We start from the raw sequence: 288,358 nt of genomic DNA on the forward strand, positions 1-288,358 counted from the left end.
AAATTACTTCTGATTCTCAATTTAGATGATTAACATCACATTTCTCTCACATTTTATGAAAGTACTGAATTTTCACAGTAAATTTACTAATGCAAGCAAAGTTTGCAATCTTTAATATAAACTGGACTGGAATTCTTAAAGGAATGACTAAGATCTAATTTTTTAATGGTAGAAGTAGGGCTGTATTATGCATCCTGTCTTTTTATGTCCTGGGTTAGTAATTTGAGTACCAGAAAGTAAATTTGTATGCAACCTGTTTCAAAATTTAGAACTTTGAGTCTTGAACTTGAGTTCAAGATGCGTATTTTTGATTGTTTAATAAAAATTAAGGCTGAGCCGGAGGACCTTTAAACTTTCATCATGCCCTTTAGTCTAGTACTTAAGTCCCTCCCCTTGTGCTTGGAGCTCGATTGCAAACCTTCTGCAAGACAAAGTAGATAGCACTATCCAAATTAGATCACCATTTGTTCACTACCTTATGGTATGATGCCAGGATTAATATTCAAGTATTTCCTTATTGTTGTCTCCCCCCCTTTTGAAATAATTTTTTAGTGATGAAATCACCTTGCATTATCTTAAGTTTAGGAAACTGCCTTAGATTTTTTGGTTTTCTTGTGGGTTTTTTTGGTGTTAAGAGAAAAAACACACACGACTCATTTAGTGTATCAATCCTGAACGTGCGGACTCTAACTAAAATGACAAACATAAAACAATTTCTTTGTCCTTTTACAATCATGTATCCCCAAATAAGCCTCAGTTTTTCATATTTAAGCTCCTTTTCCCTCATAGGAAGACTGTGGCAATCCTAGATATCAGTCTCTTACATTTGCTTTTGCTCCAGATGGAGCTAAATTACTGTATGAGATTGAATTTCTTTTCTATTTTCATATTAAAAAGTGAATGAGTGATGCAAATTGAGCAGTTGACTCAAGTCTATAAAACTGTCAACAAAGTTGACAATAATCGGTGAGATATTTAAATAGTTTTGTCTTAGCAACTCCAAATTGTATTGGATGTTTATCAGAAGGAAATAGATGAACAACTCTTCCAAATATCATAACTCATTTATGCGATTTTGTGTAATAATTTTAAGGTAAAACTGAGTAGGTGTGGGGGAAAGTATAGCTTGATGAAAGCAATGTGTACTGAAGGAGACCTTCAGCGACACTTGATGTAACTAAAAGATACCACTTGATGTAACTAAAAGATACTTTGTAAGTTCATTTCTGTTTTCAAACAGTTATGCAAATCAGTTTGATGATTTCTTATACTAGACATACTAGACTTATCTTTAGTTTCTTTAGAGTAAAATTGACCCAGTTGATCAGCCTCATGTTTCCCTACTTAGTCACAGTTCCAGATTAGGATCAGTAATTCAAGTAAAGTAAGGCCACACCTAAACTTTTTACTTGTGTATCAGAACTGTTTCTAGCTGTTAAAACTCAATTTCAATTAAGTGTCCTTTGCCATAACTGTATCTTCACTACTGCCTCTCAAGCCAGTTACATAGGAAAATCAGCAATTTCTAGTTTTATTTTGGGTAAATTAAAAAAATATGTTTTTACAAAGTAAGCAGTGAGCATTTTTCCTTACCTCTCTATGTGAGCATATGGGACAACCATTCCTTTTTACTACAGATAGTTGTCCATGTTTCCAGAACATAATTGTTAGATTCATACTTCTAGAAAAATAGACATGTGGGAATTTACATGTAATTTTTGTGAGCTTTGAAACTTACTGATGTTTTTGGAAACTTTAGGCTGACCTACTTTGTTACATTCATTGTGAGATAACAGAACACACTATTTGGGGATTAGTCCCTTCTCAGATCAGCCTGTTTACTCTCAGATTCTAAATCAGCTATTTGAATGAGATGTTGACTGGAGATGATGGTGTCGAGTTAGTGTAAAATTGTAAGAAATGTTTTTTGGAGTTGTATGTCCATCTGCCTCAGGCTTTTTCAGTATTAATTTCTTTAGGTGGGGACTGTCTTAAACTCTGAAATATTCATTACTGTATCAGGTATGTTGTGGCTACAGAATACAGGAATTACCAAAACTTCTTTTTTAATGTAGATGCCTCTCCTTTGTAGTTACTATCTGTCCCCTCCCCAAAAGTAGAAGGCTCTTTCTCATTGCATTGTATGTATTAGACATTCAAATAATTGTCAGTTGGTCTTGATATAAAATAATTAGGGATTTTAGGGGCTCCTGGGTGGCGCAGTCGGTTAAGCGTCCGACTTCAGCCAGGTCACGATCTCGCGGTCTGTGAGTTCGAGCCCCGCGTCAGGTCCTGGGCTGATGGCTTGGAGCCTGGAGCCTGTTTCCGATTCTGTGTCTCCCTCTCTCTCTGCCCCTCCCCCGTTCATGCTCTGTCTCTCTCTGTCCCAAAAATAAATAAAAAACGTTGAAAAAAAATAAAAAAAAAATAGGGATTTTCTTTCATACAGATACCTATTTTGACTGCTTAGATGTCATGTGATTTCTTTAATGCCACAGATAAAAGATGCTTCCAGCATGTAAATGTAACCTTATTAATGGTGTCAGAAAAAAGTGAAGCATTATGTATCTATGTGTTAATTTATATTCATCTGGTAATCTTCTTTGGAAGATTATATCTTTTTCTCAGGGGAGGGAGGAGATCTGTAGTAGTCAGCAGTTAAAGATACAACACTAGAAGAGGAAAACATTTTTAATTCAAACTTTCATTTAATCAAAAATCAAAATGAATACTGGATTAGTGGAATTTATGGAATTAGTGAAAACAAAAATCAAAAGGTAGTAAATTCTCAGAATAATTGTTTTATCCAACCTCATTGAATTTATATCTTGATTTCATTTTTATTATATCTATAGTTTGTATCTTAATCAATGTAACTCAGAAGTATCATATAGACATCTCAAACTAAAAATCACCGAGTGCTTTGTTTCAGAGCTGGGTTGTATGCCCTGGAAAGAAGTTCCCAGACCTTAGATGAGATTGGAAAAGACATTGCCCAGAACAGTTCCCCCCCAAATGCCCTTTATGGTGTTCAGAAAAATCTCAAGTAATACCAGGCTAGAAGCTGCCTTCAAGCCCTGTGCACTTAACTACGTGAATGTGCTTTCTGAGTATTACATATCATTCCAGAGAGCATAAATATAAGTAATTGCCATTGTTACCATTTTATGCTTGTGTCATTTGCCAGTAGTTATGATTATTTTTAATTGCTTAGGCCCCAAATGCTATATAATAATATTTCATGTTTTTAACAGGAAATGCTGCAATCCAGCATGCACTGATATCAAATAAGATGAAAGTCAGGATAACAGCTATATTATTAATATAGGAATTTGGGAACAAAAACTATTAATTCATTGATAGTATACATAAAACATTTTTAAACAAAACAACACCTATTCTCTAAACGTAAAGTCACTTAGTGAAGTCTATCATCTTCTGCTGTACATTGTACAGTTAACGTTGTCCACTTGGGATGATCAAGATACTAGTAAGTCCTGATGATCACAGAGGAGTAATTTTCCCACTATACAAAAAACTAAAACTAGCATTTACACTTGTATTTGGAGTTTTGCTTTCTCATTGGCAAAGATCCAGGGACTGTTTTTTTAGGATTCTAGCCTAGTACCTTCCTCCCATTAGTCACTGAGGCCTGAGCAAAATAAGCTTAAATATAAGGGGTTTGGTGACTTCAATAAAAGAGAAGGAAACTCTTGAGAGAAGGTCATCAGGAAAATGGGTAATTGAAAAGATTTAGAAATAATAGTTGTCAGATTGAAATTATAAGAACTAATTTTTACTTACAAGCATAGTAAGTAGTCCTAGTGCAAATACACTTGAGCCCTCATTCTGTACATAATTACTTAAACCTCTTGTTTTATTTTTTGTTTAGATTTCAGAAGTATAGTTGAGGGAAATGCCAAATGTGAGCCCACTTTTCTAATTCTCTCAGCCTTCACTCAGGTCTCCATGGTATAACACACAAAAAAAGGCTGAGATTTCAGTGGAGGATTATTTCTTTTATGGTGTATCTGAGGATGCAGAGATCATTCTTCTACTTGATCTTTTTTAATGTTAATTTTTGTGAAAGCACACGCACGCGTGTGTGTGTGTGCGGAGAAGAGGCAGAGAGAGAGGAAGAGAATCTCAAGCAGGCTCCACACTGTCAGTGCGGGGCAAAATATGGGGCTCGAGCCCACAAACCCTGACATCATGACCTGAGCCAAAATCAAGAGTCAGACACTTAACCAACTGAGCCACCCAGGTGTCCCTTAATCTTGATTTTAAACTTTTCTACTGGGTACCCCTGGAATGGTTCCAAGGTTAGAACTGCCTTTCTTTAGCATATTTCAGCTTCCGTCGTATGTTATTCCATGTTCATTTAGTCAAAATTAGTCCTCTCAAGAAAAAAAAAAACCTAAATACCAACAGACAGATGTACTTTGGTGTTTTATGTTCAAGGGCATAGAGTGTTAGGAGGCAATCTGGAAATAAATTTTCCTAAGATATGTATGATTGTAGGCTAAGATATGACTTTCCTTTTCTCACTTAAATAAAAACAATACATAGGGAAGAAATAAGGATGAATACATGACAAGACGTTTGACAGTTAATGAGCTTGGGCATATTCTTTGTTACTTCCTAATCTTAAGAACCACAGTTTGCTGTTTTGGAGGTATCCAGGAGATTCCAGATAAAAGGAGATTGCTGAATGTTCTTAGACCTTAAGTGTGCTGGATGCCCTAAAGTAGGAGAGGAATTTATAACAGAAGCTCACAATGAAGAACCAGACATTCCGAGCCATCTGAGATCGTGCGATGAGAAGGCGCCAGGCAATGAGGAAGAGGGCAGTATTAAAGAGGTAGTGAATATTTCGGAGCCTGGGGAACAGAAATACATAACCAAAGTTAAAACAGCAAGCATCAAATACCTATCTGTGCTATCTGAAGCATGAATGTCATTTTCTGGCTCGTTAGGTGCTCCCAGGTATGTGACATGACCTTATGACATTTTGATTTTTTATCTATTTCCACAACATGCCTTCTGAATGATTGCCTTTCCATAATTATACTTTGATCATATTACCATATCACAAATCTTCACTGGTTCTTGTTCATTAGAAGGTAAGTTCTCAAGTTCTTAGCCTGCTATTTAAGGTTCCTCTTCCGTTACAATTTACCTTTCCATCCTTATAATCTCTGCATGAAAAGCCCTTTGTTTCTACCAGAATTATATCAGACTGCTGTAGTTGATTGTCCTTTATGGAATAATGACTGAAAGAAACTTGAGGCAGTTTAAGGACATGAAGAGTGGTTGAGTGAGTTGCCCATGTTAAACAGTACAGTCAAATTTCCTGCTTGTTGGGTGTATTCTTAATATCCCATTATGATGGGATGGGGTAGAAGAAAAAGAGAAACGGGTTCAAATCTGGATCCTGTATTTCCCATGTGTTACCACAAACAAGTCATTTACCTTCTTTGAGCCTAAATATATCTTTGATAGAAAAAAAAAAGCAGGGGTGGGGGGATAACAAAATACCCCCTCAGGGGTGTGGTGAAGTCTAAGCAAAACTGTATTATGAGGGCATAGTATACAAGGAAGGATCTATAATGTAGTAAATGCTTGAAAAATGTTAATTCTTCTCCTCCCCTGCTCCAATTTCATGTCTGGTATAAAATCAGATACATGGGAGAAGTGCTCAATAAATATTAACTGATTAGGCTTACCTTCTCAAATGTTGTTTTGCTTCTGGGATCCCAGCCATATCCTCTTTCAGTAAGTACTTCTTAACTCCTAAAACATAATTTTCAATGTATTCCAACCAGTTCAACTGGCGCACATCAAAGTTGAATACCTGAAAGGCAAGAAGACATTATGGATTGCTAGAATTGCACTGGTGGAGACTATCACTTTGTCCTTTTGAAAAATTTCTTTTACATAAATGAGTGAAATTCAGTTTGGGAGACTTGGGTGGGACCCCTTCAAAGGAGATTATTTGAACAGTTATTTCCAAGGCACTGACAAAATGGATTATCATTTACACAGAAACATTCAGACACCGATCAAGCACAAATATTTGACATTTAAGAAGTCTTGGGAGGGAAATTTAAAGGAACTGGCATTAGCTGGTGAAAGCTAATTTCATTTCAAGTAAATTGGGATTAATTATTTTTAAAAGTGATGGGTAGGGAGCAAAACAAACTGTGCTTCTCCTTTTTTCCATTCTTTAAATTTTGGTGTTGTTTCCTTGGCCTACCCTCCTTTCCTGCAATATCACCATTTCATTATGCAGATTAAGGTAAACTGAATAAGCAAACTCTTAAAGAATAGTTTAGCAGAAATTATATTCTGTATTTGCTTTAGAGATGTTATCTACTATGTGTGCTGTTAAATGAAGCCCTTCAAAAACATTTCTTTTAGAGTTAAGCGGTAAGAGTTAAGTGTTTCTCTTGGAACCATAGTGTATTTTCTCCTCTTGGATACAGAATATCATGAAACTATATTTTGCCTTTCACTTTGCCACCAAAAAGCTCAAAAACAGATTCTCTGCTTAACTGCAGTGACTTAGTAAGATCTTGTAGACTACATATGGACATCCTATTTTTTCATTCTTATCTTTGACTTCATATTTTAATGCATATTTTCCCTAGTTTGGTGTTTTATTTCTATTTTCTTTTATTATAGATTATATATAATACGTGATATTTTACATTTATATATAATTTTTTAAATATTATATGATACATATGTTTATTGCAAGTTATCTCAAATAATACGGAGTATTAACAAAGAGCAGATGAGATGATTGAGTTCCAGAGAGCTTCATAGACTTGTCCAACAACTGAAATGCTTTTCAAAGGTAATTCTGCATCACTTTGTTTGGATATGTTTATTTACTATAGTATCACTAAATATTACTTATTCATTTATATAAAGAGAGGCTTTTATTTTTATACCAGTTCATATTTCTAAGTTAGATTTCAGTAACGTCCTTGTTTGGAATCCTCATTCCATATGGCAAATCAAACTGAATTCTAAGCCGATTTTAAGCCAGAGTTTGGCAATTATATGCAATTATTCAGGACTGTTACCTTTGCTATTTTGAAAGTGTATGTTAAATCCATAGCACATTTGATTCTTTTCATTTTCAAAAAAATTTTTGGTTATTTTAGGTTAGAATAGTAAAATGTCAAAAAATGAAGCTCTAAGCTACCTTTTGAATTAGAGGGATAAATTACATGGGAAAAATGCAATAAAGATAACTGTACATAAAACCTGTAGCTACTTTTAAAAACAATTTACAATAGTTTTTTTTTTAAACGACATAGTTTGATCATTATCCATGCATTTCAAACAAGTACTTAGAATAATTTTGTTTATACAAGGGATGTAAATATTTCTGAAAATAGCTCTATTTCATGTCAGTTTTAGAGATGCTCTGCAATGATGTCAGTTAAAATATCCCTCTAAATCTCACCTGGTGTATTTAACATTTATGGTGTTTGACTTTAAGTAACCCTTAGGTTCCATGGCCCGAAGTAATTCTAGGGCTTGGATTTGAATTATACTCTGAGGCTGGTATGTAGGAGTAAAGCCCATAGCTGGCACGTGAGGCTGGCAGTAGCCTCGCATTTCCTTCTCAGTGTGATGTGGTCTCTTCTACATGCTGTCAAGTACTAGATAAATCGAGAAATGCTTTTTTCTTTAAAAAATTTTTTAATTAAAAACTTTTATTTGAGAGACAGCAAGTGAGTGAGCAAGCATAAACAGCATAGGGGCAGAGAGAGAGAATCCCACTGACAGTGCAGAGCCCGATGCAGGGCTCAAACTCACAAACCGTGAGATCATGACTTGAGCCAAAACCAAGAGTCGGACGCTTAACTGACTGAGCCACCCAGGTACCCCAGAAAGTTTTAGTAGATAGTGTCAACCAAGAGAGTGAAAACTTTAAAATTTAATTGAAAACTCAGGATATGCTCAGGGAACACATGACTCTCTGAGGAAAAAAACTGGAAACGTATAAAGTACACAAGATTTCTATACTTGTGAATTTCAGAATATACAAAGATTTCAAGAGTTAACATTTATAACTGCCAAGAAGCTAATGCAAAGAAAATAAATGGCATGGCTATTAAGCAATTAATGTGAAGGCCTGTCTTGAGGAATGAAAATCTGAATTATCAAAGATCATTATAGGGGATAGAGGCTATATGTGCTGTACATGTACTAGAGAGAAGCCAGTACTGATGGCGGGAGGTCTTAGTGGGATGCACATAAGAGTTGGGGTTAGCTTTAAAAAGTAGGAAAGAGGGATGCCTGGGTGGCTCAGTCAGCTAAGTGTCCAACTCTTGATTTTGGCTCAGGTCATGATCTTGAGCAAGTTCGTGGGATTGAGCCCTGTGTCAGGCTCTGCACTGGCAGTGTGGAGCCTGCTTGGGTTTCTCTCTTCCCCCTTCTCTCTCTGTCCCTCCCCTGCTTGCACACACTCTCTGAAAAATAAATAGAGGCCCCTGGGTGGCTCAGTCAGTTAAGCATCAGACTTCAGCTCAGGTCATGATCTCATGGCTCGTGGGTTCAAGTCCCATGTCAGGCTCTGTGCTAACAGCTCAGAGCCTAGAGCCTGCTTTGGATTCTGTGTCTCCCTCTCTCTCTCTTCCCCACCTCTACTTGCACTCTGTCTCTCCCTCAAAAATAAACATTAAAAATTAAAAAATAAACCTTGAAAATAATAAAAAGGAAGGAAAGAACTGTAGCTTTGGAGATGCAGAATGATCTTGATTTAACAAGAGCAGTGGGTGAGTTTATGAGCAATGAAATTGTGATTTTTCATTGAAGTCCTATGCTGTGGGTTTAGGGAAAATACAGAGGTACTGAGGATTTGCTGAGGACAAACCAAGGGTGAACAGGAATGGAAGCGAAATATGTGAAATGTGACTGCATTTCGATAGCAGGAGGATCTAATCAAAGTCGAGAACCCAGGACTCTTACCTACATTAACTTATTTCCTGCATTGTATCAATAATACTGATGGATTTTCTTAGCCAAAAAAAAAAAAAAAAAAAGGGAGGGAGGGAGAGAAAGAAGGGAGGGAGGAAAGGGAAGGAAGGAAGACCAGAAAAGACAAAAAAGAATTCTGTGTATGTAACTCAAACTTCTTCATCCATCAGCTTTCCAGGTCAAATGGTTGTCAGGACTCTACTCACTCTCTGGTCTTCAGGACTCAGCTCAGACATCAGCATTTCCGTATTGTATGTGCTCCATTCCCAACTCCGGTTGACAAAATACTCCAGCATGGACACTGTTCTTAGCAGCCGATTCATGAGCTTTGTCATCCTGAGGTAAAAATCAGGTAGAAGCAAATATCAGCACACCACAGATGGCTGCTTCCATGCTACTCTATAGGATGTAGGACACATTATTTTTTGAGAAAAGAGGAAGAATTTCCCTCTTGCCCCCATTAAAACAGATTCTTTTTTTCTCTTTCCACATTATCTCCGTTGAATAAAGGAAGGGGATGAAACTAATGGAGTCTATTAGGCATTTTAATACAAACAACCTCCTCCTCTTCCTCTTTACTACCTTCTCTTTCTCAAAAGTGGCAGATATTTTAAAAGCGGAGCCAGATATTGGAAAATAACTAGGTGATCACCTACTGTGTGGCACAGTGCTGATACTTTGAAAAAAATACTACCTCAGCTAATTCTCATATCTGTCAGGTAGGTATTTATGTGCATTTTATGAGTGGGTAGAAGGAGCTTAAGACAGATGAAGTGGCCATGATAATAATAAGTGTCAAAGGCAAAATTGAAACCCAGTTTTGACCACCCTCAAAAAGCTTATGCTTTTATGATCTCACCACTCTGTCCCATGACTTCAGATGGCCCACATCTTCCAGTCCTGTGGTCAGGACTTGGACCAGCTCTGCTGTGTGAACTTCTCAACTTTACAATAATTTATCGAAAACTTTCAGATGTGATCTTATTTGATCCTCACAGTAGGAATCTGTGAGGGAGTAAAGATCTATTATTATTTATCTTCCTTAATCTTACACAAGGGTTAACAGCTTAAAGTTCACACAGCTACCGCTTAAACCTAGATCTTCTGGCTACAGATCACTTTGGCCTGTAGAACATTTCTCTTAGGCCAGTTTTGCCAATCGTGATTCCTGTAGTTGACCCAGTAATGACTTACACTGTTTTGGGAATTTGGTCTTGTTTCTGGTCAGATCCTAATGACTTATCAGGGACTTCTCTCATTGTATCATGGGAAATTCTTAGGCAGAGGGTAGACTCATTATTCCCTGGTACAAGCATTACAGTAGCCTTCCATTTAGCTATTATTATCTAACATTTTTGCTATAGACTATTTGTATGCCCCTCCTCCCCGAATTCATATATTTAAACCTATTCCCACCAATGTGATAGTATTTGGAGGAGAAGACTTGGGGAGGTGATTAGTGCCTCTCTCTCTCCCTCGGACTTTCCAGCTAGTGAGGACACGAGAGAGAGAGATGGCTGTCTAGGAACCAGGAAGCAGGCCCCCAGCAGATGCTGAGTCCAGTAGCATCTTGATCTTACACTGCCCAGTCTCCAGAACTGTGAGAAATAAACTGTTACTTGTAAGCCTCCCAGTCTATGATATTCTGCTATAGCAGACCAAATCATGACCATCTTTATCCATTCTACAATTCTGATGGAATTGATGTGATTTTAATAAATTTAATTTTTGAAAATGATCCTTGTACAATGATATCCTATGTACAGAACTATATCAGCATAATTTTTTTAAAGAAAGAATACATTTCTTACTTTTAGGTAGAGAAGGTCTTCGTAACACATAAAATGTGAAAGCCATAAAGGAAAAGAGTGATTCATGTAAAAATCTGAAACTTCTTTAGTAATAATAGTGATTGCTATATGCTGTGCCCTCTTATATAAATAGTATAAGTATGTTAACTGCCCCTTTTTATAGGTGAGGCAGTTAAGTATTAGAGATAGGACTCATATGGCTAATTTGGTGAAGCCAGTATTTAAATCTGCAAGTTATACTTTGAACTCCATGCTATTAAGACCTACACTATATGTAGTTCCCTTGTATTAGAAAAAGTTTAATAATCGAAGGTATGAGATAAGAAAGTGACTTGGGAAAAATATATTAAATATAAGTTTACACACATACATAGGTGTTTCTGTAAATTAATAAGGACAACCTAAGAAAAACAGGTGAGAAACAGAGGCAGACAACTCAGGAGAAATACTGAATGCCCAATGACCACAGAAAAGCCCAGCCCCTCCAGCAATCGGAACTGCAAATCAAAGGAACGAAGAGATGCCAATCATTATCATTAGTTTGACGATTCAAAAGATTGATTTTTGGCAAAGTAGTGATGAGGGTAAGAAAAAACATTTTTACCCTCATGTGCTGATGTGATAGTGCCAATTGTCAAACTGACAGAGCCTTCCTTTAGGGCAGCGTGGCAGTAGTCACAAAACTCAGAGACATCCTCCAATCCAGCAATCACACTCCTCAGCTTCCTCCCCAGACCCAGTGGCATGTTCTAAAAAGATGTGTGTGCACTGATACTCATGACCGCATTGTTTAGAAGAGTTAAAAGGACACCAGTAGGCAGAATGACTTTGATTTTCATGGGTCATTAGTGAAAAAAGTTAGAAAATTTGCAGGCCTGATTTGCATACACACACACCCCTCAATGCAAAACTATATTTATGCATGTCTATATATGGTTGTAAGTGCGTAAAAGATTATACACACACACACCTGGGAAGGGAAAGGGTCTTGAAGGATTCTGGCATTTTCTGCCATAAAGATTATTTCCTAAAATACCTGTGACCAAACAAACCTACCCATTTCCCACAAATATTAGTTTAATTTCTCACAAAATTCATAAAGATTTTTATTAGGTCCCTTTCTCCTGTTTCTCTTTTCTGCTTATGAAACTTTGCTCTTTCTGCAGGTCTTCTTTCAACCCTGATCTGTGTTAAAATCTTTAGCATTTCTGCCTACAATAGGTTTTTCTTCTTTTCCCATCTTTATTTAATAAGCCCCGTACATGGGGTGCTTGGGTGGCTCAGTCGGTTAAGCACCCGATCTTGATTTTAGCTCAGATCATGATCCTAAGGTTGGTGAGTTCAAGCCCCATGTCAGGCTCCATGCTGACAGCACGGAGGCTGCTTGGAATTCTTGCTCTTTGCCCCTTCCCTGCTCACATGCGTGTGTGCTCTCAAAATAACTAATAAAAAAAAGCCCTATGCAAATATTTTCTCCATAGCCACAATGTCTCCTTTTCACCTTGCTCAAGAAAAAGCTGATGATTATTGAGTTATCAGCTCTAAATTGGGTCTCTGAAAATTTGGATAAAAGTGACATTGCCTAAGTTTTAGTCATTTGCACTGCTAAGAAGGATGGAAATTCAACACGCTGAGAGAGGCTTCCTCCTGTAGAGAGACTAGAACAGAAGGCAATGCTATTCATGCTCCTGATTCTTGCTTGCAGCAATTGCCTTTGGTACTTATAATTATGACTCCTGAGAGACAATATTCAAGACACAGAATTTAAGTGAGAGAAAGGGATACGTCCTATGTCACAGCTAGATGGTGACACAGCTGCCTCAGCATCCACACATTTCATTCTACCTTGTTCCCTTTATTTCTTTACTCACCTCTAGGTGGCAGTAAATCTGGTTCAGGTTTCTCCAGATCTTTATTCTCTCACTTGGAGTCTACTTTAAATTCTTCCCCGCAGCTTCTACATCCTATTTGTAAAACTGGCATACCGAGAATATCCTCTCTGGGTTGTGAGAATGAAAATGAGATCATCCCACATCATTCCGTGTGTGTGTGTGTGTAAGTGAGGCTGTTATCATTATTTTAATATTACCTAACAATTTAGAAAACCTCAGACTTAGAGTCTCAGTTGCTTTCCTTTTGGTGGATGATTACTTGCTGAATTCACCAAGTTCTTCAATATTGAACTTCCATTATTATGATAGAGGATTTTTAAGGTAGGAGTCCCTCTGGGGCTTCTCACTACTACTGCTTTGGTTTTGTCCCCAAATATATACATATGTGTGTGTGTGTGTGTGTGTGTGTGTGTGTGTGTATGATTTAGTTATCACTTTTGATCCCCAGATGAAAGGAGGGCTAAGGACTTTAGGATCCTAACCTTCCATGCGGCAACACTCTTAAAGCAATTGACTTCAGCTTCTTACCTGGGCTTCCTTCCTGTGAGCCGTAGATAGAAGTCGTAGATGATGGCAGGGGCTCGGTGGCTGACTGCATTCCAGTACTGGCTTGTGATGGTATTGGTTGTGAAGTCCGCATTCGGCCTCCTAAAAGCTCTCTCAAATGGGACTTTTTCAAAGGTTGCCAAGACTTGGAATCCTGCGGAAAAAATAGAGCACTAAGTCCAGGCACATATAAGCCCACTGTAGTTGAGGTTGCAATGGGTCAAAATGATAAAGACTAATGATTTGCTGTGTAGAGTCAAGAATCAATCTGAGACAGTATTAAGGTTATTTATGCCAGGCAAGAGGTCACCTGCAAAAATCAAACAATGAGAATGGGTTACAAAGTGGGTCCTTTTCTTGAAACCTTACACTAAAAGCAACTTCTTGGGGAAATAATAGTTCTAGTCAATACAGTGAAGAACTGTTCAGAAAAACTTAAATCCATCATTGGTTCCAAGGATATCTAGTCTATTCTGAAAGCCCCAAGACAGAACCTGAAGGCTTTATTTCCTAGGCTGGATTGTTACTTGCAGAACCATCAGGAAAGTTTCTTCACATTTTACTTAAACCTTTAAAAAGGGTTACCTTTTAGAAAAAAAATTTTAATGTTTATTTTTGAGAGAGAGCAAGCGAGCAAGTGAGGGAGGGGCAGAGAGAGAGACACAGAATCCGGAGCAGGCTCCAGGCTCTGAGCTGTCAGCACAGAGCCCAACGCAGGGCACAAACTCACGAACCGCGAGATCATGACCTGAGCCAAAGTCGGACGCTTAACCGACTGAGACACCTGAGACACCCAGGCGCCCCTATAAAGGGTTACTTAAAGCTTCATAAAATTTAAGTAAAATAGAGAATATCAAGGCAGGATTCCCTTATATTGGTTCACTTTAAATACCAGTCTTTTACTTCTTGGATATTTCTGCTTCTCTAGGAATATCCAGACTCAATCGTCCACTCTTGTTTCCAGACTTTTTTTCACAATTTTTTACATTGTTATGTAGATAAAACCTAGTTAAAAAACTTTTAATGTACAGTTGTAAAATAATTATTTAAAAAAGAAACTAATTCAAATTCAGTATTTATTTTATGTATGTAAAATTTTCAAAGGCTATGCCTAAGTTCATTTTTCAATTATAATGATACCAATTCTTATGGTGATATGACTGTCCTCCTCAAACAAGATTACCTGGAAATCTATATAAAATATATATACCTTACACAGAAAAGATTCTCAAGAAATATCTGGCCCAGGAATCTGGACTCTTCTCCTCCCAGAGGGAGTCATAATCACTTTTAAGAATCACTAGTGAAGTGGTTACTGACCACTGGGGAGAGTCAAGAGACGCATCTTCTACTTCTATTTTGGGTACCAGCCTCCATATGAATTTGAATAGATCTTTTATTCTCCCGGGGCCGCATATGTAAAATAAAGCAAGGCCACTAGATTATTTTTAAGATTACTTTCAACTGTGATATTGTATAATTTGATAAAACAGAGATAAGAAGTTTCAGCACGGAGGAAGACTTGTAAATTTCAGAAATGTAATTTCCATGTTTTATTTAAGAGCCTAAGATATCTGGTTTGCTTCTACGAATGCCACTTTTATAAGTGATATCATAATTCTGTTACTGACGTAGAGGAGATTTATTTCCAAATATGTTCAGAGTTATTTAGATATATGATCTAAAGAACTGGATATATGATCTGAAGAACTTTGATGATAGTAGATCATTTCATTTTTACTGAAGTAACAACTTTGCAAACAACAGCATAGCAAAGTGTTCTGAATTGGGAATCAGATTCTAACAAATGAAGTTCATTTGATTTTTTCTATATCTAGTATCTAAACAAAATTAGATGTTCTAAAAGTTTCAGATATTTGTAAGACAACTCCTAAATTGACAAAGGAGGACAAGATTGGTTAGCTAATTTTCTTTTACATGCAGGATTAATTACTTCAACAAGATACTTTCAAGGTCACATGTAAGGCTCACTGTATAAATCAATGAAGAGTATTGCTGACTCAGTAACAAAAGTTAGTAGTATTGAACTTTTCTAAATCTACTTGGTCATTGATCATTTCACAGTCTCAGTGAGGGAGCAAGGGGGCAAGGGATATGCACATGGGAGCAGCTGCCCCAGCAGGAATATTTCATCATGGACATTACTTATCATTGCTGACTTTTGCTCAGTTTTCTTGATTTTTAAAATCTTTGTAGCCAATGAACCCCTTATTGCTTACAATCATGTAGATATTCCACTGACTCCCTTTGATGTACCATAGTACATTCTAGTTAACTCTTACACATTTATAATTTCTAATTATTTTATCTTTTTTGCTTATTTTTTTTTCTTTTTCTCCCATTTGACTCCAAGCTCCAGAACACATTTTGTCCATCCCCACCCCCTACCCCTGTGGTAGACATTCACAGTGTGAGGGCAGACACTAATAGTTAGGTAGTTACATCTCTATAGACACTTACCCATTTTGCCCCAGTTACAAGGATTGAAGTTACCAGATGTACAGTGGTAGATTAATGTTGACTTAGGTCTGAAAAATGAAATAAAAACTAAATAAATACAACTAAATGAAAGACTAATGGAAAAAATATAAGGAAAAATAACATTTAAACAAGATTGTTTCAGTAGTTTCCATAATGAAAGCAACACTTCCATCTTTTGTTCCTTCTTTGGGTAAAAAAGCAAAATGGAAGAAGACTAGGGAAATACGGGTGTTTGTGCATGTGCACACAGAGAGCTCACAAAGGTTGATGTATTTAGGCAGCAAATGGAGGTACCATGACAGTGAGAAAGCAGGTCACATTCCTTACTTCTGGACATGGTTACTGGGCAAAATATAGGCTATGTTTTCTCCTAAATCCAGTTAAGCCCTGCTGGATTGAAAAACATCTAAATGGCTGACTTCAAATAAGAAAATTTTAATTGTTTGTCATTTACTATCAAAGCCAAATATATAAACAACCTTTTTTTTTTTTTTTTTTTTTTTTTTTTGGTACTAGGAAATAGCCCCCATATGGTGATCTGAGATTTTGGCATTTATCAGGAAGTGAGCAGTTCTATAAAATATAAAAGATGCCCTCATTTCACCCACTTTTATCTCCTTTGCCTTGAAAAAGGAAGCTGTATTTTAAATTACCGAATAGAAGGAAAAACTCTTTTTGGTTATCAATTTTATGGTTAAAGGATTTAAAGAGTTTGTTACTTTATGATCAAAATACACATCAGTATTTATAAAACACCTCCTTGCATACGTGATGGCATATTTGAAACTCTGTAAAATATTAAAACAAATCCTCTTTCACATTTGGGGTCTTCTGCAATCAAATGCATATAATAAGCCTAACATATTCACCCTCCTCCTCGTCAAAGCTCTGCAAGCTGGCTTATGCATGCACACCTGTGAACTGCTGTGTACCATCCTACGGCCAAGGTGAGATTGACAACTGTATCAACTGGAATTAAATCTGCCACTGCCATCGGAGTAGCTCTTATGGACCGGAGAAACCCTTTCCCGGCCTGCACAGGAAAAAAGAACATAAAATAGGTTTTAAGTAATAATTGGGGCTAACACTAATACCGCTAGTTACAACAGTTAGCACTGACTCGCTGCTGACTGGGTTATTGTGCTAAGGCTGACTTTTCTCACCCTACCCAACCCCCCAGCCAAGTTCGCCTCAAATGCCAGCATTTCCATAGTAGTCCTCAGGTCCCTTTAGAGAGTGGAGTTCCTCAGATTTGTGAGAGGTTAGTATATCTAGTTAATAAACACCAACAGTTTTTTCACATTTAATAATTAATCCATGAGATATTTTAAGAATTAAGGTTTCCCAAATTTCCCACTATTACTAGTTTACCATTTAAATGATGTCATTTTCTGCTGGTGCCTAGTAGCTTACAAACAGTAGTAGACACTAAAGGTTTAAGAAACACTTTTAAAAATTAGGGGCACCTGGGTGGTTCAGTTGGTGAAGCATCCAACTCTTGGTTTTTGGCTCAAGTCATGATCTCATGGTTCATGAGTTCGAGCCCTGCATCAGGCTGTGTGCTGACACTGTGGAGCCTGCTTGGGATTGTCTCTCTCTCTCTCTCTGCCCCTTCTCCCCCTCCTCAAAATAAATAAACTTTTTAAAAAAATTAATAAAGTTCTACCATTCCACAAAAACTTTTTTATTACTTGGGAAAGGGCCACCACTTTTTGTTAAGTGTTAAGTATCTCAGTTCACAGATCACTGATCTTATGTAGATGTAAGAATTGGGAATTATTAACATTAATAAATAAGTCATGCCAACAAATAAGTCAGTTAATAAATAGTCATGTTTCTTGATTTTATGAAGTTACTGATACCCTGCATATTTCTAGCATCGATTTGCAATGGTTAGCACTTTCTTATGTTCCTCATTTTTATTTTCTTGTAACTGATTCCCCTTCCTTTGAATGTAAGAAGTCAGTTTTAAAAAATTTAGAAAATTGGAATAAATATAATGTATAAATAATATAAAGAAACTCATTCTAGGGTCATGTTAAAATAATTATGTTCTAAGTTACCAAATATTCACCCCAACTAAGCTTTAAAGAAGAGAGAATTGAAGACAGGTAGAGAACAAAAAGAGAGGGGCTGCTAGAAAAATAAATCAGAAGGAAGTTCACTGTCCCTGTCTTTGACAGGTAGTCACAATTCACTCTCTTATATGTTAGTTCACGTTGGACCTAGCTCTGAGAAGAACAGAAATAACCTGAAGCATGAGGTTTCTAATAAGATTTAAATTCAGGGAGAGAATTGAATTCCTATTCATTGTCCTAAAGAGTAGAGTAATGGTTCTGGTCTTACAGTGTTTCAGCGTGAACTGTGAACTAGGTCACGGCTCATGTCAACCACATCAGCCTTCAATGCAGGGAGAAACCCACTGATGATGACTTACAGGCACCACTGACATTTCTACTTGTCTGTGAGAGGATCATTGGTGAAAAGTATTTACTAAAGTCATCAATTTTTACATGTGAAAAATTTGCTCCAGTGGGTGGTTCTCTTTCTTGTATCTGTTGAGCACCAGTTATTGATGTATGTATATATATACATACATATATACATACATATATGTATATATATATATATACACATATATATACACATATACATGTATATATATATATATACACATACATATTATGTGTGTGTATATATATATATATATATATATATATATACACACACACACATACGTAAAATTTCTATCCACACACAAACTCATATGTGTATTATAATAAAAAATTTAATCTTTGGGAATGTGACGTTTATTGCATCCCCAGTTTGGTGTACTAATTCAAGCTATTAATAAAGAGCAAAAAGGAGGAAACACTCCCATCTTGTGGTAATCAAAGGGAAATACAGACATGGTCCTTGATGCTCAGATTTTTCCAAAAATAACTCCTAAATTGTAATTGATATCACAGGACCTCTGTTTTCCTGATAATAAAATCTACAAACAATAGAAGTAATTTCATCCTGCCTCTATTTTCCAATCAGCAAAACTGAGATTAAGTTGCTTCGATAATAATAAAGTAACATTTATGGTTTTGGATCAATGAAGCCAAAGCAACACTAAGCATTTCCTTACCATTCCTCCACTACATTTCAAGTAGTTGTTTCTACAGTGTTATACATACCGCAATAATGAGTCCACTAGGTCCATTTAAGTTATCAACCCAACCCTAAAAGAAAAAAAGATCTCTATTGGTTACACATGCCAGAAAATCATAATATATCTGTAGTCTGATCTTAATAAATTTCAAAAAAGAGCACTGAGACCCTGGCTGATAGAACAGTCTAAGCCAGTTTTTCTAAGACCAGAAACAAAGATCAGTGGCAAAGCACTGGATATTTCTGCACTTGTACAAGAATTAAGATTCTGCCAGCATTCTGGAGGAGTCATGGAGAATTTCAAATTGTTTTATAACCTCTTACAGGCTAAATTGCACCGTGTCTTAATATCATAACCTGCCAATCCATTTATTAACCATCATTTTTCTCCACCTCAGTCCTGATTTTAATTCTCCAGGGGAACACTACAAATCAAACATGATTTGTAGGAATTATCTATTTCTCAAAAATGAGAAGTCATAGCATCCAAACTCCACTTGTATTAGCTTGCTTAGAGATGTTAACAGGGAGAATATGTTCAGGAGCAGTTAGAGGAAAATGTCTTTCTGAGTTTGTCTCCTAAGCCCTAAAAGCAAGTCAGTTGACCTTATTCTGTCTGTTTCTTTATATGTAAAAGTCAAAGTGTGTGTGGAAAATAGGAGAGGAGACAGAAAAGAGAAGATGAAGGGATTGTTGAGTCTTCTACGAGGGACCAGGCACTACACTAAACAAACACTCCTCATACATTGTCTCATTTGGTTGACTCTCCAAAGTGGGTCCAGTATTGGGCTAAAACAGTATTAGCCCAGTTTTATAGATGAGACCACTTAAAAGGCTCCATTGTCAGTAAGTAGTACAGCTCAAATTTGGGGGGCCCTAAAGCTTCACAAAATTGCTTCAAAAAAGATGCTATAATTTAGTGTACTTTCAAAAGGATATTGCAGTATACAGACACAAAAATTATTATTCCTACCCTGAGAACCTTCTGTGAACTTTGTGATTCTTATTTGCCCTGGCAGTTGTAATACTACCAGTTTGGCCATCAAGAACATTCTGGTATATTTAAACTATAGAGGGAAAGCCAAGAACTAAAACTATCTCCCATGGAATTTTCACACTAGGGTTAACAAGAAGTGAATTTAAGATCTCCAGCCAAGTCTAGGCTCCCAGGGGAGCATCATACTGGACAGATCCTGAACCAAACATGGAATTTTGTCCTAGTACAATGGGTTCATGTTCGATTTGCTGCACTCAGCTACATATTCTGAGAAGAGAGAGGCAGATGGGGGGGGGGGGGAGAGAGAACATCAGAAAGTAATTGGGTGAGAAGGATGCTGGTTTGGAAGCAAAGCAAGGAATCTGGAATCCAGGTGAGTGGGCTTACCGGGAAAGGCTCCTGCCAGGTTGCTCCCACAATGGACGGCCTTATGATGGCAATGTTTAGGTTCCCACTCTCTTGTTGCACCACCATTTCTCCCAAGGCCTTGGTGTATGTGTAAGTATTGGGCCGATCCCCAATCAGCTTGGGTGTGATCTCATCAATAATAGCATCGTCTAACCACCTGAGGGTAGTCAGAGTACAAAAGAATTCTAGCAACATGTGTTAGACAATAAACCAAAGAAAGAAAAGAAAAAGAAAGAAGAAAGAAAGAGAGAAAAAGAAAAGTTCCCCAAAACAAGACCCTGTGAGACACAGTCAAACAACACTTTCCATTTCTCGCTTGAGTTCTAGAATTCAGAACAGTTGCAGGATACCCAAGTTGAGTGGGTATCCAAATCCTGTGCGCTGAATGAACTCTTTGCTCTGCACTGCTAAGCCCAATCCCATCAGTTGAATCCTGCTTCCTCCCACTCAGATCGATAAATTCAGCAGCGATGCAATTTACAGCTTTATTATGTTTGATCTCTAATTATCACCAATTACTTCCTCTCCAACCGGTTCACAAGTACATCCAGGAGCACATTTGTGAGCTCCAGTCACCCCCCAGGAGCATGGCACGTTCTGTATTCACAGAGTTGAGAGGCTCGCATCCAGGGTGCTTCCGTGGCAGCCCCGCTCATTCAGTGTTGTCCAATTAACACCGAGTGCACTGATCTTGCAACCTTCAGCTTTTTGCTTTTAAAATTCTGTTCAATGCCTTAACAAATAAGAGCAACTACATTTGGCAGACTTACAATGTGTTTTAGCAAATCTATGAAATGCATTTTGGAGCTCTATTTGCAGTCTATGGTAATAGCTTGATAATTATTTCCAGAGATTTTGCATGAATTTTGAAGTGCTCTAGTAACTATGAATAGTCTGTCAAGTGGAGTGATTATAGTACGCTGAAGCCACTTTAACAGAGTGATTATTGAATACCTGTACTTACAGAAAGACATGTATCATGAATAACTGAGTTACCATGATATCAGCCTAATCTCTTTTTTAAAGATGTCAGAACTATTTTGATAATCCCAAAGTCTGTGCTTCTCAGAGAAAGCAATAAAATCATCAATTAAATATTTAACGTTTCTCTTAATTGGAAGGTCTATTTGGTTAAACATTTGATACAATACAGTTTTAAAAATTAGGCTACCTAAGGGGTGTCTGAGTGTCTCAGCCGGTTAAGCATCCGACTCTTGGTATCGGCTCAGGTTATGATGGGTCGTGAGATGGAGCCCCGCATTGGGCTGAGCTGGTTGGGACTCTCTCTCTCCCTCTCTGCCCCTCCTGCTGTCGCTCTCTCTCAAAATAAGTACACTTAAAAAAAATTAGGCTACCTAAATATGCTAGTGTGATTTTTATAATCCATGTGTTTGGTACATTTATTCCTATCTTAAAGGACTGAGCTCAGTCATACTATTTTGATTATAGGGAAATGTTAGCTGTTACCGCTTTGCTCCCATGACAAATTATTGAGCATTTAAGATGTGCTTATGCCAATACTTCAGAAAAACAACTCTCAATTTTAACACCTCTCATTGGATATTGGAGTGTCTGTAATGTTTTTGGTTTTCCCTGCTTTGCTGCTATTAGTGCTGAGTGTTTGCTAGTTACTCAAATGCCTTTTGATTTAAATTGAATAGGCAAAGGTCGAGAAGTGCCCAGAATAAAAACAACTCCAAATACTTAGAAAACCAGAAGATTTTCCAATTATATAGCCACCTGATGGTTGGGCTAAAGCTTGTGGGATGATGCAGGCACCTCTCCATTTTATATTAATGTTACCCTTACCTCATCTTATTTGATGGTCAACAGGCGGTTAACTGACCTAAGACCCTTTTGTTTCACCTGCAAACATACAGAGGTTTCAAAAACTGCGTTGGAGGAAATACAGCCTGATTTCAAGAAGGTTGTAAAGAAAAAAATCTATGAAAAAATCAGAACCCGGCCATGAGCTAGGATTATACGTCACATGGCTGGCACCAGCTGTTGTCACTGATGTTAGTGTGCACGGCAAGGGTAATACTTGGAGGCTTTGGTGAGTTAGCTTATCTGCGAAAGTGCTGGTTGTGTAGGTTTCTAAGAACACAATTGCAGAAGTTGCAGTGCCCTGTAAATGGCCTCCCTCTACTAGTCATAGATCTACCTGTGTTCCATAATATCATTTTCTATTCTATAGTATCGATCTTTTTACTTGTGAAAAATGGCAATAATTTCATCTGTTCTAAATTCTTGGGATATCATGAGAACGAACAGGAATATTCGCAACTGCACTTAAAGCGATTTGATAAAACAAAAGGAGCCAAGAAACCGAAGACATGTTGATTTTGGGGACAACAACCAAGGAGCATGTGTCTACAGTGGTAATAGTTGGTTTTGAAATACCTTTTCTTGGGCGCCTGGGTGCCTCAGTCAGTTAAGCATCTGACTCTTGATTCTGGCTCAGGTCATGATCTCACGGTTCATGAGATGGAGCCTCGTGCCAGACTCTGGACTGACAGTACAGAGCCTGCTTGGGATTCCCTCTTTTTCTCTCTCTCTGCCCCTCCCCTGCTAGTTCTCTCTTTCTCGCTCTCTCAATATAAATAAACCTAAAAAAATAATAAAATAACTTTTCTGTTTAATTTTGAAGTATTTTTTAAATGTTTACTTAGAAGAGAGAGAGCGCGAGACTGTATAAGTGGGGGAGGGGCAGAGAGCTAGGGGTACAGAGGATCTGAAGCAGGCTCTGAGCTGACCGACAGCAGAGAGCCCGACGCGGGGCTTGAACTCATGAACCCTGAGATCATGACCTGAGCTGAAGTCAGATGCTTAAACGACTGAGCCACCCAGGCGCCCCAAAATACCTTTTCTAATTTTTTTTTAATGTAGATTTATTTTTCACACAGAGAGAGACAGAGCGTGAGTGGGGAAAAGGAAGAGAGGGAGGGAGACACAGCATCTGAAACACGCTCCAGGCTCTGAGCTGTCAGCACAGAGCCCGATGTGGGGCTTGAACCCACAAGCTGTGAGATCATGACCTGAGCCGAAGTCGGACGCCCAACCGACTGAGCCACCCAGGCGCCCCCCAAAATACCTTTTCTAATACAACCAAACAGTCCCTCACTTATCTCATCCAGGCACTTCCTGAGTTCAAAGCGGACACTGATGTAACAAACACACATATATATTGTGTGATACCCTTTTGGGGACATATAATCAGTTCATGCTCTTTTTTACCAAAGTCTGATTTGCTGCTGGTTGTTCTCAATTTGTTTTTAAAATAGTAAATAAGACAGCGTGGGAAAAAAAAGACACTCTATAAATAAAAGTACATTTCTAAAATTAACCAAATGCTCTTCAGTGTACCTAAGTGTTTTGAACCCATAGGGCCTAGATTCTAAACTTCTACTTAAATTGCTGGGTTGCTTGGCTGGCTCAGTAGGTTGAGCATCCGACTCTTGATTTCAGCTCACTTCACAATCTCGCAGTTCATGAGTTCAAGCCCTGTCAGGCTCCAGGCTGCTAGTGCACAGCCTGTATGGGATTCTCTTCCTCTCCCTCTCTTTCTGCTCCTCCCCCACTTTCTCTCTCTTTCTCAAAGTAAATAAACTTAAAAAAACTTTAAAAAATAGATAAACTTCTACTTAATTTTGTTTCTAATGTTTATTTTTGAGAGAGAGACAGAGTGAGAACCGGGCAGGGGCAGAGAGAGAGAGACACACAGAATCGGAAGCAGGCTCCAGGCTCTGAGCTGTCAGCACAGAGCCCCACGCAGGGCTCGGACTCACAAACTGTGAGGTTATGATGAGCCGAAGTTGGACACTTAACCGACTGAACCACCCAGGCGCCCTGATAAACATCTACTTAAATTTGCTTCAAAAGAAGCAAAAGGCTATTGATTCTCAGAAAGCAACGTACATACAATTTCCTCTAAATATTACTATCTTTTGCGGGGCTTGAGATTTATTGAAGCTTTCTCCTACTCTCAGTAATTTCACGACTGATGTATTTACCAAGTGAAAGAGCAAGAGGAATGTGCATCTTTCCTCCTAGGTTTCTTATACAACAAGCAGGGCAAGACAATGGTGTGTCAGGTGAAGCTGTCTGTTGCCTCCTGGTGACGTTCCTTCTCCCCTCTCATCTGAATTATGTTCTTCCCTTGATCATTGCAACTATCATTCTGTATGCACTTGCTCATGTGTCAGTTTCCCCACTTTCTAAGGAGTCCAAGAGAGCAGGGATTTTGTTTCTTCTCCCTGTATCCAGTCCCCTTCTGCTTCCAGGTACCTTATTCAGTCAATGAGGGCTCTCCCCACATGGCAGTCTTGATTGGCCAGTGTGTGTTCTGCATAGTGTTTGGGGAGCTGAGATGGACGATGATAAGAGAGAACGAGTGAACACAGAAGGAGGTGGGGTTGTAGGGAGATCGTGGGAAGGGAAGAAAGGAGACGGATTTGTAGAGTAGGAAGCAAAATTGGGAGTTAAAAATTCCAGTTGGCAGTGATGAAAAGTGTTGAAGAGCTGAAAGGCTAAATGTCGACCAACTTCAACTTGGCAGAGTTGGCTTCAGAGTAAATGTAAACTTTTTACTGGGGAGACGGGTATATCTGTGCCTAATGCTCCTGGTGAACTGGCCTCCGCATTTTCCTCTAAACTTTTCCTGAGTACCTATTCTGGCCTCCAGTGGTCGGATAATATGAAAAGTATTCATTTTGTTTAGGAAACAGTGTAACCCTGCTCTGGTTTGTATTTAAAGCCCGGTAACATTAAAACTACACAGAATTTTCAGGGATTTTTTTTTTTGTTGTTGGTCAGCTGCTCAGATGCCATCATAAGGCCATGCAATCCTGACAATAAACCCACAAATATTAAAATTAGTGTTTTCCTTTTCCCTGAAATAAACTTTCTTAGTGTTAACAATGTGTTCTTCGGCACCAAGGCAAAACTACTTTCTGACCTCTGACTTCCCTTCATATTTGTCACAGCTGATTGCTGTCAGTGTCTGATCAAGACATCCGGATGGCCAACAGGCACATGAAAAGATGCTCAACGTCGCTCCTCATCAGGGAAATACAAATCAAAACCACACTCAGATATCACCTCCTGCCAGTCAGAGTGGCCAAAATGAACAAATCAGGAGACTATAGATGCTGGAGAGGATGTGGAGAAACGGGAACCCTCTTGCACTGTTGGTGGGAATGCAAATTGGTGCAGCCACTCTGGAAAACAGTGTGGAGGTTCCTCAGAAAATTAAAAATAGACCTACCCTATGACCCAGCAGTAGCACTGCTAGGAATTTACCCAAGGGATACAGGAGTGCTGATGCATAGGGGCACTTGTACCCCAATGTTCATAGCAGCACTCTCAACAATAGCCAAATTATGGAAAGAGCTTAAATGTCCATCAACTGATCAATGGATAAAAAAAAATTGTTGTTTATATACACAATGGAGTACTACGTGGCAATGAGAAAGAATGAAATATGGCCCTTTGTAGCAACGTGGATGGAACTGGAGAGTGTGATGCTAAGTGAAATAAGCCATACAGAGAAAGACAGATACCATATGATTTCACTCTTCTGTGGATCCTGAGAAACTTAACAGAAACCCAAGGGGGAGGGGAAGAAAAAAAAAAAAAAGAGGTTAGAGTGGAAGAGAGCCAAAGCATAAGAGACTCTTAAAAACTGAGAACAAACTGAGGGTTGATGGGGGGTGGGAGGGAGGGGAGGGGGCTGATGGGTATTGAGGAGGGCACCTTTTGGGATGAGCACTGGGTGTGGTATGGAAACCAGTTTGACAATAAACTTCATATGATGAAGAAAAAAAAAGAGAATAAAAAAAAAAGCACATGGCAGATTAGCTGTGCTTCTAGAGGCCAGGTGACTTCAAGAGTGTGATGCTTAGTAGGTACAAATCTATCTGTAACCTGTCATCAAGTAAAGCATCTAGGAATTGAAAGACAAAGTGAGGAGAGTAGGGGAGCAGAGGTGATTTGATGGCTGGAACATGACTGACCCCATGTCCAATGGAGCTGTTGAATGAAAAAGCACTCCGAGGCATGATTTCCCAAACTTGCCTGCTCACCGGTAAGACTTATGTGGGGCCTCTGACAGAAGTTCAGATCCCTGGGTACCATCTTACAACCACTAAATCAGTCTTTAGGGGTGACATTTTGATAATCTTTGTTTTTAACAAGTGGAGTGGTGAGTCTTAGGGTCAGGCAAAGTGGGAAATCGCCAATTTAAAAGAGCACCGCTCCACAAGTTTAAGACTTGAATGATTTGGTATTAGGTTTCAAAAAGGCATTGCTTCTTGGAGTAAAAATTTCAGTAGAATTGAACTTTAAGAGAATTAAATCCCTGGCACCAGAGACAGAAGCCGTGACAGTTGTGGGTGTCCGGATCTGATGGTTGACCCAACAGGCATGTGCAAGCACATGTGTGAAGCAGTTGCCATGTCCTATTGGTTTTTCTCTCCCCAGATACAGGGGTGTTTTTTTTATATCTGTTGCCCCTCTCCAGTCCTAGGACCCCTCTCCTCCCCTCTCCCTGGCCAGTGATGGCTCTCCCTGCCTCTGGTGACTGCCCATGTGGACCTATCCCCCTGCCCCCACGACCATATTAATGTGCCTAAAGCCCACTTTCATCAAAGTCTTTTTTTGATTAAAACAAAATGGAACAAATAACCAAAGCCACCCCAGTCCACACACACACACACACACACACACACACACGACCCTCCTTCGGTGTATCCCCAGTGCCTACAGAATTAAGTACAATCCTCTACATGGTACTCAAAATCTCAGTATGGCCCCAGACATCTTCCCAGCTTGACCTCTAGCACCTTCCCTACATGTAACACACGTGCGGCCGAAGTGGACTGACAGCCATATCCCAAACATGTGCCCGGTTTTCCTGCTCCAGTGGCCGTGGCTGGTATGTGCCCTCCTCTTCCAAGTCTGTGTCCTATGCCTGCCTGTGTTTACAGAGCCTTTCTACCTCCGCCAACTCCATCAAACTTAATATGTCCCACTTCCTCTACCACACTCCATATATAATTCTACCCTGTTTTGTCTTGTGTTTTATTATGAGCTCCATGAGAACACGGTCTGTATTTTAAGAAAGCACCTTTTAATCTCTTACACTGCCAAATATGTGGGTGTACCGAAAAGACTGCAGCCATGTGACCAGAATCATGTGGCCATGGAGAAAAATGGTGTCTCTGTGACTTATTAGCTGAGAGACTTCTGAAGAGTTACTTAGCCTTTCTGAGCTTTTGTTCCTTTATTAGTACAGCAGTAATGATAATATCAACCCTAGAATATTGTGGTCAGGAACTGAATGTCTGTTAAAGTGTCTTTACTCAAAATAATTGCTCAGTGATGATTCATAGCTGTCCTTCCCTTCTTAATGCATATTTACTAGCCTGTTTTAAGTATGCTATATAAAGCAGTAAATATTTATGGATCCACTTTTCTAGTTCCCGACTCTAGTTATTTCAAGTTGTTATACAGGTGCAAAAATCCTTTTCTTCTGTCTCCCCTACGAGGTGGTAACTTGGCCTGAAAAATATGGAAAGCACCAATTCCAAAGCCCTATCTTTTCTGGTCAGTCATGTGCATTTTTACAATAAACATTCTAAGGGCACCTGGGTGGCTCGGTTGGTTAAGCATCCGACTCTTGATTTCTGCTCAGGTCATGATCTCGTAGTTGGTGAGATCGAGCCCCGCATTAGTGCAGAGCCTGCTTGGGATCCTCTCTCCCCCATTCTCTCTACCTCTCTCTCTGCCCCTTCCTGGGGCTAGCACTCCCTCATGTATGCTCTCCCTCTCAAAATAAATAAACTTAAAAAAAATTCTACTTAAGCTGTTATTCTGGAAAACTGGAATTTCATTGGCAATCCCTGATCTAGTCGTGCACATGAGTTTCTAAAGGTAAATACCACCAACTTTAGAAGCTAGAAATATAAAGGCAGGGACATGAGTAAGAATGGTGGCACAATTCCATGACCAAGTGTCTGTGGTAGTTGGGACAAGGGCAGAGGACACCGGCAGGTAGAAGAGAGAGAACAGCCCATTGTTTAATGCTGATTAATGGCCATGTTTGTCATACTAATAAGAAGCATTAACTCCTAATTTCAGTTATTATTCAAATGTGGCTGGGGCGCCTGGGTAGCTCAGTCGGTTAAGCATCCACTTCTTGGTTTCAGCTCAGATCATGATCTCAAGGTCACGAGATACAGCCCCGCGATGTCCTCTGTGCTGAGCGTGGAGCCTGCTTAAGATTCTCCCCATCTCCCTCTGCCCCTCCCCTGCTTGCACACACTTGCACTATCTCTCTCTCAAAATAAAGAAACATTTTTTAAAAAGAAGAAAAAAATGGGCTTTCAGAAATAGGGATAAGATATGGGCATACAGGTGTTTTACGCATAGGACTTCACACCCCCAAATATAAGCTTGCTATGGAATTCTGCCATCTATTCTCACGTTTGTCTAAACGAGCAAACAAGAAAACAAACGTCAGCCAGGACAGTGCAAAAAATGGTCATCTCATTCCATCAACAAAATTTCATTTCATTCAGCAAATATTTGAGTCCCTACCAAGAGCTGGCAATGAAAGCAAGAAGAAACAAGAGACATTCTCTTCCTTTGCGAAACTCACTGCACAAGAGAGAACACAGATAAATAACCAGCTATTTTAGAATAACCCTTGTAAGAGCAATGATACAGATGGACACGGGGGACGACGGCAACTCCAGAGGAGGCCGCCTCAGTGCAATGGCTTCCAGGGGAGAGCTCTGATGTCTGAGTAGGAATTAACCAGGGAAGCAGAGGTGCAAGTAGTTTCCAGAAACAGAACCGTCACGAGCCAAGGCAGAGAGGTATGAGGGAGAGGACAGACTACTTCAATGTGGCAAGGGAGGGCTGCCGGAGATGATGCTGGAATGCGGTCCTGAATGTAACACTGTGAGTGAATCACGTGCGCTCATGACTTTTCCCTGTTTAAAAAACAAACACACAAACAAAAAAACAAACCTTGGTTCCTTAAAGTGCATGCAAAATGTACTCTGTGGAGACAAAAGTTATTTCATTTTTAGTTCTGTTTGGCTGCCTATTTTTAAGAATAATTATACACCTTGGAGAGCATTACACGACAGAGAGACATAAATTTTGTACAAATGTCAATTACAGGTTGATCATAAATCAGGTAGCAATTACCTGCCTTTACCAGGGGATGGATAGTGGCAAAGGATGGAAAGTGCTGAACACCTGAAGATAAATCAACTCCTCTTCTGGGAGATGAGTTTATTCTTATTTAAAATCTAGGGTTATAGGGGCGCCTGGGTGTCTCAGTCGGTTAAGCATCCGACTTCGGCTCAGGTCGTGATCTCGCGGTCCGTGAGTTCGAGCCCCGCGTCGGGCTCTGTGCTGACTGCTCAGAGTCTGGAGCCTGTTTCAGATCCTGTCTCTCCCTCTCTCTCTGACCCTCCCCCGTTCATGCTCTGCTCTCTCTGTCTCAAAAATAAATAAACGTTAAAAAAATTAAAAAGAAAATAAAATCTAGGGGTATAAAGTGTCTGGACACAGCTTGGGAGGGAGGAAGTGCTATGGAGCACCTGGAGGAGCCCCTTACTGGGGAAGAACTGAATCTCATTCCCTATCTCTTTTCTCTGGCAAACTCTCCGAGACTTTCAGTGCTGCCTCACATCGTGCTGTGATCTGTCAGGGGCCTGGACAGGTCAACAGTGAAGTGGGCCTCTGGAGTCTCAGCAGTCGAGTCTGGAATCAAAGCAGGTCTGCCCCTTTTCTGGGTGCAGCAAATATGTAAGCACCACATTTAACAAGAGACAGCACTGTAGAGGGCAGCTGACTGACAGACAATTCGATTCTGTCTGAAAACACTGGGGGTTTCCACATCTGCTCTCGTATACCGACTCTGGGTGTCAGAGCATCTTTTCTCCAGCCATCCCGACAAGCTCTGGACTCAGAAGGTTCCTTTGCACCAGTTAAGCAAATCATCGCTTATTAGTGACTTTAGGTAACCTCCGGGTCCTTTAGATGACTTTCATTCTTCTTTGTCCTGGATATTTTAAAATGACAGGTAAAAATATCTATTCTCAGAGCTGTAGGAGATAAAAATGTTTGCCCTGAAGGGAATGAACTCTTGATTTAGCTAAGCTTCATTTAAAAAAGTATATCTTAAATAGAAATACCAGTATTATATGAAATTAAAATCTGACAAACTGCACTATGAAACAGTCTATTTTCTCTGCTGTATTACTTTTTTTGCTGAGTTTGTTTGTTTTGTTTTTTTAAACAAGGTAAACTTGGTAAACTGGACAGAATAATGAAGACACAGAAAACAAAAATGTACTTAGTCTGAGACCATGGTCACGTCCTAAGAAGAAAGTGGTTCCTATTAGCAGGCAAGAAGAGACAAATGCTATTTTTCCTTCTCAATGGGACAATAAGGAAAGTGTATCTGGGCCTAATAGACCAAAAGACGGGCAATTTCTGCCAGATCTGGGAGGATTTCTGCTTACCTATTAGTTCTTCTTTATTAACCGATTAACTGCTATTCAACACTCTAGTGCAACTGCTTCATAGAACTCAATTCATCATCGCTACAAGATGGGCATTGTTGTTAGCCCCACTTCGCAAATGAAGGAACTAAGGCTCAGAGAGGCCAAGGAACCTACTTAAGGTCACACAGATATAAAGCTGCAGAACCCCTGTAGGTCTGACTTTCTTCTGCACTTTCATACTATCTGCTCTACTTGTCTCTAGTGACCATGCAAGCTCATTAAGAAGTGAGAAACCACCTCTACGGAAAGCATTCCCAAGTGCCTCTTGCAATCCTAAACTACTTAACAAAACTTTTCTGTGGGATTTATCTATGCCTGGCCTTCCTCCCCACCCCCCGCCCCCACCAACCTCTATACTTCCCCACCCTGGAAATAACAGGAATAGCAGGGACAGGGGAGAGGAAACAAGCACCTTTTCAAAGCATGCAGTTTCAAGGATGACTCACTTTGTTACCTCATTAATGAATGACTACAAAGAAGCAGAGAGAACAGCTATCTGCCCACCTCTTGACCCCCCTCATCTGACCCAACTTACTCCATGGAGTCGATGATTTTTTTTGGCTCCACAGGGCATGGATAGATGACTTCATCGATGTGCTTCAGGTTACAATTTGAAAAGGCTGTAGAGATATGTATGAAGGCTTCAAGCTTTGGCATCTGACTGGCCATAAGCAAGAGCTGCTGGGTGGCAGTGACATTAAGTTGCACGGCATGCCTGCAGAAGGTTAAGCAGAAGGAAGAACAATGAGGCAACCCAGCACCCTGCCTTGCTGGAACTGTATCTACTCCAATAACTTGCATGTCCATCTGACTTTTGTGGCTGCACCAAAGGACCGGGAAGATTGGGCGCCTGGGTGGCTCAGTCAGTTAAGTGTCTGACTTTGGCTCAAATCCTGATCTCACGGTTCGTGGGTTTGAGCCCAATGTCAGGCTCTGTGCTAACAGCTCAGAGCCTGGAGCCTGCTTCAGATTCTGAGTCTCCCTCGCTCTCTTCCCCTCCCCCACTCACGCTTTCTCTCGCTCAAAAATAAATAAAACATAAAAAAAACCCAAAAACAAAAACAAAAAAGGACCATGAAGAAAAGTATGGGTCATGGCTACAGTTACGTGATGCCTGGAATGTGTTATATGTTGATTATGCATTCTTTGCACATAAATCCTATTCATAGAAGCATTGTGCATAGTGCATGTAGATATCACTTGGTTCTAAGTCAGCCAGAAGGGGGGAGAATCATAATCCTATGAATTTGTAAAGGGGCTTCTCAAGCCCCTATAAATACATAAATATAAAAATACATAAACTGAGCCTTTGACTCAAGAAGCTGGAAAATTCAAATAAATTGTAGGGGAGCAACAGTGGATATAGAATGAGAAAGATACATTTCTCTTGCAAAGGTCTGGGTCAGACATAAAAACTGATGTCAAAATCCTGAATTTTAGCTAACAGAACACAAAGTTCTATACACACAATATGTGGTGACAATGAAATAGTTGATTCTAGAAGTAATATGGCTTATATAATATTAAGAACCCTATTAATCTAACTAAAAAAGAAAAACTAAATGATCTTCTATATGATTTTGACAAGTTTAAAAATGACATTCAATATCCATTGCCAATTTATTTTTTAAAAATTCACTAAAACAAGAATAAAATGATTAAAGTATGTCTGTTTCACTTTGCTGGCTTGTATCTTGCTTCATGGTGAAAAGTTAGGAACACCCCTTTTAAAGTCAGGGCCAAGAAGGATGCTTACAGTCACTACTGCTAACTATTGTTCTGAACTTCCACCTTGTAATTAGAGAGGAAAATAAAATTGACTAACAGATACAAAAATTATAAAGACAGTCACAAAAATTGTGATCAGATTACATAATTGTGTTTCTGGAAAACAAACAAAAAAGCTAAAACAACTATCCTGGGATATGCAATAATTCATTCAGTAAAGTGTATATTTATAAGGTTATGTAAAAGGAAAAAAAACTGGAGAATATAATGGAAGAAAGGCACACATTCAAAGCTGAACATTTGAAAAATATGTCAAGTGAATAATAAATAAATGGGATATATAAAGAAAATTATAAAACTTCATGGAGGGTCACAAAAATTGAATAAACAATACATTGTTCTTGATAGGAAGAGAAAATGGTTTAAAGATGTTAAGTTTTTCTAAATCAGTTGACATATTCAAGGTAATCCTAATCAAAATCCCAACTTTTTAAGAACTTGGGAAAATTATTCTAAGTTTAATCAAGAAGTATAAGCAGATGAGAATAGCAAGGAAAATTCTATAAAAGGTGAATGATGTGTGTATGCTTGTCTAATAACATAAAAATTACAGTAATAAAATACTGTGGTATTGGAAGAGAAAGCCTAATTAATGGAACAAAATAAAGAGCTCAACAATGGAAATTTAGTATATGAGTTCATTTTAAATAAAGAGTAAAAGCAAATCATTTAATAAATGTTGCTTAAGAAGTAGCCATCTGTTAGAATTTTTCTCAAAAGCTACTCTACATTCACACCCACGCCACTTTTCTTTTTATAGAATTTTCTTATTTCTCTTTACAGGCAAATAAACTTTAAATGGGTCAAAGACTTAAACATGAATATGAAGCAATAAAAATTCTAGAAGAAATTATGAATAACTGCATAAATAATAAAAATAGTTGAGGGCAAATGACAAACTATTAAAATATTTTGGGCCTTATAAAAGACAAACAATTAGTATGCTAAGACTTCCAAGAAGTCGTAAAATTGACAAGAGAAGAGTGTTTCAACAGAAAAACAGTCAAAGAACATGAATCGGCATTTCATGAAAGAATAAAATGCCACTCAGCATTTCAGCATCTTCAACTTTTCTAATCAAAATATGCAATGGCATTTTCATTGCATTGGCAACATTAAAAATAATTAAAGGATTCTAACACCGTGCTATTCGGGTGTCAGAAATCAGCATTCATGCACACAGGGACAATTACTTCAATCATGCCTTTTTGGAAAACAATTTATCATTAACTGTTAAACATTAAACATAAACTGTTTATAACCTGGGCATTATCTGGTACATCTCTAACAATTTTACTTCTGGACATTTCCCCAAAGTAAAGCACACAAGGATTTACAAAATGCGAGCACAGAGATGTTCATTGAAGAGTTTTTTATAATAGTGAAAAATTAGAATAATCCAAAAATATCCACTAAAACAGAACTGCTTAAGTATATTATATACACATACAATGGAATGTCATGTAGTCATTTGAAATTACAAAAGAATATTTATTGACAATGAAAGACATCCAAAAGTAGAATTGAGCAAATTGCTAAAACATTATCAGTATGATGCCATTATTTTTTGGCAAAGTTGGACATAAATCTATTTTATTATGGATGTGTAAAGTAAAGTTGGAATGGTTATCTCTGGATGGTGAAATTTTTGGAGGAGTTTTACTCCTTTATATTTTTACTTATTGAGAATATATATATATATATATATATTTACTTGTTTGCTTGTTTGTTTGTTTGTTTATTTATTTATTTATTTATTTATATTTTAACAGAGACCACGAAGGAACTCACACGCACGTGCATGCGCACACATACGTACACATACAAGCTGTGAGACAAAGAATGTACCTCAGAGGATCATCAAAGCGCACAGTGGCCGCACAGTGGAAGATAATGTTCGTGCAGGAGAGAAGCTCCTGCATGTCCTCCTTGCTGATGGCGAAGTCATTCTGATTGAGATCTGCGTAGATTGCTCTGATCTTCTCATGCACATTTGGACAGACTTCTTTGACCTTTTCAAACAGCTAAAACATAAATATAAATCAATATGCAGAGAGCGGCATCACCACATTTCGCTGACTTGTTTCATGGTCATTTCCCAAACCTGGTTTTGTTTGTAATATCACTCAAAGAAGGCATTTACTCAAGAGCCATTTGTTTTACTTATGCGATTCGGTCAGTATAGTACAATTTCCGCTCCTCTTAATTTGATAAATGTTAAAAAAAAAAAAATCAGTTTTAATTACCAGTAAGGAGTATCTTTTGAACTTTTCCTGCAGGGTGAAGGAAAGGTGAAGTCATTTGTATCCCACCCCATCCTCTTTTCCCCTACAAGGCAGCTTTGTGTTCATACCTTGGTGATTGTTTCCATTTTGGGCTGGGAAATGTGCTTTTCAGCGCAAAATGACCAGCCTTTACCAAGTACTAGCAAAATCACAGGCCTTTACAAAGGAGGTCTTATGGGCACAAGTTCAAAACAACTTGGTTAACTGGCCCAGATGAACAAGATGTCTCAGCAGCACAAACATAATTAGAAAATAACAAATGAAGCAACTTTGTAATGGGTAAAACAAATAAAACTTTTATATAATCTCATTCTAATATCAATGGTAGTTATTGTCTAGTAAGACAATTACGTGAGTCTATGTACTTTTTATGGGATTTTAATTGATTTCTTAATATTCTAATTTATTTATAAAGGGAAAAGGAATGAGCACTGGCAGTTTTAGCTTTTATTACAATGACTCAGATGGAACAGTCTCTCCTTTCCCCTCCACACAGAAGTCCTGAGGTTAAATTGGTTTTCCCATTTTCTCAGCAAACACAATTTTAATAAAATGGTCTTTGCTTCAACTATTCTGTTAAAATGAAATTTTACTGTAGACTTGGTATGGTATGTGAACAGTGAGGAAAAGTAAGGCTGAATGTTTTAAAAGGTTAGGAGCAGAGAAAATTAGTCTGTGGTTTTCATCATAATACAGTAGCAGAGACTGCCCTCTGTTTTTCTTCAATCCAAAAGAATGTTTTCAGGATCATCTTTGATCCTGAGTAGCAGGTTTCTTCTCTCCATTAGAGATCTACCCTAAGCTTTTTAAATTGAATAGTAAGAAGTTAATCTTAGGTAGTCAGAGGAATCAGGTCTCATCTGAATCAGGCAAGACCACGTTCAGTTTTCTAGGTGTGCAAGATGGTTTGGCATTGATCTAGCTGCATTTCAGGGACGAGAGGCAAAAAAACAAAAACAAAAACAAAAAAACAAAAAAAACCTTCCAGGCTGCTCCGCCATCTTGGTCTCTCCTCAGGCATGACCATGTTCATTTGCCCTTCTGGGAATCCAGTGAAGGTGACCAGGGAAGGAAGTCAAATTCACACACTGGTGTGGCAAGTTAATAAACTCCTATCTTTGACCTACCGTCTTCCTGCACTGCAGGATCAGCCTTTTCAGTAGGGTGTTAACTACACTTCTGAAAAGAATTTGGAAGTTAGATCACTCCTCAATGCTTTTTCTGACATTGGGATTGATGTGTCTAAGGGACCTTCTCAATAAAAGTCATTCTAGTTCTTCCAGAAAAGTTTTTAACAGCTTTTCTAATCCTGATGAATCATATGCATGTTAAATACTGTTTTTCACAATTAAACGCTTTCCTTCTTATAGTCCATGTTACTCATACAACGAATTGGGTATCTGGGGATAAATTTACCTAAAATTCACACAATTCCCCCCCTTTTAATAAATGGATTTGTAGAAGGCTCTTTTTTGAGTCTACATGACAGATTTCATTCACAAGAAATTTATTCAGGGTTTCTGTGGAGTCTTTGACTTTGGCCTGTGTTGACTTCTGGCTACATAAGAGTATTAGGTAGAAAATGACTTGTGTGTCCATCCTTCCCGCAGTGGGGTTCCTCACACATGATGTAAGCTACCACACACAGATTTTCCTTTGCCTTCACTTTTATGACTTTAAAAGCAGAGAATACTGTTATGCCAATATTGTACTTTCAGACCACCTGTGCAATGTCAAAATACCACATTTACCGCATTATTATTTTAGGAGATAATTACTATTACAGGAGATAGTGTTCCAATCTATATTCTATTTATTAATTTACATTTATGAGAGGGCATATCTGAGTGAACACAGTGTAATTTATTTTTTAAAATATCTAAGTTTTCTAATCCAGATGGCATTTATTATGGTTAATTGGAATAAATCAGTGAATTGGCTGCATCAGTTCAAACCATAGTGCTAAGTGAGGGTCACATTTTACGATATCCAGGCCCAAGAATACGACTGGTCTCATCTGGACTCTCACCATTTTGCTACAGCCTCTAACAAAACAATACTTAAATAGAGTGATGAGATTACAGCCAACTGCCATCCAACAGGTCAGTGCTTTTCATAGTGTTATCCACAAGTGAACTGCATTGAAATCACCAGAATACATGTTAAAAATGCATATCTCCAGAGCCCATCCCACACCCACTAAATACAAAATGACGGGGGCACACCAGGAGTTTGATTTCATGTCAAGTTCCCTGGCTGACTTTAACTGATCCCAAGAAAAGAACTTCTTCGGCTGGGGCGTTAACATGGATAATTGCTGGTGAACAATAGTGTATGACTCATCTTCCTTTATAATTGTCCAGACCAGTTACAGGGCATCAGTGGTTTTCAACCTGTGTAGGCCTAAGAGAAATCTAGGCACGGGTTAAGAATGACTTCCTTACTCTAAGCTCAGAGATCCTGACTCAATAGGTTTGGCATGCAACCCAGGAAGCTGTATTTCTTAACCAGCTCCACCGACAGGTCTGATATCTAGGTACCATACTTGGTGAAAATTAGTTTTGAAAGTTTGTGTCCATTTTTAAAGTCAGGGGCTTAAATTACCCCCTCTGGTTGGTAAATTCCTTGATTCTTGTTTATTTCTTTATGCTTGACTGCACCCAGTTCATTGAAAAGACTCAAATGTTGCTTGTTAAATTGAAATGAATTACTGTAAGAAGAGTAACAGAACCATGAATGGGAGCTAAATTCCTGAAATCCTTTGGTTACCAGCTCTTTTGTGTTGGTGGGATGAAAGACAGAGGACAACTACTACAAGTAGAAGGAACAAAGTGTTCCCTTGGGTCCTCTGCATTGACTGCAAACGTGGCTGGAAAGGATCAGCATAGAACCTTCGCTTTCGTAATAATGACAAAACCGGAGGACAGAGGAAATGTTGCAAATGGGTCCTCAGTGGACACCAGCTCTTCTGAAAGTTTCTTTTGCTGATGTGAGACATTCACTAAAGGTAAGAAAAAAAAAACAGATGGAACAAAAATGAGCGAAGAAAAGAAATTTTAAAAATTTCACTGAAGATCCACCAATAAGGAACTTCATATAATTATTTTAGGTTCTAAGAGTTTATCATATTCCTTCTCATATATATTTTATTTAACGGCACAGGAGTGAGAAGGTAAAGAGCAAGTAATTACCTGCCATATATGAAAACTCAAGCAGAGGACTGCTGTGTTTCCATTTTCTGAAACCCTTTTCTTGACAAAGGCAGGACACTTCTGTGGTCACTGGAAGAGCACAGCTGAGAGGCGATCTAACCATTTCAAACTGATAACAAAGCTACACATTTCTCTTGGAAAGTGTAGGAGTGTTCTATTGATTCGATGTTACACAGACAAGTATTTCTCTCTCTTAATTTGTTTTAAACACAAGAGATTATTCCATTTATGGCAATAGTTACTGACAGCCCAGAGGCAAGAGAGAAACTCTGCAAATCCGAAATGAGAAAATTCAGCAGAAAGAAGACAAGAGACATTTTCTGGATTCAATAATCTCCTTGGGTAGGACATCTGTAGGCAGACACTACAACTCTGTTTTTATTAGAAGCAGGAATTGAACAAGGGGTGGGGGTGGGGGCATGATATTTATGTTATGCTTTTGAAACAATGTAGATGTCCTGAACTTGGATTTCTACAATCAACTTTGTTACCCACATGACCTGACTTTGGAGATATCCACAGGGGATTCAGTTGCTACTTCCCAGGGGAACGTGGAAAGTCATAATATCTTTAATAATCATGAGAATCTTTGATCTTTATTCAATGTACTGACTCGTTCTTTTCAGATATAACTATGTTATTTAGTTCCAGTAGCCCACAAAATTTGCCTACTATTTTTAATTGGGGGAAAAAAGGTAAGGTCCCTTAACCTAAAGGGCAATCTCTGTGGAGCACCAGGGGTCCAAAGCAGAAAAGAGCTTACAACATTTTTGGGAGAAATTTTGCAATGCTGTGTAAGGGCAAATCAACAGATTCTGCAAGTTAGCTCTTGAACAAGAAAGACTTACAAAGAAAGGATATAATCTAAGTTGAAAACAGTTAAACACAAATAAGTACAAGTAAACTAAGGCAGAAACTATCATGAAAATTTACAAAATGTTAAGATTTTGCTAGTTCACGAATAACTCTCATAAGATATAAAGGATTAACGTAGAAGTTTTTATTACCTCAGCAAGGACCATTTCTACAGGACCATAAAGAAGTATGGTACAGCAGTGTGGTTACTGAACTTTGGCATGCAGCTGGGTTAACTAGAAACTTGTTTAAAAAAACAAAAAACAAAGCCCTAGGTGTCCTGAACCTGGAGATTCTAACTCAGTTCTGAGTTGAAGCTTGTGTGTCTGTACTTTGAAAAAGTTCTCCAGTGAGTCTGATATACACTGTAGGTAAGAGCCCCTGGCATACTAGAAACATCTCAGGCTCTTTGGAGTCAGGAAGGCCTGGGTTTGAATCCTACTGCTGCCATTTATTAGCTGTGTGACTGAGGCAAGTTACTCACTTCTTGGGGCCTCAGTGTTTTTATTTGCATATTCATCTAAAATGCTAATTGTTAAACTATATCATTCTGTGTTCTCAGAGAACTAATGATTCAGCATATATTCTGCTATTCTTTAATTTTTTTTTTTCAACGTTTATTTATTTTTGGGACAGAGAGAGACAGAGCATGAATGGGGGAGGGGCAGAGAGAGAGGGAGACACAGAATCGGAAACAGGCTCCAGGCTCTGAGCCATCAGCCCAGAGCCTGACGTGGGGCTCGAACTCACGGACTGCGAGATTGTGACCTGGCTGAAGTCAGATGCTTAACCGACTGCGCCACCCAGGCGTCCCTATTCTGCTATTCTTAAAAGCAATTTTGCATTAAAATTTTTTAATTCACTTTGCATAAAAATCTATGATAAACACCAAAGATGACACAGTGGTCAGTCTATCATCTTGTTGTTTTGTGCCCCCAAGGTAATTTTCACAGAATTCCTTGAGAATAAGTACACAGACCAAAGAGGAGGTAGGGTGGCTAGGAAGATGGAAACCAATCTTTTTTTTTTTTTTTTTTTTGCTTTTTTTTTTTTTAAAGTTTATTTATTTATTTTGAGAGAGAGACAGAGATAGAGTGAGTGGGGGAAGGGCAGAGAGGGAGGGAGAGAGAGAATTCCAAGTAGGCTCCACACTGACAGTGCAGGGCTCAAACTCATGAACCATGAGATCAAGACATGAGCCAAAACCAAGAGTGGAACGATTAACCGACTGAGTCAGCCAGGCGCTCCGAAGGAAACTAATCTTTTTTTTTTAATTTTTTTTTTCAACGTTTATTTATTTTTGGGACAGAGAGAGACAGAGCATGAACGGGCGAGGGGCAGAGAGAGAGGGAGACACAGAATCGGAAACAGGCTCCAGGCTCTGAGCCATCAGCCCAGAGCCTGACGCGGGGCTCGAACTCACGGACCGCGAGATCGTGACCTGGCTGAAGTCGGACGCTTAACCGACTGCGCCACCCAGGCGCCCCAGAAACTAATCTTAAAATTACTTCCACTCTCTACAGAATTGGTGGCATCTCTGCATTCTCCAGGCTAACGGATGGGTAAAGTGGTGATACTAATCCAGTGGTGGCCATGGTTTTCCCTTCCTAATGAAGTGGTCATCATTGGGAAGTATAATGCCTGGAGAGCAAGGCTTACTGCCAAGACAACCAGGGCTTGGAGGATGCAGTTTCTTGGGGAGGCAATGCAATGTGGTGGGGAAGGTGTAAGATTTACAGGTAAGAGAACAGTGTTTAAAATCTGTGTTACTTCCTTGGGATTTCCTTAGATAGGCGACAACCTTTCTTGGATTAGTTTGTCATCTGTGAAGTAGCAAGAAAGCATTCCACAGAGTTGTGTGAGGGTCAGATAGGGTCAGGAAACTCAGATGCCTAGCATAGTACTTGCTACTTCAGTTCTTGATAATAGGAAAACTCCTTTTCCACATATACAATAATACTCAGTTTTCAAGAGCTGCTAATCAGACGGCTGTGTGTGTGTGTGTGTGTGTGTGTGTATTTGCTGGGTCGTTGAAAGGTTTCTGATTATACCATGTGATCCGGATACCTCTGCAAACTGAATGTATTCCAGAGTCAAGTTGAATCTTGTGGCTTGATGACTTTTTGAGTGAAATGAGTACGGGCAATTTGAAGCTTTTAAGAAAGAGACCTGATATCACTGGAAGAAACTGAAAAAGAAGGAAAGAAGTTGGATGTGTGAAATCATGCCAGAGATTGAATTACCTAGTAAATTGTATTGCAAAAGAAAATAAGAGATTGGGAAAATAAATTGCTTCTGCTTCTGGGACTGTTATTATATCCCCAGGACTAAATCAATTTCTTTAATTTTTTTTTTTCTTAAGAGAAAGGAAATGACCCACAGGGGGTTGGCTTAACATGCTTCAACTAATCTGAGTTGAGTAACTGTCAGACTGAAGGCCATTTACACTCTTTTAAAACTGTCTATTTGTTAATCATGGGAAATTTAAATTCCTGGCAAGATTATATTCTAATTGTCCTAAGTTCATAGAATCCTCTTGCTTTTTGTGGGATGGTTTCTCAGGAAAAATAAAATCTAGTAACGGAACAAAACTGGCTTTGGGAATTTAAAATACAAACTTCTGTTTCCAATTGCCTTTGCCTTATATAGAGATTTAACAGAACCATTAATGCCAATCAGAAATTCATTTTTGAAAGTTGGGAACAAGCAGATCTTACACAGGGTAGCCTTGAACCAAGCATGAAAACGCCTTTTTTCCTCATGAAAATTTGAAAATTTGAAAATTTTGAAATTTTAAAAATTAACAAGGAACTTCTACGCAAAATGAAATGAACATTTCTGTTGAGTGTTTCTTAATACTTAACAACGTCAGATTGTTGGCTTCTTTTGCAGGTGTTACTTGATTCAAAGTTAATTTGTTTAAATGCATTATTTTTCCTCTCAAGGATTATTTTGTCTAATGCCTTCTAGAACATTTCTGTTGAGTGTTTCTTAATACTTAACAACGTCAGATTGTTGGCTTCTTTTGCAGGTGTTACTTGATTCAAAGTTAATTTGTTTAAATGCATTATTTTTCCTCTCAAGGATTATTTTGTCTAATGCCTTCTAGAAACTACCAAACAGTGATAGTTTGTGAAAGGAGTCAATAAACTATTTCATAAAATGTTACGGCCTCCCATTGTCTTAAACCTGGTTAGTTCTGTGAACTGAGAGCCCAGTGCGTGACCTTGTATGATACATTAACCACAGCTCTCCAGGGTATTTCAGAGTTGATTTATCTCATGGGCAAATAAGGGCTTATTGAGTAATTCACATTTTTCCAGAGAAGTTGACTTGAAGTATCCAGTGCAACCTGCCAAGCCCTACCTTTGTTTAAAAATCCACTTCGTAGTGACATTGTACAAGATAGTCCTGCCCTGGAAACCTTGAGCTTTGCCTGGTCTTCTCGGAGGATTAAAAAACCCAGCATCTAAATCCAGCATAATGTTATTATGTTCAGATGATTCTACACCCAGCATAATCTCATGGCAACCTTTCCCTTTTTTGATTACTATAGTTTAATAGGAGAAGCCCAAACTTTCTACGGATTCTCTCAATAAAACATTTTTTAGATACTAACCTCTCAATCACTCTTAATTAACTACCTCTTAATATAATTCAACTACCTGGGGTTTTATTTTTCAAATACGGACATTGTCTCCTTGATGTTTTCTTAAACAGTTATTAGGAATAGATTACAACCGATTTAAGACCCTAAATTGGTATAAGTAGGACATGATTGTTGTAAAAAGGAACACATCTTTAAGGCACTAAAGACCCTCAAAACACATTTCTTGGAACTTGATAACTGAATGAGTTATTGGCAACCCATTATCTGCTGTAGTGGGGAAAAGCCATGTCTTGTTAAGCAAAGCCATATTCAAGATAGCAAAATAGATAAAATACCAATTTCTCTATCTAAAATTGTTTTTGCTACAGTGAAAAGCTGGTTCGTTGAAAAATGAATACATTTTTCATAAGTAAGAACTAAGCGGCCAGCATGGGAGCCCTGGGGACCCATGATTTGAACAGCACGGGTCTGTGATGAGCATATTCACATTTCAGCACATGGTATCTGGCTTTTTTTCCTTAGATGTTTCTCAGATTTTATGAAATAAACTAGAAGATTCAAAAAATAATAATGCTAGAATCATATTTCTAATACATATCAAATCAAATTATTTAATTTGGATAAACAGTTTCAGAACTCACAATCAACTGAACTTATATCTGATGACCTAGTTTTGGAAATTCATGATTGCCATGCTGCCTTGCTTACTGGCTTTTTTAAAAAGTGGGTGTTTCCTCCCCCACTATAAATGTGAAACATGTTCATTGTTACTGTATTTGCAAGACTTTGGGAAAATATTCCTGCTCTCATTTGTTCACTATGAAAGAGGGTGCCTTCTGCCTTACCATAAAAGTAAACATGCTCATGATGACTGTAATTTGAAAAGTTGGAAGTGCCAAAAAATAGAATTAATTCAAGATCCTACCAGCATTTAAGGACGTTTGTTGAGGTGATACTGAATATGGTTTTGCATGACTTTTTTTGCACTCAATATATGAGAAGTGTTTTCTCATGTCATTTAATAGTTTATAAAATAAGACCTTTAATGCCTACATACTAGTCTAACAAATGTATGTATTGTTGTTTACATTATCATTCCTCGACTGTGGAACATTCAGATTGATTCTAGTTTTTGCTACAATAAATCATACTACAATATATGTTGGTACAATATTTGTGTGTCTCTGGTTGTTTTCTTAGAGTGCCAGCTTAATTGTCTTTGTGAGAAAGTCTTCAAGAATCTGCCATCAATTCAGATATCTTTCCCTCTATTGATATAGAGCACTTCCCTTAAGTGCTCTGAAAATACTTCAGAAACTTAGTTATATATAAGAAACTGGTCTGTTCTGATTCATGAGCCCCACTTCCATGTGGCCAAAAGATGAAAAACAACCTTTTTTCCAAAGCATTTCCCACTTAATTGTCTCCCTCTGAAAGCACGGAACCAGGAAGCGAGAGGTGGTATCTGTCCATACAATGAAAGGAAAGAAATGAATCAGATGCATGAATTTTGATAGATACAACAGATGTTCTCTTGACTATATTTCCTGGGGACATAGTGGGAATCAAAGGCAAACTGATAACATTTTAATTTATTATGTCTTAAAGAAAAACTTCCATGGGCACCTGAGTGGCTCAGTCATTTGAATGTCCAACTCTTGATTTTAGCCTGGGTCATTAACCCAAGGTCATGGGATTGAGCCCTGTGTGGGGCTCTGAGCTATGCATGGAGCCTACTCAAGATTCATTCTCTCTCTCCCTCTCCCCAACTCATGCTCTTTCTCTAAAAAAAAAAAAAAAAAAAAAAAAATTAAGAAAAATTAAGAAAAGACATACTTCCAAGCCTAACTTACCTGATATGACATAACATACCTTTATCTACTTTTTAAGAATACTGTTGTACTTTGAGGGGCGCCTGGGTGGCTCAGTCAGTTAGGTCCCTGACTTCGGCTCAGGTCATGTCTCACAGTTCGTGAGTTCGAGCCCCACGTCAGGCTCTGTGCTGACAGCTCAGAGCCTGGAGCCTGCTTCGGATTCTGTGTCTCCCTCTCTCTGCCCACCCCCACTTGCTCTCTGTCTCTCAAAACTGAATAAACATTAAAAAATTAAAAAAAAAAGAATACCGTTGTACTTTAAGATGAATTAGAATTTATACATTGCTATGTGTGAATGAAGAGAAATATTGCTTAAAAATGATACCAGGCTTCACTTAGGAATAAGGTATGATTGCATTTAAAGCACCCTGTCTATGTCAAAATAAAGTTAAGTGACAGAATAGAAACTGGGTCTTGATTTGTGGATGATATTTAATAAATATTTGCAGAATCAGAAGCCTATCAGAAGAAACACTAACCCAGATAGTAAAGTTCTTCTGAGTAAAAACCAGGAGCAAGAGTGGCCATACAATAGAACTAAAGTTTGGCCTGGACTCAGACAAGACCACTGAGAAACTAGAATGCATTAAACTTGTTCATTCAACAAATTTGGTTGATTACCTACCAAGTGGACAGTGATAACACATGAGAGTAATGACAATGGAAAGGTCTTAGACTTAAAATTTAGAGGGAAAAGTTGGGGTAATAAATGTGTTATTAGTTTTGGCTAATCCAATACACTTGAGAAAATGGTGTATTATCTGCCAAACGTAAGACTCTTTTACTCCTACTGGATTTGACATTAGGAGATCATAAAAGCAGACAGAATTATTAGGAAATCAAAGGTTTATGGGCATATTCCCTAAAGTATAACCCTATCTTGGAAAGTTGATTGTGGCAGCCCACATATTTGGAATAACCAACTTGCACCTTCCCCCCAAATTCTAACCAAATAGAAGAAAACTAGAACTCATATGGAATATTCTCACTTTTAAAATATGATGCTACAAAAATGTTAAACTACATTATTCCCCTTTTAGGTAGAAGCCCAAGATCTGTCCATTCTGCATGCTTCTATCTGACCACGTACGTCAAAAATTTATGAAAGAATAATGAATGCCTTTGCTACAAAACCAGAAATAGCTAGAAACTTAAGAAGACTTTTCCATGTGCCAATCTCTTGAGCATTTTGATGCTACAGTAATTGTTTCCTTTTAAAACACTCATTTATACATATCTTCAGTAGTTTCACTTTACAACAGCAAAGGCTTCTTTAGGGAGAGGACAAAACTTTAATTAAGAAAAGAAAAATATTTTTATTCTGAGGGTGAATTTAGGAGACTGTGTGAAGACAGTCTTAGCAAAGGGGTGGGTATGTGAGCCTGACTGTTTACAGAAAGCTAACTTTGTATGCTGGACTTGATACTACTGGGACTATCCTGAAAGATATGGGGAACAGGTTTAAAAATTTCAACTGGAAGACATCTATGGGACTAGAAATGGAGACTTCTAAGCATTCAGGGATTCAGCAAATGGCTGCTGGTTGGTTTTTTCTTGGTTTTAAATGACAACTAACCTCCAGTTTAGTTATCTCTGCATTGGAGATGACCAATTGATGGCTATGTTTTAGATTAGTGAATGTCAAAAGCTGATTATTTTATGCTTTACATTAACAAAACCCATAGAGAAATTCTACTTCACCTTTTTAACCCACAAGTCAGCTTTGGTTTCTCTGCACCTTAATTGAGTTGTGATTGATTACACTCCCAATTCAAGATCCTCCCCAAGATTATTCAGAATTCTCAGGTGGCTAATTTTTCATTGTTGTTTCTGCTCTTGCTTTTTCTCTAACTCACTGATGCACTAAGATTATTTTATAAAAACATATTTTGCCTAACACATTTAGATATTCTGTATCAGAATGCATTTTGCTGATCCTCTATTCCATGAGTTGGCAGAGTTTTTCCGTAAGGGGAAAATGTAGTATGATTTCTGTTTCAATTACTCAACTAAACTCATTACAATCACAGATCCCACAATTAATTTCCCATCTTCATCAGTTGAGTGCTGTTTTATTACCATTATTTAAAATAGCGGAATCATCCAGCTTTCAGAAGACAAAAAAAGGCCTTCAACTGGAGTGCCATCCCCTAAAAGATAAAGCTCAAGCTTCCATATTTGAATAGTAATATTAAAAACTAATAATTGCCAAGTTCTTACCCTGGTCCAGGCACTATTCTAAGTGTCTTTCCTGTATTAGCTCATTGACATCTCACAACAGTGTAGAAGACAATAGCCATTAGTATCCTTATTTGGGTTACTCAGCCTCAGTTATGTAAAGGCACACTGCTTGGTGGGGAGAGGACACCAACTCAGGTCTGTGTCACTCCTGAGACCAGGCTCTTCTCAGGATGCTTGCTTCCTAATATCCATTCTTCTGGGTCTTGAGAAGTATCTAAATTATCATTCAGATGTTCTCCATTCTCCATGTAGCCACTGTGCCTCAGGAGAAGATGGTCTCACCCCAGCCCGGGGGAAACACTTACTTATCTAAGTGAACTCTTACCCTCTGCTCAGTGGTTAGCTTAGATCTGGAGTTTCTGAATAAATCAGTATATGTCATACCACATGTGATAGGGGTTGGTCCAGAAATTGACATATACCCTACCCCAGGCTGGTAAGATATAAGGGGAAATACGAGGTTTTCCAGAAAAGAGGTTTCATCAATCTTGAAAGAGAGTTTCAGAGGGAGCCAGCCTCTCTTTATCCAAAGGCTGTCATATATATATGTATATGTATATGTATATGTATATGTATATGTATATGTATATGTATACACACACACACACACACACACACACACACACATGAATCTTGCAATGATAACAACCATCTTATTCATAACTGGAATAAAACTAGAACAAAATGGCAGAGCTGAGAGATTCACAGACCAAGGTGGCCAGAGCTCCAGCCCACTGCCCATGACTGTGGTCCTGGAGTTTCCCATTGTATAATCAATATATCATCTTTGTTTTCTAAGCCGGTTTCAATCGAGTTTTCTTCCAACTGAAAGTGAGCTAACTAAAACAATTGTGTGTAGTCTTTCAGAATCTGGCCTGAACTAGCATGCCTTTCTAGTTCTTAAAAACTCACTTGTTTGGGGCTAAGCAAGTCACCCAGAGGTTCTCAAATATACCATACCAGCCATCCATTTGCAGGTGTGGTTCTTCCTGCTTAGACTGCCCTTTGGTTTCCTCTCTCTGGAGAACTTGTGTTGCATTGTAATCATGTTTTACATGACTATCTCCATCACTTGACTTGGCCATGTCATTTTTGTCTTCATATCCTTAGTGCCTAGCATATGTGTGACACATAAGCAAGCACTTTAGTAAGTGTAGAGTTAATAAAAATGAGGGGCAGCATGAAAATCTTAATCACAGCATGGTCCTTCCATACAAGACACTCAATCATCTAAATGAATGCTGTCTAAAACTCTGTGATTATAGAAATGTTCTATACCTGTACAGTAAAGCAGCCAGCAGCACACGTAGCTATTGAGCACTGAAATATGGCTACTATGACTGAAAACTGAATTTTAAAGTTCACTATTGTAATTAATTTGAATTTAAATAGCCACATACTCTAAGTCAAAACAAAAAACAAAACAAAAAAATTAATATGATCTGGAAGGGTTTTTTTTGTGCAAAAGGAGTGTATTCACGTATTTTAAAAATGTAATCTTAAGGTTTGTCTTTCTTTTGAATTTTTAGTTTCAAAATGAATATGAGCAATAATACCGTATATGTCACAGTCAGTAATAAGGATTGGGCTGTCTCTTCCCTGCACACAGCATTCTTGACAGCCAATCAGCAAGAGCATCCTCATATTCTGAGGCAAGAATTCATGATTTTTGTAGTGGAAACTTTTCAGTTTTTGAATGCCCAGAAATAAAATAAAGCACATCATTTTTCCCCCCATGGAAAATCTTTTTGTAGGTATCAAATTCCACATAGCCAAGAAAATGGGTCTTTGCATAACTAAAGCCTGTTTTCTTTAACATTTATTTAGTTTTGAGAGACAGAGAGAGATAGAGTGTGAGCAAGGGAGGGGCAGAGACAGAGAGAGACACACAGTCTGAAGCAAGCTCCAGGCTCTGAGCTGTTAGCACAGAGCCTGACATGAGGCTTGAACTCACAAACTGCAAGATCATGCCCTGACCCAGAGTCGCACATTTACCCAACTGAGTCACCCAGGCACCCCTCCAAAGGCTTGTTTTCAATAAGTGATGGAATCTGTTCTTTTTAGCAATTAACGTTTCTGTTATAAATGATAACATAGAAGTAAGGTGCCTTAAAAAATAATCATAGTGTATAAGCTTCTCCAAATTCTTTAGATGTCCAAGGAATTCAATAAATAAAAGTACTAAAAAAAGAAAAGAAGCCCCACAAAATGGTCATGCAGACATGGTGTTTTACCACAGATATTAAGTTGATCAGCCATTTAATGCACAACAGATTTCTTTCCTCCCATAATTCATTTAGGTAAAATTTATGGAGAAAAGAAATCTATACAATAAACCCTAATTAGCATAACAGTAAAAAGTGAGGCCACAGGGGGTAGTGGTTAAAACTATACCATACCTAATGATGTCAGACTTGGATTTGAATCCAGAAAGACTTGAGTAGGGGACAGAGATAGAGTGAGGTGGATAGACAGACAGACCACTCTCAGGTGAGCAAGGTATTATTACCCTACTTACAAATAAGGGAACCAAGGGTCATAGATACAAGTATATATCTTGCCCACTGTCACACAGCTATTAATTGCTAGTGCTGAGGTTCAAACCCAGGTGAGTCTGCCTTGTGAAGCCTATGCTTTTCAAGCACTATCTGATGATAACAGACAGTTCCCAGGTGATATTGATCCTGCTGGTCTGGAAACCACATTTTGAGAACCACTATACATAAAGGTCAATAGCAGGCAATAAATAGCCCAATAGTGGGAACAAGTGTGGAGATTTGCAAGTCAGTTTCACAGATAAGTTATGTACAGTACAATCAAAATCTCCAGGACAAAAGTAATATTGTTGTGTGATTGAAAAGAACAGTAGGTAAAGACAGTGCTGACCACAAGACTCTGCCACAATATTTATCTAGAGATCTATTCGCCAGCTACCAAGCTAAAAAGGCATGTCTGCTATGTGAGAAAAACAAACTCCATTAGGGATATATAAGTGAACACAGCTGTCTGAAGAGGGATCTAGATTTCAGCTTTATGCCACCTTATCATTTTGGTTTTAAGACCCACTAGCTACAAAGCAGGCAGTGTTGGGCAGAGGCAAGTGTGTTGCCTCAGGGGCCAGACTGAGATCTAGAGTCTGACTCTCATTTACCACCTGGGTGACCTCTGGTAAGTTAACACTCCAGGCCTGTGTTCCCATCCATAAAATCTGGAAAATGAAAATTGAGGATATGAATCATTCTTTTTTCATCAGGCTGTTGCAAAAATCAATGAGGTAAGGCACAAAAAAGCCTTTGAATGGTGCCGGCCATGTACTACGTGCATAAGTACTTAATACTAAGTGCATAAGTACTGACTACATAACTGTCAGCTACTATTATTTGTCCCACTGCTGAGTCAAGCCATGAGAAACAGGAGAGGCTTTCCTGATTCTCTTGATGATCATGTGTACCAAAATCTCATCCAGGTACCTGCAGGTAAATGTGATCATCGGGGTTCCTGAGTGTCTGTAATGTGCTGTGCTAACAGATACTGCCTCCGTTAGATGGGAGCATTTCTACACATGGGAAAGGAGGCTTTTTATAAAAGAAAACAAAAAAACAACAACAAGAAAAACACCTTATTTAAATTTTCCTTTTGCCAACCCTAAATGACCCTGTATATTTCAAAGGGGCCTCTGAACCAGACACATGCCTTTTTTTTTTTTTTTTTTTTTTTTCCATTTAATTCCTGTGGCAATCCTGGGAAGTCCTTGTCTCTGTTCCTATGTTGAACACCGCAAACCGGAGCTTACGAGGTAAAGTGACAATAAACTGATAAGCCAGAATTTGAGCTAAGATATGCTTGAGACCAAAGCCAATACTACCTTCAGATTTATAAAACATGGGAGGATACATACAATCTTTTATTTAAGGAGTGAGGGGGTCTGATACGCAAATGCTCATTTATGTATGTAATATTTCATGTTCCATGTTTTCCCCTTAGAAGAACCGATGGAATAATACAAATACCAAGTTACCATAGATAAGTATGTAACACCTAAACCTTGTGGAGTGTGGACAACTGCCAAGTATCATCGCATGGCTACTTACTAATCATACCTGTTCAGAATAGAATAGAATATCCAAAACTTGGGGTGGGGGGACTACCTTGAATTTAGAAGTAGGAAAGGGTTCTGTTGAACTTTGACAGATATTGAGGTTGGAGAGTCCACTCTGGGGATTTTAGCATTTTTGATTCTTACTCAGTAATTTCCAGAACATAGAGTATCTGCTCACCTGTCCTGGACAGAGCCTATGCCCTCTTTCTTCTCCTACAGGAAAACACCACAGATTTCTATGAGCACCTGATTGCCATCTTGTCTCCTCTCTCTACCTGCCCAGGCATCCTGGCCCCCCCACTTGCAATCTGGGGCTGTCAGGGAATATTGTAGTGAGTCATCTTGCCCCAAGGCTCTTCCCCTAAGGCATACCTTACTATTTAGGATCTGGAAAACCCTCTGCTGCGTAGTCTGGCCAGCCTTGGTCCTCACAAGGATGTAAATGACTTTCAGGTCTGGGCTGGTGCGAAACAGCTTCTCCATCAACACTTTGCCCATGAAGCCTGTGGCCCCAGTGATGAGAATGGACTTGCCACCATAGAAAGCTGCAATCATGGACATGATTCTTCTCTTTGTCTTTTACAGCTCCAGAAAGAGGTTCCTGAAAAGGAAGAGAAATAACAAAATGTTACATTCTCAGAAGCTCAAAAATGCAGTCATTTAAAATGTTTCTGATGCTTCCAGGAGTTTTGAATGTAGAAAAAGGCCCAAGTGAGGACATCATGGTTTACTGACAAATGATTCATTTCAATCGAGATTTATTGAGATCACTTTATTAAATGCCAGACTTTATGCCAGGAATTGTGGGCAAAAAATGAGTGAGACATGGTTCTTGCCCTCAATAAATTGCTCTTATTCAAACGGAGGCCAACACCTAAATACATCATTAAATATAATACATGAGTGCTAAAACAAAGGGGGTCACAGAGGCGGGGTGGGGTGTACAGCAGGATCTGGAAATTTCAGAAAGGCCCGCCTGAATAGGTGGTGATGCATGAGGTAAAACTGGAAGGCAGAGAATGGCTGGGGTAAAGGTGTCCCAGTCCAAAAAGCAAAAGCAAAGGTACAAGCTATAGATTGTGCTATATGGAGGAAATAAAAGGAGTTCAGGGTTACGAGAATGTAAATGATAAGGCTAGGAGTGGCCCCAGAGCCTGAGAAAATTAAGCTGAGAACAGCCATCACATTTTTTGAAACTTATGATGGAATTACCATTACAGTGGCAGTTTTATTTACAGAAAATATTGGAACAAATAGCTTTTGGTCTCACGTGAACTAACAGGCCTTTGCCTACCTAGCCATTTCTGAATATATATGCTTTTCTCTTCCTTGAGCTAAAAAGGGGCCCCGTGCCTCCCTTTCCCTGTATGGTAGCTATTCTTAGGGTTGAAACGTGGCAAGAGACAAAGGGCAGAGAAGCTCGAACAAGTGAAGCCACAGACCAGGGACTTTGTTAACCCTGAAGTGGCTCCAGGTGATCTATTGTCCGTTTCCGGCCATTGCCAGGAACACAGAGAAGGAGCAAATCTGGTAGGGGGAAGCCACATGCGGCATTTGGATCCTGGGCCTCCTGGAAAAGGCACCATATGCTGTAGGCATGCAATGTGAAGTGTTTCGTCTTTAAGCCTGGGTTTAAAACTGTCCATTGGAAGCAGCGGTGGAGAGCTTTGAATGAAACAGTGCTGTGGTGTGGGTGCAGACTTCCTTTCTGTCATTGTCACTGACGGCCATCTGTAGCCACTCCCTGGCAATCTGCTGGATGGGGTTGGGTTGATCTTGCAAAACACAAGCCCAGGGACTGGCCCTAACATCAGAGCTCATGAAGAAGACAAAAACAGGCAGAAGAGTCAGCACCCTGCCTTGTCAAGTCCAGTCAGGATTACTCTGCCAGTAACTCCTCAACGAACTCCTTAACTTCTCATAGTCATAACTTACAAATTGTAATTATAGACATAGTTTATACTGTAAGGAATTTGAGGCTGTTCTTGGGCAGAGCTCTTTGCCTTTGGAGGATTCGTTCACTCATGAATTCACTCAACAAGTAATTTTGAGGACCTATCATGTCGGCATCTGTGCAAAGTTCCAAAGATTAACAGATGAATAAGGCAAACAGACCCTTGCATTCCCTTTAGCAGAAGAGGCCAACAACACAAAAGTAAGTAAATATGCAAACAAGATAATTATAGACTGTTAAAAATGCAAATAAAATAGGGATCAGTGACAGAAATCACACCCAATCATCAACACTATTCACTTTAGGAAATCTGGATTTCAAATGATGTTAGCTATATCCCCTGAGTCCCTATTTAAACCCCTCTTATTGAAGGCTGATGTGAAAAATACTATTTTGAAGAACACATTTGGACTTGGTGCAAAATAGCAATCATAATTTTGGTCATGTTCAATAATGTTATTCATGCTGCAATGTATCCAATGATCTTCTCAAGATTTTATCACTTGGGAAAAGTATTGATGAGTTTTGTCTTGCCTGCCTTGAAACAGAGGGATACACAGAATCTGAAGCAGGCTCCAGGCTCTGAGCTGTCAGTACAGTGCCCCATGTGGGGCTCAAACTCATGAACCATGAGATCATGACCTGAGCCAAAGTCAGACACTTAACCAACTGAGCCACGCAGGTGCCCCATTACTGTTCACATATTTTGATCCCAGACACAGTTTTGTAGCATGTGATAAAAAATTTCAGGAAGCAGGTAATATACTTCTAATGAGCCCATTTCTTATAGAACAAAGGAAGGGTTGATGTGTCCCCAAAGAACAGAATTTGCCTGCTCTGTCTGGAGTCCAACTACTTCTCAAATACAACCCAAACCACGGCAGAGAACACTGAGTTCTCCGACAGGAAAACAAAACATAAAACAGTATTTCCTGGCACTCATTACCCAATTGTCAAGAGCAGGTGGCAGAGGAGTGTGGCCAAGACTCTGATCAAGACAAGCGATTCTGAAAAATGTCAGGGAATTCCTCATCCTCCGATCAAAGCTGTAACAGAGATGTTTCCTCTACTTCTTGCTTCCACTCTCAATATATGGCTTAACACTGGCCCCAGAAACTCCTATATGAAATTTGGCTCCCTGAATTCTATTCCGGGTATTAAACTTGCAAGGTCCAGGGACTGTTAACCCTGAATATAATTCATTAAAATAATTAAATTCTTTTAAAAATTAAAATAACCTTACATTCAGTAATGGATGATATGCAACTCTTCAAGGAGTAATACGTTTAGGACAGCTGACCAGGTAATGGTTTGCCTTTCATATCTTCTGATTGCCAGTGCAGAGAGCAAAGGACAATTTCTTGTCCCCCATGCTCATGATATGGCTTGTGGGAAGCCTAAGCCACTTTGACAACTTTCAGAATCATCCTGTATAATGTAGGATGTATGACGCTTGAATGATAAATGAGGGGGCCTATGAAAATCAGCCAGTGCATGTTTGTTGAACACGTACTACGTGCCTGATACTGGGTAGGCACTGGGAATAGCAGTGAATAGGCTGTAGGCAGCTTAGATTCTTCCTTTCTATTCTGGAGCTTTCTCCTTAAGATCATTTCCCATGGTCATGAGTAGAAATAGCTAGTTTTTACTATCCTTTTGGTAGTAAAATGAGGCTGTTCTCATTTCTAGAGAACAGATGTGAAAATCCTGAATCATAATTGTTGTGCCAAGTTATATACATTTTTGCTGGTTTCAGCATATGGGAATTATTCTTTGAATGGTTCTTCTGGAAAATAAAAAAAATTAAGATTCAGAAATGTAAGGGAGACAAGCTTGCCCAAATTTCTTGATAGTCCTTCAGAAAAAAACATTAAAAAAACCCAACAAGGTTCTTTGCCTCTCAGGAATCTTACATAACCAAGGTTTCTTAGTCTTGGCACTATAAACATTTAGAGATGAATAAATGTTTGGGGGAGGGGGCTGTCCGGTACAATGTAAAGTCTTTACTTGCATCCTTGGCCTCTACTCACTAGATGGTAATAACATCGCTCTTCCTCAGGCAGGTATGTCTAGACTTCGCTAAATGTGCTCTCGGGAAAAACTGCCTCTTCTTCAGAGAATCATTGTTCTTGGACCTTCTTCAATTCTCGTTTTATAATATGCAGCACATCAGACTAAAAAATCAAGATTCAAGGCTTAAATTTCTGCTTGTGAAGCGAAGCACAAATAAGATCCACTGCTACCCCTATTTTACCTATATTAGATCCTTCATGGCTAAGTATATTTACCCAAGCAAATTACACGCATGGCAAATTCTGATAGTACTCAAAGTGAAGATGAAGGAAGATTTCTTCAGAGAAAGATTACCCCCTTTTTATTTAACCAAATTTCTTCTGGTCTCTGTGCTTTAAGTTAGACTATGAACCCCACATTTCATATAGATTGAGCCTCTCAATTTTATCCATCTAAACTGATTATGGGCAAACTTTGGAAAGAATAGCAATTGGGCCAACAGGAGATCAGCCAAGGAAAACCATTTAGTATTGGTTACTGTATATTAATAATTCTATAAATAATTGAGCCAATCTCATCTGTGGATAATTCTGTTACCCTTTGTGAAAATTCAGACATGATGTGTATTAAGATATATCTCATGTAGGCAAACGGAGTGTCAGTTGGCAATGAGCCTGGTAATATGGGCTGATCTATTGAAGAAAATTGATGCTATTTTGTAAAACTCAGTAAATGAAAGTTGTTCTGCTTCATCAAAATTGAACAGTTGAAATTCTTTCAATAAATGTGTTGAATTAATCACATAAATGCATTTACAAAATATTATTCAATGAAAAAAGGAGACGACAAACTTGTGAAGCATCATTAATGTCCATTACAAACCCCTGTGGGAAAGAATGGGTGTGTGTGTGTGTGAAATCAATGACAGTAGCTGTATAATAGTGTGATAGGATTAAAGGGAAAGAGTCTCTTTTCATGTCTGTAATTTCTTTCCATGATTTTAAATGGTAATTTAATAATATATACTTTGAAAAAGTTCCCAGAAAGTCATGGCAGCTGGTATTTTTATAGGCTCTTCTTTTGCTGTGGGCACTAAAGGTACAAAGAAATTTGCAAAACAAGCCTCCTTAGTTTATTTATTTTCTTTTTCTTTTTTTTTTAGAGAGAGAGAGAGAGTACAATCTGGGGAGAGGGGCAGAGGAAGAGAGAGAGTATTAAGCAGGCTCCAAGCTCAGCACAGAGCCCCTTGAGGGACTCAATCCCATGACCCTGGGGTCTTGACCTATGCCAAAATCAAGAGTCAGATGCTCAACTGACTGAGCTACCCAGGTGCCCCCAAACATCATTTGTTTAAAATGTGTTTAAATATTTTTAAAAATGTAGCTAAAATTACATTAAACACTATTTATGGCCTGAATTATGTCCTCTCCAAATGCATAAGTTCAAAGTCTAACACCTACTGTGATGGCATTTGGATATAAGGTGTTTGGGCTACATGGGATCATCAGGGTGGGGCCCTAATTCGACAGGACTGGCATCCTAATAAGAAGAGGAAGAGACACCAAAGAACAGTCTCTCCTTAAACATTAGGCACCAAAGAAAGGCCATGTAAGTAGGTACAGAGAAGGGAGTTGTCTACAAGCCAAGAAGAGAGCTCCCACCAGAAACTGAATTTGCCTGCACCACAATTATGGACTTACAGCCTCCAAAACTATAAGAAATAAATGTCTGTTAAAGCCACCCAGTTTGTGGTATTTTATTATAGTAGCTCGAGCAGCCTAATGCATACACAAACACACATGAACAGAGAGATGAACATTTTTGGATAAGTAAAATAACTTGACAATAATTCCTATCAACCTTACTCCAATTATGGAGTAGACCTTTTTAGTGAAGCAAATGTATCTGTCTCATTTTCCCATCTTTGGGGATAGAGGTAGGTTATTGATTTGTGGCATTTACATGTTTGTGAAAATATGGACAGGCCTTTTACAATAAACTATAGAGATGTCATTAATCCAAGCCTTAAGAGTCTGTATATAAGTCACATATCTGCTTTCAAGTACTTAGTAGGAAAAAAAGAGTTTTCATCAGAATTCTTTTTTATTTATCTTTAGTTTCCACAATTCAGCAATAAACTTAGATACCTTTCACTGTGGGCTTGTTATATAAAGTCTTTCTGCGAGAACTTTTAACTTCTTGATGGGGACATACTAACCCCCAGGGGTATTGTGGGCAACTGTTGGGGGCACAGCCTCACTAATCACATTAGCAATGAGCCATAGTCAGGAAAAACCAATTTGGAAAGAGTTCTGAAGGGGGAAGGACAGTCCAGGCTGGCTTTAGAAACACAAAATTTACTAATCACCTTAACACATTCTTCTTAGTTTCCTTGTGCTTAGCTCATTAGTAAGTGTTCCAAAAAGCCCTCCAAACTTAACAAAGATGAAAAAGGAAAAATATGACATAAACTCATTATTTCATCATAATTGATTAAATCGGTGTGTAGACTGCCTACAATATGGGACCTACTGGGTTAGGTGTGAATAATTAAAATGTAAACATTCTTCCTAAATGGTAAAGCATTATAAAAATGCATAGTACCATTATTATTGCTTATAGGTAAGTCAAACAATAGGCAACATGTCAATATTCTTTTTTTTAAATTGTTTTTAACGTTTTATTTATTTTTGAGACAGAGAGAGACAGAGCATGAACGGGGGAGGGGCAGAGAGAGAGGGAGACACAGAATTGGAAGCAGGCTCCAGGCTCTGAGCCATCAGCCCAGAGCCCGACGCGGGGCTCGAACTCACGGACCGCGAGATCGTGACCTGAGCTGAAGTCGGACGCCTAACCGAGTGAGCCACCCAGGCGCCCCAACATGTGAATATTCTAAAATGGTATCAAGAGTCACAATCAAATGGAAATCTTGATGCTTCCTATTTTGTCTTGATTAATTATAAATTGGTGGGGTTGTAAATAAAAGATTAGTTGATCTATTAACACAATGAGCAAAGGAACCCAATTGAATGGATAGTAAGCTAACCTACTTTTTCATGCTCTGCTTAGAACTAAAGACTATTTTTTTTTTAAGATGACATGACATAGATTATCTATCTATCCATCCATCAACAGACAGAGGAAGAGAAAAATAGAGATAGAGAGGGAGGAGAGAAATAAGTGGGAGGGGAGAGAGACAGAGAGAGAGAGAGAGAGAGAGAGAGGGAGGGAGGGAGGGAGATGGGGAGAAGAATGTGTGTGTGGGAGTGGGGAGGGAATTTTAAGAAACTGTCTCATGAGATTATGGAAGTTTGGTAAATCCAAAATCTGCAGGCTGGAGACTCAAGGAAGAGTTGCAGTTTAAGACCAAAGGTAGAATTCTTTCTTGTGGGAAGTCGGTCTTTGTTCAATTGAGTCCTTCAAGTAATTGCATGAGGCTCACTCACACTATGGAGGGTAATCTGCTTTACCCAAAGTCCATTGGTTTACATGCTAATCTCATTCATATACGCCTTCATAGAAATATCTAGAATAATGTTTGACCAATATCTGGGCACTTGGTCTAGCCAGGTTGACATATAAAATTAAACATCATAAGTCCACCCTTGTTGACTTGGCACCCACGCAAATCTTCTTAAACCATAATTTCCAAAATAATGACAATAGCAAACTCATACTCCTGCCCAACATTATATAACTATCCTGCATACAACTAAAACATACTAACTCTTTCCCCAGAAGAGGATGCAAAGTCTTTGGGTAATATTTACTCTTCTTTCTGATATCCTATAACTTAAAATACTATGACATAAAGTTGAAATCAGTTAAATACTAAGATATAAAATTAATATACCTTATTTCACATAAGAGGATTAGATAGTGAGGAAAACATTTGTTTTACACAGACACACAAATGTATTCATAACAAAACAACAAAAATAATCATGACAACTATAGTCATCATTTCTGTAACTAGTCACATGGTATTTGTAACTACATTTCAGTTGGCAGTTCAGTGGGCCAGGATTCTTTACCTGGTGGGCATGACCCAAGCCTTCATTCCTGAAGCGTCTGGGTCATCAGCAGTCCTCTCTGAATTGGGTCATTGTAGTTTTTCATTGACCTTGATCACAGGGCATTATATCCTCCAATCAGTTTTCTAGGTGTGTAGGATGGTTTAGTGTTGGTCTGGCTGTATTTCATGGACGCGAGACACACAAAAAACTTCCACGCTGTTCGGCCATCTTGGCTCCTCGATCACAGGGCATTATAATGCTAAGAGATGCCCTGAGGGATCGCCTATATTTCAGACACACTCTTCCTTACCTCCAATGTGTTTCCTCTTGGTAGTTAGGATCAATACTCCCCCAGCCAGCACAGAGACTCCCCTCTTTGCTTGTTGATTCAGAGACATGAGATATTCAAAGTGGCCAGACAGCAGGCTTAACTTCAAGTTCAATTGAATCATTGTTCTTACTCCTGGTAGGACCTTTCTTTTCCCTTCGGAACTAAGATTTTGAAGCCAGCAGAACACGGTCATGGGGAGAGGGAGAAAATTTTTGATAGTGGGTCATTGGGGTAATAGTGAGTGGTGACACTCTCATTTCTGCCCCTTAACGCATGGACCTGTGAATCTTGGCTATGGGAGAAAATAGCACGATCTATTAGATGCTGATTCAGAGCATATACAGCCTTATGGAGAATTTTGCCCCTGTCCTTCAAGGTACTGCCACATAACTGGCACTATAAATGAGTCTTCTAAAGACCATTACACCATTCTGTCAAGTCAGCTGCTTCGGGATGGTGATGAACATGACAAGACCAGTGAATTCTATGAGCATGAACCTATCGCCACACTTCATTTGCTCTGAATTGAGTTCCTTGATCAGAAGCAATGCTGTATGGAATACCATGATGGTGGGTAGGCATTCTATAAGTCTGTTCATGGTAGTTTTGGCAGAAGTATTACATGCAGGGAAGGCAAATCCACATCCTTTATTTCAGCAAGAACAAAACACCGACCCATGATGGAAGTAGTCCATTGTAATCAATCTGCTTCTAGGTAGCTGGCTTATCACCTGGGGATTCAGTGTTGGTCTCCTTTTCTGGAAAACGGGGCACTCACCAGTGTATTTGTGGACGAGTCAGCCTTGGTGAGCATAAGTCCATGTTACTGAGCCCACACATAACCTTCATCCCTGCCACTATGACCACTTTGTTTATGAGTCTATTGGGGGATAAAGGGGTAGCTGTGGTCATCCTATCCATTTGATTATTAAGATCTTCCTTGGCCAAGGCCACTCTTTGGTAAACATTTATGTGGTGCACAGGTATCTTCACATTTTGGCTCATTCCACATACCTTTTCCCCAGACTTCTTTGTTGTCAATGTTCTTTCGTGTTCTAATCATGTTCTTTTGAGTCCCTGACCATCCAGACAAACCATTGGCCACAGGTCATAAATCAGTATACAGTTATACATTTGGCCATTTCTCCTTCCAAGCAAAGTGAATAACCAGGTTCACTGCTTGACATTCTGTTCACTGAGAGGATTTCCCTTCACCACTATCCTTTGGGGATGTCCCAGAGAGAAGCAATTGTTCACTTTGGGTGGTACCTACATCTCTCTCTTCTTCTGTCAACTGATTATAGGGAATTCCTCACAAGGTCATAGATGCAGGCTGAGAGAAAAAAGGTAGTGTAGCACTAGTGGGGACCATGGGCATTTGGGCCACTTCTTCATGGGTCTACTTGTGTCTTCAGGGCTTTCTTGGGCCTGATCAGATATGTAAAACTTGTATTTGATGATGAAGTGCTGCTGTGCATGCCCAGCTTTATGGCTTGGTGGGTCAGATGAGATCCAGTTCGTGATGGGCAGCTCAAGTTGCATGATAAGTTAGTGGTATGGTTAGGTGTTCAGTTTCCACTAAGGCCAGTAGTAGGCCTAAAGCTGATTCTTAAAAGGAATGTAGTTATCCATAAAGGATGGCAGGGCTTTACTCTCAATCCTAAGAGTCTGTGCTATGACTCACCAGTAGAGGCCTGCTGAAGGCTCCCAACAGCATCCTTATCTGCCATTGCCACTTCAAAGACTATTGGATCTGCTGGATTATATGCCTCAAGTGGCAGAGTGGCTTACACAGCAACATGGACCTGTTGTAGAGCCTTCTCTTATTCTGGGACCCATCAAAAAATGGAGGCTTTTGGGGTTACTCACTAAATGGGCCAGAATAACATACCCAAACAAGGATATTGTTGCCTCCAAAACCCAAAGAGGCTCAGTAGGGCATCATATCTCTTGTTTGGTTGTAGGAGGGACCGGATGCAACAACTTATCCTTTATCTTAGAAGGGATATTTCAATGTGCCCTACACCACTGGCCCCCTAAAGCCCCAAAGAGATAGAAGATTCCTGAATTTTTGTTGGACTTTACCAATAAAATTTTTGTCAGTTACCACCCTCTGGTAACGATATCTTACAAATAAGTCTATAGTACTTGCTACTTCTTGCTCACTAGGTCCAATCATCATAATGCCATCAATGTAATGGATCAAAATGATAGCTTATGGAAGGGAAAGGTCATTAAGATTCCTGCAAATTAAATTATGGCATAGGGCTGCAGAGTTGATATATCCCTGAGATAGGACAGTGAAGATGTCTTGCTGGCCTTGCCAGCTGAAAGCAAATTGCTCTGTTTTTTTTTATTAACATGTATGAAGAGCAAAGCATTTGCCAGATCTGTAGCTACATACCAGATACCAGGAGATGTGTTAATTTTCTCAAGCAATGAATCCACATCTGGTATAACAGCTGCAATCAATGAGTCACCACTGTGTTAAGCTTATGATAATCCATAGTCACTCTACAAAATTTATCTGTCTTCTACACAGGCCAAATAGTCAAGGTGAATGGGAATGTGGTAAGAATCACCACCTCGGCACCTTTCAAATCTTTGATGGTGGCACTCATCTCTGCAATCCCTCCAGTAATGAGGTATTTCTTTTGGTGTACCATGTTACTAGGTAGAGGCAGTTCTAGTGGCTTCCACTTGGCCTTTCTTGCTCCACAGGTCAGGGATTCTGCGGGGATTCTGTCACCTACTGGGTATATCTATTTAAATTATGACTTTCTGAACTGAGGAAAAATGGGTACAGACACCTACTGAGCCCAGTGCGAGATGGTTCTAACATAAAACTCCCCTGATCACCTGATATCCATAAGCTCCTATTCTGACTGATGGACTACAGGGGCATTTTGGGTTTCCTAGAATTAGTGTCAGTTCAGAGCCACTGTCCGGTAGTCCCCAAAAGTTCTCATTATTTTCTTTTTCCCCAGCGTACAGTTAACCTGGTTAAAGACTGTAGGTCCCTTTGGGGATGGCAGGGAAAAAGATTAACAAAATGCATTTTTAGCAATATACAGTTGTCCTGTTTCAAGGGGGCCTGGCTTCCCCCTTCATTCTGCATCTGTAAATTGGCTTGCATCTGGGAATTGATTCAGAGGTCATAACTCTGTTTTAATGATTCAAGTTAGACTTCTGTTCAAGTTGACCTAGAACTTTTCTGCTTATACAGATCAAGCAAGAATTTAGTAGGCTTCCCATATATTTCACTTCTAGGAACACCATGATCAACCAGTCAATGCCCTAGCACTCTATAAGTCAGATTATATTCTGATTTATGCTTCATTCTGCTGTCCATTATGGAACCATGACCACCTTGACTTTGGCAATGGAGGGTCAACACTTGACTCCAGCCATGCGAGGATCTTCAACGCATTTAGGTTTTCCAGTTTAGTGACAGCAGTCCTCACTGTAAGTTCTGGACTACAGAGAAGAATAACCACTTAGGTCTTCAAGGATCTTGGGACTACCCTCACAAATTTATTTCTGTGGTCCAGCCAAATTGACACATAAAATGAACCATCATAATCATTAATATTTTCTGCTAACACATTCACCATATGCAAGACTTCTCCCACAAATTTTAATGAACAAAATCCTTGCTTGATGTCTTGGTAGCTGAACATAAAATACAGAGACAGGAGGAAGTTTTAGTTATTTGGAATTATTTCCTTTGTCTGTTTTTCAACCAAAGTATTCATTACTGGTAAACTCTTCTATCTCTGAACTGTCTCAGCTTAAGTACAGCAACAAAAAATTATGTGAGGTGTAATAGAGGCACAGTGAGAAGAACACTGATGTAGGAATTAGCAGCAGAGCAGAGTTCATTTCTAGGACTCAATTTTTTTTCTCTTCTGTGAAATAATATTCTATCTACTTCACAGAGCAGTTTTAATTATCAAATAAGGTAATAAATGAGAGAGATTATTATTCCAAGTGTCATCTGACCAGAACAGAATGATGTTTCCCTTGTGCTGGATGTTATATCCTATACAATTAATGCTACTTTGGCCCTGAATCCAAATACCTTGTGCTTATTTATTAATAGATATTGAGGGTACACCTTGTCACCCTAATTAGGTAGTAAAACACTTGCCAGAGATGTATTTTATATTGCATTATTGCTTACATGCTAACTAGCCCAATACTATGCAATGAAAAGTGGCTTGATAAATATTGTTAAATCAGTGAATGAAGGAGTCAGACTGAAGAACCGATTCATTTAATCAATGAACAAAAAATCAGGGGGTGTTTCACAAAGTGTAGCGGGTATTTGAATCATCTGGAAAGCTGGCTAAAATGGCTCTTTTACCAGACCCCATTTTCTGAGATTCTGATTTAGAAAGCTGGGGCAGGGCCCAAGTAGATGCATTTTAATGAGTACCCCACTGATTCAGATATAAGTGGTAACAGAAATGCAAGTATAGGGGATTTAATTGTGTTCTGATTCCAGATCATATTTTGTACCTTAGTCCCCATGTTTAATGTAAGCCTATGTTGTCCCTATGACTTTTTTTTTTTTACTTAAAAAAATACATAAAATAATCTGCTTACTTACGAATTCTCATTTCTAACAATAATAGAATGTGGCTAACACAGGACACTGCAGAGCATGGCTTCAGTCCAGCCTAAGCCTCAGTCTGAACTTCCAGGACCTCCCATTTGCATGAAGGTAATTTTGATTGAGAGACTTTGTACATTATTTACTGCCAGCATCTGAGTTCACGGGTGTTACCCATAATAACGCATGTATCGATAGAGGTGGAACGGGGACACGTCTTTTCTAATAAATAACTAAAGCTTTGATGGGGCGCCTGGGTGGCGCAGTCGGTTAAGCGTCCGACTTCAGCCAGGTCACGATCTCGCCGTCCATGAGTTCGAGCCCCGCGTCAGGCTCTGGGCTGATGGCTCAGAGCCTGGAGCCTGTTTCCGATTCTGTGTCTCCCTCTCTCTCTGCCCCTCCCCCATTCATGCTCTGTCTCTCTCTATCCCAAAAATAAATAAACATTGAAAAAAAAATTAAAAAAAAAAATAACTAAAGCTTTGAAAAGTTATTTTTTTCTTTGTTTTCCTGCTTCCCAATACCAAAATTTGAAACAAATACCTATTTAAAGGATTTTTAAAAATATAGTGCAAGTATATGAAGAGATATTTGCATAGAATAGCATACCAATGATTAATAAATATGTTGCATAACCCCAGTGTTATATATACATCAATGTGCCCTAATTTCTTCTAATAAGATACAGTCTGCCACTCATATGGATTCAAAGACTTATTCAGACTCACTCAAGCAGACCTTAGAAATAAGGTTGGAGATTTCTATTTCTCATCCAAACCATCCTATCTCAACCTTTTATTCAACCAGGAAACTGCATGGAAACAAAATAGCTGGAATGTATAAAGTCTTTAACAGCAAGGCCTGATTAAAAGGAGACCAATTCAACATCATTAATTCAGTCCACCAAAAAGACAAATGTTTCATAGATTAACACTGGGAAATTACTACAAAACCGTAGCACAAATTATTTTTTGTACCACAATATTACGATGGTGTATATGTAAAAATACACGTAGGATAGCAAGATTTGCTACTGTCAGTGATCAGACATAGTATTTGTTAACTGTATCCATCCAAAGAAAAGACTCAGAGTTAGTTAGTTACTTCATGTAGTGAGATTCCAGGAGCTTAGTCGTTGCCATATACCAGCTAATTATTCTTGAACCACATGGGAAATTATATTTTTTAAAAAGGTTAATATGAAGGTTAATTATATACAAATCAATATGATGAATTGGAAATCCTTATTTTATAACAGACTTTACTGATCATGACCTATGCCAATAAATTGACAGTCTCTAGATAGAAAGATATATAGATAGATATAGATATAGATATAGATATAGATATAGATATAGATATAGATACAGATATAGATATAGACATAGACAGATATATTATTCAGAAATGGGCAGTTAGGCCTTTATGAAGGGTTAACTCCGAATTAAGGCTGATGCTTTCCCTGTACAATTCTCTCCATCAGATCTTATTCTGTGTCAGAAGCACAGCAAACCACAAACAACATTCATTCTTTTTCTGATAATGTACAATGAATTCTATTAAAGAGAAACAAAGATTTTAGGCATTTATCTTTAAAATAATGATACTTAGAGATCTAAAAAAATACTTCATGTCTATATTAAACTATGTGTTGTAGCTATATAATATCAGAAGAAACATAACAGGTTTCGTACAACAAAGTGCAAGCTATCAGAAAGACACAGTCCATCAAAGCTGCGTTTGGGACAAGTTCCTAGCCCTAATCATCTAATATCAATCACTATAACAGAGAAAAAGAGGCACTCTGTTCTCTCCTCCAGTTTCTATGCTATTTAAACAAATAGTAACTCCATTTTAAACTCTCTTTTACAATGTTAATTGATATGAACTATCCAGTCAAATCACCTATGTTTTACATGCTTTTCACAGTGTTTACTGGAATGTTAAATCCACTCTCGCTTCATTTTACTGTGGCCAGGCATAGAATATATTTCAAATTATTAAGGTTCCTGTTACACCATCTGACCTCTGCTGTCTAGTTCTAAATGTGAACCATTATTTCATAATTTATAAGCCAACCCAATTTACTACTAACCTGCTTCATATCTAGGGCAAACACCAATGTCTATTTATCAATCAAAAATGAAGGTGTAATAAAGATGTGGGGCTAAGGAGAAAGAAGATAGGAGAATTCCCAAGTCTGGATTCTTGCCTGTCTTCTAAGGGCCTGCCTCCATTTACCACGTTCTATTTTGTATATTTGTGTACACGGGTTTTCTGCTGTACAAGAGTTGAAGTTCTTCAAGGGCAAAGACCTTAGCCATCCTTTTGTGCTTTATATATTCTAACCGAATGAATAAATTCTGTCAGATCCTGTCTCTAGCTACTGCATTTGTGTTCATCTGTGATCTCATGTCAGAGCCTTGAGCTCTTTGAGGGAGGGGAAAGTAGATTAACTTTTTATCCCTACTGCCTAATAAACTCTACATGGCCCATCAATGTTATTTAAGCGAATGAATCAATGAACAAATGAATGGATAAAACATGTGTGGTCAAGTGCACCCCAGTGGTGGCTGGATGCTAAGCCATGTCTCTTGTTTCTGAAATCCTTGTCTCCAGGGACTCTGCCACACAAAAGGCAAGAAGCTCAGCCTGTCACATTGACATGGATGGTCTCCAAAAGGCTGTGTGAACCAACTGGCTTGGAATATACATCTGTGAAATCACTTGAATAACTGTAACATTTTTAAATGTTCAAACTTGGTACCACTTCACACGGATGTTAATAAGAAGCTACTTCGAGTCATGGTTCCTGTTCACTGAACACTGCTTTAAAATTCCACTTGATGTGTCCATTCGCACTTCCTTTCCAGAATTCAGGATTTGGGGGGTACAAGGAACCAAAATAGTCATGCTTGATTTTGCCTGTCATTGTATATTCTGTGACCAATCATTTGATTATTTTTGGCTCAATCAGATGTTAGGAGTTTTGGTGAAAAAAAAGAACACACAGGAATACCTAAATTACATAGCAGGCAAGGTGACACCTATTATTTTCATAATAGCTACTTGATCTAAGTTGGGAAATTCATTCATTCACTCACTCACTCACTCACTCACTCACTCACTCACTTATTCATTCATTCAGCTGCTGGCTAAGTATATACTATGTTTCAGGCATTGTGCTAGATCCTGGGGATACAATGAGGAACAGACACCTACCTGTTCAGGATAAGGTGCCTTGTCTCTCATCACATGAGAGTTCTGGTTATAGAATTTCTAACACCTGCGAGAGGCTTTATGCTCATTTGTATCCGCAGAATACATCCTAAACTCAGGATGCATTTAAAGACCTATTAAGACCCCAGAGTTACTTTTGGGCTTGGACAGTTACTAGAAGTGAAATGAATGGGATAGACAATTTCAGATTCTTCTCATGACTCCACCGGTGTTTTGCCTACAACTGATAAGCCATTCTGACTCTGACCTAATTCCACAGGGAAGTACCTAGTTATGCCAGCACAATCTGACTTCTCCCACATCCACTCAGTTCTGATCCAAACTCCAGCATTGATGTGAAGAAAAATTCAGAGACTGTATTTGTATTTATTGAGCATGTGCTACACGGTAACACCATGATGATACAATTGAGAGACTGGATAACTGGGCAATGGCTAGAGCATGTATAAAAACAGAACTTTGACCTACCCCCTGCAGCAGCCTGCCCGGGAACCCAAACCCTTATCTGCAATAAACCAACCAGAAAGCCAACCTGCTATAAATCAGATATGCAGGAACTCAAGTTGGTATCTCTAGTAACAATCCAGGAAGCTGAACTATAATTTTTTTTCTGTAACAGCTGGTCCAGAGTAACAACTGGCAGCTTCTCTAATTTCTGTCCCTGTTTCCAACTTAGAGGAAGCCAAGTATGTGCTGCTCACCAACCACACATGATACCCCACTTCTAATGAGCCCACCTACAACTTCTCCAAGCCAACAGCCCCCAGTCAGGACACACATAAAGCCTTCTTCTTCCCCTTTTCCACTCTAAGGCTTTTCAGCTCCTCTGCCTGTTTCTGCAAGTGACCGGGGCTAACTCCCTTGCTACAACAAGCTCTCAGAATAAATTTTGCTTGTTCTCATTTGGTTAGTTTTCTTTTATTTCCACACGACCGTTATACTCATTTTATAGATAAGGGAATTTATAGAGATTAACTTTTTTTAAATGGAGCCATCCAAGAGGCAGAGCAGGGTTTTGAACCTGATCTCACTAATTCCAAATTGATTCTGTTAACCATTACCCAAACGTAGAAAAGATAAAAGTAGCTTTTTCTCCACTGTCCTCTGCTACACTTAATTTGCACCTTTGGAATACTTTTGTCTTTTCTTAAAAGAAAGTGATCCGAGTATAATGATATCAGTCTACTGGCCTGGTGGTTAAACAGGAAAGTTCAATTCAGTGCACTATTAAGAGTTTAAGGAGATCTCTAGGGTTGTAATGGTGACTCTAATTCCATATTTCTTTACCATGATTTGAGTATATGAACAGGACTAGAGCCCAGTAGGTGGAGAGACATGGGTTGCTCATGGGGAAATAGTTCTGTGTTGTCACTGACCCATGGGACCACAGAGATGCCCATTTCTGTTGCATCGACTAAATTAGGGCAATTATTGAATGTAAACTTCTATGGAACTTTAAAAGCATTTAAAAATAACATGCTAGCTCCAGAATGCATAATTTTAGCACGTGTAGAGTACCGGGTAAATTTATTAGCATAATGATGTTCAGAAGTCAAGAAGGACAGTTGATTATGACAATGCGATTTTAAGGAAAAGTTTTTATTTTAGTTAGTAAATGTTATCTGTTATTTTAAGCTACCTAGTTCTAATGGCATAAAGGTGCCAAGGGTAAGGCCTCAAACTTACACAGACTTTCCTCTCCAGTGCACAGAAATCCTGAAAATCTGTGTGAATCCTTTTGTGTAACATGAAAAGTTGTGCACTGAAAGGAAGGCACAAAGATATCCAGAGTCATGTCCATGCTGAACCGTCTGACTCAACACTCCAAGAACAGATGTTGCTCCCCGCCCCCCCCCCACCTCCATTTGCCCTTTTTCTCTGGCACTGAGTGTATTGACTGAAGTGATTTCTCTGTAGACTCTGGAAGGAAGAGGAGTTTCCACACCACTCTGATGCACACCCCAGGGGGTTCCGCTAACACCCAGCAGCCATTCTCTCAAGAACCAGCCACTCCCTGCGGCAGCTGAGGTACCTTCTCAGGAATGAAAAGCAGAAAGGACAGATCCCCCGAAGCTACACATGTCCCGCTGCTGGGACACACAACAAGAAAAAGGAGACTGTTTGCTTTTCACTTCAAATGCTGGCACAGGAAGGAAAGAAAGGATTTTACATTATACATATATATATATGTATTTTTTTTTTTGAAAAGTAACTCAGAATATAAACATCAAAGGAAACGTTGGGAATATTATCAGGTTGCAGCGAAGTCTGCAAAAACACCTCAGTATGTGAGACTAAAAAAATAAAGGGATTCAGCTGGAGAGACAAGAGGAGGGAGGAGAGCAATCTTAGTTTCCCCCCGCCCCCCCCCAAGAGAAGGACAGGAAATACAGTAGTGTATACACATAAACAAAAGCCACAAATTTGCAGATTATCTAGGTGAAATAAATCTACAATTTTAAGAATTTTCTCCTTCATGTTCTTGAGAAAGTATTTTTAGATCTCTGTCAAATATAAAGTAAAAAGTCACAGTAATATTAGAGGAAGACAAAACAAGACGTGGAGAGATTTGGGGAGATGCATTTTAGCATATGTTTACATACATACTTGAACGTCACCCATTATCTCTGTGCACACACATACACTTATAGATGTGACACATACATAACTTGATCTTTCTTTAGTACAAATTCAAAATGGCATTTGCAAAACTGGCCTGTAAAGATTCAATGAAATTCGTAGCACTTCAGAGAAAGTACACCTTTTGTCTGTGAGTAATGACACAGTTCAGTTATCCTTTCCAACTGTATAGGCTCTTACTTCCTCTTCTCATCAAAGAAACAAAAACAAAAGCAAAAACACCATACTGTACAAATACAGTCTCTGCAGATGTTTGAAACCACTGCTCTCTGGTGCATTTTTCTTCACATCAGTGCTGGAATTGGTGTTGGCCTAGATGTTTTTAGAAGTATTTTTAACATGTATAAGCTCTTCTCAATAAAAGCTTACACAGAGAAAAAAAATAATGCTAATAAAATGTAAAGTGATAATATTGCACGTAGAGAATTGTAATTCAGAGGAAAAAGAATGGCAGGAACCTTCCCAGGGAGATTTTTTTTTTGTTTTGTTTTGTCTTCAGGAAAGGGAAGTATGGGCACGTTTAATCATGAGAACCATCACCTCTCACCCACTCTACCAGAGAGAGAGAGAGAGAGAGAGAAAGAGAGAGATAGGTAAGAAAAAGAAAGAGGAGGAGGAGGAGGAAAGAAGGGAACTGGAGGAAGAGGAATTCCAGAGGGGAGAGAAAGGGCATGAACACATTGGTGGGAGAAGGAATGGGAACCAAAAAAAATCTGTGCTGTGGATAATGAGGCAAGAACAGTTAAGGGAAATTAAAAACAAAAAACAAAAAACTTCCCATTTTGTGCTGTAATCTCTGTTTCCCTATAACTTTAGGAAGGGTCTGCTATATATTTATGTTAGTGGTACTCTTCGTAAAGGGAGCAGTGTCTGGGAAGTGTCTGGAAAGAGCAGCCAGCACAGGTGGTGAGGAATTAGCAGGCAGGTGAAGGATCCCATGGGAGCAGGAATTCAGAATGAGAAATAAGCAGGAGAATGGAAGCCTGACAGGAATCCTTGGAAACTTGGGTGCAACTTCTGACTTCACAGAACCTGGAAAGGGGGGCTAACCTATGCTCTTTGCATGCTAAAGGAAAGGTTCACTCCAGCCAAACACTTGGCGGGGGGGATACTTGAAACTGTACTTTGTATAAGCAGTGGTGAAAGTCAATCTTGTGATTCCCTCTTAGAAGCTGGTCTCAGAAGAATATGAACATCTGTCTCCTTGATAATGGAAGAATGATTTTGGAAGCTCTTGGAATGATGGAAGAGTTAAGGCTAGAAAATTGGAGTGGGAGATACAATCTCAAATATAGGATAAAAGTAACATTGGAATTAAGACCAAGATGAACTAATATAGTGAACAAATAATCCCTAAAGTACCTTTCTGTTTAAAAACACAAATAGCTAACTGCCCCTCTTCCATATAAATAATAAATGAAATATTCAAAATACCACAGCAAAACTACTTTGTGTCATCAAAAAGCATGTCAATGGAGATATATAATAATTACCTATTTGAAAGAATTTTCAAAACCTGAGCTCATAAGTATAAAAGATTTTGCCACGTTTTACATTATAAATATATAATGAAGGATAATATTTTTCTACCTTTGCTTTTTGAAAAGTTATGATATCTTTGGTTATGATGACTAGTAGATATTTGCATGTTGGCCTTCCAGCATCTCTTCTACTGATCAAAACCTCCTTTTGAGGTAGCATCTCTCCCTCCACTCTGGGTAGTCTCTATGAGGCTATCACTCAAGACATTCTGTCCCACTTAGCCAAGGGGTAGAACTTTAACTTTGCATGAAGGCACACATCATTAAAAAATACATGCATATTGATACATAAAAGTTGATATATAAATAGGTAAATATAAAATATATAAAAACAAACATATATATATATATATATATATATAGAGAGAGAGAGAGAGAGAGAGAGAGTTGATTCATTTAGCGGTGGCATGTTGACTAGATAATCTAGTCAATTAATACCTGTCTTCTTGATACCAAAGTCTCTGATAGCTCTTAGGAAATGGAAAAAGGGCTTTTTGCCCTTTCTAAGGCTGTTTTTTTTGTTTGTTTTTAGCCATTCCTTTGTGTGGCTACTTTGTTTCCTTCCAATAAATTTCTTGTTTGTTTCTATTGTTATGGTAGGCAGATTTCTAAGATGATACCCACCCCCATGATACCCCCATGATATGCCACTGTATAACTCCCTCCTCTTGAGAATGGACGGGACTTGTAATTTGCTTCTAACCAATAGAATACAGCAGAGGTGATAGGTTTTCACTGTCATGATTATGTTACCTCAAAAGGCAGAGGAGAAGGGATTTTACAGATGTAATTAAAGTCCCTAGAGGTGCCTGGGTGGCTCAGTCGGTTGAGTGTCCGACTTCGGCTCAGGTCACGATCTCGCGGTCCGTGAGTTCGAGCCCCGCTTCGGGCTCTGTGCTGACAGCTCAGAGCCTGGAGCCTGCTTCGGATTCTGTGTCTCCCTCTCTCTCTGGCCCTCCCCCCGTTCATGCTCTGTCTCTCTCTGTCTCAAAAATAAATAAACGTTAAAAAAAATTTTTTTTTAAAAGTCCCTAATCAACTGAACAGGGAGATTATCCTTGGTGGACCTGATCCCTTTATATGAATGACTATCTTCATAAGAAAGAGATCCTTCTCCTAGCTTAGAAGAAACAACCTTCCCTGAATTCTAAAACTGCATGGAAACTGTGAGATAATAATTACATGTTGCTTTAAGCGGGTAAATTGTGGGTAACTCATTACACAATGGATCCAGCTGCCCTTGCTGGTTTCTGTTGCTTTCAGCCAAAGAACTCTGACTGATAAAATGCTGGATTTCTTTGAAAATTCCTTGGCTGAAATCTGTAAGGCATATTTTAATCAATAAGTAACAAAACTGCTTATATTTCTTGGGATTAAAGGTCACAAAACATGTTGTCTTCTGTGTACCTGCAGTTCAATATGAGTAAAACTGTCCCTCTCTCACTATGATCAGCTAACCTAGCTTTATCAAACTTTTTTGTCTCAGGATCTCTTTATACTCTTAAACGTTACTGAGTACCCAAAGAGCTTGCATGTGGTTATATCCACCGATATTTAGTGTATTTGAAAATAAAACTGAGACATTTAAAAAATATATATTTACTTATCATTTAAAATGGTAAACCTATTAAATGTTAACAGAAATAACAGATTTTTTTTGAAAAGTGAATATATTTTCTATAATGAAAAAAATCTACATTGAGAGAATTGGCACTGTTTTACATTTTTGCAAACCCTCTTTAATATATGCCTTAGCAACGAGATTTTCATATCTGTTTCTGTATCCAATCTGTTGCATTGTTTTGGTTGAATATATGAAGAAAATCTGGCCTCACACGATATATAGTTGGAAGAGGGAGGAGAACTTTAAAATCCTTTCCAAATAATTGTGGATTTTTTTTATATCATACCCAAAACTTGCACATTGTAGTTTCTCAAAGTTTAGTACAATGTGGAATCTACAACCATATAAAATTTTCATATTCTGTTACTTTAAGATCCATTGGTCTTTCTCACTATTTAGATGGATCTTTTAGTTATATGCATAATTTTATAACATCATGCATTGGTCATTGGGAAAAGAATGATTTACTGAGTTATGCAGATCTTCCAAATGTTGACAAATTTCATTATATAATATCGAAAAATCATAGTTGTTAATATGGTCACCAATCTCAGCAGAAAAGTCTTCAACTATTGGGAAGCTGTCAAGCTCTTAGTCATTGGCACAAGTCTTCCAAGACTCTAATCTTTATTTGAAAGCTCAAAGTCTGTCATTGGCAAACATACTGCCAGTTGTTTACCTAAGTGACAGGTTCGCTTAGCTTATTTTGAGGAAATGCCTGCCAAATACCCAGATCTGAATAACCAGAGTTTGTCTAGAAGTCATTCTTGCAGATAAAATGGTATTTTGTGACAAAATCAACTAGTTCAGTTCACAACCCCATCACACAGGCTCTTCTCTGAGATGCCCAGCCTTCTTTGGTATGCAGAAGTTCTTTAAATATACTTTTTATTTCATCATACAAAATATTAAAGACATGTAAGCAAGGGTTGAAATACAATTATTTTAACTGTTTCTTCAAAGGTATTCTTAAATGAAACTGGTCATTTTATTTAGGCTCTGAGGGCCTGATGACCAAGAACACAATGACTATGAGGACAGGTTGGGGGCACTGCCTTGATTGTGCTGTTTTAACCCACATCACTTTTGCACCATTGGTGCAAATGTCAACATAGTAAAAAGGGCAGCTAACATCTTAATATTTTTATAAAACTAGCTTTGAAAGTGTGGATTCCTAAAAGTATCTTGGTGACCACAGGGATCCGCAGACCACACTTTGAGCACCAATTATCTATACTATTATTGAGGCCATATTCCAACCATTTTTGCACTTAGCTCAAGGTGGATTTAATAATACTTTTCAGTTTGACTTTAGAATTCTTTAGGTATTTTCAAGTGGAAAGGAAATGCTGGTGCTGTTCATGAGCACAGAAGTCCTTATCTTTAACTTATTACACAAATGTATTAAGACCAGGCAGGAAAGGGGCCCCTGGGTGGCTCAGTCAGTTAAGCGTCTGACTCTTGATTTCAGCTCAGGTCATGATCTTGTGGTTTGTGGCTTCCAACATTGCGTTGGGCTCTGCACGGACAGTGAGAGGCCTGCTTGGGACTCACTCTCTCTCCCTCTCTCTCTGCCCCTCCTCTGCTCATGCTCTGTCTCCCTCTCAAAAAAAAAAAAAAAAAAAAAAAAGCTTTAAAAAAATTAAAACAAGGTAGGAAAAAGAGTTTCTTTATATTTTACATTGGGCTAGTAACTAGCAAGGATTAGAAATACAGCTTTATCAGGACCAATCTAACTAGCTTTAACTTAGCTAAAGCTAAGCTCATTGAAGTCAAAGAATAGGTGTAGTGATGGTAACACTAAAGGCTTTGGCTTTTCAATGACAGGTTGTTTTCAGAGAGTGAGATGCTGGAATTCACGATTCTAGAACTGAAGCAGCTGTGAATGGCAGTGTCCATGATGTGGCCATGGGAATAGCTGTCAATGAGGAGTTAACCTAAAGAACACTGGAATTGAATAGGCCAAGGAACAATGGTGGGGATGGGCAGATTTGTTGGGTCATTTACACTGATGTAGCAGAATTTGGAGTGAAGATGTGAATGGTGACTCAGATGCCAAAGCTATGGAAGAGTATGGAGGAATAATCATGATGTGGATAGATGGCAGAGATCTTAGGTAGAACAATAATCAGATGCCATGGCCTACAGAAAAGATGTCTGAAGATATAATGCTTAGACCATAAGAGGATTCTGAACACTCTCAGGACCACAGGAAAGAGAATAAACTACTTGAGATCATTTCTAAAAGGATATTCAAATTTCCGTTAAAGCAAGGAGGTAAAAGATGTAGAGGGCTTCCACAAACATAATGGAGAATAGGTGTGAAGGATGCAGTAGGGAAGAAAAAGCCAGGAGAAGAGAAGAAAGCATGAAGGAGTGTGGATATGAGAATATGAGAGAGAACAGATGCCATGGGAAGTTTGCAATTTGGATATTACCCAAGGGTGGAAAGGATGAGACCAGCTTGAAGCTAGCTCAGGGTCAGTGTATATCTCTGGAGTGCTAGAAGCTTGAACGTGCATAGGCTGAGGTCTTTGCTCTAGTTTTCAAGGAGAAAGTTAGTGAGAGAATGTATTTAAAGAAATCTTAGCCTAGAACTGCAAACAGTTAGATCAATCCTGGGGCTCTTGCCTTGTACTGGAAATAGCATTTGTCTCTTCCCAGCGATAAATCGCAAAATCTGATTTCTTGGATTCAGATTCCCAGCTCCCTTGAAATGTTCTCTTTTTCAGCAACATAGGCCACAATATCATACCCATCTCTTCTCTGAACTTTTGGAAATTGACATTCACAAAGTTTCAGGGTATTCCCATGGTTCTCATGAACGCTGTTCTGTTGCTACACTTGTACAATGTCTCCTATTGAACTGAGAGGTCGTTGATGGAGAGGGTTGTTTCTTTTAAATCTCTGTATCCCCAGCAGTTTGATCTGTGCCTGGCAGATGACAGGCACACAGTGTGTGTTTGTTGATCGAATGAAACCATACAAATAAATCTACTTAAATCTGTACCCATCCTTTCCAATAAGGAAAAAAGCTGCCTCTTTTCGTATCCAGGGCTCATTCCTCTACTTGGGTTTGGATTCTGTTTTCTTCTATATTCTTTGAGAGGTATATGATTGATGATCCCTTTCCTCTCCTGCATATCAATCAGCCTCATTCAAAACTCTCCTTCCTTTTAAGCTTTGGAATCATGTCTCTTTAAAAAAATTCTTTTTTATTTTACATTTATTTATTTTTAAGAGACAGAGAGAGACAGAGCACAAGAAGGGGAGGGCCAGAGAGAAAATGAGACACAGAATCTGAAGCAGGCTCCAGGCTCTGAGCTGTCAGCACAGAGCCCAATACGGGGCTCGAACCCATGAACCGTGAGACATGATCTGAGCCGAAGTTGGACACTTAACAGATTGAGTCACCAAGGCACCCCTGGAATCATCTCTCTTAAATTTACTCTCTTGTGCCTAGACCTTGCCCCTGAACTTCAGACTATGGCGCATGCTTACTTGACATGTCCACTTGTATATTATAGACACCTTAATCTTAAGATCTTTTCCCCAAAGAATAGTTCTCATTCCAGTTTTCCCTGTATTCTTGAATGAAATCACTGTCCACTCTATTGTTCAAGTCTGAAAGCCAAGAGTCACCTTTGGCACTTCCTTCTCTGTCACCTCCATATCTACCCACCACTTCCTAACAGTCACCTCCTGAATTCATCTAATTGCCTGCCTTTCCACACCTACCACTACCACATGACTTAAGCTACCACATCTTGTCTGGACTGTTGTGTTTACTAATAAGTTTTCTGCATCCATTCTCATCCACATCAATACCCAACTCCAATCTCTTTGCCACACTGCAGCCAGTTCCCATTTGGCAATGACAATCTGATAGCCTGAAATATCCCTTAAAACCTCATGTCTTCCCATTGTTTTGAGGATAATGGCTGAAATCTCCAAGGTCTGATGTGGTTTGGCACCAGCCTACTCTCTCTAGCACATTAGACAACATGTTCTCCTGTGCTTGCTTTGCTCAGACAAGGTGTTAATCAAACATGCAAGCCTCTCCTTAGGCTTGGCACATGTCTAAGAGGTAAGTTAACCTACCACAGAACAAGCTCCTAAACCACCTCCCCCAACTTGCTCCTTTTAAAACTTTCCCCATCTTAGCAAATAAAGCCTTGAGTTTTTGTGTTGCTCAGTGCAGAGATCCTGAGGCCATCCTTGACTCTTTTTCTCATGCTCTATCTCTACTTCTCAGCAAAGCCCATCAACTATCTGCCAAGTATATTCAGGATCTGGCCACTTGCCACTATCTTTGCTTGTACCAAATTGGCCCAAACCATTAAGGTAACAACCTCTAAATGGTTCTTGCTGCCCTCATCTTTGGTCCACTAATAGTCTATTCTCTATGTATTAGCTCAAGTGATCCTTCCCAAAGGCAAGTCAGGTCTATCAGTTCTACGCTAAAATTTTCCAATGCAGTCCTCACATAAAAGGGACTGAATCACGTGACTCTACTACCACTGCCTCCAGTCTCCCCCAGTACACACTCAGACATGGTCTCATGTGTCCCTAGAACATCCCAGGATTCTCTACTCCAGGCTTCACCTCTCATTTTGCTCAGATATGCCTCTGCCGCTCCTGGCTGCATGACCTGCTGCCTCCCTTTCATGTCTCAGCTGAAAGGTGACTTACTAGGGGGACCTTCCCCCAACTGCCCCCTGTAAAACACCCACCTCACCTCCACACCCTGTATGCCTTATTCAGCTTATTCTTTATTTTTCTTCACAGCACTTATAACCACTTGACAGCATTTATTTATTTGGTCATTTGTTCATAGTCTGTTTCCTTCCTCAACCAAAATGTAAGCCCCACAAGGGCAGGGAATTCATTTTGTTCACTGCTCTGTCCTCAGCAGCCAGAACAGTGTTGGACACATAGAATGATGGCGTGATGAATGTTGTCCTCTTTACTGGCATGCTTTCCAGCCCATCTTGGTCTTGTCAACTCCTAGTCACCCTTCAGATAGCAGTTAAATCATCATTTCTACTGAGAAGCTTTAGCTGACCCTCCATATTTGGTTTGATCTGTATTTATTTTCTTTCCATGTACTTTTCTCTGTTGGCTCTTATCACAGTTGTAACTTTATGCTGCTGTTGATGATGTATTGAATAAAATTGCTCCCCCCGCTAGACTCTAAACTCCATGAGGACAGGAACACTATCTGCCTTTGCTCAATACTCACTTTTGGATTTAGGGGAGAGCCCAGCACTTAGTAGGCACTCAACAGATTTCTTGACTGAATCAAAAAACAAAGGGAAATGGTCTTTAAAAAAAAAAAACTTTGACACTTTTACTTCGCCAACCAACTTCCTTTTGCTGCTCAGAACTACTTTATTTGTCATTGTATTTTCTCTAAATTGAAAGATGAAACTGTCAGCAGGTACATCCTGAATGGAAAGTGGGATTGCCGGAATAGTGATGCCCATGTGGACTGCCCACAGAGCTCGTTTACAAATCCAATTCCCAAGCCTCACACCTGAGTCTGTCAGGGGGATCTATTAAAAAAATACCAGCTACCTTGCAGGAACCTCAGACTTTCTCTGATTTTGTTTCTCCATCATGAGAAGAATTAGAAATGGAGTACAAAATACATCAATTGGCAGACCACAGGTAAGCTGCGGATGGAAGGTCACCACACCACAGTCAGCGGGGAAGACCGGCTTTAGAAACACACCCGCTCGTGGGTGGATGTGCTTTTAAAAACAACCACTGTTGACTTAACGGCAAAGAGTGTCAAAACGGAGCAACTACAGAAAGAACATTGCTGAGTTTCTGCAAATAAAGAAAAAAAAATCTTAATAGTCTCGGTTTTCCTCTACCCCAAAGACACCCTTTCATGAGTTTCACCCTAAGTTGCTGCAGATGCCAGTCAGGATAGGCACACTTTGGGGAAGATCAAGATTTTCTGTGAGAATATGATGGAAACAAAATTGGAATGAATTACTCCAAAAACAATCAATGTTATAGCAAGTTTCTCAAATGAAGGTACTTGGTAGTGCAATACTTAAAAATAATAACTTGCTTAACATTTAAACCTTTAAAGTAGATGTAACCCTATGCGAGAAAGTGTCATTTTTCAGAAAAGAAAACAGAGACATCACTCTAATGTTTCACAATAAAAAAACTGGCAATTTTTTTTTGTTTAATTTGGAAATAAAACAACCTATATCAAAGGTAGGACTCTTAGAATATTTTGCTGAGGAAAAGGTAGATTCGGTTAGTAAAGGTAGTGAGGCTTAAAAAACTCACTCTTTAAAAGAAAACAAAATGGAAGCCAATTTTATAGACCTTAGCAAAGTGCCAATGCAATATACATAGTTTGTGGTTATTATTCTGTCCTGATGTTAGCTCTAGAACAGGGCATGTGTTAATTGCTCTGGAAAACAAAATGCAACATAAAAATTCTTAGGAAAAACATTTTTTTTCCTGCAGTCAAGATATGTTTTTTTTTTGTTTTGTTTTGTTTTTTATGTTTCCTTCGCTGATGCTAAAATTTCCTATTTCATACTGTTCTTGAAAAATTGATTCCTTAATAATTTGCCCAGATAAAACTACTTGGAGACAACCAGTTGTAATATGCCCATATAAAAGGCAAAATGGCAAAAGGGATGATGCAGATAGTCTTGAGGCAAACGCTATAAATACAGAGTATCTACTCAATAGAGAAACAAATTATAAAAGAAAAGGGACCTACTTTCTACACATATTTTCAAATTGCCCATTCATTGTTCATTAACCCTAAAATAGATGAAAGCGAGAAATTCATGTTAATTGTTCAGAGTTAAACAGATAATATGAAACCACTCTATCAAGGATAATGGATAAGCCATAACTGATTGTATTGATTTTGTTTTATTTCAGAGATCTTCATTATAATGTTTCTATTTTCTTTAATTTAAATTCCCTTCTCAAAATTTTCCAATAAGTTATTTTAAATTTTTTTTTTTTCAAACGTTTATTTATTTTTGGGACAGAGAGAGACAGAGCATGAACGGGGGAGGGGCAGACAGAGAGGGAGACACAGAATCGGAAGCAGGCTCCAGGCTCTGAGCCATCAGCCCAGAGCCTGACGCGGGGCTCGAACTCCCGGACCGCGAGATCGTGACCTGGCTGAAGTCGGACGCTTAACCGACTGCGCCACCCAGGCGCCCCTCCAATAAGTTATTTTAAATGTTGCCAATAAAAATGCCCTGAACAAAATGTTTACCTAGCTCTTAGCAACCAAGGAGCCAAATCCGTTGACAAGCACCAGAAGTCAGAAATATAACAATCACAGCACAGAGGGCAGAAATCAGGGCACCTCTAGACTGTAAGGGATCTCTCACTTCACCAAGGTAGAAAATATTACCTCCTTTTAAAGAAGGAAAGTGACATTTGCTTTGAGTTTTATTTTCTAATCATATTTTTAGAGGCACCTGGGTAGCACAGTCAGTTACACGTCCTACTTCGGCTTAGGTCACGATCTTGCCATCTGTTGAGTTCGAGCCCCGCATCAGGCTCTGTGCTGACAGCTCAGAGCCTGGAGCCTGCTTCGGATTCTGTGTCTCCCTCTCTCTCTGCACCTCCCCTGCTCACATTCCGTCTCTCTCTCTCTTAAAAAATAAAATAAACACTAAAAAAAATTTTTTTTTAAAAATCTGTTGATGGAATTCAGAGCCTCCACATATGGGCTCTAAACCAGGATGGGATTAGGATTAAAATGATTTCGAGGTGGGATGAAAAACCGCGTGAAAATTAGATATATATCCAAACTTTCTGATAAGATGGGCAGAAAATACGTTCCTACTCTACAGTACTACATCAAAAATGATTTGGGATGGTTTAGAATTTAATTTTAAAAGAAACTCACCATCATAAATAGGTTTGTGTTTCTAAAATAGCTTGAAAAGGGGACTTACAATTTAAGCCTTTTACTAGAACAAAATTTGTATGTGAACTTTTGCTAATTAACTCCTTATAGCTACTCTAGTGACAAAGACCTTGTCCCCATGTTTTGTGAACATTCACTATGAGAAGTGAAAAGAGCAATAGCTTAAATCTTAAGACGATCTGCAGATCCTATGTGATGAAATTAATAGCAGAAATTACAGCCAGTATAGAGGCTTGACTATGGGTTTGGGGAACAAGACTTCTAACTTTCCTTTCTCTCAATAACTTTACTCTGAGTCAAGTTAACTCATGGAGGAAACTACATAATCAAACCAGAATAATATCTAACTTCTGTTAAAATAATTAAACAAGGAGGTCATTAGACTGAGGTGGCTTTAATGCCTCAGTAGCCTATGTAAGCAAACCAAACCTAAGCCTGTAATGCCTCAACGTTAAGAAATTGAAACTTAAGGACAACCAATTACAAGTTGCCAGCTAGGCTTTCCCAATTAATGCAACTGCTTAAGCTATAGCCAATCAAATAATTTCCTTGCTTTGCTTCTGGCTTAGCACAGCCCAAATTGATTTTTGCTCAAATAAGCTCCTAAAATGTTTACTATGCCTCAGTTTATCGCTTAACACTTAGTGCAAATATCATCCAACAAAAGAAATAAAATGATCACTAACATTTATTCAGCACTATGTTGCAGACAAATATCCTGTGTGTTATATATTTATTTTCTCATCTAAACCTTACAATAACACCATGAGGAAACAAATGACAACTTTCTGCCCAGGACCTTAAGCAGTTTGTGTAAGTCTGACAAGCTGAGGGAGGAAGAGTGGGAATCTGTACCTGGGAACTCTGTGCCCAGAATCTGTTTCCTTCTACATGAAACCAGTAAGATAACTGTGGCTAAGTGTTTTCTAGGGTAGAGGGCACGCACCTTCACCTCCACATGTTATTTAGTTTAGAAATCAGGCAAGCTGTCATCATTTTTGGAGCTAAAACAAGGTGAGGCCCTGAGAGGCCTGAAGACATACTAGTTGACAACTTGTTGAGCAAAGCTCTGGCAGCTCCCCTCCTGGGAGAACGTCATTGCCCTCGTTGGCCACCCATTTCCAAATTTCCACATCCGCAGTTGTCCTATGGGCTTATCAGATAGCCAGAAAGTCCAGGAACCTAGATGAGTTCTGATCCTTCCTTGAGGTACCCCCCCTCCCACTGAAATTATTATTATAGAGCATTCCAAGAGCCTCTTCATCCAATTTTCCCACTGGGAAAATTATATGCCAATTGTTCAGAGCATAATGTATCTAGAGCTATCCTACCCGACCATAAACTTCGATCCATAGTAATAACAATAACAACATCAGTAGCTAAGACTGTGGGTATCAAACCTTCTGCTAAGGGCTTCATATGTATGATCTCATTTAAGCCAGTAACTACACTACAAGGCAGGCATAATTATTACAGATGGGAGTACTGAGGCTCATAGAAGGTAAATAACTTGCCCAAATGTTTTTAATATACAAAGTTAACTAGTTACTTGTTAATTCGCATTGTTTTTATGTACCTATGCTCAAAAAAGAACATGAGGTAATTAAGTACTCACTTGGTGACCCTTCTGTTGATGGAATCCTACATCTTTTGTAATGTGGCATTAATTCCACTTTGCAATTTCAATATACTATTAATAACTTGTAAAAGCACTGCTTAAGTGTAACAAATCACTACTTCGGTATGTATATGGTTTGAACATGTTCCATGGAGAAGCCAGGTGAAGCAAAAAAGGGAGTGAAGTGTTTATGAAATGAAGGTTTCATTCCAATTCCCTCATACCCAACCAGAATAGAACAGTCAGCCTTCTGCACTTGGGCGTTGACTATTTAACAACACACACACACACACACACACACACACACACACACACACACACACACACATCTATTGTTAGGCATGAGCTCTGAATGAATAACCTCTGAGTATGAAAATTAAATTCTGGTTTTTAATTGATTTTTCCAGGCAAATTTAATAAAATGATCAAATACAATAGAAGTCTCGTATTCTTCCCTGGAGCTCTCAAGTTCCTTTTCTACTATAATCTATGTTTGAATCCCATACAAAAATCCTTAGACTTTAAATCTGCACCAGATGTGCCAAAGTGACGCTTGGTAATGCACAGAGTCAGGGCAGAACTGAGTTTCAGACTGGCGACAGCCATTTCCAACCCACACAACTCCTTCCCTGTCTCCACAGAAAGTTCAGCATTTCATGTCATGCAGTCATAGTGAAAACCATTTTTTCTTCATTCAAACATTTAAATAACTTGCAACAATCATTTGGCTTGTACTTCACAGCCCAAAGTAAACCAAGCATTCATTTTTAACTAATGGAGAACATTGCAGATTTATTGATTCTACTTCACAGGAAATAAGTCATTGATTTCTGAGGTTAGATGAGTTCTGCTAAGCTAAGGTGGAGACCAAGCAAAAGTGAAAATGAGGTAAAAAGACCAGGCTCTCACCTCAAGAATCATTTAGTTGTCACTCCTACTATTAGCTTTAGCAACATCTGGGACTTAATTCATTGATTGTTTTTCTCTTACCTTCTCGTCCTATTTCTCCCGCTTCAGGTTGGTTTCCTTAGGACCAGAAGAAGGTATGAGTAAGAGCTGAGCAGGGAAGATGGCAGAAAAATTTAAACCGGGTCTAAAGAGCAATGGAAGGGGCTCCCATAGCATCTCACGACCAGCAGCCTTAGATCAGGGGAGTGCTAGGACCTCAGGAAGAAAGGCTCACTGCACTATTATATCCAGGTACCTGAGGTCCAGCTCATCCCAAGCTGACAGTGGGAGATTCTGTGGGCTGGGCTTCCATGGATGTCTGCAACCACCTGTGTGTTATGAAATGCAGACAATGCCTTCTGTCCTAAAATGTTGCCATTGCAACCCTTGTAAGCCAGAGTTTGAGAAACTTAACTTGGTTATCTCACTGATGATCAGAAACTGAACATGATCTTGTAATTCATTCAATCATTTCTTTATCCAGCAATTAAAATTAGTGATGACTTGTTATGTTTTAAGCACTATAAAGCGTTCTGAATGTGAACAGTGCACCAAAACCTATGGACCCCCACAAATATCTATCTATCAACTTCCCTTTTACCTGTGTCCCAGTTTTATGCACTTGCTTGGGGATATGGAGAGAGAGAGAGGTTTTATACAAGTTGGAATGCACAGCAGTTAAGAGAACCATCTCAAGGTCATGTTGTTTGGGTTCTAATCACAACCCTCACATATTTTAATTAAGTAACTTTGGGCCAGTTTTGTAACTGCTATGTGCTTCACTTTCCCTGTCTCTCATCCTGGGATAATAATAGTACCTCCCTCAGAAGGTTGTAGTGAGGATTAAAAACATTAATTTATAAACATAACAACAAAAAAAAAAGCAGTGCCTGGGTGGCTCAGTCCATTGGGCCTCCGACTTTGGCTCAGGTCATGATCTCGTGGTTCACGGTTTGAGCCCCGTGTCAGGCTCTGTGCTGATAGCTCAGAGCCTGGAGCCTGCTTTGGATTTTGTGTCTCCCTCTCTCTGTCTCTCCCCCCTCACTCTCTGTCTCTCTCTCCCTCAAAAATAAATAAACATCAAAAAAAAATTTTAAGTATTAATTTATATAAGTGATTCAGGGCAGAGCCTGGCAAAGAGTAAGCACAATGTAAATATTACAAATATTTTCATTATCCTCTGAGGCTGATCAGATTTCCTAGATTTCCTTCGGAACAAATTGTCAGTGTGTGTGCAGTTCTATTAAAAGATTTTGTTCTGAGGAGAATAGCTGGTGTCACTCATTTATACTAGCATTATGAATCATGGTGGAGAATATTTTCCAGAGCTACAGGAGAACCAGTACAGTACCTCTAGCATTCTAAATTCGGCCTTATTAGTGGGTAAATCTAAACTTAGAAACATTGTGGTGACAAAGAATCTCTACTTAACTGAACTTTAGTCAGGCTCCTCTGAGCCCCTTTCTTCATCCAGGTCTTGACCTCGACCTGTTGAAGCCAGTTTCAGAAAAAAACAAATCCTGCTAAATCAGGGAATCTTCCCCACGCTTGATCCAATCAAGCTCTTCTTCCACCTTCCATAGTGAACCAAGTTCTTCTCCCCTCCCCCACCTTTATATCCAAGCAAGTTTGGCATTAATTTGCCATCCTCTGCCTCATCCTCTCTGCCAGTTAGAAATCCCTACTTGCCCCTATTTGTATTCAGAGTTATGTTAAATCTCGCTCCCAATTGCAATAGTCTTGGCTCCTATTGCCAATAGTCTTGAATAAAGTCTTCCTTGCATTTCTCAACAAGTGTCAGGATGATTTCTTTTAACAGTGCAAATAATCAAATATCACTATCATTGAGATATGATTAAGTCTTTACATACGCCAGTGGGAAAAAGTTCAAATAGACTGGAAGAGTTTGTGAAGCTTGTAGACAGCCTTTCTTATGATAGTAGTGTGATAAAGGTGAAGAGGGTCAGATCATAAAAGCAAGTAGAGATAAGATAAATTACTTCCCAGACATCATCTGTAGTTGTTTTTTCCATTTAAAATAAGAGAATTACTTGTGTTAACCTCAAAACAAACTCACTTTCTAACACGGGTGGAATAAGGATATAACATTTTTAGGCATATAGCATCATGCCTGACTGCAGGATTAAACAGGGGAGAAAACTGGCTGCGGGATAGACCATTTATCAGGAAATAAGGTGTCAAAAAATTGATAAATTGGAAGGACAAAAAATAAATTGAATAGATGGGGTATTTTATTTTAGTTTTTAGTTTTTTGTTGTTAAGCATATTTTTAATTTTTATAACTTTAAAAGTATTTATTTATTTTGAGAGAGAGGGAGAGGCAACAGGAGAGATGCAGAGAGAGAAAGAGGGAGAGAGAGAGAATCCCAAGCAGGCTCCATGTTATCAGCATAGAGCCCAATGTGGGGCTCAATCCCACAAACCATGATTTCATGACCTGGGCTGAAATCAGGAGTCGGATGCTCAACCAACTGAGCCACCCAGGTACTCTAAGCATCTTTTTTTAAAAAGTTTTCCTTAAGTAATCTCTACACCCCACATGGGGCTTGAACTCATGATCCCGAGATTGAGTCACACATTCTTCGAGTCGCCAGCCAGGCTTCCCTAGATGGGGTATTTAAAGTGATTAAATTTGAGCTCAAGTTGAATATATTTCGAAGAGAAGAAGGAATTAATAAGTAGTTATGATATTTGTATTTTTCTAAGTGACAACAGTCACTTAGTTTTCAAAATATATTAGTCTCCTGAAATCTTAAATAGGAGATGGAAAAGCAGTAAGAGGAAATATTGATGAACAAAGAAAACATTGTATACTTACAGTAGTCATCGTAAATGATTTTTTACTTTTTTAGAAGGTAAATCACCATTTTCCTAAGGGAAGTATAGTAAAACCCTGGATTGCGAGTAACTTGTTCTGCAAGTTGAGCAAACATTTCTAATAAATTTTAACTTGATAAACGAGTAGCACAATACAAGTAGTATGTGATGTCAAATGTCACATGATCACAACTGAGCCAATTGTTCTTAAAATTCGCTTTGATATATGAGTGCTTTGGATTATAAGCATATTTCGAGAATGAATTATGCTCGCAAACCAAGGTTTCACTGTACTTGTAAATAGTAAAAAGTCTGATTTTAAGTTCAAATTGTAGATTTATCCATACTATTAAAGCTATCTACTAGGTGAATAAATACAGCAACCCACTTATGAGAATAAAGTGTACCTCCCTTTAGAATTACTGCAAATTAAAATTTTTCCATAATACTAAAGGAAATTTACTCATAGGATTTCTATTGCTTTCAATTTATGGGAAGAAACCAGTCTAAACCTTCCACTGTATTCCCAGAAAAAGGTTTGATACTGCTCTTGATCTGACTCTGTATGTGACATCCATTAGCAAGAAAAAGTTAATAGAGAAATGGTCTATGTGGAGAAAGTGAAAGGGTCTATGTGGAGAAAGCGAGGGAGGCCTTTAAGGAAAAACTGTCAAGGCCAGAGTCCATTAAAAATTCACCTTCAATGTCAAAGAAAAGCCCTGAGTTCTAGCCCAGCCCTGTTTCTAACTAGCCGTGTAAACTCAACTGAGCTCAGGTCACTCAGGTCATGTACAGGGATGGTGATTTCTACATACTCCTCTAGCTCTAAAACTATTGATTTGTAATGCGTAAGCACCACAATAAAAGATTTGGTCCTAAACATTTCAGACCTCTGGGTTTCTAAATCTGGCTTGAATGCTTCTTTTTTTTTTTTTTTTTTTTTTTTTCAGTAAATTTTTCAATCCCCAATAAGAAAAAAAGTTTTCTGCCTCTGGATTATTAAAAAAATAAATAAATAAATAAGGCTTTTAGAGAAAGGGATCCAAATGATGCTATTACATTCCTCCCTAAGGTCTTTTGAAAATGAGAGAGCTGATATATGCAATACAGATATAAGCATTTGCAGAATTACCTATATTCTGCAAATAGTTTTCAAGGATTGAAATTGGTCCAAACTTCAACTGTTCACCTTTTTTTCCTTTCTACTCACTTGCAACATAATATTATAAGTTATTATCAAGAAAACATTTTCTCATATCCATGATGTGAGCTAGTTTATTGATTACGTAGGTACTGTTTTAGGTGCTGAACTATGCAGTCAATTACACAAAGTCCCTGTTCTCAGGAAGCATACCTTCCATCAGAATTGTCCTGTTTAATAATATTAGTAGTTCATGACTGTAGAAAAGTATGAAGAAGAAAATAAATACTACTTATGTTAGAATGTTTGTCTATTGTTTTTCAAACATTTTTTCCAAGAAAGATTGTAGCTATTTGCAATCCTAATTACCATATAGTTTTTATTTTGCATAACAAACTCTTTTTTTTTTTTAATGATTTCAGGAGAATTTAGTGATTCATCACTTACATATAACACCCAGTGCTCATCTCAACAAGTGCCCTCCTTAATGCCCATCACCTATTTAGCCCATCCCCCTACCCAACACCCCTCCAGCAACCCCCAGTTTGTTCTCTGTATTTAAGAGTTTCTTAGGGTTTGCCTTCCTCTCTGTTTTTATCCTATTTTTCCTTCCCTTCCCTATGTTCATCTGTTTTGACAATCACTTCTTTAGAGTGTATTATGGGCCAGATTCTAAGTGTTTATAGTATTAAACCATTTAATTCTCAAACAAGTCCTATGAGGTAGGTGATAATAATGATTTAATAATATAACAATAATAGTAATAATAATTCTTGGGTACAGAATTTTAAGTTGTCAAGTTTTTTATTTTCAACATTTTAATGCTATTATTCCATTATCTTCTGACTTCCATTGTTGCAACAAAGTTAGTCCTTACTTTTACTGTGGTTTTCCTGAACATAACTTTTTCCCCCTTCTACCTGCTTTTAAGATTTTTCTCTTTATCTTTGTTTTACAGCAATTTTCTAGGTGTCTACTTTTTGTAATTGAATTTATTCTTGGTGATCTGGAAGCAGGTGAGGGCTGGACTCAAATCTGGGGGTTATCTGCATACAGAATAGAGTATAAACAGATAACTTTGCAAAGTGACAGGAAAAGAAGACACGAGAGAAGAGAGCGTCCTGAGTAACCCCAAGTACAAGGATGAAAAATGGGTCAGAAAAACAGCAGCAAGAGAAGTAAAATAGAAACCAAGAGTAGAGGTCACAATCATGAAGAGGAACTACCAAGGATAGTAGTGAGCAGTGGTAAATGGAATAGGCAGGTCAGCAAGACTACAGACTGGAAATGGGTCACCAGATTTAGCAATTTTTTTTTCTCAAGAGAACACCTTTGTTTTGTTTTTAGGGTAGAAGTAGAAGCCAAGTTTTTAAGCATTTGCCTTATATTGTTTCAGGTTCAGATTTGTATATTTTTATTGTATCTTGATGAGTATAAATTCTCAAGGAATAGAATAATATATTTCTAAACACACTTTGGGAATTTCTAGCTGCTGTTTTTAAGAAGTGGTTAGCCAAATATCACTAATACAAACAGAGGACATGTCAACTGCAGACATGTAGTTAAAATATATTTTCTATTCAGGTCAAGTGAAGTCTTGTCGATAGGGCCTCCAGGTTTCTGCTGTAGCCAGGGGCACCTTCTCAACAAACAAAAGGATGATTTAGGAAGGGTTGTATTGGCCAGTGAAGTATATCCTTGACATTTCCCCTCCCTTCCTGGTGCCCACTTTGTTTCCATTATCATCTCTCTAGAGCTTCCTTCAGTATCACTCAGGCTGTTTAAACTTTGTATTTTCTGAGACATGACAAGGCTGGCCCCATGCTCTATAATTTTCTATTTTTTCTAATAGCATTTTGTCCTTGTTCATCATTGTATTGCTTCTAATTGGGGAAAAAACTAAAAAAAAAAAAATCTGATAATAGGAAAATAAAGGCTTAGTCATGTAATTAAATACTATGGGATAATGAAAAAAAATTAACATTTCTTCATTTTTGAGAGACAAAGAGAGACAGAGTGTGAGTGGCAGAAGGGCAGAGAGAAAGGGAGACACAGGCGCCAGGCTCTGAGCTGTCAGCACAGAGCCCAATGCAGGGTTTGAACTCAGGGACCACAAGATCATGACCTGAGCTGAAGTAGGATGCTTAATTGACTGAGCCACCCAGGTGCCCCTACTTTGGGATAATTTTTAGGCATAATTAATAATATGGGAAAATGTCAATATAAAGTGAAAAATATGTCAGATTTGCTTTCTGGTTCATAAAATAAGAATACACTTACAGAAATGATAGAATATTTGAAATTGGATTTACCTGAAAATAACATACGACCATGAGCACAATGTTAAATAGTTTGGGGTAAGGAATCCCATGTTATTCCAAAATAGATAACCATTTAAGCAATATGTCATAGTAATGGGCTACCAAATAGCTATATATGAGTCACTTCTTTATTTCTACATCCTTTGAGTGATTTATAGAGAATGTCATATCCCAACACAAAGTTTGAATTTTCCCTTAGCTTTTTTCTTTTAAGTTTACCAGCTGTTCCAACAAAGACAAAATGGAAACCCCTTGAGTTGGTGTTCATTACCATTTATGCGGTATACTTATAGTTGACTAATGTGGTTTCATTTTATGCCACTGGTTTCATTTTATGCCAATAAAACCTCTGGAACATCTGTTTTTATGTTTTGTTTTAGGATTTCTGATTGACATTTAGATGGAAAGCTGAAGATTTATTCATGTTTCATCTAAAAAGAAAAAACTAACACAAAACATTTCTTCATTTAGATGACTATAATTAAATTAATTTGATAAAAAGGCAATTAAGACAGCCAAAGCATGTCAAATAAAGAATTCAAGCTATTACACAATATTTCTTGTGAAAAAATACTTACTTAGAAAAGAATGTGAAATATTGATTTGTCCTGTATATAGAGGTATGGAGAGGATTCGTGTCTCTATTGAGATGCTGTCAAAATTAATTTTCCTCTAATTCATATAGTGCTTTATGAATAAATCCCATCAGCCCTTTAATATCCCTGGGGTCAAGGAGAATTTTCTTCATTTAATATATAGAAAATCTAGCACAAGAGACTGACTCAATTATTTTAGGAGACTGAATAATTCATTGGGAAAGTGGAAATAGAATGCAGCTCACACTATTTCCTCCTTTACATAAAGTTATAGTTTTGGCTTGTTATATACAGATAGGCACAAAACTGATCTCATAAATCACTACATTAAAATTATAACTACTAACAAAGGACTCAATACAGCCTTTTTTATTAGTGTCAAAATCCTGATATATAGTCATCTATAAATATGCATACACATATGCATACATAATCTACTAAATTCACACACACACACACACACACACACACACACATACTCCATATTATATTAGCACCATTTTATAGATGGAGAGAGCAGAGGGTTTAAATACTTGTCTGGAATATAAAGCAAGTCTTAGCTAAAGAACAGATATAAACCGTATTCAAATGGCTATTTTTCTCAATGCTATTGCAGTGTGCAGAAGAAGCAATGTGCAAACAGAAAGAAGATCTTTGCTGTCTGAATGATATGAGATGAATGGTAGGATTCTTGACTGACTAGAAGGTATTTATTCTCTGCCTGAATTGAACAAAACAGAATACAATAAGTTTCTCTCTTTGGAATTAAAAAACAAAACTCAGAAAGTTCAGAGGGAATGTATGGTTTAGTATTGTATCTCTCTATGTATCTATCTTTATCTCTATATATCTAATATTCATTCATTCATTCATTCATTCACTCACTCACTCACTTATGTGTCAGCTCCTATTTTCTGCCAGGCCACTTATGTACTTGATGATCAAGCCAGAGCTTCTCATCATGCAGCTTATCTAGAGGGAAAGTGTTTAGGGAATTTTAGTTAATTTCAGTGCACTATTACTGAACAATGTGAGAGCCTACCCCAGTTAATGTAATCTTAGGTCGCATTTATTTAAGAACAACATCTAGAATAATAGCATATTGAATTCCAATCTGCACTATTTTGATTATAACCAAGGTCTGGATGTTCCACTCTAAAAGAGATAAACTGGAACACATTTCATGAAGCTGAACATAAAGGTTAGAACACTAAAAACTATGTCATATGTGCAATAGTTGAAAGAACTCAAGGGCTAGTCTGGGAAACAAATGACTTAGAAAGGACACAATGGCTATCACACATTAAAAGGACTGACCTGAAAAAAGAATTAAATTTGTTCTTTCTTGTTTTTAGAAGCTAATGTACAATTGATGGGTGAACGTTGTAAATAGGTACAGTTCAGTTTAATACAAGAAATCATATTTTAATCATCAGAGCTGCTAAAGATACAGTGCTTTTCCTCAGGAGTTAGCAAATGTATCCAAGCAGAGGCTGAAAAACCACTTTGCTGGTACATTGCTGAAGATCCATAATTATCCAATGGATGGCTGAGCTATGTGACCTAATTATTCCTTCTAGACATGGAAGTCTACTAATCTATGATGCAAATTAGGATGTATCAGGACAACAATTTCTTTATTGTTTCAAAGTGTTTGATTCTATCAAAACTCTCAGAATGATCCTAATCAACGTTAATGTTCAGAAAAAGAGCTTACATTTACTTTATTCGTGCTATGGTTTATACTCTTTCGTTGCACTTTTTTCTCCATGACTCACTGTATTAGTTTTCTAGGGCTGCTATAACACAGTACTGAAAACTGGGTGGCTTAACACAACAGATATTTACTGTCTCACAGTTTTGGAGGCCAGAAGTCCAAAATCAAGGTGTTGGCAAGGCCATACTCTTCCTCAAGATGCTGGGAGAGGGTCTGTTCCAGGTCTCTCTCCTAGCATCTGGTAGAGCCTTAGCTTGTCACAGCATAGCTCAAATCTTCACACGGTTTTCTCCTTGTATATTTGTCTCTGGGCCCAAATTTCCCTCTCTTTTTAAGGACACCAGTCATACTGGATTATGGGCCCACCTCTCTTCAATATGACCTCCTCTTAACTAATTCCATTTGCAGTGACCATATTTCCAAATATAGTCATATTCTGAGGCACTGGGTTAGGACTTCAACATATGAATTTTGGAGGGACAAAATTCAACTTGTAACACTCGCACACCACAATCTTTTCCAATCTGACCTCCTAATGCCACGGTTAGGGAAGCTACACAGAGGCTGATCACCTAGTGAGTCACTTGCTTATGATGGTACGTCCCCTGCAGTAGCAGTGGAAACTCTGGACTCTTCCTGAGCCAGCCACGTATTAGACATACCACTCATCTCCTCTGGATAGTTTTCTCAACTTGCAGATATATTCATCTTGCCATTATATACTTACATGACAGAGTTTGTTGTCAGTCAAATACAATGATATGCATGTACTCTGTAAATGTAAAGCACTTTGTAAATGTCTTACAAAGAGACTAGGAGGAGCTCATCTAAACTTTTGCCTGGGTTATTTAAAAATATCAATAAGAAGAATGTGACTCAACAGAACCCAGAGTAAAGATCAGCCCCATGAAGAGCAGTCTGGTACATGAAGAGTTATAGATGGTTAAAAATATGTATGTAAACAATACAGACATGAAAGTACAAAAATGGCTTTCCCTACCTATACAAATGACATACTTTTATAAGAGTAAAATTCAAAAAAATAAAATTTGGGCTAGCCAGCACAATACTCTGACAATTTGGTATCAACATGAATGTTTAATAAAAAGTCTAAGTAGTTGCAGAAGAATCAGCTATTCTTATTGGCATAGCTGATGCATCCAGACTCTATTGGTTTTTTTTTTATTTGTATAACTAATAAGGCCAAACCGTTGCCAACTGCAGAGATGGCCACCATGACATAAGCTTTGCCTAACCATTGGCATGAGATGGCACAGGAATTTGTGGTTGAAAATCAGTCCTAGGTTACATATACAAGGGCCTGACTTTGGACAACTCTCTGAGTTTCTGTCTCCTTGATTACAGTGTCCATCTCACAGAATCACTTATCAGCTCTCTCACCCACAATAACAATTGTTATGATGCTTAGGACATGAAGCAAGAGAAATATAAAAAATGAGAAGAAATTAAGTTGCTTGTCAAAGTCACAAAATTAGTGTCTATGAATGAGTGTTGGGGGGCAGGGCTGAGGCTGAGCTAATTTGATTGAGTTCATTATTCCTTCTTTTACATTTGTGTGTGTGTGTGTGCTTGTGTGTGTGTGTACTGCCCTGGAGCAGAAAAGCCTTGATACACTTTTTCACTAGTGGCAAGGAGGCAGGCCTACATCTCTCCAACCCAGCCTGTCTAGCTACTCTAACTTCCGGTTTTCTACCTGGACTGGAATTCAGCAGCAGTGAGGACCTCCTTCCAGAGTCTGAGGTCATGAAATCACCACTCCCACAACCGACTTAACTGGCCTTCATAAACTATAAAAAGGTATTTGTTCTAAAGGGAGGCATCATTTCCTGAACTGTACAAGTTCAGCTGCAAAGGTAGTCCAATCTCAAAATCAGTACATTTATGATTGACTTAATATACCCATCTCTGGAAAAACAGAAAAAGTAGTGAGAGAAAATTTTATAGGAGCACATTTTGTAGAGTTAAAAGCAGTTCGGAAGACAAAAATCTTTGCTGAAAACACTGATTCCAGAGGAGAACATCTTGTCATTGATGAAACCATATGGTCTCCAATGTTCCTTTTTAATTAGAAACATCTGATCTTTGGACTCTTCCAGGTAAAATTCTTTTTGGATCATCCCCCCCACCCTTTCCTGTGCAGTGCTTTGTCCTTAGTTCAGGTCCAAATTACCTCCTGGCTGAATTTCTGGAACAGCCAGAAGTTCTTCTGGCTAACCTCATTTTCCCTTGTAGAGCATTCTGTGTATCTTCCCCGGACTAATCCACCTAGGGCAGATTGCTTTTCCCACTCTAGTTCCTAGTGGTTTCTTGCATTTTGCAACTGGAACATTCTCCCATGATTCTGTTCTCATTCCTCCCACTACTTGGAAATTAAGTCCCCCTCATTAATCCAATCCCATGTTTGATATAAACACGCCAGTGCACGCGATCATTTCCTTTTCAAAATGTGTACTGTAGCTGTGGTAAGTATCTCTCACTTTGGTGGTGTTTATTCTCTAACTGGCTCGTGTTTTATAATGTTGTCTCCAGAGTTACACTGGCCAAAAAGCCTCTTTTGTCTTTCTTCTCTCTAGCCCTTAGATCCAGACAAGAGTTCTCAATGAATACCTTCTCATACCTGAATATCAGACAATTAAATTTCTTCTTATGAAACTAATAATAAACCTTTCAGTAAAATCTGATAGTATAAATATAAATGAAGAATGAACAAGATTAACGAGTGTGACACTTGTGCAGCCACATGCCACATCCTGTCAAGAAAGGCTACACAGAAAAATTAGAGGAAAATTCTTTGACTCTTCCCCTCTGATAAAATCTACTACTCCTATTTCAGTGGAATGAATGGCAGGTTTGAATCCCTGCGTCACTGAAGTTTGGGCAAACGACTGCCCTGTCTGGCCTGCAGCTGCTCAGTAATGAGTAGATGAGTGTGAACAGATGGCAGAAACTGACGTATTCTGGCGTTCACCAGAAATGCCTGCAGTCTTCAAACTTCAATTCAGAGGAAGAAGCACAGGAAGAGGACTTCAGTTGCCCTCAAACTGTAGTGGTTTTTTGCCCCCACATACAGGTTGTGATACTGCTCAAAGCTATTGTTCAGCCAGGAAATGCTAAGCTTCTAGTCAATAGTCTTTTAAGTTATTAAATGAATAAACAGAGTCTTATGGTGAATATGCTGTGTTCAAGTTCTGAACTCATGCAGTGGTGTGAAATTTACCTTCTTTTAAGATCTGACAGAATTGGATCTGCAAAGAGTCTTATGAAATGCCAGCTGTAAGCTCTAAACCATTTTCTTCTAGCTAGGTGGACTTCTTCAGAAAAACTATCTATCTATCTATCTATCTATCTATCTATCTATCTAATCTATCAATCTACTATCTATCCATCCATTCAGCCATCCAGCCATCCATCCAAACTCTCTCAGCCCAGTATTTGCAGTAATATGATAGAAACTTATCCAGGCCTACCCTTCAAACAAGGAAACGGAGAAAGAGGCAGACCGACAGCAAAACAAACCAAAGTAGCCAGTGGACCAAAGCCATGGTGAAAGCATGTGTGTTATTCAGGCTGTGCCAGTGCAGAGTCCCCTCACCCCAGGCAGAGGGATGAGAGCCCAGTGTGGCCTGGCTACCCCGTAGGAGACGCTAAGTCTGCTGCCTCAGTGGTTCTGGCGATCACTCAAGGGAATTCTACACAGGCAGTTGTGCTTTGCTATGAATCACCACATCCCCATAGTGACAGTGGGAATTCTGTATCCGAATGAGGAACTGGTAAAGTATTAGCATGTGTCTATACTTAATTTCTGTCAGACTTAGGCTTCCAAGCAGGGGGTGGAAGTGGGAAGTGAGGAGTTATGTGATATAGAGGAATTCTAATATCCTGCTCCAGCTGTAAAAATCAGGTGTCATGGCTCACTATCCCGAGCCAAATATGTTGCCAAAATTCCTTGGTCCAGCACACAAGACTGTTTAAAAACCAGATGAAATCTGACTTTTCTGCCTTCTCTCTTTTTCTCCTCCTACACCAACTTTTTACTGTGACCAAACAAGCTTTGTTTCTTTAAACTTCTTTTCCATCTCATGGCACCCCCATTCCTCTTTCCTCCTCTCCAGGCATTCCTGGCCTCCCCAGATTGTCCTCCTGACTAGGGAAGGTTGGGAACCATTGGACTATCCAAGGCCCAAATCAAATCCTGCTTTATCCATGATACCTGCTGGGGCTGCTCTGGGATCCAGGCCTGTCCCCTTCCGCCACGAATCCTACCACAGTTATGGCTCAGGTCAGTCCTTTGGCACATGGTGATGGACTGCCTGTCATTTCATGTTATGGTCTTCTTTTCCTCCAATTTAGCACTTTCACTGTTCTTTCCCTTCCTTACATGTCCGTGCATCTTAATCCCCCAATTAGAGGTGGAAACAATGAGCACTGAATCCCACCGTGCCTTCCATTTAGTTAGGGGTCACTAAATATTTTTGATCCCCTGAAAGGGGTCAAAGGCCTGGAAGCAAAGCCAAACATGACTTCATCCGCGGCATCCCAAGATGAAACTTATGGGAAAGATGCATGCCTTGCAGTGTTGTGGGGCAGCTGTCAGGGTTTGTGCCCTCGTGCCAAGTTGAAGACAAGCCACTGTCTACGAAATCCAGCACAGTTTCTCCATCAGTCTTAAATCTGATGAGGCAAGAGTTTGTGTTAGGTAAACCTGGGTTTACTTTAGCATATACCTTAGATGTTCTGAGTATTGAGCCTTGTAGGAATATTGCAACAATCTCAGAAGGTTCAAGTAAGCTACCAATGTCACTGTGATCTAAGACTCAAAACATGATGAAAGATAAGTGCTAGGTCCAATTCTACACAAAGGTGAAAATTGCCAGATCTTTTGGTAATTCTCACCCAGTTTCAGAAACAAGTCAGACAGGTGGTACAAGACTGTTCTCATTGGGTAAGGATATGCTCTCATGGAATACACTGCCCAGTGATGCCAAGTATTGGAGAGTAAATTTGAGGGAAGTACCATTTAAGAAACTGCATCTTTATGATGCTTCTACGTCTGGCAAATGCTATTAATAAGACACAGTCCCTAGGCTGTAATCAAGGCAGAGTAAATTGATTTTTTTTTAAAAAAAGAAGCTTTTCATAATGGGCAGCTGGTAGCCACAAGTCAGAAAAAAATGAAATACAGTCTTTTTAAAAGACAAGTGAAAATAAGAATCAATGCTCTCTAGACCACTAATTCCCTGCTGTACTTTCCTTACTGTTCAGCTATATGACATAGTAGCTATTTCCTAGAGACTGAGACTCCTGAGAATTTCATTGGTCTCTGAGATCCTTTCAAGCTCTAGGGATGCCTTGGTTCTTCCCTCTATGTGAGATTCTTTGAGTTTGGCTAGTATCATTATTTCACTCATATTTAAAGGATCATATGGAGCTTTTTCTGCATTTCGTTGGTCTCCATTTCTTCAGAGCCTGCCCTGTAGCTTTTAGTACGATTGGTTTGTTCTTTCACTATGTACTTACCAAACAGCAAGAGCTTAAAATATCACATAGGTTCGTTCGTTCGTTCTTTCTTTCTTTCTTTCTTTCTTTCTTTCTTTCTTTCTTTCTTTCTTTCTTTTCTTTCTCTCTTTCCTTTTCCTTTTCTCTTTCCCCTCCTTCCTTCCTTTTTTCTTCTTTCTCTTTCTTTCCCCTTCCTTCATTGCTTTTTTCTTTCGTTTCCTCCCTCTCTTTCTTCTCTTCTCTTTATTTCCCCTTCCTTCCTTTCTTTTCTTTCTGGTTCTTTCTTCCCCCTTCTTTCTTTCTTTCCTTCCTTCCTTTCTCTTTCTTTCTTTCCTCATTTAATCATTCAACAAAAACTATGAAGTGGAAATTTTGTGCCTTCATATTTGCAGAACAGACAGGAGAGGAGAGCAAAGGTTTGTATAACACATTGGTACACTGAAATTTTCCAGGCCTGTTCTTTGCTGAGACCAGAGAAATAAACAGTTTATTCCTGTTTGAAAGATCTCTCTCTCTACAACCTCTGAAAACATCTGTAATGATGCAGGTGTGGTAGGGGACTGATAAGCAACATTTCCTGAACACAGTAAAATGCGTAAACTTTTACTACATGCCCAATCACAGGTATGTGGGGTGATTTTTGTAGACAGAAAGGAAAGGATACTTCCAAATGTCAGGTTTCACTGTATAACAATAATTCAATGGAAAACCTCAAATTTTTCCATGAAAGCAACAATATGACAAATATTATATTGTATATTATTATAATATTATAAAGGAATCATCAGATGATCCTGCCAAGAAAAAAAATACCTTGTAAAAGCCTGTGGCAGCTGTGTAGGTAATAATCTCACCTCAGAGCCTTGGTACAGGCTGCTCCCTCTGTGGGGAGCACGTTTCACAAAGCTAGTTCCCACTTTACCTTTCAGGCATCAGATTCAATGCCACATACCCGGAGGAGCCCTCATGAACACCCTATATATAGTAAATGAGACTTTATCTTTCCTTCTTTCAGATTCGTGTTAATCTCCTTCATATTTGTATGGCATTTTAATTGCTTCATTTTATATGTACTTTTGTCGGTCATCCCATGAGAATACCAGCTCAACAAGGGCAGGGACCATGTCTCCACTGTCTTTCCAGTACCAGTCTAGTCCTGGCTTAGAGGAGACCCTTAGGGAAAAAGCTAATGATCTACATTTAAATGGAGAACACATTCATTTCTTTTTAATACAGATCTACATCTTGTTTGCTTCTATGCCCAAGAAACAAGTTGCTGTCAGTTGATTGTGGTGTTTGTTAAGTTATTGATTACAAAATCAGGCTGTGTCTTACCACTCTGGATCCTTTTGAAAGATTACATTTTACCTCTGACATATTTTCTATCTAACTCAAGTCTTTTGCAATTTGTAAGGTACTGATGGTCATCAAGGTCCCACCCATTTACAGCCTTCATTCCTGTACTAACATACACACAAAGTTTTCATGCAGACAAAACAATATTGTGGGAATTAAAACGTTCAGTAACCTCAGAGATGGATGGCCTTACAGTGGCCATGACCTCACGATTTTCTTGGGGCCCAAGTGTAAGTATGTAGACCCTAAGATTCACATTGGGAGCTTCACTCTTGGGTGATTCTCCCATAAGAACCTAAGAGCCAAGGCAACCTCTCACCTAGGTATTAATTCTCTGCAAAGGAGAATAGATGTGCAGCATGAATTGCTTTGCTGCAAAATTGATAAAGGAGAAAGAATAATATGGTGGCAGAATTGCTATATTTTCATTTACTTTTATGTGGTTTAAGGAGGAGATTCCTTGCTTGTTAGAATGTCACACAAACCAAAGACCACAGCTTTAAGCCAAAACTTGAGCAAAATTACATTTTATAAAGTGCTTCTCTTCTCTGTAGACTATTAAATATCAGGTATCAGTTCTTTCTTCAGAAGACATATGTAAAATGAATTATAAAATCAGTTGTACTACTTTGTCTCCATGAATTTTCAGGGTCTAATGTATAATTTAACCAAAATAGCATCCATCTTCTGGAAAAATATTGCTGAGATTTATTTCCTTTTTGTTTCTCAGACTTTCCATGAAGGTATATAATAGATTTGGGACTATTGTTTAACAAGTTACTTGAATGTCACTGGAAGGTAAGAACTTGGTTTTTGATGGTAAGAAAATAAATGAAACTCTCAGTGAGTACTTAAATGGGTGTGAGTACATGACTAACAACATGTTCATCAAAATATTCATTTGATAATACAAATAATTCCTTGAAAGGTCTAGACGGTTCTGCCTTTATCTTTTGAGTACACCTCAACGCACATCCTTATTTTACTTGGAGAAAAGAAAATGTAACCATGTGGCGATTTTTGGAAGTTATCAAATAGTCGACTTTGGACCAGATAGATGTGACTTTGGATTTTGATTCTACCACTTGCCCTCTCCTAACCTTACTTTCCTCATTTGTAAAATGGTAATGACAACATAGTATTAGTGAAGGTTAGTTAAGATAGTGAGTATAAAATATTTGGAACACTATAGATGCTGATTGGAAGTAGGTTCCTTTTTTTTCTTAAATTATTATATCAAATAAAAAACAAGCAAAAATCCTCTAGGTAGTATCATATAACTTGTGTATTATTGCTGAGACACTAACTTATTCCTCCAAGTCATCATCAACAATGGAGAACTAAAAGGAATAATCAACACTTTTCTGCAGTAGTGCTGCCCCAATAGAACTTTCTGTGATGGGGAAAAGTTTCATACCCGTACTGTCCAATATGGTAGCCATTAGTTATATGTGGCTACTGTGCACCTAAAATGTGGCTAATGTGGCTCAGGAACAGAATTTTATTTTAATGTAGTTTAAAATAATAACAATTTATTTTTTTTTATTTTTTGTTTATTTTTAAGAGAGAGCAAGAGAGCGAGCCAGCAGGGGAGATGCAGAGAGAGAGGGAGTCACAGAATCCCAAGCAGGCTCCGTACTGTCAGCACAGACCCCGATGTGGGGCTCAAACCCACAAACCGTGAGATCATGACCTGAGCCAAAATCAAGAGTTGGGCACTTAACTGACTGAACCACCCAGGTGCCTCAAATTTTAATTTTAATTTTAAATATCCAGGGGCTGGGGCGCCTGGGTGGCGCAGTCGGTTAAGCGTCCGACTTCAGCCAGGTCACGATCTCGCAGTCCGGGAGTTCGAGCCCCGCGTCAGTCTCTGGGCTGATGGCTCGGAGCCTGGAGCCTGTTTCCGATTCTGTGTCTCCCTCTCTCTCTGCCCCTCCCCTGTTCATGCTCTGTCTCTCTCTGTCCCAAAAATAAATAAAAAAAAAACGTTGAAAAAAAAATTAAAAAAAAAAAAAATATCCAGGGGCGCCTGGGTGCTCAGTCAATTAAGTGTCAGACTTCAGCTCAGGTCATGATCTGGTCGTTAGTGAGTTTGAGTCCCATGTCAAGCTCTGTGCTCCAACAGCCTGGAGCCTGGAGCCTGCTTCAGATTTTGTGTCTTCCTCTCTCTCGCCTCCCCTGCTCACACTCTATCTCTCTCTCTCATAACTAAACTAAATAAACATTTTAAAAAATTTAAATATCTAGATGTGGCTACAGTATTGAGCAGTGCTGTTCTACTGAAATAATGTGCTCAAATTTGACGGAGGTATATCGAAGTCAGCATTCACAATTAATTGAAAATAGTATTACACATATAACTTATGACTAACCAATTTATCTTATGACTAGTCTCACTGTAATAGACATCAGAAAGTGAAGTTCTTGATAAGTGATCTTCTTGACCTCTATTTACCCTCTTAACTCCTATGTTAGATGCAGACGGCAGAAATCTCATTTTCTTCGGTATGATTGTCTAAAATTGGGCTGATAAAGTTTTCCTTATCCAAAAAGAGGATAGTGAGTAGTAAGAAGCCCTCACTCTCCCTTTCATCCCTTGTTCAGAAGATAACTGTATTCAACTACAGATGTATGCTCACAAGTATATCTGAAGGGCAATCGATGTCTATAAGAATTGTGACTGAAACCATCCAGTATGTTTTTTGAAACCTTAATGAGAAACTGGGTGTACTGGCCAGGTGGAGATGTGAATGGCCAAAGGAAGGAGGGCAAAACAAAATGTACCAAGATACCAATTAGGAGATACAGCTCTCAAAGCACAGATAAGACAGTAAGATTATGTGTAGAGATTCACATGGTAGAGAGGGTAAAGGCAGAACAGTGGCTGGTATCACAGCATCTGCAAGAGATAGGAGAAAGAGAACATCCCAGATTTTGGAGGGGAATAATCCAGAGTGGGGCTCTTGTCTGAAACTGTGCCCCCTAAGATCAACCAGCTCTTTGATGAAAACTTTCAGACCACATTTACCTAACTCCTGAGACACAGTTGGTAGGTGATGTTGAATACTCTTCTGCCTTGAAACTCTGTTTTTATAGTTTTTATGTACCATTTGATTTCTTCTTATCTGACTGGTGATGGCTTCTTAATCTTCCCAACTGATATTTTACTGCTCAGCTCTGGGGGTCACCATTCACATTGTAGACCTCATAAATTTATAAAGTGATAATGACAACTTTCTAGTAGATAGTTAAGGTGTTCTCTAATTCACACAAAGGCACCATGTGACCTAGAAGTTCCCCCAATTTGGCAGCTAGGAAGGCAATACTTCTCTTAGGTGCCACCCCAGGCACTCGGTTGTTTTCATTTTTAATTAGCTACTGATAACCTCATTCACACATGCTGCTTATGTGTATGAATACACCACCACTTATACACTATCTGTATGGCTCTTAAACTGTTATGTTATCCACAGCCCAGATTTCTCTCCTGAGCCCTAGACTCACACCTAATTGGGTTTTACACAGTTCTATTCAGATGTTTCAGTGGCACCAGTAACACAACATATTAAAAAAAGAATTGATCCCCAATCCTAATTAACACCACCACTGTCCACCTGGTAACTCAGGCCAGAATGTGAGAATTATCTCCATCTCACTCCCAACATAACTTCAATCTGTGAATCCTGGAGATTCTACCTCATTTAACCCCTTCTGTGAACGTCCCCATTACATCATGCTGCAGCTGCTTGGGACCTCTCCACACTCCCCTTTACTAGCTGCCATCTTTCCTGTCAGTCAGGTTCATTCTGCCTCCACAAAGCTCCCAGTGAGATCTTTCTAAAATGCATGTATTATTATGTCACTCTCTTGCTAAAGCTACTTAGATTTTTATGGCTTGTTAATGTGATTCATGATAAAGTCTGAATTCCCGATTGTGGTGTATAATAAGGGATAGGCAAGCTGGTCTTTGTAGGCTTTTCCATTTTCAACTTCTCCCACATCTCCTAACATATGTTTGCACTTTAGGCACACACACATTTGGCTTTCTTAATAGGCCCAGCTCAACCCCTGACTGGTCAATGCTCTTCCTAGAACTCCAGTGGTATTTACCATGGACAGTGCAATAGTTTCTAAATCTGCCTTTCCTTTTAGACTTTAAGTACCTTGAGAACAGGAATAGGATTTTATCTTTGTATCTCTAGCACCTGCCTACCATCTGCCAATTTAGAATAAATGTTTACCAAGTAGATGGATGAATGCAAAGGTCAAAGAGAAAGGAAACAGAGGAAATTAAGGAGATTCAAATACTCCCAGAATTTCAGGAAAAGTGGGGAATGTGGAGATTTGAGGTAGAAAGGAAAACAGTGGCTGTGATGAAGAAAGTATCTTTAGATTCAAAAATCACTACCTGTATAGGTGGAAGTATAGTGTTGATAGGATCATTGCTTCACTGACACAAAACATTTTTATGCTTCAGTTTTTTAATTTCCATTTACAAAAAAAGGAAAATATTACATCAAAGCATTAAGACTCTAAAGTCTTTGTCCTTTATGACAAAGCTATGAATATTAGCGATAATCCTTAAAAGGGAAGTTGCTATGATATTTAAATGTAAAAGAATAATGGGAGAGAATATAAATTGCCTTTATATAAAGCTATTTCAAATAGTAAGCAAAAAAACAAACTCCTTAAGCATAGTTTTCCTTTCTCTTCTATTCTTTGTCTTTTAAAAAAGTTTGTTATTTTTAAAGTACACAGCTGTTCACAACTATAAATAAAGAGGTAGCAATGTAACATCTATTTGAAGTACACTTAATGTCACCATTAAGCTATATTAATTATTTCATGTATGTACAGACAAGGGAGATGAACTTTGGCTCATAGAAATTGTCTTGCATTAAGTCCGAATTAAAATATCCTAAATATTTTGTCCTGAATTAAAATATCTGGGGTATATCTGTTTGCTTGGCTGCCACTATTAACAAAGCCTGTGATAGAATATATCATTTCATTTTTTTAAATGTTTATTTACTTTTGAGTGACAGAGCACAAGCAGGGGAGGGAAAGGGAGAGAGGGAGATACAGAATCTGAAGCAGACTCATGGCTCTGAGCTGTCAGCACAGAGTCCAACATGGGGCTCGAACTCATGAACTCATGAGATCACGACCTGAGCCGAAGTTGGATGCTTAACCAACTGAGCCACCCAGGCCCCTGAATACACCATTTCTTAAATGAACACTTGTAGAGTTTTAGAAGTCAACTCTCCATATCATTAGTTTGGGGTATCATTAAACTACAAGGCTAGAACATAATTTCCAACATAGACATTTTGAAAATGCAATTAATTAAGAAAAAAAACTTTTAGTTTTTTATGCCGGGGGGTGGGAGAGGGTGGTGGGTAGGGGGATGGGTGTAATAAGTGAAGAGGAACAAGAGTACACTTATTGTGATGAGCAGTGGGTAACAAACAGAATTGCAAATCACTGTATTGTACACTTGGAAACAACACAACACCACATGTTAATTACTGGAACTTTTAAAAAATTAAGAAGAAACTTTTAGTTTTGAAAGCTTACTGACTCCATGTTTTGTTTCATTTGCATCTTCCTCTCCAGTATCAGATCAGATGTTCAGGAGGTGCTCAATGAATACTCAGGCAAATCACTGACTCTTTCTAAGCCTTAGCTCCCTCATCAATGAGTGGAATTAATAACCACATCATAAAGTTATTAGAGAATTAAATGAGATACTGCTTTGTATGCTGCCTGGTACAAAGGTTGCTATTACTGTTTGCATATCTGATCCTATAAGCCTTTGTAGGTTACAGGGCTTTTGTACCTTCAACATGTTCATATAAATATAAGACTATGCATTTTATATTTCAGTTCCAAAAATGGGGTAATAGTTGAGTAAAAAAACACGAAGATGGGCTTAGAGACAAATTGGAAGCTGTAAGTGAACACAGCCATCCAACTATGAGAAACAGTTCTGGTAAGGACCACATACCTTATGAAACCAATTCTTGCCTTTTGGAATGATTTTTATTTGCCACAAAGCATAAAGTTATTATTGAATAATATAATGCACATTACAAGTCAAATGCAAATGTTGCTTCATGTGAATTTTCCCTCCACTGAGGACTTTTAGCAATTCTCCCACAGACCTGACTCCAAATAGGTGAAGAACCACTGACTTAGACTGTTATAGTCACCGGATCTACTTTGTTCTCCTTATAAGCAGATTTAAAAATAAAATTTTTAAAAGAAGTCCTTTAAAGGAGGGTCTTCTCTGAGTCTTCCTTGTTTTTGCAGATATAAGTGTATTCTGAATCTTTTCTATTTTGCTTTGAATATATTCTTTGGTTCTCTTCTCAGTGGAAGTACAGAACAGTTGGTAACAATCATTCAGAAATGATCTCAATGTTGCTGCTTTACCCTTCATGCATTAAATAGTTGTTTGTAGGAATGTTCTTTGTTGTTACCAGTATTCCACAATGTACATATTTATTTTCATTTTAAATGGTGATATAGGAGAATAAGGTCAATGTTCTGAAATAACATTCAGGGTGAGCCTTCATAAACAATACAAGGAAAATTCACTATCACCAAATTAGAAGAAAAAAATGAAAGTGGTTGTAGGTGGTGGACAGTACAATTTCTTAGAATATTGTGAATTAAAATAATTCAATTATGCCCACAGCAGATGAGTTTTGCTAATTTGAAGAAATCACCAAAAAAGATATGCTAATACCCTGGCTAAACAGCAAGAAAGACTGGGTCAGAAAAATTACTGAATTATTTAATAACAAAGAAAGTGTTCAAAAAAAAATCTCATGAGTAGAAGTAAAGAACAAGAATTTAGATTTTTCCACCTAATGGTAATGGTAATGAAAAGACAGAGATATAAAAGCCTGATATTGTGGAAGCCAGAGGGGCTTAAGCTCACACTTCTCCACCATACTCTATATGAATGATTTCAAGCATACTCACTACACGTTGCACTAATTCTGTTAACTAAACAACCTTTCTTAAAGTCTGAGGACTCAATGTAATAAAAAGTCTGACTCCATTATTTGATGTTTGATTACAGACACTTTTCAAGCCTTACCTCGCCCTCCCCCCATTCTGTCTCAGATCCGGGCAAGCTGTTAAGAAGGCCCAGGTGCTGTGCCACAAGCAGTAAGCTTAAACCATGCACTAAAACCGTCACTCCAGCTCCAGCCCCTACCTACCATGAAAACTCAAAGCCAGTCTCCTTTCTTTCACAGCTCTTTCAAGCTATTTTCAGATCAGCTTGAGAGGCCCACCCTCTATGGAAAGCTTCATTATGGGAATATAAAACCTTTTGACACCTCTTGGTGTGTGTGTGTCTGGCATCATCAGTTTGGGAATCCAAACCAAATTTTGGGTGGTTATCCATCTCAACTCTATGGACTGGCCACAACACCCAGTCACAATGACACTGGAAGGAGGGTCCATTTCAATGAAGACATAATAATTATAGTACCTAGGAAGAAATCTGCATCCAACAGAAACCTAATAAACTGAGTTCTAGTTTATACATCAATTTCTTGTGAGTTCATATACTGGGAATCCATTCCATTAAAGCTAATGATGCCAAGACCAAATTTCAGAAACTGAGAAGCTGAAGACTAGTCTTGGAAATGATAATCCCTCCAACGGATTACTACAACACATCTTCACCTTTTGCTTTCATTTATCATATGGAAACACAACTGTATTTCTTTAAGAAACAATACATAGTCCATTTAAGGAATAGTTCTATTTTATGGGAGGGAAACTAGAATGTCTGCAGGGGGCAGTAGTTAAATGAAGCAGGTAAGAGAAAATAGACATGCTAAGCTTTTGTATTACAACTCAGGATAGCCTGGGTCTATTACATTGTCTATTAAACACTTTACTGTGCTTTGAAAGGCAAATCAGGGCAAGCTTCTGACCCACTACTGTAAATGCTAAGGTTGAAAAGCTGCATAACTAAAAATGTCAGTATTTTAATTCTATTGCTATTATATTTAAAAAATATTGATATCTGCAATGTAGCCACTAATTTACAGGTATACACAGAAATGAGAAAAGAGTGCCACTTAAGGAGCCAAGGTCTTTCTGTCAACTCTCTTTTTCTTTATATTCCACTTTCACTTTTATTTCATGTTGACCAGACTCTTATGTTGCATTCATTGTTATAAAAGCTGATGCTCAAGAAATGGGCGTTGCTCCTTAATTAAATTAGATGTATTAGTTGACTTTGGTATTTCAGGTACAAATGCGTTATTTTATAGAACCTTTGAACTACTTGAATAACATATAACAAATATTATTTGCTGAACTAGAAATCTGCAAAAACATGAGTAGTTTTTAAAGAACTCTAGGATTTTATGGAGTGCCTGGATGGCTTAGTTGATTAAGTGTCCGACTTCGGCTCAGGTCATGATCTTGCAGTTCGTGAGTTTGAGCCCCACATCTGGCTCTGTGCTGTCAACTCAGAGCCTGGAGCCTGCTTCAGATTCTGTGTCTCCTTTTCTCTCTGCCCCTCCCCTGCTCACACGCTGTCTCTCTCTGTCTCTCAAAAATAAATACACAATAAAAACAAGTTTAAAGAACTCTAGGATTTTGGAGTTATCCAGAACTAGTTTCAAGTGCTAGTTCCACTGTTTACTGTATAACTGGGGAAAGTTCATTAGCCTCATCTGTCCATAGAGCATGTTGAGAGGATTAAATGAGTTTGCATACATAAGCATCTATCATAGTACCCAGCACATAGGAAGTGTTTAATAAATAGTAACATCTTTTATTTCCAAGTTAGTTTCCTCTGGTCCTTTGGGTTTTGGTACTCTAAAATGTTGTAAGGTTTCATAAAGAACCTGATAATTCTTATTTACTCAGAACATTCAAACTCACACAATCATAAAGGACAATTTAATCGATTTAATTTGTGGAAGTGTAATAACAAAACAATCAGCAGGAATTACTGTGGTGTACTGACTCACCCATTTTTGAATTTGATGTAAAGGAAAAGGTGGGATCATGAACTGAGTTGAAACCAAGAGTCAAATGTTTAACTGACTGAGCTACCCAGGTGCCCCTTTGTTACAGGAACCTCTGCATTTTATCTAAATTATCTGATTTGTGGAATTGTGATCAAGATGGAGGAGCAGCATGGAGACCCTCAACTTGTCTCATCTAACTCTAAATAGAGTTAGATCTGCACCAAACCATTTTGCACACCTAGGAAATTGATCTGAGGATCAACACAACAATCTGCATAACTTGAGCCAGAGAATTTGGAAGGTACATGGTGGTGCAGAGAGGTGCACTGGGGCAGAGAAAAGTCATGGAGGGTAGGGAGCTGTTTTTGCAGAGAAGGACAGAGAAAGGGGGAGAGTGCAAGAAAAACACTTCCCCAAAAGTAGCTGGAAGGAAAGAGAGAGAAAGAGTGAAAATGCACGCAGGGGACTGAATAAGAAATCTGTTCCCCAAAACTATTGATGGGAATAAAAGGAGAGGCTTTCAATACCACCAGAATTCTATAAACAGTGGAGCACAGAGTCTGAAGTTCCAGAGCTCAGTGCCTGGCAGTGCTCTGGTGAGGAAGTGGGGCAAATCCCCAGGAGCAAGCAGCAGGTTCTGAGGGGTCCATGTGCCACACAGGGAGAAATGGTTCCCTCACTTGGAGTGCATTTGGTAGATGCCATAAGGTCTCCCCACGGGCAAAGGTCCCAGCAGAACCTGGAGAGCAGCCATGTTTGCTGGTGTTGGAATAAAGATGCCCAGAATGCAGTGAAACCTGATGCTGGCTGTGTGTTGTGGTTTGCCATAATCTCTGAACCTCTGCTGCTGCACGACTACAGGAACATTTTCTGGGGCAAGCCAGAACCCGGCCATTGCTCAGTAAGACCCTCCCCCAAGGAGTTGTGGGTCCAAGCTGCAGAGGTCTCTGAATTATGGGATTTTGAAACACAAACCCATCTGAGATAAAACTCTGGAGGGAGGTGCTGATTGGCAGGTGGACAACTTGGGCAGGGACAGGGTGGAGGCAGGGAGTGGACAGAGGTCTGAGACAAAGGAGGGGAACTTGATTTCCACCTCTCCTGTCTATGCGTGCGCACCACACTAATCCACCCCAGTAAGCTAAGCAGTGCCACCTAGTGAAGAATGGAGCCATTACATCAATCCCCACCCAAATGAACGCTCCAAGCACATCCCCTAGGAGACCAGCAAGAGTCCCTCCACCTGCTTAGTATACAGACTATTGAGGGCTTCATAGTTTTAGTTCTAGGGGAAACTGGATGTAAATTCATTTGGGTTTCATTCTGTTTGCTGGTTCATTTATTAGGTGGTGTTTTTTTTTTTTTTTTTTTTTTTGCTTCTTTGATTGAATTGTTTTTTTTTCCTTTTTCTTCAATACAGAAAGAGAAAATTTTATTTTTTTTAATTTTTAATTCTTTCACTTAAAATTTTTTTTAAACTTTTTTTTTTAATGTTTATTTATTCTTGAGACAGAGAGAGACAGAGCATGAACGGGGGAGGGTCAGAGAGAGGGAGACACAGAATCTGAAACAGGCTCCAGGCTCCGAGCTGTCAGCACAGAGCCCAACGCGGGGCTTGAACTCACGGACTGCGAGATCATGAACTGAGCCGAAGTCGGCCGCTTAACTGACTGAGCCACCCAGGCACCCCTTAAAAATTTTTTTACTTTATTTTTTCATTTTTGAAAAAATTATTCTATTTAAATTTCTTTATTTCATTTTATTCTATGTTTTTTTAATTTTTAAAATTTTTCTTACCTTTTTCCTTTTTTTTCTTTCCATTTTTCTCCATTCTATCAAGCTTCTTTCAAAAGGCAGGCCAAAACACACCTAAGATCTAGCTTCTTTTACTTGATTTTTTTGCCTTTAATTTTGTAATTTTTAGTTTTTATTTTATTAATTTTTTTCTTCCTTCAAAAGGATAAAACAAAGGAATTAACCCCCAAAGAAATAACAGAAAGAAATACCAACCAAAGGCTTAATCAACACAGATATAAGCAAGACGTCTGAACTAGAATTTAGAACCACGATAATAAGAATAATAGCTGGGCCTGAAAAAAGCACAGAATCCCTTTCTATGGAGATAAAAGAAGTAAAAGCTAGTGAGGATGAAATAAAAAATGCTATAACTGAACTGCAATCTTGAATAGATGCCACAGCGGCAAGGATGGATGAAGTAGAGCAGCAAATCAGCAATACAGAAAACAAAATTATGGAGAATAATGAAGCAGAACAAAAAGAGAGAAACAAAGGCAAAAGAGCACATTGCAAGACTTAGAGAACTCAGTGACTTATTAAAAAGCAACAACATCTGAATCATAGGCGTCCCAGAAGATGAAGAAAGAGAAAAACAGGCAGAAGGTTTATGTGAGCAAATTATAGCAGAAAACTTTCCTAACTTGGGAAGGACACAAACATCATAATCCAGGAAGCACAGAGAACTCCCATTAGATTCAACAAAAACTGACCATCATCAAGGCATATCATAGTCAAATTCACAAAACACACAGACAAGGAAAGAATTATGAAAGCAGTAAGGGAAAAAAATCCTTAACCTATAAGGGAAGACAGACTAGGTTCACAGCAGACCTATCCACAGAAACTTGGCAGGCCAGAAAGGAATGGCAGGATATATTCAACGTGCTGAATTGGAAAAACATGCAGCCAAGGATTCTTTATCCAGCAAGTCTTCATTCAAAATAGAAGGAGAAATAAAGAGTTTTCCAGAAAAACAGAAACTAAAGGAGTTCAAGACCACTAAACCAGCCCTGCAAGAAATTTTAAGGGGGACTCTTTGAGTGGAGAAAAGATGAAACAAAACAAAAAAGACCAAAAGCAACAGAGACTGGAAAGGACCAGAGAACATCACCAGAAACACCAATTCTACAGGCAACACAAGGGCACTAAATTCATATCTTTCAGTACTCACTTTAAATGTCAATAGACTAAACGCTCCAATCAAAAGACACAGGGTATCAGAATAGATATGAAAACAAGATCCATCTATATGCTACTCGCAAAAGACCCACTTTAGACCTAAGGACACCTGCAGATTAAAAGTAAGGGGATGGAGTACCATCTATCATGCCAATGGTTGGCAAAAGAAAGCCGGAGTAGCCATACTTATATCAGACAATCTAGATTTTAAAATAAAGACCGTACCAAGAGATGAAGAAGGGCATTATATCATAATTAAGGGGTCTATCCACCAAGAAGATCTAACAATTGTAAATATATACCCCCCCACAACGTGGAAGACCCAAATACATAAATCAATTAATCACAAACATAAAGAAACTCATTGATAATAATACCATAATGGTAGGGAACTTCAATATCCCACTCACAACAATGGACAGATCATTTAAGCAGAAAATCAACAAGGAAACAATGGCTTTGAATGACACATTGGCCCAGATGGACTTAGATATATTCAGAACATTTCATCCTAAAGCAGCAGAATACACATTCTTCTCGAGTTCACATGGAACATTCTCCAGAATAGATCACATACTGGGACACAAATCAGCCCTCCACAAGTACAAAAAGATTGAGATCATACCTTGCATATTTTTAGAGCACAATGCTATGAAACCCAAAATTAACCACAAGAAAAAACTTGGAAAGACCATGAATACTTGGAGATTAAAGAACAACCTATAAAAGAATGAATGGGTTAACCAAGAAATTAAAGAGGAAATTAAAAAAGTACATGGAAACCAATGAAAATGAAAAACATGACAGCCCAAACTGCTGGGATGCAGCAAAGGCAGTCATAAGAGGGAAGTATATGGTAATCTAGGCCTTCCTAAAGAAGGAAGAATGTTCTCAAATATACAACCTAACCTTCCATCTAAAAGAGCTGGAAAAAGAAAATCAAATAAAACCCAAGCCAGCAGAAGAAGGGAAATAATAAAGATTAGAGCAGAAATAAATATCGGGGGTGGGGGGAGGGGGGAAGAAAGAAACGGAACAGATCAATGAAACCAGGAGCTGGTTTTTTGAAAGAATTAATAAAACTAACAAATCCCTAGCCAGACTGATCAAAAAGAAAAAATAAAGGTCCCAAATAAATAAAATCATGAGTGAAAGAGGAGAGATCACAACCAACACCACAGAAACTCAAAAAATAATAAAAGAATATTATAAGCAATTATACACCAACAAATTGCACAATCTGGAAGAAATGGACAAATTCCTAGAAACATACAAACTACCAAAACTGAAATAGGAAGAAATAGAAAATTTGAACAGACCCATAACGAGTAAAGAAATTGAATCAGTAATCAAAAATCTCCCAACAAACAAGAGTCCAGGGCTGAATGGCTTCCCAGGGGAATTCTACTGAACATTTAAAGAAGAGTTAACACCTATTCTTTTGAAGCTGCTCCAAAAAATAGAAATGGAAAGAAAACTTCTAAACTCATTCTATGATGCCAGCATTATCCTGATTCCGAAATCAAAGACCCCACTAAAAAGGAACAATTTCCCACCAACTTTCCTGATGAACATGGATGCAAAAATTCTCAACAAGATACCAGCCAACCAGATCCAACGTGATATATCCAGAGCCAATGTGATATATCACATTCATAAAAGAAATGATAAGAACCACATGATCCTCTCAATAGATGCAGAGAAAGCATTTGAGAAAATACAGCATCCTTTCTTGATAAAAACCCTCAAGAAAGTAGGGATAGAAGGATCATACCTCAACACCATAAAAGCCATATACAAAAGACCCACCACTAATCTCATCCTCAATGGGAAGAAAACTGAGAGTTTTACCCCTAAGGTCAGGAACATGACAAGGACGTCCACTCTCACCACTGGTATACAACATAGTGTTGGAAGTCCTAGCCTCAGCAATCATAAAACACAAAGAAATAAAAAGCATCCAAATTGGCAAGGAGGAAGTCAAACTTTTACTCTTCACAGACATGATACTCTATGTGGAAAACCCAAAAGACTCCACCAAAAAAACTGCTAGAACTGATCCATTAATTCAGCAAAGTCGCAGGATATAAAATCCATGTACAGAAATCAGTTGCATTTCTATACACCAATAATGAAATAGCAGAAAGAGAAATCAAGGAATTGATCCTATTTACAATTGTATCAAAAACCATCAAATACCTAGGAATAAACCTAATGAAAGAAGTGAAAAATCTATACAATGAAAACTATAGAAAGCTTATGAAAGAAATTGAAGACACTAAAAAATGGAAAAGCATTCCATGCTCATGAATTGGAAGAATATTGTTAAAATGTCGATATACTCAATGCAATATACATATTCAATGCAATCCCTATCAAAATAACACTAGCATTCTTCACAGAGCTAGAACAAATAATCCTAAAATTTGTATGGAACCAGAGAAGACCCCAAAGAGCAAAAGCAATCCTGGAAAAGAACCTGTGGGGGATAGGCTTAAGGAATCCTCCGGGCTTATACCAATGGGCTAACAAGGCATAAACAAATACAAAGTCATAAAATGCTCACACCCAAGTTTGGATAAACCAGATAGGCAACCCAAGAATGGGGGGTAAAAAGTCACCCCAAGAACAGAGAGGTTCAAAGTCTCCAAAACTAGGGAGGTGCAATGGAACCCCAAAATAGAGAGGGGATGCAGAGCTCCCAGAATAGAGAGAGGGACAAAGGCCCCAAATAGCAACGGGTGCAAAGGTGCCCGGTACATAGGTATATGCAATAAACAGGATTAGATGTTCAGGGTGTAAGCACCGCCAATTTAGCACTATAGAAGAAAAGCTGCTATTCTGGAGGATAGGGCCAGGTTAGGTAAATTGGTCAATTCCACTATGGACCACTGCTCGGCATGCAAGGCAGCCTAGAGCCGAGATGGTTAACAAAAGAAACGGTGCCTTATTAACCCTCAGGTTATTCCCCCATCTGTCTCATCCACTAGGCTAGCTAAGTTAAACAGACAGGGCGCCTCCTGTCTGTCGTTAAAAACTATCTACCCATCTGCCTGGCGTCAGGATTTTGTTGACCCAAACCCCAAACAACAAATATCTTTAAAACCCCCCTCTTGCCTCACGTCCCCAAGTTAATGTCCCCAGTTTATCTCTTTGTACATGTCCATCACGTTTGTAAGCCTTCTGATCTAAATAAATATGGGGCAAGGACCCTTATTCAGGGCTCTTGTCTTTTCCCAAACATTAGCCATCTCTTGCTTTAATCCTGCATTCGCTCCTTTGTTGCCCAAAAGAGAACTTTAGACTTAGAGTCTATGACAGATGGTGACCCCAACGTGACAGAAGGAAAGTGGACTACTGGCTGAAGTGTGCAGGGGGCTGACATGGCCAGGTGGTGCAACACAAGGACTGCAGGACCCCGTGGAATGGTAAAGGAGCTCCCAGAAAAAAAACCGCACTGGGTACAGTCTCTACCTGATGAAGTAAGGGATAAAGCAAAACTATATTAGGATTTGCTGCTGTGGAACTTTTTGAGAGATCTCCGATGGGAAATTACCTCCCCCTGACTCCCTAGCCCCTGAACAAAAGGACTATATTTGAATTCTTCAGTCCTTAGGAGGAACAGCAGGGACTATTCTAAATTACAAGGCTCGCCTTAGATTATTGGCTGTCCAACAAAATTGCCCTTGGTTCCCAGAACAAGGAACTTATGATCTTAAAGTGTGTAAACGAGTAGAGAAAACGTTGAAGACAGGCATTCTAAAGGGGCTAATGTCCCCCCCTTAAGTAATCCTCACCTGGTCAACTGTCCACACTGCCCCTCCCTGTAGAGGTGGGACAGTGCATAGGAAGACACAAAGATATCTAAAAAGGAGGAAAAACCTCGCTCCCCTATATTCAGATTGTGCCTCTGGCTCCTTTACAGCCAGAAGATACTCCCCCTCCCCCAAAAGGGTGGAAAGATATTGAGCCTCTGAAAACCTCACCAACCGGCTCTGATAAAGTCCTCATCCCAATGCAAAAGTATATTAAAGCAGCCCATAAGGCTGGTAAACTGCAGCTCTTTCCCATTGTCAGGCAAAATGGGCAATGGGGCCACGAAGGCCTGCTCTTTCCAATAGTAAAAGAATTGCAAAAATCAGTTCCACTGTATGTCCATCACAGCCCTTTTACAATCAGTATTTTAGAAAATATTCATGGCACTCATTCCATGTGCGCCTGGGACTGGGGCTCTCTTAAGAACATCATTTGGACCCCAGCCCAGTATGCTGTCTGTGCCCAAGAGTTTCATGATGCCTATGTAACTAGTGCTATGTAAAACTTTGCCGCTGCTATTCCAGTGTCTTTTAAACAACTGTCTGACACAGGGCAGTGTTCCCAACCAAGGCAGTGGCCTAACTTCCAATCATTGTCAATAAAACAATGCACTGAAATAGTGTGGTGCAGTGTATTTTATATAGGCTCCCTGATATAGGGGACTGTAACTCTCTGTTTCTCCCTATACTCTGTGGTCACTGCAACCATATGTGAAGGCTTCTCTCTCATTCATTTCCTGGATTAACAACTGTGATGATTAGAGCCAACTGTCTCTGGCTAGTCTACCTTGGGATAGAGATTTTAAGGAATATTCCCAAGCAGCTGCTGAAACTCCTTTTGTTTCGGGAAACTTCCCTGTCTTCTCTGGCCTGACATGGACTGCTTAATTCCATTAGTGGAAAACAAAAACAAAACAAAACAAAAATCGGTATCTGCTCATCTATCTGAGCTGACAGGCTTTAGGACCACATGAACTCTTTTCTCTGCCCTCTGTGCCTCTGTCTGCCTTCAGGCCTCTTGGTAGTTCCTCACCTTTTCTGCCTTCCCTTCCCCCTCCTCCTGTTTCTGTACCTCCGGTGGTGTGCCTGCTTATATGACTCTTCAAAACCTCAGAAGGCACTCCTCCTCCGCAGGCTGTCAAAAGGCAAAAAACCCTCTCTTAGACTTTAAATTTCCTCACTGGTTCCACGGAAAAAATTAACAATGGTAAACTTTTAAGGGGACACAGATAAAATATTATTAAGATAGGCATGTCTTTTAAATTATAAAACTTTATTCTACTAAAGTTGAGATGAATAAAAAATTAAAAGTACACCAGTATAAGGTTAAAATTCTGCTCTTCTCTCTGTTCGAAAAGCAAAGTTTTCTTGGACTGTTCTGTTCTTGATAAGACAATGTAAACAAAAGGTTTTTTTTCTCTCTTTTGTCTGCCAGAAAACCAAAGCTTAGGCTTCATCTTAGGTTTTTAATTGCCTAGTTAAAACTTCTCACTGTTAAAGGAGCTAAGTTTCGCTAACAACTATATAATACTATACATTCGCCTTTAGGATCTTTTACTGCCACGTTGGTTAAATAATAAAGTTTCAAGATTTGTAATGATCTGTAATCCTATTTAGGATGTGCTTTATAATAACTTCCTGAGGTTTTAGCAAGCTTCCTAGGATTTAAGTGGTAAATGAAACATATTTGGTGTTTAAACTAACTTAAGTCTATTGGATCTGTCTTTAACGTTATCAGCATTAAATATAAAACTTTATTTTACTAAGGCTTACTAAAGGTCAAATAAGCTCATGTTCTCGCTGTTCCAATCTTGTGTTAGCAAAAGGATGACTTAAAGTAATAGTTAACTTTGCCTCATAGTTTTCATGGGTAATTGTTAAGATAGCTTTCGAAGTGTTTGGTAACCTAAAACATTAATGTTTTGCTTGCATGATAAATTCATTGGTATCTAATGAGATAAAAAGATAAAACACTAATCACTAGATGTGGGTCTGTGCTTTTGACTTGTTGCAAAAAAAAAAAAAAAGAATATTTAGAAGTGTTAAATCCATGCTTTATGATTAATGGATTCATAAGTCTACCACCTAAAAAATTTCCTAATGTAACAGACAATTCACAATTGGTCACTACCTAGCTTTCACTGGAGACTAAGGTTTCTAAGAGTTAAAATTCTGTTAAATGTAGTTAAAACTGATAAAAATTTTAAAAAAGCAACTCTGTATGTAGAAAGTAGGAGATATAAAGGAAAGATATAAGAAATGGAAATATATTTTTGTTAAAGGTAAAAGAAAGTAATTTTGTTGTAAATGAGACTGGTTACTTGGAGAAAAATGGCTTGGGACAAAGCTAAATGCAAAGAAAAGTTGTAAAAGATTCATAAAGAAAAATCTTAAAAAAAAAAAAATTGTGTGGCCAGAACAGACTAAGGTTAAAATAAATGGATTTTAAAAGTACACAGGGTTAAGATAAAGATTCCTCCTCCTTTGATCCAAAGGCTGTGAAAATGATGGCAATACTCTAGGTGCCAGCCTCCAAATCCTCCACATTTGTGTTGTTCCTGTTTAGCAGAGAAATGGATGCCTCTGCCATATGAGAGAGAGAGGGATGATAGATTGGGCTTTTACTAAGATACATGGGAGCCATTTTACCAAACTTAGCCCATTGTATGCCACAAATGGATAGCTACATGGCTAAAACATATTTATATGGGCGTTACTAAAAAAGAGGAAAATAGACCTTGACTTTGGCTGTTTAGCCCCCTCCCTCAATGGCCAATGATCAATATGTAAGTTACTGCTGAGCCAAAATAAAATTAGTACATCCTACAACAACCTCAAAAATAATACATTTTTGTTAATGGTAATAAATTAATAAGTAAGTAAATAAATAAATATAATTTTAACTAAAATGGTAAAACAACAGGACATCATGCCCTTTTAAGCTGTTTTGCTTAAGGCTTGGTTGGAGTTACCCATTCCTTATAATCCACCAGGCCAAACAATTGTAAAATGAGCATATATTACGCTCAAAAACATGTTAAAAACCAAAAATGGGGAGATAGCCCTGGCTGTCTGCATTACAACCTCAGCTCCTTCTTGATCTTGCTAGGATTACTCTTCACTTTTTAAATCTCAATCCTCAAGGACTAACTGCAGCTGAGTGACATTCTTCAAAATAAGATAAACCCTCTCACCCTATGGGACTATGCAAAACCCCTGAAGGGGGGCCCGCATGGACTGGGTACACTAAACTTCTCATCTGGGGTTGAGGATATGCTTGTGTTCTTTCAGATTCCAGACTTCTGTGGATTCCCTCTTGTTCGGTAAAGTCTTACCACGGCATCATGGAGATCCTTAGGATATCTTCCAGTGAACCAGAACATCCAGAGAATGACTCTGAGTGAGCGGCTACTGGCCCTCTTCTTCAAGATGAAAGAAGCCTCTTCATGGACTCCTCATCCTGAAGCCACTCTACAAACGCAAGTCCTTGCCACTGATGTAACATGGGGAAGCCTTAAAACACCTGTCTAACCAGGCCGGCATCCTCTTACAACACAACAATATTGCATATACCCCTAATTCACATCTGATAGCCATGACTTCTGCCATTAACAAAAATTCAATAGGTGTAAGCCTAATTCTACTCCTTGCCCTCATTTGTCCAGGCCAAGCTCAATATTCATATTGGGCTCATCTCCTTAACCCACCTATATTTGATAGCTTAACACTCCTAGCCTGGGATATTCCTGTTAGCAATAATGTTAAGTTCATGGAAGGAGCCGATCTTAACCCGCCCTTCCAAACTGAACAAGAGCATTGGCCTTATATGCCAAGACCTCAATGGTGGCTTCCTCCAGCACCTCCTATGTATGTTACTAAACTCAGCAACTTATCTGCTTGTCTCCAACCAAAAATCAACTGCCTTTCACATGCACAGCCAGCCCAAAACCTCTACAAAGCCAGACAATTTTACCTTTTTCACAGCCATAAGCTTTGATATACCTTAAAAAATAAGCATATCTCACACTCCTAATGTTGTAACTTGCTCTAGTCTCAAATATTCAGACCACCCCTGGAACATTATTCCCTGGACAACCTATTATGGAGAGTCTGAGCATAATCACTGGGGTAATTGGACTGTTATTGACAGGGGTCCTAGAGGACATCTTGAAACAAAATATTCTAATAAGACCATATCCTTTGGCCAGTCTAGTAGGAAGAATATTTTTTGGAAAAATGGAAGTTTGTTTGGCCCCTATAATTTCTGCACATAAAAGGAAATTAAAAGGACCTTGGATTGTTAATCTTTGGAAGCTAGGGCTTCCCTTCTTCACTTGTACTATTAGCCACGGTGAAATTTATGTAAAACAACATGCTAACCTAACTTGGGCCTCCCTGTACAATAACCAATTCGCATGGACCACTATTTGCATCCATTCTCCCTACATTCTCTTTGCTACCTCCACCTTACAGATCTGACAACTAGGAAATAATTATAATATCTCTATCTCCCAAGATTGGTTTATGTCCTGCATAAATAATGATAACATCACCCAATTAAATGTCTCCTCCTTGTTAGTACTTAGAGCATTGCAGCCTGGGTTCCTGTTAATAGCTCTGAGACCTATACTCATCCATCAGGACTACATGCGCTTTCCAATCTGATTTGACACTGGCACTCTGTTGCAAGGCAAAAAAGATTTTTTGGCCTGTTAATCATGGGAATCCATGCAGCAGAAGGCATTATCACCTCTGCCACTGTAGCTGGAATCAGTCTGCATCATACTATCCAGAGAGCCCATGTCCTTAATAAATTTATGGTCAACACGACCAAAGAATTTGTATTCATCCAGCCTCAATATTCTTGAGACCATAGCGAAATTTATTGAAAAGCGACAGGAGGCCTTGTTCCTCTACTCTAAACTGCCCTGCGACCCTACCTACCAGCCTATCTGCATGAATGGCATTCCTTATAATCACTCCCAAGCTTGGGATGCTGTCCAGACACACCTTCGCAGTATCTTTTCTTCTCACCTCTCTGACAATATAGATTTATATATGACTTTGTACCAACGGCTACAACATACAGAGCATCAGCTTAAAAACGAATGGGCTGATTCCTGGGAAATGTGGAGCGACCTAAATCCTTTCTCACTTACAGCTAGCACCCATCTCAAATTCTGCATAACTTTGGGAAGAGAAATGTTTTTACTGTGTCTCTTTTTATGTCTTTGCAGAATCACCCTCCAAGCCATCCACAAGCAAAAAAAGGACCAGGAGCTCGTCATGATGGTCCTTGAACATGAAGCTAAAAGAACCAAGAAAAACAAAAAGGGGTACTGTAGGGGATAAGCTTAGGAATCCCCTGGGCTTACACCAATGGGTTAACAAGGCATAAAGAAATATAAAGCCATAAAATGCTCACACCTGAGTTTGGGTAAACCAGATTGGCAACCCAACAATAGGGAGGCGCAAAGGCGCCAGGACTAGGGAGGTGCAAAGGAACCCAAAAATAGAGAGGGGATGCAGAGCCCCCAGAAATAGAGAGGGAGGGGCAAAGGCCCCAAATAGGAACCCTGCAAAGGTGCCCAAAACATAGGTATATGAAATAAACAAGATTAGATGTTCAGGGTGGAAGCACCCCCAATTTAGTACTATAGAAGAAAAGCTGCTTTCATAGGAGGGTAGGGCCAGGTTAGGTAAATTGGTGAATTGGACTAAGGACCGCTGCGCTGCAGGCAAAGCAGCCCAGAGCGGAGATGGTTAACAAAAGAAAAGGTGCCTTATTAACCCTGAGGTTATTCCCCCTATCTATCTCATCCCCTAGGCTAGCTAAGTTAAACAGACACGCGCCTCCTGTCTGCCGTTAACAACCATCTGCCCGGCTCCAGGAGTTTGTTTTATATTGACCCAAACCCCAAACGCCGTATATCTTCAAAAACTCCCTTTTCCCTCACGTCCCCAAGTTAATGTCCCCAGTCTTTGTCTCTTTGTACATGCCCATCACATTTGTAAGCCTTCTGATCTAAATAAATACGGGGCAAGGACTCTTATTAGGGGCTCTTGTCTTTTCCCAGACATTAGCCATGTCTTACTTTAATTCTGCATCCACTCTTTTACTGGCCAAAAGGGAACTTTATACTTTAAAGTCTACAACAAAAACCAAAGCTGGAGGCATCACAATCCCGGACTATAAGATGTACTACAAAGCTGTTATCACCAAGGCAGTATGGCACTGGCACAAAAACAGACACTCAGATCAATGCAACAGAATAGAGAACCCAGAAATAGACCCACAAATGTATGGTCAACTAATCTTTGACAAAGCAGGAAAGAATATCCAGTGGAATAAAGACAGTCTCTTCATCAAATGGTGTTGGGAAAACTGGACAGCAACATGCAGAAAAATGAACCTGGACCAGTTGCTTACACCACACACACACACACACACACACACACACACACACACACACATATACACACACACACCTCAAAATGGACGAAAGACCTAAACATAAGACAGGAAGCCATCAAAGTCCTTGAGGAGAAAATAGACAAAACCTCTTTGGCCGATCTTACTTAACATGTCTCCAGGGGCAAGGGAAACAAAAGCAAAAATGAACTATTGGGACCTCATCAAGATAAAAAGCTTCTGCACAGTGAAGGAAACACTCAGCAAAACTAAAAGGCAACTGACAGAATGAGAGAAGATATTTGCAAATGACATATGAGATAAAGGGTTGGTATCAAAAGTCTATAAAGAACTTATCAAAATCAATATTGGGGCCCCTGGGTGGCTCAGTCGGTTAAGCGTCTGACTTCAGCTCAGGTCATGCTCACAGTCTGTGAGTTCGAGCCCCATGTCGGGCTCTGTGCTGACAGCTCAGAGCCTGGAGCCTGCTTCAGATTCTGTGTTTCCCTCTCTCTCTGCCCCTCCCCTGCTCGTGCTCTGTCTCTCTCTGTCTCAAAAATAAATAAAAACATTAAAAAAAATCAATATCAAAACAAATAATCCAGTGAAGAAATGGGCAAAAGACATGAATAGACACTTCTCCAAAGAAGATATCCAGATGGCCAACCGACACATGAAAACATGCTCAACATCACTCATCATCCAGGAAATACAAATCAAAACCACAGTGAGATACCACCTGACACCTGTCAGAATGGCTAAAATGTTACAACTCAGGCAACAACAGATGTTGGTGAAGATGTGGAGAAAAAGGAACATTTTTGCATGGCTGGTGGGAATGCAAACTGGTGCAGCCACTCTGGAAAACAATGTGGAGGTTCCTTGAAAAAATTGCACTACTAGGTATTTATCCAAAGGAAACAAGTTTGCTGTTTTGAGGGAGCACATGCATCCCAATGTTTACAGCAGCACTGTCAACAATAGCCAAAATATGAAAAGGATTCAAATGTCCATCGACAGATGAATGGATAAAGAAGATGTGGTGTGTGTGTGTGTGTGTGTGTGTGTGTGTGTGTGTGTATGTATATATATATATATATGTATATGTGTATGTATATGTATATGTATATGTATATGTATATGTATATGTATATTGGAACATTACTCAGCGATCAAAAAGAATGAAATCTTGCCATTTGCAACAACACGAATGGAATGAGAACATATTATGCTAAGTGAAACAAGTCAGTCAGAGAAATATCAATATGATTCCATCCATATGTAGAATTTAAGATCCAAAACAGATGAACACAAGGGGTGGTAAGCAAAAATAATGTACAGAAAGGGAGACGAACCATAAGAGACTCTTAAATACAGAGAACAAATGGAAGTTTGCTGGAGGGGTTGTGGGTGGGGTGATGGGCTATATGGGCAAGGGGCATTAATGAGCACTGGGTATTGTAAGTAAGTGATGAATCACTAAATTCTATTCCTGAAATCATTATTACACCATATGTTAACTAATTTGGATTTTTTTAAAAAAAGGTGAAAGAATTAATGATTATTATTTCTGACTCATGGCTCCTCACTGGACCATTGCTTTTCCTCCCTATCTTTCTGACAAGCCACAGAAATCTACCTGCTTAGAGGCTGTACCCAACGTTCTAATCAACCAACACAAACAACCAGGCTTTCTGATAAATAAGAGTCCACTGTTTACTTTAAAGGAGTAGTCTCTATCTGGGAATTCATTACCTTTCTTCAAAAAGCACCGTTGCAAATTGATTCTACATAAGGAAACTCTGATGCTAGCAGCAGATAAGATTCTGGAAAAAATCATGCTTTCTGCTTTTCTCCTCCTAAACATTTTTTTTCAAGTTAATTTCCATGAAAGCCTAAGACAAAGCCACTTACAAACACAAGGAAATGCAAAAGTCTGTTAATACAATGTTATGGTTGAACATGTATCAAAGGTCAAGTTTCAGTTGCAGTTCCTATAGCAATTGTAACTTGGCCACTTAACCCTTCAACAGTAACAACCCAGAGTACCCACAACCAAGGAAAGCATTTCTGTAGCAACTCTAGAACTTTCTGCCACTGAAAGTTTTTGACTATTATGTTGCACTTGTTTTTGTTGTGTTTTCTCACATCAGTATTTCAAAAGCATCCCATCTAGGTTCTACTACTGAAAACTCTTCAAATTGGCCTCCCTGTATAAGTGGTGATGGCTTTAGCCGCATGTACCTAAAATTGTCCATTTTACCCAATAGCACTTTAATGTGTCTTTACAGTTGAATGGACAAACACAATAAAACCTCGTTTCTACAATTGAATGGAGAAACACAAATCCTCTTTAGTAAACTGGGAGACTATTATTAACACGGTGGTGTAAATCAGAAAATTTAGGAGTATTCACCACACAGCAAAAGAACTCAAAGTGAGAAATATATAAAAATTAAGAGCCAAGAGGCACCTGGGTGGCTCAGCGGGTTAAGGGTCCAACTTCGAGTTCGAGCCCCGCATCAGGCTCTGTGCTGATAGCTTGGAGCCTGGAGCCTGCTTTGGATTCTGTGTCTCGCACTCTCTCTCTCTCTCTGCCCCTCCCCTGCTCACGCTCTGTCTCTGTCTCAAAAATAAATAAAACATTAAAAAACTTTTTTTTAATTAAGAGCCAAAAGACAGGAAGTGATGGACACAAAGTTGTGGGTGTGGTTTTATGGCAACTACTAAAGTAAAACAACAACAATGTAAACCCTGGATAAATTTTGCTTTAAAAGCAGAGGTATAAATGATTTTTAGGGGCTCCTGAGTGGTTCAGTTAGTTGTCTGACTCTTGGTTTTGGCTCTGGTCATGATCCCAGGGTCATGGGATCAAGCCTCATGTCAGGCTCTTTGCTGAGCATGGAGCCTACTTAAGATTCTCTCTCTCCCTCTCTCCTTCTCTCTCTCTCTCTCTCTTGCTTCTGTCGGCCCCTCTCCCTGGTCACACTCAGTCTTTCTCTCAAATAATAAAAAAAAAAGATTTTTAAATACATGTAGCAGGAAAACTAGAAAGACAATAAACATAAATTTCATATTCAGATAAGAATTAGTGATCTGAACTTGTCTTCTTTGTATTCAAAGCTCAGTAAAACAACTCAATGTTATGCCAGAATCATAATGAGGGATCAAATGGTCAGTCTATACACTCAAAGTAAAGTGAATAATTCTAGAATATGTATAACAAGGGCCAACAAACTATATCCAATGGGCCAAATACAGTCTGAAGTCTGTTTTTTGTAAATAAAGTAAGAAAACCCAATACCTTTAAATACTGTCTACGGCTGCTTTCATGCTACAGTCACAGGCAGATTGAGTAGTTATGACAGAAACCCAGTGGGCTGGCAAAGCCTAAAATATTTATAGTCTTTACAGAAAATTCAGCCAAAAAGCTTAAATAAAACTAGACATAGATCCACTGCCTGGAATATACAACTTTCTATGTTGGTTGAGAAGTGGACAATTTAAACAAACAAACAGACATGGGCTAGAAATGCCCACTTATTTTATTCTACTTTTAGGCCACAAAGTTACCAAATTTCAACCATGATGTAGAGAAAACTTCCCCTCTAAATTCTTCAGAAAAGTTGATATTATTTCCTCTATTGAATAATCTAAGCCACTAATGTACAGGCTTGATACATTTTAAAATCTATGTCTTACTGGATTTAAAGATTAAAGTTCAAATGCCCTATACTCGATATCCAAATATTAAAAAGCATACTTATGGTTTTTTTTCACTTTATGGATATTTTTTTAATCAAAAGTCAAGTAGAAATAAAACACTTATGAAAAATAATTATATGATACCCCAAGCAAAATTTTTATCATTTAATAACCAAGTTCTAGAGAAATGAAGAAGAATAGACAAAATGTCGATATTCAGGATAGCATGAAAGAATGCCAGAAGGAACTTAGTAACATGTAAAATTGATTTTGTTAAAAAAAATTAGTAAGAAGTAAATAGCTGTATTAGCTGAAGGAAATGTAGAAATAGTTCCTGAAGTTTTGACAAGGGAAATTTAGGCAAACTACTATAAAACACAAAGCCATAAGAAGAACTAAGCTATGTAAAATTAAGACAAGAAGTCTTGAAATTTGTGTTGAGGTAATATCCTGAATAATGAAAGCATTTACAGCAAATGACAAAAAGATTGCATATTTTTCAGAAAAAAATGTCAAGCCTGGAATTGTAGAATGGTCAATTTAGCTTCATACCTAAATACTCAAGTGACTCATCAAGAAATCAATTGTCAACTGCTTAGAAGATTCAGAAGATACAAAATAATAACCAATATGCTTTTGGCTTTCTGAAAAACACATTTAGCCTGACCAGGATCATTTCTACGTTACAGTGACAAGGATAGTTGATGGGAGTCAGCTGAAGTCTTTCACTCAACTGCTTATGACAGGCATCTTATAAGAAAGACAGAGATGGTTTAGAAAAACACACAGACACTCATAGAACTGCAAGATGGGAACCACCAGAAACAGGCTAGTTTGAATTGAGATGTGCCATTAAGCCTTTGAAGATTTAGTAAAACCAAACCCAAAACCAAAACCAAAACATAAAATGTCTCATTAATGACCCTATGTTATATATTGAAATGATAGTATTTTGTATGTACTGGGTTAAATAAAATATATTATTAAATTAATTTCACCAGTTTTAAAATATTTTAATGTGACTATTAGGAAATTTTAAATTACATGCGGCTTGAATTTGTGTTTCACATGATATTTCTACTGGATAGCACTGTCTGTAATACAGATGGATGCTGAACCCAGGAGATTATGGGAGAATATCTTATCCTAGCTGAGCATTAGTTTTTCCTATGCAAGGGGCGTGGTAAGGTTGAAAGGTTGGTGAGTGGGATGGGGGATGGGACAGTTCTTTGATGGGCTGTTGAGCAGGTGTGTTCCCTGCACTGAAGTGTGTTTAGCATTTCTAGGTCCTACCCACTAATGCTTCCCCATGTCTAGTCATGATAGCCAAAAAACGTCCCTCTCATAGATCCAAATGTTCCTAGCCTGAGGTGGGGTTATAATAGCCCATGCTGAAAACTAGTGGGCTAGGAGATTGCTCATAAGGTCCTTGCCAGTGCTGAATTTTTATAACTGTACAGTGTGATTTTATAAAAATCCTTTTTTTGGTCTTGGTTTTATAAAAATTACTTTTTACTAATATATTAATCCAGTATATAATCACAGCTTCCTCAAGGGTTGAACTATAAAACCATTCTTAGTGTGTATCCTGTATAATTTTTTAAGTTTGTATGAAGTTCATTCATCTAGCATTCTAGCACTTAGCACCGGCTGTTTCTTATTTCATTCATTTGTATACATGTCTTGTGCTCCAAGCAGGATCATAAACTCTGATGGCAGGAACAGTTTCTTACACAAACTTTCTATCCTATAACATATGAATAATAGATACCAGCGAAGTAAAGGGATCCAGCAGTTAGGATAGCTTTCTGGATTGAGTTAGAACCTGGTGTTATTTAATATTTTCAGCAGTTGTGACAATGATGGTAGAATATATCATTCATTTGAAACTCAACCATATGCTACTTTATGTGGTATGAAACTTTCATAGATTTAAATTTGATTACTCAAGGTAAGAAGAATTACTTGAGGGCAGAGAATTACTTACTGTGGTAACAAAAATATTTAAAAAAAAGCTTTTCAATATCACATACATTTTCTAATTAAGAACTGAAAGGACCCTACAAAGCAGATACTGTTACCATCTCCATTTTGCTGAAGAGGAAACAGTGGTTTCAGGAGATTGACAACATGATGACGGGGGGGGGGGGGGGTCAAAATTTCAATCTAGAACTTGAATTTAGTTCACCTGATGCTAGACCAATGGTTTTTATGTCACTTTACGACACTGTAATGTCTCTTCCTTTGTGTCTGTCGTACTTCAGGTTCCCACAGAAGTTGACCCCAAGGGAAGGATTTGGGTGGAAGTTTGGGGAGGTGCAGAGAACACCTGAAGGGAAGTAGAGATGTGATATAAGGAAGGGAAAGCATCTAGTAAGGGATGATATTAAGTCAACTACCACTACACACACACAGGCCTTAATTTCTCAAGGAAACACTGGAAATGGTGTAATACCCAACTGTTGCGAGCTGAAGTGTGTTCCCCTCAAAATTCATATGCTGAAACCCTAACCCCCAGTGCCTCAGAATATGACTATATTTGGGGACAGGGCCTGAAAGAGGTGACGGACTTAAAAGGAGGGTATTATGGTGGGCTCTAACCCAAAGTGACTCATGTCTGTACAAGAAGAGAAAAATACGGACACACAAAGAGACACCAGGGATGTGCACACACAGAGGAAAGTCCATGTGGGTAGCAATGAGAAGGCGACCATCTACAAGCCAAGGAGAGAGGCCTCAGAGAAATCAGACCTGCCAATACCTTGATCTTCAACTTTTAGCCTCCAGAACTGAGAAAACAAATGTCTGTTGTTTAGGCCACCCAATCTGTGGTATTCTGTTATAGCAACAAGAGCAAACAAATATACCATGCTTCAGAATTTTCCCTCCCAAGTAGTGAAGGAGTTGGTGTACTTGTACTTGAGGTTTGCCCTTTGTACACATCGTTCTATGTATATACATTGTCTCCTTGTCAAGCTTAAGCTTCTGTCTGGGTCCCTGACCTGCAAACCACCTTGACTGTCCTCACCTGCCTCCTGTTTCCTACCCTCCCCCCTCCATCCTTGTTCTGCTCTGTCCCAGTATTGCTCCTAGCCATGTATAGTCAGCAACACATCCATTTCCATCTGAATACGACATTTAAAGATAGCCCTTCCCAGCTAGGACTCAGGTAGAGGGATGTTTTGGAAATAGCATCAGAATTCAAAAGAGTTGGACGAGCAGGAATGAAGTGTCCAGAATGGATTTTAATAGCAAACACACTACTTTATGCAGCAGTGTGCCATTTCAGAAAGATAAGAGCCATCAGTTACAGCAAAAGACTTAGAATTCAAATGGAATCTGAAAGCAGAATATAACACAGTTACACAATGTTAGTGTCATTATTGCAAGTAAAGAGCACAGAGCTGACATAGAACAAATGAGGGGTGGGTGTGAACACACATTTTAATCATTGCACCAATAGTGCTTGGTGGTAATGTTGTTATTATCCATCTAGAGAACAAGAGGATAGCATGCTGGAAGAAAAAATTAATTTTTCCATTACACAGGGGCAACAATTATATCTAGTTTGGAATCCTGTGAAATGATGTATGAAATTGTAATACTGAAAAGAGGTGAGAAATGAGTAATAAAGATGGTTTAACTTTGTTAAAAAAAACTTTGAGGAGAGCTTTATGAAAGTTGGAGAATGAAGGTCTGCAACAATGCTGGTTTTGAAGTGGATTGAAGATCAACTGTAGTCTATTCCCACTGAGAATTTAAAAGAGAAGAAATGAATTTACAAAGTTGAAGGAGAGATTTAACTGAGCCTCACAAACTTTGAGGGTCGGAGTGAAACATTAGAAAATGCCATGAAAGGTTAAAAAAACTCTCTCTCCTGGGGCCTTTAAGAACAAAGGCGATGGATCAACCTTTACAATGGATCTTGGGAACCAGCCCATCTACTTTATCACAGTGAGAACAAGTAATTCCAAAGTAGTACAGTTCTTGGACTCTGAGTGGTATTTAAGAATTCAGTGACAATTTAGCTTGCCTACAACTTCTTTATTTAAAGCCTGACCTAATCTCTCGCAGAACTGCAGATTCAAATGTATTTCTGTGGCCTGGATAGACAATTATCTTGGTGGAGTTATGTAAGGTCTTTTTGTGGAGGAGGGAGATAAGCCTCTCAGAGATTTTTGACCTTTGTGTTAATTTTTTTTATATTATTGAGGTAAAATTCACATAACATAAAATAATCCATTTTAATGTGCACAATTCAATAGCATTTAATACATCACAATGAAACATTATCACCTTTAAAAGAGCCACTTAGTACATGGATGGTACATGTTTATGCTTGATAAATGAATGATAATAAAATAAGTTAGGGTATTATTGACCACCAAGGTAAATTAAACTCTCCAATTAGAGAGTGTCCTAGGGGATAAATCCTATCTCTTCATTTTAGCTTCTGGAGAAACATAAACGTACTATATTCCAAAAGGTACATTTCAAATAAAATTTGATTACTGTTAACTATCGAAAATTCAATCTTTAATGGGCAATTTTGTGAAACTTCAGGAAAACTAGTATAAAAGCCTATCCTTCAATGTTTACCACTTATTATGTGATATACTGGAAAAATGGTAAATGCAATGACAAGATAAACATTAGTCATCAAGTAAAAAACATGCAATTATATATTTTATAGATAAGTACATAGGAATTAACGAACATTTAAAAGTAATAAAACTAAATACAATGGGCTTTGACTATGCAAAAATATAAATGCTTGGAAAAGATAGCAAAAGGAGCTGTCTTCTGACCCCCATACCAAAAGCGTAGGGAGAGGATATATTACAAGCTGCTGTTCTCTCTGCACATGTAAGGATTAATGAATGGGAAAACCAAAGTGGGAGAAAATACATTTCTATTGTTTAAGCTACATGGTCTGTGGTACCTTTTATGACAACTCTAGCAAATTCATGCAGTTGAAGTAACATCTACAAATCCAATAAGCATTTAAAGTAAGGCATACGTTGCCAGCAAAGAAAGATAATCTTTTAATAAGCTGTCCAGCAGAGTTTCTCTAGTTTTTGTATCTTCTATTCCAAGAAGCAATATCAAAGAACCTGTGCCTCACCATGTTGGAAAAACAAAGCTGTCCTCCCTCTTTATTCTAAGAGAAACACATTGCATATATTTTTTTTTTAATTTTTTTTTCAACGTTTTTTATTTATTTTTGGGACAGAGAGAGACAGAGCATGAACGGGGGAGGGGCAGAGAGAGAGGGAGACACAGAATCAGAAACAGGCTCCAGGCTCCGAGCCATCAGCCCAGAGCCCGACGCGGGGCTCGAACTCACGGACCGTGAGATCGTGACCTGGCTGAAGTCGGACGCTTAACCGACTGCGCCACCCAGGCGCCCCTCACATTGCATATATTTTAAAAAATGTTTATTTATTTTGAGAGAAAGAGAGAATGCACATGTGCTATATGAGAGTAGGGAAGGGGCAGAGAGAAAGGGAGAGAGAATTCCAAGCAGGCTCCATGCTCAGCACAGAGCCCAACTCGGGGCTCAATCTCACAAACTGTGAGATCATGACCTGAGCCGAAATCAAGAGTTGAACACTTAACAGACTGAGCCACCGAGGCTCCCCTGCAGGTATGTTTTAAAAAATATTTTTATGTCATGTAAGTTTTAAGAACATAAGAGAGTGGCAGTGCTGGGAATCCATTTTATTGAGAATTCTTTTCCATAGCTATTTTCATTGTTGTAATTGTTATAATAGACCTGCATCTATTAGACCACTATTTCTGAGGGCCACCACTTTTACACAGACCACCAGAGGAAAATTAGTTTAGTCTTCATATAGCAGACCGTGAGCAATGTGTCTTATAGGAGATACCACTGATTGCATTTGAAACTTTGGGGGCAAGGTGTAGTTTGTCTACTGTTTTTGTATCTCCATGTAGCTCCTTCATAGCAACAGCACAGATAAATTCAATTGCCCTTACTTCTTTTTGCATGGTTCTTGTTCATAAAGGCAATCTATCTCCTGGACAGAAATTCAGCTGTTGAATTTTTTAGGCTTCCATTATAATTGTTATTTAATTATAAATTTGATGACTACATGTCGTCTTGGAGAACTCTTGGGACGTATCTATAAAATGAAGATAGTAATAGCTTCTAGAGCCCAGAGCCAATGCCCACCTGAGGTTTGGTCCAGCTGTGAGATCTTTGAATGTGTGGATTTTATGACAGTTCAGCTACTGTGCCATAGTAACGCCATTTCAATGCTTTTTGCAAGCCAGTTCCCATTTTAGTCATTTGCAAATGTGTTATTACTTCTCAAACTGTAGGAGAAAACCCTAGGCTAGCCACAGAAAATTGGGTCATATGCCGATTCTTGTCTAGAGAAATGCCTCTGTGGCGGTGAACAGAGTCTCTGGTGTAGTTCTCAATAGTTCTATCCATATTTTTCCACATACACATTTATATAATAATGTGTTCTAGTAAAAACATAAATAGAAGCCAAAGAGTCTCCCTTAAAAGTCCCTAATCATGACAGCAGTCACAGTCAGCTCTGTTGTCTGCTCTGTAGACGAGCGGGAGTTCATGAAGCAGGTGCCCACCTGTACTGCCACCCTGGATCCAGTGCAGCCAGAAAGGACTGGACTAAGACTGATAAGATTTGTCCAAGTGTCTGAATGTCCAGGTGTGCTCTGAGGGCATACAACACTGTCTCTAGGTGATCTGCCTCTATTCATTGTTGCATCATCCATAAACTTCTTCCCCAGGATTATTTTCAATTAACTGTACTTCAGAATGGTCATGGATCCAGATAGGTTGGCCACTGCTTCATTCTATGACGTAAGCACTGTGTGTAGGTCTGTTTTGCTTAACCATGTTGACGAAGGACAGGGCGTCAGCATGGCTACCTGAAATTCACTGGTGGCTTGCTAAAGAGGAATTTCACCTGTAGTTTCCACCTTTTCTACAGCCAAAGCCACTACTTTTTCTCTGAAAAAGTATTTAGTTGATTAATGTACAATTCCCTTTTTGTCATTTTCTATGACACTGCCATGGGGAAAAGCCCAAGTGAAACAGAGTGGCTAAGGCGGAATCAAACAGCTTAAATGATTACACGCTGGATTAAAGATCTGGGACAAAAGTAACACATCTATATTTTTTATATGCTATATTTGGAGCATCCTTTCTTCAGCCTGTACCATAAGCAATTATATATTTTAAATTTTTTGTTCAATTATAATTGTTACTATAAGGGTGGCAGCCTAAACTGTCACCCTTATAGTTATTATTTTTTATTTTTTCTTTTCTTTTTTAAATTTTAAAAATTTTATATTTGATTTTTCTCTAGATTTTCAATTGCTTCATCTAAACTTCATCTCCTTTAAGTAAAAATGAGGGGTTTTTTCCCCCTTAAAGAGTTTTTGTTTACGTTGAAGAAAATAATGCACACTAAATGAAAATGTTCAAAATATTGTCTCTACCACTGGCAAAATTACCCATCTGCTTTTGCTGTTCTCATCCAAACTCAGCTACAGTAGTAATGACTGTATATCACAGAGCTCAGGGGCAGGTCAGTGGCCATGATGACGTGATGCACACCCCAGTGGTAAAATGACCGACACCGACATGCACCTTGCTTTAGCAGCAATGGCTACCTTTTGCAATTACTGAAGAATAGCTTTAATCTATTAGGAATTAAATTTTCTCTTTAAACAAAGTTGCTAAACATTTCCCCCCCAAATTTCATATGCGGCAAGAGCAATTTAGGGAGCTTAAAATTAAAATTTGGTAAGGAAGCTCATAAAAGTGACCTCCTATGTTTAGTGCTTTTGAAAACTTAAGTAATAGGAACATAGGTTTAACAACTAAAGGATTGCAATATTTAAGCTTTTGATAAACTGAGGTCACCTAGTTTTTACTCTCGATATCGAATTTTAGTATTTTGTTTTATTTTTCAATTTTTACTCTAGTATTTTTAAAAAGTTTCTTAGATTTATAAATCTCACTAATTTCTGTCAACATAGGTGAGGGTTCATCTTATTGCATGCTATCCTTTTATGGAGCAAGAACCAAAGTTCAGCAACTCCCAATTAGTTTACCTCTGGTTTCAAGCCAGGATAAACTGTAAAGAAAAGGCTTCTTCTGACACATGTGTTTAATCTTGACTGGCGCATTATCAAGAATTCCACTGGTACTTTCTAGAATCCCGAGCACAGAAACTATTTGATTTTTCATCTGCAATGATATGCACATTTGACCCTATTTCTCATTTTTGATGGGTCATTTCTCCAAGAATTTCAAATCACTAACTGATAATCACAAATTTCTTTTCAGAATTCCCATCACTGTCCTTCATGTTCTTATTTTCAAATGAGGTTTCACTGTGAGTGCAAGAGGCATGCCATGCTTGCATATTCGTCTAAAGCAAGCATTCTTCTTAAGTAAGGTGAAGTATCAACATGGAAGAAGAAAGTGATGAAATAAAGCACCAAATTGTCAGAAGAACTCATGAACTGTTTTTTGATTACAGTATTTCTATGATAGCTCTGGACAGATTACTTGATTAGAAGATCTAGTGTAAATTACCTCTGGGAAAAGTTCAACCACAGTGGAAAGCTGATAGAGGGTGACAGGGTAGCAACAGAAGAATGGAAAGAAAAACACAAAATAGGGGTGTGTGTGTGAAGTTCATTTGTTGGCGAAATAGGGTGTTGGAGCATTGGCTGAATCTGAGAGGAATTACACAGAAATGAGAGAATGAAAGTAAGTGGAACTGAGGCTCTGGAGCAGTTCAGAGGGAATACAATTGGTAAGAAAGATGGAGCAGTCAGCTCTGAACCCAGGAAGGTTATTCATCCTCTAAAAAGGAGGAGGGGCACCCAGCTGGCTCAGCCAGAGGAACATGCAAGTCTTGATGTCCTGCCCATGAGTTGAAGCCCCACACAGGGTGTAGAGATTACTTAAGAAAATGAAAAAGAAGGAAAGAAAGAAAGAAAGAAAGAAAGAAAGAGAAAAAAAGAGTGGAGGAGGAGGTAGATAAATTTGCAGGTTGGAACAGAACCTGAGATAGATTTTTGGTTACTTCCCTTTTCTTTAAGGAGTAAGAGCCAAGATCATATTTTGTTACTTAAAGAGCCACAAGTAAAGGAAGGTGTTCCTGAAAAGGAGTAAATATTTGTAAACACTGTTTTAGATAAGAAAAGAAATAAACTAGAACCAGCAAAGAAGCTGAAAGTAGAAGTCCAGCTGAGGTTAAAGCTGGATTTGTACTATCCTTATTTAATACAAATACCTGGTTTTCTCCAGCAACACCTGACTGTCTGTGGTTGGAGCAGGGAAAGTGGATTGTTGACAAGATCCAAATTTGGGGGTTACAAACAATGGGCTTGGGGGAAACAAATGGAAAACATGGGGGTATAAGAAACTGACAAAGGAATAAAGTAAGGGACCTAGGCTGCACAGAAAAGAAAGGAAGCCAGGAGGAAACTCACGTACTATAAAAATGTGTGTGTGTGTGTGTGTGTGTGTGTGTGTGTGTGTGTGTGTGTGTGTGTGTGTGGTATCAGCAGAGAGGAGTCAAAAAATGACTAGAGGTCTTCCTGCATTGGAATAGGAGCTTTGGTGGGAGAAAGAAAACAAGAGAGCTGGAAATAAAGAATGTCACTCTATGGGACTCGTGGGTGGCTCAGTCAGTTAAGAGCCCGACTTTGGCTCAGGTAATGATTTCAAGGGGCGCCTGGGTGGCGCAGTCGGTTAAGCGTCCGACTTCAGCCAGGTCACGATCTCGCGGTCCGTGAGTTCGAGCCCCGCGTCAGGCTCTGGGCTGATGGCTCGGAGCCTGGAGCCTGTTTCCGATTCTGTATCTCCCTCTCTCTCTGCCCCTCCCCCGTTCATGCTCTGTCTCTCTCTGTCCCAAAAATAAAAATAAAAACGTTGAAAAAAATATTTTAAAAAAAGGTAATGATCTCAAGATCCATGAGTTTGAGCCCTGTGTCAGGTTCTGGGCTGACAGCTCAGAGTCTAGAGTCTGCTTCAGATTCTGTGTCTCCCTCTCTTTCTGCCCCTCCCCCGCTTGTGCTCTGCCTCTCTCTCTCTCTCAAACAATAAACATTAAAAAAATTTAAAAAAAAAAACAATGTCACTCTACATGTGTGACAGGCACATTTAGATGCAGGAGTCTGGAACAATTTGGAAGCCTTAGGATTGGCCTTGGAAGTAGGTTTCTAAAAATACAGGGTTTAGTGCTTGAAACGAAAGCTAATGAAGATGTGAGGTCAAGGCACTAGAGTGTTGTGTGTCCTCCACATGGGTGTTGAACTTGAAGAGACTCTCAGAGTTTGGAAAGGAAGGGACGTGTGAGTTACATAGTTGCCAAATACCAGATAATGATCTGGAGGTGAAAGGTAATAGCAATAGGGACTGACAAAAGTTGCAGAAGTTGCAAAAGAGGAGAGGCTTTCTTTTGGTGACAATGTAGAGATCCACGTGAGCAATATGGAAAAGTGTGACAACCACTCACAGGGTGCTTCTGAGGCTCACATGAATAAGGAATTGTACAAGCATTCCAAGGAGTGTAAAATAGAATTTAAATACAAAGGATTACTATTATTACCATTATTATTATTATTATTTGTGTACAAAATTATGTATAGGTGTTAGAGCCTGTACACACACACACACACACACACACACAAAATTACCAGTCTTATATGCTATCAATACGGCTTTACTATTAACAGTAGCAACTCTTGTCATATCTTACACTTTATCTTAACAATTCTTGTAGAGTTTCACGTGCACATTTTAGTATTTTTTCACAACCATCCTGGGAGGTAAATAGTGTAGATGTTATTATCCATAGATGTGGAACCTATGGAACAGAGATACTGAGTGATTTGGTTAAGGCCAAGTCCAGTGACAGAGCCAAGACTTAAATTTTGATAAAATAAACTGTAGTCTCCTAACTCCCATAGATAATGAGGAAAAAAGGCTTTCACCAGGTGTTCATTTGCTTCCTGCTTTCCCTATATAACAACATCTAGAACTCAGGTACACCTGATAACTCTTTTTTTTTTTTTAATTTTTTTTAATGTTTATTTATTTTTGAGAGGGACACAATGTGAGTAGGGGAGGGGCAGAGAGAGAAGGAGGCACAGAATCTGAAGCAGGCTCCAGGCTCTGAGCTGTCAGCACAGAGCCTGACACAAGGCTCAAACCCACGGACTGTGAGATAATGACCTAAACTGAAGTCAGATGCTTAACCGACTGAGCCACCCTGGTGCTCCTGATAACTCTCTGTTCTATATTTCTTTCTCAACCATTGTAGATTAGAATATCAGAACTCTAGGAGCTCAAAGGTTCTGAATTTGCAAGGACAATATCCTCAACAGTCAATTTCCTCTCCAAGGCTTCAAATATTTGCCTACCAGCATAATTATTTTGTAAACTGTCTCTTAGTAATAAAGACAAATCCATGATTCTGTTCCTGAGAAACTGACCATCAAAAATGAGTATAGAATCATTTTTCATTGATTTCCAGGAAAATCTGATGATACTCAATACAAACATGTTTACACATTCAAACAGTGGGTGTGTTTCAATACCAAAAGCATTCTTTAGACTCACCCTCAAAATAATTTTTTTAAAATAAGCTCTATATGCAACATGGGGCTTGAACTCACGTCCCTGAGATCAAGAGTTGCATGTTCTACTGACTGAGCCAGCCAGACACCCCTCCAAATAGATCTTTGAGTTGGAGGTGTCTCTCTTAACTAAAGTTATGCTTCAATAATGACTATATTTTTATGTTAATGCTTCCCTAATGACTATATTTTAAACTGGCCCTATTCTCTTCATTTGCAAAATGTGTAATTCCCAGGGCTGATGTGATACAGTGTTTGTGAACTGCCTACCTAGCACAGTATCTTGACTTGTTAACCACTTAATAGTACAGGTGATTTTCATCAGCCATTTTTTTTAAATTTTTTTTCAGTGTTTATTTATTTTTGAGAGAGCAAGAGAGACAGCGTGCGAGCAGGGGAAGGGGCAGAGAGAGAGAGAGGGAGACACAGAATCCCAAGCAGGCTCTAGGCTTTGAGCTGTCAGCACAGAGCCTGATGCAGGACTTGAACTCAAACTGCGAGACCATGACCTGAGCCAAAGTCGGACACTTAACCGACTGAGCCACCCAGGCTCCCCATCAGTCATTATTTTTTATCCTGCATTTTATCATTAGAGTATTTCCCTCCTTTGTGTAAATGGTGTCACCATGCTAACACCAACAAGAGGAAGGATCATTGCAACCCTGAGTCTGAAACCATAGTCTAACTGAGGAGATGTCCCACAAACTAATTACTTCATAAATGAAGCAGATAAGGAAGGATCTCTTTAAAGACACAAAAATCTCAATACAAAGAAAAAACATGAGGTAAATTCACCAACAGTAATAGTAAGAACATCTGTTCTTCAAAAAAACACCAGAAAGAATGTACAAAAAAAAAAAAAAAAAAAAAGACAAGTCACAAACCAGGATGTACATCAGACCAACCCAATAATGTGAATCATGGTTAATGTATGGGTGACACTGGGCAACAGCCAATGAACAATTTTGTAAGGAACTGTAGCTAGTACTGCTTTTACTCAGGAAGGGCATGTTTCTTGTCTTCTTTTTGCTACTTCTCTAACATCTCTCTGCATCTTGGTTCACGCACAATCGGATCCTCATCGTACAGACACACTAATACTCGTCAAAAGTCATGCAGTCAGAGCGTGGCTTCCCAACAGGCTCTGCCCCACTCCCCTGCTCCCTAGGGTTGGCTGAGGCTCCTTTTACCATCCTCTCTGCTCTCCTCTTTTCTGGGCCTCCCCCAAGACCACTCTTAGATGTCCTCAGCTCCTCTCACCCTCCCTGCAGGAGAAACCTGGTGTCTGGAATGCCTAGGGCCCTCAGAGGATGGATGGCCAGGACCCATACTACCCTCTGAAGGAGACGGACCCTAGGCTCACAGATGCCAAGGACCAGGCTGGGGAGGGATGGTAGGGCTTTGAGGAGAAAACAAGAGGGACAGGAAGCTAGCTTCAACGCAGGAACTTTGATGCTAAATTTCCCTTTCAAGAAGTAACCAAGGAGAGCAATGGAATTAAGCAAAATGGAAGTGGGTTGCAGCAATGAAAGTGAACACAACAGTACCTTATAGACAAATTACCCAACCAAAGCCTCATGATTATGTAAGCATAAAGATGGAAAAGAGGCCTAAACAGACATACTATGCAATGCCTAATTATCCTGACCAAATTAAACTTGGTGTAGTAGATTCTGAACCAGCCAAATAGCCTTAATAATAAAGAAAACATTTCTATGTTATCTTATTGTGTTGAGCACTATCCTTTGCACGTGACACATATGAAGTCATTTATTTCTCAGTATAGCCCCTTAGAAAGAATCTATTACTAAGCTGAACCATGAGGAATTGCCAACACTCAACCATTTTGACCTACAAATGGCGACTGTGTATAGTGCAGGCTGCATTTTGTCTGCATTTTACAGATGAAGGAACCTAGATGCAGAGCACTTAAGTAACTTGCTAAAAAGTATCCAACTATTTGAGTCAGACAACCAGGTTCCTGTTTCTGTGGGTGTTATTAACGACCAAAATGCACTGCCTCTCCACCACACTGAATTAAAAAGACAGAGTGGTTTCTCCCAAGCGGAAAATTCTATTTATGAATGGGTTTTCACATGCCAGTCTGTTCATGACATACCTACTTCTTTTGAAGTGATATCACTGCTCACCCAGTCACTCAGCTATAAATCTCAAAATCAAATTTTTTTTATTTCTCTACCACAAGAAGAAAAAAACATATTTATTAAATCCATGTCAGCAAGAGCTGTAGAATCATAGGCCATGAGAGTTGGAAGGGACTTCACAGATAATCTAGTCATGTTCTAAGGTAGACATAGTCACTGAGTGAGCAGGTAGCAGGAATATGATGAGAGTCTGATTCCTAAGTTCTGGTCTTTTCTCTCTCTGCCTTAGCTTTTACATTGGACTATAGATGTGGTAGATAATACCTCTTTGTTTCTCCAGAGCCAGGACCAATTTAAAATATTTAACCCTTGTGTGTGACAATAACGGGACTCAACAAACACCTCTTCTGTACCAACCACTCTTCTAGAGGGTTTACATGTATTAATTCATGAATTAGTACAAGAACTCTGTGGAATTTTCTATTATAAACCACATCTTACAAATAGGAGACTGAAGCACAGAGAAATCAAAGCCTTTTACCTTAGATCACTAAGCTTGTAGACTAGCTCCAGAGGCCATGCCATATACACTTGTAGAAGAGATCACCTGGCCATATACCCTACCCTATCCTACCCTACCCTTCACTAGGCAAGGCTTAGACTTATGTCCTTTGGGAAGCAATTTCCAATTCTACCCCCCATTTCAGCCCAGGCTGAGCTGAAAGTCTGATCTGTTAAATTTGCAGAGCCCCCATTCAATACTGTTGTATATAACTAATGATTTGTCTTTCTCCACCTGATTGCAAACATCTTGAGGGAAGTATGTTTTACTACTCATAATATTCACAGGATTTGACATAATACTTGACATTAATCACTAAATAAATACATTAGATGAATGCATGAAAGAATGAATGGCCACCTAATTAATCTTCCTGCCTTCAATTTCTCATTATTCCAGGGATCTTTCATCTTGAAGTGAGGAGGTAACTAGTGAGACATTTAGTGTGTAAGTTCAATGAAGACAGGTAGGGCCTTTATTTGTCTTCCTTAATAACTGAAGATAAGCCTTTTGATTTTTGTTCCTTAAACTTTTGGTCATAAACTCATCACTCTATTAACATAGTAATTTTTTTATCCATATCTTAGACATGAGTTTGTTTTGAATTTTATACTTTGACTTTTGTGAAATAAACTAATTCATTTTATTTCACCTAACCCATTAGATAAGAAATTAGGTCCAAATATGCAGGTCAAGTAAGTGCTTTGACCCTAACCCATAGTCACATGGGCTTCAGAAGTTATTACACTGAGATGTGTTTTAACTGACTTTATGCTTAAATGTGTTAGTTCTGAGGTGTCCAAACTGTTGCTGTGTCCCCTGATTTGCAATCATTCGCAGAATTCGAGTAAATGGTACTGAGTCAATTGGATATCCAGATGGAAAATGCATTTTTATTTCTTGCATCATATAAAAAATTAATTCCAGGTGGATAGCAGATCTTAGTATGAAAGGCAAAACAATAAAGCATTTAGAAGAGAACATCTTTCTGATCTATGAGTAGGCAAAAAGCAGTAACTACAGAAGAATAATACTAATAAACTGGACTCTATTAAAATTAAGAATTTGTGTTCATCAAAAGAAAAAATTAAGAGTGAAAAAGGAAGCTCCAGTTGGAAGAAGACATTCACAATACATATATCCAATAAGGAATTATGTCTAAAATATATAAAGTATATGCACACATAATTAAAAAGACGGACAAATGGGTGGGTAAAGACTTGAGTAATTCTCAAGGGAAGATATCCAAATGGCCAAAAAAATATATAAAAAGATTCTCAGTCTTGTCAGTCGCCAAAGAAATACAAACAAATCCATGATGCTATACAACTACTCTCCCATCAAAATGGCTAAAATGAAAAGGACAGAAAATAAGAAGTGTTGATAAGGATATGAAACAATGGAATCTCTCTACTGCTTCTGGGAGTATAAAGTATACAACTAGCTTGGAAAATTCTTTGGCAGATTTCAGCAAAGTGCTCTATGTAAAGCAGTTCCATGCCTGGTATACCCAACAGAAATGTATATACATATTCAACAAAAGGCATTCATAAGAATGTTCTTGGTAACACTATTGTTAAGAACCCCATAGTGGAAACTACACATGTTCATCAGTAGTGGAACAAAACACGTACCCCAATGTGTACAGCAGTGCTATCAACAATAGCCAAATTATGGAAAGAGCCCAAATGTCCATCGACTGAAGAATGGATTAAGAAGATGTGTGGTGTGTGTGTGTGTGTGTGTGTGTGTGTGTGTGTGTGTGTGTGTGTGTATAATGGAATACTACTTGGTGATCAAAAAAGAATGAAACCTTGACATTTCCAATGTGGATGGAGCTAGAGAGTATTATGCTAAGTGAAATAAGTCAGGCAGAGAATGACAAATATCATATGATTTCACTCATATGTGGAATTTAAGAAAGACAAAGATGAACATAGGGGAAGGGAAGAAAAAATAAGATAAAAGCAGAGGGGAAGCAAACTATAAGAGACTCTTAAATACAGAAAACAAACTGAGGTTGCTGGAGGGGGGCAGATGGGGGGATGAGCTAAATGGGTGATGGGCATTAAGGAGGGCACTTGTTGGGATGAGCACTGGGTGTTATATGTAAGTGATAAATCATTGGGTTCTACCCCTGAAGCCAATACTACGCTGTATGTTAACTAACGAGTTAAAAAAAAATAAGTTAAAAAAATAAAAAATAAAAGTATTCAGCATTTAAAAAAATAGTGAAACAAAAAAATTGAAAGTGGTATATTCGCAGTATGGAGTACTATATAGCAATGAGAATGAAGAATCTATAAATTCATACAATTTGGATAATTTTATAAACATAATGCTGAATGAAGAAGCGAGACACAAAAGAATGCAGCCATTTCCCAGCATACTCTTATTGATGCTAATTGTTCAGGACTGTGGGAAGCTAAACCATTGACTGGGGCTGGTTAGGAGGGAGAAGAAGCAGGGAATTAAAACCTATGAGAAGTTTATATTTTACGCTGAAGATCTTTACTGAAAGATTTCACAAACTCCAAAGCTGTAACTGGTTAAACACTGCTCAAAGAGTAGGGACACTAAAGTTTAAAGGCAGGTACTATAACTTGTTCATCATACATCTGCAGAGCTAAACACCCTGTCTGGTACATCGCAGACTTTCCAAAATCATATGAATGTTGACTGAATGAAGGAATGAATGAATAAAATGGTCATGGGATTGGCGGTCATAAGATTTAGATACTGGTATACATTCATCCATTAAATGGATATGTGACAAGTCATTTGATGTCTTTGGGACTGGCTTTTCTTTTCTATAAAATGAGGGAATTGGGCCACATATAGAGAAGGTACTCGAACATTCAACAACTTAGTATAGTAGTATACTTAGGTAAGGCAAAGCTATTTGTTGTGCCCACTCTGTACAGAAGACAAGATAGTGAGGTATGTGGTGACATTCAGTATGTCTAGGAGTTCACGGAAGTCTAAATTGAGAAAGTTTCCCGCTGTCCTACAGAAACCGAGGCCTAAATGTACCAAACGTGCAGTCCTGTGATCTGTAACACACTCCGTGGCTCTTGCATAACTGTTGCTTCAGGCAGGACCACACCGAAATAGCAGGAGGAAAAGAAGGGAGAGACAAGGTCAGAATTCTACTAGGGAGAGAGTTTTGACAAGTACAATGGCTCATCTGCATGAGAAATTAACTCTTTCAAACCATCAGAGATACCCGTGATTTGAAACTACTTCCGGAAGTAAATCTTAAGGCTCTCCAAGTCTTGTGGTAAGAGAACAAGTGCCCATCTTTTAGATCTTCTGTTCATATTCAGGGCAGATAGGTCCTGAAGGTCTTGTATAAACAAAACTCAACTGAAATACGATTCAATTCAGAATGAGACAACAGTTACAGTGTAAAAGAAATGAAAATACACAGACTGACATGAAATTGATTTCATTAATGCTTATCAGGATATTATTTATATATTTGTTTCATGTGAAATTAAGTGGCAATTTCTCTTAAGTTTTTGATAAGTGGCTCTATTTTTATTAAATGAATATTGTCCATCTTGAAGATGATTTTATTACTGAAAAAAACTATGCTGTTACTACCCACACATCTTTTTTTAATGTTTATTTTTGAGAGAGAGAGAGAGAGAGAGTGCACATGCACGTGAGTGGGGGAGGGGCAGAGAGTGAGGGGGGCAGAGGATCCAAAGCAGGCTCCGTGCTGTCAGCACAGAGCCCGATGTGGGGCTTGAACTCATGAACCGTAAGATCATGACCTGAGCCAAAGTCGGATGCTTAACTGACTGAGCCACTCAGGCGCCCCACACATCTTTTAATTTTAAAATCCTTTCTTGAAAATAGTAAGCAAAAACCTTCAATACACGCACTCACACTGAATTGTTACACACAGCTGCTTTTGTTCAGTTTACCACATTCTTCTGGGCAGATTCTTCCAGTTTCTTGACAATATTGTGCATTGGCATATCTAATTCTTCTGGAAGTGCTTAAGTGGTTTCAAATATGTTGAGACCAGACACATAATTTAATGGTCTTCCTAATTTCCAACTATCCTGCCCTCAAGGATGCCAGGGTTTGTGTGATTTTTGTGGGATATGTCCTCTCACTGACCTGTGATAAATAACGCATCATTTTTGTGAAATGATCTAAAATGTGCAATGTTTTCACAATGACTTTTTCTCATTTCTTGGCTCAGGAAATATTATTCTTGCCTCCTGTGGTCATCCTGTTATTCACCAGCAAATATTACTGACCCAACAACTCCTCAGCTGAGGGATAGGAGAGGCCGTAGTTTTTGTCCCTTCCACACAGATTCACAGGGAAGTGTCTGCTTTCCCTTCCTCACCTCAAATGTATGCTTCAAGGCTTTGGGCCATCTCTGGAGGGGACTGGGAAGTTAAAATACCTTAAAAACAAACAAGCAAAAAACCAATATGTCCAGAGGCCACAGGGAACACCTGTTGTAGGCTACAGCTTGGAAATGGTTTTGCTGGACTGCAGGAGTTAAGGATACAAACTTATCAAGGACTTTTTAAATAAATCATGACTAAAACAAGAAACGCGTGCTATTCTTAGTGTTTGATAATTATAGTAAGAACAATTTTTTTCACAGTCTACTGAATCACATTGTTGATTACACAAAAAAAATATATACAGTAAAACCTTGGCTTGTGAGCATAATCTGTTCTGGAATCACGCTTGTAATCTAAAGCAGTTGTATATCAAAGCAAATTTCCCCGTAAGAAATAATGGAAACTCAGATGATTCATTCTGCAACCCAAATAATATTCATATAAAAGTGATTACAATACTATAATATAATACAAAATATAAATAAAAATAAATTAACCTGCAGTTCCCTTTGAAAACCTTCATGGCTGGTGTGAGGAAGACGAGAGAGGAGGGTTATTGTGTAGGATGACTTTCACAATTACTAATGGAATCACTGCTATCTACTGGCTCAAATGGAATCCTTTTCTTTTCATGCAACTTTAACAAGGAAAGTATCCAATGACCAAGAATGAAGCAAAGCATTCTGAAGCTTACTCTTGTGTGGAAAAGCAAAGGACTGTCCATCGGTGCTTTGAAGTGAAAAAAATTCACTAGTGCCAGTTGTGGGCACCTTCCAACGTTCTGAAAAGTCACTGATTTCTGCCAAACATGTGGCCTGAGATGAGCACGAAAGATGATTATCCACAATCCCACAGACAGAAAAAGAGAGAGAGAGAGACAGTGAGAGAGAAAAAGAGAGAGAAGAACCACCAGCTTAGTTGTGATCATGTGACATTTGGCATCATGTACTACTCGTATTGTAAGACGTCACTCACTTATCAAGATAAAATTTATTAGAAATATTTGCTTGTCGGGGCGCCTGGGTGGCGCAGTCGGTTAAGCGTCCGACTTCAGCCAGGTCACGATCTCGCGGTCCGTGAGTTCGAGCCCCGCGTCGGGCTCTGGGCTGACAGCTCAGAGCCTGGAGCCTGTTTCGGATTCTGTGTCTCCCTCTCTCTCTGCCCCTCCCCCGTTCATGCTCTGTCTCTCTCTGTCCCAAAAATAAATAAATGTTGAAAAAAAAAAAAAAAAGAAATATTTGCTTGTCTTGTGGAACACTTCCAGAACAAGTTACTTGCAAGCCAAGGTTTTACTGTAATATTCTTTGCATTGGTATAGGTGTTAAGTAAGAAAAAAAAAAAAAAAAAGCCTACTGAATGAAGATGTTACCTGAAATCAATTCTTTTTTTTTAAGGTAGGCCTCTGAGTTAGTCATTATGCAATCTCCTGATCAGTGTACTTGGCAAGGAGTCTCATATTTCATATTGATTCCCACTACATACATGCACCTGGAATGATTTCATGATAGCAATGATAACTCTAAGCACCAAGCTTCAAGAACCCTATCTTCTGGTTCTATATCCCATGGAAGAACTTGGATCAGTTGCTCATACATTTTGTACCTGAGCTGTGCTGGTTATATATGAAGCACATAGGATGCTCATGCTAAAAATCCTGATTCAATAAAAGTAAGATGGGGACAATAAAATGTGTATTTTCGTTACCCCTAAGTTAAGACTATCACCCTTAAACCATAAATATTTGGGGCACCTAGGTGGCTTAATTGGTTGAGCAACTGACTTCGCCTCAGGTCATGATCTTGCAGTTCATGAGTTCAAGCCCTGCATTGCACTCTGTGCTGCCTGAAGCCTGCTTCAGATTCTGTGTGTGTCTCTCTCGCCCCTCCCCACTTGTACTCTGTCTCTCTCTCTCTGTCAAAAATAAACATTAAAAAAATTTAAAAACATCAATATTTATAAAAAAGATTACATAAATAAAAAATAGATTTGCTTCATTAATGAAATAAAAATTGAAGGTGACACCTTACAGTAAGTCCATGGTCATAGGTAGCAGATTTCAACAACTAATTAATATTAGAGTTAATTACCCTATCTCTTCAGGTTCTAGTTATGTCTGAGTGCCCATCCTTTATCTAGCAGTTCAAATGTTTGAGTAACTCTCAAAAATGATTACCTTCAACACTATCTTCTGCTCCTCACATTGGCATGTAATATTAGCTACACTAATTACGGACAATAAATAGCACTGTCAAGACTCCAATGGCAATAATGATTGAGGAGCTTCTAGGAAATCTATTTACAACTTATAGACAATGTTTGACTCTCCTCAAAATTCCTAGGTTGAAATCTACTCTCCAGTATGATGGTCTTTGGAGGTGGGACCTCTAGGAGGTGATCAAGTTGTGAGGGTGGAATCCTCACAAATGGGATTAATATCCATATACAAGAGATGCCAGAGAACTCCCTTGTGCCTTCCACTATGTGAAGTTACAATTAAAAGATGGGCATCTATAAACAATGGAACAGGATAGGGAGCCCAGAAATAACCCATGTTTATATGGTCAATTAATCTACAACGAAAGAGGTAAAAATATACAATGCGGAAAAGATCATCTCTTTGCTAAATGGTGTTGGGAAAACTGGATATGCGAAAGAAGGAAACTGAACCATTTTCTTACACCATAGACAAAAATAACCTCAAAATGGAGTAAAGACCTAATATGAGACCTGAAACCATAAAACGTCTAGAAGAAAATGTAGGCATTAATATCTTGGATATCAGCCTTAGCAACATTTTTCTGGATAGATCTCCTCAGGATGGGAAAGAATAGCAAAAAATTAAACTATTAGAACTACACAAACCAAAAACCTTGGTGCATTGAAGGAAACCATTAAAAAAAAAGCAACCTACTGAATGGGAGAAGATATTCACAAATGATATATTTAATGAGAAGTTAAGATTCAAAATATAGAAAGAAATTATACGATTCAACACCAAAACAACAACAACAAGAACAAAAACCCAAATAAACTCAAAAAACGGGTAGAGGACCCAAACAAATATTTTCCAAAGAAGATATATAGATCACCAACAGACATATGAAAAGATGGTCAACATCACTAATCATCAGGGAAATGCAAATGAAAACCACAAGAAATACCATCTCACACCATTCAGAATGTCTAGTATCAAACACACAAGAAATAAAAAGAACTTTTGCGCACGATTGATGCAAAAGTGCAGCCATTGCACGGGTGCAGCCACTGTGGAAAAATGTATGGCAGTTTCTCAAACAATTAAAAAGAGAAATACCATATGATCCAGCAATTCAACTACTGTTTACCCAAAGAAAATGAAAACACTAATTCAACCACACACAAAAAAACAAAAACAAAAACAAAAAAAAAAACACAAAAACAATTAAATCTCGCCTTTTGTAACAACGTGGATGGACCTAGAGGATATCATGCCAAGTGAAATAAGTCAGACAGAGAAAGCCAAACTGTATGTGAAATCTAAAAAAGAAACAAACAAAAAAACAGAAAAAGACTCGTAAATACAGAGAACAAGTGGTGGTTGCCAAAGGGGAGGAAGGTGGGGATGGGCAAAATAAAGGAAGGGGATTAAGAGGTACAAATTTCTAGTTACAAAATAAATAAGTCACAAGCATGAAAAGTACAGCATCAGGAATATAGCCAATAATATTGTAATAATGTTGCATGTGACAGATGGTAACTACATTTATTGTGGTAAACATTGTGTAATGTATAGACTTGTGGAATTACTATGTTGTACACCTGAAACTAATACGTTGTATTGTATGTCAACTATACTTCAATAATAAATTCTTTTTAATTTTTTTTAACATTTATTCATTTTCGAGAGACAGAGAGAGAGAGAGAGAGAGACATGGAGCTCAATTGGGGGTGGGCAGAGAGAGAGGGAGACAAAATCCAAAGCAGGCTCCAGGCTCTGAGCTGCCAGCACAGAGCCCAAAGTGGGGCTAGAACCCACAAACCATGAGATCATGACCTGAGCCGAAGTCGGTTGCTTAACCAACTGAGCCACACAGGTGCCCCTAAATTTTTTTTTTTTATAAAGAGAGAAAAAGGACTCCAGAATTCCCTTTCCCTTCCACCAGGTGAGGTTACAGTGAAAAGATGGGCATCTATAAACAATGGAACAGGTTAGGAGCCCAGACCATATTGATACGGTCAACTAATCTATGACAAAAGAGGCAAGAACATACAATGGGGGAAAGATTTGATTAATGGTGTTGGCAAAACTGGACAGCTACATGCAAAAGAATGAAACTGACCACTTTATTACACCATACAGAAAAATAATCTCAAAATGGACTAAACACCTAAAGTGAGACCCAAAACCATAAAACTCCGAGAAGAAAACACAGGCAGTAATCTCTTGGATCATCTATGAACATTGGTGCAGCCACTGTGTAAAAGAGCATCTATGAACCCAGGAACTCTCCCGGACACCAAAACTGTTAGAAATAAATTTGTTTTTATAAACCACCCAGTCTATGGTACTTTGCTATAGCAGCCTCAGCTAACACTATCCCCTAAAATATAAAACAAATGAAAAACAAATCAATTAAAATTGTGCAATTAAAATTGTGGCCAGTGAGTTTAATAACCTAGAACCCAGGGGTTGTTGGCATTTCCTGTAAAGGGCTAGATGTATTAGGCTTTGCTGGTCACAACTACTCACTGGGTAGAACACTAAAGCTCCTAAGATAGTATGATGATAGATAGATGACACTGGCTATTTTCCAATAAAACTTTATTTATGGACACTGAAATTTGGTTTTCATATAATTTTCTCGTGCCACAGAACATTATTCTCGTGATTTTTTTTCCAACCACTTAAAAATATTAAAACCATTCTTAGTTCAAGGGATACACAAAAACCGGCAGGGGCCAGATTTGGCCCTCAGGCCATAGTTTGCCCACCCCTGGGCTAGAGGACCGAATGGATGAAGCCATGGTCAGAGTCCACAGCTGTGTGAACCTGTTTCTCCTGTTCTGTTCCTTTGGTTGCACTGTTCTTTGGTCATAAATTGCATTCCTGTCTCCAACCCACCACCATGCAAATGCACTGGGGAGAAGGAGAGAAGATATATGAGATTCACTGCAAAATCATTGCTCCTACAGACACCCTATGTATTCTCATTGTATTGTCCTGTAAGAGATACATTATGAACATCAAGTAAGGCCCAGACCTGCCATGGAACAAGAGAGGCCCTGTGAAGTCTTCCCCACTACCTATGTTTAAGGTTCCTCCTGTGTAAATCTAGACTTGACAGAACATACTTCAGGGAGGTCTGAAAGTAGAAATGAAATCATGAAAGTAGAAATTTAAATCAATCAATCAGTCAATAAATTAAAGCTTCTTTTTAATCAGACTGTAAAACTTGCTTATGAATATCTCTTTATCTCTTATCCATAGAGCAGAATGGTTTCATCATCAACTTACAGCCTGTTAACAGAGTCCATTCTAGTCTCCCACTTTCTTCCAGCTGAGGGGCATGAAAGGGATGAGAGAAGTTGATGGTGAATAGAGGGATGTAAATGTTAAAAGGTTTAATCTATTAATATAGGGCAGCATTTCCCAAAGCACATTATGCTAAATGCTGACTCTGTCAGATGTTCTAACAAAAAAGCATTTTGAGGTCAAATAAGTTTAGGAAATGTGACATAAAATATCCCTTCTTTCTTGATTCTTAATGCGCTAATTAGTAAATTAAAGGCTCTGAGGATTCCTGCAATAAGACAGGTTACCCAGGTTAAATCAAGTGTTTCTCAAATTTAAATGATCAGGAAAGCTTTTTTTTTTCTTCACTTAACTGTTGTTAATATCCCAAAACACTAAGATCCACAGACTACATTTTGGGAAACACCAATATAAACAAGGGGGAAGAATGAAAAGGTTTTCAGAATTATGAATTATGTTTTAGAACCAATCACTTTGGTAAGGATTAGACTTTTCTCTCCTTATTTTTGTCATGGTAGGAAATGGCCCCGTGTTCCATTCATGTGCTCAAACCAGCAAAGCAGGAGCCATATTTGTTGCTGCAGTAACTTCTTAAGAAATGATAAAATATGTGATGGCTTAAAAATAATCCCTACAGTAGAAATGATAGTATAAAAAGCAAAAGTATCTCCCTCCTCTCTCTCACTTCTACCCCAGTAGCTGGTATATTTCCCAGAGATACTAAGCAAGGTTACCAGCTTTCACTTCATTTTTCAGTTCTTCTAGCAACTCTAAGTCATATGTACATGAGTCTACTGGTTTGGATTACAAACATCCAGCAGTATCTACTGAAATAATTCATTCTCCCACTTCTTTCTGCCTCACGCACCTCTCATATCCAATCTATCAGCAAGCTGTATCAATTCTACCTTCAGAATAGATCTCAAGTCTGCCCACTTCTCTCTACCTTCTCCGTCAGTGCTGTTTATGGCACTCTGCCCTAACTGGTCTTCCTTCTTCCAATTCTTTTTCTTTCTTGTCCTTTGTCCATATTGTACCCATAAAGATCTCTTAAAATGTAAATTACATAGTGTCTGACTTCAAAGTCTTCATGGCTTCCCACCAACATAAAATTCAAAATCAATGTCAAGATCTGTGAGGTTTTCCATGATCAAGCTCTTGCCCACCTCACCATACTCCTGTCCAGCTTCACAGCAATTTCTCCCGAAACTCCAGCCATGCTTCCTTTCTGTTCCCTGAATACTTCCAGCCTTTTCCTCTCCTTGCAGCCTTCCCATTGCTACTTCCTCTGCCCAGATTGCTTTTCCTTCCTTTACTTTATTCCCAAGCCAATCCCTATGCTTCTTTCAAGTATCAATTTAAGTCTTTCATCGTCTTTCCAGAACACCGTCTGAGCCAGCCTGTTGTTGTTTTTTTTTTTTAATAGAACCCTGTTCTTCTTCATACTACTTCCAACAATTTGTTATTATGTTTCCTTTTTTAAATGTCTATAAGTTCTACAAGATGTCTGCTTTATTCAACACTAAATACAGAAAAATTGACCCTGTGTCTGGTCACAGAGGAGGCTTAATTATTTATTACATGAATGAAGCCAACCACTGGAAAGTTCCCTTACAGTTTTATCTCCTGCCTTTTCCTTACATAAAACTTTAGCTCCATCCAGATTTTCATTTTGTGCACACCAATCAGCCAGAAGACTCCTTCGTTCACCTCCGTTTGGAGCAGAGCTTTAAGGAACATCTCATGTAACCTTCCTCTTAAGCTTCACTAATGCATTTTATTCTTGGGAACTCACTGCACTTACTATCTGCACCATTCATTTGGTGTCTACTCTTCTATTGCCTTGTAACAACTCATCTACTACTGTTAATTAACACCTTATATTGACATATTTTGTCTTGCCAATGATGTCGTGTCTATCAAGTATAGGACCTAGTACTTCATAAGCTAAAGTACACAGCATGTCTCTGCACAGAGTAGTTGTATGAAAGGAGTCTCCAACCACCCCATTTAGTGCCCCCATTTTAAGACTTTGATATGAGGATTTGACTCATTTCCTCTCACTGTTTTCTTCCTCAACACTTTGGTGTGTGTTGTCATCATACTGGGAATGAAAGCTGGGGTAAAGAGAAGATCTGAGATGAGAGAAGTAGTTAAGGGAGGAGAGTGGGGACAGAGAACTTGCCGAAAGTTTCTCAGTTTCTTCCCTAGTGTTAAAGGAGGTGAAGGACTGGGTGTACTTTACACTGCTAGGCTATGTCCTAGAGTATTTTAAAAATGACTTGCTCGAGATTTGAAAATGTGGATGTTTAGAACTTAAGTGTCAATCATTGACTCAGTTACACATTGTCCAATTTTTGGATGGATTAGACTCAAACATCGTATTTAATTCAGGAAGTATCTTTGGAATCCAAGAAGTTATTCTGCACTTTTACTTGTCAATTCCAATCTTGTCCAAATAATGGTTTTTAAGGAACATGTAAAATACTGAATACCTTAGCTACTTTTTATTTTTCCCCACTAAAATATAAGGGTTATTATAAAAGTTCTGCAACGTTTTTAATGTACTTAACCAACTTTCCTCAAGCTACTTCTGAAACAAGGAGTAGAAGTCAAGCCTTTGTTAGTATAAAATTGTTCAAGGGAAGCAGATGCTTTTACAATTATTACCTTTTTACCTAGTGTATCTTCAGAACTACTTTTTTTTTTTATAAAATTTTTTTTTTTTTAACGTTTATTTATTTTTTTGGGACAGAGAGAGACAGAGCATGAACGGGCGAGGGGCAGAGAGAGAGGGAGACACAGAATCAGAAACAGGCTCCAGGCTCTGAGCCATCAGCCCAGAGCCCGACGCGGGGCTCGAACTCACGGACCGCGAGATCGTGACCTGGCTGAAGTCGGACGCTTAACCGACTACGCCACCCAGGCGCCCCTCAGAACTACTTTTTAGGAGGAAGAGTAGCAGATATTGCCTGCTATCTTTATTCAATCAGTAAGGAAACTGCGCATGAGGAAGAGGGGCTGAACGATACAGGTACGTAGCAGCTAAAGTCCAAGTTTGTGTTGGAGAATTCACCTGAAATGTAGGATTACTATGACATAACTTATGCAGTAAATTCTAGAACAGGATTGTTATGCTGGGATCAGGGCTCGCCACAGAATTTGCAGGATATATAGTATAAAATGAAAATTTGGAGCTCCTTGTTTGAAAATTATTAAGAGAGCTGACAGTGACAGCAGAGCTTTAAAACTAGTGCGGGGCCCTTCTGAGTTCAGAGCCCCGTGTGACTGAGCGGTTTGTTTCCATGAAGCTGGCCCTGCCCAAAGTCTGTGAACGGCTAACATCTGGTTGGGTATCAAGGAGGCTGTGAGCTCCTGAAACCATAGGCAGAATTCCGTGTTAATGTGCATATGTTTGTGCTTCATACCCCATAGCTTTTTATCAGGTTCTCAAAGTGTTCTGTTAACAAAAGCATTAAGAATGCCTCTTCAGGAGTAAAAAAAAAAAAAAAAAAAAAAAAAAAAAAAAATGTTCTCACAGAGCCCAGAGTGTCAGGGAACACCATGCTCCTGGTCACTGTTCATGATCCTTCTGGAGACTGTGCTTGTGAATGAGTGAGTTTTCATGGCTGCACTGGAGTTAAGAGAAAAACAAAGAATTCTTAAGGCTGCCCAGATGTTGCCAGACATACACTCAAAATACATCTTCAGATGACAGGAAAGCAAATGGTGAGATGTTCAAGACGACCATATTCTTCATAAACCCCAACACCATACCCAAACCTGAGCTATTTCATTGATTTTTCACCCGTTTAAAGAAAGCTTCTCCCTCTTCTGTAATTAGATGTCATGTCCCTCCTTTAAATAAAGGAGAAACGCTTCATGGTAAGATTTACCAACTTATGGGGGCGCCTGGGTGGCGCGGTCGGTTAAGCGTCCGACTTCAGCCAGGTCGCGATCTCGCGGTCCGTGAGTTCGAGCCCCGCGTCGGGCTCTGGGCTGATGGCTCAGAGCCTGGAGCCTGTTTCCGATTCTGTGTCTCCCTCTCTCTCTGCCCCTCCCCCGTTCATGCTCTGTCTCTCTCTGTCCCAAAAATAAATAAAAGTTGAAAAAAAAATTAAAAAAAAAAAGATTTACCAACTTATGGTGATTTAGATTACCTATATTTTATGGATAATTACAACCCAATGTTAGAAACTGGGGTAAGGTAGGAATTTGTTAATAAGGCAGGTGCAGGAAATGCCCTCAGAAACAGAAAAAAGAGTCCTATAAAGACCAGCGTCCTGCAAAAACACTACAGATGAAATATTTCAACACCTGAGTCTGGCTGGTAAAACCCCACGGCCATCTACCGGAAGTCTCATGCACAAAGATCCCTAAATGTGGGTTTTGCTGAAAAACCTGCTCTTGCAATTCGAGTGGCTGACTTAAAATTTTATTTAGTCCCTGTGCCGTTTCAGACTAAACGTGCTCCTTAGCCAAATCATATAAATGGAGGTAGAGAGATGAATAATTGAAACCACAGGGTAATTCTCAAATTTCTTTTCCCACAGTGTCAAACTTCTCTTGATGCAGCATCCACAAGAAGAAAAGTACGAGTAACTGAAGTTTCCTGGTCAGTCAGCTGTCCCCACTCTGCCTTTGCTCACGGTACAATGGGGCACGCCACATGATTCAACCAGCCGCTAAAGCCCTCGCATATCCTTGGAGGACCTGGTAGCTCACACGAGGTATCTCATCCGTCAAAGAGTAACTGTTCATAATCCTACCCAACCCAAAAGGTGAAAGAGTAGGAAGCTGGTAGATAGATGGGATGCTTTCCTACAGTTTCTAGGACTAAGCTGGTTAACCTTTTAATTGAATGAAACTGCCCCGGGGGTTCTCTTCCTCGCCAGGGACGTGAGTAGCCTTTCCAGCCTTCCCGCAAGCCATCTACTCCAGTTGGAGTCTCCTGGTACCTTGCTCTGCTCCCCTGCTCTTTCCAAGACGCGCAGGCCACAGGGAGAGGAGGCAAACTTCCAACAGCGGCAGACCCCACCCTAGACGCCCCTGAGCACTTCGGCCTCGGGCTCCCGGCCTCGGCGAGGCGGGAGTGAGAGTGAGAGTGAGAGTGAGAGTGGGAGTGGGAGTGGGAGTGGGAGTGGGAGTGGGAGTGGGAGTGGGAGTGGGAGTGGGAGTGGGAGGGTCCGGACGCGCGGCCAGGGATGGGGCTCAGGGCGAGCGAGCACGCGCTGCAGGGTCGGGAAGCGCGCCGGCTGTCTGCGGCGCCCGAAGGACCGCGGGCAGGGAGCAGTTCCACACGTGGCCTGGAGTCACCGCGCTCTCTTCAGGAATAGCCCCAGGGGCCAAGGAGGCCGCCGCCAGACCGGGCCAGGCGCCTCTCTCCCTCCATCCTGGCTGCCGGGCGCGGCTCCCAGGTTAACCCTCTCGGGCCCTGCGTGGCCCGCCGCCGCTGCCACCCTCTGCGCGCTCCACCTCGGCGGGCAGTAAGCGCCGGCTGACGGCGGGGGGTGGCGGTTGCCAGGGGGCAGAGCCTCCCAAACCTCTTCCTCCGTCCTCCGGGCCGCACGCCCACCCTCCCTCGGGGCCCTTAGGGATCCACCCCCCACCCCCGACCTCTGCGCCCGCGCCTGCCCCCCGGGCTGCCCCCAGCCCGGCGTGGCCTCCGCGGCGTGGGCTCGGCGAGCGCTGGGCTGCGACCCCGGCGTACCTGCTCCTCCGACGCGGTGGGGTTCAACTAGTGGTCCTGTAAATCCCAGTCCTTCCCCGAGGCCCCGGCAGGTACTCCCGCCGCAGGGAGAGCGCTCTCCTCGTTGGGCTCCCAAACGTGACACTCTGTATATCCGGCTCGGAGACTGGGTGTGGGGCGGGAGGAAACCACCCTCCCTCCGACCTTCCCGGTTGCAGCCGAGGCCTCCGCGTGGGGCGCGGTAGCGGCGGCAGCCGGAGCCCGGGGCGGGAGGAGGGCGCGCGGCTGGCGAGGGCCTTTACAGGCCTCCGGGAGACGGCATCGTGCGCGCAGGCCCGCCCCGCGGCTTCCATTCATTCAGCACCCAGCACAGCCGCTCGCTATTACTCCCGGGCTTTTTTTTTTTTTTTTTTCTCCTTCATTTTTTTTTTCTTTAATCTGTGGGTGAGGGTAAAGGGAGCTAGAAAGGCGCCCCTCTCTGGTCTGAAAAAGAAGAGCTCCCACACCTTGAGAAAGAAAGAGGAGGAGGGAAAGAGGAGGGAAAAGAGAGACCCAGAAAGTCTAAGGTTCTGGTCTGAACGCTTGGAGGACACACCTTTCCCCATCAACCCTAGTAGAAAAGACAGGCTCAAATCCGAGTTCACTGAGGTTCTGGGTACCACACACTCCGTGGGAGGGATGTTCTTGTATCTGCTCCAGACTCTGCGGAGGCGCCCTGCAATGACCGACCAGCGCAGTGTCCTAAAAATCCAGGAGGGGTGGAGGCACGCTTTACTCATACCCAGGGTTTGGAGGGCAGACATCAGGCTCTGCCTGCGTAAGGTGCGAGTGGGAGTGGGCAGGTGGAGAGGAGACTAGAAGGGACCCGAGATGCGGGCTGCGGGAACAGCTGCGCGCTAGCTTTGCTCAGCAGCGCTTCAACAGATTAAAGGAGAGAGAGAGAGAGAGAGAGAGAGAGAGAGAGAGAGAGAGAGACGTTTTGCTTCCTTAGCCTGGTAGCTTTTTGCAGATACGGTTTGGTCATTGTTAACAGTTAAACGGAAAAACTGGATCCGTTGTCAGGGAAGACTTGTAGAGGGATGGACAGGCAGGGGAGTCAGCCGTCCTCAGCGAGGAAGTGCTGAACGCAGGCCAACGCCCAACCTACTTCCTCGAACACGGTGGAAGGTAACTTCCCAAATAAATATGGTGTGTTAAGAGGAGCCAAAAAGGAATATTGCCCCGGAAGCTGTCTTCACATATCCTCATTCCAACAGTCGTCATACAAATAAAGAAATAAAATTTAATTCATGAAGGTTGGAATTAATGAAATGAGTGATTTCTTGCATTAAAAAGAATTCACTTCCCATCTTGAATCCTCTTCCACTGGGCTCTCTTTGATTAAATATGGCAAGCAAAGTGTGTAGCCTAAAGACACTCTGACTAATTTCCTCTGGTGACTGCCTGCAAGTAAGAGAAAAAGAAAAAGTTAGGATCAAGTAAATACACTGTTACCCCTTCCCCCACTGTAGAATACATCTGCATGTGTTCTAAAAACCTGTATGACAGTACTTGAAATGATACTGTCAAATGATGGTGAGAATATGTTGAAATCCCTTATCACACAGCAGATAGAAGGTAAATTGTTACAACTTTTTGGAAAGCAATTTTGCAATACATTTCCAAGGCATAAAATGTTTCGTCACTCAAAATGTTCTTATTGTTCTGAACCTTGTGATAAAGGAGTCCCATTTCTTAGAATATGTCCCAAGGAAATTGTGGTAGACTCTGGGTCTAAAGTTGTCTCTTGTCTAGCAAGAGAGTGGCACACAGGATGAGAAACGAGAAATGGTTAATGTCCCGGACAAGACAAGAGCCCGGAACAAGGGGCCTTGCCCCATTTTTATTAGGATCAGAAGGCTTACAAACATGGTGATGGACGTGATGGACGTGCACAAAGAGACAATGAATCTGTGAACGTTCACTTGGGGATGTGAGGGAAAGGGGGGTCTTGAAGATATTTGGGGTTAGGGTTTTGTGTTAATTACAAAACAAAATCTGGGTGCCAGGCAGTTGGGAGGAAGGTTGTTTACAGCGAACATGAGGCAGCACCTCTGTTTATCTTAGCTAGCCTAGGGGGATGAGGCAGATAGGGGAAATAGCCTTAGAATTGACAAGGCACCTTTTCTTTTGTTAACCATCTCTACTCTGGGCAGCTTCACCTGCTGCATACATAGGTCCATAGTCCAATTCACCAATTTACCTAACCTGGCCCTATCCTCCTATGAAAGCAGCTTTTCTGCCATAGTACTAAATTGGGAGTGCTTCCACCCTGAACATCTAATCTTGTTTATTTCATATACCTATGTATTAGGCACCCTTGTGCCCATTCCTATTTTAGGCATTTGCCCCTTCCTTTCTATTCTGGGGGCTCTGCACCCCCTCTTTATTTTGGGGTGCATTTGCACCTCCCTATTCTTGGGGTGCAAATCTGGTTTGCCCAAACCCAGGTGTGAGCATTTTATGGCTTTGTATTTCTTTATGCCTTGTTAACCCATTGGTATAAGCCTGGGGCATTCCTAAGCTTATCCCCTACAGGAAATACCCACAAAAAAGGGAAATGCCATATGGACAAAGTTACAGGTTTATTACAGCATTATTCATAAAGTAGAAAATAAACAGACTTTCAGTGGAATGTTGGCAAATAAAATGCAACATTATTATAGATTACAAAATTGTAATTTGATTATCAGCATTTCAAATGACATTTATGTGTACATGATGTATTCGTCCACCGGCTGCCATATTGAAACCCACAGAGTGAGCGGCTAAAACAACAGAAATGTATTGTCTCACAGTTCTAGAAGCTGGAAGTCCAAGAACCAGTGTCTGCAGGGTTCTTCCTGTGAGGGCTGTGAGGAGAATATTTCAGACCTCCCACCTAGCTTCTGGTGGTTCAGTGGTAGGTTTTGGCTTTTCTTGGCTTGTGGAAATATAATCTTTGCCTTCATGTTCACATGGTGTTCTCCCTGATGTCCAAATTTCCCCTTTTTATAAGGACACTAATAATATTGAATCAGGACTCATCCTAATGACTTCATCTAAACTTAACTGATTACATCTGCAACAACCTATTTCCAAATAAAGTCACATTCTGAGGTACTTGGGGTTAGGACTCCAACATATGATTGGGGGAGTGGCTGGAAAAGGGCAGATTCAGCCCATAACAGATAATAACAAAAACAGACAATGTAGTAGGTTGGTAGGTTAAATAGTGACTCCCAAAAGATATGTCATGGTGCAAATCCCAGGGTTCCAAAAATGTTACCTTATTTGAATGAAAGGGTCTCTGTAAATGTAATGCTAAAGATCTTGAGAGTAAATCATCCTGGGTTATCCAGGTGGGCCCTAAATCCCATAGCAAGTGCCTTGATAAGAGAAAGACAAAGGAAGATTTCCAACCTGGAAATCTGTTGGAAAAAGAGATATAAAGAAAAGGCAGAGATTGGAGTGATGAGGCAAAACAAACAAACAAAAATGAAGACCAAGGAAAGGAAGGAATGCTGACAGTCACTGGAAGCTGGAAGACAAAAGGTAGGATTTCCCCCTAGAGCATCTGCAGGGAGCATGACCCACACCTTGATTTCAGACTTCTAGCTCCAGAACCGTGAAAAGAAATCAGCTCTTGTGGTTTAAGCCACCAAGTTATTACAGTAGCCCTAGGAAACGAATATAAGAATGTGTTTGTGGTAGAATGCTACATATTTGCTTTTTTGTTTTTTCTTAAAAGAGAGATACATGCATCAAGACCTTTTCAAGTGGGGCATCCTGGTGGCTCAGTCGGTTAACTGGCCGGTTCTTGATTTTGGCTCAGGTCATGATCTCATGGTCATGGGATTGAGCCCTGTGTCAAGCTCTGTGCTGAGCCTACATCCTGCTTAAGAGTCTCTCCCTTTCTCTCTACCCCTCCCCCACTCGTGTGCCCTCTTTCTCTCTCTCAAAAAAGATAAAATTAAATTAAAAAATAAAATTATAAAAAAAGACCTTTCAAGTGGGTATTTTAATAGAGTTATCTTAAAATTCTCATTCACTTTTGAAGGAATAGGCAGGGGACATGCTAATGACTTCATCATCTTGTGAAGTAAACCCTCCAGTAGTCTCAAGTGCAGCTAAAACTACAAAGTGTTCTGATTTGGTGAAATGTGTTTTTTGTTCTGGACCCTCACACATGGTGCACGTACAACTCCTGCTAATACAAATTCAGCTCCACGCCAGTTTGATTAGAAGCCAGTCTTCAGCGTTTTATCTCAAAATCACTGTTGCTGATGGTCAATGTTGAGACATAGGCTATTACAAGACTGACCTCTACTTTCAAAGCCTTTTCTCCCTCACCATTGCTCAGTGACTTGCCATTTTATTCAACCCCATAAAACCAATGTTTCTTTGTAAATCTTCCTGGAAGTTTCTGTTTATAATGCCAAATACTTACAAAATCTGCCAAACCAAAAATAATATGTCAGATCATTCTAATGACACTGTAAAGTGGGAGGTTGAGAATAAACAAGTGTTCCAAAAGAATGCTATCTCTTTAAACACATGCTGTTTCTGTTGACTAATAGTATTAAGGATGCAGACATTTGATTTTTATCTACAGTAGAATCATAAAAATACCGTGTTCTGGAACTAGAAAGCTAGTCCTTTGGGCCCACTATCTTACTTTGGAGTGGAAGCCTAGACTTTATGTCTTGTCTATGGTGGCTGTGTTAGTTTTCCATTGCTGCGTGGCCAATCACCAGAAACATAGTGCTTTAAAACAATACCCATTTAGGGGCGCCTGGGTGGCACAGTCGGTTAAGCATTCAGCCAGGTCACGATCTCGCGGTCCGTGAGTTCGAGCCTCGCGTCGGGCTCTGGGCTGATGGCTCGGAGCCTGGAGCCTGTTTCTGATTCTGTGTCTCCCTCTCTCTCTGCCCCTCCCCCGTTCATGCTCTGTCTCTCTCTGTCCCAAAAATAAATAAAAGTTGAAAAAAAAATAAAAATAAATAATAAAAAAACAAACAAACAAAAACAATACCCATTTATTATCTCAAAATTTTGTAGGTCAGTCATCCAGACATGAAGTGACTGGGTTCTTTGCTCAGGGTTTCACAATGCTGAAAGCCCAACGTCAGCCTGGACTCTGATATGCTTTGTGACTGGGGTCCTCTTCCAAGCTCCTCATTGGTTGTTGACAGGGTTTAGCTCCTTGCAGCTATAGGTCTGAGGGCCCTGTTGTTGTTGTTGTTTTTAATGTTTATTTATTTATTTTTGAGAGACATAAAGAGAGAGACATAGAGACAGAGGGAGAGAGAATCCAGGCAGGCTTTGTGCTTTCAGCATGGAGCTGGATGTGGGGCTTGATCTAATGAACCCTGGGATCCTGACCTGAGCAGAAATCAAGAGCCAGTCACTTAGCCAACTACACCACCCAGGCACCTCTGTTGGCCAGGGTTTGCTTCCAGCTCTTAGAAGCTGTCTTCTGGTCCTAACCATGTACACTCTCACAGCATTTTTGTTTGCTTATGTTTTTAATTGCTTATTTGTTTACTTTGAGAGAGAGAGAGAGAGAGAGAGCAGGGGAGGGCAGAGAGAATGGGAGAGAGTCCCAAGCAGGCTCCACGCTCCAGGCTCCAGGCTTCATATCAATACAGAGCCCGAAGCAGGGCTTGAACTCATGAACCACCAGATCATGACCTGAGCCAAAATTAAGAGTCTGACACTTAGCCAACTAAGCTGCCCGGGCGTCCTTTGTTTGCTTCTTTAAAACCAGAAGAAGAAAATATTTCTCTCTTTAAATCTCTAACTTTCCAATCTTCACATAACTTAACAGCTGAAATTATGTGAGGGCCACTTAGGATGGCCTCCCTTTTGAGTAACTCAAAATCAACGGACTCAGGCTCTCACTTTCACTGTATAATGTACTCACAGGAGTGAAAGCCATCATGGGCAGAGTCCCACCTGTTTAAGGGGAAGGGGTTATACAGAGCACATACACTGGAGTGAGTGTGTGAGTTTGGAGGCCATCTCAGAACCCTGCCACTCTCTCACTCACTTAGATGGTAGATGGCAGCAGCATCAGCAACAGAGCATTACTTCCTACTCTACTGAGATGTTCGTTTTGCATGAGAAAAATTGTTCATTAACTGGCCATTTTATGAAGCAGGTAGATATGGATTCTACCTTTTTTTTCTGTTTTTAAATGAGAGAGAGAACAAGAATAAGTGGGGAAGGGCAGAGAGAGAGGGGGACAGAGAATCCAAAGCAGGCTCTGTGCTGACAGCAGAGAGACCAATGTGGGGCACGAACTCATGAACTGCGAGATCATGACCTGAGCCAAAGTCTGACACTTAGCCCACTGAGCCACCCAGGCGCCCCCCAACTTTTTTCTTGTCTTTTTTTTCCTGTGTAGATATATAGGTCTTTAAAAATTATATAACATTTTTATTGACAATAGTAAAAGTGTAACAGGTGAGGGCTAAACTTGTATTTCCTGATTCCAAGTATAATGCACTCTGAGCTGATGGTTTCTTAAACCTTGGGTCATAGACCTCAAGAGTCTTTTAAGAATGGTCTTGAGAGAACTTTTGAGAATCTTTTATGAGAATGCAATAGGGTTACATCTGAATTACTTAAAGACATATTCTCTCTATTGACTGCTATGCAGACATTAAAAAGAATAAATTAAAGCTATGCCAGTTGAATTTCACTAATTTCTAAGAGGTTTGGTTTGTGAAGAAAATAAAATGCTGAAAAACATGTGTGAAATGATCACATTCCTATCAAACCAATATCAGGTAACATAGAATATGTACATGTGTACATATATACACCGGTCTATGAAAGCATGGAGAAAAATGTGGAAGGTTACATATAAGGCTATTAACATGTTACCTTGAGTTTTTAAAAGAGAGGCACTAATGCTGATGGAGGAAGATAGAGACAGAAGCAGCAGGCAAAGATGGACAAAGAAAAAGAAAGACTAAAATGTAAATCAAGGTAACATATGATCCCACTCAAGCATTTATTTAAATATATTATTAATTTTTTTAATTAAAAAAGAATGCTATGAGTTGCCACTCCATTCTAACAAGTCAAAAGCTGGGGCGCATGGGTGGCTCAGTCAACTGGGCGGCTCAGTCAACTGGGCGTCTGACTTCCGCTCAGGTCATGATCTGATGGTTTGTGAGTTCAAGCCCCACATCGGGCTCTGTGCTGACAGCTCAGAGCCTGCAGCCTGCTTCAGATTGTGGGTCTCTCTCTGCCCCTCCCTGGCTCACACTCTGTCTTTTTCTCTCTCAAAAATAAATAAACATTAAAAAAATTTAACAAGTCAAAAACTGAACACACTGAGAAGTAAACAATCCTTAGATTTGTCAGGGAAGCAAAACCACAGGACAGGCCTGTGAAACTGTCACCACCATTGAAACTAGAGAAACAGACAAGTGCATACGGAACATCATAACTGACAGGAATAGAAACCAATGAGAAGAAACCTCCATGTTACCAGTGCCAAATCAGAAAAGCTGAACTATATTTGATAAACTGCTGGAGACTCAGTGTAGACCATTGTGAGTTAAAAATTCTAGGGGACCCACTAATGGGGCAGAAGGGTGGCATACTCTTTTGTGTGTTTTACTTCCTCTACCAGATCTTCACATTGAATACTTGAGAAAAATTTCCTCGGGCCTCCAGCAGAAGGAAAGGAAAAGGAACCATCACCCTCTGAAATAAGCTAGGGCATTCTGTTCTTAACAAGGCTTACCCTCATGAGAAACTATTATACCACAGCCCAACCTGTTGGGGTTTTATTGAGCCTAAAATAACTGTGGTAAGGGAAATACCCAAGTCCAGCCACTCCAGCCCTCTTATCCCATTTAAGAGGGGAAAAACGAGAAGCGCTTGTGAGGTTCACAGCCTAGAGGCACAGGTTCACCAAAAGACTGAGACATAATCATAGGATTACAGAAGACTTCCCTTCTCCCCGCACTTTCTCATTACATTACTAAATGCCTATTTACTGCAGTTCCTTTAACCCAGCATTCATGTCCAACTTCGAAAAAAAAATTGCAAGGCATACTAAAGGCAAAAAAACAGTTTGAAGACCCTGAACAAGCATCAGAACCAGAGTGAGATATGGAAGGAATGTTGAAATTATCAGACCATGAATTAAAAAACAAAACCAGCTATGATTAAAATGCTAAGGGTTTTACTTAATTTTTTTAAAGTTTTTATTTTATTTTGAGTAATCTCTATACCCAACAAGGGGCTCAAACTCATGACCCCAAGATCAAGAGTCATATGTTCTTCTGACTGAGCCAGCCAGTTGCCTCGAAATGCTAAGGGCTTTAATAGAAAAAGGAAACATGCAAGAACAGATGGATGATATAAGCAAAGAGATAGAAATTTTAAGAAAGAATAAAAAATAAATGCTAGAGATAAAAACATTGTAGCAGAAATGAATACCTTTCATGGACTCATTAATAGACTGCTCATGACTGAGTAAAGAATCTGTGAGCTTAAGGATATGACAATTCAAATTTATAAAGCTGAAAAACAAGAAAAAAAAAGACAGGAAAAAACCCCCCAGAATATCAAAGGACTGAAGGAAAACTGAAAAAGATGTAACAAATGCAGGATGGGAATACCAAAAGGAGAAAAAAGAGAGAAAGGAAGAAAACAATATTTGAAGCATTAATGATTATTTCCCCAAATTGGTGTTAAACACCAAAGCACAATTGAGAAGGCTCAGAAAACAAGTAGGATAAATGCTTAAAAATGAAGAAAAAGTAAACAACAACAGCACACACACACACACACACACAACTACACACAACTACACTTGGGTATCTCATATTTAAATTTCAGAAAATCAAAGATAAATTCTTGAAAGTAGTCAGAGGAAAAAAATGCCTTACCTCTAACAATTACCTCCAACTTCTTAGAAAACATGCAAGCAAGAAGAACGTGGAGTGAAATGTTTAAAGTGGTGAGGAAAAAAAACCCATAAAACCCACACCAACCTAGAATTCTGTACCATGTGAAATTATCCTTCAAAAGTGAAAGAGAAATAAAGACTTCCTCAGCAAATAAAAATTGAGGGAACTTGCTGCCAGTAGAACTGCCTTGTAAGAAAGTGAAAAGAATGGGGCGCCTGGGTGGCTCAGTCGGACGCATCCGGCTTCGCTCAGGTCATGATCTCACAGTCCGTGAGTTCGAGCCCGGCGTCGGGCTCTGTGCTGACAGCGCAGAGCCTGGAGCCTGCTTCGGATTCTGTGTCTCCCTCTTTCTCTGCCCCTCCCCTGCTCATGCTCTGACTCTCTCTGTCTCAAAAATAAATAAAAACATTAAAAAAAATTAAAAAAGAAAAGAAAAGTGAAAAGAAGTTCTTTGGAGATTAAGAAAATGATAGAGGTCAGAAATTCAGATCTACATACAGAAAGGAGGAGGGTTGGCAAGTGAATAAGTGGAAATAAATCAAATCTTTTTTTCCTTATTCTTCATTGATCTAACAGCTAACAGTTTGTTCAAAATAGTAATAGCAACATTGTATTTGACTGTATATGCTTATCCGTATACATATACTTGTGTATATGTGAAATGAATGATAGCAATGATGGAGCGAAGAGATAGAAAGGAGGAAATGGGAATACTACGTTTCTATGGGACGCTCACATACCCAGGAAGCTATACAGTGTTATTTGAAAGTGTAATTTATTAGTCGTAAATGTATACTGCAAACTCTAAAGCAATCACTTCAAAAAAAGTAAATAAGGAAGTATAATTACTACACTAAGAAATAAGAGGAGATGGAATCGTATAAAATACTCAATTAAAGCCACAAAAGGTGAAACAAGTGCAGAAGACAGAAATAGGAACAAAGAACAAGAGCAACAAATAGAAAACAATCATAAATATGGGAGATATTAATCCAACTATATCAATAATTACCTTAAATGTCAATGTTCTGAATACCCAATTAAAAGATTGTCAGAGTGGATCAAAAAATAAGGCCCAACACTATGTTGTCTACAAGAAATCCACTTTAAGTACAAAGACATAGAGATTAAAAGTAAAGGGATGAAGAAAGATATGCTGACACTAAATAAAAGAAAGCAGGACTAGCTATATTTATTCCAAAAAGAGCAGACTTTAGAGCAAGAAAAGTTATTAGGAATAAAGAGGGGTATTAGTTAATGATAATGTGGTGAATCCTCTAAGAAGACATAATAATCTAACAACAGAGTGTCAAAACGCATGAGCATAAACCTGATGGTACTGCAAGGAGAAATAGATCAATGATCTATTATAGTTGGAAACCTTCATACTCCTTCATCAGAAATGGACACATTCAGCAGGCAGAAAATCAGTAAGGACATAGTTTAACTCAGTAACACCATCAGTCAACTGGATATAATTTCATCTATAGGCTACATTATCTGATATTGCAGAATTTACATTTTTCTCAAGATCACATGGAATATGCACCAAGAGAAGCCACATTCTGGGCCATAAAACACACCTTCACAATTTAAAGGGATAGAAACTGTACAATATCTACTCTCATATCACACTGTAATTAAACTAGAAATCAGTAACAGAAACATAGCTGGGAAATTCTAAAATACTTGGAAATTGAAAAACACATTTCTAAATAACACACAGGTCAAAGAAGAAACTTCAAGATATATTAAAATAAATTTTGAACTAAATGAAAATGAAAATGCAACTTATCAAAAATTGTGGGATGCAGTGAAAGCAGTTCTTAGAAGGAAATTTATAGCATTGTATGCTTATTTTTATTTTTTTTTTAATATTTTTTTAACGTTTATTCATTTTTGAGACACAGAGAGAGACAGAGCATGAGTGGGGAAGGGGCAGAGAGAGAGGGAGACACAGAATCCGAAGCAGGCTCCAGGCTCCGAGCCGTCAGCACATAGCCCGACGCGGGGCTCGAACCCACGAACTGCGAGATCATGACCTGAGCCGAAGTCGGACGCTCAACCGACCGAGCCACCCAGGTGCCCCTGGATGCTTATTTTTAGAATATAAGAAAGATATAACATCAAGAATATAAGCTTCCACTGTAGGAAAATCAAAAAAGAAAAGCAAATTATACCTAAATAAAATAGAAGAAAAGAACAATAAAAATTAGGCCATAAACCAATCAGATTTCAAACAAGAAATCAATAGAGAAAATCAACAAATTCTTTGATTGATAAACTTCTAGCCAGACTAAGTAAGAAAAGAAGAGAGAAGACACTAATTACTAACATGGGAAGTAAAGGAAGGTACATCACTATAGATCCCATGGATATAAAAAGTATAATAAAGTATTATGAATAAATCTATGTTCACAAATTTGATAACCTAGATGAAATGGATCGATTCCTTGAAAGACACAATCAACTAAAGCTTATATAAGAAGAACTAGATAATCTGAATAGGTCTATACATATTAAAGGAACCGAATCAACAATTAATGACCTTCCAAAACAGAAATCACCAGGCCCAGATGGGTTCACAGGTGAATTTTACCAAATATTTAGGGAAGAAATTACACCAGTTCTCTAGACTCTCCTCCAGAAGTAGAGGGAATACATCATCAGTCATTCTCTGAAACCAGCATTGCCCTAATACCAAAATCAGATGAAGACATCACAAAAGCAAAACAAAACACCCCAAAACTACTATAGATTAATATCTCTCATGAAACATAGTTGCATGCAAAAATCCTCAACAAAATATTAACAAATTGAATCCACAATGCATAAAAAGAATTGTACACCAAAACCAAGTGGGATTTATCCCAGGTATGAAAGACTGGTTCAACATATGAAAATTAATTATTGTGGTTCACTATACTGACAGGCTAAAGAAAAAAAAAACCTCATGATCATATCAATAGATGTGGAAAAAATCATTTGACAAAATTCAACACCCATTAATGATTAGAAACAAAAAACTTCTCAGAAGACTATGAATTTAGGGGAACTTCCTCAGCTTGGTAAAAGAACATTTGCAACCTAGTTACCATATATTAATGACAAGAAACTTGAAGCTTTCCCCTTTTAGATCAGGAACAAGGTAAGGATATTCCCTCTCACCACTGCTTTTCAACACAGTAGTGGAAGGGCTAGCTAATTCAATAAAACAAACAAACAAAAAAGGTACACAGATTGGGAGTGAGGGGATAAAACTATCTTTGCAGATGAACTTTAGGTGAAAATCATGTATCAATGTAAATTCACCAATTATAACAAATTTATCCCTTTGGTGTGTAGATGTTGAAAATATGGGAAGTTGTGCATGTGTGGGGCAGAGGGTATATAAGAACTCTCTGTTCTTCCCACTCAATTTTTCCGTGAATCTAAAACTGCTCTAAAAATGTTTATTAATTAAAGTTTCTCAATTAATTGAAGAAGATGAGTATGTTTAGTTATCAAGAGTGAAATCAAATTGAAGACAGTTGTGGAAAGTCATGAGCTCTAGGGATGAATGAAAAATATAACTGCAGCATCCTGAAGCCAGAAGATCAGTGGCTTTTCTCTTATTTTCTCCTCCTCAAATAAAGGAATTGTTTTACATTCAAAGAGGGACCTTGTGATAGTAGCTAGAATCAAATGGTTATGGGCCACTAAAGGCATCTCCCTAATGTGTCATAGGACAAGAGTGTAAGTCTTACTGTACCCCAAACAACAAGTAATTGTGTACATGATGCCTAGTATCTCTGTGCAAGCTTAAATCAACACCGTTTCCATGGGGCCACATTATACACAGTATAGCTCCTACCAGTAGGGCAAGTCTCTCCAAACACTGAATCATGATTATGTACATTTTCACTTTGCTCCCATGGTTTGTCTAGATTTGCTGGCAGGGCTTAATGGCCAATGCTGAAATTAAGGGTCCAAGAGCAGCATATGAAAAAACGTAATAAAGAAGAGAAGGGCTATATAGAGGAAACCATAAGTCCACATCTACCTTTAGTATTAAGAGGTCTGTTGCAGGAGTCAAATGGAGTTTAAATAAATATTGACTTACTTCAATAAACCGGATATTTAAATCGCAATTCGGGCTAGCAAACTGTTGTATAAGATATGTTCTATTCTCCCACCTTGACAAATATACTTTCAAATGACAAAACAATAACATGTGTAAGGCTAGGACTTTTATATGACTGGAAGTTACCCAAGAATCAAGACAATTGAATGTAATTATTGTGCATCTGAATGTTTGATGTAAAATAAAGATGTACATAATTCACAAATTATTTCTTATTTGTTCCCACAAATGAATTTTTCTTGCCTGCATTTGAAGAAATCACTAAAAACATTCTAAAAATTTTTTTAAAAATTTAAAAAGTGGGGGGTGGGGGGGCACCTGGGTGGCTCAGTTGGTTGAGCATCCAACTTTGGCCCAGGTCATGATCTCACGGTCCATGGGTTTAAGCCCTGTGTCAGGCTCTGGGCTGACAGCTCAGAGCCTGGAGCCTGCCTTGGATTCTGTGTCTCCCTCTCTCTCTGCCCCTCCCCTGCTTGCATTCTCTCTTTCTCTCTCTCAAAAATACATAAAAACATTTAAAAAATTTTAAGAAACCACTAACTACATTATTAGAATCATGACAATAGCATAACTTGGTGTATTAATTTAGGTAAGAATTAAAAGGATCAAAGAATAAAGTAAAATTATATTTAAAAGCGATGAAGTTTTCATTTTTTACAATGCAGATTAAATTAAATGGAAAATTTGAAAATAGTACTTTTAATATTTTTTACCAAAACATTTAAATTATCTATTAAAATAAAGTCAAACTACAGATTAAATTCTTGAATATCCAAGTTTTAAGTAAAAATTATTGAAACAAGGTAACATTTATTTTATTGTTTTGAAAAATCTAATATATATTATCAAGAACTTTTATACAAATAGAACTATTATCAATTCTAGTGTTTCAGTGTTTCTGCCAATGTCAATGTAAGAAAGAAAAAGATCAAGTCAGTTAACATGCTTCATGGTATTACATTGAGATCTCCACATATACCACTCAGTTTTTCAACTTTATTTTATTGCAATAAAGGAGCCTCTTCTTCCATCTCAAACCACCCCTGGGGAGGAAGAGGAGGTTGCCAACCTTTTCCTGGACTCCCCCCAATCAATTCAGTCTTTCAACTCTCTTCCACTGCACAGAGTCTGGTCCCCTGAGGTGGAGTCCAGGGACTTCAAAACTTCACTCAGGGGGTTCGAGGACCCTGCAGAGCTGGCCTCCTCAAGTCCAGGGAGACCGTGCTCTCCACTGAGCTGCTACCTGTACATAAACTTGAGTAATATGAATTGTTTACTATGGCAAAATGTTCCTGAGCTGAGGGGAAAAAAAAAGCCACTGTTGCCAATATCCACTAATTTGGAATCAGAAATTGCAACACAGAGAAACAGGACATTTGACTTTCAGCATTACTAGGAAAAGAGACTATTATGCAAGAGTTTATTGTATTCATAATATCTGAGAAACAGGATTTGATGTTAATTATTTTTTCTTTTCTGTTACTAAGTGCTTCTGCCACTGAAGTCTTCTTCACATTCCCAAGCAATACTCTCACTGATGCCAGCAATGGCACAACCCCTACCCTCACCGCATTTAGATGCAGTCATATTGTGTTCTGAGGATAAATGGCAAAAGAGCCAGCATTTTCTGAGAACTGAATGACATTAGTCACAAGAGTAGATGTTTGGGATTGTGCCTTCTTTTGTGCCAATAATGACTGCTGAGTCCCCAAGTGACAGAAACACTCCTGCATTTAATACGTGTGTGTGTGTGTGTGTGTGTGTGTGTGTGTGTGTGTGTGATATGTGAAACCCTTTGGAAGGCAGATCCTAGGGAAGGAGATCCTCTTGCTTGACTAGAAGACCACTCTCAGATTGTATAAGAGGAATGGGGAAGGGAGGTAGTAGGCATTGAGACATAAAATTTCCAGTCATTTTACTGGGAACCTGAGGAGTGGTAGATGGGACAGAGGAAAGGTAAGGAGGGGGGATGCTTACCAGGCTTTAAATCCAACTGAGCCTTAGATAAAGTCTAGACATAAATTTGGGTCAATATTCTTGCATAATAGTGGATCAAATCAAGAGAATAGGTATAATATTAATACAAGTTTTGCTTTTCTTGTTGCTGTGGTCACAGGCAGTGAAGTTTTCTTCCATGATGATTTGTTTAATGTTGTTTTTTGGTGAAAGAAGACCACCATTCTTGTAGGGGCTCATTCTTGTAGATCTTTGATGGTTTGGGTGACTATGTTTCATCCCAAAGCATCAATTCTACTTAAGTGACCCCCTCAACACCCTTATTCCTTGGGGATGTGGTGGTACAGCTGGGATTTAGGGAGCCCATTACTAATAACCTTCTGTAATATATTAGAATTTGAGGTATGAGGAGGAAGGATGAAGAGGCTGGCTGTCTACCAACATGTGCTATTAAAGGCTGTGAATATATTCTGATCTGGGCATGAATTCCCAGGCCAAGAATTCCAATTTGCAAGTGGGCACCAATACAAAACAACACGTTTTGTCCTCCACAAATTAGGTTAGTACCAGACCTGCTATTAAATGGGTATCCACACAATCTTCTACAGTCTTTCCTTTACTACCTTTCCTAAGCAGGCAAACTAAACCTAAGTTTTCAGCTGTTTGCTTAATAATTACTGTTTCATGCTCTTATGAGTTTCAAGTACTCAAAGACACGTTATATTTTGATTATTTTCTTCACCTCTACACTTTTTTCATATTACAATGGCCATCTAACCATAGCGTTCAGCACGTGTGAGTCAAAAGAAATCCTATCTCCACCTCCATCCCCCCAAATATTACCACATTTTGCTCTTCTTTAAAGGAAAAAATGGCTATGTAAAGTAAAAAAATTACTTGGATTTCATAAAATATTAAATATAAATCATTTTTAGGTAAACATTCTGCCAATTTCACATTCAAGTTTTTAACTAAGCAGTCAGTTGTCTTCATGTTCAGGTGCTAGATACTATGCAAGGCAATGCCCAGTTTCTCTCTTTGAGAACTGCACCTGAAACATAAAGGTGATCCTCCATCAACCACCATTCATTCATTCATTCACTCACTCACTCACTCACAAATATCCATGGATCATTTGCTAGGTATCGGACAGTATCTCAGTTTTAAAACTGGGTTAAAAGAATTAAAATCTCTTCCCTCCTTTAAATTATAGTTAGTGATAGTAGAAGATGGAGATTAAACAAAGTAAGTATCTGTTTACAAATTTCAGCAAGTGTTACGAAGGAATAGAGTAGACCTCTGAGAAAATAATAGGGGAAACCTGGTTTAGATGTGGAGGTTCAAGGGTACCTGGGTGGCTTAGTTGGTTAAGCGTCTGACTCTTGATTTTGGCTCAGGTCACGATCTCACGGTTGGTGGGTTCGAGCCCCTCATCGGGCTCTGCACTGCCAACATAGAGCCTGCTTGGGATTCTCTCTCCCTCTTCCTCTGCCTCTTCCTGCTTGTGCACATGCTCTCTCTCTCTCTCAAAGTAAATACATAAGTATTAAAACAAAAGATGTGGAGGTTCAAACAACAACTCTGTCAAATGACATTTAGGTTGATACTTAAAGAAAGAGAAGGGGTAATGGGGAAAGTTCTGGGCAAGAGAATATATAAGGATTCTGGAGGGGAAGTATATTTAGTACCTGGGTCTGTGGTTTGAGATGAATTTGGAGAATAGGTAGGTATCTAATGGTATTTGAACTTGACGGGAAGTACAACAGAGCAATTGAAGGGTTTTAAGAAGGATTTTAAGACCCTGCCATTGTGACTGGAATGACCCTTCCAAGGGTGATCACCTGACAGCTAGACCAATCAGGTTTTCCTTTCAAGGAATTTGGAATTTTTGACCCAAAAGACACAGACTCTGAAAGCTTCTGGAAGTTTAATAATTCCAGACGGCATTCTAGAAATTCCATGAATTTCTGCTACTGGTCTCAGAACTCCCTAAGTTTCTGTCCTTCTCAAGGTCTGTTCATTATTTCTTGGATTGTAATAAATGTCACAGTATTTCCACGAAGTTATTTATTATTGTTATTTTGCTCGTTAAGTAGATTTTATTTACTTTTATTTCAACAAAAACCTTAACTAATATAATCTATCATTTGATATCTTTCCACAGTAGATATTATGATATTTTGTTAGTGCTCTTAGGTGGCTTAACCGAAGAACAAATATCAAAGAAACATGAATTGAGAGGATAATAATTTTGGTGATGTTTCCAGTCAACATTTTTGCTTTGTTAAACAAAGAAATCTGAACCTTTTTTTATTGAGTACATCTGGTAAAGAATAAGCTCTTCCCAATAGATACACTTAGATTCTTAAAAATTAAGGATACCACTCAACTAAGTCTAGAAAGTTAAAGAAAAAGGCTAAAAATTCGATAACTTTTCCTTTTCCTCTTTTTGTTGTTTCAGTAAAGTATCTGGTTATGATGGAACAGTGGCAAAATCAAAAGCCCTGAGTATTTTTAAACAAGAAGGACTCTTTGTTAAAACTTAAATCAACAGCCTTCAAGTTGGTTAGAATTGAATCATGTTCAAATGCAGCACTAAATCCTTGCTCTTGAGCAATTCTGTGCCCTCATTCTTGGAAGATTCTACGAGTCTAGCAGGAAGATGTCATAAGTCAAGCATTTACCAGAGTTAAGCAGAGTGAATACTCCCTGGAAGATTCTTAGAAGATGAAGGCCTGAAATCAAAAGATAAATTTGAAATTAAAAACAAAACATTGCATTATTTCAATCATTTCATTGTTAATGTATAATTCATCATTTATAAAAATGGAGACAACAAAAGTTTTAAAAACGTAATACAGTTTGCTGGATGCAATATCACAAGAGAATATTACAATACAAGACAATATTATAGTTCTAGCTTGTCTTTCTCTTTCTCTCTTGCTTGCTTGCATGAGTGAGGGAGGGGCAGAGAGAGAGAGGGACACATAATCTGAAGCAGACTCTGGGCTCTGAGCTGTCAACACAGAGCCCGACGTGGGGCTAGAACTCACGAGCCACGAGATCATGACCTGAGCCGAAGTCGGACGCTCAACCAACTGAGCCACCCAGGCGCCCCTACAATGCAGATTTCTAACGCTTCATGTTGATATCATTGCCAGCCAAAGTCCTCCAGGACAAAGATCTAAGTTTGGTGCTGGCCATTTGGTCTCTACCATTCTAATGGATTTTGGAAATCTCTACCCATTATTGTAACAATCTTCTGATGATGCCCCTATTTCTACCTTTTGCTTGAACTTAAGATATGTCATGTTCACACTAAACTCACCATTATCTTCCCCTAGACCTGCTCTTCCTTCTGTATAACCTATCTTGGTGAACACTTGTCACCATCCTTCTAGTAGAGAAGGGAGACACATTTTTACATTAATTATTTTCAATATTCATTCAGCACCCCTCCGGCCCATCTTGTAAATGCCCATCAATTCAGCCCCTGTTTCTCTATTTCCACCGTATTCTTCTTAGTTCTGTCCGGGGCCCACAGCTCTGCTCTGTTTCTGCCAGCTTCCTTAAATAAGATACAACAATGATTCTGATGCACAGATACACTTTACTCTTCTGTGTGGATGTTGTGGTATAAAATAGGTACTAGTAAGAGAATCTAACACGTTAAAGTTTCAAACAGTTTAGTCAATTTCACCATATTGAGAAGCAGTCAGTGATCCTGCTGTGGGTGCCGTGATTACTGGGATATTGTGATTTAAACAATCCCTCCTGTTCTCTCCTCTCTTTTGCTTCGAAGGTAGGAACTGCTGTTAGCCTGTTCTTAGCCCGTGTGAGTTCGTATCTCCATTGCCCACTTTCCACCTGCTGTCCACATGTTCTGCTCTCATTCCAACCCTCAGTTTTCTGTGTCCTCCCTCTCTTTTTCTCCTGTTTGGTAATTTGCTCTTCCTCTCTGATGGCACCATCGCTATATATCTCTGCCCAGATAGCTAATTCTAGTTCCTCTCTCTCTCTCTCTTTCTCTTTTTGTTCTGTACTTCATCCGTCCTTTGTCAGTTCCTCAGCCTCCAATTTCTTTGTAGGCCTCCAATTGGCCTAATTGAATCTAAGTCACTCATGGCTTTAGAATACCATCTTCATCTTTATTTTCAGAGCAACACAAATGGGTTTTTGTCACTGCCAAAAATAATTAAGACTGCCCCTCACACACATTTAAAATTCAACCTAGACATCCCTAGCCTCCTTTTACAATCATCTTTTTATGAAAATGAGATTTTTAAATTTGTATTTATTTATTTATTTATTTTGAGAGAGAGAGAGGAAGAGAAACAGAGCACTAGTGGGGGAGAAGCAGAGAGACAGAGACACAGAATCTAAAGCAGAAGCTCTGATTCAGAGCCTCCAGGCTCCGAGCTGTCAGCACAGAGCCAAACATGGGGCTCGAACTCACCACCAGCAAAATCATGACCTCAGCCCAAGTCAGATGCTTAACCGACTGAGCTACCCAGGTGCTCCTGAAGAGCAGCTTTTTAATACCACGTAAACTCCTATTTGTTATCAGTAGGGTTGCTTTCATGCCATTTGAGTTGTGGGCATAAATTAGAGGAAATGTCTAGCTTCTAAAAATATCATAGCTTTTAGATGAATAGTAATAGCTAACCTTTAAATAACACCTAGTATGTGCCACATTATTGTAAGAGCTTTTCACATATTTGTTCATTTAATTTGCGCTACAACTCTAGGAAATAAGCACTATTATTATCCTCACTCTACAGCTGAAACAACTAAAAAAATTAATTGGGGTGAATTATATGAATTATAGTTAGGAAAGAAAAGTCAGAATTGATGAGAGTGCAGAATGGTAGTAGTGTCTTTGCCTGAAACACTGTGTGTGTGTGTGTTTGTGTGTGTGTGTGTGTTAGGTTGTGTTAATGTGAGAAAAACTGCATTTCTACATCCCTGGTTTATCACTGTCTTTGAAAATGATATAACAAATTTTCTTATTTCACAAACAGAAGAGAGAGATGGGTAATCTAGCAGCATGATTAATTAAAAAAATCTGTTTAGGGGCGCCTGGGTGGCGCAGTCGGTTAAGCGTCCGACTTCAGCCAGGTCACGATCTCGCGGTCCGTGAGTTCGAGCCCCGCGTCGGGCTCTGGGCTGATGGCTCAGAGCCTGGAGCCTGTTTCCGATTCTGTGTCTCCCTCTCTCTCTGCCCCTCCCCCGTTCATGCTCTGTCTCTCTCTGTCCCAAAAATAAATAAACGTTGAAAAAAAAATTAAAAAAAAAATCTGTTTAAAAGTCAGGTGCTTAAATACCTTTTCCCACTGGTGTTTGGATACGACATTTCTCATTTGAGACTTAACTGTAACAAAATAATGAAGATGCTTAATAAATAACCTGGCCTTCTCTTGCTATGGCATCTTTGCTATTAGTTCAGGGAACACCTAGGTTCCAGACTATATCTTGTGGACAGTGGACTTACTATGGTCTTTATTTCTCTTTCTAGCTCTATTATTTTATGTTCTGCGATTTGTTTTCCCCTCTCCAGAGAGCTCATTTTTTTTCCCTTCCCTAAACAGGAAGATGAATAAACACTTCAGTTCTACAAATTCTCTTTATTCAACATAAATCAGGAGTTATTCATGTGTGCAAATGTAGGAGATTACTTAGCAAGCTCCTTGACAACAAGCCTTTTGACCTATTTTAGAGTGATATTATAAACGTAGGGACTCAATACTTCTTGTTGAATGAATGAATTGAAATGCAAGTCATCTGGGTTCATGTCAATAGCATGATTTGACATCAACATCTCCAAAGAACTTAAAATAGCAGGATGGTGCCTTTAAAAATTGCTTTCTTGGCCTCAATTTTTAAGTTATCAAGATAGTTCTATCATGGGCTGTCTTCTCTTTGTGAAAGTTGACACACTTTCAATAAGCAGGTGACTTATTAAGACCAAGAAATAAATGAGCAGTGTTAGGTTTGCAAAAAGGAGGTGTCATTATATCACACTTCATTCTGAAAAAACAGAAAACTGGAGAGAACAGTAACCCTGTATCTTACAAGGCATGCTGTTTTGTTATTTACCAGACTGCTTTTGATTGAAACAGGAAGCCTGTTGGATAAAGATATACGGTCTGGCAGTTACGTTCAAGGGCCATGATGTAAAATAAAACATGGGTATTTTCAGTGAAGCTTTTTCTGATGGAGCCATTTGGATGTATTTGAGGAATTTCCTTAACACTGACTCAATGCCTGGATCTGGTGTTTCCTAGCATTGGTCGTCTTTGGAGACCAGAACACTCAGCTTTAATACACACCAAGCCCCTCTTTTTAGGATCTGCCCCATCTACAGCAAACTGCTCAGGAGCTGAAAACACAACCGAGGCTCAGTAAGCTTCCTGGAGTTGCAGGCCTCAGACGTGGCTCAGGTGAGATGTGGTGCTACCAAGCTTCCCTCTTAAACAGTGACTCAAGTCGGAAGCCCCAGACCCTGGCTCAAGAACCAGGCTGATCACCGGGTGGTTTTTTCACCTACTAGCATCAGTCTCATCCCCAATGTTTAGATGGGGTTAAAAGTGAATGAGGCCTATTCTGCTCTCAAGGAACCTGTTGTCTAGGGGGAGAGGCTGACCCCTGTATTAAGGCTATAACACAGTGACATAAATACAATTCTAGAGGACCATCTGCTAGTGCAGAAGAGGGCATATCCCCCAGTGGGGCTCAAAGGAGTGAACTCCTTGGGGTTCAAAGGAGTGTTTGGTAGGGAAAGTGTTCTTGGTAAGAAGCAGAAGGTGTTTTCCTGAAAGAATGAGGCTTTGGTCTAGCATGGGAGAACTCCCCGTGCGGGAAAAATAGCTTGTGTGTTTCAGAAATTACTTAGGAGACCATGGAATGTGTGTGTGGAACAAAGCATTCCCTGAGGCTGCAGTGTAAGTGTGGGAAGAGAACGCTGAGGAATATGAAGCAGAGACCTGCTCACAGAGAAGCTTTCGGATGCATAGATATTTAGACCCTATTCTAGGGCAGTGGGGGGCCGGGTGGATACCCAGGCTTTGAAGGGTTTGAGGGAAGAAATAACAGGAGTAGGTTTCATTTTCTGTAAACCACAGTGGTAGCTGTGTATAGGATAAACTTGACAGGAACAAGCCTGACAGCAAGAAAGCAGTCAGAGATCTGGAGTAATCTGGAGAAATTGGACATAATCTCTCCGTTTCAATTTTGTGACCTTTGCGAGATGACGTTGCAATGAGGCAGTAGGGGGCGCTGGCTCTGGAGCCAGATGGCCTGAGTGAGAACTCTGGCCAACCACCCGTGTGACTCTGGGCAAGTGATTCATACCCAAGCTTCATTTTCTTAATGTGTTAAGTGGGAATGAAAATGACGATCTCTTATCAGTGACTGTGAAAATGAAACAAGATAGTCAATACAAATGGCGCAGCACTGCACCTGCTGAAATACATGTCTGTACAATGTTAGCTATGATCATCACGTAATGAGGAGAAAAATGAAAAACAGGTGGCATAGTGAGGGATAGTGAGGACATTTCTAGATAATCTAACCTAACTGCTCTTCCAACTAAAACCATAAACACCGTTTTTATTCCATCAAGGACACAGAAAGAAAAAAAGCAACTCTATCAGAATGATAAAAGTAAAGGGAATTTAGGTGTTTTCACCAGAAGACACAATCCTGGCCTTACTGACGTACTTTCAAGATGCAAAGTTGTATAGTGGGCATGACCTTGTGTTAAGTTAGATATAGAAAGAAATTCAAAGAATGACATTAGTGTTTCTGCTGTGTGTTCATCATGAGGAGAACATTTGATATCATCAGTAACTATAGATTGTATCAACATTTGAAAGGCTTCACTGCCCAGAGGTGTTTAATAAAATTTCAGTTTCTTTTCTGGATGCTTTCATTACAACCCACAGTATCCTTCCTTTTCTGTCTCATGAGAGTGAAGAGAAGTACAGATGTGAGGTAGTTCATTTTATCCAATCTATTTTTTCCATATTTAATATTGCTGTTTTTCAATCTTTTTATGTATTTAAGTTTTGTAATTTTATTTTTCTGCATTCAAATGAATTACTTCCAAATGCTTCAAAATATAAAAATTGGATGTTTATTGGGAGTTTAAAATAACATCCGAAGAAAACAATTACACATATTTCCACAAAGCCTAATTAACACTCTTTTATGCCTGCCTGCCCTGGGCACGGGCCTATCAAACCCGAAACTTGGGAGACTTCTCTTGCTGCGTCTACCTCCACCTTCTCTGCTCTCATGTCCTGTTCCTCAATCTGGTTTGTCCTGGCCTTGAAAATGGGACCTGGACAATTATAGACTCCATGGCAGAGTCAATCCTTTAGTTGTGCTAAAGATGACTGAAAGTATAGGTCAAGTTTTACCAGGAGGCGTCTCATCATTATTGTAAACATAGTAGTCCTCTCTAATTCTAATTCTGCATCCCCTCTGAACTCTATTCTTAACTCACGCAATTAACAGAAAGGCAATAGAAAATTGTTGCAAGAAAATTGTTGTACTCATTTTTTTTAAGAGACTTACAGAATGCGACAATCTAAATCCATAAGAGAAAGTAGAAAATAATTATCCAGAAAACCAGGCCAGAACACATTTTTTTTTCTTGGAGTTTTCAGATGTTCTGACTAGTAGGAAATAGTACTTTAAAAACTGAAGTGTTAACACAAAACTATAAAACTCCTAGAAGGTAACACAGAAGAAAGGCTAGGTGACTTCTGGTTTGGCCGTGACTTTGTAGATCCAACACCAAAAGCACAAACTATAAAATAAAAAAGTTGATAAATTAGGGTTCATTAAAATGAAGACCTTCTGCTCCACAAAATGCATTGTTAAGAGGATGAAAAGACACACCACAGACTGGGAAAACACTATTGCAAAAGGCTTATCTGATAATCTGATAATGCAAAATATACAAAGAACTCTTAAAGCTCAACAATAAGGAAATAAACAACTCAATTTAAAAAATGATCCAGGGGCACCTGGTGGCTCAGTCGGTTGAGTATCCAACTTCACCTCAGGTCATGATCCTGCGGTTCGGTTTGTGGGTTCCAGCCCCGTGTTGGGATCTGTGCTGACAGCTTGCTCAGAGCCTGGAGCCTGCTTTAGATTCTGTGTCTCCTTCTCTCTCTGCCCCTCCCCTGTTCACGCTCTATCTCTCTCTGTCTCTCAAAAATAAATAAGTGTAAAAAAAATTTTTTTTAAAAATGAGCCAAAGATCTGAACCTCACCAAAGCAGAAATACAGATGTCAAACAGCATATGAAAAGATGCAGAAAATTATATGACATCAGGGAATTGCAAAGTAAAACAACGAGATATCACTACACACCCGTTAGAATGAATGAAATCCAAAATACTGGGAACACCAAATGCTGGTGAGGATGTTCCTGAGTTGATGGTAGTGAGTCAGAAGCACCGGGTCTTTTTCTTCCATCATTTCTGTCTCTGGCTAAAAGATAGAGTTTTAAATATATGTGTATCTACTTACTCCTACCAAAAAAGGTAAGTTTTGGGGAGGAAAGCAGGATAGAAGAAAATTTTAGGCCTCAGACTAATCTAATGCTGGGCAAGCAAAGGGACATATACAGCTAAAGACTAGAGGAAATCATGCGTTGTTCTCTTGTTCATTATCATGTCTTTTAATTTTAAACCAAAAATATATGTACAAGAAGTCATACTATGTTGTGATATGGACCACAATGGATGTATGTACAAATCCTATAATGATTCAGGGTATGAGCTTTGAAATAAGACCCTGGTTCTATTCTTTACTCTGCCACAATGATCTCAGGCAAATTGCTTAACATCCTTTAAGCTCTCATTTCTTTGCCTGGAGAAAGTCCATACCAATATTCCCATAAGAAGATTATTTTAAGAAGCAAGTGTGCTATTTCTTTCCCTGCCCTCCCCCAGCTTTACTGAGATATAATTGACAAATAAAATTGTAATACAAAATATACAACATAACGAGTTAATACATATATGCATTGTAAAAGGATTTCCACCCAGTTAACACATGCATCACCTCACATATTTACCCTTCTTTTTTGAGAATACTTAAATCCTGCACTCTTAGCAAATTTCAATTATATAATACTGTGTTATAAATTATAGTTAGTATGTTATACATTAGATCCTCAGACCATTTTCATCTTTCGCTGAAAATTTGTTCCCTTTACCAGCCTCTCTCTGTTTCCCCACCCCTTAAGCCCTTGGCAACTGCCATTATCCTCTGCTTCTGTGAGCTAGACTATTTTTTAGATTCCATATTAATGTGAAACCATACAATACTCATCTTTCTGTATTTGGCCTATTTCACTTAGCAAAATGCCCTCCAGGTTTAGCCATGTTTTTCCAAAAAGCAGGATTTCCTTCTGTTTTAAGTCTAAATAATATTTCATTCCTACTTACACCCCATTTTCTTTATTTCATTGGTCAGCTGACATGGGTTGTTTCCATATTTGGCTACTGTAAATAACGCTGCAATGAACATGGGTGTGCAAATATGTCTTTGAGATAATTTTATTTCCTTCAGATATATAGCCAGAAGTGAAATTATCATATGATAGTTCTATTTTCAACTTCTTTGTAGGTGGATTTCACTTTTCCCAACACTATCGAAGAGATTATTCTTTTCCCACTATATATTCTTGTGGCTTTATAATATAGTTTCAAATCAGGAAGTGTGATACCTTTGTTCTTCTTTCTTAAGATTGTTTTGGCTGTTAAGTGTGTCTGTGGCTCCAGACAAATTTTTGATTTCACTTTTCAGTTCTTCTTTGATCCATTGGTGTTCAGGAGCATTTAATATCCATATATTTGTGACTTTTTCAGTTTTCTTCTTGTAATTTATTTCTATTTTCATACCACTGTGCCTAGAAAAAAATGCATGGTATAATTTTAGTCTTCAATTTATTAAAAACTGCTTGGTGTTGGGTCACCTGGGTGGCTCAGTCAGTTTAGCATCTGACTTTGGCTCAGGTCATGACCTCACAGTTCATGGGTTCGAGGTTCACATTGGGCTCTGTGCTGACAGCTCAGAGCCTGGAACCTGCTTTGGATTCTGTGACTCCCACTCTCTCTGCCCCTTTCCTGCTCATGCTCTGTTTCTCTCTCTCAAAAAATAAATAAACATTAAAAAAATTTTTTAAAAAAGAATTGCTTTGCGTTATAACATATGATCTATCATGTTAAATATTCCATGGATACTTGGGAAGAAAATGTATCCTGCTGCTGTTGGATGGAAACAGTTTTCTGTTTTGATTTGTTTTATTTTTAATCCAAAGACAAAGCAAAGAGTTTCTAAATCATTTTATTGACTAATGGTTCAACACCTTAGAACCTCAGGATAATGGGGGCTAGCTAATACATTTGAATATTCCAATTTAATTGTCCTGTTTGAGGATGTATGAATATTTTTTCACGTGTCAGAACATGGAGAGAAGTTCTAGGTTGAAGAAAAGCATATCACAAGATATTGTCTATAATTTACTATAATTTTATCCCTACTCTTAAAACTATTACCATGGAATCATTTCTCTCAGGACTAACTTATATTCTGTCACACAGTATGATCTCTTTTGAATTTTCCAACTTTAATGTAAAGCATATCAGGAGAGTTATGGGTTGTCCAATGATGGAAGACATTTCACATAGAATTTTAGGCCTTTGAACAAAGAGACTAAGAAAAAGAGTAAATCCAATTATTTGCCAAATCTTAAGTCAGATACAACCACAATTCTTGTGTACAAGGATTATTCATATAATTGTTCAACTTGGTCATGACTTAAATTCACTGGAAACACAGATAAATCTAAAAAATACAAAAGTGAAGATTTTCCTCCCTTTTCTTTTCTTATTGTGATAAAATGAACATACCATAAGCTTTACCATTTTAACAATTTTGAAGAATTCAGAAGCATTAAGTTCTTTCACATCATTGTGCAATTATCACCACTATCCATTTCCATAACTTTTACATGCTTTCAGATTGAAACTCTGTACCCATTAAATAACAATCTCCTGTTAACCCCTAGCCCCAGCTTTTGGTAACCATTACTATATTTTCTATCTCTGTGGACTTGTTTATTCTAGGTAATTCATATAAAAAAATCATACATTATATGTCCCTTTTTGTCTGGATTTTTTCACTAAGCATAATGTTTCCAAGGTTCATCTATATCATAGTATGCATAAGAATTTTTCTTCTTTTTATTAGACTTTATTTTTTAGGATACTTTTAAGTTCACATAAAAATTGAATGGAAAGTAATGAGTTCTTATATATCCCCTCTCTCTGGACTTCCCCCATAGTCTTCCCCGTTATAAACATCCTGCCCAAGAGTGGTACTTTGCTACAGTCAGTGAATCTACATTGACATATCATCACCCATTATCATTATTGTCACTACATTAGGGTTCACTCTTGGTGGTGTACATTCTACAGGATTTGTCAAATATATAATGACATACAACCATCAACATAATGATGAGGGAGCATAAGGCAAGCTGAGGGCAAAGTATAGGCTAACAACACTCCCACCCCAAGGGGGGATGTGTGTGATATTCTTCAGACACTCCTGGCTGTCTAAGAACAAAGGAAAGGAAAGAAATGGTTTACTGGTAGAGATCACAGTCATGCAGGACAGAAGTCTCCTTCAGTTTATGGATAATTTACTAAGCTGCAAGAAAAAGGCAATCTTATCCATAGCCTAATCTCCAGAAACCTATAGACTCTGTTTCCAGGAACCCTAATGTAACCCTCATCAAGATGTAAGGGGGTTTAAGTGCTTGCCATGCTGATGTGGAAACAAAGGCAAATGAAAATTCCCTTACTGTGTACAGCCCATTGACAAGTCCTTGACATAGGCAGAGTAACCTCCCTCTAGGAGCTCAGCTGCCTCAATGATAGCCCTTTGCTAGGGACAAAAGGAATCTTGGATTAATATTATCCTGACCGCCCCCTTTCCCCCCAGGATCCTGCGAGTTTCCTGAAACAAATAAAAAATTCCTTTGCAAACCTCCTTTATCTTTAACCCCCAAGTATATGTTGGCAATTATACTCCAAGCATATGGCCCCTGATATACATCTGAAGGATCATGACTAAGATTTTACTAAACAATAATAAATGACGTTTTCCTAACAACAGCTAGCCCCTCAAGGTCCTGGAAACTTTGCTTCCAAAATTCCTTAGAAACTTATGCTGTCCCTGACCCCCTTCCCAACCTGACGGTATATAAAATCAGTCACTCTTCACAACCCCAGTGCAGCTCTTTCTGCCCACAGGTCCTATTCCCATGCTTTAATAAAATCACCTTTTTGCACCAAAGATGTCTTCAAGAATTCTTTCTTGGCCATCAGCTCTGAACTGCCCCTCATTACCCTAAAACTCTATTATTAACATCATACAGAATAGTTTCATTGCCCTAAAAGTCCTCTGTGTTATCCTTATGCATCCTTTCCTTCCCCCAAATTCTGGCAACTACTGACTTTTTTACTGTCTTTAATGGGTTTTTGGGGTGATGGTGGAGTTCAGAGCTGATGGCCAAGAAAGGATTCTTGAAGACGTCTTTGGTGCAAAAAGGTTATATTATTAAAGCACAGGGATAGGACCCGTGGGCAGAAAGAGCTGCACTGGGGTTGTGAAGAGTGACTGATTATATACCTTCAGGTTGGGAAGGGGGTCAGGGACAGCATAAGTCTCTAAGGAATTTTGGAAGTAAGGTTTCCAGGACTTTTGGGGGTTAGCTGCTATTAGGAAAATGTCATTTAATATCGCTTAGTAAAATCTTGGTCATGAGACCCTTCAGATGCATGTCAGGGACCATAAGCTTGAAGTATGAATGCCGGCATATACCTTGGGGGAACTGAGATTAAGGAAGTTTCCAAAGGAATTTTTATATGTTAAAGTAGGCTTACAGGATCTTGAGGGGTCAGGATAATGTTAAGCCAAGATTCCCTTTTGTCCCTAGCAAAGTGTCATCATAGAGGCAGCTGAGCTTCTAGAGAGAGGTCACTCTGCAAGTTTCAAGGACTTGTCAGTGGGCTGTAGGCAGTAAGGGAATTTAATTTTTCATTTTCCTTTGTTTCCCACATCACCATGGCAAGCACTTAAACTCCAGGGTAGCCAGGAGTGTCCAAGGAATATCACACATATTCCACCTGGGAGGGGTGGGGTAGGGTGCTGTTAGCCTGTACTTTGCCCTCAGCTTGCCTTATACTCCCTCATCAGTCTTAATAGTTTTGCTTTTTCCAGAATGTCATATAACTGTAATTATATAGTATATAACCTTTTCATATTGATTTCTTTCAATTAGTAATATGCTTTTTAGTTTCCTCAGTGTATTTTTGTGGCTTGATAGCTCATTTCTTTTTGGCACTGAATTTTGTCTGGATGTATCAGTTTATCCATTCACTTAATAAAGTACATCTTGACAGCTTCCAAGTTTTGGCTGTTATGAATAGTTTATAGAGTGTCTATAAACATTGATGTGCAGGTGTTATGTGGATTTAGGTTTTTTTAAAAACTCATTTGGACAAATACCAAGGAGCCTGATTGCTGAATTACATAGTAGGGGTATGTTTAGCTTTGTAAGAGATTGACAAACTGTTTTCCAAAGTGGCTGTACCATTTTGCATTCCCACCAGCAGTGAATGAGAGTTCTTACCAGTATTTGGTGTTATCAGTGTTTGAGATTTTGATTTTTTATGAGGTATGTAGAAATATCTTGTTTTAATTTGCAATTCCCTAATGACATATGACATTGAGCACATTTTTGTATGTTTATTTGCCATCTCTATTTTCTTTGGTGAAGTTTTGCTCATATATTTTTCGTATTTTTTAATTGGGTTGTTTGTTTTCTTATTGTTGAGTTTTCAGAGTGTTTTGTATATTTTGGATAACAGTCCTTTATCAGGTATTTTTTTTTTTTTGCAAAAGTTTTCTCCTAGTCTGTGGCTTGTCTTCTCATTCTCTTGTTGTTTCAGAATTTCATTTCTTTTTATGGCTGAATACTATTCCAGAGTATGTTTATATTGTTTTGTTTATCATTCATCTGTTGATGGACATTTGGATTCGTTTCACCTTTTGGTAATTGTGAGTAATGCTATTATGAATATTGGTGAACAAATACCTGTTCAAGTCCCTGCTTTTAATTTATTGGGATATATACCCAATTGGAATTGGAACTGTTGAACATCTCTTTGCTTTTAAAAATTCCCCATTAGTGTATTCTCAATTATTACTTCTGTCAACAAAGTAGTACTGTAGCATTCATGGATAAGGTACTGCTAAAACAATCTTTGCTCTTTGTATAGCTTTACCATTTCTTGTTATTCAGTGAAGAATGAATCATCAGTCTGCCAACTTCAGGAAAGTAACTATGATCCTTGACTGCAAATGGCTTTACCTCAAGGAGAGGTGAAGTGAATAGAAGCAAATGGAAATTTGTAAAATACTTTAAAATATAAGAGATGCCCCACAGTTCTGAATGGAAAGGATGAACCCTGATTTCAAACAGAAGCCTGACAGAAATAGATGAAAATAAAAAAACCTGAAAAGGACCCCAGAGAATCCAGATAAAATCTCATCCCTTGTTTCCTCATAATCTACATTTATGCAAAGCAGCAGGAGTAAACTATAATTGTATTTTCTACATAACAAATCACCCAGTTTCCATTTTATATTCAAACTAACAAGAAATAGGGAGAAGCATCTTATGCAGATTTACAATCTTAACACGTGAAAAGAGAAAATTCTTTTAGATATCTATCTGGCCTTTGACTAGGATAACCTGTCATCTGGTAGGCATAGAGATTGGGTTAAGAGCATTTGTGATCTGATATTGAAGCATGTGTTTTGTATCTAGGATCTAGAAGAGACTTATGATATTTCCACTACCTTCAAAAAATGAAAATGAAAATATGCATAAGCAATATAATTAAACCTTGTATTAAAAATATTATTCTTGTCAGATTCTTCACTATTATCTTAGTCTAATTACAATCAAGAATTTACTTTCAATAAATGCTTGAGGACCTTATGGCTTTGTTAAGTTCTTTGCAACTCTTTAAAAAATTTTTTTAATGTTTATTTATTTTTGAGAGATACAGAGAGACAGAGCTCGAGAGGAGAAAGGCCAGAGAGAGAAGGAGACACAGAATCTGAAGCAGGCTCCAGGCTCCGAGCTGTCAGGGCACAGAGCTTGATGCGGGGCCTGAACCCACGAACCATGAGATCATGACCTGAGCCAAAGTCAGGTGCTTAACCGACTGAGCCACCCAGGCACCCCAAGTTCTTTGCAACTCTTAAAGAATATATATTTCTGATATATATAATATATGTATATATAATAACATATAACCTGTTCTGTATTATGGAAAAATATGAAAATATTAAGCTAAGTATAAATTTGGTACCCAAAACTGACAAAGGTGGCCCACAATGGGTTATCTATTTATGAAGGTAGGTGAGGAAGTCGAGTTAAATACTCAGAAAATGACAATAAAATAAAAGGAGAGTGCACCACAATCAAGTGGACTTTATGCCAGTAATGTGGGAAAAATTGATATGTTGTGTAAGCAGCAGGTCAGTTCACAAAAAACAATCCTTTCAGTAGCTATTAAAAAAGGCATAAATCAATATCTATTCCTTGTTTAAAAACTGTTTCTGGAGAATCAGATTTTGAAGTTAATTTCCTTATTGTAAAAAACAAACAAACAAAAAAGAATATTTGCTACAGACCAATAGCCAAAATACTACTTAAGAGATGCTAGAGGGGCGCCTGGGTGGCTCAGTTGGTTAAGCATTAGACTTCAGCTCCAGTCATGATCTCATGGTTTGTGCATTTGAGCCCTGCATCGGGGGCTGTGTGCTGACAGCTCAGAGCCTAGAGCCTGCTTTGGATTTTGTGTCTCCCTCTCTCTCTGCCCCTCCCCTGCTCACATTCGGTCTCTGTCTGTCTCTCAAAAATAAATAAACATTAAAAAATTAAAAGAAAAGTGAGATGCTAGTAACAGTCTTATTAAAACCAAGGAGAAATTAAGTATGAAATCTGCATAAATTACAACTCCATTTAATTGAAGCAAAAAGGGAATTTGTTGGAAAATTCTCAGGGGCTTACAGGCTTGGAAACCACAGGATTGGAGGAACTCTCCAGGGTCAGGAAGCAAGACACATGGCAGGGAGGCTGTCTGGGCAGAAGCAGTCCTGGTGCAGCCCATCTACTAAGGCTGCTTTGGCTGCAATGATTAGTACTTCCAACAGTGTGCACGTTGTCAGGTCACTGGTTCAAGATGCAGAGTCCCAGGAGAGGGCTACCTGGCTAACTGTGAGTCAAGAGTTTCTCCCACAAACTTACAATACTTCATGTGATGGGAGTGTCCTCCAAATAGAAGTGGGGTGCTAATAGGAAGAGGGGACTGAGATGTTTGACATCCTTAAATGACACATGCTTACTACCTTACTATCATTGCTGTTATTTATGATCATTGTTTGAAGGTGAAATTATTTTAGTTCTAGAATATCCATGGGAATCAACTGGAGCTAAATAAAAGGAAAGATAAGAGCTTTGTGAGGAATTTGGATTTAAAAATATTCACAAAACTATAATTTTCCCATGAAATATCAATAACCAGTAGAATAAAATGAAAGGAGATATAGTAGCAAAACAATGAAATTTCTAGAAATTATCACAGAATCATAATTATTATAAAATAATAATACCATCTCAGAGGATTTTTGGATGCTTTGAAGCTTTTCCAGTGGACACCCTAGGGAAGCCTTTCTTAATCTTTTTACCTTTGAAGAATCTTTGCAATAATATTCAGGTATCAGGAAATCCTGCATCAAAATTATATTTACAGTTCATGGTATCTTAATGTGGCCAGCAAATTGTAGGTATAATGAGACAATTTTATTATTGATGCTCTATTGAGTAAATAATAACATTTTTCTCATGATCTGTTTCTTTTGGCCAACTTAACTAGTTTTCTCTTTTTGTGTGATATCCCCTTCTTCATAAGTGATGTCAGCTTTAATCCAAGTCAGTAGCAAAGATGGTGAAAGTAATTTTTTTCTTACTTTAACTTTTTACCTATCCTATGTAGGTTTACAAGTCTCACAACAATTCTTTTTTCTTTGCAAGATGCTAAGTAAGTGTGACATGTGGTATATGTAGTAGATGGTATATGAAAGGTATTTTTTTATATTTAAAGCTAAAAATGACATTTTAGTCAACATTCTTGAAAAATAACTAGCCAACTAAGCTTTGCTTACTTTTCTCACAATCAGTATTTATTTTTATAAATTTTAAAAATCATAAGACAAACAATAAATTTCTGGTAAATTACTACTTTAAGCTGAAATGGAATTTCAATTTTGTAAAGATGGCTTTGGTGGATTTCATTTGAGTAATGTTTTAAATTGATTTTAACTAATACAAATTTACAACATACAAATTTCTTGACAATGTTGAACAGTAAAATTACTAAAGCCATAAATTGAAGCTATATGAATGAAAGTATAATCCAAGAAGCAATTTTACACAATACTTTGAAAAACAGTTTCTTACAAGGTAACATGATCAAGCTCATAGTCCTAAGTGTTTAAAAATTCATATACAAGCATTCTTGAATTTTTAATAGAATATTTATGTAAAAGGTGCTATTTTTGACACTAAAAGTAAAGAATGAAATTCACCTGTCTTTTGTGAAACTTTGATTTTTGCTACACAAATACCCAATTCTGGGTTAAACTTGAGATAGGCACACACATTTTTACCTGAAAGGAGATTTCTGTTCTTGCTCCTAATGCTTGTTTACACAAGAAGCACCTTGATCACACATGCTAAGATGTTAAAACCTGCAGCAGAATGTTTACTACTCTCCCATGACTTGCATGATCATCTTCTTACCCTGAAATCCAGAACTTCTGTCGGTGCAAAATCTTTTTTCTTTTGTCAGTCATGTACTCAGGCTGAGCAGTAGATTCAGAGAGAACAGACTGAAAATATCATTCAATTCCAATCTGTGGTTCTTCCAGTTGATTTTCTACAGTACTTGAAATGTGTCGATATCCTTTCTCACTCTCAAGTCCCAGCAGCAGTGAAACATCTTAAAGATTTTATTTTGCAACTTGATTTTCCCAAAGGTTGAGTTTTCTTTTAAGTCCATGAATCAGGTCATGTGAAGTCAAAATATTTTCTCCAGGCTTTGCAGAGACTTGTTCAGCGTTTTATTTTTTTTTTAGAGTTTTTATTTAAATTCCAGGTAGTTAACATCCAGTATAATATTAGCAACTAGGCTCCTTGGCAGCCATTTTCATCACATAAACCAGCTGAACAAATAGGGAACCTACTTTCTGCAGCTGTTCTTCATCTTCAAAGCACAAAACAAAATCTAGAGTACTACCTTCTTGAAATTGCTTCTGAAATTTATCTTCCAACTCAAACAACTTAAGAGCTCTTCATCAGTTAATCCACCAGACTTCTGTGTGTAGCAGGAAATTTCTGTGTTCTTAGTCTAAATTTTCACACTATTATGTTCGTGAGCAAATGTGTCTTTGTTCAACAGAGCTAACCATTTAGCTTCATCCAGATGATTTTTCATGTTCATACCAAAAAACATTTGACACCAGCATCCCTCTGTGAAGAAAGAAGTGTGTTGTGACAAGGTGGAAATTTTCATATTTTTTTACAAGAGTTGAAAGCTTCCATGGGCATAATTGAAGGAGCAACATCCGTACAAGTGCCACCACAGACTTTTCGTTTGATATGTAGATATGATGACAAAACATTAAATATACCTTGGGCTTTGCTTGTTTTGGGAAGCTCTGCAGCAGTCATTATTTCCTGAATTTTGCCAACATATGCAATTTTTACAAATTTTTTTTGTGTGTGAATTTGCCTTCCTGTGGCAACAAATCCTGCTATGAGACAACTTGATCCCTGAGGCTTTCAATGATTTGACTTTTCCCTCCAGTTTTATCGAGGCATGATTGACAAATAAAAACTGTATATATTTAAGGTGCACAAGGTGATATTTTTATATATGTATACATTGTGATAATTACCATAATCAAACTAAATAACATATTGTCACATCACATAATCAACTTTTTTGTGTGTGGTAGGAACTTTTGAGTTATATTCTCTTAGCAAATTTTAAGTATATAATACATTATTATTCACTATAGTGACCAGGATGTGAATGGGGTCACAGAACATAGTCATCTTATAACCAAAAGTTTGAATACTTTGATTAATATCTCCCCCATTCCTCCACTTTCCAGTCTCTCGTAACCACCATTCCACTCTGTTTTGCTTTAGTTTGACTTATTTTTTAGATTCCACATACAAGTAAGATCATGGGATATTTGTCTTTCTGTGTCTGGTTTATTTCACTTAGCATAATGTCCTTTAGGTTTATCCATGTTGTTGCAAATACCAGGATATTCTCCTTTTAAAAGGGGAATAATATTCCATTTGAATATATATGTTGATATGGATATGTATCCATCACATTTTCTTTATCCATTCATCTGCTGATAGACACAGGTTGTTTCCATACCTTGGCTATTGTGAATAATGCTGCAATGAACATGGAGGTACACATATCTCTTTGAGATAGCAATTTTATTTCCTTTCAATAAATACTCAGAAGTGGGATTGCTGGATCATACCATATTCCTATTTTTAATTTTTTTAGTAACCTCCATACTATCTTCCATAATGAGTATACAAATTTGCACTCCCATCAACAGTGCACAAGTAGTCCCTTTTCTCCACATCCTCACCAACACTTGTTAACTTTTGGCTTTTGATAATAGCCCTCTTAGCAGGTGGGAAGTGATAGCTCATCATGGTTTGGATTTACATTTCCCTGTAGATTGGTGATGTTGAATACATTTTCATATACCTGTTGGCCAGTTGTATGATTTTTCTTTAATGAAAGATTTTGTTTGTTTGGAGATTCTAACAGTCATTTAAAATTTCACCACTTTACATGTCTAATGGCTATGATATGTACATAAGAGCCTTTTTGATTATTAAAATAAACCTTATTAAGTATAACTTACATAAATAAAATCTTATGATTTTAATGAAAAATTCTGAGTTTTAACGAAAGCATACATCTATGTATTGATAGTTGAAACTAATCATGACATCTGTTACCCCAAAAGTTTTTTCACATTTTGTAGGAAATCCTTGTCCTTCATTCTAGGTCCTTCGCAATCACTGATCTGTTTTCTGTTATTCTAGGTTGCCTTTGCAATATTTCACGTAAATGAAACTATACAGGATGTAGTCTTTTATGTCTGGCTTCTTTCACTCAGCATAATGGTTTTGAGATTCATCCATGTTGTTACGTATATGGTTGTACATTCCTTTTTATTGTGGAGTGGTGTTTCATTTTATGATTATACCACATCTTTCTTATCCATTTACTAGTTGATTGACATTTGAGTTGCTTCCAGTTTTTATCTTTCACATTTCCATATACATCTTGTAGGCACGTGCATTTTTTCTCTCTGGGTAAATACTCAGGTATGAATTTCTGTGTTTTATTGGAATTGCATGTATATGGTTTCAGAAGCTTTCAAACTGTTTCCCAAAGTGTCTTTGTCATTTTGCATTTCTATCAACATTGTATAAGTGGGGTTAGTTGCTCCACATCCTGTCCATGCTTGATGTTGTCAGTCTGTTTACTTTTTGACATTTTAGTGAATATATAGTAATATCTCACTATGGTTTTACTTTGAATTTGCCTAACAATGATGCTGATTATTTTCTCCTGTGCTTATTTGCTATTCCTATGTCTTTGGTGAAGTATCTGTTCAAATATGTTGCCTCTCAAAAAAATTAGGTTGCTTGCCTTTTTGTTATTGAGTTGTAAACATTTTCTTTTGGATACTAGCCCATTTTCAGATAGATGCATTGTAATATTTTCTTCCAATCGGGCTGTCTCTTCATTTCTGTAACATTATTTTTTTTGAAAGACACAATTTTAATTTAAATGAAGTATAACTTTTCAAGCTTTTTCTTTTATATCTTATTTTGTGTGTGTATCTGGTTTATTTAAGATATCAATGCCAAGATTGGTGATCTTTACTATTCCAAATTCACAGATTTTTCCCTTGTGTTTTCTTTTAGAAGTTTTATAATCCAAGCTCTTACATCTAGTTGGGTAATCAAATTCATGTTAATTTTTATATGTGATGCCAGTTTAGAGTTGAGATTCATTTGATTGTATATGTATATGGAATTATTAATGATTTGCTGTAAAGATTATCATTTTACTCATTAAATTTCTTGGTACTTCTGTTGAAAATCACTTTATTATATATATGTGGTTTTATTTCTGGTTTTATTTTGTTGCATGATTTATATCTACATGTCAGCACCTCACTGTATTATTTATTGTAGTGTTATAGTAAGTATTGAAGTTAGTTAATGTTAGTCTTCCAATTTTGTTGGACAATTTCTACATAAAAGCCTTTGGGAATTCTTATTGGAATTCTGTTAAATATATACACAAATTTAGGGAGAACTGATTTATGCTATTGAATCTTCTAATCCATGAATACAGCATATCTCTCTATTTATTCAGGACTTTGATTTCTCTTAGCAATGCATTATACTCTTCAGTGTACAAGTCTTACATGTATTTTGTTTAATTTATCTCTATTTTATATTGTTTCATGCTCTTGCAAGTGGTATTGCCTTTCAAATTTCAATTTCCAAATGCTGAGTGTTAGTATATAGAAATACAAGTGATACCAACCTTGTATCCATTGACTTTAGTAAACTTACTTATTAATTCTAGTAGCTTTTTCACAGATTTTGTAGCTTTTTGTACACTGGTGATCATGTCATCTGTGAATAAAGAAGAGATGAAAAGTCTGAAAAGGAAGATGTAAGTAGAAAATATTGCAGAACAACCACAATTTTAATACACCCGATAAACAACACCGAAATACTTTGAGGAATCTTGAAAAGAGCTCAGAAAATTAATTGGAAAAGAACAAGGATATAAACATTTTTATATAAGAGATCATGGATATGGAAGATGATAAGGAGATCAAATTTCTGTATAATAAGTATTCAAGAAGAAGCAAACTGAAATCAGACAAAATAGAAAAAGACATATAGCTGACTATGTTCCACTTTAGATATATATACTTAATTTCTTAAGTTGTCTAAATGATCTTTTGCTGCTGTGTCAGTATAGCTTTGGAGTTAGATTCACTTGGTTCAAATTATTTCTCAATTTGTGTCTAACTCTGTGACTTTGGAAATGTTATTTATCTCATCTGAGTCACTCAGTTACCTCATTTATCAAGTGGAGATAATAATAGTCCCTATTATAGAGGCTGGGCTTGATGTTTACATAAAGATCTTAGTACTGTGCCTGGCACAAAACAAACATTCAATAATAAATACTACATTTCTTTTCTTGATCTCTCTGTTTTAATAAAGAACTTTCACTCAAATGGCTTAAATAATAAGAGAACATTGACTGGATCTTGAAGAGAGTAGGGAATGAGTTTATCCAGGCTTAAAGCTACATGTTCAGGACTTTCTCTCTCTTACTCTCTCTCTCTCTTTCTCCCTCTCTCCTCAAATTAGTTCCTTTAGTGTTGGCTCCATTCCTAGACAAGAGCTCGCCTTGTGGTAGTAAAATGGCTACCAGCACTTCTAGAACTTCATTTTTCATTCACATGGAAATAAAACAGTGAAAGGTTTATCTAACCCAAATTCTGAACAGAAATAATGGCTTCATTACGAATTAACTAATTTAGGTCACAGGTTCATTCCTGAGCCAACTACTGTGGCTGAAACACTAACTTAGATATGAGGGTGGGGTCATTTTCTTTCAAAGCATTTTGGTTGCACGAGGGCAGCGTCGGTCCTGTTACTAAGAGAAGGGGAAGTGGATGCTAGGCAACAAAACCAGCAAATATCTATGACAAACATTATCTCATTCATGTTGTCTCCTCTAAACAGAGATCACAACATATTTATATCATGTGGAGAACTACTCTTTATCTATGTTGTTGGGAAATTCCTCTATTTTCTTTGGATAAATTATGCTCTTTATCTGCCTTTTGCCTATGTGTGCATTCTCTCTATTTCTGGCAAAGCTTTTATGCATCGGCCAATATGGGTTTCTATTTAATTATTACTCATCTTCAAATGGAAGCCAGCCACCAGCTAAATATAAATAAAAAAATAATAAATAAATAAATAAAATAATAAATACTGTGGTTAGCAGTGATTGAGGATAATAGTGAAGTCTTTTAAGTCACAAGCTCTGTTGCAGTCTGGCTATAAGTGCCTTCCCTCCCTTTTTCACCCCACATCACCTTCAGAGGTCGTCCTTGGCTAGAATAGCATATTGTGAATCTTTTCCCTTCCTCCCCTCCCCTCCCCTTTGCTCTCACACATGCAAACACCCCTTTCCCTCCTCTCCCCCCCACCCCCCCATTTACCTTTCTTCCACCCTTCATGGCAGATACAGGTTGGGTCAGCATTTGTTGTTGTTGTTGTTGTTGTTGTTGTTCTTTTTCTTCTTCTTTTTTCTAAGTTTATTTATTTATTTATTTTGAGAGAGAGTGTGAACAGGGGAAGGGCAGAGAGAGAGGGAAAGAGAGAGAATCCCAAGCAGGCCCCTCACTGTCAGTGTGGAGCCCAATGAGGGCTCAAAGCCACAAACCATGGGACCTGAGCCAAAACCAAAAGTTGGACACTTAACCAACTGAGTCACCCAGACACCCCAGCATTTGTCCTTCCACTGCACCTTTGCTGCCTTCTGAGATGTCATCCTGGGTCTCTGTAAAGACATCCCTCTTTTCCTTTGGACTCTTTATACCCACAGAGCTCAATATACTAGTCAAAGGAATTTTTAAGGTGGTGACATGAACTTTTGGGGACATTAGTTACCTTGGTCTAGATACTAGGAGGCAAAGGGTGGCTCTCCCGGCTTTCTTCTCTCATCTTGGTCTAGATTTTGGGTAGTTGGCAGATATGTTTCCTAGTTTGTGGCCTGTGGTTGTGTCCTTTTCTATGTTTCATTGAAGATCGATTATTTTTGCTCTTTTTGTTTGTTTGGTTTTGGTAGAGTTTAAGGGAGTGGAGAAGAGTAAAAGTTTTGCTACTCCCTTTTCTTTAACCAAAAACTTTTTCAGAATGATTTTAGTCTAACTGATATTTTCAGTTGGATGTCCCTCAGATGGACTGACATCAAAACATTAAAAAATGAAAACATATTCCTTCTTTCCTTGAACCACAGTTCTTTTCCATCTTCAGTTTTTCCTACCTCAGGAGGAAGTACCATTATGTCCAGTTGTCTTGACTCTGGAAATTTTCTAGACATCTCCTCTTTCACCCAAAAAACATAATGGCTGCCAAATCTTGTAGATTTTTTCTCTTGTATACCTTTCAAATATATCGTCCTATCTCACTGCCACTGCCTGCATTCTAGACACTGTTGATTATTGTCTATTCAACCTCAACAGCCTGTGATCTGGTCTCCTGGTCTTTTTCTTCTTCTCTTCTTAAATAGGGATGAATCCAGAAGAGAATCGGATGGCTTAACCAATAGCCCTGTAAGATGATTTTCAACCAGTTCCAATACATCTCTCCAAGCATATACATAAAGTCAAGAAATATGACTTTAGCTACTCTTTTCCAAGATACCCCCATTCTGTAACTACTTCTCTCCTTCAAGACTAAACTTGATGATATTTGAACCATTTTCCTGCTATGTTATGGTGCTGGAGAAAAAAGGTAGGAGATGAGGGAGGTGTATAGTATAAATTGTCCCTTCCAAACTTGTCCTTCAGCAACTCTAAGATAAATCATCAACCAGTCTCTTTTACTGGGTTATCTTTGTAATGTGATAAAGGTTACACTGTGGTTCCTGAAGGGAATGATCTATTTAACAAGGTTTTTAAAAATAAAGAATAGTTCCCAATTTGCCAATGAATTTGTCTGTGTTTTAGCAATGAGGGCAGGAGGGTGGAGTTCTAGCCCAACTTTTAACAAATTCATCCAGGGTAGCTAAAAGGATGCATGAACAGGGAAAAATAGTTTCAGTCTATCCTTCAGCAACTCCGTGAAAATTATTAGTAGAGGACACCTAGTGGTGCTTTCTAGAAATTCATTTATGCTAAGAAATAGTCCATTTAAATATTAATAGCACTCAATATATCAAGATCGTATAGCCCAATATAACAGATATGCTATGACAACGAAGTATAAACTAAATCTGACATTAAGTCTAATTGTATTGGTCACTATAGGCTAACTGTTGTAACAAATATCCTCCAAATTCTTAGCGGCTTAATATAATAAATGTTTATTTTGCACTCTCAAAACAGATACTCAGTGACCTTCCATATGATGACACAAAAAGTGACTTGATCACATGCAAAAACATACTTTATGCTTGGAAAGGAAGATTCAATGACATAAAGATACCACTTCTGAAAACAAAATAAAACAAATAAATCAAAACACAACATTGTTTGTAATCGTCATGGTTGTATGCAAATTTCAAGACTCATCAAAGTGTATATTTAAGACCTATACATTTCACTATATATAAATTTTATCTCAATTTTAATTTTTTTTAATGTTTGTTTTATTTTTGAGAAAGAGGGAGAGAGAGAGTGTGAGCAGGAGAGGGGCAGAGAGAAAGGGAGACACAGAATCTGAAGCAGGCTCCAGGCTCTGAGCTGTCAACACAGAGCCCCACACTGGGCTGGAACTCAGAACTGGGAGATCATGACCTGGGCTGAAGTTGGACGTTTAACTGACTGAGCCACCCAGGCGCTCCAATTATGGCTCAATTTTAAAAAGAATTTACAAAAAGAATACCTGGTAGAAAGGTGAAAAAAAGTGGTGTGTGTGTGGGGGGGCGGGGGGGGGAGGTGGTGGTGGAGAAGGGAAGCCTTATATTAAAATTCACAAAATCTCAATAATTAAAAAAGAGTGGTACTACAATTAGAAAAATAAAGAATTTTAGGGCGCCTGGGTGGCTCAGTCAGTTAGAGACTTCGGCTCAGGTCATGATCTCACAGTTCGTGAGTTCGAGCCCCACGACAGGCTCTGTGCTGATAGCTTGGAGCCCAGCGTCTGCTTCAGATTCTGTGTCTCCCTCTCTCTCTGCCCCACACCTGCTTGTTATCTGCCTCTCAAAACTGAAGAAACATTAAAGAAAATAAAAAAAAATAAAGAATTTTTATAAAGAGAGTGGTATGGATATATGAGTGGATGAACTAATGAAATGGAATTAAAAAAAAACCAGAAATATACCCACATGCATACAGAAATTTAATAGAAGATAAAGTAGCCACCAGAACTCCAATCAACTATTCAGTGAATGTTTTGAGATAATTATAAATATCTGAATTATTCTGAGGAAGGAAAGAAGGAAGGAAGGAGGGGAGGAAGCAACAAAGGAGGGAAGGGAAAGTAAATTCATGCTTGAGAAAAATAACCTTGGGCAATGCATTAGTCAGGGTTCAAAGAGAAACAGAATCAATAGGATGTATATATGTGTATGTATAGGTGTTTATTTATGTATGTATGTATTTGTGCATTATTTATTCACTTATTTATTTAAAGAATAGCTCACATGATTATGGTGGCTAACCATAATCTGCAGGGTGAATTGGAAAGGTGGAGACCTGAGATACTTTATGGTGTAATTCTAGTCCTTATTCAGAGGCCTGAGAATCAGGAAGCTTATGGAGTAGTTCCATTCTGAAGACCAGAAGCTTGAGACCCAGAAGAAGTGATGTTTTAAGCTGAAGAACAGAAAAAAGTCTATATTCCAGTTCAAAGACAGTAGGCAGGAGGAATTCTCTTTTACTCAGGGAAGCCTTTTTGTTCAGCCAGGCTTTCAACTGAACAAATTCCACTCACATCAGGAAGAGCAATCGACCAATTAAATTTTTTTTAATGTTTATTTTTGGGAGAGAGAGAGAGAGAGAGAGAGACAGAGTGCAAGCGAGGGAGGGGCAGAGAGAGAGGGAGAGAGAGACTCTGAAGCTGGCTCCAGGCTCTGAGCTGTCAGCACAGAGCCCAACGTGGGGCTTGAACTCATGAACCCCAAGATCATGACCTGAACTGATGTTGGACACTTAACTGACTGAACCACCCAGGAGCCCCTCAATTAAGGTGACTGGGTGGCTCAGTTAGTTGAGCACCTGACTCTTGATTTCATGTCAAGTCCTGATCTCACAGTAGTGATATTATGGTCATGGGATCCAGCCCCTTGTGGGCTCTGTGCTGAGTGTGGAGCCTGCTTGGAATTCTCTCTCTCCCCCCTCAGTCCTTCCCCTGCTTACATGTGCTTTCTCCCTCCCTCTCTCTCTCTCTCTCAAAATAAATAAACATTAAAAAAATAGAAATGTTACTCTCATCCAAAAACACTCTCACAGATACATCCAGAATAATGTTTGACCAAATATCTGAGCACCCATGACATACAAACTTAAGTTAAGTTGACATACAAACTCAACCATCACAGGTGTCATAGAAGAGTTACATCCTCTGACTGCTTATTCTCTTTCCTGAAATTTTAATGTTACAAAGGATCATCAGATCTTGTTTGAAATGGACTACAGAAGAGATACTTAACTGAAGAATTCTTCATCTGTATTTCGAGTACGTGCACAGCATTTCTCCTTCTTGGTAGTCCTCTACTTCTTACTGGTATGGGCATGCCTCAAATCTACAACAAAATATTTAATAAACATAGAGACACTTGTGCTTTTTTTTTATATGCTAGAAGGGCATCAGATGATGTTATCTCTGCCTATCCACTAAATTAAAATGGTCATTTGCCATTGATATTTACACCTAAGTGTGGCTATCACTGTATCTCGAGCCTTTAGAATGCCCCTGACAAAGAGGGGCATGCACTACTCCTCACTGTCTTCTTTTTTAATTTAATAGGTTTGAATTTGATCCGTGCTTTGTGTAAACATTGGTAGTTACAATAGTCTGATATTTAACTTGCGTGTATTTTTTGAGTGCAACTTAAATCACTCAGAGGCATCTAGAAGAGTAAAATGGCCAAAAATATTGTTGAGTATAACATAGCACTCATGTTTGGATTATGCATGGTCCAGAATTATCCAAGTTATCTCACAGTTTGGAAGGATTTTAATGAGGCAGAATTTGGAAAAGCCTTTCTAAGTGTCCCAACCAGCATCACTTTTAATCACAAGGGTACCTTTCTGCAGAGCATTTCTGTCCTGGTGAAATGAAGGACTGAGAGAGCTCATCTTTGAATGGTCTAGCTATTGGCATCCATAGCTTACATGATTTTCTTATTTTACATCTTTTTTCTTTGGAGCAATTCAAAACTGCATTTTTGGTGTCTCAATGAATGAAGCTTAGAGAAATTCTTTCTGGCTTTGGGGGCAAAGAATCAGTAAACCAACTTTAAATACTGAGTTAAGGTACATTCCAGTCTCTGTAGGTTATAATGGAAATACTTTATCAAATAGAATTATCAAGAATGAACCTTCCAAGTGTCAAAAGGTTTTGTAATGGGATATGCGTCTATTATACCAGAAACATTCTTTGTTTTTCACTTCCCTCAATGCTATCATGTGTATATATGTATCTACATGTATAGGTGGAAGAAATCACCACTGCCTTTCTTCATTTGAAACTGTTTTCTCTGCTTCCCCCCACCCCCACCTCCCATGAAAGATTGAAGAAAATATAATCGGAGTTCTTTTAAGAATCGGAGTTCTTCAGCAAAACTGAAGTCCCTTTTGGGTTTACCAAGGAAGCAGGTGTTGAAAGATAGATAATGTGGTTCCTCTGCTTTTCTGATAGGCCCTCAGATGGAAGAGAACAGAACTGAACCCTGGTTTGCATGATAATGGACCTTGCCGTTTCCAGGGAAGATCATTAAGTAGTTATTAGGGAATAAAGGAAAACATTTCCTTCCTTAGTATAAGTTTACCCTGTTCTGTCACTGGAAGTTCATATCTCTGCTAGATAAGAGTATGTATGCTTGATTTAACAGGGTCAGTAGTTAAAGAAGTAAGAGTGTCTGCATTTCCTTTCTCTGTAATGTATACTGTTAAAATTGAAGCCTCCAAAATAGAATAGTGCTCAGCACCTGGTAGGTGTTGCAACAATTTTCATGGGTGAAAGAGCACCTGATTTTGTAGACTGGTTCTTAGCCCATACAAATTATAATTATTCTGTGTATGTACATTCAGGCTTAAATGTAGGTGTTTCAGTAAGTGAAACAAAGTTAACTTCCCACTGTGAATTTTGTCCTAATTGCCTTTTTTTTCCTTTTCTGGAGCTTTAGTTTGTCTGTAGTAAAGTGAATTAGAGTCTTCCCTGTACCCGCATCCACCCCCAGCACCACCAACCCCCCTCCCCACAGCACCAGACCATGAGGTGCAGGAATTTGTGGGTGGGTGACAGATGCTGTGATTGAATAGAATTTCCCATCTGCTCATGTTGGGGTTGAAAGAAGCATGCTGCTGTTATACTGTTTACAGATGCTCTAAAAGTCTCTGTTACAGGAGTGGCCAGAGAGATGGGTTGTGGAAGTAGACTTTTCTTGGTGGGTGACTTTGTTTAGGATTGCCAGAATATGGTGATAATAAAAAGCAGGCCAACATGTAATCAGTTTTATGACTTTTTAAAAATGAACTGCAGATTGTGCACCTCTTTATTGCCAGCACCCTCGCTAAACCACCCCTGCTCTGTTCCTATTTCTAGACTTTGTGATGTGTGCCTAGGATTCAAGCACACTATAAGCACTCAGAGGAACTCCAGTCTATCTTGATCTCACTCTACACCCAAGATGGGGTTCTCATATTGATTCTTCAAGGAATACAAGACAGCATCACTGAAATAGAGGCACAGATTGTAAGGACAAGTATAAACATTTAAATGGAAGTGGACACAACCAACATTTTCAACCATCTTTCTCTGATTGCTCTGTTCTCAGATTTCTTAGAATCTTTTCAGAAAAAGCTCCTATGGATCTTTGTACTTATTGTCTGGCCACTGGAAAGCCAAGCAGACTTTGGGCACTGCTCGTATCTAACATTGTACTAAATCAAGTAATAAGGACGTGGGCAGTACCTGCCACATGTGATGGTTAATTTTATGTCAAATTGGCTGGACCACAGGGACGAGATATTTGGTCAAACACTATTCTGGTGATTCTGTGAGGGTGTTTTTGGACAAGATTAACATTTAGTTTATTTTTAATTTTAGTTTTTTTCAGAACAATAAAATTTTAATGGATTTTTAAGCAGAAATGTTTCTATTCAAAGCACTTTAAAAAGCAGAAGAAATGTTATAAATAACGATTTCAGGACAATTTTTAGAAGGTTCTGGTATTGATTTATATTTCAACGATGTCATAGAATGTATTGAGTTGTTCTATTTTTCTCTCCAGGTTTGCAACACCATCACAGACAGGAAACACAGACACCTTCTTGGAGAAGTGTGTTACTGAGTCAATAACGCACATTGTGAATGGCTCATTTAATTCCCCATTTTCAGACAACAGTACCAGCCTCCAGGTAATGTAAACAAATACAAAAGCATTCTGGCACACAATATACTTCCCTTGTTTGAGTAGGAAAAAAGTTTAATATGACAAGGAAGTCATTTCTTATACTTCCAAAGGTTATTTTTCTCTCCTATTATTTACTATTATGCCTCTTTCTCAGTTTACCAAGCTTTATTTTTAATAAAGAGGCTGTGCCTATCCATTTAAAGAATTGTGTCATTTATTTCAATACATGGCAAACTGTTAATATATAGACATGGAAGTTCCTGTTCTGCTTAGAGGGAGAATAGACATAATTCAGTTTGAAGATGGGGACTTTTTATTTAAAATAAAGTTTGGAAGGGGCGCCTGGGTGGCTCAGTTGGTTAAGTGCCTCACTTTGGCTTAGGTCATGATCACATGGTTCAGGAGTCTAAGCCCCACATCCAGCTCTGTGCTGACAGTTCAGAGCCTGGAGCCTGCTTTGGATTCCGTGTCTCCCTCTCTCTCTGCCCCTCTCTCTCTCATGCTCTGTCTCTCTCTATCTCTCAAAAATAAATAAACATTAAAAAAATAAACTTGATAAACTTAGATGCCAAATTATGTTAAATACCATAATCATATGTGATTTAGCCTTCGGAGTGAAAAATGGTACATTAAGGCATGGTTATTCCCTCTCTTTATGATATATTATTAAATAAGCATCTTTAAATTATTTATAAATTGATATCTCAATCTTGCCATACTAGCTTTTATGTTCATGTGTCCTACCGTGTATGTAAATTATGTGACCTAGGAGTGTGGGATGTTAATGTAGAGAGATGGAAAGTACACTGGGGACAGGGGCAGGCAGGCGACATGCTGTATGAAGGGAGTGTCATGCAAGGATTTACATGAGAGAAGGGAGTTGAAGAGGAAAGAATAGTACTTGGGAGTGATTGTTTTTGGTCTAATTAGAATTATCCAGGGGCGTATTGTCCTTACTTGCAATATTTTCCACTTTCTCTCACATTATGACCACTGTATAATTTTTATTCCTTCTCCAAAGGAGGCCTCTAGAAGAGAAAGAGGTGATAATAATTCAAAATAATGTGTTTGAGATTACTACAAAAATGTTAATGGAACAGACAACATAATTTAAAATGGTTAGCCGTTTTTATTTAATAAATTGTCCCCATGCCTCATTAACTTCCTCCCTTTATTCTTATGAAATATTTGATGACCATTCTTCATAGATGAGTCATTTACAGTGAGATGACAATGTGCTGTACCTTGGCATCTTTGTGTGTGTGTGTGTGTGCGCGCACGCGCGCACATGTGTGTGGAAGCAAGTGTGTGTGTTCATCAGCCAGGGGCCTTGTGAAAACCAGAATTCATTCAGATAGTTCAAATGAAGAACTTTACTAGGGTAAGGGTAGGCACACTTACAAAGACAAACAAGGCATGGCTTGGCATTCAGACTAGCAACAATGAGAAACCATTATTCTTCTGAGACAGGAAAAGGAAATAGTGTGACCAGAGCCTTGTGGGAGCTGTAATTGAGAGGGATGTGGCTGCCACCAGAGATAATGGTGCCAGACAGGGAGAGATCAGGGAAGAAACACCACATTTCTCTTCTTCTGCCATCCAGTCATTTGTCAGTCCCTTCCCTTGGCCAACTCCTACTAGAAACCAGTCATCAGGGAAGCTCTAGTGATGTAATTCATAGAGATCAACCTCTTTCTCCTCCTCCCTTTTCAATTTAAATTCCAGTTAGTTAATATATAGTGTAGTCCTGGCTTCAGGAGTAGAATCCAGTAGAACCCATCACTTACATATACCACCCAGTACTATATGTAACACAACAAGTGCCATCCTTAATGCCCATCACCCATTCAGCCCATCCCACAACCTGCCTCCGCTCCAGCAACTCTCATTTTTTTCTTTGTGCTTAAGAGTCTCCTATGGTTGCCTACCTCTCTGTTTTTTATGTTATTTCTCCTTCCCTTCCCCTATGTTCATCTGTTGTGTTTCTTAAATTCCACATGAGTGAAATCATATGATATTTGTCTTTCTCTGACTTATTTTGCTTAGCATCATACCCTCCAGTTCCATCCATGTTGTTGCAAATGGCAAGGTTTCATTCTCTTTGATTGCTGAGTAGTATTCCATTGCATGTGTATACCACATATTGTTTATCCATTCATCAGTTGATGGAAATTTGAGCTGTTTCCATAATTTAACTATTGTTGATAATGCTTCTATAAACATTGGGGTGCATGTGCCCCTTTGAATCAGCATTTTTGTATTCCAGGTCAGCCTTTTTGATATAGAGAAGGCAAGAAAGGGTAGGGAATGAATCTGAGTCAGGAAATGAACAGAAACTGGTGTGTTCCCTACTTTTGCCACATAGCATCCATTTTTGCCCTTTATTTAGATGAAGAAATCATCCCTAACATTGAGGAGACACAAAGTTCCATCAGCTACCATATAGTGATGGAATAATGTCATTCAGTCATGATTTCAATGGGAACTCTAATTGTAATATTTTTCATGATCACCTTTCATATAAGGTATCAGGGAAAGGGGAGAAAAATAATCAATCAACATGAAATATACATAATTGCTACAGTCCTTGGCTCTGTATCTGGTTACTAGGTCAAAGATTATCATTACAAATTTTTCTTTTGCTATCTGGTTCACATTTCTCTTACCCTCTGCTAGATTTTAGCTGAATGGGTGTAGTGCCACAAACCTTCATTCCTGAAATCTCTGAGACCATAATCTAGTCTTCATTGAGTTCTTGCCATTTTCTATTGAGAAAATGGCTTGCATGTAGGTAGTTAAATTGGGAAGTGATCATAGGAAGCAATAGTGAGAAACAAAGGGTGTAAAACAAGGACAGAATTAAGGCAGTATGGGGTGGAGGGTGCATTATCAAGTTGATTATGCAATGGATAATTGTGCTCAATCCTACAGGTCCATATGAAGAAATGTTATTTTTTTTAATGTTTATTTATTTATTTTTGAGAGTGAGAAAGAGTACATGTGCATGTGAGTGCTCTCCTGGGCTGGAGACAGGCAGAGGGAGACAGAGAATCCTAGGCAGCATCCACATTGTCAGCGCAGGGCCCTATGTAGGGCTCTATCTCCTAAACTGCGAGATTATGACCTGAGCCAAAACCAAGAGTCAGATGCTTAATCAACTGAGCCACGCAAGTGCCCCTGAAGAACCTTTAGAACTATATCTGAGAACTGGCTTCCCAGAGTATAAAGGGGTAACAAGGTATTCTTTGGTGCTTGTCCCCAACTGGCCAAAGAGTAGTCACATGTGGGTTAACTTCCATGAGTTGAGTACTGAGTGGATACCCACAGATGATTCATGCATTGTATCAAAGAAACCCCAGGACAAGAAGTGGAAGGTATGTAGCAAAGGCATGAAGTAAGGCACTGTCAGTTTATATGTGCACAAAGCTAGTCCATGACTCGTGGAAGTAGTCACCACAGCAGTGGTTGGAGGTGGGGTTACCTGGAAAAGCAGTGGGACACAAGGTATGTCTAGTGGATCACATGATGTAATGCAAGTACCAAGTACAGAAATAATAAGGCAATGGCTAACTGTATTGGAGGTGGGGTCCAGGAAACCACCAGGGAGGCATTTAAACTGAATATGATTTTGAAAGATGATTACCAGGCTTGGAAGGCATTTTAGAGGGATCAAGATGTGTAATGGCCCACTGAAATGAAACCATGTAGTATATAAAAACATAGACTGAAGTGCTAATTTTCTCAACATACCATACCTACCTACCATTTTCATTTAATGATATTTTAGTTGTGTTTAAAATATTTGAAAAATAATCATATACTCTGACTATGTGACAATGGATAAGTGTCTAAATAAAATTTAGCTTCCATTTCGTCATCTATGCAACAAGCACATTGGACCACATAACCTCTAAGATCTTTTCTGGGTCTCAGTTATGAGCTTCTACACATCATTTTGGACATATTGACAGGATTATTTATCAGCATGTAAAATGAGTAACTTGTAAATCAGTTCAGATACATGTGTAAACAATTTGTTTACACAAAGGCAGTGACGTGTTGGTTGTTTAGGAATGGATTCTGGAAAAATAAATGTAGAAAAACTGTGGGAGCTAAATTACTCCTTTTGCTTACCCACTTGTAACTGTAGAATACTCCCTACTTGCAATGTGTAAATACTACTGATCGCTCATTCAACAGCAGAAATATAACATGTATTAAAAAGTTTTGTTTTTAAGTTTCATCCCCTTAAAATATGGTTTGGTTGGTCAGGTAGAGGGTGGATTGGCAAGAATCATTTGAACTGGAGATATTTGATAGTTTTTTCAAGATTCTATGGGGTGCCTGGGTGGCTCAGTTGGTTGAGCTTCTGACTTTGGCTCAGGTCATGATCTCATGGTCTGTGAGTTCGAGCCCCGTGTCAGGCTCTGTGCTGACAGCTCAGAGCCTGGAGCCTGCTTCAGATTCTGTGTCTCCCTGTCTCTCTGACCCTCCCCCATTCATGCTCTGTCTTTCTCTGTCTCAAAAATAAATAAACATTAAAAAAAAGATTCTATTACTCTCTGCTGACTAGTCCCTTGCCTTGGAAAGAGCAGTAGGAGAAATAAGTTGGCTTCCTTGTAGGAACTGAATATTCTACACATTGAAAAGTTAAATGTTTGTTTATAAGCTTTTAAAAGTATTATTATTATTTAAAAAATTTTTAATGTTTATTTTTGAGAGAGAGAGAGAAAGAGAGAGAGCAGGGGAGGGGCAGAGAAAGAGGCAAAGAATTTGAAGCAGGCTCCAGGCTCTGAGCTGTCGGCACAGAGCCTGATGCAGGGCATGAACTCATGAACCATGAGATCATGACCTGAGCTGGAATTAGATGCTTAACCAACTTATCCACTCAGGTGCCCCTAAAGGATTTTCATTAATAGAAATTGTTTTAGATAAGAATAAAGATTGTAAAAAAGACATTTATATATGCAAATTAACATGTATGTGATATAAAGGTGCAATAGGTTAGATCCCACTTGCCCTGAATTCTGTAAAACTTTCTGGTGTTCTTCAGTCTTTCTCAGATCCACTATGTTTATAGTAAAAATGAATTGTAATTTCATTGTGACTTCTTAATCATTTTCAAATTGGTCAATCAGTAGTCAATACAACTCTTTTCCTCAGGGTGATTCGAACATTGACAGATATCATAATTCATGTCAAAGTATCTCATAAATTCATCTTGTGAGCTTTGAAAACTCAGTCTCTGAAAATAATCTATAAAATGGACAATAGTTATGGAACACACTTGCACCTAAAGCAAAGGTAGTTTGTTGGGTTTTTTGTGTGTGTTACATAGCCCAAATATCAGTGGATTCATTAAGTGGCATTAACAAAATGTTTTAAAATATTATTGTGCTAGCAACAAACAAGTGGAATTTAAAATTAAAAACACATGGATGGAAAATTTTTTGCATTTTGCACCCATGAAATACAGCCAGACCAACACTAAACCATCCTGCACACCTAGAAAACTGATTCGAGGATTAACACAACAATCCGCACAACCTGAACCACAGAATTCAGCAGGTACGAGGTGCGGAGAGGTAAACTGGGGGAGAGAGAAGCCACGGAGGGCAGGAAGGGAGGACAGAGACAGGGGGAGAGTATGGGAAAAGCACTTCCCCAAAAGCAGTTGGAGAGAAAATGGAAAAGTGGAACCAGCCACAGGGACTGAACTAAAAAGGGAGATTTAAATTCCATTAAGACTCTACAAACAGGGGGAGTGCAGAGTCTGAAACTCTGCAGTTTGATACCTGGCAGTGCTCTGGTGGGATGGGTGAATCCACGGGAGCAGAGTGAAATCCAGGGGTCTTCAGGCCACGTGGGGAGAGGCAATTCCTCTTCTGGGAGGACATCTGGTAAAGGCTGTGAGGCTACCTGGTTGGAACAAGGTCTTTAAGGGTGAAGCCTGGTGCCAGATGTGTGTGGTGATTTTCCATAATCCCTGAAACACTGCTGCTACACAATCACGTGAACTTTTTCTGGGGCAGGCTGGCACCTAGCTGCAGTCTCTGTGCATCAGCAGCAGCATGGTCCCGTGAACGTTCCTGGGTGCAGCCCGTACCCAGTCATTGCTCAGTGAGACCCTCCAACAGAAGGTGAGAAGGGGTCAAAGCCGCAGTCCCTCAGAAGTGAGGGGTCAGGAAAAACAGCCGCATCTGAGATAAAGCTCAGGAGGAAGGTGCCACCTGGCAACCTGATGGCTTGGTCAGGGACAGTGTAGAAGTAGGGAGGGGACAGAGGCCGGAGATAAAGGAAGAGTGCATGATTGCTGGTTGGGGAGAACAGAGTTCTGATACTAGAGACTGAGTAGCTGGGTGACGCCATTTTCACCCCTCCCATGCATGTGCATATGCACCTACAAGCACCACAACAATCCACCCCAGTAGGCTAGCAGCGCCATCTAGTGGAGAATGGAATCATTACAATAAGTCCCCCCAACTGGGCCAACCTTGCTCTTCAGGAACGTGACAAGTCTCTCCGCCTGCTTAGTTTATGGACTATAAAGTGCTTCATAGTCTGACTTGTAGGGGAAACTGATGTAATTTCAATCATATTTCAGTCTATTTGCTGGTCCATCTATTCAACTTTCTGTCTTTTTCTTTATTTTCTTTTTCTTGAATACAGAAAGAGAAAAAATGTATTTTTATTTTCAATTTTTATACAGATATTTTTCTTTATTTTTTCTACTATATTTTTTACTTTTTTTTGTAAATTTTTCAAATTCTATTTTATTTCTATCAATTCATCTTATTCTATTTCATTGTATTCATTTTTTCAAAATTTCAAACATTTTCTTTTTTTTCCCTTTTTCTTTTTTTCTTGTGTTTTCTTCTTCCCCCATTTTCCTCTAATCTATCAAGCTCCTTTCCATAACCAGAGACAGAGAAGAAGGATCTCTTTTACACTGTTGGTGGGAATGCAAACTGGTGCAGCCACTCTGGAACACAGTATGGAGGTTCCTCAAAAAATTAAAAATAGACTACCCTACAACCCAGCAATTGCACTACTAAGCATTTATCCAAGGGATACAGGTGTGCTGTTTCAAAGGGACACATGTACCCCCATGTTTCTAGCAGCACTATCAACAATAGCCAAAGTATGCAAAGAGCCCAAATGTCCATCGATGGATGAATGTATAAAGAAAATGTGGTATATATATATATATATATATATATATATACATATATATATATATATGATGGAGTATTACTCTGCAATCAAAAACAATGAAATCTTGCCATTTGCAACTATATGGATGGAACTAGAGGGTATTACGCTAAGTGAAATTGGTCAGTCAGAGAAAGACAAATATCATATGACTTCACTCATAAGAGGACTTTAAGATACTAAACAAATGAACATAAGGAAAGGGAAGCAAAAATAATATAAAAACAGGGAGGGGGACAAAACATAAGAGACTCTTAAATATGGAGAACAAACAGAGGGTTGCTGGAGGGGTTGTGGGAGGAGGGATGGGCTAAATGGTAAGGGGCAGTAAGGAATCTACTCCTGAAATCATTGTTGCACCATATGCTAACTAACTTGGATGTAAATTAAAAAAAAATTAAATACAAAAAACCCCCCACATTACCATGTACATTAGCGCCAAAAAAAAATACTTAGGCAAAAATTTAACAAAAAATATATAAGATCTATATGAGGAATACTATAGAACTCTGATGAAAGACAGTAAAGAACAGCTAATAAACGGAGAGATAGTTCAAATTAATTATTAAGAAGATTCAATATCATAAAGATCTCAGTTCATCAAAATTTGATCTATAGATACAATGCAATCTCTATAAAAATCCCAGCAAGGTATTTTTAGATATTGACAAACTGATTCCAAAGACTATATGGAGAATCAGAAGACCTTATGGTCAACTCAATATTGGAGAAGAACAAAGTCTGGAGGACTCATACTACCTAACTTCAAGACTTACTATGAGGCTACAGTAATGAAGACAGTGTGATATTGCTGAAAGAATAGACAAATAGATCAATGGAACAGAATATAGAGCCCAGAAATAGATCCACATAAATATAGTCAACTGATCTTTGACAAAGGAGCAAAGGCAATAGAGTGGAGTAAAGATATTCATTTCAACAAATGAGTATTGGAACAACTGGACATCCACATGTAAAAAAAATAAATCTATTCCAGGCAAACAAAGCTCGTCACTACTAGACTTGCCTTACAAAAAATGCTGAAGGGAGATCTTTGAGTTAACATGAAAGAATGCTTGGGGTGCCTGGGTGGCTCAGTTGATTTAGCATCTGACTTCGGCTCAGGTCATGATCTTGTGGTTTGTGAGTTCAAGCCCCGCATCAGGCTCTGTGCTGACAGCTCAGAGCCTAGAGCCTACTTCAGATTCTGTGTCTCCATCCCTCTCTGTTCCTTCTCTGCTTGCACTCTGTCTCTCTCTCTCTCTCTCAAAAATAAAGAAACATTTAAAAAAATGAAATAATGCTAAGTAACAATATGAAAATATATAAACATATAAAACTCACTGATGAAGGCAAATATATAGTGAAAATAATTATACTCTAATATGATAAATCACCTTTATCTCTATTATAAAAGTTATAAGACAATAATATTTTAAAAAGCCATAGGTAAAATAATTTGTTAATGGATATACAATATAAAAAGATGTAAAGTGTGACATTAGTAGCATTACATGTGGGAATGGGGACGGAGTAGAAGTACAGATCTTTTGTATGAGATACAAGTTGCTATCAGCTAAAAACAGACTTTTAGTTACAAGATACTTCATGTAAACTTAATGATAACTACAAAGAAGACATATTTAGTAGATATACAAAAGATAAAGAGAAAGGAATAAAAAACACCACTCTAAAAAATCAACAAATTACAAAGGAAGAGAGCAGGAAGGGAAGAAAGAAACAAAGGAACTACAAAGCTACCAGAAAACAACAAAAAAGATGGTAACAATAAATCTTTGCCTACAAATAATTACTTCAAATGTAAATGAATTCAATTCTGTACTCAAGAGCACAGAGTACCTGAATGGATAAAGTAACAAGCTCAAACTATGTTTTGCCTACAAGCGACTCAGTTTAGCTTTAAGGACCCATATAGGCTGAAAATGAAGGGATGGAGAAAGATTTCATGGAAATGGTAATTAAAAGAGACCAGGGTTGGCTATGCTTATATCAGACAACTAGACTTTCAGTCAAAATCCATCACCAGAAACAAAGAAGGTCACCATATAATGAAAGAGGGGTCAATTTGTCAAGAGGATCTAACACTTGTAAATATATATGTACCCAACATTGAAGCGCCTACATAACTACAGAAAATATTAACAGAAATGAAGGGAGAAATAAACAGCAATACCACAATAGGAGGGGACTTCAATATCCTACTTTCATCAATGGATAGATCATCCAGACAGAAAATCAATAAGGAAACAGCAGACTTGAATAATGCTTTAGACCTAACTGGCCTAACAGATATATACAGAGCACTTCATCCAACAGCAATAGAATACACACTCTTCTCAAGCGTACATGTAATTTCTCTAGAGTGCATTATATGTTGGACAGCAAAACTCATGGTAACAAATTTAAGAAGATTAAATTCATATCAAGTATCTTTTCTGGACACAATGGTATGAAACTAGAAATCAATTACAAGAGGAAAATGGGAAAATGAACACATATGTGAAATTAAACAATACACTTCTAAACAACCAATGCACCAAAGAGAAAAACAAAAGGAAAATCAAAAGAACCTTGAGACAAATGAATATGGAGACACAACACACCAAAACATATGTGACATAAAAAGAATTGTTCGTAGAGGAACAATTATAGTGGTAAATGTCTATATTAAGAAAAAAACTTCAGGGGTCCCTGGGTGGCTCAGTCTGTGAAGGGCCTGACTCTAGGTCTCAGCTTGGATCTTAATCTCATGGTTGTGAGCTCAAACCCTGCCTTAGGCTCTGTATTGGGTGTGAAGCCTACTTGAAAAAAATTTTTTTTTCAAATAAGCTAATTTTGTACCATTTTAACCTAACTTTATTCTTTTTTCTAGAAAAAGAAAACAAACGAAGCCCGAAGTTAGCAGAAGAATAAAGAAAAATAAAGATTAGAACAGAAATAAATGAAATTGAGACTAGAAAGACAATAGAAAAGATCAATGAAACTAAAAGTTGGCTCTTTGAAAAGATAAATAAAATGAACAGATAGACTCACCAAGAAGGGAAAAAAAGACAGGGCACAAACATATAAAATTGTAAACTAAAAAGGAAACATATAAGTAAAAGAGAAGACAACTAATACCACAGAAATATGAATAATTATATGCCAACAAATTGGACAACCTACAGGAAATGGATACATTCCTAGAAACATAAAGCCAACCAAGACTGAAGTATGAAGAAATAGAAATGGACCAATAACGAGTATGGAGATTAAAGCAGTAACCAAAACCTTTCAACGAAGAAAAGTCCAGGACCACATGGCTTCACAGGTGAATTCTACCAAATATTTAAAGAATTAACACCAATCCTTCTCAAACTCTTCCAAAAAACGGAGGAGGAGGCAATACTTCCAAACTTGTTTTATGTGGTCAGCATGACCCTCATACCAAAGATAGATAAAGACACCACAGGAAAGAAAATTACAAGTCATCAAAAGAATGAAATCTTGCCATTTGCAATGATGTGTGTGCAGCTAGAGTGTATTATGCTAAGCAAAGTAAGTCAGTCAGAGAAAGGCAAATGCCATATGATTTCACTCATATGTGGAATTTAAGAAACAAAACAGATGAACATAGGGGAAGGAAAAAACAGAGAGAGAGGGAAGCAAACCCTAAGACATTCTTATGTATAGAGAATAAACTGAGGGTTCATGCAGGGAGGTGGGTGGGGGATAGGCTAAATGGGTGATGGGTATTAAGGAGGGCACTTGTAGTGAGCACTGGGTGTTATATGTAAGTGATGAATCTCTAAATTCTACTCCTGAAGACAATTTTACCGTATCTTTTAACAAACTAGAATTTAAATAAAAGCTTGAGAAGAAAAAAAATAATTTTTTCCCTTAAAAAAAAAAGAAAAATCTAAGTCAATACCCTGATGAACATAGATACAAAAATCCTCAATAAGATGCTAGCAAACTAAATTTGATATCACATTAAAAGGACCATACATAATGATCAAGCAGAATTTATTCCGAAGATGCAAGGATGCTCCAACATATGCCAGAAAAACAATGTGACACACCCTGTTAACAGAATACAGGATACAATTATTTTCAATTTATTCTCTTGAGAATTCTGAGGAGGGCCATGTCAGTTGAGATTGTCAGTGTTGAGTAATTGAACTGGCAGGTGATAAAAAGTCAGGGCTGAGATGGCCATGTTTGGATTAAGTGAAAGTAAAGCCAAAAAGGTTGGTTGGTAGAGAAAGAGAATAAAATAGCCATGCAAAGAAAGGATGAGATGACAGACCATGCAGGGACAGAGAGAGACAGGAAGATGTAGATTGTTTTGGCTTCTTTGGGTCTTTTGCTTAAGGTTTTGGTTTGCAATGAAAATGCTATCTTATATCTGAGTTCTGTGATCTGTCCATATTTCCTTCCAAAAATCTCCTCCTTTTGCAAATCTTGAATAAGATATAGCTCTTTTTTTTAAGTTTATTCATCCATTTTGAGAGAGAGAGAGAACACAAGTGAGCAGGGGAGATGCAGAGAGAGAGAGGGAGAGAATCTTAAGCAGACTCTGTGCTGTCAGCACAGAGCCCCATGTGGGGCTCGAACTCACGAACTGTGAGATCATGACCTGAGCTGAAATCCAGAGTCCGACACTCAACCAACTGAGCCACTCAGGTGCCCCAATAAGATCCACCTCTTGAGGCAAAATGATTTCCAAGCTAAGAATAATTGTCTGAGCAAGTTCATTTTTTCCCCTCAATGCAGAGTACACAGAGAGAAAGGGGATAAGAGAAGGTGAGAAAGCAAAAGATTCAGAGAGCAATGAGGTATGATATACTGTAGAAATATAGAGCCCATATAATTTATCATTCAAACTGGGACACGACTGGAAGTGAAATAGAGTGCTTTTAATAATTATGTCAGGACAGCAGCCTTAAACCAGGACTGTTCTCTGTAACCAGGGTGTATGGTCATTTAAGTCATGAAAGAATCTTAGCTAAAGGCAATGATGACAGGAAGGAGACTAATATCTGGAAGGAGGAAGGGCACCTGGACCAAGGAAGGTCCATTCTCATGGGGAATCATTAAAGACAGGCAATTAAAAAAAAAAAAAAAAAACCTCATTGTTAATTAGTTGCTAACCTCTTAATTTTTGTTTAACTTATTTTTAAAATTAAGATCTCGTGTTTCTGATTTCCTGCTAAAAGACTATGACAAATAAGATTGCTTTGTCACTGTACAAAAATCGACTGAGGAATACTCAAGTATTCCAACACAACAGAAGCTTTTAAAATAAGATTTATTAGAACTGTAGTTGATTAATAAAGTGGGTTAAAGTGAAAAATTCACATCCAACGTGTATTTTATATGAACTTAAACATATAAATGGATCTTCATATACAGTTTTTTTCTTTTTGTGGATCTAAAATCTTTTCTTTGAGTATGGGTCCATTGTTTGAAGTTCAATGTTCTTTCCCTTCCATTAACTACACCAATTATGTAGCACTTTAAACGTCCAGGTTCTGTTTTTTTTACTGTGAAGCAACAGCTTTAAAAAGGAGAAAATATGCTAAGTACAGAATCCTAGATTTGTATTACTTTTTCCCTTAATTTGTTTATATTTGTATGCCTCCACCTAATTGAATGAGATTTTTATTGTCATTTATATTTATTGGGTCTCTCCAAAGCATTCTATTTGACTTTCATAGAAAGAGCAACTTTATTTTCTCATCCCTGGTTCAGAAGTTTTGGTAATACTTAATTAAATTGTGAAATAATAATAATAAATTTAACTGGCATAAACAGGTTTGGGGACACACATGACTGTGTCTTTGTACATATACACTTTGTAAGAGCAGGAATGAGCAGATCTATTAAGTGAGCATTTGGAAGACCGAGTTATAAGGCACCTGTGTTATACTGGGAATGTAGAGCTCTGATTAATCTGAGTCTGAGTTGTTACCACATAATGTTAGAAAAAATTATCTTTATGTAGGGAAAATAGAAGTTTTGGAAACCTAGAATCCTGTGTCTCTGATTTTAAATTTAATGAATGTTTATCATAGGTTTAAAAATATTACATTAATGAAAACAAGGAAGAAATAAAGCTAACTTCATTTGGTGGTATAATAAATAACACTATGCAGATGCCAATAACTGCACCATTCATAAATCTTCAGAAAAAACTATGAAAAGGTAATATTAGGAGAAGTGCTGTTCACCTGCATTATTTTCACAGGTTTTTTTCCTCCATAAAGTGAAAAACATATCTCAGTATTTTTATTTAAAATACATCATCCAGCCATTGGGCAATGTGCTTGTGCTTCACAGTCTAGTGTAGTGAATACTATATTTCAAGTGGCAAGATGAGGTGCCAAAATATCAGCCATTTTCCTGTTGGCTGAGGGCTGAGGGAACTTCTGTATAGGTGGACCTACACAAATCTGTAACCCTGAAAGTAGATCCTTTGAGTAAGTTATTATTTCAAAGACATAAGCATTGGTAATTCCCAACTTCAGAGGATAGTTTCTCCTAGAATGCTTGCCTGTGTGGGCTCTCTGCAGCTGCTTTATAGACCTTCTATCACCCAATCCACCCAACGCACATATGGCATAGGCACTTGAATCTCTACTGAGAATTAAAAGAAAAAAAAAGAGAGAAAAAGAGACTCAGAGAATTTGGGTCAGTTGCCAAAGATCAAACAACTAGTGAGGGTCTGATGCCAAGCCCACGCTTTTTCCTTCCTATCCAACCTGCTTGCTCCCTTTCAGGCTTGAAGTGTCCAAGTGTGCAGGTCAGGTCAGGAAGATACAAGTATGCTGAAGCTAACTAGGCTCTTTCTTTCTTTCTTTCTTTCTTTCTTTCTTTCTTTCTTTCTTTCTTTCTCTCTTTCTTTCTCCCTCCCTCCCTCTCTTTCTTTTCTTTTCTTTTCTTTTCTTTTCTTTTCTTTTCTTTTCTTTTCCTTTCTTTTCTTTCTATGTTTATTTATTTTTGAGAGAGAGAGACAGAGCACAAGCAGGGATGGGCAGAGAGAGAGAGAGAGAGAGAGAGGGAGGGAGGGAGACACAGAATCCGAAGCAGGCTCCAGGCTCCAAGCTGTCAGTACAGAGCCTGAAGCAGGGCTGGAACCCAAAGACCATGAGATCATGGCCTGAGCTGAAGTTGGACACTTAACCAACTAAGCCACCCAGGTGCCCCAGCACTGCTCTTTAAATTTTGAGATAGCTCAAAATCATAGCTATGGCTATGATTTATGCAAGTTTTTAGAACTGGAAATAATACAATCATTATTACTGATAATTATCCTCTCAGAAATGATCCCTCAATATTCTGGTATTAGTTTAAAGTACAAAGCTTCTGAATCCTTGTTATATAAATAGAAACTCCCTATCTAAATAATTAGAATAATGAGCTCCATTAATTTCACTATTTATTATGTTAAGATCAGATTATTCAGAGTTGTTATTCATTTATAAGACGATTATCACTAGTATTACTTATTTTATTTATGAAATGAAATAAGTGCATTAATGCCTAAGAACAGAAATGTTGATCGGATAATCTCTGGAGATTATTTTGAGACTGCAGGTATGGATAATGTTTTTCTCTTTATTAAAGAAATAGGCTGGTAACTTCAGAGGAAGTGTACAGAATTGATTTAATTGTGACAAGGAGGAGGAAAGCAAAAGAAAAGAAAAGAAAAGGAAGCTTTCAAAGGACTGGTTTGCCTCAAGTGTATTTGCTATTTTAAAAAGTAACTCAAAGTTGGCATATATAAATTAGACCATACGTCCCAAGAAATTTTGAGTCTTATATGAAAAGTAATAGAATGAAGAACAATACAGAGACTTTTAGCTTGTGATAGAGTTGTCAATTCAGAGAATAGAAAATAGTACGTAGCAATTTCCTTGATCTGTAAAGCCCATTGTAAGTCAACACACTTAGATGATCACCCACATAAGAATTAGTGATGCCCTTGTCCAGATGTGCCTTTCTTCCATACCTTTGCTCATTTTCCCTACCCACACTTTCTTCCTTATTCCCCAGCTGCATGAGTTGAACCCTTTAGGGGCAACTCATTATCAACCTCTTTCCTAAAGCCTTCTGTGAACACCTTATTTAGAAGTTCTCTCCACTCCTTGAACTACTGGAGAGTATACGATATTTAATAATCATATAATCTGTATCAGGCACTGATCAAATATTTAATTTTATGTACTTCTCTGCTTTGTAAACTCTTGGAGGGAAGGAAGTTTGCTTCCTATTTTCATTGTATTTTTTCATTATAACTTACAAAAAGATGTGCAAAGAGTGAATGTTAATACCTACCTTATGAATTGTAGGTATGTATTGAATGCTTTTTGCCTGCAATATTTTTCCAACTTGTCACTGATGCCCACAATTTAGTCATACATTTCACTGACTTAAGCTCTGCAGATTTTTTTCCATAAAGACAAATAATCCAACATTAGTCAGTCAGTTGTCACTTAGGGTGAATATATACACATATATTATATAACATATGTTTTCTGGGACATTATGAGAAGATGAAGCTTTTGGGTAATGGGAAGGAGAGGGCTGAGAGGAAGAGGTAGAGAGAGAGGAAGAGGTAGAAAAAGGGAGGCATAAATCTTCCAGACAAGCCAGGGGCAGATCTATGGCTATGCTTTCTCTAAGCCCTGCTAAGTACGGATATTCTCATTAAGGAACTCTTCTAAGAAAACGTTTTTTAAAACAGTTTGTTGTTGTTGTTGTTGTTCTTAAACCTAATTCTAACATGGGATTACTCAAATATAAGGCCTTCCTGGAACTTGGTAAGTATTGGCAAGTTTGATTCCTTCAAACCGTTTCAAACTGGCTGGATTGTTTATTCGGAAGCAGCTAGACCCAGGATTTGTCTTTACCACATTAAAACATTTGTCATCCTTCCGTCAATCTGTGGCAGGACAGAGTTGTTATGGCTGTCTTGCCAATTAAGCACATTTAGGGCTCTCTAATTGAAGCTTCAAATAGTGGCATCTGTTCTTCATCATTTTAATCTGTGGTCATTTTCTGGAAAGGCCAAGGATGGCCAATTCATCCTTAGACTGGAAATCAATATGCCTCTAACCTCATGTGGCCCAGATTTTATGAATAACATCCATGGTTTCATTCAGAAATGTTCCACCTTGCTTTGATTCTTGGAAAAATAGAGATCATTCTACACTCCACTTTCCAGATGGTTCTGTCTTTAGCTGGCATTTAGCAATGAGCCAGAAATCTGTTTGTTAGAATAGAATAATCCTGGTAGTATACTACTGCTATGTCAGGGACCGTGTCTTTCTCATCGGATATCACTGCAAATAGCTCTGTGCTCAAAGATTCTGACAGGTTGACCAATGACAGGCATTTCCTGGGTTGTGCAGCCCTGAAAGATTTGCCCGAAAAGAGAGGTTTTGATGATGAGTTAATCAAACCTTTCTGATCCTGGCTTATACCCAAGCTAGACACATGGAATGCTGCCGTCCATCACCTAGACTCTGTAATCAGCATCATATTCTTTATTGCTTATTCATCCATCTATCCATTCTAGTCTTCATCCATCAATTCACCTGGCTTTTGGATGCATTTCAAAGTCAATAGAGTGCACCAGTATAGTTCTTCCTGAATATTTCAGTATGGTTATCTTTAAAGTTCAAAATTTGTTTATAGTATTTTTTCTTCCCATGACATAATTTATAAACAACAAGATATGCAAATTTTAAGTGAACATTTAAGTTTTGGCAAATGAATACATATATGTAATCCAAACATCTGTCAAGACATAGAATATTACCCTCATCCCAGAAGATTCTCTCATGTCTCCTACCAGTTAATTCCTACCTCTGTTCTATGTACAACCTCTGCTCCGATTTTTCCCCCCACAATTGATTAGCTTTGGCTATTCTAGGACTTCATAAGAATGGGATTATACAGGGGCGCCTGGGTGGCTCGGTTGGTTAGGTGACCAACTTTGGCTCAGGTCATGATCTCACAGTTTGTGAGTTTGAGCCCCGCATCGGGCTCTGTGCTGAGAGCTCAGAGCCTGGAGACTGCTTCAGATTCTGTCTCCCCCCTCTCTCTACCCACCCCTACCCTGCTCACTCTCTCTGTATCTCAATAATAAATAAATGTTAAATTTTTTTAAAAAAGAATGGGATTATACAATATGTATTCTTATGCAAGGTTTATTTTATTCAGAATAATGTTTTTGAGATTCTTCTTGTATCGATAGTTCATTCCTTTTTTTAAAATTTTTGAGTAACACTCCATTGTTTAAATGAATCACATTTTATTGATTTATTCTTCTGTTGATGGACACCCAATTTTTGGCCAATATGAATAGAGCCGTTAAGAACATTCTTATCCAAGCCTTTCTATAGATTATTCTTTGATATCTCTGGTAAACCTAAAAGTAGAATTGTGGGGTCACAGTTCTATAATAGTTCTATAGTTCTAAAATAAATGTTCAGACTTCCTTTTCCCTCCAAAGTACACAACAATAAAAGAAAGTAAGAAAATTTGTTTCTCCATGTCTTCACCAATAGTTGGTGTCATTATTTTTTAATTTTGGCTTTGCTAGCAGACCTGGGGAAGATGGCGGCATAGGAGGACGCTGCGCTCACCGCGTCCTGCTGATCACTTAGATTCCACCTACACCTGCCTAAATAACCCAGAAAACCGCCAGAAGACTAGCAGAATGGAGTCTCCGGAGCCAAGTGCAGAAGAGAGGCCCATAGAAGAGGGTAGGAAGGGCAGAGAGGCGGTGTGCGCTACACGGACTGGCGGGAGGGAGCCGGGTCGGAGGGGCGGCCTGCTGGCCAAGCAGAGCCCCCGAGTCTGGCTTGCAAAAGTGGAGGGGCCGGATGGAGTGTGTTCAGCAAGCAGAACTTGACATCTGGAAGGTTATAAGCTAACAGCTCTGCTCGGAGAATGGGAGGGCTGGAGGACAACGGGAGGGAGAGTTGTTGAGCCCTGGAGGACAGAGCTCAGTTTGGTGGGGAACAAAGGTGCTCACCAGCGCCATCTCCCTCGCCCATCCCCCAGCAAAAATCCCAAAGGGAACCGGTTCCTGTCAGGGAACTTGCTTGCACTGCGTAAACACGCAAGGCTGTGCTTCTGCAGATCCATCCCTCTGGCGGGTCTAACTCCCTCCGGGTGCCACAGGGCCCCTCCTGAAGCGGATCTCCAAAAGAAAAGAGACCTGAGCCTGCCCCTCCTGCCTCTGTGCACCTTGCCGATCCACCCCAGCTAATACACCAGATCCCAGCACCACAAGCCTGGCAGTGTGCAAGTAGCCCAGATGGGCCACGCCACCCCACAGTGAATCCCGCCCCTAGGAGAGGGGAAGAGAAGGTTCACACCAGTCTGACTGTGGCCCCAGCGGTGGGCTGGGGGCAGACATCAGGTCTGACTGCGGCCCTCCCACCAACACAAGTTATTCGAGACAGCACAGGGGAAGTGCCCCGCAGTTCTGCACCACTACAGGGACTATCCAAAATGATGAAACGGAAAAATTCCCCTCAAAAAAACCTCCGGGAAATAACGACAGTTAACGAACTGATCAAAAATGATATAAAAAATATAACAGAAAGTGAATTTAGAATAATAGTCATAAAATTAATCACTGGGCTTGAAAACAGTATAAAGGACAGCAGAGAATCTTCTGCTACAGAGATCAAGGAACTAAGGAACAGCCAGGAGGAGCTAAAAAATGCTATTAATGAGCTGCAAAATAAAATGGAGACAACCACGGCTCGGATTGAAGAGTCAGAGGAGAGAATAGGTGAACTGGAAGATAAAATTATGGAAAAAGAAGAAGTTGAGAAAAAGAGAGATAAAAAAATCCAGGAGTATGAGGGGAAAATTAGAGAAATAAGTGATACACTAAAGAGAAATAATATACGCATAATTGGTATCCCAGAGGAGGGAGAGAGGGAAAGGTGCTGAAGGGGTACTTGAAGAAATAATAGCTGAGAACTTCCCTGATCTGGGGAAGGAAAAAGACACTGAAATCCAAGAGGCACAGAGAACTCCCTTCAGACATAACTTGAATCGATCTTCTGCATGACATATCATAGTGAAACTGGCAAAATACAAGGATAAAGAGAAAATTCTGAAAGCAGCTAGAGATAAACGTGCTCTAACATATAAAGGGAGACTGATAAGACTCGTGACCAATCTCTCTACTGAAACTTGGCAGGCCAGAAAGGAATGGCAGGAGATCGTCAATGTGATGAACAGAAAAAATGTGCAGGTGAGAATCCTTTATCCAGCAAGTCTGTCATTTAGAATAGAAGGAGAATAAAGGTCTTCCCAAACAAACAAAAACTGAAGGAATTCATCACCACTAAACCAGCCCTACAAGATCCTATGGGAGATCCTGTGAGACAAAGTACCAGAGACATCGCTACAAGCATGAAACCTATGGACATCACAATGACTCTAAACCCATATCTTTCTATAATAACACTGAATGTAAATGGATTAAATATACCAACCAAAAGACATAGGGTATCAGAATGGATAAAAAAACAAGACCCATCTATTTGCTATCTACAAAAGACTCATTTTAGACCTGAGGACACCTTTAGATTGAGAGTGAGGGGATGGAGAACTATTTATCATACTACTGGAAGTCAAAAGAAAGCTGGAGTAGCCATACTTATATCAGACAAACTAGACTTTAAATTAAAGGCTGTAACAAGAAATGAAGAAGGGCATTATATAATAATCACAGGGTCTATCCATCAGGAAGAGCTAAAAATTATAAATGTCTATGTGCCAAATACCGGAGCCCCCAAATATATAAAACAATTACTCACAAATATAAGCAACCTTATTGATAAGAATGTGGTAATTGCAGGGGACTTTAACACTCCACTTACAGAAATGGGTAGATCATCTAGACACATGGTCAATAAAGAAACAAGGGCCCTGAATGAGACATTGGATCAGATGGACTTGACAGATATATTTAGAACTCTGCATCCCAAAGCAACAGAATATACTTTCTTCTCGAGTGCACATGGAACATTCTCCAAGATAGATCACATACTGGGTCACAAAACAGCCCTTCATAAGTATACAAGAATTGAAATCATACCATGCATACTTTCAGACCACAATGCTATGAAACTTGAAATCAACCACAGGAAAAAGTATGGAAAACCTCCAAAAGCATGGAGGTTAAAGAACACCCTGCTAAAGAATGAGTGGGTCAACCAGGCAATTAGAGAAGAAATTAAAAAATATATGGAAACAAACGAAAATGAAAATACAACAATCCAAACGCTTTGGGATGCAGCAAAGGCAGTCCTGAGAGGAAAATACATTGCAATCCAGGCCTATCTCAAGAAACAAGAAAAATCCCAAATACAAAATCTAACAGCACACCTAAGGGAAATAGAAGCAGAACAGCAAAGGCAGCCTAAACCCAGCAGAAGAAGAGAAATAATAAAGATCAGAGCAGAAATAAACAATATAGAATCTAAAAAAAAACTGTAGAGCAGATCAACGAAACCAAGAGTTGGTTTTTTGAAAAAATAAACAGAATTGATAAACCTCTAGCCAGGCTTCTCAAAAAGAAAAGGGAGATGACCCAAATAGATAAAACCATGAATGAAAATGGAATTATTACAAGCAATCCCTCAGAGATACAAGCAATTATCAGGGAATACTATGAAAAATTATATGCCAACAAACTGGACCACCTGGAAGAAATGGACAAATTCTGAAACACCCACACACTTTCAAAACTCAATCAGGAGGAAATAGAGAGCTTGAACAGACCCATAACCAGCGAAGAAATTGAATCGGTTATCAAAAACCTCCCAACAAATAAGAGTCCAGGACCAGATGGCTTCCCAGGGGAGTTCTACCAGACGTTTAAACCAGAGATAATACCTATCCTTCTCAAGCTATTCCAAGAAATAGAAGGGGAAGGAAAACTTCCAGACCCATTCTATGAAGCCAGTATTACTTTGATTCCTAAACCAGACAGAGACCCAGCAAAAAAAAGAGAACTACAGGCCAATATCCCTGATGAATATGGATGCCAAAATTCTCAATAAGATCCTAGCAAATCGAATTCAACGGCATATAAAAAGAATTATTCACCATGACCAAGTGGGATTCATTCCTGGGATGCAGGGCTGGTTCAACATTCACAAATCAATCAACGTGATACATCACATTAATAAAAGAAAAGATAAGAACCATAGGATCCTGTCAATCGATGCAGAAAAGGCATTTGACAAAATTCAGCAACATTTCTTAATAAAAACCCTCGAGAAAGTCGGGATAGAAGGAACATACTTAAAGATCATAAAAGCCATTTATGAAAAGCCCACAGCCAACATCATCCTCAATGGGGAAAAACTGAGAGCTTTTTCCCTGAGATCAGGAACACGATAGGGATGTCCACTCTCACCGCTGTTGTTTAACACAGTGTTGGAAGTTCTAGCATCAGCAATCAGACAACAAAAGGAAATCAAAGGCATCAAAATTGGCAAAGATAAAGTTAAGCTTTCACTTTTTGCAGATGACATGATATTATACATGGAAAATCCGATAGACTCCACCAAAGACTGCTAGAACTGATACATGAATTTAGCAAAGTTGCAGGATACAAAATCAATGTACAGAAATCAGTTGCATTCTTATACACTAATAATGAAGCAACAGAAAGACAAATAAAGAAACTGATCCCATTCACAATTGCACCAAGAAACAAAATACCTAGGGATAAATCTAACCAAAGATGTAAAAGATCTGTATGCTGAAAACTATAGAAAGCTTATGAAGGAAATTGAAGAAGATATAAAGAAATGGAAAAACATTCCATGCTCAATGATTGGAAGAATAAATATTGTCAGAATGTCAATACTACCCAAAGCTATCTACACATTCAATGCAATCCCAATCAAAATTGCACCAGCATTCTTCTCGAAACTAGAACAAGCAATCCTAAAATTCATATGGAACCACAAAAGACCTCGAATAGCCAAAGTAATTTTGAAGAAGAAGACCAAAGAGTGAGGCATCACAATCCCAGACTTTAGCTTCTACTAAAAGCTGTAATCATCAAGACAGCATGGTATTGGCACAAAAACAGACACATAGACCAATGGAATAGAATAGAAACCCCAGAATTAGACCCACAAACGTATGGCCAACTAATCTTTGACAAAGCAGGAAAGAACATCCAATGGAACAAAGACAGTCTCTTTAACAAATGGTGCTGGGAGAACTGGACAGCAACATGCAGAAGATTGAAACTAGACCACTTTCTCACACCATTCACAAAAATAAACTCAAAATGGATAGAGGACCTGAATGTGAGACAGGAAACCATCAAAACCCTAGAGGAGAAAGCAGGAAAAGACCTCTCTGACCTCAGCCGTAGCAATTTCTTACTTGACACATCCCCAAAGGCAAGGGAGTTAAAAGCAAAAATGAACCACTGGGACCTTATGAAGATAAAAAGCTTCTGCACAGCAAAGGAAACAACCAACAAAACTAAAAGGCAACCAACGGAATGGGAAAAGATATTTGCAAACGACATATCAGACAAACGGCTAGTATCCAAAATGTATAAAGAGCTCACCAAACTCCACACCCGAAAAACAAATAACTCAGAGAATAAATGGGCAGAAAACATGAATAGACACTTCTTTAAAAAAGACATCCAGATGGCCAACAGGCACATGAAAAGATTGTCAACGTCGCTCCTCATCAGGGAAATACAAATCAAAACCACACTCAGATATCACCTCACGCCAGTCAGAGTGGCCAAAATGAACAAATCAGGAGACTATAGATGCTGCAGAGGATGTGGAGAAACGGGAACCCCTTTGCACTATTGGTGGGAATGCAAATTGGTGCAGCCACTCTGGAGTACAGTGTGGAGTTTCCTCAAAAAATTAAAAATAGACCTACCCTATGACCCAGCAATAGCACTGCTAGGAATTTACCCAAGGGATACAGGAGTACTGATGCATAGGGGCACTTGTACCCCAATGTTTATAGCAGCGCTCTCAACTATAGCCAAATTATGGAAAGAGCCTAAATGCCCATCAACTGATGAATAAAGAAATTGTGGTTTATATACACAATGGAGTACTACGTGGCAACGATAAAGAATGAAATATGGCCTTTTGTAGCAACGTGGATGGAACTGGAGAGTGTGATGCTAAGTGAAATAAGCCATACAGAGAAAGACAGATACCATATGTTTTCACTCTTATGTGGATCCTGAGAACTTAACAGAAACCCATGGGGGAGTGGTAGGAAAAAAAAAAAAGAGGTTAGAGTGGGAGAGAGCCAAAGCACAAGAGACTCTTAAAAACTGAGAACAAACTGAGGGTTGACGGGGAGAGGGAGGGAGGGGTGGGTGGGTGATGGGTATTGAGGAGGGCACCTTTTGGGATGAGCACTGGGTGTTGTATGGAAACCAATTTGACAATAAATTTCATATATTGAAAAAAAATTTTGGCTTTGCTAGCAGCTTTATTTCCTTGTGACTTTGACTTACATTTCTTTCCTGGCTAATAACGTCAACTGCTTTTAAAATTTACTTACTGGTAAAATTAAAAAAAAAAAAAAAAAGGGGGCGCCTGGGTGGCGCAGTCGGTTAAGCGTCCGACTTCAGCCAGGTCACGATCTCGCGGTCCGTGAGTTTGAGCCCCACGTCAGGCTCTGGGCTGATGGCTCGGAGCCTGGAGCCTGTTTCCGATTCTGTGTCTCCCTCTCTCTCTGCCCCTCCCCTGTTCATGCTCTGTCTCTCTCTGTCCCAAAAATAAATAAACGTTGAAAAAAAAAATTAAAAAAAAAAATAAAATTTACTTACTGGTTATTTGTACACATTATTTTGTAAAGTGTTCAACTTTTTTGTTGATTAAGAACTTTTACTGTTTGTCCTTTTATTATAAAGTTGTATGGTTTCTTTATATATTCTAAATGCCAGCCTTATGAATATTTTTTCTAGACTAGTCTACTCATCTTTTGTAATGGCATCTTTTGTTGTGCGTACGTTTTTCATTTTGGTAAAATGTAAATATTCTTACATTATTGGCTGACTGCTTTCTGTGTTCTTCCTGATAAACCATTGCTTACACCAAAGTGGTAACTATGTTCTCCTATGTTTTCCTTTAAGCTCTACTTAATTTTTGAGTGTGGTATAAAAAAGCAGTCAAGTTTCTTTTTCCATAAGGATACTTAGCGGTTCCAGCACTATGTGTTAAAAAGCCACTCTTTCCCCTATTGGATTGCTTTGGCACCTTTGCAGAAAATCAATTGTCTGTGTAGGTGTGTGTTTATTTTGGAGCCTTCTCTTTTATACCATTGTTCTCTCTCTCTCTGGTTTGGCCAATACCATACTCTCTTTAGTACTGCACTTGTGCAATAAGTCTTGAAATCAGATAATGTAAATCCTACAACTTTGTACTTTTGCAGGCTTGCTTTGAATATTCTAGGTTCTTTGAGCTCTGTACATTTTTTATAACCAGCTTTTGTGTTTCTACAAAAAAACCCTGCTAGATTTGTGACCTGGATTATGTTGAGTCTAGAGATTAATTTGACAAGAATTATTATCTTTATGATAATAAGTATTCTAACTTATGAATATGGGGTATTTCTCCATTTATTTGGGTCTTCTTTATATTTGGTCAGCAATATTGTATTCTTTACAGTGATAACATTCTGCATATCTTTTGTTAAATTTATTCCTAAATGATTTGTGTTACTTGATACTATTGTAAATGGATTGTTAATTTAATTTTCAATTATTTTCTCTTGGTATATAAAAATAAAATTGATTTTTATATTTTAACTTGTATTCGATGAACTTTATAATTCACTTATTAGTTCTATAAATCGTTTTGTAAGTTCCTTAGGATTTTCTATATAGTCAATGATGTCATCTGAAAACGCATCAGGTTTGCTTCTTCCTTTCCAATCTGTATGCTGGCTTTCTTTCCCTTCTGCTATATGACTTTGGAATCACATTATAATACTTAATGAGTAGTGATGAGATTGGACATCCTGATCATAAGAGGGAAATTAATTTTACCATTATGTATAATCTTGTACATATATATACTATACATATCTTCATACACACACGCACACACACACACACACACACACACACATACAAAGTTGTGCAGTTTTTGTAATTGCCCTTCATTAGATCGAGGAGTTTCATTTTTTTATTTACTTGCTGAGAGTTTTTATCATGAGTAGTTGCTGAATTAACTAAATAATTTTTCTGCAACTACTGAAATGGTAATATGTTCTTTACTCCTTTGTTTAGTTAATAGGGCAAGTTCTGCGAATCAATTTTCAAACATTCAATCGATATTGCATTCCTGAGATAAATCCCACGAGGACGTGATGTATTATCCCTCGCACATACTGGTGGATTTGCTCAAGAACTATTTTGTTAAGAAATTTTATGTTTATGTTAATGAGATATATTGGCCTGTAATTTTCTTTCTTTCTCCCCTCTTTTTGGTAATATCTTTTTCAGTTATACTAAGATTTTACTGGCAGATTGATTTCCTCAGCAGATGTCCTCTCAAGTATCGATGGTCAGAATTAGGTCCTATGTCCACCCCTATATGAACTACTAACAAGGGGATGGCTCCCAAAGCTTGATTTAGACTAATAATGATACACTCCTGAGAAATGGGTTGCTACTAAAGCTGTGTGGAAGAAATTGAAATCAGAGGTTTATTTGGAGGGAGAAAAGGAACAGCTCTCACAATATATATCACAAAAAATATTACTATCATCTCCTTTGGAGAAGGGGGGAACACGGAAGTTTAAGAGGTTAAGTGGCTTGCCAAAGGTACACAGACAGCAAGTAGAAGATTCAGAATTATAGCATAATAAAAACAGTATTACTCTAGATGTCAAGAAATGTGTGATAACTTAGTTATATCATGAAATAACTATGGGACCTGGAGCTGTTCACTGAAACTCTCTGGAGCTCAGTTTCCCCCCTTCAGAATTAAGCTCTAAAATGAGCTCTATGAATCACAAATTTTATAGTTAGAGAGACATCACCATATCATGCTCCCCAAATTTGTATTGAATTGATTATGAACCACTTGTGACTTGAAATATCAGGAAGCGAATGGCAGTATCAATTGTATTGAAACAGAAAGCTACTAAAATATTGGTTTTGTATAAGAAACGTGGAGCAAGAGGAGCTAGTTTGGAAGCTGAGTTTACACAGTATTCTGTCTTCATTTTCTTTTTAAAAGATCTTACAATTCTCATATTTTTAAATTTTCTACTATTTTGCAATTCAATGAATATAAAGAATTAAAGCATTGAGATTTAAAATTATAGAGGAGACATTATCATAATGGAAAGAATATAAGCATATCTGAGTTTTAATGTTGGTTCTGTCTTTGACTAGAGGAGTAAGGACAAATCACTTGAGCTCTTGGCTCTCAGATTCTTCATCAGAAGAGGAGTAAGAGAGTCTGGTAAAGATAAAGACTTATCTCCCCAAGCTGCATGGAATGTGTGGCATAATACATGTAAAACTAATAGCAAAATATGTGTACCTAGGAGGTATTCAAAAATTATTCATCCTTCCAATTTTGCTTATGAATGATGTTGATAAATGTGCTTCATGACAAAGTGGATATTTCTGAGCTTGTCTGGACAACTTAGAATACTGACCTTTGGTTAATAAAGATTTTGGTAAAAACTGAGATACTCCCAAGAACCCAGCAATGGACCCACAAATGTATGGCCAACTAATCTTTGACAAAGCAGGAAAGAATATCCAATGGAATAAAGACAGTCTCTTCAGCAAGTGGTGCTGGGAAAACTGGAGAGTGACATGGAGAAAAATCAGCCTGGGCCACTTTCTTACACCATACACAAAAATAAACTCAAAACGGATGAAAGACCTCAATGTAAGACAGGAAGCCATCAAAATTCTTGAGGAGAAAGCAGGCAAAAACCTCGTTGATCTTGGCTGCAGCAACTTCTTACTCAACACGTCTCTGGAGGCAAGGGAAACAAAGGCAAAAATGAACTACTGGGACCTCATCAAAACAAAAAGCTTCTGCACAGCAAAGGAAACAATCAGCAAAACTAAAAGGCAACTGATGGAATGGGAGAAGATATTTGCAGATGACATATCAGATAAAGGGTTTGTATCCAAAATGTATAAAGAACTTATCCAACTCAACACCCAAAATCAAATAATCCAGTGAAGAAATGGGCAAAAGACAAGAATAGACACTTCTCCAAAGAAGATATTCAGATGGCCAACTGACACATGAAAAAATGCTCAACATCACTCATCATCAGGTAAATACAAATCAAAACCACAATGACATACCACCTCACCCCTGTCAGAATGGCTAACATTAGCAACTCAGGCAACAACAGATGTCAGCAAGGATGCGGAGAAAGAGGATCTCTTTTGCACTGCTGGTGGGAATGCAAGCTGGTGCAGCCACTCTGGAATACAGTATGGAGGTTCCTCAAAAAATTAAAAATAGACCTACCCTATGACCCAGCAGTAGCACTGCTAGGAATTTACCCAAGGGATACAGGAGTATTGATGCATAGGGGTACTTGTTTATAGCAGCACTCCCAACCAATGTTTATAGCAATATAAACCCAATGTTTATAGCAGCACTCTCAACAATAGCCAAATTGTGGAAAAAGCCTAAATGTCCATCAACTGATGAATAGATAAAGAAATTGTGGTTTATATACACAATGGAGTACTACGTGGCAATGATAAAGAATGAAATATGGCCTTTTGTAGCAACGTGGATGGAACTGGAGAGTGTGATGCTAAGTGAAATAAGCCATACAGAGAAAGACAGATACCATATGTTTTCACTCTTATGTGGATCCTGAGAAACTTAACAGAAACCCATGGGGGAGGGGAAGGAAAAAAAAAGAGGTTAGAGTGGGAGAGAGCCAAAGCATAAGAGACTGTTAAAAACTGAGAACAAACTGAGGGTTGATGAGGGGTGGGAGGGAAGGGAGGGTGGGTGATGGGTATTGAGGAGGGCACCTTTTGGGATGAGCACTGGGTGTTGTATGGAAACGAATTTGACAATAAATTTCATATATTAAAAAAAATAATAAAAAAAATAAAAAATAGAATGACCCTACAACCCACCAATTGCACTACTAGGTATTTATCCAAGGGATACAGGTATGCTGTTTCAAAGATGACACATGCACCCCAATGCTTATTGCAGCACTATCAACAATAAACAAAGTATGGAAAGAGCCCAAATGCCCATCAATGGATGAATGGATAAAGAGGATGTGGTATATATATACAATGGGGTATTACTTGGTAATCAAAAAGAATGAAATCTTGCCATTTGCATCTATGTGGATGGAACTAGAGGGTATTATGGTGAGTGAAATTAGTCAGTCAGAAAAAGACAAATATCATATGACTTCACTCATACGTGGACTTTAAGACACAGAACAGATGAACATAAGGGAAGGGAAGAAAAATAATATAAAAACAGGGAGAGGGACAAAATCATAAAAGACTCTTAAATATGGAGAACAAACTGAGGGTAATTGGAGGGGTTGTGGGAGGGGGGGTGGGCTAAATGGTAAGTGGCATTACGGAATCTACTCCTGAAATCATTGTTGTACTATATGCTAACTAATTTGGATGTAAATTAAAAAAAATAAAATTAAAAGAAAAAGAAAAAAAACCTGAGATACTCCTTTCTAAGCCTAAAATTGATCCATAAATAAAAGGATTAAGTGAGGGATCTGTAGCAATTGGAATTGCATGCTCATGGTCTTATGTACCATGTCTCAGTCCCACCCTGAGATGAATACATACCAAAAAAATTTTCAGTGGATTCTGATGTTGGCCTTTCATTGTTAGGAGTACTTTCAGATGTAACAGAAAATCCAGCTAACAACGCTTTGAGTAAAAAGAGCATCTCTTCTCCCATAACAAGAAATATGTGGCAGTTAGTGTTGGTTCAGCCATTCAAAGCCATCAGATTTGGCATTTCTGAAGTTTTCTTGACTTTATATTCATATTTATGGGACAACTGCCGCTGTTTCAGGCATCAGGTTCACGTTTAAGTCTTGAAGAGGCTGTACCAACTGTCCTCTTTATCAATGAAGCACAAGTTTCCTAGATGTTCCTCAACGGACTTCTGCTTCAGTCTCTTTGGCCAGAAGGGAGCTATAAGGGAGGCTGGATAAATCAGTTTATGTGCTCTAGCTACTACGGAAGGGGCAAAATTAATTCGTAATGGATATGGACTAACCAAACAGCCGCAAATGTTCCCACTTCCCTTAGCAGGCATTTAAAAATTTCTTCCTTAATTAGACACAGTCAGAAATTTACTCCAAGGAGGATTTCCATAGCAGTGGGAGAAAAATAATTCTATCTTAAAGATTAAGATCCCAAGTAATCGTTAGAGCAAACCTTAACCCTATATGTAGTAACTGATTTTAGGAATCTGGGAAGGCTAATTAATATCTTCCCTAATTCTTCTTCATCCACTAATTTATGCTTGAATTTCCTGTTTCATCCTTAATAACCCTTCTTTCTAACTAAAACATACAGAGCATCTCTGAGGGAACAGTGGTAGACGCTAACCAGAATTTTGCAATTACCTATGAAGTGAGGAGCTACAAGTAGATTTTTAAGAGGATTAAGGAAACCATTAAGGTCCTGAAGGCAGTAGAGTGTAGGAACCAAAGACAAATTTCATCCCCTTGACAATTTTGTCCAGCACTAATTCTTTTATGTAACTCATCATAATGTTTTATATATTATCTGTTCCTCTGGTAGCCAATAGTTGAATTAGATTCTCTGATTTACTTATTTATTTTTTGCAAAAGGGTAAATACCAACCAATACATGTTCCATCTCATCTCCCATTACTTTCCTATAGAAACCGACGTGACTTTCCTGGCTAATCTCAAAGTATACTGTGCACTCTCCTGCTTCTACATCATTGCCCAGAGTATGTCCCACCCAGAATGCCTTCACTGACCACTGAAATCTTGCTCATTGGTCAGCGCCATTTAAAAACACTCCTTTCATCGTTCATCCCTTTGGGCATACATAGTTTGGAGTTTCTCTCTGTGGCACTAACCATATCCTACCTGGTATGGTGTATGGGGGATATAGTGTTACAGCCTTATTAAATCATGAGGTCCTTTTTCAATGAGATTGACAAGTAGTCATCTCTCCAGTACCTTCTATGACAACTCTCTTCCATGACATTATAGGCACTTCATTGTTAGCTTACTTGTTTAATTTTTACTCTGTTTTACTTTATTTGTGAACAAATGTAGAATAAATTGCGGAGCAAATGAGTACAAGCAGCCCAGAGTCCCGGAGCCCCTGCCGGTTCCTGCCGCAGTTCTGCGGTTGCCTGCTTCCTCTTTCCTTTCAACATGACAGATGCCACTGTGTCCTTTGCCAAGGACTTCCTGCTGGGTGGAGTGACTGTGGCCGGCTCCAAGACCAGGGTAGCGCCTGCTAAGTGGGTCAAGCTGCTGCTGCAGGTGCAGCATGTCAGCATTGCAAATCCCCATAGATAAGCAATACAAGGGCATTATGGACTATGTGGTTCACATCTCCAAGGAGCAGGGAGTCCCGTCCTCCTGGCAGGGTAACCTGGCCAATATATATCATCACATACTTCCCCAACCAGGTTCTCAACTTCACCTTCAAAGATAAACACAAGCAGATCTTCGTGGGTGGTGTGGACAAGAGAACCCAGTTTTGGCACTTCTTTGCCCGGAATCCGGCATCAGGTTCCTTTGCCCAGAATCTGGTAGCTGGGAACCCATCCTTGTTTTGTGTATCCTCTTGATTTTACCCTTACCTGCCTAGCAGCTGATGTGGGCAAAGCTGGAGCTGAAAGGGAACCCCGGGGCCTGGGTGACTGCTTGGTTAAGATATACAAATCTGATGGGATTAAGGGCTACCAAGGCTTTAATGTGTCTGTGCAGGCCACTATCATCTACTGAGCTGCTACTTCGGTGTCTATGACACTGCAAAGGAATGCTACCAGATCCCTAGGATACTCACATCTTTATCAGATGTATGATCCCACAATCTGTCACAACGGTTGCTGCGTTGACTTCCTTTCCATTTGGCACTCTTTGTGGCTAAATGATGTTGCAGTCAGGATGCCAAGGAACTGACCTCATGTACACAGGCGTGCTTGACTGCCAGAGGAAGATTGCTCTTGATAAAGGAGCCAAAGCTTTTTCAAAGGGGCATGGTCCAATGTTCTCAGAGGCATGGGTGGTACTTCTGTGCTTGTCTTGTATGATGAAATCAAGGAGTTAGCATAAGTTATTTCTTGGTTTCCCCCCTGTGAAAGGCATGTTGTATTATGTAACATAACTTGAGCATTCTTGACAGACTGTTGACTCGTTATCAATGGCAACTATTTACTGGGTGAAAATGGGAGTAAATCTGTGCCTTGAAAAATCACTGACCTGAACAAATTTCCCAAATCATCTGGAGTACCATCACCAAGTAGTATGTGTATGTTTCTTGATGAACAGCTCACTTTTGACACTTTGAGTTGTTGCTGTTGTTCTATTTTAGAGATATTGAAAATAGTAAATGAAGGACTATATTCTCTGGAATAGATAGTAAACAAGAATTCTGAGCATTTGGCACTAAAATGTGATGGCCAGTAATTTACTTAGATACTTTCTCAGAGTACTAAATTGCTAACTGTTGTATGTTGCAATGACCAGTTCCTGTTGGTTTGTTTTAGCAGCTCTTCATTAGGTAATGGTCAGTAGTTAAACTGGATTCTTCTCTCTTCGTCAAGAGAGTGGATGACTTTATAAAACTGCAGTGTTTCTGTAGATTATTAATAGCATCTCATTTTTTCCCCGTGTACTCATTTGCTCCAGGCAAGATTGATAATGTTACCTGTTCTTCAACTTAAAACAGATTCACACTAAATGAAAGAACATTTTGTCAAAATGTGAGAGATAACATTGATCAGAGAACAACTGGCGGTTCTTGATTCTAAGGGTAGTGCAAGAATGTATCACTCCTGGGTCCTGCTGTCTAAAGATGTTGCCAATATAATAAATCAAGACAGTCTTATCAAATCATTGTGAACAAAACATCACTGGAAGAATATTAATTTTTTTTAAAAAAAGTCTAATACAAATACATGGTAATTTCAATTTCCTTCACTTAGGACCTGTCTATCCTGACACTTGAAACATTTCAAGTGACAGGCTGTGTATTTAAAAAAAAAATAGATTCCTTTTTTATCATGTTTCTGATGCAATTTTTTTCACCCACAGAATCTAGGAATTCCATGAATTTCAGGAGCAGAAACACTCCCAGGCCAGGAATAAAGTAATTGTTAGACTTTCTACCAGAGTCCAAAATGGTTCTTGAATTAAAGGGATGCTAGATCTAACCAAAATAAAGGAGAATTTCCATCTAACAGTTTCAGAGGTGTTGTGGGGCTTCTAATTCATCCCTCTGCCACTGTCAGTGCTCCTAAGATTGTGGGTGAAACCCCAAGGAGAGGCCTGGAAAAAGTCAAATTAAGGGGGAGACAGTTTCAATCACTTCAGGAATTCAAAATGAAATTGAATGCTGCCAGCCCCACCTCCACCCCACAGATGAGGATCGTCCAATTACAAAATTTCCATCCAATCTTTTTTTCAAAATCCTCGCCTACAAATTTTGTTTTCCCTTTCTTTTTCTTGTTCAGGCTTGGATTCCCTTCAGATCTGTGATGCTGTCTTTATTTCACAAAATCAGGATTCCTTACCTTCTGAAGACTGATTTACTGATTTGAGAATGATCCTTCTTTTGCCAGGGTGTCAATAAATTGTCCAAGACTGTGTTCCTGAAATAGCTGAAATCATTTTCAGGCCAAACTCTGTAGACATTACATTTTATTATCCTAGAAAGAACCACAAGACATTAGTCACTGCTAGCTGCATTCCTATGCCATGAAAGACTTTTCTTACTTCTGTTTCTATATTTGTGAAAGTGCCCCAGTTTTCTCAACATTATTTAGGACAACAAGTCATCACACTCCTATACTATTGTCCATTCTGTGCCACAAAGACTCTGATAAGCTCAGTGGACATTTCGGAAGGGCCTGGTTCTGAGTCATCTGAGGCCTTGTGTGTTCTTTACCTCTGGTTTGTGGTCAGTGACCAGGACAAAATGTCTCAGTTCTTCAGTCTTAGAGGCATGTGAGTCTGGGAATCCACCAGCAAGGTTCCTTGGCTCAATCTTCTTCAGGTGATCATTTCTGTGAACAATCTCCTTCTGCTTCATTATGGTGTTCTTGGAAGCCCCTCAGCAAGAAGCCTATAGTAAAAAGAAAGTATACCTCCTTATTCACCTAAAATGAAGAAGCTATACTAGTGTTTGCCTTTTATATTCTGCCTTTTCACATTTGCATTTATACTGTGAGCATTTTTAACATCCTTATGTATTTTTAAAATGTGAGTTGAATAGTGTGTAATATTTTCAAATATGACTATTCAACAACTTATGTGCCAATTTATTTAAATTTTGGCATTTAGGTTTATTCTAGTTTTTTTCATTTGTTATTATACTATTAAAGCTTTTTTAATTAATTTTTTTTTTAATTTTTTTTTTTCAATGTTTTTTATTTATTTTTGGGACAGAGAGAGACAGAGCATGAACGGGGGAGGGGCAGAGAGAGAGGGAGACACAGAATCGGAAACAGGCTCCAGGCTCCGAGCCATCAGCCCAGAGCCTGACGCGGGGCTCGAGCTCACGGACCGCGAGATCGTGACCTGGCTGAAGTCGGACGCTTAACCGACTGCGCCACCCAGGCGCCCCTAATTAATTTTTTTAAAAAAGGCAATATATACTTTAAAAAAACCTTTTTTTTAAATGTTTATTTACTTTTTAGAGAGATAGTGTGAGCAGGGGAGGGGCAGAGAAAGATGGAGACCCAGAATCCAAAGCAGGCTCCAGGCTCTGAGCTTTCAGCACAGAGCCTGACATGGGGCTCGAACTCACAAACTGCAAGATCATGAACTGAGCTGAAGTCATATGTTTAACTGACTGAGCCAACTAGGTGCCCCTAGTATTTTTTTTTTCATTTTTAAACACAAAATTATAAGAAGTGTCTTATTTTTTGTTTTGTTTTGTTTTCAACGTTTTTTTTTTATTTTTATTTTTTATTTTTGGGACAGAGAGAGACAGAGCATGAACGGGGGAGGGGCAGAGAGAGAGGGAGACACAGAATCGGAAACAGGCTCCAGGCTCTGAGCCATCAGCCCAGAGCCCGACGCGGGGCTCGAACCCACGGACCGCGAGATCGTCACCTGGCTGAAGTCGGAGGCTCAACCGACTGCGCCACCCAGGCGCCCCTCTTATTTTTTTTTTTTTTTCATGTTTATTTTTGAGAGAGAGCGAGAGAGAGAGAAGGAGAGGGAGAGAGAGAATGTGAATGGGGAAGGGGAAGAGAGAGGGAGACACAGAATCCAAAGCAGGCTCCATGTCCTGAGCTGTCAGCATAGAGCTCCATGCAGGGTTTGAACTCACAAACTGTAAGATCATGACCTGAGCCAAAGCTGAATTCTTAACTGAGCCACCCAGGTGCCCCTAGCTTTTTTTTCATTTTTGAATACAAAGTATACTAAGTATCTTATTCTTAATGATTTTTTTGGTTTGTTTATTTTGAGGCTTATCTTGGGTTTGTATATCAAAATGCTAACATAGGTTCTTGAACTTTCTCTTTATCTCATCTTAAATTTCTCCTGAGGCTCTATGGGAGTATAATTGAAAATAAAATAGAAGCAGGAGCTTCTGGCTTTCTAACTACAGGTTTATTGGTTTCAGAAGAGAGGCTGTGAGGGGCTGACTCTCAGGGCTGGCTCGTTTGGCAGAGGAAAGAGTCCCTCTGGGCAGTAGGACAGGCCTGAGCTTCTCTGGCTTCATGGAGACATCTGAGAAGATAGTAGGTGCTCCTCATTTTGAACCCAGAGGTAGAAACTGCCCTAAATCTGTTTTTTTTTTTTTTAAGTTTTTAATGTTTATTTATTTTCGAGAGATAGAGAGAGACAGTGTGCAAGCAGGGGATGGGCAGAGAGTAAGGGAGACACAGAAACTAAAGCAGTCTCTAGGCTCTGAGCTGTCAGCACAGAGCCTGATGTGGGACTTGAACCCACGAACCATGAGATCATGACCTGAGCTGAAGTCAGACACTTAACCAACTGAGCCAACCAGGTGCCCCCTGCTTTGTTTTAAAGTGGATTAAAACCATGGGTCATACAATTGGATGTAATTGTGACCTGGGAAGTGAAAGCCAGTGTAGACACTTGGTCTTAGCTTTGGCACCCTGCCCTGGGTGGAATGGTTTTCCACCCTTTTGATCTGCCAGACTACGCCACCTCTTTTCTTGGTACTTCAGTCCTCTGAAACTTCCACTTATTTAGATGGTTATTACTTGGTGCTACAAGTGAATTCTCCTTTCTGTGCCATCTCACCCTTTATATATCTGGCACCCTGGGCCACTGTCCCTCTGATCTCAGCCCTCACTGTGATGATAGTTTGGCACAATCTTTGAGTCACTTTTCCCTGAAAACTTCCTATCTCAAAGTGCACTATGCATCCTTTCAGTTTCTGTTTGAGGGCTTTCTCCAGCCCTGCAGGGGTCTGTAAGACCCTGCTGGGCCCATGCACAAGCTCAGTCCAGAAATTCAGGGTAGTTAATATTTGTCAACAAACGTGGGCTGAGAGCTAGGATCTAAGGACTACAACCACCTATTCTTTGTACCAGTGACAATTCTAGGACATCTAGATTGCATGTCCTTGACACCCTCATTACCCACTGAACAGACTTTAATAATGCTCCTGTTTCCTTGTCTCTCTTCTCCTACCTCATTCTTATGTCCTGGGATCATGTCCCAAATGAACTATCCTCACCCAAGTCCCTGTCTCAGCCTCTGCTTTCAGGAAGTCCAAACTAAGAAAACTGGCACAGAAGTGGTTCTTAAAAGCCACTTCTCAGAATTGGATCATAGAGCTGGCTCACTCATCAGTCAGGAACAGTACAGATGGCATTGTCAGTGGTAAGTGCGCAGGTAACCTCTAGGCTGCTCATAACCGCCAAGTTATAGCATTACAATTACTAAGATGTTCCTCTGTGTTAAATTCAGAGAAGGCACCAATACAAGTAAAAGTGATAGTGTACAGGGGGTGGCTTGCTGCCAACTTAGGCTAAATCTGATTCATTGCCTAGTTTGCTACATAAAGTTTTATTGAAGTACAGCCATGCACATTCATTGATGCAATGTTTATGGCTGTTTTCATGCTATGACGGCTGAGTTTAGTAGTTGCAACAGAGAACATAGGGCTCACAAGCCCTAAAATATTCACTATCTGGCCCCTTACAGAAAAAGTTGGCTGACTCCTAGTGTGTAGCATGGGTTAGTCTCTGTCAGACCGGATTGCATGCTTGTCCCCAGAGTTGCCTGTAGAATAGTATCTGATCCTCAACTAAAGTTACAGTTGACTAACTGAGATGAATTATATCTTGCAACCACAAGTCTATGAGTTGTATGGGGACAGAATGTGATTACTTGTCAGCATTGTATAGTAATAATAATTGGGCTTACCAATTATGACTTTTTAACTGGTTTCAGTGAGACCTGGGGGTTTTCAATGTTTGAGGCTGGTCACATGGCTGGAATGTGTTTACATAAATAATTCACTGAAGAAGACACCATGAGCATAAATTAGTGCTAGTGGTGTCAGAAGTAGAATGGCTAAAATTATCCCTGACTCACTTTGTATGGAGAAGTGGCTAAGACTGTTTTCGGGGAAAAAGAGTGAAGACGATGTTATGGATTGAATGCTTGTGTTCCCCCAAATTCACATATTGAAACTTTAACTTCCATTGTGATTGTATTTGGAAGTGAGACCTTTAGGAAGTAATTAGGTTTAAATGAGATCTTGAGAGTAGGGTCCTCAAGATGGGACTAGTGTCCTTATAAGAAAAGGAAGAGAGACCAGAGCTTGCTCCTACACTCTCTCCTTCCACACACACACACACACACACACACACACACACACACACACAATGAGGAAAGGCCAGGTGAACACACAGTAAGAAGGCGACCCCCTCTAAGCCACCAAAGTGTGCTCTTAGCAGACACTGGATCTGCTGCATCTTGATCTTGGAATTTCCAGTCTTCTGAATTGTGAGAAATAAAATTCTGTTGTTTAAGCTGCCCAGTGTGGTGCTTTGTTCTAGCAGCATGAACAGAGTGACACAGATGAGAAGAGACGAAAATGAATTTTTTATGCCTGAAATGGTTACTAAGTCATCCTTGGTTTGTGAAGTCGTAAAAACTTTGTGCTTTGTGATTGGGAAAAACCTAATGGTACTTAGAGATGATAGATATGGAGCCTAGGGGGACACAAAAAAATGAACCAAGAAGGATATGTAGATTGACAGCAAAGGGTGAATTTTGTTATTTGCTTCATTGCTGCCAGACAAGAGATAACCAAGATTATTTTTGTTTATTACTATTATTTTTTGTGCTTGGCCCGCAAGTGAAGCTCCAACCAAGGGAATTTGAGCAGATAGGATTTTAGAGACAAAAGCTACTCTTGTTTGACTGCTAATCACAAAACGCATGATAAACACGGGAAATGCTACAGAACAAGAGAGCATGGAAACTAGAGGCTATACAGTTAAGAAAATGAGCCACTTTGGGGCGCCTGGGTCGTTTAGTTGATTGAGCATCCAACTCTTGATTGCGGCTCAGGGCATGATCTTGCAGTTCATGAGTTCGAGCCCCATGTTGGGCTCTGCACTGATGGTGCAGAACCTGCTTGGGATTCTCCCTCTCTCCCTCTCTCTCTGCTCCTCCCCTGCTCAAGCTTTCTCTCTCTCTCTCTAAAAATAAGTAAATAAGCTTAAAAAAAAAAAAGGAAATTGAGCCACTTTATTGATGGGTATAAGCAGTTCCCTGGGGAACCATTGTTAAGACTGTTACTTAGAATTAGTGATCCATGTGTGGATTCCCCGGCTCCAGATAAAGCCAGGAATGGGATGAATGGAAAATATATTTGGGTTAATATAGGGACTAAAAGTATAGCCATTTTTGTAGAAATGAAAACCTCACAGGAGGGACAAACATTCAATCTTTTGTATTGGATTAAAGGAGGAGTACATCACATCTGCAAGGAAGAGTGGAACTACCCATCCCATCTGGCTAAACTTGGCCACATGGTACCAAATGACTTACTACCCAGTGGGTGAGAGAGTCCCAGGTCTTTACTGTTCAAATGCCAAGTGATACAAATGAGAATGGGTGAGAGAGAAGTCACTCAGACTATAATTGTTTCCAGCAATATGGGTATGCTAATTTAGTTACTTATATCTGATTTAATAAATGATAGTTGGAAGGTAAAATAATTGCAGCCACTAGATTTTGTGGTATTTTGTTTCACAGCAATATGCGACCATTAGATAACTAATACAATATCCCATGGTGGATTACAATGTGGGGACTTTGGTAAGGCCTATTAAGAGACTCAGGGTTTATACCTTTAGGGATGTGAAGGAAGGTTATATTTGTTCTGGTAGGGAACTCCCATCTTTTGAAATGCAGGTCCCAGTTTCATATGGACCCTAGAAAAGACTGAGTGTTAGGTCATGGGGCACCAAGTAAGATACTATAAACCCAAGTTGTCTATCATGAGCTGGATAGTATCAGACCCATGAAGTAACATAATTGTATGTGCACTGTAGTGATGCATTGTACATATATAAGAGTGGGCCTGGGCAGGTCCAGAATGCACAAGTAAATTCTTTGAATTGCTATCCCAGTTTCCCATACACCTACGTTTATTGAACAAATACTTCTTCCTCGACTCACAACATGCCTCATGGAAGGATTCCTAAGGCCAAATGATCAAAGAGAGAAAATCTGAGGACTGGCTCCCAGATGGATTTATTCAAATATTCTAGTTCTAAGCTGAATGGTGCGTAACTGAAGCCCCACTCAGTAAAGTCCTGAAAGACAGCGGTGGGGACATCCATCAAATGGGTAAATCTTTGAGTAGTGCACTTGGCATTCCCTTTGTGTGGTTATAGAAATAGCTCATGGTAAGGATGTAAGAAGAATGCTGGCCAGTGGCGAGTCGCTTGGAAGGAGCAAGATCCAGTATAGTGAAATCTGGGAAAGTGGCAAGCAGGTAGATTTTTTGGTGAAAGGGCACAATGTCTGAGAACTTTGTATTAACATTAATGCCCATAGAGAGCACCCATCACAGAGAAGACAATCGTCAGGCAGACTAACACAGTACATCAGGCAGTCTCTATCCTCAGGCATCCCATCTTTTCTACAGAGGACCCATGAAGGTAGCTACGGTGGCAATGATAGAGGTTATGCATAGGTCTGAAGCATGGGATCCCACTAATCAAGACTGATTTAGCTATTGCCATGGCTGAATATCTAACATGCCAGCAAAGAGACCAATATTAGGCTTTTAAAATGGTACAATCAACCTTCTACTTGAAACAAGTTGATTATATCTGATCCCTTCCACCCTAATAAGGGCAGAGATATGTCCTTAACAAAATGATCTATTCTGGATTTGAGTTTTCCTTGTTTATTAATAATGGTTTGGCCAGCACCACTGTTTGAGAGCTTATAGAGTAAGTTATCTATCAAAAGGATATCTCACACATGTTGTTTTCAGACCAAATGATGAAAGTGGTAAAAGAGGTACAACACTGTGTGCATGGCAATGAACTCCATTAATCTAACCACATATCTCACTATCCTGAAGCAGATGACATATTAAAATGGTGGAATGTCCAGTTAAAGCTCAACTAAGGTGCCAGCTTGAGGTTACCACTGGCCAAGTGTTGGGGTATTGGGTTGGGGTGCTGTCCTCTAGGATACAGTATGTGTATTGAATCAACAGTAAATTTATGGGGGCTATATTTTCAATAGGTTGACTAGATAGGTCAAACAGTCAAGAAACGGGAGTTGGATTGGCCCCTCTCGCCATCATTTTCAAACACCACTTGTGGAACTTGTATTATCTTTACAACCTTAACTTCTGCTTGAGCAGAGGCCCTAGTGCCCTAAGGAGAAAGCATTCATTTCCTGACAAGAGAAAGACAACTAGGGGCTTAGATGTCTCAAGGATGCTGATCTATATAACTTCTCCAGGAAATATAAATTGGAATGATAACAAAAATAAGAAAAATTTAAGACACATAGTGGAGGAGGGAGATAATGAATATCAATTTTTGCCTTGGGGCCAGTTGCAACAACAATGACTTCAGTTTTTTCACCTAATCCCTTGTATTAAGTCTTTGCAGATATTGTGGCTGGTCATCCCCTTGCAGAAGCCTTGTGACATATTGGATTTAATGAAAAGCTTGAGCAGTGTGGAGGAAGGCAAGAGGTGGATTGTATCAGGCAACCCTTGTGCACAATTGCACATATTCTAAGCCTCACATTTTACACCAGCCATTGTAATGGCAAGCAGATATGCTTAGATTTTGACAAACTCCATGAAGCTGAGACTTGAGAGTGACTTATTTTGGACTTCATGATATGTACTTCTTGTTTTTTGCTCTGCGGTTCCTCTGATGTGAGAGTATGGGATAATTTGTATTAGCTCAACACCCACAGTATGCAATTAGAAACTTCAGGAGAGTTAGGTTTTTGGGGCCACACTTGACCAATGTAATATAGGAATGAATGGACAAATGTATCTTCCTTTTGTCTTCTGAGCAGATAGCTCTGAGACATATTTCATAAAATTCTTTGGACAGTTCCATAAAATCAAGCAACAGTTGCCTGAAGTAATGGCTAACTTTATAATACATTTCATTTTTTTTCTCTTCCTCTGTTCAGTCTCCCTGTCCCTCACACCTGCTTCCTAGTTCACATTCTCAAACCACTGTATGCAAAGCTTTATCACAAAGTAAACTTTAAAAGGGAAATATATGTTAGAATTATTTATTGATATGCTTTTCTCCCTATGGAACTAAAAATTTCTTGAGGGCAGGGACCATTAGGTGCTCAATGGATGTTTATTGAATGAATTGAATCGAGAAAATTTCAACATGCTAATTGTTTTCCAAGTATGGCCTTGGCATGATCTATTCTTACAACAGAGGAAAATATAAATGTCCAAGGATGGGGCGCCTGGGTGGCTCAGTCGGTTAAGCGTCCGACTTCGGCTCAGGTCGTGATCTCGCGGTCCGTGAGTTCGAGCTCTGCGTCGGGCTGTGTGCTGACAGCTCTGAGCCTGGAGCCTGTTTCAGATTCTGTGTCTCCCTCTCTCTGACCCTCCCCCGTTCATGCTCTGTCTCTCTCTGTCTCAAAAATAAATAAACATTAAAAAAAATTAAAAAAAATGTCCAAGGAAATTAAATTTGTTTTAAAAAGGAAAATTTCTTGTTAAAAAAAATTTGGCTGTCTTCACCATTGTCAATTGTCTGAAGTCTATAAGGCATGGGGCAGTTATATAGATAGGTCAATAGAAGAGGGGATATCTTAGGACTAGCTGCCATGGTGTGGCCTCATTGGGGAAATAATTAAGCATGATAAGAATAATTAAAATTAAAAGACAACTTCCAGTTACCAGAGTTCAGTGGCTTTGTCACACATGAGGGAAAGAGATACTTTAGTGTAATTACAACAGTTAAAATAATAGCTGCCATTTATTGAGAACCATGTATGTGATAGGCACTTTTCTAAGTGTCTTCCGTATATTCTACCAGTTAATCCTTTCCATCTCATGAGTTGAAACATAATTTTTATACATATGGAACCTTAGGTATGAAAATATTGAGTAATTTTCCCAAGTTCACAGAGGAAAAAATGAGTCAGGACATGAAATCAGACTCTCTTCTCTAGGATGTTTCTATCACTGCAGCATAGCTCAAAGATACATGTGAGTGGTCCATCCATTCTTCACATAAGCTTAAGGTCATATCTAAAAAGTTGAATGAATATCACTTTAAACTCTCTGACCCAACATTCCTAACTCTATATTCTAGATCAAGAAAAAGTAATATTTAATACAAATTAAAATGTAGTAAGAGTGAACCTAGATATGGAATACAGAAAAAACCCAGCACTTAATTTTTTTTAACCTTTTGTGCTTTATTTTTTACTAGGATATCAAATATTAAAGGTACAAATAAGGCAGTATGCAAAAATGTCTGTACCTAGATCTGCCTAAGTTCTGAGTCTGTGCTTTTGTTGACTCGACCACATGAGTATAATTTAATAGGCAAGATACAGTCTGGAAGTTCACAGACTTGACTTTTAATCCCACTAAAGCTATCAATAATTTAAACAAATTCTTGAGACTCCTGTGCTTTAGTTTTCTCCAGCTGTCGTATGGTTACCTGCTCTCCATTTAACCACAGGGTTCTTGCAAGGTTAAAAAGAATGTGGTTTGAGGAAGCTGAAAGTCTTTTTTAAGTGTTTAGCACTATTAATCATGACTTTCCATCATTAAATTTATTATGCATCTGCTATATGACCCAACACTGTTCACTGTATAAGATCATCTTTCCTATAATCAAAATCGTCCTCAAACCAAAAAATGTTATTATGACCCTTGGGGTGAATGCAATATTTTCAGAGATGACACAGTGAAAAAAATGCTTAAACCTCTAAGAATGCATGAATGTTTTCTTTTCCTCTCTTTAAATATTAAAGAAGCCATTTAGTGTTCTGGACAAATGCTCCTTTTGGGTGAGGTTCATAGCCTCACTGGTTCAGTTTCTCTTCTCTTGGAAACTTTGTGATGGTTTGTGTAACTAAAATCCTTAGAACACTTGTTCATGATGTAGGAACAACGTCAAGTGTAGCTGCTGGTCAAATTCCTATTTGTCTTCCAACCCAATTTATCTGCCACAAGAATGGCCAGACTTCTCTCAAACTGAAATGTGGGCAGTTTCCATACCAATGCTACAGAAGGATACTGTGCCTCCCTGTTCTGTTCACACCAGGAAAGAAGAGGGAAAGGAAGAAATCACCTCAGTGGGGAGAGAAGTAGAGACTTATTGGAAATCAAACTGAAGCAAAAACATAAAAGGACTGTAAACTCTGAAGGGAATGGACTGGATCTTCCTTATGTCTTTATTCCTAGGATACAGAAAAACATATTGTAAGCATTTTTAGTAAATGACTTTAAAGGAAAGAATAAACAGACATTTGGCCTAAGAAGGTCCATTCCTTAGACTTACTAAAGGGAGTAATTGTGAAGCTGAAGTTGGAAAATCAGGATTCAAGTCTGGCTTCCTCACCTTGTACTCTGTATATTTATTGAACTTCTTAAGCATAAAACTCATTTGTAAAATAGAGATAAAACTAGCCTCCATATAAGTGACAAAGAAATCTACCTAAAATGCAAATCTAACCAAGACACTCTTATTTTAACCTGATAGCCTCCAGGATCAAGTTCAGGTTCGCTAGTGAATCACAAAACCTCTCTATGATCTGGTCTTTCCTTTCTCTCAGACAAATAAACCCTTAAAGCTACAAAGTGAAGTGAAAGGGGAATCTATAAGCCATAAGAGCCAGTTGAAAGAATAGTCATGAATATGTAAGACAGAATAGTTCTCTAATATCAGGCCAGTGATGGAGCTCTAGACATCGAGATATTATTTGCATCACTGCAAACGATAGAAAACCCTACTGCACTGACTGAAATAGATGGGAAGGTATACCAAGTATGAAAGCCCCAAGAAAGGAGGCAAGTTGACATTTTCCAGGAAGGAAAGCAACCAGTGAGGAACACAAAACAGTGCTAGAGAGAAAGGCAGAGATCAGACCAAAACACCTACAGCTCTGAGTGCTCACGTTAAACAGTTTGAATTTTATGATATATGACTAGCATAAGGTTGAAAGGTTTTTAAGCAGGTTAGAACAAATATGAGGTGAGAGACAGGAAGGAATCACAATTTTGGCTTCACAGCCATTTGAATGGTGGGGACATTTTCTACATAGAGAAGGTGAAGAGAAATGGATTTTTCTGGTTGTGGGGGCAGAGGGAAGGAAATCAAGAGTTTTATTTAGACATGTTACAGATGGCTATTAGACATCACTGTAGATAGGTTTAGTAAATATGAAATCTTGGAGTCTGAATTTCAAGAGTGGCATGTAGACTGGAGAAAACCTTTCTTTCCCTATCAGTTAGGGCTTCTTTCCAATGTTTACCATGGAGGCTTTCAAACTCTTCTCCTGGAGTCATAGGGTTCTCAGAACGTAATAAATTGAGGAAAAATTCAAGGGGATGGAGCTCTTTTAACACAGCAGCTCTCGTTTCTTTTCTTGTTCTTTAAATTTGTTCTCTACGTATGGATTCCATGTAAAATTTCATTTTAAAAAGTGTCTGAAAGTTACCCCATAATTATAGTTAACAGGTGCACAGTGCTTACTATGTGTCTGACACTGTTCTAGTGTGTGTGTGTGTGTGTGTGTGTGTGTGTATTCTAGAACACACAAATTATATATATGTATATATATTAGATATATACACTAATTTAAGTATCACAAAACCTTATACACTAGACACCATCATTAACCCTATTTTATGATGAGGAAACTGAGGCAGAGAGCTGAGGTCACTTACCTAAAGTCTCAAAGCTAGGAAGAGGTGGAGACAGAGTCTGGTCAGACTCCTCACCACTAACACCACAGAATAATACTGAAACTTTCTCAACAAGGTACATAAATCTTTAACTTACTGTGCTGCCCCATGGCTTATAGAAATACTCCAAGCAGCCCATGCTCCAACTCGCCTGGACTGTGACCACTTCTCCAAGTCATTCATACTCTTGCCTCTAAGTCTTTGTTTATGCACCCTTCCAAACCCAGCTAAACAGACGTGTTTTCATAAAGGCTTGCTTGGCTCCCCACTTCCTAAGCACAGAGAGAATCACAACCTCCTCTGAACTTTTAGAATGCTCTGTTCACAGTCCAATTACATCAAGCGTGATTTTTTGTGTACTGGTCTGCCCTCTACCTTTCCCACACAGCTAATTTCTCACCCACACAGAGATTGTGAAAGCCTTAAGGACAACCTCTCTTGTTTAAATGAGCTTCGTAAGGTTTCTTCACTTTGGAAACTAATGGTCTAGAGATACATATAGATACAGAAGCGACTACAACCCAATAAAAAACTAGAACTTCACAGATTCTTAAAAAAATTTTTTTACCTTTATTTATTTTTGAGAGACAGAGCAGAAGTGGGGTAGGGGCAGAGAGAGAGAAGGAGACACAGAATCCGAAGCAGGCTCCATGCTCTGAGCCATCCACATAGAGCCCGACGTGGGGCTAGAACCCACAAACTATGAGATCGTGACCTGAGCTGAAGTTGGACGCTTAACCAACCAAGCCACCCAGGCACCCCTAGAATTTCAAAGATTCTTAAATCAGGCTATTTATGTTCAAATCCTGGCCTCGCCACTTGCTTCCTAAATGGAGAGAAGTTATTTAGCTTCCACTTGCCTCAGTTCATGTATTGGTATTATGCAGATAGTATTACCTGTTTCATCATGCTGTTTTAAGGATTTAACAAGACAGGTTACCCAACAATGACTGGCACGTAGTATGTATCTGATAAAGGTTTGTTGTTAATATTACATTACCTTTATTATAACAACATATTCCAATGTTTTCCAGAGAATTACATTTTGTATTTCTAGCACTTGTAACTATGAATGGCGTACATATGCTTTTTTAAATGTTTAATTATTTTTGAAGGAGAAAGAGACAGGGTGTGAGCAGGGGAGGGGCAGAGGAAGACACAGAATCTGAAGCAGGCAGGCTCTGAGCTGTCAGCACAGAGCTTGATGTGGGGCTCGAACTCACAAACCGTGAGATCCTGACTTGAGCTTAACTGACTGATCCACCCAGGTGCCCCGGCATTACATATTTTTGAATGAATGACTCAGTTAATGGATACCCATTATCCCATACCCATTGAATTTATTAATGCAACAAGTATTAATTGTGTATCTACAATGTTCTATTGCTATGCTAGCTTCTGGGGTTGAATTACATAGGTAAGGTTTCTGCCCTGTCATGGATTATAGTCTCACTAGCATTGGGCATGGGTGGCACAAACAAATAAATAGGAAATTATAAGATAATGATAAAGGATATAAGGGAAGTAAAGAGTGCTATGAGAATAGAGCAAACATTCTTTCTTATATTTGGGAGGTCTAAATGTTACCTAAATTAATATTGGCAGCTAGCCAGGTCAGTGAATGAGAGAAATGACTGGATGTTAAGCAGAGAACAAACAAATGTTTTGGAAGCTAGAAAGAACAGGGCCTATGGGAGGAACTTCCTTGGGATTAGATACAAGGCAGCAGAAAGAGGTTCAGATACTGAAAGACCTTGGGTCCATTTCAGTTTGGCCTTTATTCTTAGAACAATGGTTAGTTACTGAAGGTCTCAATTAGAAGAATAACTTGATCAGAATTGTGTTTTAATAATATCATTTCTGGCTTCAGTGTACAGAATAAATTGGACAAGGCCAAAACTGAATGCAGGAAGACCAATTTGGAGGCTCTTTCCAAAGTCTGGGAAACCAAGAGAGAGTGGACTAAGTGAGTGGAAGTGAGAATGAAGAAATAAGGGCTGGAACTCAATCATCAAGGCCTGATGATAGATTGGAAATGGAGTTGGTGAAGAGGTGGATAAATGTAGTGTGATGTTTTACCTTCTGAGAGACAACTGAATAGATGGTGGTACTGGGCATAAGGATACCATGAGGAAGACACACAGTAGCTGGAGCTGGTGAAAGGGTGATGAGTTCTATTGTGGATATACTCAGTCTCGGTGGCTTATGACATTGAAAAGAAAGCAGCTAGCTGAATTCACCCAGGGCTTAGGTTTTGCCAGGCAGTGATTAAATGAATAAGCAGCAAGATGACTGAGGATATTGCAAGGATTTAATAGAAGTGGTGGTTTATACAATCTAACTAGGTACAGAAAGAAAAGAAAACGGAACATCTGGATAAACAGAAATAAATTAGATGATGAAAAACAGAGGTACTATCAAAGCATAGGCGCAATGATAATAAGTAGGTAGGAAAAATGGAAGAACGGAAATTATGGTTAAATTATTGGAATTGATGATTTCTGGGATGGACCCTTCCAGAGTGATGACATCATTCAAGATGGTGGCAGGACTTGGGATGGAGAGAAAGACTTTAAAATGGGAACGGAAGTCTTTGGTCAATACGACAAAGCACATGGAATGTTAGTAGAAGACACCAAGGGAGGAGTATTGAAAGCCCATAAAATAGACAGCTCTCTGAGCTTTAGTCTTTCAGGGAGTCTATGCAGGATGCTAGACACATCCCAAATTGTACATATCCTTTTTGAAGGAATATGAGCAGGGTAGATAATGAAGCTGCACAATTCAACTCACCAGTCGGCTATATTCCCAGAAATGGAGGCAAAGCAGACTCATCATTATCAGCACCAGCAGGTTGGGTCCACCTGGGAATCTCAGCCATCTCTTACAGTTCATTTCTTCCATGGCTTTGAAAAATTGGCACCTAAGGTAGAGAACACTGAATGTAAGAAAACAGGAAACTCCTAGTAAGAATGTATTCTTTCTAAAAAGCATTTTTAAGACTAGGATTTTTTGTTTTTTAGGAAAAAAAATGGTAATTAACTGCCCTCCCTTCTGTCAGAATCTAGGTGGGAGGAAATGCAAAAACAAATCAGTAAAAAGAGCTGGAAATTCTCCACTCTGTTGATGTGTTCCAGCACAAACAACATGGGAGATGTGGAAAACTCCACAAGGAGACATTTCATAGGACCATAGCATTTTTGAGCTGGATGGCACCCAGATCAAATGGACCAGTTCTTTATTTTAAATAGGATGCTCTGAGGAGGCCAACATTGGAACAATGCTGATTAGGAAAGTAAGTGCATATTTCTCACCAAATAATTTTTTTCAACTTCATTTAAAAAAGTGATGATTCTAATAGTTTTACAAAGGAAAATATAGATAAATTTCATTATGGAAATGTAACTCTAATCAGAATTTTAACAAAAAATCGACTGCTAATAAGATCTTATTCACTTAGTTTACATAAATTTGTTATATAATCTTGACTCCGAAACTTTGAAATACTACCATAATTTTATGGGATGAGAGACACTCTTTTTTAAATTTTTTTAAAATGTTTTTATTTATTTTTGAGACAGAGAGAGACAGAGCGTGAGCAGGGGAGGGGCAGAGAGAGAGGGAGATACAGAATCTGAAGCAGGCTCCAGGCTCTGGGTTGTCAGCACAGAGCCTGACACAGGGCTCGAACTCACGGACCATGAGATCATGACCCGAGCCGAAGTCGGACACCTAACCAACTGAGCCACCCAGGCACCCCGGGATGAAAGATACTCTTAAATGCAAAGCCATTTCCCTGCTAATACAAGTGGCAAATCAGAAATAATGGTAATTGGGAAGCCCAAAATGATAACTTCTTGTCATTGACAAGGAGGTTAGGAAAATCTAACAGCCTTTTCTCCTCACCACCTGATAATAAGACATAATTTGCCTAATTATATCTCCAGTTATATCTCACTTTGGCTTTGTTCTGGTATCCTAAGACATTTTCAATTTTTTTTTATTAGAAAGACTCTTTATTCAAATGAAATCTTACTATGAAATAGGTAAAAGGGGCACCTGGGTGGCTCAGTCGGTGAAGCATCAGACCCTTGATTTCAGCTCAGGTCATGATTTCACAGTTCATGAGATTGAGTCCTGTGTCAGGCTCTGCACTGACAATGCAGGGCCTGCTTGGGATTGTCCCTCTCCCTCTCTCTCTGCGCCTCATCCACTTGTTCTCTCTCTCTCTCTCTCTCTCAAAATAAATAAGCAAACTTTAAAAAAAGAGAAATAGGTAAAGATCCCAAGTTCCAGTTGACAGAGTGATGACGTATGGCCCACATCTCTGTGCTTATGTTTTCACTCCCCACATCTTTCTTCATATAGCTCTGAAAGAATTTGTGGAGCTGAGATTAAAAACCAGTGCAGTAAGGGGATCTATAAAAAGCCTAGGCAAATAAATATTCATAGACTATTTATTTACATGCACATGTGCACAAACACATCTCACATGCGTTCACACAGTATGCATATATGCCATGTATGTATGTGTGCATGTGTATAATTTTATGCATAGAGTGAGACATGACTATTTAGAAAAAGTTAGCAACGTAGAAACCAAATAGAAAATATTATCCTGATACATTTGGAAATGCCAATGGAGAATGGATTTTAATAGTTTACAAGGGTTTACGGTACATTGCATGGTCTGGTTTGCGCCAATTGACACTGGCTTCTTTTGACCGAGAGCTGGATTTTATTTATATTCTGGTTGGAACCTTTGACTCATATGATCAGACACCCACACAACCCACTTAGCTTTAAAAAAAAAACCCACCAGAGTGAAGAAGGTAGCTTGTTTCAGTCTCCTTTGTGGATTGTGGTTAGTGTAACAGGATCATGAACAAAAGGATCACAAAACCACTTGGTTTGGACAGAGAACACTTCAGAGCAGCAGCTGCCTTAAGACCAAAAGGGTTTATAGAGGCAAATTGAGCATATGGCTAGTTAGTGTCCTAGGATGACTCAGGAGAGAAGACTGGACCCACGGGAAAGGTGAAGGACATTAAAAGAAAGGCATCGTCTTTGGCCATAAACGTACTGTGTGTCAGAGACTTTATATATATGGTCCCTTTTATCTGTAGGACAAAGTAAGTTATCTTCTGCTAACAAAAGAGGACACTACAGTTAGGAGAGGTGAATTAATTTGTCCAAGAGTATACAATCTGTGTTTGTTTTATATCACATTATCTCCTTCCTATTCCACAAACGAGCTGAGCATGCTTTTACCACAAGGCCTTTGCTCTTTGCTGTTCCTTCCGCCTACATAGCTCATGCTCTTATTTCACACAGGTTGCTGCTCAACTGTACCTTCTTGGTGAGCTTTCTCTAACCATATTTCATAAGGTATCACCCCTTCCCATTCTTTATCCACTTACTCTTCCTTACTTTTTTCATAGCATTTATTGCTACCTGACATGATGTTAGATATGCACTTATTCATCAGCTTATCATTTGTCTTTCACGATGGAATATAAATCCCATTAGGAGAGGGAACTTGTTTGTACACTTTACTGCTCTAGCCTCAAGACCTGACATAACATGTGTATTGCACATAGTAAATGATCAATAAATATTTGCTGGTGAATGAATGGTGTACCAAGAAATTAAATAAAATACTTAAAATAATAATTAAATAATAAGCAGAGGAATTAGGAATTTTGTTCCAATTTCAGCCCATTGGGAATTCAATGTTAATCCTTTCCTACGTTAAATCTTTGTTAATGACATATATGAGTCATTTGACCTTCCTGGACTAAAATTATCATGTGTAAGATCCTGTCTTAAAGGTTGAGTGGATAGTTGTTGGAGATACCAGTGTATCTCTCTCTCTCTCTCTCTCTTTTTTTTTCATGGTAACTGCACCAGAATATTCTTCAGGGAACTGCCTCTTTCACATTCTTAGAAAATTGATTTCAGTGGATTCTTCCTACCTTTAGTAATGTGGATGTGTCTTGCTTGGCTTAAATCAGTCAGTGAGGACCATGATTCTGGCTGATGTAATTGGCTTAGGGGTGGTCACACATCCTGATACAGGCCAATGAGATAAGGAGGGTTTTTTTGTTTGTTTGTTTGTTTGTTTTTGGTGACTTCTTGGAAGAAAGAAACATTATACTTCTGAAAGAGTTATTAACAAAGATGATCTTTTCTTCTTTTGGGGCATGAACAAGTGATTGGGAAGAGACTAAGCAGGAATATCCTGAATTGTGGCTGGGTTTATTCAACTAATACTGAGTCTATATTATGTGTCATACACTGTTTTAGACACTGAGAATTTAGTGGTTAATGATAGAGACAAGATATTTGTTCCATGGAGATTAATTGTATGGAAGAGACAAAATAAGTAATCAAATAAACTAATAACTTCAGCTAGTGATACATAGTATGAAGAAAATTAAACTGCGTTATATAATGGAGAATATCTTTTATCTTGAGATAACAGTAGGGCCTCTCTGGAGAGGGTATTCTGTCATTTATACAAATGCCCCATTTGTCTAAAGTAAACAAATATGACATTTTTGTAATCAATCAATTACATTACTTTGAATGACTTTTATACATAATTAAATATAATTTAATGTAAAATCATCAAATAAAAACTGCAGTATGTATTGTGGTCAATAGTGTTGGCACACTACCATCTTGTATCTTTCAAAATTTGGCAGATTTTATCAAGTATGTCAGAAAATGTCTTCTGTCATCTCATTGACTTGTACTGAGTGAATGTTACCATCTCTAAACCAATCACCTTGTCTGGGGTTATGGACTTTATTAACTGATTTACTCCTACCCATGGACCTGAAGGTAGACTAAATCCTACCAAAGTATCTGTCCAACTGACGGCAGTCAGGGAGGTTGTTAAGTGGTATTATAGAGAAAGTATTATGAGAACAGCCAGATTGAAATAAAAGAGACCATTGGGGCGCCTGGGTGGCGCAGTCGGTTGAGCGTCCGACTTCAGCCAGGTCACGATCTCGCGGTCCGTGAGTTTGAGCCCCGCGTCGGGCTCTGGGCTGATGGCTCAGAGCCTGGAGCCTGTTTCCGATTCTGTGTCTCCCTCTCTCTCTGCCCCTCCCCCGTTCATGCTCTGTCTCTCTCTGTCCCAAAAAAATAAATAAACGTTAAAAAAAAAAAAAAATTAAAAAAAAAAAAAAAAAAGAAATAAAAGAGACCATGGAAGCTTCAACTTCTTCTCCCCATCCCATGCTATTAATATATTGATAAACATAACTCTAAGAAAAAGTGACATATTTTCTCAGGTGTCAGAACTCAGAGGAAATTCAAGGCAGAGGCACAATCAGGAGCTGATAACACAGCATTATTAAAGGACACAAGCCCCGGGGCGCCTGGGTGGCGCAGTCGGTTAAGCGTCCGGCTTCAGCCAGGTCACGATCTCGCGGTCTGTGAGTTCGAGCCCCGCGTCAGGCTCTGGGCTGATGGCTCAGAGCCTGGAGCCTGTTTCTGATTCTGTGTCTCCCTCTCTCTCTACCCCTCCCCCATTCATGCTCTGTCTCTCTCTGTCCCAAAAATAAATAAACGTTGAAAAAAAAAAATTTAAAGGACACAAGCCCCAGACATGAGATACGGGACAGAAGATTTGGTCTTCAGTCCATGCAAGGAGGAATCTGAAACTAAGCTTCTGCATAGAGCTGCGAGTCTTTCAGTCTCACATATTTCTGGAAAAAAAGGGCCTAGAATAACTCCACCTACATACCCAGCAAGAGGGAACAACAGAATGCTTGTTACCCACCTGGAAATGTGCACAGGAAACAAAGTCTCTCCTAGCCATCAGTAATCCAGTTTGGAAAATTACTCAGAAGAAGCTAAAATCTTGAGGGTCTTTTGAAGAATAATATTCAAAAGCGTAGTGAAGATTTTCACAACCTAAGGCTTATAGGACTCTCACAGCAGGAGAAGAAAACAGGGAAGATGAGTTCATAATCCAAGTTTAACACATAAGGAAATATACCACTTTGAAGGAACATCACTAAAGTCAGTAATCACCTAAAAAAAAAAAAAAGCCAGTAACAAAAACAAGCCTGGATTTTCTAGGGAACAGGGCCTGGATATTTATGGCCGGGAGCTGAGGTGAGAATATTGGGAAGCCTGACCAGCATGTAATGAAGTCAGAGTTCCAGAAGCTCGCAGCAACAGCTGGACCAGCCGAAATCGAGCTACCGCAGCAGAATGGTGGACACTCTCGGAGCCAGCAGACAGTGAGAATTTCCCTACGGCTGGCCAGATTCCTATAGCATCAGAGTCGAGGGCTTATCAATTCTCAAAAGAGCATAGAGAGGGGAAGCTGAGTCTGAGATACCTGCTCTGAGCCAAAATAACTGAAAATTGTGAGATTGTCCCCATACAGGGGATCATACGGCTGACAATAATTTGAAGAGTTTCTCGGAACTGGCTCAGGACAGCACTCTCACAGATGGAAATAAACATAGTTCAGAAACACGATTGCCAAAAAATGGTAAGTCAAGCAATTCCGGCGAATACTCGTCAACAAGAACAGGATACAAAAACACGTAAATACTAAAAGACTGACAATATTAGAACTGGCAGAGGCAGCTTGCAGAAAAACTCTGTAAGAACATATTTTATATACTACAATTAAGTATACTATTACAATGAAGGGTATACCACAAATACCAAGAATGAACAGAAAGAATTTCAAAGCCAAATAGGAACTCTAGGAATAAAATCTATTGTATGTATGTTTCAAGTGACATTTGAAGTTTAGAAGTTAAGAAAAAAAAAAAAACAACACAATACATCCTAAAGCCATTAGAAAAGTATACTTTTATCAGGGGTGGAGAAGGTGATGAGGTAGCTTCGGGAAATCCAGCTGCTTTCTCTCAAGTAAGCCACTTCAGAAAGGAGTAGGATGCATATTGTTTTCCTTTACCCTTCATGTTCTCTAATCCAGTTTTACCAGTAATAAAGTTGAATTTTTTATGTTTATTTATTTATTTTGAGATGGAGAAGAGTGTGAGCGGGAGAGAGGCACAGACAGAGGGAGAGAAAGAATCCCAAGCAGCCTCTGCACTGTTAGCACAGATCCTGATGTGGGATGCTATCTCATGAACCTCGAAATTATGACCTGAGCAGAAATCAAGAGTCAGAGGCTTAACCAACTGAGCCACCCAGGCACTCCATAAAGCTTGTATTTTTAATCTGACTTTTAGACCTATTTTTTTATTTAATCTTTTGATACACTTTGAATTTATTTTTAATGTCTTATTAGGAAGAATTTTAACCTATAAAAAGTGGCAAGCATAAGGCAATCAATACACATAATACTTTTCATCTAGATTTAGCAATTCTTATCATTTTCTCACATACTTTATGTATACATATGTACATATTAATATAATTACTACTTCTCAGAACCATTTGAGAGTGTTGACAATATCATGAACCATCATTCCTAAATACTTCAGTAAGTGTATGCTGAGAACAAAGATATTATCCTATATAATCACAATACTATTATTATTGAGTTCAATTATTGACACAATACTGTTACCTAATACACAGTCCATATTCAAATTTTACTAATTGCTCCATAAATGTCATTTACAGCAATTATTTTTCCTGATCCATGTTCCAATCCAGGATTGACATTGCGTTTCTGTCTTTAGTATCCTTCAAATCTGGAATAGTTCCTCAGCCTTTATTTGGCTTTTGTGACACTGACATTGTTGAAGAATACGATTTAGTTTTTTTACGAATGCCCTCTTAATTTGGGCTATCTGATTATTTTGTCATGATTTAGATTTAGGTTTTGTATTTTTGTCAGGAATACTATAAAGGTGATCAGTCTTTCTCAGCTGACCACATTTGTCCCATTCAAGATGTTAACTTTGATCATTGGTTATGTGATTTTGCCACAATAAAGGAAGCATTTTTCCTTTTGTAATTGACATGCAATCTTTATTTTGATGGTTTGATCCCATTAAACAACAAACTGATATATTTGTGTATCTTCTACTGATGATTTTTGACTAAATCAATTATTGCTATATTGGTGGCTAAATGTTTTGTATCTTTTTATCTTAACTGGTTCAGAATCTGGAAGCACAAGGCATCTAATTCTCTCAAGCCCAATGCATGGTACATTAGTCTGGAAACCTCAAGAAACCAACAAAACGGGGTAGAATATAGAGAAAATGTGTCTTGGAGTGGCTTGTGTGGATGGCTTTAAACATAGGCCTTGCCAGTCTTTAAATTTGTGGGCTGCAGCAGTTTATATTGTGGCTGATGTTTACAGGCATGTGATTGGTTTTTAAAAGCACTGCCAGATTTGGAGGATTAACCCAATTTTTTGTCTGGTATCTTCAAGTGTGGATTCCTATCTGGGTTTAGCAAGAAAAGGGATTCAGTTTAGGGACTGGGGTCATTAGGGCCTTCAACTGAGTGAGTAGATTCTCAGGAAGAGATTGAGGTTTCTTCTCGTCAGTCAGAAAAGATTCTTTTGATTCTGGAGAACGAGCTTATTTTTTGACAATGTCAAAATCATTTGGGGAGAAGAGACACCCTTGCAGAGGGAGAACATGCTCACCTCAAAAAAGGTAGTGCTTGCGTTATGGTGTCTCTGTCAGGACTGGGAGGGCATAGAGCCAGAGCAGATACCCCTGACCTCTACTGTTCATTACTTTTTAAAAAATTTTTTAATGTCTATTTATTTTGAGAGAGGGATAGAATGCGAGCAGGGGAGGGGCAGAGAGGGAGGGAGACACAGACTCTGAAGCAAGCTCCAGGCTCTGAGCTGTCAGCACAGGGCTCAAACCCACGGACAGTGAGATTATGACCTGAGCCGAAGATGGTGGCTTAACTGACTGAGCCACCCAGGTGCCCCTACTGTTCATTACTTTTGGAGTACTGAGCATAAAGATGTAAAGATGTAATTTTTTTTTCTTTTAATCTCCCACCCTTTTTTTATCTTGTTTCACAACTTGTGCTAAGAGACAGACCTTCATAGAAATTTTGGTTCTGCTGCAGAAGGTCACATGTGGTAGAAAAGGAGTTTCAGATGGCCACAGGGAATGTTTATTTGATGTCTAATGATTAAATGCTGAAAAAGCAAGATTTGGGGATAAGAACATGGCCTGGGTTTCTGCTTCTCATTGGAATTCTTAGGGAAACTCCAGGGGCAGCAAGGGTGGGGGCGGGGGGGTGGTGGCCACACATGAGCTCTTCAAAACTGGTACAGATTGACTGCCACAGCTAAAAACGCTGACTTATCTCTACTGTCATATTGTTTGTCTGCCTTCCTTCTCCAATGTATTATAAAGTTATGAATTACTTACCATAATCCTTTCCTGGTCTCTCAGAGTTACCGAACTCCTAGAGAAGTTCTAAAAGAATCAGCATAACAAACTCTGTTCCTTCTAGTTTATACAAAAAAAAAAAAAAAAGCTGGAGACAGTGGAGGTGATATCACCTTAAGGAGAGAATAATTCAGAAAACAATAACTGTTCTATGGGGTAGAGTGCCAGGGAGCCCCCAAGAACCCTTCTTGTGAAGATGGCAGGTGTCTGTAGGAAACAAAGACTAGCCTTATGTTTTCTAGCAGGCTGACTGCTAAAAGGACATGGCAGTCGGCGCAAGTGCCACAGCAAAAGAGAAGACCCATAAGGAGAGAGGATGGAGATCCCCCCTCATCCTGCCCAAGCCTCCATGGGGAAGGTGGCTCCACCCTATGTCCACAGGTCCCAATGTAGGGACAGAGAGGATAGGGATTAATACTCTGCAGGCTTGCCAGGAATTGTCACAGTACAGGGGTAAAGGCACACAAAACAGAGGAATATAGACACCTCCATCCAGTGGCCAGATAGAACTTCCAATTATATCTTTCAAGAGGATTACTCATGACAAGAAACCTTTGGGGGACTGGATTCCTCAGCTACCTATACATATAGAATCCATCGGGTGAGCTAGATGAGCAGGGAGTCTTTCACTTACAAAATATTTACTGAGTACCTACTATTTGTCAGGAGCTGTTATTGTCAAAGGGATAGAGTGTAAGAGTAATAAACCAGACAAAGACTGCTTTTCATTCATTGAGAGAGACAGAGAATAGTTAAATGTACAGGGGTGCCTGGGTGGCTCAGTCAGTTAAGCTGCCTACTCTTGATTTCAGCTCAGGTCATAATTTCATGGTTCATGAGTTTGAGCCCCAGTTGGGCTCCATGCTGACTGTGTGGAACCTGCTTGGGATTCTTTCTCTCACCCTGTCTCTCTGCCCCTCCCCTGCTCACTCACACATTTGCACACTCTCTAAATAAATAAATAAACAAACAAACAAACAAACTTAAAAAATAGATAAATGTACAATATATATGAGACAAAAAGTAATTTTTTTTTTATTAAAAATTTTTTTTTTCAACGTTTATTTATTTTTGGGACAGAGAGAGACAGAGCATGAACGGGGGGGGGGGGGGGCAGAGAGAGAGGGAGACACAGAATCGGAAACAGGCTCCAGGCTCTGAGCCATCAGCCCAGAGCCTGACACGGGGCTCGAACTCACGGACCGCGAGATCGTGACCTGGCTGAAGTCGGACGCTTAACCGACTGTGCCACCCAGGCGCCCCTTTTTTTTTAAATTTTTTTTTTCAACGTTTATTTATTTTTGGGACAGAGAGAGACAGAGCATGAATGGGGGAGGGGCAGAGAGAGAGGGAGACACAGAATCGGAAACAATGACAAAAAGTAATTTTTAAAAAAATCAGAGGAGAGTAAACTTGCCTCAACAGGCAATTATATACAATAATGGCTGCCCCTAGATGGCCCATCCCTCATAAGGGTAAGAAAAGAGAAGAAAGGCAAAGAGGATGAAAGAAAATTATACTCTAAAACAAACATTCTGTGGCTCAATACAGCCTGGAATGGAGGGGAGGGAAAGCTTTATAGGTATTGAATAGAAGAAGGAGATTTTGTATCAAAATAAGACTGAGATCTTAATAAGATTTTTTAAAAAAGTCATTAGATTGGAGTTTTATTTGTCAATTATATCTTAATGAAGCTAGGGAAAAAAGGTCATTGAATTGGACTGACATGAAACATAGGAAACAATTGTAAAGTTTAAGTAGCCTCGTTACCCATTAGGGTAAGATCTGGACAAAGCAAAGATGGTAATGATTGTTGAAAATATGCAGCACCACTCCCTACTTATAGACTGATGAATTGAGATGGATTGATTACGCCTGTGTCCTCAGGAGTCCAACAAGTATCTACTACAATGTTTGACCGGCATAACTCATGTGGTTAAAAGTTGCACTATGTGTGGTTTGGAAAATATTGTTTTGCTATAATAAGCATTTATTAAGCTTTTTAGAGTTTCATAGCATAGAGCTGGCCCTTTAATAATTTCATATATCTGATTTGTTCTTTAGACTTCTTTAAAAGGTTTGAGGATTTGATTAATTCAACTTTAGAGATGCAGAACAAATTACCCATTTTGGTGAAATACCCCAGGCAGTAGCTATGTAAAGAACCTCAATTCTACCCAGATATTTAAATAAATTCATCCTGGCTGGGATTGAACGGTGTAAGGAAAAGCTGTTTTTTTGCTTTTAAAGTTTTTGTGCTTAACATATAAGAGGAGGAAAGAAATTTAACTTTTGACTTTCATTTTTTTGAGAAATTTACTACTAGAAGGGTGCTCATACTCAAATTTAAGAACGTTTCAATTTTTTTAAGTGCATTTATTCTTGAGAAAGAGAGAGAGCATGCATATATGTGTGTACGTGTACAGGGATGGGCAGAGAGAGAGGGAGAGAGAGAATCCCAAGCAAGCTCTGCACCATGATCAGTTCAGAGCCTGTAGATCTCACGAACCATGAGATCATGACCTCAGCTGAAATCAAGTGTCACATGCTTAACTGACTGGGCTAGTCAGGCACCCCTTGAAGACATTTTAATATTGCTGGCACTGTACTATTATAATTTATAATAGTAAATAGGGGTAATTTATGTAGTCATATGGACTCATGATGTAACTTCTATTGAGATAAAATGGAGAATGTGGTATTATTTGCAACAGGAGAAAGATCAAGGATTTTTGACCTCTGGTGTAGAGTGGCTTTGTGGATGGCTTAATTTATGCCCTTGTCTGATTCACTTCAGAACAGAGTCAATACTGTATGTCTCAGGTCTCCAGACAGTCCAGAGAGGAACAGTCTTTGGACTTGGAGGAAGACCACACTGGAAGAAGGATGGAAGGAGTACTGCTTGACAAACTGTGAGATCTCTCCCCTAGAGGACCAGTCATAAACAGCAGGCTTGTATGCTTAAGGATAGTAGGTTACAGAACAAAAATGATGGGAGCCCAAAGAAACATGGGAATTATAATAGGAATTCCTGCTCTCATGGAGATTGTGGGAGGGAAGCTTTTGTGTTGTTTTCCACCACACTCTCCCCACTGATTCTTCCCAAGAGTCTCCCTGGCTCCCTCTTCAGACCCACAGGCAGCCAGCATCCTCCTTTCTTCTACAGGGAAACCCTCTAGGTCAAGCTTGGTGAGGAGAAGTTGAGGCTGCCATTGGCTCTGTCTGAGGAGTAGGTAAATCCAATTCATGCCAAAGGAGTTAAAAGCCTGTTGCAGTCTTGGGTACAAGCTGTGGCCTTTAATTCAGCAGATACCAATACTTTTATTTTCCTCTGATTCAGAATCCAGAGGGGACAGGGACCATCCTTTGCAAACAGCACCAGTGACCTCTGAGAGAGTGAGTGAAAGAGCGAGAGAGAGCATACAGGATGGAGGTTCAGAGCACAAGAGCTGGAGTTCAGAGCACAAGAGCTGGAGTACTGAGCAGGCAAACAGACAGAGAGGAGGTGCTCAGCACAGTGATACAAGCAGTGCCTGTGGGATTGCAGGTGTCAGGCACTGTGTTGGGGCTTTTCATGTATTGCCTTATTTAACCCTCTCAGAAATCCAATGCAGTGTATGTTATTATCCCCAAGGAGACCAGTTAGACTTTTGTAGGGGTGAATTGTATGAAAGAAACCCTTCGAAGCCAGTGACCTTGAAAGGTTTTTGATTATCGTCCATAATAATCTATTAGAAACTAAAGTGTCCAAAAAACAGTAGTTACCATTACTATCTGCGAAATCTAATCTTTTCTTTTTTTTTTTTATTTTAAAACATCTGGTTGAAATAATTAAAATATTTTTAAGAGCCACTAATCATTCATGACATTAATTTGAAAGCAAACAAACAAAAAAGTGTTCTAAGCAAAGCCATGGCACACAGATCTGGGCTCACATCCTGCTTTGATCACCATTAGCTGAATGACCTTTTGCAAGTCACCCCTGAGAGTCTCCAACACTCATCTGTAAAGTGGGATTCATCCCTCTGAGTTTGGTCAGTTAAAAAGTAGTGTGCCAGTTCAGCTAGGCTGTAGAAAGCCAAGGGAACCATTAGCGGTCAGAGTAGCTGATTAAAAACCAACCAAAATGAAAGTCATGGTCAAGCCTTTAATTGCTTACGGCAATCGTGAGAACAAGAGTATAAAACTGGAAAAAGTGCTGACCCTTTCCTATTCCATTCCCCCCCATGGAACAGTGCACCCATCCAAGGTAGGTGGATAAGCACAGATGAGGGGGGTGTCTCACTGAGGAGGGATCCCTGAACAAAAAGTTCCTGCAGTTTTGTGGACCTAGGGGCCGAAGAGGGGGAGGAGGAGGGGGAGGAGGACAAGAGGAAGGCTGGGAGAGGAAACGTGCCAAGGACGGATTCAGAGTGGGGAAAAGTGTCCTCAAGTCTTTCCTCCCCTTGGTAAGGAGGCCTCAAGTAGAAATGCCTGAAGAAGGCCTAGGCTGAGGGCCCCACAAAAACACGTCTCTAAACGCAGTTGCCACGACTAGAAATACAAAGATGCTTAAGAGCAGAGGGGCCCAGGGTCTTCCTTGCCTGCCCTTCTTTCCAGAGACGCGAGGTACTCTTTGACCAACTCTGGTGTGGAGAGAGCAACTTTTCCCAGTGAGGTCGGCCAGGTAAAGTCTTTGTAATCACCTATGGTTGGGCCTGAATAGCATGCATGGGATTTTGGCCAGGAGCTGGACTCCTTATAGTATGTAAGAAGGAAGGAAATCTGTATCCAGCAAAAATACTGACTCAGTAGGATTACTGTGATAATTAAATTAAAGGAACTGAAAATAAGTTAGTGCTGGTAATAGTGCCTGGCACATAGTTATTGCTATATATATTCTTTGAGTTAAGCCCCCAAAAGGGCAAGAGTTCAATAAATATTAGCTATTTTGCAATTATACTGAATCTGACCAAATCCTGTCTACTCTGATCCAAGCCATCCATGGATGATTGCAATCAGAATGGGAAATATATATGAATATTTACCAGGAGAGGGGCACTTGGGTGGCTCAGTTGGTTGAACATCCAACTCTTGATTTTGGCTCAGTTCATCCTCTCTGGGTCATGGAATCGAGTCTCACATAGGGCTCCGCACTGGGCATGGAGCCTACTTGGATTTCTCTCTCTCCCTCCACTGCTCTCTCTCTCTCTCTCTCTCTCAAAAAAAAAAAAAAAAAAAAAAAAAAAAAAAAAAAAGAAAGGAAACCCAAGAAAAAAGAAAGGTGATTTTTCCCCGTTGAAATTCAATAATATTCTCAATAATGAAGGAATAATAGAGTTAGAATGTCATCATTTTGCCATCCCCAATAATTAGTCATTGATCATCAATAGCTGCTAAAATCAAAAAAACAAAGAAGAACAGAACTCATGTAACTCCTGAAGGAGGAACATATCACCACCCAGGTTGCCAAAGAAATTGAAAGTGCATCTGATGGAGCACCTAGAGCTAATAATCAATTTATAGGACAGGCAGAGGAAAAGAAATATGTTCACTGACATCATGGGGATGCAATGCAAAATCTGGACTGTGGGAACCCCATAGGACAGTCTGGTTTCTTCAGTACAAAATTTAGAGGTCAGTGATCCAGTGGAAGAGACTTAAAAGACAAAATAACGGCTCATGTTATGTGGTTCTTATTTGGACACTTGTACAAACAACTGTAATAAAGAAAAAGTGCATTTATGATATCAAAGCACACATATGCACTACACCCACATTTCAGCAACCCAGACATAGCATTTTACTTTGCCCAGTCAGTAACCCCAAAATATAACATCATTCTGACCTCTATCGCCATAGATTTGTTTTGCCTCTTCTTGAACTTTTGAATGATGCAGTATGCACTCTTATGTGTACAGTTTCTTTGCTTAATGTTATGTCTTTGGGATTTAACCATATTGTTGCCAGGAAGCAGTTCAGTTTAAAAAGCACTCAGCATCACCTGAAACCACTATAACATTGTGTGTTGACTATACTTCAATTTAAAAAAGTAAAAAAAAAAAAGGGAAAGTCTATATAACAAAAAGCATTCAGTGTATATACAAAATAATTTATAAGGCTCAGTCTTTATGAGAACAAATTAGTGTAGTTGTCATAGGTAAAGTTTACGAAAACTAAAAAATTTGAGCTGGATCTTTGAAGAAGTTTAAATCCTAAATAACATAAGAAAAGGGTAATCAAGATGAGAGAATAGTGAATAAACGCTTCAAAAAGTTTTGGAAAAGTGATTAAATCAAAATAGCTGGAGTTAATAGCTGGAGGTGGGGGTTGGTATTTGTGAGATTTTCTCCAAGCTCTATTGAGGTACAATGTACATAAAATAAATGTATATATCTACGGTGCTACAATTTTGTTTTTAAATATATGTTATATACCTGTGAAACAATCACTACAGTAGAGATAATGAAAATATCTACCATGATCAAAAGTTTCATAGGCCCCACTGCAATTCCTTATTCATATTCTTTCCCCATCTTGCATGCCTCATGAGCATGATTACTTTCAGATGCATACATTTTGCTGCATATATCAATTGTTTATTCATTTGTATTAGTGATGTCATATTATATTTGTTTTTCTCTGTCCTCAAGGTCCATCCATGTTGTCAGAACATGTCACAACATGTTACATCTTCTTTATTCATCTATTGACAAACACTTAAGTTGTTTCCTTTACTTTGCTATTATGAATAATGCTGCAATAAACACAGAAGTCCATTTATCTCTTCAATGTGCTGTTTTCATTTCCTTTGGATATACACCAAGAAGTAGAATTTCTGGATCATATGGTAGTCCTATTGTTAATTTTTAAAGTAAACTCCATATTGTTTTCCATAGTGAGTGAACCAATTTGCATTCCCACAGAGTGTGCAAGGGTTCCTTTTTCTTCACATTCTCCCGAACACTTTTTATCTCTCATCTTTGTGACGGCAGCTATTTTCACCGGTATGGGGTAATATCTTATTGTGATTTTGATTTACATTTCCCTAATGATTAGTAATGCTGGCTCATTTTAAAATCAGATTTTTTTTTTTGATTCTTATTGAGTTGCATCAATTCCTTATATATTTTGGATATTAACCCCTTATTTGATATATGCAAATATTTTCTTCTATCCCCAAAATTACCTTTTCATTTTTTTGATTGTTTCTTTTACTCTGTGGAAGCCTTTTAGTTAGATGGAGATGCATTTGTTGAACTATGAATGACAAGAAATCCATACACAAATAAAAGTTCAGATGAAACTGATCATTTAAATGAAGACAGTTGTTAGTGGCATTTTTTTTATGTGTGTTATTCAATTAAGATAGGGTACTATTTTTGTGGAGCTTCCTTTTTAAAACATGGGTGCGTTTAATCAAACTCCTCCTTTGATAGATATTTATGTATTTAATTTTACTTCTCTTTTACCAGTACTTATAAGAAGAAAAAAATTAAAACTTTCTTTTTGATGAATATATCAAAGACCATTTTCAGTATTAATTAATAAGTAATTATAAGCATTATTAACATGACACTAAGCAGTTATGAAATAATTAAAATGCACAGATTACACTCTTTTTCATGGCTCATATCATTGAATGAAACTCACTCCAAGTAAATACACTGCACAGACAAGGGTATTAAGAAACTCTGACAGAACTCTGATAATACTCATAAGTCAAATGGAAAGTCTCTGCTTCAGTTTGATTGCTTAACATGTTCCTCTCCTCTGTCAGTGTGTTTGTTTCAAAATAACTTTTAAAAAGTTTCACAGATTCTAGGAGTATCTGGGTGGCTTAGTCGGTTAAGCGCCTGACTTGTGACCTTGGTTCCGGTCATGATCTCGTAGTTTGTGGGATTGAGCCTGCATTGGGCTCTGCACTGGCAGTGTGGGGACTGCTTGGGATTCTCTGGATTCTCTCTCTCCCTCTCCCTGCCCCTCTCCAACTCACGTCTCACTCACTCCCAAAATGAATAAGTAAACATAAAAAAAAAAAAGGTTTCACAGATTCTGACAAAACTTGAAATATTCCAAAATTTACCCATAATTTTAAATTCGATATCTGGTTCAGTCTGCCACTTAAAAGAGAAATGGTTTTGGATTTAGTTTTTCAAATGGAGATAATTATTAACATTTTGAAAGAGATTTCAATAAAGTCAGTAGTTATATAGAAGTTGGAGAGATATGCATTCTGTGCAATGCCAAGTAAATAATTTGTGGCATTATCAGTATTTCAGATAACATTGCAGGTTTTCTTCTGCCCAAATTAGACATGGTCTTTCATCTTGCTGACCAACTTCTATCCGCTATTAACTAATCACTTTGTTAGTCACCTGACAACTTTAAAAAAATTGACCAAGTGTGGTAAACTTCCCAGAGTTGTCAAATGTTACGTGACTCATTCTATTTTCTTGATTTAAAATTGCAGTCAATACAATATGTTTAGTGCTTATCATTTATATTTTTGAAGATATTTTGATTGAATTTGATATATGAATAGAGTGACTAGATTATAAAAGTGAATATCATCAAAAAATAGATGATTCTACAAATACTACCTATTACATACATTAGCCTTAGGCAAAAATCATTAACCATGAACATCAAAAAACAACTTATTATGATTCAAAAGGCTTCTGTGATGCAGATTAGTCTTGGCATCACAGAAGTTCAGAGTTGAAAAAGACCTCAAAGAAGACCTTGTAAAATCATACCTGTGATCTTTGGAGTCTTTGCAGTACATCCCTGACAAACCCAGCTTGGATTGAATGTCATCAATGACTTTTAACTCACTTCTTTTAAAGCAGTCCATTCTGTCTTTAGCTAGTTTTGAACTAACATCGATTCCAAATCAGTTTCTCTGTAGCTTTCTCACACTGATTTCACTTCTCCACCAGGATTACACAGAACTAGTCTCAAGCCTTTTCCACAGGAAAATCCTTTTCATGTATTAAGAAAGCAGTATGCTCTCTGAGAATTCTCTTTGTAAGAGAAAACACTCCTAGTTCTTTCCATTGTTCCCACTTGCCATGGTTTCCCCATTCTGGTTGCTGTCTCTTGAATGTGCTGAAATCTTTTGAGAAGAGAAAATTTATTATATAAACTCACAGATAATGGTCAAACATTTGTTGATAAGTAAATGAATAAATTAATAAATGAAATGTATTGCTGAGGAAAGCTGAAATATAAAATAAAGCATATAACTTGGTCTATGTATTGAATATTACTACTAATTTCAGAAAAAAACAAATCTGGGGGCGCCTGGGTGGCGCAGTCGGTTAAGCGTCCGACTTCAGCCAGGTCACGATCTCACGGTCTGTGAGTTCGAGCCCCGCGTCGGGCTCTGGGCTGATGGCTCGGAGCCTGGAGCCTGTTTCTGATTCTGTGTCCCCCTCTCTCTCTGCCCCTCCCCCGTTCATGCTCTGTCTCTGTCTGTCCCATAAATAAATAAAAACGTTGAAAAAAAAAATTAAAAAAAAAGAAAAAAACAAATCTGTTTTTCAATTTTTTTTTCCACTTAGTGTCTGGGTAGATATATGGGAAGCTGAACAAATATTCATCTTACTCAACATACATATTATAAAGTTATAGTTTCTAACTGCCCTCAAAATTCAAACTGGCTTCTTGACTTAGCACCTATTTGGATTCTTACAAGCCAAAAATCGATGAAAATTTTCAAAATGAATAAATTTTTATAGTCGTATTTCAAACTTATCAACTCCTCTTCAAAAGTTAGTGTACAAATAAGGCTTTTTGTTGTGATGTTAATGTGCTCTTCCAGCAGAAACGTAGTGCTTTGTGATTCAAAAATTATTAGATCCTTTCCATTCCAAATCATTTCCACACTCTGTCTGAATATCGATGAAAGAAAATGGCTAACTCTCTGGAGCAGTGCTGTTCAATAGAACTTTCCACAATGATATAATGTTTGATATTTGCCCATCTAACATGGTAGTCACTAGCTACAGGTGGCTATTGAGCACTTGAAGTGAGGCTAGTGTAACAGAGGAACTGAATTGTTTATTTTATTTATCTTTAATTATTGAAATGTAAATAATTATATATGGCTAGTAGCTGCCAAACTGGAACAGCTCTAGTTGATGGACCCTCAGATACCCTTGCCTCTTAGTCACTGTGTTCTGAGACATATTAGCTTTGTTTAGATTTTTTTCCTCCCAAATGTGTTTTTTCCCCAAATTTCTGTCACTGCATAAAAAAACAATTTTCAGGGGCGCCTGGGTGGTGCAGTCGGTTAAGCGTCCGACTTCAGCCAGGTCACGATCTCGCGGTCTGTGAGTTCGAGCCCCGCGTTGGGCTCTGGGCTGATGGCTCAGAGCCTGGAGCCTGTTTCCGATTCTGTGTCTCCCTCTCTCTCTGCCCCTCCCCCATTCATGCTCTGTCTCTCTCTGTCCCAAAAATAAATAAACGTTGAAAAAAAAAATTAAAAAAAAAACAATTTTCATTATAATATAGGCATTAAAGGCCATGACATTTAAATAGTTTTTAAAAAACTAATGGCCTTTGCTTATTTCTCATGCATTTTCCAGTTTTATTTTATAATGTTTCCTTCAATACTAAAAATAAAACCCTTACATCTAGGATATGGCTGTAAGTTCATAAGTAGTAAAGGGGGTATTTTCAAGGGTGGCAAAGGAAAAAGGGAAGAGAAGGAATTACTTATTTTTCAAAGTTAAAAGGTCACATACGTAATAAAGATTGGCTTGAGTTTTAAAACCATGGTCTTTTTTTTTTTTTTTTACAAACAAGCCTCAAATGTTTTAATGGAATTTAGCTTTTCCTTTAAACTGTCTTTTCACAGTCAAAACAAACAACAAAAAACACCCAATGTTAAAACCACTTAATAAACTTACAAGCTAGAAAAATTAGACACTTCAGATAGGCAATAAACTTCATATTATGAAAGCAATATATATTCCAAGTTTCAAAGGTTTGACAAGTTCTGCAGAGTATCTTTCATCAGTAGATGGAAACTTTCAAACTCCACAATCTTCTCCCAAGTGGCACTGAGTGTCATTCACTGGTTTGAGGTCGAATCCATTTCAAGGCATGTCGTGGCGGTACAGTGATGGTGGGATGATAAAATGTGCAGTCAGGTCTGGGACACTGAGTGTTAAATCTGCAGTATTTTGGATGATAGAAGGGACATTCCATTTTCTTACAAGCAGGGAAATAACGGCACAGCTGACTACTAGAAGATGGTGCTGGTGTTGTAACTGGTTTTAGAGGCAGTACTGGAATTCTTCTACTCATATGAGTGAAGGGACAATCTGGTTTAGTACATTTTGTATCATATTTACAATCTGGATAAACAAACACTTCTCAGCAAATTTACAATTGGGGAAGGCTTTGCAAGGTGAAACAGGATGATGGTAAGCACACTCATCCCCATTTTTACAAGCAGGCCAGTACTTGCAACGCTCCAGAAGTTTTTCTGGTTTCTGGGCCACACTCAGTTCACTCATCTCAGCATTTGCAAAGCTACCATTTGGGTCATCAAGCTGCCTGCTCATCAACTGCAACTGCTGTGGGTGGAGGAGACCTCTGAGTCCCTTGCTCGCGGCTGCAGTTTGGTTTACACGTTTCATTCCTTCAAAGCACATGTCCTCTTCTTGATCTGACATGTATCCTGGGGGGCTGGGGACACCATCCAGCGTCACTATAAGCTTGGGACTTGCAGGTTTATCTGGTTGTACAAGATCTCGTGTCTGCATAAGGTGTCCTGAAAGTACCCGAAGGGTATCTGCAGTCTTCATCCCCGACTCCTGGTTTGGTGCCACTACTATTTCCTCAGACAGCTTTGGCTTCTTCAGAATAAATGATCTTGTGTCCGCATGGACCATGGATTCCATGTCATAGTAATCTCGACTGATCTGCAGAGTTTCTGCCATTACTGGGTCGATTTGCAGTCGGGATAACAACTGCCTCTGTGGAGCTCCTTGACTTTTTTCTATATTATCTCCTTTTGTTTCCTCTTCTTTAATGGGAGGACTTATCCTGGGGGTCCTGCTTTGCCCCTGGACCATTCCTGCCAGCAATTCTTCTTGAGAAGTTCGAGTTCTGGGAGCAACTGGAAGTGTCTGTTTCTGTGAGACTGTAGAATAGTTCGTTGTTTTTGTTACAGATTCTTGAGCTTCAGATATAGCCTTCAAAATTAGATTCTTGTTAGCTTGTTTAGAAGGTGGAAGTGAAGGTCTCCTTTCAGGCTTTGCTGGCACTGACACACTGTTGGAGATGCTTCCTGTATGAGACCCACAATCATCATCTTCCTCCTCCTCTTCTCCATCATGATTGAATTTTTTTTTACTTTAACAATGGAACTTACCACAGGCAACTTTCTCTTCCGAAAGTTTTCTTCCTCAGTACTCATTTTTTCTCAGTTGTTTCTGAAGAAGGGACTAGAAGTCCCTTCTAAGCTGTTAAGCACTTCCTGTTCACACAAACGTCCTGTTTCATATACCCGGCTGTTCTGTATATCAGGTTGCTTGGCAGCATGAATATTGTTTTGTTGCTGCTGAAATTGCAACCTGTTTAAATGAGCACTATTTGCATTTCGACTTGCAGGTGGTCGATAAATTTCAATAGAAGGGCGAGAAGAACCATACATAAGTGTCACTGTCGGTTTTTTCTGAGATAAGGGATTCTCCTGCACAAAATTGAGGTCTTCATCAATGAGATCATCTGGTTCTGGCTTAATATCAATCACATCTTCAGAGGGTGCTGGCTCCCTCAGAGGCTTCACAGTTGACATTAATCCGGTTGCAGCTCCATCATCATAAGTCTGTCTAACATTAGTGGTTTTCTGCTCCTGTGGACTAGTAGAAACCCTGGAATCTCTTTTCTCAGGTCTTGTGCTAGCAACTGCGAGGGGTGGCACTGCAGCTTCAGGCCTTCTCTCGGCTCCCCGACCGAAACTGCTCTTGTTTGAAGACATGTTATTATCAAAGATGTTGGTATCAGAAGACTTGAGACTGGAGGGATCAGTTGTAACAGAACGAAGTTTATCTAATACACCGTGAAGCTAACATAAACTCCTAATTCTTGCAATTTCCCCTTAATGGCACGCCGGATCTTGTGGCTAATCTCGGCGCCGATCTCCATGGCTCCACGGCGGGTGGCAGGCTCAGCAATGCGCGGCTCTTCACTTACCAAGAGACCCGCACCGGCTCCCGGCCGGCCGCAGCTCCGCCGCCGCCTAAAACCATGGTCTTAAAACAACAACAAACAGTTGGAATATCTCAGATATCAAGTCTTGGAATATAAGGAATATTTGCCATTGGTTCGAGGTTGACTTATGCTACTTTTTAAATAAACACTTAGCGTATAAAATACTGAACAGAGTAGAGCAATGGGAATTTTTTAGCTCTCTTTTGAATGTTCCAAGGACAACTGCAAAGACTTTTTCTAACATATCACACACAATTTATTTTTAAAACCCTAAAAATCTCACTTTAGAGATGTTGTAAGGAGTGTCTCTTGGTAGTTCTGGGCATTTTCAAAGTCTTACTGCTCTTCCTGGTGAAATTGTTCAGATGGTTTCCTGATAGGTAACTTAACTTTAGATATCAGTAAACAATAATCAGAAAGGGAGTGGGAAGCCAAAGGGCTAATGTTCAGTTGCTTGAAGACTTCACTATCACAAAAACACTTCCTACTCCCAATCTCTAGATCTTGGTTTATATTATTTCTTCTTCAAAAAAGGCGTATCATATCATTCAAAGTCAAGCTCAAATGTCACCACCTGTAAGAATCCTTCTCTGATCATACGAATTAAAACAATCTTGTTCTCCTCATCTCTGTAGTGCTTTGATCATATTATTCATGACTCCACATACCATATTCGTTACAAGTCATCTTCTCTAGTAGTCTGAGAGGTCATTAATACAGGGCTTACATCTTAAGTCTCTTTGTACCAATTCCCAGTACTTAGCGCATGTTAATGATCTGAAGCCATTCTCATTTTTAAAATGGGAATGATCAGCCACCCACTTCACATATTGTTCTGGATACTGTTGCTGCATAACAAAAATATCCCAGAATTTAGCAGTTTAAAACAATGATTTTACTGTGCTCATGACTTGTGGGTTAGGAATTTAGACAGGGTTCATCTGGGTAAGCTCTTATTTGGAATCACTTATGCAGGTATATGTTGGTTGGGGCTTCTGTCATCTTAAAAAAGCTCAGTTGGGCTGGATGTCCAAGATGGCTCACTCTTACAGGACTGGCAGTTGACCAGAGCACCAATATGTGGCCTCTTCAGGGTGGAGCTGGGAGTGTAATCAGCTTTCTTATATGAAAGTTTAGGGTTCCAAGTGCAAGGTTTAACCAAACAAAATGGAAGCTGCATTGTCTTCTGTGACCTGGCCTTGAAAGTTTATTGTGTTACTTCTGTTATAATGTATCACTATAAGTGTCCACAAGTCACCCAGATTCAAAGGAAGAGTAATTAGACTATACCCCTTGATGGGTACAGCAAGGTCACATTGCAGAAGAACAAATGAGATGGGAGATATTGTTGTGACAATATTTAGAAAATACGATCTGCCACATACAAATAATAATGTGAAAACATGCTTGATCCCAGAGACTTATGGCCATTTTCATTCATATTGTACCTTCTTCTTTTTTTTTAATCATATCACCTTCTGAACTTTGACCTATTCAGTTCTTTTTTTTAAATTTTTAATGTTTATTTATTTATGAGAGAGAGACTGAGTGCAAATGGGGGAGGGGCAGAGAGAGAGGGAGACACAGAATCCAAAACAGGCTCCAGGCTCTGAGCTGTTAGCACAGAGACTGACATGGGGCTTGAACTCAAGAACTGCGAGATCAGGACATGAGTTGAAATCTAGACACTTAACCGACTGAGCCACCCAGGTGCCCCTAACCTATTCAGTTCTATGCCAGGCCTGAAACTTACCCAAAGAGTCACACTCAAGGTCTATGGCATAATATACTAATATGCAGAGAGTGGGCAATAATGCTCAGAACTTTGAGCTTATCTGTCCTGCTGTTCCATCCTTCTTTCTTTCTTATCTTTTTACTACTTCTACTTGTTCTGTCAACCTTTTACAGAGCTGGCTCTATATGCTATATTCCTCTTTATTGGCATTCTCAGAGTATCTTCATCTTCTCGTCTCTGAAGCAAGGGATTTTTGATGAATAGAAATATTTCATCCATTGTAGCAGAAGGTTAATTTTAATCCTTCAGTGTCCACACTGCTCCTTGGAAAGAATCATTATCTTAGCCCAAAATTCCTTAAATGAGATTTTGTTTTTAGGTCAATGAAAAAAGAGAGCAAGAGAGCAAGAGAGTGCCTCTTTTTGCTGGGGATGCAGGTCAATCCAAATAAAAGTACCTTATGCAGTAGATTCTGAGGTAATATTGTTATATATACAAACATAACCAACATTCACCTGGTGCTCACCACGTACCAGATAGACACCACTTAGTGGATGCAACGAAGTGTGAAGATCCAGTCATCAAGCTAGCTGAGAAGACATCTCTTAATCAAAGAAGTAGACAACTAAGAAAACAGTTATGTTCTGTAAGGTCCAACGTTAGTGGTACAACCATAAATTATAATCTTGGGAAAAGTGGACAGAACTGGCATTCTTAGGATACCTTCTGTGTGCTAGTGATTGAGTCCTGATTTCACTGAATCTTCACAACAGGGCCACAGGAAAGAAACAATGCAGGGAGCTGATGGAGCAGAGAGGGGCATAAAGAACCCAAAGCTATGCACTTTGCAAGTGGACGAACCAGAACAAACTTCAGCAGCCAATATCAATGTCAACTTTCTTTCCTGGCTGTGACCCATATCCTCAGGATAGCAAGACTCTCTTTCCTCTTCTGAGATCTCTTTCAGCTTAGTCTTAGATGCTGTTACATGACTGGGGATAATTAATAGGAAAGTCTGTGATGTTGATTGAATCTTTTCTAAGAGACTTTCTCATGCCAAACTGATCAAGGTTCAATTTTTCCAATGGCCACTGGAGGGCTCCCCACGGTAAGCTTTACAGACCATCACCAGGTATTACTTAAACACAATTTTTTGTTGTTCTCTCTGATGTTTGATTAATTCCAGGCCTTTGGGAGTCGGTGAGTGACTATGTCACTCTTAAAAATGAGGGATGAATAACATTTTGTTGAATCCATACTGAGTTAACTTTGGGCAGGGGTCATCTAAGGATCTTGCCACATGGTTCTTTATGTACTTCTGAGGCCAGGCCACCTACATTTTGCTTCTCAAGTCCCAAGCCTGCATTGTATTCAAACAATCACCTGCAGTCCTCACCTACAGAACTGCATCTATGTTATGCCTTCTTTGTTGATGACCAGCTTCTCACTGTCTTCCATGTTGGACTCTGCCCTGGGGGCTAAGGCCTCAGCCAGAGCAAAGATGTAATTTGTTCACTGCTGGAGCCTTAGGATATTTTTCCATCTGGGCCTCCAGGCCCTTTGTCCCTGTGCTATCTTAAAGCAAGGGGAGGCCTATAAGAAGGGACCAAGGAGGTTCTAGTTTGCTGTCAAACAAAATTCATTCTCTCCTCTCTACAACTTTACCCTGCTGGTTGATATATCACCCTGCCTGGTGCATTTACAGTTTAAAATACAGAGAGAGAATGTAATGTTGAGTTCAGTGAAATGTGTTCTGATGGCAGAATTTCATATCACAACAAGATGAAATTTTTCAGCAAAGACTCAGAGCCCTCTAAAATATACCAGAACGAATGACAGACTGTGGTGTTGGCTGTTCATGGATACTTCAACTTTTGGATAATGATTTTAGAGGACCTATCCTGCTAGAAAGGTGTTTGGAAAGTAAAGTGGAACTTGAAATAGGGTCTTCTCAGTGAAAAACACTGCCAGTGTTTAAACAAGAATTATTTCATTTAAAAGCAAATCACTCCAACTTGAATGATTTTCAACAGAAGAAATCAGGAGAGGGTAATGTCTTTCACGAGAGACTTAGGTAGACACAAGAACTAGTTAGTTATGTGCCTCCCTATTGTGTAAATCAACAACAGCAGAATTGAGAATGATGGAATATCATGTTCATTGTTATGTTTCAAGACCAAAGCTCTCTAAGTTGACCAACAAAATGCAAATTGTCTACTCATTTGGAGGCAATTGGTCTCCTTAACCATTTGGTACCCCCATGAGTTGAAGTCATTGTTTTCATTTTAGAGCTGGAAGGACCGAAGCATATGGTAGGCAAGCAATTGGCTCAGGTCAGCCAAGATGTGGTTATGGTAATGGCAGTGGCTTAGTTCATGTGTACTAATGGCAGTGGCTTAGTTCATGTTTTCTGTTCATGTGCACTAATGTTAAGTAACTAGGTCCCACTGATACTGTAGTCTTCATCCTTACCTCCTCCAGCAGTGGCTTTAGATGCCTAAGCCTTTTGGCAAGAGATCTATCTTTACAGGAAAGATTAGATAGTAATCTTTCCAAAGAAGCCCCCTACCCAAGCTGTTTGATGTTCTGAAGCACAAAAGTTAGAGACCAGACCAGTAATCAAAACCTGAGAGTAGAGCAGACACTCCTACTGGCTCAGGTTTGACTAGTCCAGTCAGAAGTCAAGTGAATACCCACCAACCCATAAGCCTCACAGCAATTTTCTGCCCTCCTGGGGGAAAGAGCAGTGTCTATGTGGCTTGATTCTGATGACATTAAATTGCCAACACTGATCTCTGCAGCTTTTATCTCAGAAAACTCCATCCTCAGAAGTCCATGGTCAGCATTTCCACCCATGGCCTGGATTCTGGGATTCTGATTGGGTGGTATGTAGAGTAAGTCCTACCTTGGCTAGATCCTGTCTACTGCCTGAGCCATCATCATGGCTAAATAACTCTAGATAGGAAGTCCTTTAAGACATGGGCTGCTAAGTGCCAAGAATACTGCCCCTGCACCACTTAGTATTAATTATTTAATTGGCTAAGAGAGGATATAGATATGTAATACTCAGAAGGATTTAGCCTTATCCTAGGTTCAATTTGAGCTAATCATCAGTCTTTCTGGGAAATGCCTATGTGGGTTTTTCTCAGTAAGTGCAGTCAGCAAGTCTGAACAAAACCTTCCTATGCTGCCTGACACAGCTATGTTTAGACTCATATACTCCAACACTGTATGACCAAGAGGGCCTTTGAGGTGCTCTGGGCCAAGTGAAATTGTCTCAATGGCAAACATATGCCTTTATGAAAGAAAATAGACATTTACCAGATGGATATGAGTCTGAAAGAATTGGGTACTCCATCTTGAACTTGAAGAAACTAAGCATGGGTGTACACTTCTCAACCATCATGGATGCGGAGTAAGGGAAACATTTTTAAATGGAAATATAAGCGAAATTGTTAAGAGGAACTATCTTTATACAAAACCTATACACACTTAGACACTTGTAGAATAGTTTTTGTTGGTTTTTTGGCACTGCTTTACCATAGCATGACTGGATAGTTTGCTGGATACAGAGGATGGAATGGCATAGAAGACCAGAATAACACCAAAGAGCTTCTCAAAACATTGTGTATGAGATCCCAGGGTTTAGAGATAGACATTATTATGATCATTTGAAGTATTCATTCTTTTAGAATCATGTGCAAATAAATGTTACTCTGAGCCCAAGATCTAAAGTCTGGAGCAGTGCTATTGCCAGTTCGATTAAAAATAGGCACCAGGTAAGATAAATAAGTTTGTGAATTATATGGTGTCCTTTGCATTTCCATTAGAGGGCATTCTTGCTTCACAAATTTCTGGATTTTCTTGTCATCAGAGAGCCTTTTCTTCCAAGGCAGGTCTGCTTGATAGGTGGTCTGAACTGGCAAATGGCATGCCAAGCAAGGTAAGAGAAGTTGAGAGGAAACAATATGGCATTTCTTTTTTCCTGCTTTCAAATCAAAAGTGCATACCCAAGGTTAACAGAAAGTGGCTTGGGCCAAAACTGTTTTCCTGGGAATTTTTTCATTTCACAGACCTTGTACACAGTACTTCCATGGACTGCCAGAACCTTCCCCCGGGGGAGGCTGAAAGGGGAGACAGTTGATTTTTTAGAGAGATTGTGCAAATTCAGCCAAGCAAACAGGAAGGTGCCTGGAGTCCTAGACGGGGCCTTTCCTCTCCATGTGCACTCACTGGGGCCCTGTGTATGGGGGATGAAGCCAAGACTGAAGCAAACTGAAGACCTTCTCCAGCATCTCCAGCATCTCCATCTAGCCAGCTGCTTTCCCAGTCCAGATGTGGTCATAGCATGTATATTGTTTGTAAGTAGGCACACCGTGTGTGTGTGTGTGTGTGTGTGTGTGTGTGTGTGTGTGTAGTTTAGTACATGCACATCCCTAAATGAGAACTCAGTGCATGCACGTGGTGCCAGAGTCATTAAAGTGTCCAAATTTTGGAGAAGGAAACACGGGGAATGATGTTGACAAAGAGCTCCTCTGGCCATGCTCTGAATGAGGGCGATACATGTGGAATGTTACAGTTTTTGATGGGTGGCAAAGCATCTGTGGACAATGCATATATATCTGAATGCACGCATGGGGTGGGGACGAGACACAACAAAGAAGAAGTTGCTTCCTGTCAGAAGGGGCTGGCAGCTGTATCATAAAGATAGAGGATAGTACTCTGCTGCTTGGGGAAGACCTGCCTCTCAAGCCATGCGTCTTGGTTCACGCTGCTATAACGAAGTGCTGGCAGCTTCTAAACTGTAAGGATAAATTTCTGCCATTTCTGGAGGCTGGAAGTCCAAGATCAGAGTGCCAGCATAGTCATGGGCAGGTGCTGGAGAGATCCCTCCTTCTGGTTGCAGACTGCTGACTTCTCAGTACATCCTCACATGGTGGAAAGAGAGTGAGGGATCTCTCTGGGTCCCTTTTATAAAGGCACTAATACCAGTTGTGAAGGCTCCACCCTCAACGACCTAATTGCCTCCCAAAGGTCCCATCTCCAAAAACCATCACCTTGGGATTAGAGTTTCAACCTATGGATTTTGGGGGGACACAAGCATCCAGTCCATTAAACTATAGGAAAGTTCAGTGGAATGAGCTCATAGGAACTTTTGAGGCCTCTCTGGTCACTCTCGGGTGGCTCCGGATGAAGGCAGATTGCCATGAAGCTTCTTTATTGATGCATTGGGTTGGGAAGCCAGTCTGCAAGAAGAGGGGTGCAAACATGGGATATAAGCTCTCCTTCACCTTGGGTCTTAGAGGAAAATAGCTAGATCTGTCCCAGATCTGAGCAAAAAAATGTAGTTGTGTTTCACTGTGATGAAAAGTATTTAATTTGGAGTGGTTGTAGAGAATCATGTCAGGACAGTAATAGTGAGATAGCTTTTATGAGATTCTTAAAGTACAAAGCTGGCAGAAGACTGATGAATTTTGGGAGAAACCAGATGACTAACCTTGTCTCTAATGGGCTTCAGTTTGAGACCCTGGGCAGGAAAATGAAACCCTTAGCAGGCAGGGTGAGAGGGCAGAGCCTGCGAGCTGTCCCCTTGGCAAGACCTTGATGCAAAGTAATAGTAATTATAGCCCTGGGAGGGGAAAGCCTTGTTCTCTCCTGCAGCTATAAACTCCTGGTTTTACAACTGAAGCTCCTGGCCCTGGTTTTCATTTTGGGCTCTGCAGCAACAAAGCACCTTTGGCCCAAATCTCTCACTTTCTATTTTTAAAAAGCAAGGATTTAGGCAGACAGGGGAACCTATAATTTACCCAGCACTTGCAACAATCAAATTCACCCCAAGGCACGGATGCAGCTCAGATCTTCTGCACTGGTTTTGCTGGTCCTACCAAAACACTTAAGGGTTTCTTTTCTGTGGAGCACTGTCACCGTGGTCCCCTTCCCGAGAACATTTTATATTTCACATACTGTAGCAGGGAAGTGGGTGTGCTCAATGGGTAGAATGTGGAACCTAATGCTAGCTAGGTTCTGTTTATAGGCCCTCAGCTCGCAAACCAGGCAATGGTTTGCCAAGTTTAGAACCCCCTGGAAACCTGTGGATTTGGAACTCCAGATAGAATTCCATTTTTTTTTTTTTTTTGAGGTTCGAGTTCTTTTCACTCTTGGCACAAATGTGACTTCCTGTTTCTAAGAAAAAAAAGCTTTCAAAAGTTCCATTGAAAGCACTCCTAAAGTGCCCTGGACATCCAGTGGTTTTCACAAAACAATATTTTGATGAGTTAAGTGTAAATGTATCAGAAACATATGGATTAAATTTCCCTCGAAGCACGCAGGGGTTTGAGAAAAGGAGGGGAATGAGCAGGCCAAACACACTTTAGGGTTTCACCGAACCCAAAACAGTTGAGAAGTGCTCTGAGGTGTTTGAGTGAGTCCAAACCTACAGTGCTGGCCCACCCGGGATGGCAACAGCAGACTCACAGCCAGGCAGACACCCATTTCCCAGACTGTGGTGGTGTTTGCATAGGCGAGGAAGCATGAAGCACATGGGGCATGCTGCAACCCGGAACCAAAGCAGCGGTTGTCCAAACCCCAACTAGGGCACATGCGTCACCTGCCTGCCGGAGTATTTCAGCTCTGAGCAAAGCATAAGGAAGAACAATTGGCTGTGCTTTGGGGGGGTCTGATTACAAAGCACCATTGCTTGTTCAGGATATTGCAATAAAACAGACTCAGATTAAATGAGAAACAACTGAAGCCTCTACTCCCGATGTTAACTGGACCAGTTGCTAGGAATGGAGACAGTTCCCCAACTATACGTCAGTCTCTTTCCTTCTCCAATGCAGCTCCTGCTTTGTTTCTCTGGTCTTGGCTGACACCAGAAGCAAGGAGTCTCAGAATCACCCTCCAGGGAACATGTTCTCAAAAGATTTCCAGCTCCATTCACTGAAGGCAGAAATTTGAATGCAGTTCACAGAAGCACCACAATCTGGAGGGTTTGCAAGGAGTGGGGGCGAAAACCTTTCCTGGGAATCGCCTACTTGTTAAGGTTGACTCTGGGGCACGTGGATCACACTGCACAGAACAATTGCCTTGGAAAGGGAATAAGGGACCCAAAGCAACGCGGCCTCTGAGCAGTTCAGTTTTTCCAGTAAACCAAGAATTCCCAGAGAGAGTAAAGACATTTCTCCTTTTTCTCTCATCCTGTTTGCTTTTTTAGATGATGATGTAGGTCCTCTTCTGTTTCTTAAATATTCCTGTTTTCAGCCATATACTATGCACCCAGTTACCTAAGACCTGGCCCCCTTTATGTGGGTAATAGGGAAATACGAGGCTGGGCATGTTTCCGATTTCTGTCATGCAGGATGGGCTTAGCTCAGGCCCTCTGAGTCACATGCAGGCCTCTGTCATCTCTCTTTTAGCCTTTTAGGGGATTTCCAGCAGTGGGACTATTTATTGGTAGGCAAGTTCAAATAATAGAAAAGCTAGAAACCAGAAGTTCTCCACCCTTCCAATGTCAAAACAGATTTGAACTAGCTTTAAAGTTCTGTCTTTTAATTGAAAGAATATTTGGCTGGGCATCAAAAGAGATGGGCAGGGGCTGGCCTTCGTTTTTTTCTATAATTAAGTGAGCTATAGTATTCGTTCCTCAGGTTTGCCATATTCCAGAAAGGATGTATGCATATATTACCTTGATAATTGGTAGGGGGATAACATGAAATGCTTCAAACTTCTTGAGGGCAAGGCTGTCAGATAATTAAAAAAAAAGTAAGAAATTACATTATGGAAAGCCTAGAATTATGGTGAATTCAAGTATAGCACTGAACATATTGGGAGAATTGCTTCATTCTTTCCCCCTGGTAGTCTGCACCTAATAATAGTAATTATTTATGTGGTGCTTGCTATATGCTAGGTATTTGGGGTGTTCCATGCGTATTAACTCAGCCTTCACAATGACACTAATAACTTGGTTCTTTTATTGTCCTCATGGGGAAACCAAGACACATGTAAGTAATTTGCCCAATTTGCCAACATAGTTTGGCAAAGTCAGGCTTTGAACCATGACATAAACTCCAGGGCACATATTCTTTTTTTTTTTTTTTAATTATTTAATGTTTATTTATTTATGAGAGAGAAAGAGAGAAAGAGAGAACAAGCAGAGGAGGGGCAGAGAGAGAGGGAGAGAGAGAATCTGAAGCAGGTTCTGTACTGCCCAACGTGGTGCCTGACCCAAGAACTGTGAGACCTGAGCTGAAGTCAGATGCTCAATGGACTGAGCCACCCAGGTGCCCCCAAGGCACATATTCTTAACCTCTGTAGGGATAAGAAATTTTATCTTCAGGCCAGATGATCCCAATCCTACTGCTGAGCTCTCTGATCTTGAAAATACGCTCATGAAATTTTTCTCCCTCTCATGTATTTTACGAGCAAATAATTATGTTGAAATAAAGCAAAACGCACACAAAAACATTTCCCTATAATTTGCCATTTCAATATGCAGTGCCAGTGGAGACTACTTCAAGCAAACATGGTTTGTATCATCATGTAGAGAAACTAGTCTGTAGGTTGATATAAAAACCTATTTAAAAAAATGTTCATGAGGGGAAAATGATCCGTCTCCTTTAATTAAAAGCCAATTTCTGAAGTTTCTGGAAAAGCAAGGGAAATGCAGAAATCAATTCTGAGGAAAATCTCAAGGTGAGCTTAGAGTCTTGGAGGGAGAAAAAGAAAGCTGGAATGTCTGGTTTCATCAGAGGAACTAGCTGCCTGCAGAATAGGCGAAGGTGGAGAGGGGGCTTTTATGATAGGGGCTGGTATGTGAAAGCTTACTCTCCAACTAGCAAAGCCCCAGTGGAGCAGAAGGGAGCCGTGGGGGTATCTGGAGCACAGAAGAGTGTAAACTGAATGGTATCACTAGCAAGAAGAAGAGAGGTTCTGCCAGACAGCCCTCGAGCTTCAAAGTGCTGCTGAAGCCATGGAGTTCTGGAAGGCTATTTTGACTTTAAGGAAAGGCTTGTGGTAAGTTTTGTTTCTATGGAAATAAAGCAATTAGCTTAAACAGCAATTGAAAACTATTTACTGAAAGAGATACCAATGTCATTTCTTTTCATTTTACACGAAATCATGTATTATTGCTTCAGTTAGCAACTAGAGAGCAGATGTGTGTTTATGCTTATGCTTATGTTTAATTACATGTTTATTTTATTCTTAGAAAAACAACATTGATTGGACTGGGTGCCATGATGTGAGACTCAGTTATATTGCCTGAGGAAAGCCTCCCTGGGTGATTTTTGCAATTGTGTGTGTGAAACACCATTGTCTGCTGGAGGCACTATTGGAATTTCAGATTGAACTTTTAGGATGATAATGACATATTCAGACTTGCCTTAAAAACAACAAAGAGCAACGTGTTGATTGCTGTCCTACTTTATTCTTGAGACAGGCTGAAAATAGGGTTAGGCAAATGTTCTTCAGCATTCACTGGATAGTCTCCCCAATCACACGTCTCCCTTCTGCGTCATTATATTGTGCCCCTCTTTCTCCTTTTACAGATGGCTGTAGGACTGTGCTTCTCAAAAAAAAAAAAAAATGTAGTTTCTGAGCCCATAGGTCTAGAGTGGAGCCTTTCTTTCTTTCTTTCTTTCTTTCTTTCTTTCTTTCTTTCTTTCTTTCTTTTGAGAGCAGAGGGGCAGAGGGAGAGAGGGAGAGGGAGAGAGGGAGAGACAGAGAGAGAGAGAATCTCAAGCTGGCTTCATGCCCTGATGTGGGCCCACAACCCTGGGATCAGGACCTGAGCTGAAATCAAGAGTAGAATGCTCAACTGACTGAGCCACCCAGGCGCCCAAGATTCTGCATTTCTAACAAGTGCCCAGTGAAGCTCATGCTTCTGGTCCAGGCATCACCCTTTGAATATCAAGTAGACTGATGTGGTTTTGGAGTGATGGGGATCAGGAACCAATGGCCAAGAAAGAATTCTTGAGATGTCCTGGTGCAAAAAGGTGATTTTATTAAAGCATGGGACAGGGCCCATGGGCAGAAACAGCAGCACTGGGGTTGTGAGGAGTGAGAGACTATATACTATGGAGTTAGAAGAAGTAAAGGCAAAAGGGAGGCTTCCAATAAGATTTTCATACATTAAAGATGGCTCATAAGATCCTGGAGGCCTTGTTATTGCTGAGCTAAAGTTATTTTTCTTCTAGTAAGTCATTAACACTAAGACAGTGGGGAGTTCCTGGAGGAAGGTTTTATTCTGTCTCAAGTATTTGTCACTGGGCTGCAGGTTATAAAGAAATTTAATTTTATTTACCATTTCATTCTTGCCTTTGTTCCCAACATTACTTTGGAGGGGAGGGTGATGTTAGGGCTCTAAGAAACTGGATCTATGGGTTTCTGGAGATTAGGCTATTGATAAGATTGACTTTTTCTTGTAATTTACTAAGATATTTGTAATTTGTAAATGATGGATGATGAGGGAGCATAAGGCAAACTGACAGGCTGCAAACACCCCACCCTACCAAGGTGGGATATGTGTGATATTCCTCAGGCACTCTTGGCTGCCCAAAAACAAAGGGAAGGGGAAATACAAATGGTTAACTGATAGAGATCATAGTCCTGCAGGACCTGAGTCTCTATCACCCCTCCATCGTGATGTGGGGAACAAAGGCAGAATGAAATGGCGGATAGAACTCAGTTTCCTTATAACCTGCAACCCTTGATAAATAATTAAGGCTAGCAGAGTAAAACATTTCTTCAAGAACTCTTTATTTTCTTTTTTTTAAAAAACTTTTTAAATGTTTATTTATTTTTGAGAGACAGAGCACAAGTGGGGGAAGGGCAGCGAGAGGGGGGAGACACAGAATCCAAAGCAAGCTCCAGGGTCTGAGCTGTCAGCACAGAGCCCGATTCAGAGCTCGAACCCATGAACCATGAGATCGTGACCTGAGCTGAAGTTGGACCCTTAACCAACTGAGCCACCCTGGCACCCCTATCCAGGAACTCTTTATTGTCTTAATGCTAATGCTTTGCTAGAGGTAAAAACAACCTTAGCTTGACAATAGCTAGGCCTCTAGTATCCTGGGAGTCTTCTTTAGTATATGAAAATCTCACTAGAAACTTTCCCTGGACTTTACCTCCCCCTAACTCCATAGTATAAAACCAGTCTATCCTCGTGGTCCTGGGACAGCTCTTCCTGCCCACGGGTCCTGTCCCCATGCTTTAATAAAATCACCGTTTGTCACCAAAAACGTCTTCAAGAATTCTTTCTTGACTGTCAGCTCTGGACCCCATGAACCTCACTATCACCCCAAAAACCTCATCAATGGAGACTCCTGTCCTGCAGGACTATGACCTCTATTAGTTAATCATTGTTTTTTTTTTTTTTCCTTTCCTTTGTTCTTGGGCAGCCAGAGTGCCTGAGGAATATCACAAAAGTCCCACCTGGGGGTGTGGGGGAGGGGAGGGTTGCTAGCTTGTGCTTTGCCCTCAGCTTGCCTTTTTCTCCCTCAACCAGACCACGACCAAATTGTGCGTGTGTGTGTGTCTGTGTGTGTGTGTCTGTGTGTCTGTGTATCTGTGAATGGTTATTGATTATAATACTTGCCTGATTTTTCCTCCTCTTTTCAAGTATTCAGGTCTAAAAGTTGATGTTTAAAGAAAATCTCATTTTCCCAGTTCCAATCCCCAAACACACACTCAATTAAAGCAGTCAAACCAAGCAGCAAGTAAGGAAGAGGATCCTAAGAGAATCAAGCTTAATTCTCACTGCTGAACAATGGGTAACTGGGCTTTCACACTTTCTTAAGAAATGGTGCTGAGAAGGTTAACAGACCCACCAAAGGTACTGAGGGTATTTGCAGCACAAAAGCCAGATGCTTTTCTGATATTTTCCCTCCTGCAACACCATTAACGATATTAGCTTCTACCACCTCAAACCTTCTAAATGCACATCAATAGATACTTGGAGTAGGTTCCCTCTTTGTACCCAGAGCTATCACTCCCCAACTCTGGCTTCTCATACAGAACTTTATTGCCTTATTTTTGTCCACTTTGAACATTCACTAGTTCACTCTGATACAATTATGTCAGTCCTTTTTATCCCTGAGCAAATTCAGAGGTTCAAATAAAGGGCAAGTTATACTTTGATTCAGCTTTTCTTAATTTGCTCAAAGATGAGCTGAGAAAACATTTGCTCAGTTTTTCCATTTCCATCTTCTTTCTCTCATTCTCAATACTCTATCCTCTTTTTCCTATTAACAAAAACAAGTGAGAACATAAAAAATAATCTGTGCAAATGGAATATATTATTTTATCAATTGTTGGCCCGTGAAGAGACAGGCAGACCATATTCTGTACCTGATCATCAGTTGGGGCCTGAAGGGGGCTGAGGTGAATCTTTCCTGAAATTCTTAAGCCCTGAGGTTTCCTGATAGTTTATTTAAGATTTCACCTGTTGACAAATGGTCAGGGGACGGTAGGGCCATAGGAGTGGGGCACAAGGAAAGGAAACAGAGATGAAGTGGGGTGGAGGCTGGTCCTCAGGGAGAGCCAAGCAATTCAGAGAAGGAAACAAAGATTGTTTGTGTAATGAAAACAATGACCTAAAAATGACAAGAAAAGGGAAATGGGACAAGTAAGAAGGAACTTTTACAACTTGGCCCTCAAACAAAGCTGAGTTTAGATACACAATTTTGGCTGAAGATTGATTATTTAAAGAGATAAGTCTTTAATGCAACTGAGGCCACAAACAATATTCTAATGAGCCGGGCACTTAGATGAGCAGTTCTTTGAGAATGCCTGGGGTATAAAAGAGAGAAGTAGTGGGGCACCTGGGTGGCTCAGTTAGCTGAGCTTCTGACTTTGCCTCAGGTCATGATCTCACGGTCTGTGAGTTCAAGCCCCGCATTGGCCTCTGTGCTGACAGCTCAGAGCCTGGAGCCTGTTTCGGTATCTGTGTCTCCCTCTCTCTCTGACCCTCCCCCCATTCATGCTCTGTCTCTCTCTGTCTCAAAAATAAATAAACATTAAAAATAATAATAATTAAAAAAGAGAGAAGTGTTTCCCAAAGGTGGCACAGAGAGTCCTGTGGGACCTAGGATGGGGACGGTGAGGGGGCAGGGATAGAGAGAGGGTGCTGACTTTGGAGCTCATTCGAGCCTAAAGCTTCAGTAGGAATTCAAACGCATGCAGGGCTCCACCACGTTCTTCTAAACTTACTGTTTGTTTTCTAAAATCTCTCTTCATAGAAGGCACTAATGTGACTGGGTTTTGAAAAGCAAAGCATAAAACGGAGGTCCAGTCTCTTAATGTTCCAAGTTCTTCACCTAGGTAGGTTGAGGGCATCTTGAGAAATCAGAGAAAAAGGGGAGTCATGTTTTCCACTCAGTCTTTGTTGAAAATAAATAGTTATTTGGGACTCTTTGGTCAAGTTTAGACCTAGAAAACATCTTAGATGCAACATGGTTTGACACTCTTATTTTATAAGGGAAAGAGGGAAATACCTTGCCACTGGTCACATGGCTGGTGAATGACTGGATTTGAGCTTGGTTATTATCCCTCTTTGTAAAGCTGTCAGCACAGTATTCTTCTCCCTGTGCTTTCATAACATGTGTCTGCTTTCTTTCAAATAAGAACAGGGTTAAATTAGAAGGTCCATATAAAGGATGCTTCTATATGTTAATGTTGCTCTTCAAATAGTGATGTTTTTAGGGGACACTTAGGGGTCTCTCAAAACTTCCAGCACTCCAGCTGCCTGACTGATCTGCCTCAGAGATTATTTAGGAAATGATAGAGAAAAAAAATCAAAGCACTGGTTTTGGCAGGGTTTCTCCTCACTCAAACTGTCTGCCTGCAATATGACATTCCCACTGGTCAGTTTGGACCAGAAAGGATTTGAGCTTGTGGGCCTTTTATTAGTTTGGACTTCCATTCTCAGCCAGTTACCTGTGAAAGCTTCTGCAATAATCATTGCTGATCAGAACCACATCTGATAGGGGAGGATTGATAGATTCCAAGTGCACTGTCCTCTGCACAGTGCAATAAGGCCCTTGGGACCCCAGTTATGCTCCAACTTGGAGATCACTTTGCTGTTTCCCCTCCAGAAGATTCCAGCAGCAGATACAATCTAGAGCCTCAAAGGCAGGGCTGGAAATGAAATGACAACTTGGCTGTCAGTTTTCTGGGCTTGAACCTGCTTTGGCATGGGGGTGGATAAGATGACCTCATAGGTCTTTTCCATCTCCAATTTCTGTGAACCATTGTTCTTGGGAATAGATGATTTAATAGGCCAATACATACTTGTGTTTGCCCATTCTGTTCCTTGTATTTGTTATATTTTACTTGGTTACCCTGGGAAGAACAAATCCATTATGTAAGTCCAGAGACACTCAGAGGTCAAAATCTGCAAAGGGCAGAGTTTGAAGGGATGTGGTCAAAGGAGAGATGGCGGTGAATAGGAAACCTGAGCTCACAAGTGCTTTCTAGATGTTCCCAGAGCAAAGTTTGAGGAAAAGTACCAGGATGTGATGTCTTCTAGTGCAGTGGAAAGAATATAAATATGGAGACAGAAGACCTAGTTTGAACTCTGACTTACTGGCTTCTAATGATTTCAGCTTCCACATAGATAATGGATTCAATAATAGTTACCCTGTTTATTTAAAGAGGGTTGGTTTGAGAGTCATATGAGAGGATATGGGTCTGTGTATTACAAGTGTAAAGTGATATATAAATTAGGTATATTATTATTATTATTTAATGAAGTGATTCTTATGCTCAGAGCTGAATAGAAAAGTTCTGTGTACCAAGAGCTATGCCAAAAACAGCTATGTTTTCTGAAAGCAATTTTGGGAGAAAGGACAAGAAACTGACAATAGGAAATTAAGTTTTATCAGTGCACAGGAAGAAAGAGAAGTCAAACCTCAAATGTTCTTGCCTTCTGGTCTGTTCAGAATGTAAGCCAAAGCATATTTTAAAGTCTGAGAAATATTGAAAATCACCATTGATCTTTTTCTTATGGTGAATGACTCCTAAAATTTTTTCAAGTAATACTCTGATCTAATATTCAGAAAAGCTGATTGAGATAATGTGATTCAATATAGATTTTTCTGAGCAACTTCTATGTGCAAGACCACAACCCAGACTTGGAAAGAAAAAACATTCCTGGCCTCTAATAATTGCACCTTAAAAGGGAAAAATGAGTTCATAAATACATCTCTTGTTTTCCAGGGGTTAACATAGGATCAAAATGATTCTTACAAAAGAGTTTTTCATTGGCTCTATTTTCTTTCAATTTATCATTGGTATCCAGGAGTGACCCACTCACTAAATCATTGACCCCCATGTTGCAAACACAATTTTTGTTTGCTTCTATACCAGTTCATTGTGGTAATGTCTCCTGGCTTTGTCAAAATCCACTGAGATCCCGTCACTGCTGGCCTTCAGGGGTGCCTCCTCTACTGGTCCCTGCTTGAGCTGACACTGCCGCCCATAAGTGCTCCTACTGGTATTAGCATAGCCCAAGCAACATTAAATAAATAAGACAGGTGTATATACAAAGTGTAGGAAGCAAAATGGGTGAAGGGGAGTGGGAGGTACAGGCTTCCAGTTATGGGATGAGTAAGTCATGGGACTGAAAGGTACAGCATAGGGCATATACTCAATGATATTGTAATAGCAATACCGGTAATAGATATTGGGAAAAGATGGTAGCTACATTTGTGGTGAGCATAACATAACTTATAGAGATGGTGAATCACTATGTTGTATACCTGAGACTAATGTAACACTCGTGTGCCAACTATACATTCATTAAAAAAATAAAGTGTGGTAGTGGTGCCTGGGTGGTTCAGTTGGTTA

General features: G+C 38.9%; 1 protein-coding gene, 1 long non-coding RNA gene and 2 pseudogenes across 3 annotated transcripts; 2 read left to right on the forward strand and 2 right to left on the reverse strand.

The window, feature by feature from the left end:
- Positions 1–2,676: 2,676 nt before the first annotated feature.
- Positions 2,677–155,017, reverse strand: FAR2 (fatty acyl-CoA reductase 2). Of its 2 annotated transcripts, none has more exons than XM_086713730.1 (12): positions 154,649–155,017; positions 51,229–51,457; positions 34,529–34,704; positions 31,428–31,607; positions 20,289–20,466; positions 18,931–18,975; positions 16,663–16,781; positions 15,728–15,795; positions 13,229–13,400; positions 9,204–9,333; positions 5,727–5,854; positions 2,677–4,880 (listed from the first exon to the last, which is right to left on the reverse strand). In XM_086713730.1, the coding sequence occupies exons 2-12, from the start codon at positions 51,415–51,417 to the stop codon at positions 4,718–4,720; spliced, it is 1,548 nt and encodes a 515-aa protein (XP_086569856.1). In that variant the 5' UTR covers positions 51,418–51,457; positions 154,649–155,017; the 3' UTR covers positions 2,677–4,717. The 2 variants fall into 2 exon arrangements, with proteins under 2 accessions (XP_086569856.1, XP_025786169.1); XM_025930384.2 differs by lacking the exon at positions 154,649–155,017 and adding an exon at positions 83,369–83,600.
- LOC147579244 (uncharacterized) lies at positions 5,843–10,735 on the forward strand. Its single transcript, XR_015253688.1, has 2 exons — positions 5,843–6,859; positions 9,168–10,735. It is a non-coding gene; the product is annotated as an uncharacterized LOC147579244 (long non-coding RNA).
- Positions 155,018–231,963: 76,946 nt separating the features above from the next.
- Positions 231,964–232,888, forward strand: LOC112867830 (ADP/ATP translocase 2 pseudogene; annotated as a pseudogene).
- Positions 232,889–268,492: 35,604 nt separating this feature from the next.
- Positions 268,493–270,753, reverse strand: LOC147579245 (zinc finger CCCH domain-containing protein 14 pseudogene; annotated as a pseudogene).
- Between the last annotated feature and the right edge of the window lie 17,605 nt (positions 270,754–288,358).

The sequence above is a fragment of the Puma concolor genome, chromosome B4, assembly GCF_028749965.1.
Source record: "Puma concolor isolate L17-30 chromosome B4, mPumCon1.1.hap2, whole genome shotgun sequence".
NCBI classification, from domain to species: domain Eukaryota; kingdom Metazoa; phylum Chordata; class Mammalia; order Carnivora; family Felidae; genus Puma; species Puma concolor.

What these genes read in the sequence shown, in the direction of transcription:
- FAR2 (XM_086713730.1), bottom strand. Translation starts at nt 51,417, where the DNA reads ATGTCCATGATTGCAGCTTTCTATGGTGGCAAGTCCATTCTCATCACT. An exon ending in CTAGTGGACTCATTATTGCG is followed by an intron (nt 16,782 to 18,930) that starts GTATGTATAACA and finishes TTTCCTGTGCAG; the next exon opens with GCCGGGAAAGGGTTTCTCCG. An exon ending in TGGTACACAGCAGTTCACAG is followed by an intron (nt 15,796 to 16,662) that starts GTGTGCATGCAT and finishes TTCATTTTTCAG; the next exon opens with ACCTAAGTCAACATTAATCT.